The sequence below is a fragment of the Coregonus lavaretus genome, assembly GCF_964263955.1.
Source record: "Coregonus lavaretus genome assembly, chromosome: 7".
NCBI lineage: Eukaryota > Metazoa > Chordata > Actinopteri > Salmoniformes > Salmonidae > Coregonus > Coregonus lavaretus.
This window is the reverse complement of record NC_139994.1, coordinates 31,310,603-31,598,960: the sequence shown is the minus strand read 5'-3', so window position 1 is coordinate 31,598,960 and position 288,358 is coordinate 31,310,603. Positions and strand designations below refer to the sequence as shown.

At 44.6% G+C, this 288,358-nt stretch overlaps 5 protein-coding genes and 1 long non-coding RNA gene across 8 annotated transcripts; 2 read left to right on the top strand and 4 right to left on the bottom strand.

Moving 5' to 3' along the window:
• Positions 1-2,330: 2,330 nt before the first annotated feature.
• On the bottom strand, positions 2,331-42,599 carry LOC311132415 (syndecan-2-A-like). Its single transcript, XM_084165701.1, has 5 exons — positions 42,130-42,599; positions 11,094-11,208; positions 10,405-10,574; positions 8,167-8,287; positions 2,331-4,785 (listed from the first exon to the last, which is right to left on the bottom strand). The coding sequence occupies exons 1-5, from the start codon at positions 42,187-42,189 to the stop codon at positions 4,622-4,624; spliced, it is 630 nt and encodes a 209-aa protein (XP_084021827.1). The 5' UTR covers positions 42,190-42,599; the 3' UTR covers positions 2,331-4,621.
• A 25,565-nt stretch (positions 42,600-68,164) lies between these two features.
• On the bottom strand, positions 68,165-70,099 carry LOC311132673 (putative thiopurine S-methyltransferase). The gene is made up of 8 exons (XM_084165940.1): positions 69,960-70,099; positions 69,699-69,791; positions 69,435-69,567; positions 69,253-69,305; positions 69,082-69,156; positions 68,902-68,987; positions 68,726-68,770; positions 68,165-68,530 (listed from the first exon to the last, which is right to left on the bottom strand). Exons 1-8 carry the CDS (start codon positions 70,052-70,054, stop codon positions 68,409-68,411), a joined length of 702 nt encoding a protein of 233 aa, XP_084022066.1. The 5' UTR covers positions 70,055-70,099; the 3' UTR covers positions 68,165-68,408.
• A 595-nt stretch (positions 70,100-70,694) lies between these two features.
• Positions 70,695-76,166, bottom strand: LOC311132917 (putative thiopurine S-methyltransferase). 2 transcript variants are annotated; one of them, XM_084166302.1, is made up of 9 exons: positions 76,084-76,166; positions 74,989-75,105; positions 74,742-74,834; positions 72,249-72,381; positions 71,764-71,816; positions 71,595-71,669; positions 71,398-71,483; positions 71,230-71,274; positions 70,695-71,075 (listed from the first exon to the last, which is right to left on the bottom strand). In XM_084166302.1, exons 2-9 carry the CDS (start codon positions 75,084-75,086, stop codon positions 70,957-70,959), a joined length of 702 nt encoding a protein of 233 aa, XP_084022428.1. In that variant the 5' UTR covers positions 75,087-75,105; positions 76,084-76,166; the 3' UTR covers positions 70,695-70,956. The 2 variants fall into 2 exon arrangements, with proteins under 2 accessions (XP_084022428.1, XP_084022427.1); XM_084166301.1 differs by having other exon boundaries at positions 76,000-76,155.
• A 6,595-nt stretch (positions 76,167-82,761) lies between these two features.
• LOC311132207 (exostosin-1c) lies at positions 82,762-194,763 on the top strand. Of its 2 annotated transcripts, none has more exons than XM_084165434.1 (12): positions 82,762-82,945; positions 97,781-99,142; positions 186,591-186,684; positions 188,709-188,816; positions 190,308-190,427; positions 190,864-190,996; positions 191,721-191,839; positions 191,966-192,061; positions 192,381-192,467; positions 192,556-192,716; positions 193,076-193,247; positions 194,149-194,763. In XM_084165434.1, the coding sequence occupies exons 2-12, from the start codon at positions 98,196-98,198 to the stop codon at positions 194,335-194,337; spliced, it is 2,226 nt and encodes a 741-aa protein (XP_084021560.1). In that variant the 5' UTR covers positions 82,762-82,945; positions 97,781-98,195; the 3' UTR covers positions 194,338-194,763. The 2 variants fall into 2 exon arrangements, with proteins under 2 accessions (XP_084021560.1, XP_084021559.1); XM_084165433.1 differs by having other exon boundaries at positions 82,773-82,945; positions 193,076-193,301.
• A 789-nt stretch (positions 194,764-195,552) lies between these two features.
• On the bottom strand, positions 195,553-201,177 carry LOC311131815 (mediator of RNA polymerase II transcription subunit 30-like; the record flags this gene model as incomplete). The annotated part of the gene is made up of 4 exons (XM_084164947.1): positions 195,553-195,648; positions 195,783-195,872; positions 196,220-196,369; positions 201,172-201,177. The coding sequence occupies 4 exons, from the start codon at positions 201,175-201,177 to the stop codon at positions 195,553-195,555; spliced, it is 342 nt and encodes a 113-aa protein (XP_084021073.1).
• A 46,444-nt stretch (positions 201,178-247,621) lies between these two features.
• On the top strand, positions 247,622-253,545 carry LOC311131929. Its single transcript, XR_014613473.1, has 3 exons — positions 247,622-247,824; positions 251,780-251,914; positions 252,019-253,545. It is a non-coding gene; the product is annotated as an uncharacterized lncRNA (long non-coding RNA).
• The last annotated feature ends 34,813 nt before the right edge of the window (positions 253,546-288,358 follow it).

Genomic DNA, 288,358 nt, shown 5'->3' with positions numbered 1-288,358 from the left:
AAAAATGTCCTCTGGTCTGATGAAACAAAAATATAACTGTTTGGCCATAGTGACCATCTTTATGTTTGGTGGAAAAAGGGGGTTGCTTGCAAGCCGAAGAACACCATCCCAACCGTGAAGCACGGGGGTGGCAGCTTCATGCTGTGGGGTGCTTTGTTGCAGGAGGGACTGGTGCACTTCACAAAATAGATGGCATCATGAGGAAGGAAAATTATGTGGATATATTGAAGCAACATCTCAAGACATAAGTCAGGAAGTTAAAGCTTGGTCGCAAATGGGTCTTCCAAATGGACAATGACCACAAGCATACTTCCAAAGTTGTGGCAAAATGGCTTAAGGACAACAAAGTAAAGGTATTGGAGTGGCCATCACAAATCCCTGACCTCAATCCTATAGAAAATGTGTGGGCAGAACTGAAAAAGCGTGTGCGACCAAGGAGGCCTACAAACCTGACTCAGTTACACCAGCTCTGTCAGGAGGAATGGGCCAAAATTCACCCAAGTTATTGTGGGAAGCTTATGGAAGGCTACCCGAAATATTTGACCCAAGTTAAACAATTTAAAGGCAATGCTACCAAATACTAATTGAGTGTTTGTAAACTTCTGACCCACTGGGAATGTGATGAAAGAAATAAAAGCTGAAATAAGTAATTCTCTCTACTATTATTCTGACATTTCACATTCTTAAAATAAAGTGGTGATCCTAACTGACCTAAGACAGGGAATATTTACTAGGATTAAATGTCAGGAATTGTGAAAAACTGAGATGAAATGTATTTGGCTAAGGTGTATGTAAACTTCAGACTTCAACTGTAGCAACCCAAAAAAGTGTTAAACAAATCAAAATATATTTTATATTTGAGATTCTTCAAATAGCCACCCTTTGCCTTGATGACAGCTTTGCACACTCTGGGCATTCTCTCAAACAGCTTCACCTGGAATGCTTTTCCAACAGTTCCCACATATGCTGAGCACTTGTTGGCTGCTTTTCCTTCACTCTGCCATCCGACTCATCCCAAACCATCTCAATTGGGTTGAGGTCGGGGGATTGTGGAGGCCAGGTCATCTGATGCAGCACTCCATGACTCTCCTTCTTGGGCAAATAGCCCTTACACAGCCTGGAGGTGTGTTGGGTCATTGTCCTGTTGAAAAACAAATGATAGTCCCACTAAGCCCAAACCAGATGGGATGGCGTATCGCTGCAGAATGCTGTGGTAGCCATTCTGGTTAAATATGCCTTGAAATCTAAATAAATCACAGACAGTGTCACCAGCAAAGCACCCCCACACCATAACACCTCCTCCTCCATGCTTTACATTGGGAACTACACATGCGAAGATCATCTGTTCACCCACACCGCGTCTCACAAAGACACAGCGGTCGAAACCAAAAATCTCAAATTTGGACTCAAATTTGGTCTAATGTCCATTGCCCCTCTGAACAGTTGATGTTGAGATGTGTCTGTGACTTGAACTCTGTGAAGCATTTATTTGATCTGAAGTTTCTGAGGCTGGTAACTCTAATGAACTTATCTTCTGCAGCAGAGGTGACTCTTTCATTCCTGTGGCGGTCCTCATGAGAGCCAGTTTCATCATAGCGCTTGATGGTTTTTGCAACTGCACTTGAATAAACTTTCAAAGTTCTTGAAATGTTCCGTATTGACTGACCTTCATGTCTTAAAGTAATGATGGACTGTCGTTTCTCTTTGCGTATTTGAGCTGTTCTTGCCATAATATGGACTTAGACAAATAGGGCTATCTTCTGTATACCACCCCTACCTTGTCACAACACAACTGATTGGCTCAAACGCATTAAGAAGGAAAGAAATTCCACAAATTAACATTTAAGAAAGAACACCTGTCAATTGAAATGTATTCCAGGTGACTACCTTATGAAGCTGGTTGAGAGAATTCCAAGAGTGTGCAAAGCTGTCATCAAGGCCAAGGGTGGCTATTTGAAGAATCTCAAATATAAACTATATTTATTTGTTTAATACTTTTTTGGTTACTACATGATTCCATATGTGTTATTTCATAGTTTTGATGTCTTCACTATTATTCTACAATGTAAAAAATTGTAAAAATAAAGAAAAACCATTGAATGAGTAGGTGTGTCCAAACTTTTGACTGGTAGTGTATGTGCTAATAGATAAGTAATGTATGCTTTTATGGTATCTAGTTCATGTTAAATCATTGCCGAGATATCAGCATCTGTAAAATGGCACCTTGGGAAACCAGTATACAGTATTCCTCGGTCATTGATTGTGGCCTGAGGGAGGAAAAACAGTGAAGAGAAAAGACACTGGGATCAATAAAGCCCACACAAGATCGATATTAGGCCACAATGTTTATTCAGTAGTGTTGTTTCAACGCATAGGTACAATACTGTCTGCTTTTTTAAGACAAAAAAAAAATGCCAGTCATTATCATCATCCCCCTGGTGTAATGTACGCATCTCCTTATTCTCTCCAAGAGAGCAAGTACATTTCCAAATGTTAGGCACTTTGAAGGTTTAAAACATTGGTGAATATACATTTGTATATATAATATATATTTTCATATACTAATACGCAATTGGAATCAATGGTCAGGTCTCTAATAGAATAACAATATTTAAAAAAACTAAGAAAGAAATGTGGCCATAATGGGAATATGTATAGTGATTGTGAGTCTTTGGGTTTTGTTTATGCAGTTCAGTACCTTCCTTTCTATGATAAGCTGAGAGAGAGAGAGAGAGAGAGAGAGAGAGAGAGAGAGAGAGAGAGAGAGAGAGAGAGAGAGAGAGAGAGAGAGAGAGAGAGAGAGAGAGAGAGAGAGAGAGAGAGAGAGAGAGAGAGAGAGAGAGAGAGAGAGAGAGAGAGAGAGAGAGAGATTGCAGGTAGAGGGCAGGAGCTGGAGGGTATAGCAGAGTGGGGAGGGAGGAGGAGGAGGAAGGGATGCATGGAGGAGGATGGCCTCAGATGGGTGGTAGGAGTTCAGATGACAACCTCTACTTCACATTACTGTACAGCTCAACATCTCAAAGGCAACTTCACAACCTGTTGTACCTTTCTCCTCACTGCAGGTTCATGCAGAGGTGACCGTTTCAATGAGAAAGGGTGACAACAACAGGTCAATCAAAGGATGTATTGTTCCTGGTATATGTTTTGTTCTTGGTAACCAACCTCACACTGTCTGATAATCGCTCTCAGGAGAGCTCCTCCCCACGAAACGGAGGAAGGTGTAATCTACAATTTTGCAGGACAGCAACTACGTTATGTTTTGGGTTAGCTCAAATCGAAATGGATTGACTGACCACAACACTTGAAACCTTAGAAAAAGGATCCAAAGTTCCATTTCACTCTAACGACAGGTTCTGAATCACTAGGAACAGCCCTGCGATCCGCACAGAGCTGACTCGTTTCAATTGGCAGCTGGTGCGTGTCCAGTTGCACATAGAAAGAAAGGATCTCCTGACTAAACCATCGACACGGGAGACAAAAACACTGGGCGCGCTGGCAACACAGTGGAGTGAGAAAAAGGGGAGGGGCTGACAGGTCCACTGGCGCTGGTCCAATTTGATTACCATGAGGAGATGGAGAGAGTGCTGGGGAAGAGAGGGGGGAGGTGGGACAGGCAACGTAAACTAGGGGGAAACATTGGGGGTTGTAGGGCAATGCCACTGAGCCAAATTTAACCCCAAACATACTAAACACTCAGAGCTGAACGAGACCAGCAGAGGAGAAATGCAGTGAATGTGCAATATGAAAAGTCGTATGCAATTAAATAAAATAATCATCCACAAGACATACTGTAAAGTAGGTCTTGTATCTTTTTCTTGAACCCCTGACACATCTTAGCTTTTTAAGACCAATTCCCAATTATAAACATGTATGCTGTATAAGAAATGGTTTTGACCAAGAGAGACATCGAAAGAAAACAAACAAGACAAACAAAAATTAAATTAAATGCTCACTTTCCACTAGATTGGTGTGAGAGCAAAAAATAAACATTGTAACCTGAAGGGAGAACATTTACATTGACCGTTATCAGCGTTAATATGAAGACTAAATAACTTCATGAAAACTACAAAGGCATTATTTTTTTACATCGGAGAAAAAAACGATAAATTAATGAAATACACCTTTTTGAGATCAATGTCAGACATGCTAGGACAAAAATGAAAAAAAATATGAAAGTAGGATTGATACAGAATAATTATATTCAATTATTTCCACTTTTTAAAATGTTCTTTACAAATACATACTGCTACAGTTAAAAAGTAGTCAGCGACTAAAAATGGCTGCTTTGACAGAAGACAGATGCAATCAGTTTTTCTGACCTTTACAGATTGTGTTTTTTGTCATTTTTTCCCAGCCTTTTCAAATAACACACAAAATGTTTAAATACACTGAGATTTGCCATAAAATAAGCAATGCTTGGCTTTTCTTTTTTTTTTTTAAAGAAGAAAGAAAATGTCTTAATTACAATACTCTATGCAAAAGCTTTCCTTTATGAATTGTTTTCTTCAATCAATTTGTTACTTTTTTTGTTGTTGTTGCATTTTAACAGCTTTTGTCGTTGTCATGGACAGCCATAAACTGTCACTGTGATTTGTCAATCTTCTCATGAGGGGGCGGGGCTTTATGCATAAAACTCCTTGGTTGGGGCCTTCTGATATGCTGCCCCAGACGGTTTCCTCTCTCCCAGGTCGTAGCTGCCCTCGTCCTTCTTCCTCATGCGGTAAACCAAGAGGAGGATGAGGAAGATGGCAAAGAGGAAGCCAATAACTCCGCCCGCAATGACAGCTGTGGACAGAGAGAAGGAGAGGTCAGAGGTTAGCGGTCAAAGGATATTCAGATGACACTGAAGCTTATAGCATCTAGAGAGGGAACTTTGAATGCACTGTATCCTTTCTTACGCAATCCCCCTATCAAGCTACACAACATTAGTCCCAGGACTTGTCCTTGTTTCATGCGTGCTAATTCCTTACATAGGCTTTCGTAATTTTCCCAATTATACTTGTATGAGGTTTCTTTATAGTCCTTAATCTGTTTTAGGGCTCTCGTGACGAAACAATCTCCCCTCTGCTCCAGTTTTATTTCCACATCTTGAACTGGCCCCTCGGCCCCATGGGTAAAAAGAAACCTGGAACTCTTCCAGCAAATGACCCTCCTGGAAACCGCGCAGTGTCTCAGTGTGGAGCAAATAAATGTAAATTAAATGACGGACAATTAGAGTTTGTGGGAGCCATGGGGGACAGGAAGTGGAAAATTAGAGGTATAGAGGACAGGAGGAGGTTAGCTAGCCAGGTCTGTTTGCACAGTGGGCTGGGCCTCCTGATCTCTGGGTTTTACATTGCGCTAATCCACAGTATATACAGCCTTGTCAAGGCCAGGGTTTCAGTGGATGTGGCCAACGTGACAGTAATTGAAAACAACTGAAAAAAGTAGTGTAGCTAGCAGACAGAGTTAGAAAAGTCAGGGCCTCACATGTCTACATGACAGGCGATTTGTGCAATTTTGAAATACACTAGTTAGACAAATATAAAATTCCAAATGAGCAAAGGCGACTAACTGGATGGATGTTTGTGGGATATACACTACATGACCAAAAGTCTGTGGACACCTGCTCGTCGAACATCTCATTCCAAAATCATGGGGATTAACATGGAGTTGGTCCCCACTTTGCTGCAATAACAGCCTCCACTCTTCTGGGAAGGCTTTCCACTAGATGTTGGAACATTGCTGTGGGGACTTGCTTCCAGTCAGCCACAAGAGCATTAGTGAGGTCGGGCACTGATGTAGGGCGATTAGGCCGGGCTCGCAGTCGGCGTTCCAATTCATTCCAAAGGTGTTCGATGGAGTCACGGGTCTGGGATCTGTGCAGGCCAGTCAAGTTCTTCCACACCGATCTCGACAAACCATTTCTGTATGGACCTCGCTTTGTGCACGGGGGCATTGTCATGCTGAAACAGGACAGGGCCTTTCATAAACTGTTGCCACAAAGTTGGAAGCACAGAATTGTCTAGAATGTCATTGTATGCTGTAGCGTTAAGATTTCCCTTCACTGGAAATAAGGGGCCTAGCACGAACCATGAAAAACAGCGCCAGACCATTATTCCTCCTCCACCAAACTTTACAGTTGGCACTATGCATTCGGGCAGGTAGCGTTCTCCTGGCATCTGCCAAACCCAGATTAGTCCGTCGGACTGCCAGATGGTGAAGCGTGATTCATCACTCCAGAGAACGTGTTTCCACTGCTCCAGAGTCCAATGGTGGCAGGCATTACACCACTCTAGCCGACGCTTGGCATTGCGCATGGTGATCTTATGCTTGTGTGTGGCTGCTCGGCCATGGAAACCCATTTCATGAAGCTCCCGACAAACAGTTATTGTGCTGACGTTGCTTCCAGAGGCAGTTTGGAACTTGGTAGTGAGTGTTGCAACCGAGGACAGACGATTTTTACACGCTTCAGCACTCGGCGGTCCCATTCTGTGAGCTTGTGGCCTACCACTTCGCGACTGAGCCATTGTTGCTCCTAGATGTTTCCACTTCACAATAACATCACTTACAGTTAACAGGGACAGCTCTAGCAGGGCAGACATTTGACGAACTGACTTGTTTGAAAGGTGGCATCCTATGACGGTGCCACTTTGAATGTCAATGAGCTCTTCAGTATGGGCCATTCTACTGCCAATGTTTGTCTATGGAGATTGCATGGCTGTGTGCTCGATTTATACATCTGTCAGCAACGGGTGTGGCTGAAATAGCCAAATTGACTAATTTGAAGTGGTGTCCCCATATATCTAGCCAGCTTTAGTTAGCTTCACATTCCAGCTCAGTCTTCATCCGTACTATGACTCTAGCAGGCTTGTCGTACATGGCTAGGATTTTGCCTGTGCTTAGCTCTATTCCGTTTATTTTTATCCTAAGAAACTCCCTAGTCCTTGCTGATGACAAGCATACCCATAACATGATGCAGCCACCACCATGCTTGAAAATGTGAAGAGTGGTGTGTTGGATTTTCCCCAAACATAATGCTTTTTATTCAGACAAAGTTCATTTCTTTGCAAATGTTTTTGCAGTTTTACTTTAGTGCCTTATTGCAAACAGGATGCATGTTTTAGAATATTTTTATTATTTTCACTCTGTCATTTAGGTTAGTTTTGTGGAGTAACTTTAATGTTGTTGATCCATCCTCAGTATTCTCCTATCAAAGCCATTCAACTTTGTAACTGTTTTAAAGTCACCATTGGCCTCATGGTGAAATCCCTGAGCGGTTTCCTTCCTCTCCGGCAACTGAGTTAGGAAGGACGCCTGTATCTTTGTAGTGATTGGGTGTGTTGATTCACCATCCAAAGTGTAATGAATAACTTCAGCATGCTCAAAGGGATAGTCAATCTCTTCTTTTTTATGTTTATCAATCTACCAATAGGTGCCATTCTTTGCGAAGCATTGGAAAACCTCCCTTGACTTTGTGGTTGAATCTGTGTTTGAAATTCACTGCTCAACTGAGAGACGTCACAGATAATTGTATGTGTTGGTACAGAGATGAGGTAGTTATTGAAAAATCATGTTAAACACTATTATATAGTCCATGCAACTTATTATGTGACTTGTTAAGCAAATGTTTACTGCTGAACCTATTTAGGCTTGCCATAACAAAGGGGTTTAATACTTATTAATTCAAGACATTTCAGATTTTAATTTTTTATGAATTTCAAAAAGTTTCTAAAAACATAATTCCACTTTGACATTCTAGGGTATTGTGTGTAGGCCAGTGACACAACATTTCTATTTAATCCATTTTAAATTCAGGCTGTAACACAACAACATGTGGAAAAAGTCAAGGGGCTGTGAATACTTGGTCAAAAGAGCAAGATTATTGTTATTTGTCAAACGGCAGCCAAGCATCGATCGTCATGTCACCAGAATAAGACCCTTGATATATATTGGAAAAGAGCATAAAGCTTAAGTACTTTAGGTGCATAAAAAATATTAGATGGAAACCTGGTTAGTCATATAAGAAATTCGAGCTAATTTCCTATTTAACAGCTCACAACCCATATTCAACCTCTAGTCTATCACAAACAGTAGCCTAGCGTAGATGTGTAGACAGAGGTACAAGGACTGCAGCCTGTGTCCACTGTCCAAACCACCAAAACCCAGTGTTGTTTCTGTACATACCTGCCAGCACCTCTGTTCTCTGGAAGAGGTTTTCTGAGCGCACCTCGATGGGCTCCAGGGGTGAGCTGGGGGCGCTGGTGATCTGGTTGTTACGCTCGTCCTCTGTGACAGGTACTGGGGGCTGGGAGGAGAGAATGAAAGAGTTGGAGGGATACAGGTTCTGTACCAACATAATGGCCTGGGGCCTCATTTATCAATCATGCGTAGGCACAAATCTGTGCGTAAACCATTCGTGGGATCAATTCCACGCAAAGTGTGAGATTTATCAATATGAACGTTTGCTTGAGAGTTTGCGTACATTTACGTACAACCATGACCATGTGTATGCACAGTGCCAAGTGGTGGAATAAGGGAACTGCTTGTCAAGCGTAGAATGTTGAAAATGTCATAATAAGTAATTAAATCATTTTTCAATTTCATTGTATTTCCATTGTGAATTCATGCAACATATCTTGACACGCATATATTTTGACCACATCAGTGCATTTGTTACGATAATAATCCATATAAAGTACAGTCATTTGTTAAATTAGAAGGCACGTGTGAAAGTGAAACTATTGTTGAAATACTATAAAAGACTGAGATAATAGGAAATCGAATGAGAGGCTTATCTTGCTCTGTTGGAAGATTCAGCACACGCTGCATTTTGCAGAGAGCGCGTTTTTAGAGACGTGGGATTTTTTGGGGCAGAACGTTCAGATTTGCTCGTCAGATATCGTTTCCCAAAAACAATCTTATAGGATTTTTGCAAGGATTTAAGACTTACTTTAAAAAGGCAAACACATGCCATTCCGGTGCACATCCAAGTGCTATCCACCCTTGGGTTTTTGGCAACGGGCACTTTTCAGCGGGAGCATCTTACAGCCCTCAATGAGCCAATGTCTTTGATACAATCGTCAGAAAAACGAACTTACAATTTCCATACACCATCGCACAACAGGTTGAAGTCAAGAGGGCTTTCTTTAACATCAATGCGTTCCTAAATACGAATGGAGCAATAGACGGCAACCACATCCCCATAAAAGCACCATCCCAAAACGAGTTTCACTCTATGAACAGAAAATGCTTCCACTCTTAATGTGCAGGTGATAGGTTATGTGATGCGCAAAAGACGCTTCTGAATGTGGTGGCAAGGTTCATCCTGCACAACAGCAATGTTGGCCTCTACGCCTACAGGAGGGAGCTGTTGAGGATGGATGGCTTATTGGTGAATATATTTTCCATTGCTAAAGCAACTAATTGTCTTAATGGTCTTCTCTTTATAGCTATGCTTTTATTTTTACTGGTCAAGCCACAACTGAGCGAGCCAAATAAAACCTTTTGGTTGTACTCAATCTCTGACACTAGCACCTCTATTTTTTGCTCAGCTTTTTTTGGTTGAGACGTTGTATTTCATGGTACGGTGTTGTATATTCCCCACAGGCTTTAAAGGGATGATTTCGATCATATATGGTTAATTAGGGGTGTTTCGAAATGCAAATAGCCAAGGTCGTATTGCTAACATCCATCCCTAGTCGCTTCAGATCCGTAATGATTGAAGGGGCTAGGGGAAAGGGAATGGGACCACTATTGGCAACAGACCTGCGTCCTTTGACTTGGCTGAAGGGGTAGTGACAAAATCTAGGCCATCTCCCAATAGAGCATGGTGGGTCCAAGAGCTGATAGTGTTCCAAATTGTGAGATTATGGCTGTTGATTCAGTAATCCAGCATAATGTACCACAAACCAGAGCAACATCAGGGGTCTAGATGACTGCTTGATCCTTATACTTAGAGGAAACTCTTGGGGGGTATTATCAATGCGGCATTAGAGGGATTTGATTACATGCTATTTCAACCAGTTAAATCTCATGACTGACGGTTTATACTCTTCATCTGTGGGCAGACTAAAGATCATAGATCAAGTGGTCTGTCTAGTAAAATGCTATAATATTAGTGTACTATTAGGGGTCTGTTACCAATGACTAATTTTTATGTATAGAATTCCAGCATTGGGGTCAGTGCATGTTCAACTGTTATTTGGGGTTGTGAATTGAAAGGCCCCCAAAGAAAATAGCAGGCAATTTTCAATCTGTTAATTGTAATTTTTTACTGAGTAAAAATTGAATATATACCATATGGGGCAGAAAAGGACTGGTCATAGGGCATTTCGCGCAAATGTTCAATGGGCCGGTCCATCTTTAGCTTAGTGGGCCGGTCTAAATAGTCTGGTGTATGGGTTAGTTGTTATGTTCCCTCACCTCTGTTCGGACTGGCTTCCTGGGCGTTTCCCTAGGCAGGTCTTCTCTGGGTGTGGCTGTCTCCACTCTAGGAGTGAAGTCTTTGGTGGAGTCCTTGGTGGGTTCTGCTTTGGGGGCAATGTACAGCGTGCTCACAGTCACCGCCTCCTCAATCACCTCCTCACCAATGCCTGCAGAGCAAGATGAGGAGATAGCACTATTGTACTACTTCACCAGCACTCAATTACTTTCAGTTTACTTTCAGTTGAAGATGAAGGGTGACTGTCTATGTTTGAGTCTGTATTTAAGTGAAATCAGGCTTTTCATAATCACTTTTTATAAGTACATTACATTCTAATTCATAATTCAATCACAACAGACAAGGCCACCTCCTGATATTCTAGGATGGGATCAGGTGGAGGTAAAGTGAGTCTGGTTTCCTTTTACTGGGAACAGTGTTCGCTAAAGTTATCAAAGCACTTTCTTACAGCCTTCTTTGCTTTGGCCATCTGCCTGTTGTTAAACATTTTGTAAAAGGGGCTTCAATACCTAAGTAAGACCTCAGTTCTACAGACATGCCCATTCTGGGTGAAAGACACAGTATACAGAAGTGACTGTTTGTGTGCGTATGTGTGTGTGTTTGTGTGTCTGCCAGCCTGCCTCCCTGTGCGTGTCGACCCAGTTGAAGGCTACTGTGACCAGACTCTTACCTGATCCTGACCCTGAGTTAAAGTCGTCATCATCTTCAGGGTAGTAACCCCCGGACCCTGTGTCGTCAATGAAAAGTTCATCCACTTCGGATGACGACTTGGCCGCGACCACTATCTGAAAGGGAGAACAACAGAAATATAGACTAAGTATTAGCCATTTAGACTGTCCTATGACCACTTTTCAATGTGCGAGCCTAACATAACTTTCCTATAGTCACCACTTTTGTCTTTGAAATACTTCTAGCAGTGAACACATTTCTGGATACTACAGTCTCACCTTTGGTAGAAGGCACTGAGTTTCATTGAAAAGAGAACACCAATGTTCTTCCTACTTGACTCAAAGCCATAGTTGACACAAAAAGAGTTGCATTGGTAGTTTTAGCATTATAGTATGTTCTGCCAGGTAGGCCTATTGTTATTTGCTTTAACATTGTAGTCATGTACCTCAGAGGAGACTTGTCTAAACAAACCACGCTGGTCTATATCACAGTCTCAGAGACATAACACCACTCTCTAAACAGATGACCATTAAATTAGACGTCTAGCTCCGCCCACCATCATTGCCGGGGTAAAAGTCCATAGAAGTGTGTGTGTTTGTCTTACAGCTTAATGGAGTGGCCAATAGAGAAGCTGAAATTGAAAAATGCTGTTTGTGTGACTTGTAAAGGCATCAACCCCCTCAACCCCCTATAAAATGCTAGTTAATAAAATGTTATGTCATCCATCCTCAATTTCCTTTACACACAACTTCATACAAACTCAGTGAAATGACAGCACATTGGACAAAACATTGCCATTGCCATATGTGTGTGTGTGTGTGTATGCGTGTGTGGAATAGCTAGGTAAGCCCCATGGCAACCTCCATTCAACCTCCAACCAACCTCCATTCAACCTCACTCATGTCCCCTCCATACTGATGCTGCTTTAGAAAAGGGTCACAAAAGAGGGCCGACAATAAATCATCCAAGCGTTGCTATAGTGCTTGTGTGGTGGTGGTGCTAGGTGCTGATAAACCTGAAACTAAATGAACTGGGATTAGATTTTACACTCATTGCTTTTCCAGAAAAGGCCAGGGAAGAAAGAGTTTCGGAGGACATAACATAAGGGATGACTATTTTTTCGGAAGGAAGCTGTGATAAAGGTAGCAAAGGAGTAGGTTTGTGTTTGTTTGTTTGTTTGTTTGTTTGTTTGTGTGTGTTTGTCTGTGCAAGGTTGCCTGTTTTACTCTGCCTGCAATAGGTGAACAACAGTGTATAAAACAGCAGACTGCGGCTATTGGGGCGAGTGTGAATATAGCCTCTATATGCCTCGGGTGTGGGGGGTAAAGAGTGTGTTTGAAGGACCCTCTACCTCTCTTCAAAGAGCAGGCTAACACTCTCCGCCGTCACAAAGGGGCTGGTCTGCGGTGGTGAAAGGAGAGGGGATGATAAAACAGAACAATATCTGCCTCCCCTCCAAAGGAGCAATGACTTTCCAAGAGAAAGGCATTCACGCCAGAGCTGGCTGATCAAAGGAGGAATTTGTTCAAAGCAACTTTATCGTATCCTCACTGCCTATTCTGTTTCACCAACCCCACAGTTCAGTTCACTAGCTGGTCCCACACATCACGATGCATCAGTAATAATACAATGAATGAACCAAAGGATGGAGCCCACAAATCAAGCCACAACAAAGGAACCTAATGAGATAGAGGAAATTGATGCCACACACACACATGCTCACAAGCACACACACACCTGAACGCACACACGCTCAAGCACACACACAAATGCAGACACATGCGTGTAACCACACACACACACAATTCAATACATCACAAATATAAAGAAAGTGACACTAAACAATTCCAGACAGTGTCCATTGTATTTGTTTACTTTCTTTCCACATAAAGTGAGGGCAGACAGAGCACCGGTTCTCTTTCAGCTCGTCAACTCCGCTAGTGTAAATGGCAATTAGGCTATTACAGCCTAATCCTGTTCACCCTCTTGGTGATCTTCACAAACAAAGCCTACTCTACACATGATTTGACTACTACCTACTGGCATTCCTTGAACTCAAGAGATAAAGAGTTTCTTCCAAGAAGGCTATTTAAATAACTTTTTTCTTTACAAAGACTAAGGCTCTAGAGTACGGAGAGACATCTGGTAATGCTTCAAGTACACACACACACACACTTTAAATACTTTATTTGAATCCACCAATCAAATTTACAAAAAAAGGACCCGAACATTTCAAAGGCCCCTGTATGCATGGCACTCAAGGGTACAGAACCCACCTCCTTCTCCGAATAGCTAGGCTGCCCACAACAGCTGAAACAGAGCAGTACCTAGCCAATTGCTTTGCCCTAGTTTTTGTCAGGCCCGCAATCTGGAGGCCATGCACCGCAAGACTGTGTACGTGGCCGAGACTGCCAAATAGAGAGGCCTGTAATTTTCATCATAGGTACACGTCAACTATGACAGACAAAATGAGGAAAAAAATCCAGAAAATCACATTGTAGGATTTTTAATGAATTTATTTGCAAATTATGGTGGAAAATAAGTATTTGGTCACCTACAAACAAGCAAGATTTCTGGCTCTCACAGACCTGTAACTTCTTCTTTAAGAGGCTCCTCTGTCCTCCACTCGTTACCTGTATTAATGGCACCTGTTTGAACTTGTTATCAGTATAAAAGACACCTGTCCACAACCTCAAACAGTCACACTCCAAACTCCACTATGGCCAAGACCAAAGAGCTGTCAAAGGACACCAGAAACAAAATTGTAGACCTGCACCAGGCTGGGAAGACTGAATCTGCAATAGGTAAGCAGCTTGGTTTGAAGAAATCAACTGTGGGAGCAATTATTAGGAAATGGAAGACATACAAGACCACTGATAATCTCCCTCGAACTGGGGCTCCACGCAAGATCTCACCCCGTGGGGTCAAAATGATCACAAGAACGGTGAGCAAAAATCCCAGAACCACACGAGGGGACCTAGTGAATGACCTGCAAAGAGCTGGGACCAAAGTAACAAAGCCTACCATCAGTAACACACTACGCCGCCAGGGACTCAAATCCTGCAGTGCCAGACGTGTCCCCCTGCTTAAGCCAGTACATGTCCAGGCCCGTCTGAAGTTTGCTAGAGTGCATTTGGATGATCCAGAAGAGGATTGGGAGAATGGCATATGGTCAGATGAAACCAAAATAGAACTTTTTGGTAAAAACTCAACTCGTCGTGTTTGGAGGACAAAGAATGCTGAGTTGCATCCAAAGAACACCATACCTACTGTGAAGCATGGGGGTGGAAACATCATGCTTTGGGGCTGTTTTTCTGCAAAGGGACCAGGACGACTGATCCGTGTAAAGGAATGAATGAATGGGGCCATGTATCGTGAGATTTTGAGTGAAAACCTCCTTCCATCAGCAAGGGCATTGAAGATGAAACGTGGCTGGGTCTTTCAGCATGACAATGATCCCAAACACACCGCCCGGGCAACGAAGGAGTGGCTTCGTAAGAAGCATTTCAAGGTCCTGGAGTGGCCTAGCCAGTCTCCAGATCTCAACCCCATAGAAAATCTTTGGAGGGAGTTGAAAGTCCGTGTTGCCCAGCGACAGCCCCAAAACATCACTGCTCTAGAGGAGATCTGCATGGAGGAATGGGCCAAAATACCAGCAACAGTGTGTGAAAACCTTGTGAAGACTTACAGAAAACGTTTGACCTGTGTCATTGCCAACAAAGGGTATATAACAAAGTATTGAGAAACTTTTGTTATTGACCAAATACTTAATTTTCCACCATAATTTGCAAATAAATTCATTAAAAATCCTACAATGTCATTTTCTGGATTCTGCATTTTGCCTGTCATAGTTGACGTGTACCTATGATGAAAATTACAGGCCTCTCTCATCTTTTTAAGTGGGAGAACTTGCACAATTGGTGGCTGACTAAATACATTTTTTTCACCACTGTATCAGCGCAACCAGCTTGCACGTACACCCGAGGCTGTCGAAGCGTGCCACGAGGGGCTGGTATTTAAGCAGCTTCTCAGCAAAGGCCTGCTCCATGTAGCTGTCAAATGAGCAGCCCACTTCCAAAATGAGCAACTCCCCTTGGCCTCCTCCCACAACAACAATATCTGGCGTATTTGGCACACAGAAAAACACATCATCATCATCATCATCAACATCAAACCAGCTTCCCCTTACACAAGAATGTTTATGCATGTGTACTGTTGGTGACTACTTCACCTTGCTGGCTATCAGGTAACAAGGCGGTCATGTCTAGTAATGTACAAATCCTTGTATGAACAGCAGCCATTCACAACATGGGCAATGGACTCCATTACATTTGACTCATGTAGAATACAAAATGGGTCATGGTTTGAAGGGTACCAGAGTGGTAGGTTATCTTTTGTTGGTAGAACCTGCAGCCCCGCCTTAACTGTAAAGGTGAGAATGTCCTCGGCAGCATTCTGGTACATGGAATGGGAGACAGAGTGGTCAGCACAGTCCAGAGCAGCAAGTTTCCCCTGCAGCCTCAGGCCTGTCCAGTGTTGCAATAGCTGCATCCGTCTGATACCAAGGAGTGTTGTCCTGGATGTAGGATGGGATGTTCCATCATGGGTGACAGAAGCCTCCACAACAACACCGCGATCTGCCACAACTGCATCAGAGGTAGTTACTGGCTCAGTTTGCATATCAGTCCGTGTCCACCTGAGCTCCACTCCAGTCCGGTTGCACAGGTCGTTGAGGTCCGGACAGTCTGACCAGACAGCCCAGGAAGTTGTCCTCAGTGTCCCTGGCCAGTGGAACCTTCCACCCCCCTTTTCCCTTACATGTATTTATGATTTGTAAGAAGGCTATTTAAATAACTTTTTCTTTAGAAAGACAAGCACACACATATGCACACAAACAGGCTCTACCCCCCCCCCCCCCCCCCCCCAAAGTGTTAATGACTATGTCATTAACACATTCTCCACCTCCAGGTATGACCCTAACTGACACAGTGAGAGCGGTCGTATACAAAAAATACAATCCCTCTTCACTGGTATGAATGAATGGGAAAAAGCCCATAGAGAATCCACACAGCCAATCACAGCCTTAGCCGCCTTATCCTTAGCCGAGACCCTAACAAGCAACATGCAGCACCTAGCCTAGCGCCTGATTGACTGACTGACTGACAGAGAGACTGCGATAACAAGGGTCTAGCAGCACTGTGGCTTCTATTAGAACAGAACTACAGCAGTTCCTACTGTCTGTCTGCACCTAATGAACAACTAGTGGCCAGCAGGAGGCTTGGTGGTGATGCAGTCGGTCTCCATGGAGACCTTGTATAGGGAAAGAAACATAATAGACAAGAGGAGGAAGAAGAGAGGGGGAGGAGAGGCAGAAAAAGAGTGAGAATGACAAGGAGGAAAATGAGAGAAAGAGGAGAGAGAAAGAGAGAAAGAGAGAATGTGCTGTAGTAGACAATCTGTTGCCAGCAGGTTGCTTTGCTAAAAGCCTGTCAAACCACCAAGCCCATGCCTGGCGGTGTCTGAAAGCCAAAGAGGCTCTCTCTATGGCGTGTGCAGTTAGCTGTGAGCTAGCGCTACTGTGAGGGGAGGTAGTTAGAGTAGGGTGGGGGTGGGTGGCTATGGGTCGTGGGGGTAGTGTAGGGTAACTTGGATGAGCCATCTTGCCCCGTCTCTAATCCGTGTTGACACACTGTATTCACTTCTTACACAGTCAATATTAACTCACCCCAAGACAGGGGAGGAAAATAGTGTTCCTCAAAGGTATGCAGACACGCATGAATACACACACACACACACACACACACACACACACACACACACACAGTAAGGCTTACATCATTTACAGGAGTGGAAAACAAGAGACAGGGCAGACACTGCCTCAGACATTCGTTGTCGGTCTGTTGCTCTGCGCCCGCTCTAAAATATTTCCTTAAGAGCACCTCAAATGAACTATGAGGGGAAGAGAAGCCCATTATATCAGAAAGCACTTGACTTGCAAAGCCGTCCTTTCATATTTCATAAGAATATCCACTCAGGTCAGCTATGGTACCTCACAGTACAGTGTCCAGGCTATATTAAGCCTTCAATGGTGTTTGGTTAGTATTGTCCGCTTCTGTAAGACCATTGGCTACCGCTGTACTATCAAAAGAAATCGGTCTCCTCTCTCCTCTCATGGCAAACAAAAGTTGGGCCTGCTGAACGTCAATGACTTTCTGAAGGAGAAATAATGCCACCACTCTGGCCTCCTTCCCATCTCTCTCCCACATGCACGTTTACGAGGGTTTCTTTATCGGCGCTGAGCGGATGGACGGCTTCGGCTTTTCACTGTGGCCGACCTGGCTGGGAGGAAAGGATTGGGGGTGACTGGGCGAGAGGAATTAGCTTGAGTGGGCTAAAATGGCTGGATTCAAGATGCAGTGTTTCAATAGTGAAGTGTTTCAAGAAATTAAGATTGTACTCTTATTATTGGTCCTAAGTGGTGTTTAGTGTGTCACTTATTGTCTTAAGAGATACTGACAACAACAATGGACTGCTAGGTTGGCATCGGTTGGCAGCCATTTTGTAGGATAACGCTAGCACCTGCTAATGCTAAACAAACAACCAGCAGGAACAAGCTGGCTTCATCATTTATGTTTGTTGGTGAGGATTTGTTTGTTGAATGTAATTGGGGTTGAGAAATTAGTTAAAAAATGCCAACGCTACACCAATGGAGGGGGAGTTCAAACACTGACCCACAAGATAAACAAATGGTTGTGGTGGTGGAGGAAAGGAGGGGGAGTAGGGTGGGGGGTTGTCTCTCAGCGCTCTTCAGAACCTTCAACTTTTATTGCCCTCCCGGGGATCATAATAAGGAACTAATTGATAGTCTTTGAGACACTGGAGGGCATGGGAGGGGCTGTTACTGCGGGAAGTTGACACAAATCAAACTCTCCCTAAAACCAGACTGTGTGACCTGGAGCTATTCCAGGAGTGTGGGGGACAGCTTTGTAGCTTGTGTGTGTGCGTGTGTGCGTGCAGGTTGACATTTACCATGAAAAGCAGCCTAATCCAGGAAACAGAATCTGTTCATCTGGCTCTGTTGCTAGCAGCTCACTTTGCCACATGTTCTTTTTTACATCATGCATAATAACACAACATAATGCATTCATAATAGGGATTTCTGGTTAATGATTGGACTTATTTATAAAGACTTTAAAATCCTAATTGGAAAACAAAGACACAGTTAAGAAGAGCTAGACAGACGAGTGTTGACAGCAGATCTATGACTACCTTTTGATTCCATACTGTCATCACTCGTAATAAACTGAATGATAAACACTGAAATGAACACAGCTGAAGTGCTCCTTTGGAAAGTTCAGGAAGTCATCTAGATTCTATGGCTCCTTCCTGTTTCAAAGCATTGCCACACTTGGGTTGACATGAAGGGTTTCCAGGTGGAAGGATTTGTTACCTTTTCATTTCGTGGTGCTGTGGACTGCATCATCAAATTAATGGCGGAGAGCAGTCATTTACGGGTGCATTAGCTGATCTTTATGTCCTCATAAATGTCACGCTCTGGCTCCGGGACTTTGTATGTTGAGCCAGGGTGTGTTCGTTTCGTTGTGTTCTGTTTGGTTGGGTTGTCTATTTGGTTGTGTGTTCCTTGTTTGGTCAATTGACTCCCAATCGGAGGTAACGAGTGTCAGCTGTCGGCTCGTTATCTCTGATTGGGAGCCATATTTAAACTGTGTGTTTTCACCTTGTGTACATGGCTTGGGCGGCTGGGCAGCAGGAGGCTGCCACAGGGAGACGTGGAGAGAAGGCTACCGGATTACGGGAGCCATTGGCGAGTAGAGGGAGGGAAGTAGTTGAGGCACGGCGTGAGAGACTGAGGTGTGTTACCAGTCCGGTCCGGCCCGTTCCTGATCCCCGGTTAAGGCCAGTGGTGTGTGTTCCCAGTACGGACCGGCCTGTTCCTGCTCCACGTACCAGGTCTACGGTGTGCGTCGCCAGCCCAGCCCGGCCTGTTCCTACCTCTCGCACCAAACCTACGGTGTGCGTCGCCAGCCCTGCCCGGCCGGTTCCTGTTCCTCGCACTAAGCCTACGGTGTGCGTCGCCAGCCCTGCCCGGCCGGTTCCTGCTCCTCGCACTAAGCCTACGGTGTGCGTCGCCAGCCTAGCCCGGCCTGTTCCTGCTCCACGCACAAAACCTACGGTGTGCGTCGCCAGCCCAGCCCGGCCTGTTCCTGCTCCACGCACAAAACCTACGGTGTGCGTCGCCAGCCCAGCCCGGCCTGTTCCTGCTCAACGCACAAAGCCTACGGTGTGCGTCGCCAGCCCGGCCTGTTCCTGCTCCACGCACAAAACCTACGGTGTGCGTCGCCAGCCCAGCCCGGCCTGTTCCTGCTCAACGCACAAAGCCTACGGTGTGCGTCGCCAGCCCAGCCCGGCCTGTTCCTGCTCCACGCACAAAACCTACGGTGTGCGTCGCCAGCCCAGCCCGGCCTGTTCCTGCTCCACGCACAAAACCTACGGTGTGCGTCGCCAGCCCAGCCCGGCCTGTTCCTGCTACTCGCACCAAGCCAAGGGTGCGAGTCGTCAGCCTGGTCCAGCCCGTTCCTGCTACTCGCACCAAGCCAAGGGTGCGAGTCGTCAGCCTGGTCCAGCCCGTTCCTGCTACTCGCACCAAGCCAGGGGTACGAGTCGTCGGCCTGGTCCAGCCCGTTCCTGCTACTCGCACCAAGCCAAGGGTGCGAGTCGTCAGCCTGGTCCAGCCCGTTCCTGCTACTCGCACCAAGCCAGGGGTACGAGTCGTCGGCCTGGTCCAGCCCGTTCCTGCTACTCGCACCAAGCCAAGGGTGCGAGTCGTCAGCCTGGTTCAGCTCGTCCCTGCTACTCGCACCAAGCCAAGGGTGCGAGCCGTCAGCCTGATCCAACCCACTCCTGCTACTCGCACCAAGCCAGGGATGCGAGTCGTCAGCCTGGTGAGGCCCGTTCCGGCTCCACGCATCAAGCCTAGGGTGCGTATCGTCAGCCAGGTCCGGTCCGTTCCTGCCTCACGCGCCAAGCCAGGGGTGCGCGTCGTCAGTCCAGATCCTACCAGCTGGGTCAGATCGGACCGGGGGCGCTACGGGGGGATTGAAGAAGGGTGGTGGTCAAGCCCGGAGCCAGAGCCGCCTCCGAGGAGGAATGCCCACCCAGCCCTCCCCTGTTTGGGGTTTTGTTGAGGCGCGGTCGCAGTCCGCGCCTTTAGGGGGGGGTACTGTCACACCCTGGCTCTGGGACTCTATATGTTGAGCCAGGGTGTGTGCATTCTATGTGTTCATTTTCTATGTGGGTTGTTCTAGGTTGTCTATGTCTATGTTTGTCTGAGTGACTCCCAATCAGAGGCAACGAGTGTCAGCTGTTTGCTGGTTGTCTCTGATTGGGAGCCATATTTAACTGTCTGTGTTTCACTTTGGGTTGGTGGGTTTTTGTTCCTTATGCGGTCAGTGTAACCGTGGACTTCACGAGTCGTGTTTTGTTTGTAATTTAGATACTTTAATATAATAAAGTCATGTTCGTTTCACACGCTGCGCCTTGGTCTACTCTCCTTTACGACGATCGTGACAGAAAAACCCACCGTACCAGGACCAAGCAGCGTGTCCAGGAGCCAAGGGTCTGGACATGGGAGGAGATTTTGGATGGTAAAGGGTCTTGGACTTGGGAGGAGATCGTGGATGGGATGGATCGCCGGCCATGGAGTAAAACAGTGGAGAGGCGACTGAGAGAGGAGCAACGGCGTCAGCAGGGCCATCGTCGGAAGGACGAGAGGCAACCCCAAAAAGTTTTTTGGGGGGGGCACATGGCTTGGGCGGCTGGGCAGCAGGAGGCTGCCACAGGGAGACGTGGAGAGAAGGCTACCGGATTACGGGAGCCATTGGCGAGTAGAGGGAGGGAAGTAGTTGAGGCACGGCGTGAGAGACTGAGGTGTGTTACCAGTCCGGTCCGGCCCGTTCCTGATCCCCGGTTAAGGCCAGTGGTGTGTGTTCCCAGTACGGACCGGCCTGTTCCTGCTCCACGTACCAGGTCTACGGTGTGCGTCGCCAGCCCAGCCCGGCCTGTTCCTACTTCTCGCACCAAACCTACGGTGTGCGTCGCCAGCCCTGCCCGGCCGGTTCCTGTTCCTCGCACTAAGCCTACGGTGTGCGTCGCCAGCCCTGCCCGGCCGGTTCCTGCTCCTCGCACTAAGCCTACGGTGTGCGTCGCCAGCCCAGCCCGGCCTGTTCCTGCTCCACGCACAAAACCTACGGTGTGCGTCGCCAGCCCAGCCCGGCCTGTTCCTGCTCCACGCACAAAACCTACGGTGTGCGTCGCCAGCCCAGCCCGGCCTGTTCCTGCTCAACGCACAAAGCCTACGGTGTGCGTCGCCAGCCCAGCCCGGCCTGTTCCTGCTCCACGCACAAAACCTACGGTGTGCGTCGCCAGCCCAGCCCGGACTGTTCCTGCTCAACGCACAAAGCCTACGGTGTGCGTCGCCAGCCCAGCCCGGCCTGTTCCTGCTCCACGCACAAAACCTACGGTGTGCGTCGCCAGCCCAGCCCGGCCTGTTCCTGCTCCACGCACAAAACCTACGGTGTGCGTCGCCAGCCCAGCCCGGCCTGTTCCTGCTACTCGCACCAAGCCAAGGGTGCGAGTCGTCAGCCTGGTCCAGCCCGTTCCTGCTACTCGCACCAAGCCAAGGGTGCGAGTCGTCAGCCTGGTCCAGCCCGTTCCTGCTACTCGCACCAAGCCAGGGGTACGAGTCGTCGGCCTGGTCCAGCCCGTTCCTGCTACTCGCACCAAGCCAAGGGTGCGAGTCGTCAGCCTGGTCCAGCCCGTTCCTGCTACTCGCACCAAGCCAGGGGTACGAGTCGTCGGCCTGGTCCAGCCCGTTCCTGCTACTCGCACCAAGCCAAGGGTGCGAGTCGTCAGCCTGGTTCAGCTCGTCCCTGCTACTCGCACCAAGCCAAGGGTGCGAGCCGTCAGCCTGATCCAACCCACTCCTGCTACTCGCACCAAGCCAGGGATGCGAGTCGTCAGCCTGGTGAGGCCCGTTCCGGCTCCACGCATCAAGCCTAGGGTGCGTATCGTCAGCCAGGTCCGGTCCGTTCCTGCCTCACGCGCCAAGCCAGGGGTGCGCGTCGTCAGTCCAGATCCTACCAGCTGGGTCAGATCGGACCGGGGGCGCTACGGGGGGATTGAAGAAGGGTGGTGGTCAAGCCCGGAGCCGGAGCCGCCTCCGAGGAGTAATGCCCACCCAGCCCTCCCCTGTTTGGGGTTTTTGAGGCGCGGTCGCAGTCCGCGCCTTTAGGGGGGGGTACTGTCACGCTCTGGCTCCGGGACTTTGTATGTTGAGCCAGGGTGTGTTCGTTTCGTTGTGTTCTGTTTGGTTGGGTTGTCTATTTGGTTGTGTGTTCCTTGTTTGGTCAATTGACTCCCAATCGGAGGTAACGAGTGTCAGCTGTCGGCTCGTTATCTCTGATTGGGAGCCATATTTAAACTGTGTGTTTTCACCTTGTGTTTGTGGGTTTTTGTTCCTTGTCAGTCATTGTAACTGAGGACTTCACGATTCGTCATTGTTTGTTGTTTTTTGTAGTGAGTACTTTAATTTAATAAAGTCATGTTCGCTCAACGCGCTGCGCTTTGGTCTCCCTCATTAGACGATCGTGACAATAAAGATTGAGTAAACGGTCTGAGACTGCGCTAGAATTAAAACCAGCAGGCCTTGCTGCTCTATGGAACTGGATCAGCTCACCCCATACTGCTGGGTGAATATGCTCAGTACTTTGAGAACCATTTGACCCATTTCAGTTCACCACAAAGCTAGGACATTCTATTCCCTCAAAAAGGCCTTCAAGTTCTGACAAAAACTTTCAGCGTAAGCTTTAGTCATCCAAACAAACAATGTGTCAAAGTCCAGTCAAGCACCTCAAACTACCTCAAACTACATCCATATGTGAACAAACACGAGGTGCATAAGCAACATTTGTTACAGTTTGACTAAAATAAGACCAGCCTCAGGAATTTTTGAAAAAATGCCCATCTCACAAAGGAGAACAGAGAGTTTGACTAATTACCTCCTCACATACACTGACCATTAATCTACCTCAGACTGCATAAATATAACATGAGGCAAGAATCATAAAGAAACCGATAGTACAGAGACTGACAAAATACTTTTTTTCTAACAAAATACTTTTCTTTTAACAAAATACTTTTATTTTGAGCTGGTGCCAAAAAATCCTATGTTTTTCCTACAGACGCCCAATAAGACACAACACACTCCAGTTATGACTTCCCCCATCGCAATATTGCTTCCTGAGAGGAAGAAAGTCAATTTCATGGTTTCCAATGAAAACAGATGCGCACTGATAGCCTGGCCATGGGACAATAGAGTACACCTCGCTTTCACCCCTACCTGTACAATCCTATTTACACAGTTCAGCAAGATCAAAAATAAGATAACCAACGTGCGCCAATTTCGCTGTGGTCTCGGTGTGAATGAAAGCGCTCACACACGGTGCAACACATTATGGCTCATTTACTTTATCGCAGACCACAAAATATTTTACCAGCACACCAATTAAAGCCTGTCTACTTGAGTCATTTTCAGAGGCACCTGATGAGCCTAATGTAGTTAATATAAACCTTGAGTGAAACCCCCCACAGCACCCATAAAATAATAAGAAACAATGTGTCTCGTGGTTTCAACGTGTAACGTTTTTTGTGAATACCTCAGCTCTGTGGCATCTAAGCCCGTAGACCGTGACAGAGATCTTTCTGCACACAGCCCTCTATGGATTCCCAAGTCTACCGTTCGGAATACTGCCTGCCCCCAGGTGGTAATTGGGAAATTCCTCGGCCCCGTTAAACAGCTTTTGATATGCACGGGAAACCCTAGATTCTTTGTCAGCTCGGAAACCCAATATGCTGGGAAATGGGCTTCACCTGCGAGTCATTTTTTGTGAGGAGGGAAACTGAAAGATTTGCTGCAGCACAACAGGTTTCTTCCCTTAAGTCACAGTGGAAATAGGAGGCTGTAACAGGCATGGCTGAACAGAAACAAGCACAGGGTGGTTTTAAGTGCATAGGCCTATATAAAACAAGTATTGTATTCTATAGCCCTAAGACCTCTAGCTATTACAAAAAAAGTATCAGTAATCTAGAATTCCCACATCCAGGAGCAACGTTCTTATTTGACTACCATATATCAAGTCCACTATCCACACAAATAACACTGGGCCAGTCAAAATGGTGCCCGTGTAAACATGAATGGTAGGTCTCTTCAGGGGGCAGCTCTGTGAGGGGAGGATGTTGCTTGTTTAACAATGGTGGGGAGAGAGGGGAAGGGGCATAGAAAAGTTTCAATCCTCAGCAAACCACTGACCCCCTAATTGATATCGTCTAAAGTGGAAAAGTACCATGCAGTGTTCGCAAATTCACCATTTGGCCGGTTCTGACTTGTCTGAATGATGTTTGAGACGCGCTGTTCCTTTGTCCTGCCTTTGTACCCGCTTAGCTTTCATTTCACACATCCCTGACTAACTCAGCAACAGACTCTTTTTCACAAAGGAACTTTTCAGTAAAGGTTTGAACAGTCCTTCCTTTCGCATTCCAGTACGCCGGAAAATAACATTTTCAGCGACAAACGTCTCCAGTAAAATGTGTATGAGGACGATAGTGGAAGAGCGGTTAACAAATCATTGGCTCATATCACCTAAAGAGAGATTGATGAGGGGAGGGAGAGAGAGTGAGAGAGAGAGAGAGAGAGAGAGAGAGAGTACAAAAGAGAAAGAATATGAGGGGAGATTTGAAAGCCTCAGGTAAGAGCAATTACTGCAGCCAACACACACACACACATTTCCACCGGCGTCATCAGTTTCACCTTTAATTAATAGCCGGACCAAACCTGGCTCACACAGTAACCTCTGCTAGAGGCACATTAAAGCAAGATGAGGCACTTTCAATCTCAATCATGGGGAAAATGAGCAGGCCTGCCCACGGTCGGCTCCAGACGATCACACTGAAAAAAAATTGCACTTTCCCAAGAGCTCATTCCCCAAGTCTGAGTAACCCTCCCATTACTCGTTGATCTTAATATAAAACAGATCGGATTTCCATTCCTGTAGTAAAATCCCTGGTGGCCGTGTGGGGGGAAATGTTTAATTTGCCTTCTGGCCTCAAAGACGTAGATTCCACCTTTCTGACTTCACCTGTAGCACATTAATAATCTCTTACTTAGCTTTTAGCCTACAGGTGTAAGAGAGGCCTGCTTTTTCGGGAAAAATAAGGAAATTAATAATTTTGCTCCCAGGCTGGCAGGTATGCTTGGCTATTCTCGATGGGGCCTGTACACATTAGGCAGAGTATGCAGGATGGATATTGCAGGAAGCAGGCCTTGGGTTCTGTTCAAAGTGCTCATCTCTTCGGCTTGATATGCAACACTCGAGTGCGATTGGACTCTTCCTGAACATGGGACTGGCTCAGCTGGCCCGCGTGTGGTCCAGATCCGGAGCGCCGTACCATTCTGCCGGGAGCTGTCAGCAACTGAAAGGCATTCCTGCCTGATGAAAAGCTATCGGAGGAGGAATGCTGAGAGGACATGCCAAGTCCTCTTCTTGGAGAGAGAAAACAGGCCTTCACGTTTTACTTATATCTTAATACGAGCCAGAGGGAGGGAATGGATGAGGATGGATACTTTTCACCAAAGATTCATTTCTGATTACTGCATTGTTTGAATAAGAAGAGGAATGTATAATTTGACTGTGACATGAACAATGACTGAACCAAATCCTCTTAACAGTATTCAGCTTTATATTCCAAGAACTCGATTCAAAGTGTTCACATGAAAACAAGTTACGTAAAACAGAAGCAAACACCTGGCCCACGGGGGAGGCTTCCCGGCAGACCTTTACAGTACACTGCTTAGGTACACAAACCTCCAAGCATGCAGAGAGGCACAAACACATGAAGCGGCATGTGTTCTCACATGTACACAGACACAGACACACATGCTCCCTCGCATGCCCTAGCTCCCAGCCCCCCTGACCACCCTCTAACTCCCATATTAGTTGGAGTGCAGGGCTCAACAGCAGGAGATGAATGCACCCTTTCAGGCCACAGCTTGTCTGCCATATCCACCATTCCGCCACAAACACAGGTGCTGCAGGCTAGCTACTCCCTGGATGAATAAAGGAGAGAAGAGGAGAGGTCATCTCTATCTTACAGCATACATAAGCACTCAGAAGACCATATGTTATGACACGGACCAATGTTCTGCACTGCTGACTGCACTTTGTAAACAAAGCATGGGCTACTGCTTGAGCCATTGTACAATATGTATTTTTATGGTTTCTACTTTGCCCACACAGTAGCACAATACAGATTATTACATTTATGGTCATTGCCTCTCCTGGTCCAAAAGGTATACAAAACATTTAAACTGTAGATTCATCTAATACCTTCTCAAGACTGACCTATTTGTATTGTTGGGCTATATCCCCAAAATCATTTTAGGCACAAAGGCGAGCAAAGAAGTCACCAGTCACCTCGACTCATGTGCTTCAGCCTAAGCCAGCCATACTAAACCACTATGCTAGCTAGCATTACCTCTGATCCATGCCACTGTTGCCATCGTGTCACAAGGCACTTCTCATTCACACTTCAAACAGTCTGCGATCCCCTTCAGTGTGTCAGGATAAAGGCATGGCTTCAATCACCATCGCTCAAAGTCTTTGTGTTTGGTTCCCTGGGCCTCTAAAAGAGCTATGGCATCCAGGGAGGGGGGCGTGATGGATAAATTAGCTGCTGGTTCAAAATTTAATTTAATCCAGATTCTAAGCCTCGGTCAGAGTGGTAAAAAAAGTTGCTGTGTGCGCCTTTGTCCGGCTTCCATCCAGGCTTTTAACCCTTTTCTTAACAGGAAACTCATGAGTTCTTCAGAGCCAGCGCATTAACCCCATGCAGCCAGGAAGGGCCGTGACATGAAAGAGCTTCTAGGAGCGATGGGTCAAAGGTGACCTGACCACAATGTCATATTGTCTTCCTCACAACATAAAGCAGAAGAGTGGCTCTTTGGGGGGGATTTCCTTGTCTCTTGGTAGCCAAGGCGCAATGGAGATTGCATTTGACTTTTGAGGATTTGTTGAATTTTTAATTGATAACATCCAATTTTATAGGCATGGACAGGCAAGTTTTGTGTTGACGTAACAAGATTATTTTCCAAATGTAGTATTAGTATTTAGAGTTTACTGTCATTTCCAATCTTATTCCTTTCATTTACCGTAAGAAAACTTAAGAATGGACCGGTGGGATGTGGAAAAGTTAATGCTCTTTCACCCACACTCAAGCTCGTTTATACATATGGCCTTTTCCCCACCCACTTATCAATTTGTGCATAAAAAAGTATGACCTGCCAAATTCCTCCAAAGCTCAGTCCATCTCTCACTGCCCCACTGCTGCAAATGTGCCCTTATCTGGAGAAATAAAAGCCATATGTATGAGGGAGGGTGGATGGGTGGAAGGGACGATTTCACCGCTTCAGTGGCTGATCTGCTTCAACCCTCACAGTGCAGCAATTTAATTCCCATCCAACCCTTCCGTTAAGAGGATTTGGGTTCAGGAGAGTCAGGAGGGCTCTGCACTCTGGTGGGGAGGGGGTCGACAGTACGAAGAGGGTGGGCAGCAAGGGATAGGGAGAAGAAAAGAGAGATTGGCCAAGAAGAGGATGAAAGAAAGAACAACGAGGGAGAGAGTTAGTGGAGAGAGAGTTGCCATAGGGGTGATGATGCTAGTTCCTCTGAGAACAGTGGGGATCTGTTAATCTGTTTGTGTACCTGAGGGCATGATGATGCTGACTATGATGTTGACTATGAAGAGGAAGGGGAAAATAAATGGCGAGAGGTTGATGAAGGGAGCGACACATAATCAGTACCGGCAGAGGGAGGAGGAGAGAAGCAGGAGGAAACATTCATGGTGTAAGGGAGGGAAGGAGGGATGGAGGACTCGGAGCGAGGGCGTCAGGTGGTGATCTCTGATCCCATTATCCAGGGCTAATCCAGCAGAGCACACAAACCGACGCTGGCACAAAAAATAACTGGAGCATCGACCGGGTCTCAGCACAACCTGCAAGAACTGTGATCCAGGACCAGAGGGGATAGTAGTTATCTGGTCGGGTAGCCATGCCCCGTTGCTACGTTCAAACACTGATCCAGAGACAGGTCTAAAGTTTCACACTGAGGCACTAGACCTCACCGCAAGCTACAAATGTTGACTGCACTATGAGGTAAGATGGAAACAATAACAACCTTAAAGGCATGCTCAAGTCAAGTGGCAATTTATGAAGAGTGGGAAGCCAATATTAATCTAATAGCCAATTAATGAGACATGATCACATCAAGGTCCTGGGAGCTGGGATAGTTGCCTAATAGGTTTGCACAGTCACAGACTACTCAATAGTGCATCATAGAGACATTAAAACATTGACCTAAACCTCAGATGGTCAGTTGCTCATAGAGCAAAGCTGCTCTGAATGATACCACAGCTTTAAATATGTTTTGGTAACACTACGGTGCGGGGGACACACGTACTACCCTTTCACACAGTCACACAATTACTGGGTGGATTATCAATTTAGGAAGTCATCCGGGGTATAGTGGCACATGCTGAAGATTAGCTAATTTAGCCAGCGTTCAGGGAGCGATTCACAGGAAGAGATCAAACACCACTCTACAGAGAGGAAGCCATTTGAGTGTGTGTGTGACGCTTGACAGAACACTACCGCTCCATCCGATTCGGTTTCCATGTTTGTTGAAACAAATCGCTCCACAACAAAAGGGAACTAATTTCCTCCCCATGTTTTACATATGCACACCAGCTGCTGGGAGTCAACTGAAAAACAATGTATCCACAGTTAGTTCACAAAGTAGAGGTAAACAACTCACAAGGTTCTGGACAACATCATCTACAGCACATTATGTAGACAACTTTTGTAAACCAGCCATAATAGACCAGCCTTTTCCGGTCTCAGTTTATTGTATTTCATGCAATAAAGTTATCAAATGACAAAGCCCATAGGCATATAAGCTATCCTCTGAATACATATATCAGGGCTTTTACAAAAAGTGGGTTTGCTTGGATTCTATGGAGCTTTTATGTAACTGTTCAAAGCAGCGCTTTAGCCCTGAGCTCATATTTGAGAAAGATGAGGCAAAAGGTCTCATTCAAATTCCATTCTGTGTAAATAATTGAGTTGTGGCAACAGAAATAGGTCCTGTACCAGTACCACGGCTTAGCTTCTTTCTCAATCTTTAATGATTATGTGGCAGAAGGAGCATTTTCCCCCTCAGGACCCTTGGAGAAGCCCACTTTATCAAGACATAAAACACACTTTTGATCAAGAGACACACCCACGCATGCACACACACGGCCAGAACTTCCAAAATGGACCATTTTGTCCTCCATCAGGAACCAGCGATTATGATTGCTGACAAAACTGTGCAGCTAAAAACAGCTTTAATGTATCTGCCAAACCTCACTCTCGCTACACAGCCCAATTATATCCCTCTGCTGTAATTCCTGAAGAATGTGTGGTTATGAAGTCTGCAGTCTCGCTTTCCCTGAGTTCCTGAAACAACACAAGGCCCTTGTGCTCCACCCTCTGTCTTACTGCCTCCATATGGATGGGCAGAAGATGCTGAGGATACAGTAGAAGAAGCATTCTGATTGGTCCCAGAGATACACCGAGCACCTAGACAGTGTTTAATTGGTTACCAGAAACTTCAAACACAACTTTAGAGCCTTTGAATAGGTCTCAGTAGTTGGTATGCGAAACACTTTGAAGGCCAGACCTCTAAGCAGGAACAGAAGAGATGTAGAGCGCTGTAAAGCTGGAGAGCAGAAATTGTGGTGGTACACACCACACTAAAGGGGAGCCACTACTATACCCCACACAAGTACAGATGTCTTTAAAGTATTTGTAGCCTAGACCCCAACAAAACCTGTCAAGATGCCTTATGTGGTCAATAAGTCACACGTAGTGATGGGAAGCCACACAAAAAGACAAAAGGGTAACAGAATGCTTCAAAAGATGCCAAGAACTCCAGAACAATCTGAGGAGGTTCTGAGGACTGTAAGTCTGTACCTAATATCTAGGCCCAGGCACTGGCTGGTAGGGTATGTCAGGTCTGGTATTTTACTAAGCCTTGGCGCTGAGGATGAGTTCTGGGAGACAGCCATGAGGTTCCACTGTCTCTGAAGGATATCCTGGGTCTGGAGTCAGGGAAGTTGGCCGTCATTCCAGCCAGCCACTGAATCACTTGATTAAGCAAATGATTATCATCAAAGTCATCAAGCCTCACTCCTCCAGGCTAACCGGTTTAAGCATAGCATGACAATGCCAAGATTAGAAAAGCAATTACCTTGGCCCAGTCTCTCCGAAATCAGGGATGGGAGAAAACGGGCAGCTGTTTTTTTATCAGAGATATGATATACACACTACCAAAAGTGACAGATTGGGAAAGTGGATTTCCAATGAGGTCACGGGGGGCCAGAATTTGTGTAACGCCATCCACTCGACAGCCCGCTGCTGACTCTTGTTTGTTTGGAGGCTTTCCTTGAAATGTTCTACCCATTAGGACTTTGCGGTCGCGTCAAAGGGACAGCGAGTGCTCAGTGGCATTTGCATTTAAAATCAAAATGGATTCCATCTGACACGGTTCTCTAACGCCTCCTCCCCCGTTTAATAAGAGTGCCCTCGTTCTCTCTCTCGGTAATGGAAGAGTTACAGGACACTGGACATGGCTGCGCCGGGTTTATAGTTGGTGTTTAGTACACAGATCGGTGTTACAGAGTGCATTAGTAAAGATTAACTTGTGCTAGCAGAGCCAGTGCATTAATGCGTCTGAGCATGTCAAAGACTGCACAGGGGTTGAGGTGCATTTTGACCCGCAGTGATTAAAGATTCACCGAAATACTTTCCGTCTTGTCTAGCCAGGTCTTACATTTGACCTGTACCATGTTTGTCCCATTCCATTGCTACTGTTGGTTCGCCCTTTTCTGGATGACGAATTGTCTGGCTTTGTTTGAGGACGTGGCCAGAGTTTAGGCCTTTTAGTCCAATATATACAGTGCCTTCAGAAAGTATCTATACCCCATGACTTATTCCACATTTTGTTGTGCTACACACAATACCCCATAATGACAAAGTGAAATATGTTTTTAGACATTTTTGCAAATGTATTGAAAATGAAATACAGAAATATCATTTACATAAGAATCCCCTTTGGCAGCGATTACAGCTTTGAGTCTTTCTGGGTAAGTCTCTAAGAGCTTTGCACACCTGGATTGTACAATATTTGCCCATTATTCTTTTCAAAATTCTTCAAGCTCTGTCAAATTGGTTGTTGATCAATGCTAGACAAACATTTTCAAGTCTTGCCATAGATGTTCAAGCAGATTTAAGTCAAAACTGTAACTCTCCCACTCAGGAACATTCACTGTCTTCTTGGTAAGCAACTCCAGTGTAGATTTGGTCTTGTATTTTAGGTTATTGTCCTGCTGAAAGGCGAATTCATCTCCCAGTATCTGGTGGAAAGCAGACTGAACCAGGTTATGCGTTGCCTATGCTTAGCTCCATTCTGTTTCTTTTTATCCTGAAAAACTCCCCAGTCCTTAACGATAACAAGCATACCCATAACATGATGCAGCCACCACTATACTTTAAAGTATGCAGAGTGATTCTCAATAATGTGTTGCATGGGATTTGCCCCAAACATAACACTTTGTATCCAGGACAAAAAGTGAATTGCTTTGCCACATTTTTTGCAGTATTACTTTAGTGCCTTGTTGCAAACAGGATGCATGTTTTGGAATATTTTTTATTCTGTACAGGCTTCCTTCTTTTCACTCTGTCAATTAGGTTTGTATCCTCAGTTTTCTCCTACAACAGCCTCTGTAAATGTTTTAAAGTCACCATTGGCCTCATGGTGAAATCCCTGAGCGTTTTCCTTCCTCTCTGGCAACTGAGTTAGGTAGGACGCCTCTATCTTTGTAGTGACTGGGTGTATTGATACACCAGCCAAAGTGTAATTAATAACTTCACCATGCTCAATGTCTGCTTTTTATTTTTACCCATCTACCATTAGGTGCCCTTCTTTGCGAGGCATTGGAAAACCTCCCTGGTCTTTGTGGTTGAATCTGAGTTTGAAATCCACTGCTTGACTGAGGGACCTTGTACAGAGATGAGGTAGTCATTCAAAAATCATGTTAAACACTATTACTGCACACAGAGTGAGTCCATGCAACTTATTATGTAACTCGCTGAGCCGATTTTTACTTCTGAACTTATTTAGCTTGCCATAAGAAAGGGGTTGAATACTTATTGACTCAAGACATTTCAGCTTTTCATTTTTAAATAATTTGTAAAAAGAAATAAATAAAAGAAAAAAGAAAAAGAAATCCACTTTGACATTATGGGGTATTGTGTGTAGGCCAGTGACAAAAACAATAACTACATTTAATCAATTTTAAATGTAGGCTGTAACACAACAAAGTGTTGAAAAAGTAAAGGGGTGTGAATACTTTCTGAAGGCACTGTATGCTCCAAAAAAGTGTGCCAATTTTCATGCTTCTACAATTTGGTATAGAAGCATTGGCACACTTGTATAATTTTCTGAGCTCAATAGAACCTGATATAGTACTTTTTCACCCGAGCCCCATGGGGTCTACATGTGTATCCTTTAAGATCTCTAGCTGTATTGCCATTGTATATATAACATATTACACTCTGTGCACCAGCTTTCCAATATGGCCGCCAAACGTCTCCATGAGGCCAAATTAAGAGCGCTTTCACATGGCCAAAACTATTTAACTAACAGGTATGATAAAGCCCATTGCTGGCTTAGAATGATTGAGGTGGTGCAGAAGACCAAACAAAATGAAACAGGTTTGCCATTTATAGATATTTTTTCAAATATGACATCCTCTGTAGCTCAGCTGGTAGAGCACGGCGCTTGTAACGCCAAGGTAGTGGGTTCGATCCCCGGGACCACCCATACACAAAAATGTATGCACGCACGACTGTAAGTCGCTTTGGATAAAAGCATCTGCTAAATGGCATATTATTATATTATTATTATTATACTGCTTCTAGACCATACTAGTTTGGGTGAACTATTCCTTTAATGCACTCTGCAATGAAAAACTGAACTGAAGTCAAGCTTTGGCGTCTGTTATCTCTAGTGTCGGTTTTTACATTTGTTTTTGGATACTGAGGTTTTGACACATTTCGGCTTGCACTCTGTAACACCACTGACTGCCAAATAGAGGTCATTTTACTATCTATGGCATTAGTGTGAGCTATTCAGAAATGTGTGTGGCAAATGTATGTCTGCATCTTTCTGAGAGGCTTTTCAATGGTTCTTCACAGCATGTGAAACTGGCTGTCAACTTCTTGTAAAGGGGAACTTCATTACTTTTAAAGGAGAAGTATTTTTTTTATATGGTTTTGGTTGTTGATTAAATATGTTCCCCAAACAAATACAAACATTTAAATCTATTTTTGGGGCTATGTAGGCCCAACACAGGGGAAGCTGTATTTTCACTATTACATTTACATTTTAGTCATTTAGCAGACGCTCTTATCAAGAGCGACTTACAGTTAGTGAGTGCATACATTTTCATACTGGTCCCCCGTGGGAATCGAACCCACAACCCTGGCGTTGCAAGCGCCATGCTCTACCAACTGAGCGCCACCTTGGAGGGAAATTATTCGTTTGAAAAACATTTCCCTGCGGTACGGTGTACCTAGACAGAGAACTAAAGTACTTCCTGTTTTTGTCAAACTGTTCCTATGAGAACCACTACTCTTTGCTGAATATTCATGAGTGCTCCATCAGGGACTTTAATTCAGCGCCAATGAGTAGAAACGTTTACACACGACCACAGCATTTGGATGAGAGGTGCTATTTTGAAAGCCTGTAACAAATTTCCATCCATTTCTTTACGGAAATTCGTCAAACCCTCTGGAATCTGGGAGATTTCTAATGAAAACATGAAATTACGAGATTATAATGTATAATTTGTGATCCGTAACACACCCTGCTTAGAGTGTATGATTTACACCCTGCAGCTGATTCAGTGTTGCATTGAATCAAGTCAGGGTTTATAATGGAAACACCCGACATTAAAGTACATTTTTCTGCTTGGCGGAGCACAGTACAGATTTCAATTAGGTGCTTTTTAGAACCGATAAAACGTGCTCATAAATATGAGTGAGCACAGATGTGTTAAATGCGGCATGTCGTTTTCCAGAGCAATCTTGGGAGTGAGATGGAAAAAGTTAAACTGACGTCATACCTCCTTCATATATCTCCCATTTTTGGATAACACCCCACAGATGGAGCACATTCCCAGTCAGATTCCCAGTCAGATCCTTGTCTATACTGGAGAACAGAGCCAATAGGGACAAGGAGAGGCTTCCAAGCAACTTTTGATTTCACAAGCAGCAGATATACAACAGCAGACCAACAAGCTTGACCACAAACTATGAAACTCTGAGCTAATAAGATTTCTGTAACTTTTAATGGCGTTCGTGTGCCCAAGTCCGAGCAAGGAGTTGGAGAGTGTTGGTCAAAGTTTCTGTTTTTAATGAAGTGACTTGAGAGTAATTCCGTGCCACATAAAATACGATTTGAGTGTGAAAGGAGGCACAGACTCAAGACTGTCCACCCAGATGTATTCACTGTGTTCTCCTCTTTACTGACCCTGAAACACAATGGAGATGGCCTTTCTCTATTTGTGGTTACAGTAAAAACTAAATTGTACACATTCACATACAATTTTGACGTTCAATTTTACCTCACTCAAAACAACGATCGAATGCATTGCATGACAGTCCAAATAGCGTTCAAAACATCAACAGGAGATAATAGCATGCAATTGATTTTTTGATCATTAATTTTTCAAAGCACTAATTGCTTTTTTGACACAATGCAATGGGTATTTCTCTTGGCAACCCAGATTTACTGGGGATAGTATTAGGCAGTAAAGCACCAGACGGAGGGAGACCCGTTCGCTAAAAGGGAGACCAAATTCACACTCTCCTCTTCTTTGAAAGTGTAAGCAGGTTGCAGGCAGAATAGTACAGGAAGAAAGCAGACAGGTTAAACACATGGTTTTCCCTGCTTTTCTTTTCTTTGTCACAAGCACAGAACTTCCACCGCAATCCTCTGAAGGAACTTTTCATTTGCTAAGCTAATTAAGGGGCGAGAGAGAGAGCGAGAGAGAGAGATGGGCTGCTTTATAAACAGTTACTGTTTTCAACGAAAACTTGACATCCATGTTAAGAAAGGTGAGGAGTCACTAGTTTGTCAACACTAATTTGTCAAATTGTGGCTCCTACTGTCTACATGCACGGTGGCAGGGGCTAAAGTTAAACCACTGTCCATGTGCTGCATCTCCCTAATGTGTTTTCCTCATGCCTAGAAGGCTGGACAGTGTCTTTAATAAACACGCACACGCACACACACACACAACCACAGCCTCATGAAAGAATCCCTTCCAACTAGTCAAGAGAAGAGAGGGTGGGGGGAAAGCTGTTCCTTTCAAACAAATGCACATACGTCCTGCAGATGTTTGCGAGGCCAACACAAACACTCGCTTCTTGAGTGTCAGCAAAGCAGAGCGTGGTGCTGCATCTCTCTTCTTCAAAAAAAAACATTTTGCCTTCATTCTTTTCAGCTGTCTTAAAAGGGAATAATAATGCAACTGTTCTCAGGGTAACTCAAGACACAGCGGTAATGTCGAGCAGCGTCTTAGCCTTGGGGGTGGGGTCTACAAAGCAGGGCTGTATGGCTGATGACAAAAGAAGAGCGCATGAGGACAGACGCCTTCCTTCAGAGGCCCAAGGAGCCAAGGCCTGTATAGTCCATTAGAGATTACATAACGTTTGGCAGATAGGGAGATTGAAAATGCTAACTTTGAAAGGTCACGCCCCTCACCCCGTTTGACCTAAAATCATGAAATTAGGTACATAGGTCCCTCTCCTCACAAGGAACAAATGCCTCAGGGACCCATAAGGTCAGCCATGATGGATATTCTGCCATTTAGAATTTTGGGCTAAACTTTTAAAACGCTACTCTTCTGTCAACGAATGACCGATCTGCATGAAACTTGATGTTTATTTATTTATTTTAATTTAACCTTTATTTAGATGTCAAAGCAAATCAAATAAATGTTTATTTGACACATGCGCCGAATACAACAGGTGTAGACATTACAGTGAAATGCTTGCTTACAAGCCCTTAACAAACAATGCAGTCAACAACAAAAAAAGTGTTAAATAAAAAATAGATAAGTAAAAAAATTAAAAATTGCAAATAATTCAAGAGCAGCAGTAAAATAAAATAACAGTAGGGAGGTTATATACAGGGGGTACCGGTGCAGAGTCAATGTGCGGGGGCACCGGTTAGTCAAGGTAATTGAGGTAATATGTACATGTGGGTAGAGTTAAAGTGACTATGCATAAGTAATAAACAGAGTAGCAGCAGCGTAAAAGAGAGGGGTGGGGTTATGCAAATAGTCCGGGTAGCCATGATTAGCTGTTCAGGAGTCTTATGGCTTGGGGGTAGAAGCTGTTAAGAAGCATTTTGGACCTAGACTTGGCGCTCCGGTACCGCTCGCCGTGCGGTAGCAGAGAGAACAGTCTATGACTAGGGTGGCTGGAGTCTTTGATAATTTTTAGGGCCTTCCTCTGACACCGCCTTGTATAGAGGTCCTGGATGGCAGGAAGCTTGGCCCCAGTGATGTACTGGGCCGTACGCACGACCCGCTGTAGTGCCTTGCGGTCGGAGGCCAGGCAGTTGCCATACCAGGCGGTGATGCAACCAGTCAGGATGCTCTCGATGGTGCAGCTGTATAATTTTTTGAGGATCTGAGGACCCATACCAAATCTGTTCAGTCTCCTGAGGGGGAATAGGCTTTGTCATGCCCTCTTCACGACTGTCTTGGTGTGTTTGGACTATGATAGTTTGTTGGTGATGTGGACACCAAGGAACTTGAAGCTCTCAACCTGTTCCACTCCAGCCCCGTCGATGAGAATGGGGGCATGCTCAGTCCTCTTTTTTTTCCCTGTAGTCCACAATCATCTCCTTTGTCTTGATCACGTTGAGGGAGAGGTTGTTATCCTGGCACCACACGGCCAGGTCTCTGACCTCCTCCCTTATAGGCTGTCTCATCGTTGTCGGTGATCAAGCCTACCACTATTGTGTCGTAGGCAAACTTAATGATGGTGTTGGAGTCGTGCCTGGCCATGCAGTCATGGGTGAACAGGGAGTACAGGAGGGGACTGAGCACGCACCCCTGAGGGGACCCTGTGTTGAGGATCAGCGTGGCAGATGTGTTGTTACCTACCCTTACCACCTGGGGGCGGCCTGTCAGGAAGTCCAGGATCCAGTTGCAGAGGGAGGTGTTTAGTCCCAGGAGGATTGATAAAGCCCTCTTCTAGTCACCTTAAAAGAGACTGGGAGTCTGGTTCTAAAACTGCACAGAGGCAGGGTGTACAAATATTCAGAAAAGTTGCAAGAATCTACAGGAATATCAATAAAGTTGGTTGAAAATTGTATACTGTATCTAGAGGAATAGGAAATGAAAAAGGCCTGGCATCTGTGGTTCTGGGCCTGCTAGCGAATGCAGTTTGTGTATTGATGTTGTTATTGTCTTCTTTAATACAGAAGCCAAAGACAGCCTCAGGTGTGGAGCTGGCAGGAGTGTGGGGTGATCCAGCGGTCACCTAGCAGCCTGTGCTACTCTGCGCACAACATGACTTCAAATCAGTGAACACAAAACAAATGGCCAAAAAATGAAGCTCTGACGTGCTGTGTAGTTCTATCCATGGATACATTTCCCCTGACCCCCTTGTTTACGTGCCAGTGTTATTCAAGGACACGGGATCATAAAGCATACAATACACATCTATAAGCACATAATAAACATTGCTTTATAGCTACATAGCTACATTATTACAACTTAATGTAGGTATTCATGCATTTATGGTGTGCTTATAGATGTGTAATGCTTTATGATATACAGTTTGAAAACAATCATATATTTTGTTATATACAAAGTGTATAGAAAACACTAAAATTCCATTCCACTTTTGAGGTTTTTCCCACTCATTTTCCTTGAATGTCCCAAGATTCAATGGCCAATTCCATTTTTGAGTTATTCCTTTGAGGTCCTGCTTCAGACACTGACACAGCGCTACCCTCACATAAATCATCCATTTGAAAAGGAGGTGAACACCCATGCTTCCCACCAATACATGACAAAAATGTAATGCTCCCAAATCTGGCAACTAGCGGAACCCAAAGCATAGCTAGGGCCCAACCTTCTTTGGATCCGGGTTACATTTACATTACATTTACGTCCTTTAGCAGACGCTCTTATCCAGAGCGACTTACAAATTGGTGCATTCACCTTATGATAGGCAGTGGGACAACCACTTTACATTTTTCTATTTTTCAAATGTTATAATTTGTAATTTTTAGAGTATTTTTAAAAAAAAAATTTTATAATTTTTTTTGGGGGGGTGGGGGGGTTGAAGGATTACTTTTATACTATCCCAGGTATTCCTTAAAGAGGTAGGGTTTCAAGTGTCTCCGGAAGGTGGTCAGTGCCTCCGCTGTCCTGGCGTCGTGAGGGAGCTTGTTCCACCATTGGGGTGCCAGAGCAGCGAACAGTTTTGACTGGGCTGAGCGGGAACTGTGCTTCCGCAGAGGTAGGGGGACCAGCAGGCCAGAGGTGGAAGAACGCAATGCCCTCGTTTGGGTGTAGGAACTGATCAGAGCCTGAAGGTAAGGAGGTGCCGTTCCCCTCACAGCTCCGTAGGCAAGCACCATGGTCTTGTCGCAGATGCGAGCTTCAACTGGAAGCCAGTGGAGTGTGCGGAGGAGCGGGGTGACGTGAGAGAACTTGGGAAGGTTGAACACCAGACGGGCTGCAGCGTTCTGGATGAGTTGTAGGGGTTTAATGGCACAGTTACAGGAAATAAAGTCACTGTAAAAAAAATTGCAGAGGGGGGCCGGTCAGGGCATTATATATCACCTTCGACTATGACTGTGTCCCAATTGGCACCCTATTCCCAATAGATAGTTCAAATTTGGACTTTGCAGCTGGCACATCTAGGGGAATTTGTTCAGTTCTGCCTCCAGGGTAAGATTCATGACAATAAACGTCAACCAGCTAATTAACACATAGATTTGCCTGGTGGTTATCAGCCAAACCACTTGATTGCCATGTCAACAGGGGTGCCAACATTGAGAATCAATGTCACGCGTCGAGTTTAATTGAGGCGGATACACGCATCGCACTGCTGCAGGGTACACACAGATAGAGAGAAGCGATAGATTGATAGGGGGAGGGAGAAGGAGGGGGCTTATGGTAGTCAAACATACATAGGGCTGTAACAATTTATGTGTGAGCAGTTCGCCCGGTCATTGTCATGTCCACATAGCCATGGATCATACCTTTGTAGGCTACAACCCAAAGGACCAAGGGGTCAAAGAAAATGACAGGTTGGGAGGCTCTCTTCACAAATGCCTGATGACAACGTTCTTCGAAACAACAAAAATACAAAGTAACATGGCCACTTTTGTGTTTTTGTGAGCTTTGAGTTTCTCTCCAACAGTATCCAATGGAGTGAGACCTTATGAGTCAAGCAAACATAAGGGCTTCTGGTTCTGAGGCTCATCTATTAAAACGTGCGCTCTGGGGGTGACCTCATGCAAAACAATGACTCATTAAAACACTGGTGTCTGAATCAGCTAATTGGACAACCATTCAGAGAGGAACGGAGCCAAGTGACAAGTCTGTAAGCCACAGAAAAAACAACAGACACTTGGAATAAGAGATCAGTTATAGCACCAAATACATGAAAGACACAAAATGCTCACTGATATTTTTCCAAGTCCATTCCAGCATTCTAGCCAATTTGTGGGATAATCAGTGTGCCCCAATTATATTACCAAACATGATGATATAGAAACAACATAATCACATAATAGTAAGTTTGGACTTCTATAATGTTTGGCTCTAATGCTGACTTTCAACTGTAACACCAGTGTTACACTTAAGCAATAAGGCCCGAGGGGGTGTGGTATATGGCCAATATACCACATCTAAGGACTGTTTTTTCGCACGACACAACGCGGAGTGCCTGGATACAGCCCTTGGCCGTGGTATATTGGCCATATACCACAAACCCCCGAGGGGCCTTATTGCTGTTATAAACTGGTTACCAACTTAATTAGAAGAGTTTATTTTTATTTTAGTTTTTATTTAACCTTTATTTAACCAGGTAAGCCAGTTGAGAACAAGTTCTCATTTACAACTGCGACCTGGCCAAGATAAAGCAAAGCAGTGCGATAAAAACAACAACACAGAGTTACATATGGGGTAAAACAAAACAAAGTCAAAAATACAACATAAATAAATATATATACAGTGTGTGCAAATGTAGCAAGTTATGGAGGTAAGGCAATAAATAGGCTATAGTGCAAAATAATTACAATTAGTATTAACACTGGAATGATAGATGTGCAATAGTTAATGTGCAAATAGAGATACTGGGGTACAAATTAGCAAAATAAATAACAATATAGGGATGAGGTAGTTGGGCGGGCTAATTTCAGATGGGCTGTGTACAGGTGCAGTGATCGGTAAGGTGCTCTGACAACTGATACTTAAAGTTAGTGAGGGAGATAAGTGTCTCCAGCTTCAGAGATTTTTGCAATTTGTTCCAGTCATTGGCAGCAGAGAACTAGAAGGAATGGAGTAAACATACATGTTTTGTCATATATACTTATATACCACGGCTTTTAGCCAATCAACATTCAGGGCTCGAACCACCCAGTGTTATACTAGGGAAATTGTGTTTTGAGGGCTTGTGAAGAGCAGAATCAACAACCTCTGCATAATCAAAACAGTTGCTTTGTGAGAAGGTGTTAAAGTTCACAGTTAGCTATTGTTATCTAAATGCCAACTGAAAAGTACCAGTGGCCTGGCTTTGGCCCCACCCACGTGAGAGCAGGTCTGCCGGAGCCATGGCCCAGTGAGACAGGGGTACAGCCCGTGTAGATGAGAAACAGAAAAGTCTGAGCCTTTTGGGTAATACACTGGGGTAAACAGCTTATTGTTACACTGCCATAAACCACTTATTTAGCCCTTGTAAACATTACAGTATATTGTTGGGTTGCCTGGAGTTGTGTCTTACTTTGATAACCAAAACGGTAAACTGAGCTGAGTAACGGAACATAAAGTAGCATAAGGATGGATATAGCTAGGTTCCTTTCCTGGTATAGTTTATGAATAGGCTAGGAAAGTTTACGCAGCCAAAATGATTTTGGAAAGGCTACATGCAGCAATGGCGTTAATTTGCATTTCACAATAATAACCTATGAAGGCCAATACCTCTAAACGACAAAGCTTCGTAAATGGAACCAGGCTGGGTTTTATTACCTCCAAAGGCCAACTGATAACAGATAGCTTATAATAAGCCGTGATTTGTAAAAAGATTCGCGTTGTCATTTCAAACCAGAAAGGGTTCTTCTGTTTTTGACCAGCAACCTGCCACGTACGTATAAATTATAGTTTCGGAGATGTTAAAATACTTCAATTAAACTAGACAAATTCTAAAAAGAATATGTATATTTTCAAAGCAACCTCTGAACGTTTAAACATTGTCAACATAGACAAACTTGACCGGCATGTATAGTTCCAAGACTAAGAAAAAATATATATGTATATTTAATATTGACTACAGTTCAAGAAATACCTCTGTCCGAAATTGAATTCACATTGCTCTTAAGTTATAATATGATAGGCTACAATGTGTCAAATTCAGGACAAGAATGGGCTACAGTCACAATTGCTCCGAGTACGTTACAGTGCAACAAACAAGAGTGAGAGGTCCAATATTCTAAGTTGTTTGCCTCCCTAGCTACACCACAAGCAAATCGACATTTTTCACTTTTAAAACTTACCCTTTCCCCCGAGAAAAAGGCCGTTATGCCGAGGGTCAAAATTATCCAAATGTTCCTCATTATTCCTTTAATAAAATGTGCAGATACGGCCAAAATACCAAATCTTCCTCCTTCTCTCCTTTTCCTCTTCTGTTTGCGACTAAACCCCTCTCTGCTTGCACCCTCGCTCCAAGTCCTTGCGTTTCTCTCACTCTAGAGTGGAATCCCACCGGATACGTGTTGCGTTTTGTTATTCCTCCACGCACTTTTTCCTACAATAAATATATATATTTTTTGAGTCAAATTGCTGCGTAGGACACTTGACTTGGATGTTTCACAGTTGAATCCGGACTTGCATTCACTTAAATTATAGTAGAAACGCAAGTTAGATGTTCAGTTATAACTCGCTACGATTCGGCCATGTCACACTTCACAGAAACTCAACTGCATTGCTGTATGCATAGAGTCCGCACAGAAACTCAACTGCTTTGCTGTATGCAGAGAGAGTCGGGAAGAAAACAAAACACAGGTCAGATGAGGGAGAGCTCGTGCAATGATTGACAGTTACTTTGACCATATGGGTGCATCGTTCATTGGCATGATATACATATAATACAATTTAATAGCCTACATAATTATAAAACATTGTTTAATGTTCCAGAAAAGTACAGTTACCATTAGTCAACTATAATATAATTTATCATCTAAATGTATGGGTTATAATTATCTGCATCTTCTCTTCAATGGAGAGGCATAAATAACCATTAAATCACTGCAGTCATCTCGTCAGACCTTATAATTTCCCTGTAACAAAGTATTACTTAACTGAAATGACTGTGACAGCTTGAAACTGTTTTCCCTGATGGCCTCTATAGTCCAGTAGAGGATCATTTCAAGCAATTTTCCAGTCTGTCCATTTCTGTGGTTAATTTACATGCAAAGTCTCCCCCTACTGGTATAATTCACTCCTAATGCTAGAGTGATATTAAATGGGATGCAGTTTTAGTATGCCCACTGTATGAATCATAGAATCATATCAGGCATAGAATGTCAGTAAATGACAGTGTTTGAATCTTGAATGAGCACTATGTTTAAATTGTGTGACATTATCATACTGTGAATGGCAAACATAGCTTATTACTTACACGTAACAATGCATTCATACTTTGTATCAGGCTACAGTGCTTTTTCCACATTTTGTTACGATACAGCCTTATACTAAAATGGATTTAAAAAAAAATCTTAATCAATCTACACACAATACCCCATACTGACAAATAAAAAAAAAGGTTTTGTAAATTTTAGCAAATGTATAAAAATAAAAAACACAGAAATATCACATTTACATAAGTATTCATGCCGCTTCCTCAGTACTTTGTTGAAGCACCTTTGCCAGCGATTACAGCCTCAAGCCTTCTTGGGTATTACGCTACAAGCTTGGCACACCTGTATTTGGGGAGTTTCTCCCATTCTTCTCCACAGATCCTCTTAAGCTCTGTCTGGTTGGATGGGGAGTGTCGCTGCACTGCTATTTTCAGGTCTCTCCAGAGATGTTCAATCGGATTTAAGTCCGGGCTCTGGCTGGGCCACTCAAGGACATTCAGAGACTTGTCCCGAAGCCACTCCTGCGTTGTCTTGGCTGTGTGCTTAGGGTCATTGTCCTGTTGGAAGATGAACCTTCACCCCAGTCTGAGGTCCTGTGTGCTCTGGAGCAGGTACTCTGTACTTTGCTCTGTTTATCTTTCCCTCGATCCTGACTAGTCTCCCAGTCCCTGCCGCTGAAAAACATCCCCACAGCATGATGCTGCCACCACCATGCTTCACCGTAGGGATGGTGCCAGGTTTCCTCCAGACGTGATGCTTGGCATTCAGGCCAAAGAGTTAAATCTTGGTTTCATCAGACCAGAGAATCTTGTTTCTCATGGTCTGAGAGTCTTTAGGTGCCTTATGGCAAACTCCAAGTGGGTTGTCATGTGCCTTTTACTGAGGAGTGTCCCATCTTGCTTTCTTAAGATGAATGCACTAACTATAAGTCGCTCTGGATAAGAGCGTCTGCTAAATGACAAAAATGTAAAATGTAAAAATGTCTGGCCACTCTACCATAAAGGCCTGATTGGTGGAGTGCTGCAGAGATGGTTGTCCTTCTGGAAGATTCTCCCATCTCCACAGAGGAACTCTGGAGCTTTGTCAGAGTGACCAAAGGGTTCTTGGTCACCTCCCTGACCAAGGCCCTTCTCTCCCGATTCTTCAGTTTGGCTGGGCGGCCAGCTCTAGGAAGAGTCTTGGTGGTTCCAAACTTCTTCCATTTAAGAATGATGGAGGCCACTGTGTTCTTGGGGACAGGGACGGTCTGTTCAATAGGGCGATATGGGCGACGCACTGCCAAACGGGAAAAGGAAGGGATTTTTTTTCTAATCAATTATATCACGGCAACAGTAGTTATCAGTGTTGTAATCTGATCTGACTGCCACTAAATGTCAAATCAGGCTAAAGTCGTGCTTCAAATGGCCCCGCCCGTTTTTGGGGCGATTTCAGTCAGGTTGAAAATCGCCCAGAAGTCTCTCATAGCCTGTCATGTAAAATCTATTTTTTTCAAATTTCAAAGCTTTCAATACAATCTCTATGGGCTTCTGTGGGCTTGCACTTACGCGCTTTCGTCATACGTGACGTAACCATGAACGTAACTAAGAAAATAGCGGCTAGCAGCGTCTCTGTTGCGACCTGCAGTGTGGCGTTATTTTATGTTTTTAATTTGTACACTTAGTTTACAAACATTCTGCCAACCATGGATTTCCAGTGGTGGGTTTTGGACTGATCTTGTTGATCGTGTACATACCCGCTACGAACGGACTAAATAATGAAAACGCTGCTGGCAGCGGAATCCAATACAGCTGGGAGACTTGGCTGGATGACAGAGTCCCGGAGAAGTGGAGCCGGCCGGCTTCACCCTGGTCAGAGCGGACCGCGATCTGACAGTCACAGATCGATCCTGGTAAGAGAGCGACTCTGTACCCCCGACATTGAACTGCTTTCTGTGTCACTGCAACCTTACTATCTGCCCCGTGAGTTCCCCCAATTGTTTGTTACCGTTGTGTACTGTTGATAATCACAAGTTTACTGGAGAACTGAGACCAAGTAGAGACTTTGGACAGGGTGGATATGGTATAATAAAGGCAGTTTATTCAGAGGTAAAGATATCTGGAATCGCGTGCACGGACTCGTTCGTCAAACTCTTAGGGAGCTATCTGAAGAGAGCCCCGAAAACATTGTGCAGACATGTTATACAATAAATGATGTAGGTTGAATCTAGTAGTTCTGATCTTCTGATTGGTCCTGATGAGTTGGGCGAGGTCCCCTCCACTGTTGCATTGGCTCTGAGTCGGGTTCTCTGTCTTCAAATGTTCAGCCTAAAGAGAGGGGATTTTTGTGTGTGTGTGTGTGTGTGTTTAACAGTGATGATGTGTGTGTGTGTGTGTGTGTTATCAGTGATGATGTGTGTGTGTGTGTGTGTGTGTGTCCTCAGAGCAAGAACTCGTGAGTTGGAAGAACTGAGAGACCTATGGCGTGGGTGTTGTCCTTGGCCACCTGCTGACAAGGCTGACAAGATAGGACTCTTTTGTCCATTGTTATAGGATAGGAACAGCATTGATTGAAAACAAACGCCCAACACAAAATGGGTCATGCACAAGATTTTAGTCAGACCAAGCTATAACATTATATATTTACTACGACAGTACATTCAACCAAAAGCTAATATAACAAAGGCATCAGAGATTATTTATAATCTGTCACAGAAACTGGAATCCATCTCCCCAGATCAGTCAATAAATGCTTCTGGTATTGACTTATATGCTGCCCCTGTCTTCATGTTGTTGCTGGACATATCTTTTTTAAAATGTGTGTAGGTCACCTAAATCATCAGAAAAATTGCCCCTCCTGAGAATTTTTTCAGGAGCCGCCACTGCTTGGGGACCTTCAATGCTGAATTTCGAGTCTCATAGCAAAGGGTCTGAATACTTAAGTAAATAAGGTATTTCTGTTTTTATTTGTTTGATACATTAGCTAAAATTTCTAAAAACCTGTTTTCGCTTTGTCATTATGGGGTATTGTGTATAGATTGATGAGGAAAAACATTAATTTAATCAATTTTAGAATAAGGCTGTAATGTAACAAAATGTGGAAAAGGTCAAGGGGTCTGAATACTTTCCGAATGCACTGTATATGATTGTATATTGCCTTTCTCGCACAAATCAAATCACATTTTATTTGTCACATGCGCAGAATACAACGGCTGTAGATTTTAGCGTGAAATGTTTGCTTACGAGACCTTCCCAATGAGTAAAATGTGTTTTTATAAAAATAGTAACACAAGGGGAATAAAATACACAAGAATGAAGCTATATACAGGGAGTACCAGTACCAGATCAATGTGCAGGGGTAAGATTATTTGAGGTAGATATGTACATAAAGGAAGGGTAAAGTGATTAGGCATCAGAATAGATAATATTAAGAGTAAGAATAAAGAACAGAGTAGCAGCAGCATATGATGAGTGTGAAAGTGTGTGTATGTCTGTGTGTGAACGTGTGTGTGTGTGTGTGCGTATGTAGTGTATGTGAATGTGTGTGGGTTTTGTGTTAGAGTGTCAGTGTGTCGGCCCACCACCTCAAGCTCAACTTTGACAAAACAGAGTTGCTCTTCTTCCCGGGGAAGGCCTGCCTGCTCCAAGACCTCCCGTTCACGGTTGACAACTCCATGGTGTCCCCCTTCCAGAGTACAAAGAGCCTTGGCGGGACCCTGGACAACACCCTGGTGTTTCCTGCAAACATCAAAGCAGTGACTCGCTCCTGCAGGTTCATGCTCTACAACATCCATAGAGTACAACCTTTTCTCAAAAAGGAAGCGGTGCAAGTCCTAATCCAGGCACTTGTCATCTCACTTCTAGACTACTGCAGATCTCTGTTGTCTGGGTTACCCGCTTGTGCAATCAAAACCCTGCAATTTATCCAGACTGCCGCAGCCCGGCTGGTGTTCAACATTCCTAAGTTCTCCCATGTCACCCCGCTCCTCTGCACACTCCACTGGCTTCCAGTCGAAGCTCGCATCATCTTCAAGATCCTGGTGCTTGCCTACGGAGCAGCAAGGGGAACTGCCCCTCCTTATCTTCAGGCTATGTACAAACCCTATATCCCAACTCAAACACTCCGTTCCCCCATCTCTGGTCTCTTGGCCCTCCCACCCCTACGGGAGGCCAGCTCCCGCTCAGCCCAGTCCAAGCTCTTCTCTGTCCTGGTACCCCAATTGTGGAACAAGCTTCCCCCTAAAGTCAGGACAGCGGAGTCCCTGCCCATCTTCCGAAAACGTCTGAAGCCCTACCTACCACTTTGAAGTGTATTTTAAATAACTCTCAAAGCGCCCCTGAATATTGTGCTGAATACAAAGCGTTATGTTTGGGGCAGAGTACCGTATTTTCAAGCACAGTGGTGGCTGCATCATGTTATGGGTATGCTTGTAATCGTTAAGGACTGGGGAGTCTTTCAGGATAAAAAAGTAAGTGAATGGAGCTAAGCACAGTGTCACGATCGTCGTAATGAACGGACCAAGGCGCAGCGTGATATGCGTACATCTTACTTTAATAGTGTACTACAAACACGATACAAACTACAAAACGATACGTGAAGTCCTAGGTATACAATACAAACAACACGGAACAAGATCCCACAAAACACAAGTGTACAACAGGCTGCCTTAGTATGGTTCCCAATCAGTGACAACAAGCAACAGCTGATTCACGTTGCCTCTGATTGAGAACCACCCAGGCCAACATAGAAAACACATGAACTAGAGACTGAACATAGAACACAAAACATAGACACTACACACCCTGGCTCAACATAAAAGAGTCCCTAGAGCCAGGGCGTGACAGTTCCCCCCCCTCAAAGGCGCGGACTGCGACCGCGCCAAAATAAACCAAACAGGGGAGGGGCCGGGTGGGCATTCCTCCTCGGAGGCGGATCCGGCTCCGGGCGTGACCACCACCCTCTAACAACCCCCTCGTAGCGCCCCTGGTCTGGTCCCGCTGGCTGGAGCTGGACTGGACATCGGTGGAGCGGATTGCTTAGGCTCCGGTGTGGAGCACCTGACCGGTACCTGACCAGGCACCGGTGAAACGGGCACGAGCTGTGCCGGACTGACGACGCGCACCACAGGCTTGGTGCGGGGAGCAGGGACGGGCCGGACCGGGCTGACGAAGCGCACCACTGGCTTGGTGCGGGGAGCAGGAACAGGCCGGACCGGGCTGACGACGCGCACCATTGGCTTGGTGCGGGGGGCAGGAACAGGCCGGGCTGGCGACGCGCACCATTGGCTTGGTGCGGGGAGCAGGAACAGGCCGGGCCGGGCTGGCGACGCGCATCACAGGCTTGGTGCGAGGGACAGGAACAGGCCGGACCGCACTGGGAACACACACCACTGGCCTTAGACGGGGATCAGGAACGGGCCGGACCGGACTGGTAACACACTTCAGTACCTTTCGCCGTGCCTCTACACTTTCCTTCCCTCTAATCACCAATGGCTCCCGTAACCTGGTGGCCTTCTCTCCTCGTCCACAAACTCGCCCTTTATCTGCCTCCAGCAGCCCCGTCGTCCATGCCATGTGCCCTGGTTGGCGCCGCTTCTCCTCTCCTGCCTGGGTCTCCCCCTTCATCGCCCTTCGGTAACGGACGGCCTCCTCCTCGGTGATTTTCCCCCAACCGAGGAGGACATCCACTAACGTTACCTCCGGCGTTGGCTCCTGGACACGCTGCTTGGTCCTGTATTGGTGGGATCTTCTGTCACGATCGTCGTAATGAACGGACCAAGGCGCAGCGTGATATGCGTACATCTTACTTTAATAGTGTACTACAAACACGATACAAACTAGAAAACAACAAAACGATACGTGAAGTCCTAGGTATACAATACAAACCAACACGGAACAAGATCCCACAAAACACAAGTGTACAACAGGCTGCCTAAGTATGGTTCCCAATCAGAGACAACAAGCAACAGCTGATTCACGTTGTCTCTGATTGAGAACCACCCCGGCCAACATAGAAAACACATGAACTAGAGACTGAACATAGAACACAAAACATAGACACTACACACCCTGGCTCAACATAAAAGAGTCCCTAGAGCCAGGGCGTGACACACAGGCAAAATCCTAGAGGAAAACCTGGTTCAGTCTGCTTTCCACCAGACACTAGGAGATGAATTGACCTTTCAGCAGGACAATAACCTAAAACACAAGGCCAAATCTACACTGGAGTTGCTTACCAAGAAGACAGTGAATGTTCCTGAGTGGCCAAGTTACAGTTTTGACTTAAATCTGCTTGAACATCTATGGCAAGACCTGAAAACGGTTGCCTAGCAATGATCAACAACCAATTTGTCAGCGCTTGAAGAATTCTGAAAAGAATAATGGGCAAATGTTGCACAATCCAGATGTGGAAAGCTCTTAGAGACTGACCCAGAAAGACACAGCAGTAATTGCTGCCAAAGGGGATTCTGTATTGACTCAGGGGGTTGAATACTTATCTAATCAAGATATATTAGTGTTTTAGTTTTCATAAATGTTTTACCCACTTTGACATTAGAGTATTTTGTGTAGATCGTTGACAAAAAATGACAATTAAATCCATTTTAATCCCACTTTGTAACACAACAAAATGTGGAAAGAGTCAAAGGGTGTGAATTCTTTCTGAAGGCACTGTATATAGTCTTGTTAGTGAGTGCAAGACAGGGTCAATTCAGATAGTCCGTGAAACCATTTAATTAAAAATTTTAGCAGTCTTATGGCTTGGGGGTAGAAGCCGTCTCGGACCCTGTTGGTCTGAGAGCCAACGCTCTTGTACTGTTTGCCGGATAGCAGCAGAGTGAACAGTCTATGGCTTGGCTGGCTGAAGTATTTGGCAATTTGTCGTGCCTTCCTCTGACACTGCCGGATATAGAGGTCCTGGATGGCAGGGAGCTCGGCCCCAGTGATGTTCTGGGCTGTACGAACCACCCTCTACAGCGCTTTGCGGGTGAGGGCAGTGCATTTGCCATACCAAGTGGTGATGCAGCCTGTCAAGATGCTCTCGATGGTGCAGCTGTAGAAATGTTTGAGGATCCGAGGGCCCATGCCAAATCTTTGCAGCCTTCTGAGGGGAAAGAGGTGCAGTCGTGCCCTCTTCATGACTGTGCAGGTGTATGCGGACCATGTTAAGTCCTTAGTGATGTGGACGTCTCTGACCTCCTGTAGGCTGTCTCATCGCCGTCGGTGACCAGGCCTACCACCGTCATGTTGTCAGCAAACTTGATGGTGTTGGAGTCATGCGTGGCCACGCAGTCGTGGGTGAACAGGGAGTACAGAAGGGGAGAGGGCAGTGTGAAGTGCAATTGAGATTGCGTCATCTGTGGATCTGTTGGGGCGGTATGCGAATTGGAGTGGGTCTAGGGTGTCTGGGATGATGTTGTTTATGTGTGTCATGACCAGCCTTTCAAAGCATTTAGGCAGGTTACCTTGAAGTTCTTAGGAACAGCTTGAAACATGTTGGGATTACCGTCTGGGACAACAGATGCCTTGTCACCTTGCTTCCAGACTTTTCCAGACTTTTCTCTCAGCTCAGTCTCACTATCAGTTGAGAAAGGACAACTTCTGAGGATGATTTTGACATAACACTCTTTAAATTAGGAGTGCAATAGACCTATACCCTTTCATAGTCAGCACTGTATAACCCTCAACTTTATGAAACACAGTTTTCCTCTTTTCTGATCACAAGCAGGGTGCTCTGCTATTGGTCGTCTGCTTCAAACAGAAATCCCTTAACATCCCCTGTCATTGTTGAATATGGATTGTAATTACAGGCATGGCTAGTTCTTTACAAGAGGTGACATGCGTCAACTGCAAACTATTTCAGAGAGCATAGACTTTAGGACTGCAACGTTCTAAAGAGCAGGACAGGAGCCTAATGCATGGAGAATAGAGGAGACTTGAGGCTTTGTGGGAACTTATTGAACTATAGTGTATGTCAGAAACTTTTAGTGAATATAGTTCAATTTGGGGGTGTTGTTCTTGAATGTGGTTGTGCTTTTTATAGCAAGACAAAGACAATACATTATGTATCAGGACAAAGATCTTCTAAGGTGAAAGGTTAACTACAGCAACAACTATGAGTGAGTATATTGAACTCATAATAATGTTTACCAGAATTTACCAACTTAGGTTGATCTTTTTTGGATAACTTTGCATACGGCCATGCAACTATTTGGCCTACAATTTGAATGGCCACACTCTATACTTAGTACCTATACCGTGTGTCATTTTGTCTCTACTACTATCTCAATAAAACTCGTAATCTTTGATAACCACTATGTCATTACTTAGCTATACATGGTATCTGCAGATAACGGGTTTGAAACAATGACTGAATTGTAATAAATAAAGGTCCCTGTTCCCACAGTATCTGTGTAACTTAATATAAAGTGTGACCCTGTGTCACTCTGCCAACTGTGCCAATCTCCTTCCCCATGCTTACTTCTTAAGGGAATCTTCTGTGTTCAGAGTCTGGAGCATGGCGTAACCTAGCCATTGCCAAGTCTGGTGGAATGAAATCTATAGGGGGATTTGACTCCTGGCATCCTGCCATCCTGCCCTCCTGGTCAGATCCAGCCCGTATAAAGGAGGAGCCATAGAGGAAACACCCTCCAGCCTCCCTCCAGCAGCCCCCTCCATCCCTGTGTCCCATCCCCCAGTCTCCTGAGCAGGCTTAGCTCTGGCATCCCAGATTACCCAGCCAATTAGAGTGAAGGCAAAGCCCCTTCTGCCACAGCGGCTGGTGCAGCCGCAGCATGCTGAGTAGCTATGGCCCTCTGCTATAGGAGGATAGGACACCAGCAGCACTGACTGGTAGACATGCAAGTCACCCTGGGGGAAAGAGTCATGGCAGCTGTTTTATGTCAAATGGATATACTGTATATGTCAGTGTGAATAACGCAGGACTTACATACGGTAGCATGAGATTTACTTAGCAGTTACACATTTTATGGATGATAGTGATGAATTGAATACATACCATGGTATTTTGTAACCATTATATATGTTTTGCTTTGAAACTGAACCATATCCAATGATGATAGATTGAAAGAGGAAATCACATTTCATTATATCTCAAACAACAGCACCACCTGGTGGCTAATAATAATAGTTCCGAACATCCAAACACATTTAGACAGTCTACTGGGGGAAACTGAAAACACAGGATATAAAAATTATATTTCAAATGATAGCCCAGAGGCAAATGTCTTAAATATTGAGAAAAAGAATAAAACAACAAACCTGTAGGCAGATGTTTTGGAAAAAGCTACAATTGTCTGTATTTCTCTCTCTCTGCTTTGGTTCAAGGCTACAATGTGGAACTCAACACACACACACACACACACACAGTAGCGGTGTGTGGGTAAAATCTCTGGGGAAGCCAAGACAGGACAAAAGCCATATTACAACCAATGTGTTGTGATAATTGCGTTATTTTCTCTATAACCCATTAGTTCATACGCAACTGTGATATATAGTGCATTCGAAAAGTATTCAGACCCCTTGATTTTTTCCACATTTTGTTACGTTACAGCCTTATTTTAAAATTGATTGAATTCATGTTTTTCCTCATCAATCTACACACAATACTCCATAATGACAAAGCGAAATAGTTTTTTATAATTTTTTGAAAATGTATACAAAAATGAAAAATAGAAAACCATTTTACATAAGTATTCAGACCCTTTGCTATGAGACTCGAAATTGAGCTCAGGTGCATCCTGTTTCCATTGATCATCCTTGAGATGTTGTAAATTCAATTGATTGGACATGATTTGGAAAGGCACACACCTGTCTATCTAAGGTCCCACAGTTGACAGTGCACGTCAGAGAAAAAACCAAGCCATGAGGTCGAAAGAATTGTCCGTAGAGTTCCAAGACAGGGTTGTGTCGAGGCACAGATCTGGGGAAGGGTACCAAAACATTTCTGCAGCATTGAAGGTCCCCAAGAACACAGTGGCCTCCATCATTTTTAAATGGAAAAAGTTTGGAACCACCAAGACTCTTCCTAGAGCTGGTCGCCCGGCCAAACTGAGCAATTGGGGGAGAAGGGCCTTGGTCAGGGAGGTGACCAAGAACCCAATGGTCACTCTGACAGAGCTCCAGAGTTCCTCTGTGGAGATGGGAGAACCATCCAGAAGGACAACCATCTCTGCAACACTCCACCAATCAGGCCTTTATGGTAGAGTGGCCAGACGGAAGCCACTCCTCAGTAAAATGCACATGACAGCCCGCTTGGAGTTTGCCAAAAGGCATCTAAAGGAATCTGACCATGAGAAACAAGATTCTCTGGTCTGGAGAAACCAAGATTGAACTCTTTGGCCTGAATGCCAAGTGTCACGTCTGGAGGAAGCCTGGCACCATCCGGTGAAGCATGGTGGTGGCAGCATCATGCTGTGGGGATGTTTTTCAGCAGCAGGGACTGAGAGACTAGTCAAGATCGACGGAACGATGAACAAGAGATATTCAGAAGTTCAATAAAATGTTTCTAGTGTGTATTATCTTACACATCTAGTTTGTTCTTCCATTCAACCTTCTGATATAGTCAACATATTTATTCTCTAGCCTGGTCCCAGAACTTTGTGCTGTCTTGCTAACAGTTGCAGTGACAATGACCATAGGAGATGACAAGACAGCACAAACAGCCCTGGGGTGGGGCTATTCCCTCCCTGTGCTGTGACTGTTAGCTACCTGACAGTGGCCAGCTTCTCTTTGAGCTCCTCCATCAGGGTCTATGGGTTACACAGCTTGGCCTGGCTATGCTTCCTGGGTCTGTTGTGGTGGAACAGGTGAGGAGCCTCCTCCCGCGGATACGGCAGCAGGGACACCATGACTGGGGAGTGCTGGGTCATGATCTTACTCAGGGCCGGATGACGCTAGGACTTCCTGGGGTCAAGTGTCAAAGGTCAGAGGACGAGAAGCAGAAGACTGAGGGCCAATTACAAACTGGCGCTTATTCCCTAGGGCCTAGGCACTATGAATTTATTTGGATTTGGGCATAAGAGTGAGGGGTCAGTAGGGGCAATCCTACAGTGGGAGGACAAAATCATACTGTAGAATTTCCTTAAGCCAGGAGAAAATAAATGATATTAAAATACCAGCGCATGTAATTCTAATAACAAATACACTGGGACAGATAGAGCAGATAGCCAGGTAAAGTAAAGGTAAAGGTTACACAAATGAAAGAATCAATGAAGAAAAACACAGATTAAATGCTACAGTTGGATTGATGTAGCTAGTTAATGTTTACTGCTGTCGGCACCATCTTCAGGACACAAAAGTACAGTTATCCATCCGTTCATTCAGGCATTCAGGCAGTCAGCCAGCCAGCCTGTCACGACTTCCTCCGAAGCTGCCTCCTCTCCTTGTTTGGGCAGGCTTCGGCGTTCGTCGTCACCGGCCTTCTAGACACTGCCGCTCCTTATCGCAACATTCCATTTGTTTTGTCTTGTTTATTACACACACCTGGTTCATATCCCCTCATTAGTACCTGCATAAGTATCCCCCCCCCCCCCCCCCCCCCCAGCTGGTGGACATGGCCATCAGGTTGGACAACCTGCTAGCTTCAAGAGGACGTCCTGGAAGGGGCCTTCAACCCGGATTACTTTCCGATGGAGCTGGGTGGTGCAGCGATCCAGGAGAACGGAGGATGACAGCTCCAGTGTCACTCTTGTGGCAAGAGAGGACATTCTACTGCACGCTGTCGTCAGGGTTCTTCCGGGTCTGGAGGCGGCAGGCAGGGCACTCTCGCATCACCCCAGGTAGCGCACACCCACACTCGTTCAGAGCCCTCTGCTGTGCATTGCTCTATACACGTCAACTTCCCTGATTACCAGGTAGTTCCCCAGTGTAAGGTGCTGGTCGATTCAAGCGCAGCTGGGAACTTTATGGACAGATCTTTAGCTAATAGTCTCTGTATTACATTGGTTCCCCTACCCATTCCATTGCCCATCAAAGCACTTGACAGTCGAACATTAGGGTCAGGTTTTGTTAGGGAAGTTACAGCACCAGTCACGATGATTATGCAGGAGACCAATAGGGTGCAAGTCACCTTCTATATTATTGAGTCCCCTGATTTCCCTGTTCTGTTGGGTCTTCCCTGGCTCGCACTACACAACCCCACCTTTTCATGGCCGCAGAGGGTTCTCACGGGGTGATCGCGAGAGTGTCAGGGTAGGTGTCTAGCTGTTTCCGTTGGTGCAACCACGGTGGAAAGTCCAGACACTACCTCCACCGTGCGCATTCCCCACAAATACCTCGATTTGGCGCACGCGTTCTCCAAAACGCAGGCGACCAAATTACCACACCATCGGGCAGGGAATTGCGCGATAAACCTCTGGGTAGACACTGTGCCTCCCAGGAGTCATGTATATCCCCTGTCGCAGGCTGAAACGGAGGCTATGGAGACATACATCTCCGAGTCCCCGCGCCAGGGGTTCATACGTCCCTCCACTTCACCCGCCTCCTCAAATTTATTTTTCGTGAAGAAGAAAGACGGAGGTCTGCACCCTTGCATTGATTACCAGGCACTTAATCAAACCACCATTCGCTATAGTTACCCTCCACCCCTCATCTCCTCTGTTATCGAATCAATGCATGGGGCGCGCTTCTACACGAAATTAGATCTCCGGAGTGCATACAACCTGGTGCATGTTCGGGAAGGGGACGAGTGGAAGACAGCATTCAGCACAAATCAAATCAAATCAATTTTTATTTGCCACATGCGCCGAATACAACAGGTGTAGACATTACCGTGAAATGCTTACTTACAGCCCTTAACCAACAATGCATTTATTTTTTTATAAAAAAGTTAAATAAAACAACAACAACAAAAATGTGTTGAGAAAAAAAGGCAGTGCAAATAGTCCGGGTAGCCATGATTAGCTGTTCAGGAGTCTTATGGCTTGGGGGTAGAAGCTGTTGGGAAGCCTTTTGGACCTAGACTTGGTGCTCCGGTACCGCTTTCCGTGCGGTAGCAGAGAGAACAGTCTATGACTAGGGTGGCTGGAGTCTTTGACATTTTTGAGGGCCTTCCTCTGACACCGCCTGGTATAGAGGTCCTGGATGGCAGGAAGCTTGGCCCCAGTGATGTACTGGGCCGTACGCACTACCCTTTGTAGTGCCTTGCGGTCGGAGGCCGAGCAGTTGGAATACCAGGCGGTGATGCAACCAGTCAGGATGCTCTCGATGGTGCAGCTGTATAATTTTTTGGGTTTCTGAGGACCCATGCCAAATCTTTTCAGTCTCCTGGGGGGGAATAGGCTTTGTCGGGCCCTCTTCACGACTGTCTTGGTGTATTTGGATCATGATAGTTCGTTGGTGATGTGGACACCAAGGAACTTGAAGCTCTCAACCTGTTCCTCTACAGCCCCGTCGATGAGAATGGGGGCGTGCTCAGTCCTCCACCGGGCATTATGATGCCTGGTGATGCCGTACTGGTTGATGAATGCTCCATCAGTCTTCCAGTCCTTTGTGAACGAGGTGTTTTGGGACGTGCTGGGTCGCGGTGTGGTGGTCTACATCGATGACATTCTGATGTATTCCGCCACGCGCACCAAGCATGTGTCCCTGGTTCACAAAGTGCTGGGCCGACTGTTGGAGAATTACCTATATGCCAAGGCAGAAAAGTGTCTGTTCTTCCAACAGTCCATCTCCTTCCTCGGATACCACATCACCACCTCAGGTGTGGAGATGGAGGGAGACCTCATTTCAGCGGTGGGTAATTGGCCAACTCCAACGACGGTAAAAGAGGTGCAGCGCTTTATTGGCTTTGCCAACTACTATCGGAGGTTTATCCGGGGCTTTGGCAAGATCGCAGCTCCCATCACCTCTCTGTTGAAGGGTGGGCCATCCCAGCTCCGCTGGTCTGCTGAGGCTAACAGGGCTTTCAGTAACCTGAGGGCTCTGTTCACCTCAGCCCAGCTACTGGCCCATCCCGATCCATCATTACCATTCGTAGTGGAGGTGGATATGTCCGAGGTAGGGATAGGCACTGTCCTTTCCCAACGCTTTGGCACGCCACCCAAGCTCCGCCCCTGTGCCTTCTTCTCGAAGAAGCTCAGCCCGGCGGAGCAGAACTACGACGTTGGTGATCAGGAGCTGTTGGCTTTTGTCAGAGCCCTGACCGTGTGGAACCCCCTTTCCTCGTCTGGACTGACCACCGTAACCTGGAGTACATCCGGGCAGCGAGGAGACTGAACCCTCACCAGGCCAGGTGGGCCTTGTTCTTCACCTGGTTTGATTTCACGCTGCCATACATACCAGGCACAAAGAAGATGAAGGCAGACGCACTGTCACGGCTGTACGACACAGAGGAGAGGCCCATAGACAACACCACCATACACCCGGCCTCCTGCATTGTGGCGCCGGTAGTGTGGGCGATGGACACGGACATTGAGCGGGCGTTACCACAGAGCCATCTCCACCTCAGTGCCCAGCTGGGCTGCGGTAGGTACCTTGTCTGTGATCGTCTGATCTATTGGGCACACACGTCCCCCTCCTCTGGTCACCCAGGTATCGGCCGTACAGTGAGCAGCCTGACGGAAGTACTGGTGGCCTACCTTGGCTAAGGACGTGAGGGTATATGTCTCCTCCTGCTCGGTGTGCGCCTAGAGTAAGGCACCTAGGCACCTCCCAGCGGGTAAGTTACAACCCTTGCCAGTTCCACAACGGCCATGGTCCCACTTGTCAATTGACTTCCTCACTGATCTTCCCCTCTCTCAGGGTAACACCACCATCCTGGTCGTTGTGGACCGCTTTTCAAAAGCCTGCCGCCTCCTTCCTCTGCCCGGTCTCCCCACGGCCCTGCAAACTGCGGAAGCCCTGTTTACTCACGTCTTCCGGCACTACAGGGTGCCAGAGGACATAGTGTCTGACCGGGGTCCCCAGTTTACGTCCAGGGTCTGGAAGGCGTTCATGGAACGTCTGGGGGTCTCGGTCAGCCTGACCTCTGGACATCGAGGGGGCCCCGGCGTTCTCCGTCCATTCCATCCTGAATTTGAGGCATTTGGGTGGGGGGCCTTCAGTATCTCATGGAATGGGAGGGGTAGGGTCCAGAGGAGCGGTGCTGGGTCCCGGTGAGGGATGTCCTCGAACCCTCCCTGTTGCGGGATTTCCACCATTGCCATCCTCCTGGCCGTCCTCAAGGCCGGTGTCGGTGCACTGCTGGAGCTGCGCATCAAGGGGGTGGGGGGTGGGGGGGGGGGGGTACTGTCACGACTTCCTCCGAAGCTGCCTCCTCTCCTTGTTCGGGCAGGCTTCGGCGTTCGTCGTCACCGGCCTTCTAGACACTGCCGCTCCTCATCGCATCATTCCATTTGTTTTGTCTTGTTTATCACACACACCTGGTTCATATCCCCTCATTAGTACCTGCATAAGTATTCCCTCTGCCCCCCCATGTCTTTGTGTGTGATTGTTTATTGTGGTTACCATAGCTCGGTGGAGATATATTGTTTTGTATCGCCGGGATATTCACCCGTGTGCCTTGTTCTCCAGTGCGCCGTATTTCCGCACTGGTGTTTTACGCATTGCTGCGAAACGCTGTTATTACGGAATAAACCATTTACAGTGGGGAAAAAAAGTATTTAGTCAGCCACCAATTGTGCAAGTTCTCCCACTTAAAAAGATGAGAGAGGCCTGTAATTTTCATCATAGGTACACGTCAACTATGACAGACAAATTGAGAAAAAAATCCAGAAAATCACATTGTAGGATTTTTAATGAATTTATTTGCAAATTATGGTGGAAAATAAGTATTTGGTCAATAACAAAAGTTTCTCAATACTTTGTTATATGCCCTTTGTTGGCAATGACACAGGTCAAACGTTTTCTGTAAGTCTTCACAAGGTTTTCACACACTGTTGCTGGTATTTTGGCCCATTCCTCCATGCAGATCTCCTATAGAGCAGTGATGTTTTGGGGCTGTCGCTGGGCAACACGGACTTTCAACTCCCTCCAAAGATTTTCTATGGGGTTGAGATCTGGAGACTGGCTAGGCCACTCCAGGACCTTGAAATGCTTCTTACGAAGCCACTCCTTCGTTGCCCAGGCGGTGTGTTTGGGATCATTGTCATGCTGAATGACCCAGCCACGTTTCATCTTCAATGCCCTTGCTGATGGAAGGAGGTTTTCACTCAAAATCTCACGATATATGGCCCCATTCATTCTTTCCTTTACACGGATCAGTCGTCCTGGTCCCTTTGCAGAAAAACAGCCCCAAAGCATGATGTTTCCACCCCCATGCTTCACAGTAGGTATGGTGTTCTTTGGATGCAACTCAGCATTCTTTGTCCTCCAAACACGACGAGTTGAGTTTTTACCAACAAGTTCTATTTTGGTTTCATCTGACCATATGACATTCTCCCAATCCTCTTCTGGATCATCCAAATGCACTCTAGCAAACTTCAGACGGGCCTGGACATGTACTGGCTTAAGCAGGGTGCACTGCAGGATTTGAGTCCCTGGCGGCGTAGTGTGTTACTGATGGTAGGCTTTGTTACTTTGGTCCCAGCTCTCTGCACGTCATTCACTAGGTCCCCCCGTGTGGTTCTGGGATTTTTGCTCACCGTTCTTGTGATCATTTTGACCCCACGGGGTGAGATCTTGCGTGGAGCCCCAGATCGAGGGAGATTATCAGTGGTCTTGTATGTCTTCCATTTCCTAATAATTGCTCCCACAGTTGATTTCTTCAAACCAAGCTGCTTACCTATTGCAGATTCAGTCTTCCCAGCCTGGTGCAGTTCTACAATTTTGTTTCTGGTGTCCTTTGACAGCTCTTTGGTCTTGGCCATAGTGGAGTTTGGAGTGTGACTGTTTGAGGTTGTGGACAGGTGTCTTTTATACTGATAACAAGTTCAAACAGGTGTCTGTGAGTGCCAGAAATCTTGCTTGTTTGTAGGTAACCAAATACTTATTTTCCACCATAATTTGCAAATAAATTCATAAAAAATCCAGCAATGTGATTTTCTGGAGAAAAAAAATCTCAATTTGTCTTTCATAGTTGACGTGTACCTATGATGAAAATTACAGGCCTCTCTCATCTTTTTAAGTGGGAGAACTTGCACAATTGGTGGCTGACTAAATACTTTTTTCCCCACTGTATTCTGTGATTTACCCTCCTGCGCCTGTGTCACGAATTCCGCCGAGACTGCTCCTCCTCCTTGTTCGGGCAGGCTTCGGCGTTCGTCGTCCCCGGAGTACTAGCTACTACCGCTTAATGTTCTCTATGTTTGTTTGGTTTTGTCTTGTTGGTGCACCTGTTTCGTCTTATGTATTGATTATGTCACCTATAAGTTTCCTTTTGTTTTGTTTGCAGTTGTGTGTTGTTGTCCGCCTGTCCGTTGGTGTACATTGTATTTTGTTGTTAGTGTATTTACGCACTGTTTGCGTAATCGCTCGCCTCCTGTGTTCGAGGCCCGTTATTTTTGCATTGTCGTGGTGAACAAGTAAAGTCGTTTTGACTGAGCTTCTGTGTCCTGCACCTGACTCCTACACCGCATCCACATCAGCTTTGTGACAGAACAACACACCCACCCTATGGAGCCAGCAGGAGCAGCGGCGGCGACATAGTCGCTGGAGGATCGGGTCAGCTGCCAGGACGCCAGGATCCAGCAACTCGGCTCCGCCATGCAGGAGGTGATGAACACCCTGCGCCGATGGGAAAGGGGAGGCGTGCCCACACCTCCTCCTACCTTACCACCACCATCGGCCAGCCCCACCATACCAGCTCCGGAGTCCCGTGGGATTCGGCTCTCGCTCCCGAGGGCGTATGATGGCACCGCAGCCGGGTGTCAGGGGTCCCTCCTTCAGGTGGAACTTTACCTGGCCACCATACACCCGGCGCCCTCAGGATACGAGAGCGTTTCCGCCCTCATCTCCTGTCTCTCCGGCAAGGCGTTGGAGTGGGCCAACGCCGAATGGAGGGGAATAGACGCCGCCACCATCAGCTACGCGGAGTTCTCCCGCCGCTTCAGGGCTGTTTTCGATCACCCTCCTGAGGGTAAAGCGGCGGGGGAGCGTCTGTTCCACCTCCGACAGGGGACGAGGAGCGCACAGGAGTTCGCCCTGGACTTCCGGACTCTAGCGGCAGATGCGGGGTGGAATGAGAGGGCCCTCATCGACCACTATCGGTGTAGCCTGCGTGAGGACGTTCGACGAGAGCCGTCCGTTGGGATCTGGGTTGATTAGGGAGGTCACAGCGCCACTAAAGATAAAGACGCAGGGGGGTCATGAGGAGATCATTCAGTTGTACCTGATTGACTCTCCTGCGTATCCCGTGGTGCTGGGGCTTCCTTGGTTAATCACCCATGACCCCACCATTTAGTGGCAACAGAGGGCTCTCAAGGAATGGTCTGACCAGTGTGTTGGGCGATGTTTAGGTGTTTCCGTTGAGGCGACCACGGTGGAGAGTCCGAACCAAGTGCCCGCAATGCACATTCCCCCTGAGTATGAGGATTTGGCACTCGTGTTCAGCAAGACGAGGGCGACGCGATTGCCACCTCATAGACAGGGAGATTGTGCGATAAACCTCCAGACAGGTGCGGCACTCCCGCGGAGCCATGTGTATCCTCTGTCTCAAGAGGAGACGGCGGCTATGGAGACATACATAGCTGAGTCCCTGAGACAAGGATACATACGGTCCTCCACTTCCCCTGCGTCCTCGAGTTTCTTTTTTGTGAAGAAGAAGGATGGAGGGTTGCGCCCGTGTATTGATTACCGTAGTCTCAATCAGATCACTGTTAAATACAGTTACCCTCTTCCTCTGATTGCGACTATGACTGAATCATTGCGCGGAGCGCGTTTCTTCACAAAACTGGACCTCAGGAGCGCCTACAACTTGGTGCGCATTAGGGAGGGAGATGAATGGAAGACAGCATTTAGTACCACCTCGGGTCATTATGAGTATCTCGTCATGCCATACGGGTTAATGAATGCTCCTTCTGTCTTCCAATCCTTTGTGGATGAGATCTTCCAGGACCTGCATGGGCAGGGTGTGGTAGTGTACATTGACGACATCCTAGTGTACTCTTCTACACGAGCCGAGCATGTAGCCCTGGTGCGCCTAGTGTTGGGTAGGCTGTTGGAGCATGACTTGTATGTCAAGGCAGAGAAATGTCTGTTTTTCCAGGAGTCCATCTCCTTCTTGGGTCATCGGTTGTCCGCGTCAGGGGTGAAGATGGAGGTTGACCGTGTGTCAGCCGTGCGTAATTGGCAGACTCCAACCACCGTTAAAGAGGTGCAGCGGTTTTGGGGTTTTGCTAATTACTACCGGAGGTTTATCCGGGGTTTTGGACAGGTAGCAGCTCCCATCACTTCCCTGTTGAAGGGGGGCCCGGTGCGTTTGCAGTGGTCGGCTGAAGCGGACAGGGCGTTTGGTAAACTGAAGGACCTGTTCACTTCGGCTCCGGTGCTGGCGCATCCGGACCCCGCTTTACCGTTCCATGTAGAGGTGGACGGGTCAGAGGCCGGTATTGGGGCAGTGCTGTCGCAACGCTCAGCCCGGCGGAACTGCCCAGGGGATATAAATTAGACGATCGCGGACCTCGAGCGGTCGTCTAATTTACAGATAAGGTCCATGGAGCTAGAAAGGCAACATATGGACAATGTCAATGCTACATTCAGGCAGCCAATAAAGAAATTCCCTTTTGCCACAGCTAATGCTAATACTACAGCCAACTCTGCAGTAGACAACCCCAATGCATGCCGATATTGTGGCATTTCTCATGGACGAGGAAAAGAACACTGCCCAGCCTATGGAAAAATATGCAAATCCTGTGGTACAGCTAATCACTTCGCAAGGGCCTGCATGAAAAGCAAGAGAAAGGAGGGTAAAGTGCACTCCATTGAAATAAACACAGATGAAGGGAACAACAGCACAGAGGATGTATATGCTAGCGAGTGCATAGGGGCAGTAAGGGCAAAAGGAAAAAATGTGTTTGTCACTCTGCTACTTAATAATAAACCACAGCAATGGCAGCTAGATTCAGGGGCCACATGTAACGTTATGAGCCTTAAAGATAAAAGGAGGCTCGCGCCCAGAGACAAACTCACACAGAGTAGCACCAAGCTGAAACTGTATTCAGGCCAGTTCATGACCTCTTTAGGCCTGTTTGTGACAGTGTGTTTTACGTGGCCAGAAACACACTCTTGAGTTTGAAATAGTTGAGGCTAGTCAACAGCCATTACTGTCAGGTTCTACATGCGAGCGCCTTGGGCTTATTAACTTCACCATCCCAGCTGATCTTAACATTATAGACAAAGTCCAGGCTGGGCCCCTGAGCAAGGAGACTCTCCTAAGCAAGTACCATGATGTCTTCAACGCACCGGTCGAGTCAGTTCCCGGCGAAGTCCACTTTGAGTTGGATGCAGCAATCCAGCCTGTCCAGTGTGCACCTCGCAATGTACCAGTGGCCATGAAAGCAGCTACAAAGGCTCAGCTTGACAAATACGAAGCAGATGGCCACATCATATCCGTCACCGAGCCTACAGACTGGATAAGTAATATGGTTATCGTCAAGAAACCAGACAAGCTACGGATATGCATAGATCCTAAACACCTCAACCGGGCTCTGAGACGTTCACATTACATTATGCCCACGTTGGAGGATGTTCTTTACAAGCTCCCAAAGGCCAGAGTCTTCACGCTCGTGGACGCCAGAGATGCCTTCCTGCAGTGCAAGCTTGACGAGCCCAGCAGCTACATGACCACCTTTTGGACACCCTGGGGCAGGAAGAGGTGGTTGAAGCTCCCGTTTGGTGTCTCCGTGGCTCCAGAGGTGTATCAGCGGAAACAGCACGAGCTGTTGATGGCACTCAGCGGCGTGGAACCCATAGCAGATGACATCCTCGTAGTGGGCTGTGGGGACAGTGATGAGGAGGCAGAATGTGACCATGACGCCAAGCTGCTGGCCCTGATGGTCAGATGCAGACAGGTCAAGCTAAGGCTAAGCATAAAAAAGCTTCAGTTTAAAGTGCCAGAGGTTCGCTTTCATGGGCACATCTTGTCCTCCACCGGATTGAAGGCGGATCCAGAAAAAGTGAAGGCTGTCTTGGATATGCCCCACCCATCTGACGTGAAGGCAGTGCAGCGCTTCGTCGGATTCGTCACCTACATGGCCAAGTTCCTACCGCGGCTCTCTGAAGTGTGTGAACCACTAAGGAGGCTCATGGACAAGGACACCATCTGGCATTGGCTCCCAAAACATGGCACAGCGGTGAGGGAAATAAAACAACTGGTCACCCAGACACCTGTACTGCGATACTACGATGTGTCAAAACCTGTCACGATTCAGAGTGACTCAAGCCAGTATGGACTGGGCTGTTGCCTCATGCAAGAGGGCCAGCCTGTGGCATTCGCCTCTAGGGCACTCACTCCAACAGAGCAGAACTATGCCCAGATAGAGAAGGAGTGCCTCAGCATTGTATTTGCATGCCAACGCTTCCACCACTACCTGTACGGGCGTGACAATATTACCGCAGAGACAGATCACAAGCCCCTTATTGCTATATTCAGCAAGCCTCTCCTGAATGCCCCGAAACGACTGCAGAGCATGCTACTGGCCCTACAAAACTACAACCTCAAGGTGGTGTATAAGCCAGGGCCAGAGATGTATGTGAGTGACACGCTCAGCAGGGCTACTGCATCAGGCACTCACACACGCTCCATGCATGAACAACACGCAGTGTGCAGCTTACAAACAGAGCAAGTGGATGTTGAACACATCAACCAGGCTGACTACCTCAATGTTACGGACTAGCGCCTTATACAAATCAGACAGCACACAGACAGGGACGAGCAACTCCAGGCATTGAGGTCTGTGATTCTGATGGGCTGGCCCGACTGCAAGGAAGAAACTGCTTTAGCCACCAGAGAATATTGGCCAGTCAAAGAAGAGCTCAGTGTTCAAAACGGAGTAATATTCAAGGGTCAGAGAGTCGTTATTCCCCAGTCTCTGCGCCCTGAGATGTTGGCGCGTGTGCACTCAAGTCACATAGGAGGTGAGGCCTGTTACAGACAAGCACGTGACACACTGTATTGGCCAGGAATGCAGAGTGAAATCAAAGACTATGTCAGTAAATGCACAATCTGCAATGAATATGCCATTGAGCAACAGAGAGAGACGATGATGTCCCACGAGCTACCAATGCGCCCCTGGCAGATAGTAAGTCTAGATCTCTTCCAGCACAGTGGCAAAGACTTTCTGCTGGTAGTTGATCATTACTCAGACTTCTGGGAGATTGACCTCCTCCCGACCTCTCAGCAGAGACAACGATCAAACGCTGCAAGGCTCAGTTTGCCCGCTATGGCCAGCCAGATAGGGTAATTTCAGATAATGGACCCCAATTCTCCGGATGTGAGTTCCGAAAATTTGCTGCAGAATGGGAATTCGAGCACGTCACTTCATCACCACGACACCCAAAAGCTAATGGGAAGGCTGAGTCGGCAGTCAAAATTGCAAAGAACCTCTGCAAAAAAGCTCTGCGAGAGGGCAAAGATGCCTGGAAAGCAATCCTGCAATGGTGCAATACCCCGACAGAAGGCATGGATAGCAGCCCGGCCCAGCGCCTCATGGCACGGCGTTTAAAAGCAGCTCTGCCAGTAGCAAGCACTCTCCTGGAGCCATGTGTGGTGACAGACGTGCTGGTGAAGCTACGTCACAGAAGACAGGTCTCCAAGTTCATCTACGACAAATCAGCAAAAGACTTACCTGAGCTCAGGGTGGGTGAAACGGTGCGAATGAAGCCACTACCAGGGGACCGGACGGGCCTCTGGAGACTCGGATCCTGTGTACAGAAAGTGGCACCACGCTCCTACTTGGTCGAAGTGAATGGATCACTGTACCGTCGTAACAGGGTTGACCTTCGGATTGCTGAGCCAGCATCTACTCAGAACTCGGATGGTCATAGGGGTCGCATGACAAAAGACGGAACCCCAGCAAGTCACATGGGGCCTGAGGCACTGGGCGAAGAGCCAGGGGATCACAGGTCGGCCACTCCCTCGCCCATCAATACTCCCCTTAGACAGTCAGGTGACACGCCTGTGCGGGAGCCCGCAGTCCACGCAGACAAGCCCCCTGTCTTTTCACGCTGCGGGCGTCTGTCCCAGCCACCAAAAAGACTTAATCTGTAGGTTTCCCATTAGGGATTGTTGACAGACAGAGATAAAAGTGAAGAGAGTATCAAAATGTGTTAAGTGGTTAATAAATTTTTTTTTTTTTTTTTTTTTTTTTTTAAATACTTAACTGTTCATGTTGGAAATTACTACTAGGTTTGTTTTGTTAGTGAATTGACAGCTCCTGTCCTATTTTATAAAAGGGAAGATGTTATGGGTGGAAGATGGCACATTGATGCCATCTGTTGGTAAATGTTCATTACTGCAACTCCAGTGTTTTACCGGTGTACTTGAGATACCCGGATGTATTGCAATATACTGGACAAGACTGGTTACTCGCATCAATGCCTATGCCTCGTTATTTAACATTCAAACATCAGCCAGCCAGCTTAATTCAAGGTGCTAGTAAAACACAGTCTGGGTCTGTGTCACATCATCATTCCTTGTTTTCAAAATACATTTACTAAGGTCATAAGAGCTATTCTGGTACTAGATGCAGATATACAGGGTGCTAAGTTACCCTATAATAACCCTGATACACTATACCACCACCTCTGGTTAAACAGTACTGCCTGTCAAAGCAGTACCTCCTCTGGAATATACAGTCTCAAAGGTCAAATCACCACTCTGTGGTGTTTGGTACTAACCTCATAGAACTGCCTCTTTGTAGGTCAATGACATGTCTCCTGTATAAACAAAGCACTTAAAGTGATACCGCAGTAGGTGAAATGTTTTGTGCATGGAGGTTTGGCCGCTACACACAATTTCTGGATGTATTAGATGTTGTGTATAATCTACGTACATAGATTATTCTGAATATAGGCTTTAACTGCCAATCGCATTGGATCTAAGCATCTTCTTAACAACCAAATCTATTCCCTTCACCCTTGTCCCTTCCCCTCCTTGCCCTGCAGAGCCAAAATGGCTGCATTGTGACTGACCTGCCGTACTCATTGATAGGTTAATTAGATAATAATAAAATACATGTATATACACCCCCAAATAATAGTGCAAAAACATTTGCACAAAATTCACTCCAGAAAATATTGCAACATTTGCTAACTGCTATAGCTGTCTGATACCTTTGTTGGTAAATTCAAAATAAACCTGGAGTGCCAGAATGCGCTCAGGGTGCGTTCTGGGCGTTCGTAAATTAATATCGTTGTCAGATTGTCAGTTAGTAAATTCGGAGCGTTCAGAGCGCACACCTGGACGCTCTGGCCGAGGAGTTATGCAAAGCCAAAAGGTCACAACGGCAGTCAAGCACCCAAGCTAACTGGCTAACGTTGGCTAGCTACTTCCAGACACAAATGAGAGAACACCTCACTCTGACCATTTTCTCTCCCTAGCAGTGCTGGTTAGGCTGTTTCCATGTTGTCCTGAGCGTTGACTGCGCTGAGCGTTGACTGTAACTGTGCTGCTGGCAACAATTTAATTACGCTTTTTTGCAGACGTTTAATGCCACCGGCCATATTCAACGGGTGTTGAGTGTTCATAAATTCATCAGTTATTCTGCGCTCTGTTACACTCAAACGAGAGTGCTCTGAAATCCGAGTATACAGCCAGAGTGAATTTACGAACGCACCCCTAGTATCTAGGCAACAGCAAATCGGGTCTAGTGGGGAGCAGAACGTGACAGCACGTGAAAAAAGAAAAGTGCAGAATACAATGCCGTAGTTTACAATGAGGAGCCAATGCATTTCATGACAGGTCAGAATCATTATAACAATTGCTATGGAGTATCTAATGCAAGTTCCTTGCTTTCATTGTAGAGAAACATTTTCAACAGGACAAAATATCTATTATACAAATAATAAAAATCAAAGGCACATTGGTATATATATTTTTTTTTTATGTCAGACATTTCAAAAACACTGCATATTCAGTTAATTTCCCATATGAAAGAATTGACTTTGCATATTTTGACATTAGGTAGGTCATTTCCAAGCTGTCAACAACACTAATAACAATATCTAACCTTCACAGAACACCAAATATCCTGACAATCATTTTCAATGCACTATTTCTCTCAGATATCTCTCCCTGTAGTCTCAGAGAAGCCCATGAAATCATGTTTATGAGGCCTTTGGGGTGAGGAGATGAACTCTCTCTATGAAGACGTCCAAGCCCCATTCCTTATCCTTCACATCTGGGAGAGCATCCGAAGATTGTATAAACTCAATATCACAACTCCTCCCTGGAATACATACAAAAGAAAATGAATATCATAAAACTACCTTACCACAATTCTCTCATACAATATCTTCTTATATTTCATTCAATTGGTTTTTGTGTTAAATATCAAATTCAGTTCAATGACAGGTATAAAAAAGGCAGTACTAGCAATAAAGGTATTATCAATGACAAACGTAATTGTATTAATAAAACTCACCGAAAAGTCTGTTTACCTCCACATCAGGCACATTAAATGGAGGACCTATAGAGAGGTGTTAAAGAATGACAATGGAAGGTTAATAACCTACATGCATACTCTACTGTATGTTTGAAACAATATGTTACTCACATGCATCTAGAACAAATGGGTTGTTATTTCAGGGAATATCTTACCTTTGAACAATTCAGGATTGTATAAAAAAGTGTCCAAGAGGTATTGGCAGTCCTTGTCCATTAACGACATGATCAGTGCTGCATACCTGTTACATACAGTAAACAACAGACAGAATTTGTGTCAAAACAATCTGTGCTTTCTTGTTGAATATCAGAGAAGTCCATTTCATGTGGTCTTACTTTTCTCTGTCCCGTGGGTTGATGGCCACCAAGGAGCCTCTGTCCCAAATCCCTCCAAACTGACCCTCAATGGCACTTAAAAAACAAACATTCATAGTTTTAGAAAACTTTAATGTAACCCTTTAACATAAGAAATGTGGGGAAATGGGTTACTGTTCAAATTATCTTTACCTGGAGAATTTGTATAGGTCACACTGGTACAAGGATATATTTCCATCTGAACTCTGTGCAAGAAAGCCACATTTTCAGTGAAAGCATAATCAATATGATCCACAAAAGGATTACATGGAAGGATGGACACGCAAGAGATTGCCCATCAGGATGCTAACTGAAGTGCATGGTCTTCTTCATACCTTGTAAACCTTGGCACCAGGTATTGCTGGAACCACTTCTTCACTGTAGATCAACTTCTGATCTTCAAAGAACTGCCTGATACCCATCTCAGCTATATCCACACCAACAACTGAGTGTCCCATATCTGCAAGCCTGTGTATCAACAGGTAGGAAAATATCATTCAGGTATGTACAAGTTCTTGCCAAATTAAAATACAAAACAAAAAATGTCTATGGTTATAGAAATGTAATATCATGTTGTTTTTTAAATTTCCACAACCTACCATTTCATATCAACAGCTTTCCCACATAGAGGGAAGAAAAAACGGATTCTCTTCCGTCCACAGAGAACCTTGTCAATATAGCTCTCCAACATCCTATTACATAAGAAAAAGGAGCAATGTTGTACCACTGAAAAAGGCAGTGAACGGCATCTCGGTCATTTCACACAATAGGCCTATTCAGATGACAGACATCTTTTAAAGTCACAGTCTGTCATTCTTTGAGAACTACAGAAGAGATTCAGTAGACAATAAGGTATTTACTTGTGCACGCAGTACTGGTGAAAGCCAATCTCTCCCTCTTTCCAACCTTGCTCCCATTCTCCCAGAGTCCTCACTCTATCAGCCTGAGCTTCCATTCCGTAATACCTTCCACACGCTCAGACAGCAAGAGAATAACAACAGAGGAAATGGGTGGAATGCCAGACCCAATCACACTGCCGAACTGAAACTTTACTGCTGATAGGTTGCACTATCCAGCCAAACACATACAGGCAGCTATAAGCAAAGAACAAGTAATCCAGAGGCCATTAACCCATAAAATATAATTTCTTCATTCATAGTGACAAATTAAATATTGCATGTGTGAAGCTGGATGATAGTACCATTGACATAAGTCAGAAGTAGCTGTATGCATGACGAATTCAAGAACAGAGAAGTATATGTAGCCAACATATATAATGTGCCTCTACGCCTGTAGTCAAACATGATTTTGCCAGAGGGAAATCGGCTGAACCAGCTGTCTCAGCAGTTATTTAAATTGTATTTCAAATTATTCATTTACTACTGATCCCATATAGGGGCAATACAAAATGGCTACTCACTCTTTATTACAGCATATTGTATCTACTACTAATCCATTCAGGTAAACAGATTTATAAACCGTTTATACAATTATTTTTCCCTAAACAAAAACTAAATCCTGGATCAGTTACGTTACAAGTCTGGAAATGTCTGACTTTTACAATACTGTGTTTACTAATGAGTAAAGAACATGGGTTTATTTATATTTTAAAAGTATTTATTGAAATTTCAGTCATTAAAAAATGTAATGTATTTCTTAATTCCAGCATGAGTAAAAATGAATCACCCAATTCAAGTTACATCGTGCCACTAAAAAGCTGAACACAAGCCATCAATTTGTAAGTCGCTCTGGATAAGAGCGTCTGCTAAATGACTTAAATGTAAATGTAAAAATTGAGAGTATTTTCAATATGTCAATATTTGAAACCTAAATAAGAGTTGGTTGATGAAATGTTCCTCAGTTGGTCTTTAGAGTGATGAGATGCACTTTCTCTGTGAAGAAGTCCATGCCCCAAGCCTTCTCTCTGTCTGTGAGGGCATCCACGGACTGCAGCAACTCTATATCACAGCTCTTCCCTGGAATTAAAAACACAATCACACATCGAAACTAATCTCTAAATCCTCCCCAAACATGTACGTATCACATTTATTTCTATGTAGTTTAATCTGAAAAATCCAATACTGACAGAACTACAATCACAGAGACAATCTCCGGCAGAAAATAACTCACCAAATAGACTTTGCACTTGCTCATCGGGCACAAAAAATGGAGGACCTAAAGAAAAAGAGGGATTCATTTGAACTCTGATGTACTTAAAGTGACATGCAAGTACTCTGCTATCTAATAGAAATAGCATATCATCATTAGCTACAATGCTAGCTCGGGAAAAGTTGTTACCTTTGTATACTTCTGGGTTGTAGAGCAAAGTGTCCAAGAGGTATCGGCAGTCCTTGTCCATTAATGATCTGATCAGAGCAGCATACCTGTTACATACAGAAGAGACAGAGTTTGCCATTAGCCAAAGACTCTTCCATCATGTCATGCTCTGTTCTCATGTTGACCTTCAGAGGAAAGTGAAGTTCATGTGGTCTTACTTTTGTCTGTCCCGTGGGTTGATGGCCACCAAGGAGCCTCTGTCCCAAATCCCTCCAAACTGACCCTCGATGGCACTGTTATACAAAGTGAGAGGATGTCATACTGTAAATGGCCTCCTCCTTCTGACCCAGTCAGAGGAGAAAATGTATTGATAGTTTAGACTCTTACCTGGAGAAATTGAATAGATCACAATGGTACAAGGAGATATTTCTCTCTGAGCTCTGTGGAAGAAAAGCATATGAATCACACAAGTTAACCGCACTGCAACGTTAACTCTTTTAGCTCTTTCTCTATTGGATCATAACTGCACATATTGGTAGCACAGTCTTAAAATAATTATATAAACTCATTCCACAAACACCAATCATTAGCCAACCTGGATTAGTAGCTGGTATAAATAAAATCCAAGACTTTGGACCTCTAGGGTAATAATTCTTTGTTCCCCTTGATGCCGCCACTGCAATTTTGTTTTGTTTTTATGCATAGATCTATGCCCCAGGAAGACCCCATCCAGACCTCATCTCTCTCCCCCCCCACCACACTGCCACCGCTGCTGAAAGAAATCCTCCAACACCTTGTAACATCTTGTCTTCCGCATATTTCTCCATGTAGCATCATAGCAGCCAACCTAGCAGCTCTCTGATACACAGTACCTTGTAAACCTTAGCTCCAGGTAATGCAGAAACTGTCTCTTCACTGTAAGTCATGTTATTCTCCTCAAAGAACTGCTTGATGGCCTTCTCTGCAATCTCCACCCCTACAACAGAATGGCCCATATCAGCCAGCCTGGAATCGAACACATGGTAAAAGACAGTAAGGTCAAAGGTAATTTATGGATGTTAATTAGGGATGCACGATACATCGGTAAGCATATCGGAATCGGCTGATATTAACTAAAAATGCCAACATCGGCTCTATGTATAGTTTAACGCCGATGTGCAAAACCGATGTCAAAGCTGACGTGCATACCTGTATAACGTAGGTAGATGACGCCACAAAAAATACAGCGCTACACAGCATTCCTAACCTAGCCCACAATGTCTGCTGTGGATCTATTCTGAAGTTTCAAAGGAAGATAACAAAAAGTCCATATGCAACGTTTGTGCTGCTATTATTTCCCAAGGAGGGGAGAAAGTGAAATATTTCAATACCACAAACCTAATTACTCATTTGAAAGTGCATCACCCACAAAATGTTCAGCGACTACTTAGCACAATAGCAGAAAAAAAACTAAGTGCACATTTCCAACAACTAAACAAGTTCAAGTCGAGCAGTCATTTGAAAGAGTAAGAAAATTTCAGCCAGACAACTCAAAGGTGAAATCCATTAACGCCAAGGTAATGGAATTCATTGCCCTTGACAATCAACCGTTCTCTGTTGTGGATGATGTTGGCTTTCGCCGACTGGTCGAGCACCTCGACCACCGGTACACACTACCAAGTAGACGCTGCAACTGGCTGTGAACAAAGGTGTTTTGGCCCAACACAGCATATCTGACACAGTGGCAACAGGTAGGAAGATAGCGGGTCATTTTAAACACTCACAGCTAGCATACAGCCGCCTGCAAGCAATCCAGGAGCAGCTTGGAGTGAAAATGAAAAGGCTTAAGCAAGACGTTTCCACCAGATGGAACAGTACTTTTTACATGGAGAGGCTGCTGGAACAAAAACGAGTGCTTGGCGTGTATGCAGCCGACTATGAGTTACCTGCAACAATCAGTACAAACCAGTGGACTCTCATTGAAAACATGAACACACTCATTTACATTTTAGTCATTTAGCAGACGCTCTTATCCAGAGCGACTTACAGTTAGTGAGTGCATACATTTTCATACTGGCCCCCCGTGGGAAACGAACCCACCACCCTGGCGTTGCAAGCGCCATGCTCTACCAACTGAGCTACAGGGGACTTACTCCTAGCTCCATTCGAACAACTGACTCGAGAAATGAGCTCATCAACTGCATCTGCAGCAGAGGTGATACCCTCTGTCATGGCATTGAAACGCCTGCTCAACAAAACTGCCGACACAAACCGTGGGGTTAAAACTTGCAAAAGTACTCTACTAGAGGCTGTGAACAAGCGATTCGGTGGCATTCTCTCAGAGCCTTTTTACTGTGTCGCCACCATGCTCGATGCTAGGTACAAGGACCGCTACTTTGATGCAGACAAGAAACAGGGTTTACGTTAAATGTTACAGACACAGCGGGACAAGATGGAAACGGACACAGTGACAGTGCGTACCGAGGAAGAGGACCCACGACAGAAGAGGCCACAGACAGACAGAGCTGAAACTTCACTGCTTGACATGTATGATGAAATCCTGGTTGAGAATGGAACGACTGAACAACGAAACAGCACAGCAAGTAAGTGAAATAAATAGGTTTAATTATGTTTTACTGGTAATGGGGACATACTGGTAATAGTGTGTTTGTTTGTGTGTGTGTGTTTCTCTGTGAGAGAGACGTGATGTATTTTCATTTTCTGTTACTTCTTCTGCCAACTTTTGCCAATGTTGATTTATGCCTAATGATCATTTGGAATGCAAGAATAATGCAATATGTTGTATTAAATTAACTAACCTCTCCCAAATGTTAAAATTGTAAATGGGCAGTCATATTGTAACCCAGCCATCTAGAGTCACTGGAAAAAATGGACTAAGCCCAATGGCTTTTCTGTTGTTTATTCATGATATTCATTTAATTTAAAACAAAGCAATTTTGTTCTTTTTTTTTCCTTTTTTACATTTCCTAAATGAAAGATGAGATGCTGTGTTGTAAATTTGCTCGCATTTTACTAGTCAAGTCAGTTGAGCACATTTGAAAAGTTTAAGTTGTGCCATTTATAGCAGTTTATGACATTGTTTAATAACTTGTAAATGAGAAAAATGACAATCTGTTCCTAACTGAACAAAGGAACATATGACACTGTTTCAACTATTTAACTTTACTAGAATGCTTAAAAGGCAGCTACAATTTTAAATATCGGTTATCAGTATCGGGTCTTTTGGCAAGGAACATATCGGATATCGGTATCGGCCAAAAATGTAATATCGGTGCATCCCTAATGTTAATTAATTAACTGTGACTTTCACTAGTTAATGTACATGAATTGAGCACACAAGTTTGTTTGTAATGCACATCACTTACCATTTCATGTCCAGAGCTTTCCCACATAGAGGGAAGAAGAACTTAACTCCATTCCGTCCATCGAGAACTTTCTTAATATTAGTCTCCAGCATTCTATAAATATAATCAAATTCGTCATATGAAGTTTACCTTATGGGCCTAGGAATAACATGCTGGCAGAGACATGTTAAACAAACATCTATTTAATATAACCATAAATTCACTCTTTAATCCATGTCATTTTAAGGTAAGTAAAAGAGATCCTTACTTGTTTACGTGGGGTCGGTGCCAGCCTGTTCGCTCTTCCCGCCATCGTTCCTCCCACTCTCCCAGGGCCATCACTCTATCCGCCTGGGCTGACAACATTTTGTTTGTCTGACACCAACTACAGTTGGTCAGCAAGGGGAACAAAGAGAGAGAATAGGTGATATTATGACCTCTTTCACACAACTGAAATGATCCAGAGCGGGAGTTCACGGGTGGTATTCTATGCACGCACACAGACACGTACATCAAAGCAGTCAATATGGACTGTGCCAGGCTAATTGTATGGAATTTCGCCATGTCATTGCGACTCATGATCATTACACGTGAGAGGCATGTGGTGTGCATTTTGAGTCAAAAACTACAGATAAGGTATGAAGACTTTGGGCTTTTCATATAAAAGGGCTCTTTGTATGCCTACCAATGATTAGGGTAATTTGTCAATTGTTTGGGTCAGTCTGTTGAGATATTGTCCCTAAAGTGAATGGCACTACTAAAGGGACATGGAGTAGTACAGACTCCAGACTGACCTAGTATTGGTCAATCATATGCAGATCAGCAAAAAAATATATTGTGATGTGTCAAAGACCAGTGTAGGCCTCTTCATGAGCAGAATTGCCTCATTTGACACAGTGGCCTAAACATGATCCAAAGAACAGCTATCATTCAGGATAAAACCATAATTTCACAGGCAACTTTATCATAAATACAACAGCATGTGTTTTGTAAGATAACCTCCCCCTATGTGAGTCAGTTTAGCTTGTAACACCTATCACCAGATAATGATTTGCATAATCTTGCTGTAGATATTTAGAAATGAATGAGTGGATTGTGTTATGCAAATTACGATTGTGTTATGCAAGTTCTTTAACAATAGGCGCAACTAGTATGCCTGTAAATAGAGCAACAAATGATATCGACTGCATTAGCTACTTTAGTAGTGTGTATTGAAAACAGGTTGCCGTGCGTAGTCTCTCAAAGTCAATTCCTAATTTGACACAATGTATCAACTTACCTCTGCTTCCCGCCAAGCATAAACATTAAACTGACGAACAAAACTGAATTCGACTTGTAAAACATGTTCACAGTCGTAGCATACCTTCTCAAAAAGGTTGATATCTTTTTATGTGTTCTTCACCAAGACACAGCCAATGAGTTACACTTCTGGTGTGGGAGGAGCCTTTGTGAACACAGCTCTCCACGTGAGCGGTAGCGGATGTTCATTTCAAAGGAGATTTTTTTTCGCTCGACTTTCGTCCTCAGCATCGTAAAGGCTCCATAGAGCAGAATACAAAATGTGGTCTACTACAATTTATTTCTAGTACAATTTATTTGACAGTACCGTATCTCCTACTAGCTTAAATTTTAAATACTTGCTCGAATCCTTGAAAAAGGAATCATTCTGGAGTAGGCCTAATAATTATCGGCAGCACTTCATTTTAAGGGATCCTTATATAAAGTGTAATTACATACATATTATGTAATTACACCGTAACAAGTATTGTAATTAATTTTAATAATTCAGTTACACTGTAATAACAACATGTAACTGGTGGTAATTGCAGTCTGTAATTACAGGGGTGTAACAACGGAATGCTTGTTACCATGCTTGTTACAAATTTAAAGGTTTCTGATAGCATCTCAATTAACCATATTTCAGCCTGCCATGGTGATAAGTGCTAGCCAATTGAAAACCGATCACCTCATTGACACAACTCTGCAATAAATGGCTCTGGAGTCTGATTCACAGGCCCAATGGCAAAAACGGGTTCACAAATGGTTCATATGAAAAACTACTTTAAATTGTTAAATAATTTAAAGGTGCATTTGACAATGGGTCAATTACTTTAAGCATCAATTAAACATTTTTAGACACTTTAATAAAATTGTGAGATGGTAATTTGTGCTTGTCAAATTGTAAGCATATTAAAATTGGTTGAATAATGGTTCATAAATGCACTTAAAATGGTCATAAGACAAACTCTTATTCCATAATTTAACCTAGAGTTTCACTGTTTAGAAATAGTTTCACTTTTGGAAGCATCATGTCAAGATCTGCCTATCTGCATAACATTCTCAAAATAACGACGACCTAGAACGTGCCCACATGTGTTGACACTGACATCATTTAACAAAGCATGGGATCGAGAAGGTCAGTGTGCAAAATCCAGACATGAAAGATTGCAGCGAAATAAACAAAGTGTTGTAGGTCAGAGTTGTGGGTTCGATTCCCAGTATGAAAAAAATAAATAAAATGTATGCACTCACTAACTGTAAGTTGCTCTGGATAAGAGCGTCTGCTAAATGACTAAAATGTAAAAGAATATACTCTGTGGTGTACTAGTGTGCTTATTTTCTCACTTGGATGGTGTTTCCAGAAGCTTTAAGATTGGAGCTAGGTTGTCAGGATGGGTAACGTACTACATTATTAACACACAAATTACAAGTAAGTACCCCTCAAGAGACACTTCATTTTAACGATCTAAATCCTGTGTAACACCTAGTAATTACATTTTACTTATGCAGACATAGCATTTTCCTTGATGGCTAAAAAGCTAAATTTTAGTCTCATCTGCCCAGAGTACATTCTTCCATTTATTTGGGGAGTCTCCCACATGCCTTTTGGCGAACACCAAACGTGTTTGCTTATTTTTTTTCATTAAGCAATGGCTTTTTTCTGGCCACTCTTCCGTAAAGCCCAGCTCTGTGGAGTTTATGGCTTAAAGTGGTCCTATGGACAGATACTCCAATCTCCGCTGTGGAGCTTTGCAGCTTCTTCAGGGTTATCTTTGGTCTCTTTGTTGCCTCTCTGATTAATGCCCTCCTTGCCTGGTCCGTGAGTTTTGGTGGGCGGCCCATTTGTTGTGGTGCCATATTCTTTCAATTTTTTTATAATGGTTTTTTAATGGTGCTCCGTGGGATATTCAACATTTTTTTATAACCCAACCCTGATCTGTACTTCTCCACAACTTTGTCCCTGACCTGTTTGGATAGCTCCTTGGTCTTCATGGTGCCGCTTGCCTGGTGGTGCCCCTTGCTTAGTGGTGTTGCAGACTCTGGGGCCTTTCAGAACAGGTGTATATATACTGAGATCATGTGACAGATCATGTGACACTTAGATTGCACACAGGTGCACTTTATTTAACTAATTATGTGACTTCTGAAGGTAATTGGTTGCACCAGATCTTATTTAGGGGCTTCATAGCAAAGGGGGTGAATACATATGCACGCATTACTTTTCCGTAATTTTTTTCATTTCACTTCACTAATTTGGACTATTTTGTGTATGTCCATTACATGAAATCCAAATAAAAATTCATTGAGAAACATTGAACATCTAAAAGTCAAATCATAGAGTTTTGTGCTGAACAACTGAGCAGGTCGAGCATAATACGTCAACCCTCTTACCCAAAGATAGACAGGCAAAAAAAATTTGTGAAGCTTGCATTCGATTGCCACTCTATGTTGCACACAACAAGCTTCCATTCCCCAAGTCACAAGGAGATTTATGGCTGATTTAAAAAGAAAACCCTGTATTGGTCAACCCTGTAACTTTATTTGGCACTTAATATGCACTTACTATAGTATTTTTCTGTATTTAATCTCTTGAGATGACAAAAATGTGTTTTGTATGAAGTTGAACATGTGATCTTTATGACAGAATGTTCAATTTTTTTTTTACACTTTACATTTACATTTACATTTTAGTCATTTAGCAGACGCTCTTATCCAGAGCGACTTACAGTTAGTGAGTGCATAAATTTTTTTTTTTTATACTTCTCAAAAGCCACCGAATTGGTGAAACAAACCACCTGTTATGAGAAGGAAATGTACCCCTGTTATTGGACCAAATAGTATTGTCCAGGGAACAGGCAAATTACCTTGTGTATTTAACGCAGTCCGCTTCAGGCAGTGGAACAGAGATTCAGGCAGTGGAACAGAGAGGGGCTCAACTGCTAGAGGCGTTATGCATATGCTTGGCATTTTTATTTTTGCTTAATTATCTTGAAGAGTTTATTCAGGTAAAACTTGTTTGTTAGTCAATTTCCTTTTTAGTCTATGTAAATATAGGTTTTTGTCTTCTTGCAATTTATTCACTGTACATATGGACATACTGCACTCCTACACTTGTAAAGAAACCATTCTGCACTTGAAAACATTTTTTGCAAGCCTGCCTTCCTACATCTCCCTTGGATACTAAGGTCATGCTATTTTACAGAATGCAACTGAAAAAATTGTTTTTTTCCTCTGTAGCTCAATTGGTAGAGCATGGCGCTTGTAACGCTAGGGTAGTGGGTTCGATCCCCAGGACCACCCATGCGTAAAAATGTATGCACACATGACTGTAAGTCGCTTTGGATAAAAGCGTCTGCTAAAATGGCATACTATTATTATTATATTATTCTTACACTGACACTTATCTGATGAGGACTGTGTCTCATATGGTTTCAGATCATCAATTATGGATCAAAGGAATCAAATCCAGGCTCATTAATATAAATGAAGCCTTTTGTGCTTTGAAATAGAATTTGTGTGTTGTGCATTGAAATATGATTATGATCATAACATTTACTGATAAAATAATATTATAAAGCTGAGCAATTATTATTAAAACAGTGCAAATTCACTTCAGGTTGCTTAGAGTTTTTAAATCATTTTTTATTTTGATCAGCCTACACATTGGCTCATTGTGTGGCGTAAGATGCAGTCAGTGCATTTGGAACACAACTTAATCCTAAATGTAGCCTACTTTGTTTCCATTTGGAGAGAAAGCATCCTGGAATCACATTGAAACTGTGACAGATGCTGTTTCTAATCTGCAGACAGCCTGCACAGGGTTGCACAATGATCTCAGTCCTGAGAGATAGAAGATAGGGGATAGGCTATAATGTCATCATGAGAGCAGCCCGTTGACATGGGTGTTTTCTCATTTGGGCAAAAGTCCGTCCTCCACCCTCTCTCCTCCGTCCACTCTCCTCCGTGACCCGGAAACCGATAAGTGGTTGAGTGGTGGAGGAGATGTCAATTCAATAATAGGCGAAAGGAAGAGTGTCCTCCCCTCCTCGACAGCCACCTTTCACCAAGGATAGTCATGTGTATCCTACCTGAGTCCTTTGCAGAATAAATGTAATCTGCCACACCCCCTTTGAAGCTTTTTTTTTTGTTGGTGGAGAAAAGCATGCACAAGTTTAAAAAACAATATTCTACTTATCATTGTATCTATAAAATGTCTTGCACAACTAACTTAATTAGTTTTTATCACTTTACACATTATATTTGGGATCCACCCCTGTAAATGAGTGTTATGATTTAACTGGATTAGAACCCAAATGCAGACCAAGCCAGAGAAGGTTTAACAGGTTTATTTACAATGTTCAATAGTCCAGGTTTCCAATAATAGGGGAAGAGCAAGTCCAGGTTACAGGGAGGGTAACAGATCCAGGTCAGGGCAGGTGTGGTACCGTAATGTCCTAGTGTCCGTGGTGAGTCCAAAAGAGAGGTCCGGTAGTGGAGAGCAGGATGGTGGTGGCAGGAGTGAAGCGGAGGCAGGAGTCAGGTTCCAAATATATGGTCGTCTTGACTATGATCTGACGATGAGTGGTAAGTTTGACCGGGTCTTAAAGGCTGAGGTGATTATGGTGAATGAGCTGCAGCTGGAACCCTGACTCCCGCACACCAGACTTCACTCCTGCAATCAAGGACAGACAGAGGGGAGGGAGAGAGCATAGAGAGAGCTACCTAGCAGCAGTAGGCCTAACAATGAGTGGAAAAGGAGAGTCTCATTTCATACAAGTGCATTTTCGTCCAAGTTCTCCTCGCCGCCTCGATTACCTTTGACCTTTTTCAAAAGGAGGCGAGAGACGACGGAGGATGCAGGAGTTGAGCAATACAAATTGAGAAAAGGCCAGGGAGGCTTCCCGAGTGGCAGAGCGGTCTAAGGCACTGCATCGCAGTGTTGCGGCGTCACTACAGCCTGGGGTTTGATCCCAGGCTGTGTCACAATCGGCCGTGACCGGGAGTCCCATAGGGTGGCACACAATTGTACCAGTGTCGTCTGGGTTAGGGGATGGTTTGGCCGGGGGTGCTTTACTTGGCTCATCATGCTCTAGCGACTCCTTGTGGTGGGTCTTGTGGTGGGCCGGGCGTCTGCAAGCTGACCTCGGTCGTCAGTTGAACGGTGTTTCCTCCAACGCATTGGTGCGGCTGGCTTCTGGGTTAAGCGAGCGGGTATTAAGAAGCGCAGCTTGGCGGGTCATGTTTCAGAGGACGTATTACTTGACCTTCACCTCTCCAGAACCTGTTGGGAGCGATGAGACAAGATCGCAATTGGGGAGAAAAAGGGGGTTAAAAAAAAAAGCCCAGGGAGCATGGAGCAGCCTCACAAAGGAGACAGAGACAGTATGAATAGTTACAACTTTAGAACACAGGGAGGCGCTAGGTGCATAGAAAATTACCAGCATTTGGGTATAGGCTAGTCACAAAGAAGACCACCTTGATCATACTGTTGTCTTGATCATCTTCCTCATATGAGCATAAAACTATTTCCTTTCTCTTCATTTTGATGATAGCACTGTATACTGTAGGCCTACATAACATTTAATTGACAATGTAACATAGTAGCCTAAGTTATGAATTGTGTGTGTATGTGTGTGTTTGTGTGTGTGTGTGTGTGTGTGTGTGTGTGTGTGTGTGTGTGTGTGTGAATTTAAATGTTTCATCCTCGTCCTTTCTGATCAAACTATACTGAACAAAAATATAAACGCAACATGCAACAATTTCAACAATTTTACTGAGTTACAGTTCATATAAGGAAGTCAGTCAATTGAAATAAATAAATTAGGCCCTAATCTATGGATTTCAAATTACTGGGCAGGGGCGCAGCCATCGGTGGGCATGGGAGGGCATAGGCCCACCCACTTGGGAGCCAGGCCCAGCCAATCAGAATGAGTTTTTCCCCACAAAAGGGTTTTATTACAGACATAAATACTCCTCAGTTTCATCAGTTGTCTGGGTGGCTGGTCTCAGACAATCTCGCAGGTTAAGAAGCTAGATGTGGAGGTCCTGGGCTGGCCAGTTGAACGTACTGCCAAATTCTCTAAAACGACGTTGGAGGCGGCTTATGGTAGAGAAATTAACATTCAGTTCTCTGGCAACAGCTCTGGTGGACATTCCTGCAGTCAGCATGCCAATTGCACACTCCCTCAAAACTTGAGACATCTGTGGCATTGTGTTGTGTGACAAAACTGCACATTTTAGAGTGGCCTTTTATTGTCCCCAGCACAATGTGCACCTGTGTAATGATCATGCTGATTAATCAGCTTCTTGATATGTCACACCTGTCAGGTGGATGGATTATCTTGGCAAAGGAGAAATGTTCACCAACAGGGATGTAAACAAATGTGTGCACACAATTTGAGAGAATTAAGCTTATTGTGCATATGGAAAATGTCTGGGATCTTTTATTTCAGCTCATGAAACATGAGACCAACACTTTACATGTTGCGTTTATATTTTTGTTCAGTATAGATTAAATTATATCACAGAAAAACTCAGCATGCAAGCCTAGTTTAGAGTTTTGCAATATTTATCTTGAACCCAAATCAATTGCCGACATATGTAGGGTTCACTTCAAAGTCGAAGCCGTTCTGTTTGCGTAATTCAGTGGTTCCGAAATCCTCCAGTTGCGCTGAACCGATGGCCAGATGTGCCTGTTTTCTTTAAATACAGCTTGCAAGACGGAGGTACCTAGGCGCTGTGAGAACCAATCACAAACGCCGGGGGCGGGTCGTCTTTGGAATGTTGTGGATGTTAAAAATTGACCATTTGTCGCAGATAGCCCAATACCGGTATCGAAGAATAACCTGTGCATTCATGCGGAGGTGATTTGCAAATGCTTGGCCGAGGAGTGAAAAGGAAATCGCCTGAGCGGGGAATTGCGCTTTGTTTCCCCCCCGGTGAGGGTGAGTTCTCTGCCCGAAGAAAGCAGGCGGAGTGCACTGGTGATGTAGCCCGGAGACTATTGCTGGGCGCTCGTATGTCTGTATTGCTGTTCAATAGCCTATATCAATGACTGCATATTGCACTCCGGAAGTAATCTACAGGATTATCTTCAATCACACAATATAGACAAGGGTTTATAGACTAAGAAGTGATCCTGCATCTGATATTGTGCACAGTGTCCAAGGGCATTGTGCCTCTTCAATGTTCATATTTCATATTAAGTGAACGAGCATAGCATAGGCTACGGAGTCTGCATGCTCCGCTCAGTCCATACTGTCACTGTTGACATATTCTACGAGTAGCCCATGAACCGATGGCAGTGCATTTGAATGCTTGGTCTATTTGTAGCCACCCCTCTATTGTTTATTTCCCCTATGCATTGTTTCCATACCTTCTACCGAATTGCTCCAACGCCATCGACACGCTCATGCTCATATAAAGGGTGTGCAAATACGGGAGTGATAGACACTTGTCGTGACCCAGGGATAGGCTGCAGTCTATTCCTATAGCCTAGCATATAGTGGCAAGTTGAATATTGAGTGAGAGTGAATCATATGAAATATTGTGTTAATTTTCTTGCTGTAGAGAAAGCTTGTGGTTTAATGTGGCTCCAGGTAGTGCGAACATCAAAATTACGCCACTTGTGGAGAGGGAGAACACTGTAGCCTAATTGTGAGCGCAGACAGGGCGGAGGGAATCGCGGCGGTGAGATTATTTTTATGGACGCGCCCGGTGCGTACATTTGCGGGTCTGTCGTGTAACTCAGTCATGTTCTAGAGCTCGTAAATCGAGAGGACCGTTAGTGCGAAGTGCCTCAACCAGGCATTAAACTACCCTCGTGCAGCTAAAAAGGACGCTCAACTTGTACGCAAACAAAACGTGCCTCTGTAGCTAGAGGAGCGGCAAGAGAACAGAGGCAAGCAATAACAGATTCTGTTGAGAACTATTGCTGACAACTCAGTAAGAAATTGCCGACAAGGACTAAATACTTACTTTTGAAAGTGGATGACACTGTCTGCCTGTCATTTACGTAGAACCACAATAAAGGACCACAATAAGTACAGGTAACAACACAATAACCTAGGCTACTATTATACTGTTTGCTTTTTTTTCCTGAGAATTAAGAATTATGTAGAAAATGATTAAGGTTGACTTTTCTCTGCTTCAGAAATATCTAATATGGGTGTAATTTTCTTGATGCAATAGAATGATGGCATTCGTAAATGAAATTTCAAATCTATTAACATAACATTACGCATGACCATGTGTGTGTGTCTTGGAAATGCCCTTGACACATTTTGAGTTGTGATGATGGATGACCCTGTTTTTTCAAGTGTGGAAGCTGAGAGATGCCTTTCTTGCACACTCCGATTGGATACACTGATTGAGCTATGGAACTCAGCATCCCCAATTTCAAGAGAGGTGTCAGAACCAATTAAGTTGTGAAGTATTTGGGCGGAAAATTAAATGGTGACATCCCATGACAATAATTAATTTATGGTATTGACTGATGAAGTGCAGCCAAGGACAGGGACCCACATAGGCCAAAGAAATATTTTTAAACCAGAACACAAAACCTGTGGAGTTCACATTCACTGCTACCAAACAGTAATAGCTTTTAAAGCTAGCTGAGGGATGGGCCTGGAGAAATGTATCCACTCTCAAATGAATACACAGAGCTATGGATTCAAGGATTGACCATCCATGATAACAACATCTAGTTTTAACCATGTTTTGAGGCTATACAGTGTTTGTTTACATTTGCATGTGGTCCTCTGTAGCTCAGCTGGTAGAGCACAGCGCTTGTAACACCAGGGTAGTGGGTTCGATCCCCGGGACCACCCATACACAAAAATGTATGCATGCATGACTGTAAGTCGTTTTGGATAAAAGCATCTGTAAATGGCATATTATTGTTTACAAACATTGGAGTAAAACAAGCTTATATTTTGGGTTCTGATGGGGTAGGACAGTTGAACTAAGCTCATGAGACACAAGTTATATTCTTCAAGAATCAATGAGTATACACTGAGTACACAAAACATTAAGATCACCTGCTCTTTCCATGACATAGACTGACCAGGTGAATCCAGGTGAAAGCTATGATCCCTTATTGATGTCAACTGTTAAATCCACTTCAATCAGTGTAGATGAAGGGGAGGAGACAGGTTTAAGAAGGACATGGATTGTGTATGTGTGCCATTCAGAGGGTGAATGGGCAAGACAAAATGTTTAAGTGCCTTTGAACGGGGTATGGTAGTAGGTGCCAGGTGTACCGGTTTGTGTCAAGAACTGCAACACAGCTGGGTTTTTCACACTCAACAGTTTCCTGTGTGTATCAAGAATGGTCCACCACCCAAAGGACATCCATCCAACTTGACACAACTGTGGGAAGCATTGGAGTCAACATGGACCAGCATCCCTGTGGAACGCTTTTGACACCTTGTAGAGTCCATGCCCCGACGAATTGAGGCTGAGGGGGGGTGCAACTCAATATTAGGAAGGTGTACCTAATGTTTGGTATACTCAGTGTATATCATGTTTTTGTAAGTCCAAAAATGAATGTAGCAACTAAGGATTCTAGCTTCTCTTTCAGGATTCTAGATTCTAGTTATTATTTTATCCATATTCGGAGAACGTAGCTTAGTAAAGGTGTTGAAAGAATCATCATGCAATCTGGTCTAGTCTATACTGTATGACTCAGCTTGAGTGTGATACCATGGTATATAGAGATGTGAATAGTGGATAGGTGATTCAAAGTGACTCGGCTCCCTGCTGCTCTGACAAGCATGGCAGACTCATTGCATTATGTCACACTTAATATATTACCTCATTTTGAATAGTGAAGGACGGGGTACGAGTTAGACATAGTGGATGTTGGCTGGCTGCTTCTAGAATGGGTATCATAACGGAGGAAGCAATGTTTGCATTATAGGATTGCTGGGCACTGCCATAACAAATCAGGACACCCCCATAAAACACTGGCACCCCATAGGCATAGAAAATATTATCTTTGTTCCAGGCCACTCTAACACATCACTCCTTAGATTCCAACCCCATGGATAATCATTTATTTTTCCTTGGACTGATCATCATGTAGTTGTGAAATTGTCCTTTAGAACGGATCCAAGATCACATTTTACTTTCATCCCCCGTAGTCAAGGTTAGGATATTTCACTATAATCTGATCCCAGATCTGGAGATAGAGGGTATCTTCTGCTTAGAGCCCCATGCAGATAGCACGATAAGTTGTGTTCCATATCCTACATGCTCTGCTGTGTGAGCAGCACTAGTCGATGCTAAGCTAGCAGCCCTAGCAGCCCTAATTGTTCCAACCCATCTTGTACGTTTGCTTAATTAGCCCTCGTGGCGTCGGAGTGAGAGCAGCATATTGTTGAGACATAATTAATCAAGCCGGGTTGTAATTATCGTTGAGGCGGTGGGAGGCTAGGCACGGGTCGTTCAGGCTAGAGATAAACATCTTATTAACCGTGTCAGAGTCTCTCGCAGATTCGCAACACGCAGAGCAACACGGTTTTATTAGGTAGAAAAGCACAACTATCAAGAAAATGTCCTCATAAAAATACCAGGGCTTGATTAGGTTTATGGTGATTACGGTCCTCAGGTAATCTCTACTAAATTGACAAATTCCTCTCTACTAGCTCACTGTAGACAGAAAATAACCCAATTTATTAATGGCCATGGTCATGGAAAAAAAATGTGTGTGTGAGCTGCCTCCATTGTAACAATCAGAAACCTTGGATGAAAACAGGGCAAAGAGAAAGAAAACACAACATTCAAATCATCTAGAAGCCCTTGGTGCTTTGGGTGTTGGTTGGACTGTTCCTGTTCTCCTTTTTCACAAAAGCACTTTCTGAGATGACCGCAGACTGATATGACAGCAGACAAACCCCTCGACCACAACCTCAGTCATTCCTGGTCAGGTTTTCCCCACAAACACACACGTCCCCACAAACACACATTGCATGGGACAATAAGGATAGGAATAGGAGGCCCTTAGAATTGCCACTATGGCTCTCCAGCCTTTAATGACAGAGACCAGCGTTTAATTTTAGTCTGGCTTCGCCTTTCACCTCACTGCAAGATTTGTTTTTCTTCAGGAACAGTTCATTTCCCTGGACTAACATGTGTATCCAGCTTTCGTCCAGTAAACAAAGGTGTGTGTGTGCACGAAAACAAACACACACACACACATGCACACGCACCCACACAAACACAGCCTACTAACTGAACACGTTGGCAGAAAGACTAACAAGTAGGAGTTCAGGATTTGAGTCTCTGTGTAACTTTATCAAGCAGATATACTTTTTTAACTCTTATTTTACCAGGTTGACTGGGAACACATTCTCATTTAGACACTGACTCAGGCATGCCAACTCTGTTTAGTTATTATTTTAAAAACAGACGCTGCTGATCTAGTGTCAGTTTATGGTCTGCTTTATATACCTACGCAAATCATCTCTGACATAATAGTATTGCCTCCCCATGCACAGAGGAAATTACTACTCCCTTCAGAGTCCAACGCAAGCTCATTTCAGTTTCTATCAATGCCTTCATACATATTCCCCACCCTGCTACCTTTCTGTATTATTGCATCTGAGTTATAGTCGACGGTTGCTGTAAACACGATCCAATCTACTGATGATTCAATTCAATTGCATTTCCTTCGATAGCTGCAGAGACACTCTAGTTAGTCTTGTGGGAACAGCAGGCAAAGTTGAGGGCAGGCAGGTAGTGCTCGAGGCCCTGAGAGAGGCGGAGGAGGAGGGATGGAGGGATGAGCTTTGAGCAGGCCGCTAGTCCAGCTGTCACCCACACTGACTGAAGCATGTGAACTAACAACAAACCCAGAGCCAGAGACTAGGATGCTGTGTAGGTATATGGGTAGAGACGTTAGGATGGACAAGGGAACTTGGAGCTTGTTTGTCTTGCTAATAAAGAGATTTCACAAGGCACAGTCTACACCTTTAATGTTTACTGTGTGGCTTTTAATGCTCAATGCAAACACACAGGTGGCAAGTAGATTTATTTTGTATAAACAAACATTGGGGTCGTTCCATGTCATTTCAAGCCATGACACCCACCATCTCAGATTGTTCTAAAATCGTTTCTGTAGTTAGAAACAGATAAGATAAGCATTCCTGCAACATTATTTTGTTGAAAGACGATTTGAACTCTGAGAAATTAAGCTAATTGATTGCACCCAAATTGGCCATTTAAATTGATAGGATTCATATAATATTCAATAAATATAGTACCCAACATCCGATTTGCACAAAAACCCCTTATTAACAATGATTAAGAGGAATCCAAATAAATGGTAAAACGCCACCCACAGACCCCCAGTATACACTATCAGTTCTCTATGTTTGACATTTTATCCAGAGTGACTTACAGTTAGTGCATTCATCTTAAGATAGCTAGGTGGGACAACCACATATCACAGTCATAGTAAGTACATTTTTCCTCAATAAAGTAAGGGGGGAGAAAAGTCAAGTGCGCGTGTTAGTTCACAAAAGGCCTTTTCTTTGTATTTGGTGGGGGGGGGGTGCTTTGGGTTTATTTAAGATACTCTTTCAAGGGCATCACGAGTGGCGCAGCGGTCTAAGGCATTGCATCGCAGTGCTTGAGTTGTCACTACAGACCCGGGTTCGATCCCGGGCTGTGTCACAGCCAGCCGTGACCGGGAGACCCATGAGGCGGCGCACAATTGGCCCAGCGTCGTCCAGGTTAGGGGAGAGTTTGGCTGGCCGGGATGTCCTTGTCCTGTGGTGGGCCAGGTGCATGCACTCTGACACGGTCGCCAGTTGTACGGTGTTTCCTCCGACACATTGGTGCGGCTGGTTAAGTGAGCAGTGTGTCAAGAAGCAGTGCGTGTTTTGGAGGACACATGGCTCTCGACCTACGCCTCTCCCGAATCCATAAGGGAGTTGCAGCGATGGGACAGGACTGTAACTACTAATTGGATATCACGAAAAAGTAAAACAAATAATAAGATACTCTTTGAATAGGGAGGGTTTCAGATGTTTTTGGTAGATGGGCAGGGACTCTGCTGTCCTAGCTTCAGAGGGAAGCTGGTTTCACCAGTGGTGCGCCAGGACAGAGAAGAGCTTGGACTGGGCTGAGCGGGAGCTGCCCTCCCGTAGGGGTGGAGGGCCAAGAGACCAGAGGTGGCAGAACGGAGTGCTCGGGTTGGGGTGTAGGGTTTGAGCATAGCAAGCATTTGACAAGTTGTATGAAGCTGCGACTTGGAGTATTGCTTATTCATACTATGTAATGTATTCTCAGTGAATTTGTGATGTTTGTTTTTCCCTGTTTCCTCCGACACATTGGTAAGGCTGACTTTCGGGTTAAGCGAGCAGTGTGTTAAGAAGCAGTTTCGGAGGACGCAGTGATGAGACAAGGTCGTAACTACCAATTGGATATCACAAAATTGGGGAGAAAATTTGGTAGAATTACAGCTTCATACAACTTGTCAAACATAGTGAACTGATACTGTATACTGGCCATTGGGGTGGGGTTTGGGGGGTCTGTGGGGGGCGTTTGACCATTTATTTGGATTCCTCACATCTTAATCATTGTTAAGAAGAGGTTTTTGTGCAAACCGGATGTTGGGTACTATATTTATTGAATATTATACAAATCCTATAAATGTAAATGGCCAATTTGGGTGCAATCAATTAGCTTAATTTCTCAGAGATCAAATTATATTTAAACAAAATAAAGTTGCAGAAATGCCCATCTTTTCCATTTCTAACTACAGAAACAATTTCAGAACAATCTGAGATGGTGTGTGTCAATCCTCTTTCTTGTGCTTTTTGAGGTGGAATGACTCATTGATTAGTGAGAGGGAGGAATTGCTGTATATTTAACTCTGTAATACTTTGACGACCCATCTTCTTCCTTGTGTGTTGGCCTTCACACAATGCATTGCAGTATCTACATCACACATCCCAAAAGTCCTTCTTATTTGAATTCACTAATTACCATAAAAGGCAAGTCACTGTCATCTCAAGGCTGTATTCCCTAGAGAGACTGTACTCTTTCAAATCTCATGTCTTCTTGTGAGACAAATTACTAAAGAATTTCCTTGGCTGCTTTTTCTGTATTGGGTTTTCAGACAGCTTCCACACATTATTTCACCCCATATCTTAAGGCTAAGGTGAAATACTTCACAGATACCTTCTTGATCTGATCTTGAGTCTGACATCAACGTATTGGTGGTGGAAATAGAAACAAATCCAAACCCTTGTTTACCGTATGTGTCAAAGCTTCTCAATCCTGTCAGACCAGTGATCAACCATACAAAATATGGAAAGAAGGAAGAAATTAAGTATGCAGTCTAAGATCTTTCAACAAGAACCCTAAAGGTTCACCTCTGTCTGAACCCTGTACTTTCCCTTAGGCTCCTCAAGGCTCCTCAACAGACACTGGGGTCTTTCTTAGTGCTAGGCCCCACCATACTGATCCATTCATCATTGATCTGTGACAGTGGAGCCACATACAGTGCCTTCAGAAAGTATTTACACCCCTTTACTTTTTCCACATTTTATTGTGTTACAGCCTGAATTTATAATGGACACAATACCCCATCATGTCAAAGTGGAATTGAGTTTCTTTAATTTTTTTTGTCAATAAGTATTCAACCCCTTTGTTATGGCAAGCCTACATAAGTTCAGGAGTAAAAATGTGCTTAACAAATCACATAATAAGTTGCGTGGACTCATTCATGTTCAATAACATGATTTTATAATGACTACCCCATCACTGTACCCCACACATATAGTACCAGTCAAAAGTTTGGACACACCTACTCATTCAAGGGTTTTTCTGTATTTTTACTATTTTCTACACTGTAGAATAATAGTGAAGACATCAAAACTATGAAATAACACATATGGAATCATGTAGTAACCAACAAAGTGTTAAACAAATCAAAATATATTATATTTGAGATTCTTCAAATAGCCACCCTTTGCCTTGATGACAGCTTTGCACACTCTTGGCATTCTCTCAACCAGCTTCACCTGGAATGCTTTTCCAACAGTCTTGAAGGAGTTCCCACATATGCTGAGCATGTGTTGGCTGCTTTTCCTTCACTCTGCTGTCCGACTCATCCCAAACCATCTCAATTGGGTTGAGGTCGTGGGATTGTGGAGGCCAGGTAATCTGATGCAGCACTCCATCACTCTCCTTCTTGGTAAAATAGCCCTTACACAGCCTGGAGGTGTGTTGGGTCATTGTCCTGTTGAAAACAAATGATAGTCCCACTAAGCCCAAACCAGATGGGATGGCATATCGCTGCAGAATGCTGTGGTAGCCATGCTGGTTAAGTGTGCCTTGAATTCTAAATAAATCACAGACAGTGTCACCAGCAAAGCACCCACACACCATAACACCTCCTCCTCCATGCTTTATGATGGGAACTACACATGCAGAGATCATCCGTTCACCCACACCGCGTCTCACAAAGACGAGGCGTTTGGAACTAAAAATCTCCTATTTGGACTCCAAACCAAAGGACAAATTTCCACCTGTCTAATGTCCATTGCTCGTGTTTCGTGGCCCAAGCAGGTCTCTTCTTCTTATTGGTGTCCTTTAGTAGTGGTTTCTTTGCAGCAATTCGACCATGAAGGCCTGATTCACACAGTTCCCTCTGAACAGTTGATGTTGAGATGTGTCTGTGACTTGAACTCTGTGAAGCATTTATTTGGGCTGAAATTTCTGAGGATGTTAACTCTAATGAACTTATCTTCTGCAGCAGAGGTGACTCTTCCATTCCTGTGGCGATCCTCATGAGAGCCAGTTGCATCATAGCGCTTGATGGTTTTTGCGACTGCACTTGAAGAAACTTTCAAAGTTCTTGACATTTTCCATGTTGACTGACCTTCATGTCTTAAAGTAATGATGGACTGTCATTTCTCTTTGCTTATTTGAGCTGTTCTTGCCATAATATGGACTTGGTCTTTTACCAAATAGGGCTGTCTTCTGTACACCACCCCTACCTTGTCACAACACAACTGATTGGCTCAAACGCATTAAGAAATTCCATAAATTAACTTTTAAGAAGGCACACCTGTTAATTGAAATGTATTCCAGGTGACTACCTCATGAGGCTGTTTGAGAGAATGCCAAGAGTGTGCAAAGCTGTCATCAAGGCAAAGGGTGGCTATTTGAAGAATCTCAAATATAATATATTTTGATTTGTTTAACACTTTTTTGGTTAGTACATGATTCCATATGTGTTATTTCATAGTTTTGATGTCTTCACTATTATTCTAAAATGTAAAAATGAAGAAAAACCCTTGAATGAGTAGGTGTGTCCAAACTTTTGACTGGTAGTGTATAATTATCTGTAAGGTCCCTCAATTGAGTAAGGAAATTCAAGCACAGAATCAACCACAAAGACCAGGGAGTTTTCCAATGCCTAGCAAAGAAGGGCACCTATTAGTAGATGGGTAAAAAGAAGAAAAAAACTGACACTGAATATTTGTTAATTAGTTATTAATTAGGCTTTGGATGGTGTATCGATACACCCAGTCACTGCAAAGATACAGGAGTCCTTCCTAACTCAGTTGCCGGAGAGGAAGAAAACCTCTCAGGGATTTCACCGCGAGGCCAATGGTGGCTTTAAAACAGTTACAGAGTTTAATGGCAATGATAGGAGAAAACTGAGGATGTATCAACAACATTGTAGTTACTCCACAATACCAACCAGAGTGAAAAGAAGGAAGCTTGTGTAGAATAAAAAATATTCCAAAACATGCATCTTGTTTTCAACAAGACACTTTAATAATACTGCAAAAAATGTGGCAAAGAAAATAACTTTTAGTCCTGAATACAAAGCGTTTTGTTTGGGGCAAATCCAACAACACATCATTGAGTACCACGCTTCATATTTTCAAGCATGGTGGTGGCTGCATCATGTTATGGGTATGCTTGTCATCGGCAAGGACTAGGGAGTATATTTGGATAAAAGAAATGGAATACTACTAAGCGCAGGCAAAATCGTATAGGAAAACCTGGTTCAGTCTGCTTTCCAACAGACACTGGGAGACTAATTCACCTTTAAGCAGGATAATAACCTAAATCAAAAGGCCAAATCTACACTGGAGTTGCTAACAAAGACGACATTGACAGTTGCTGAGTGGCCTAGTTACAGTTTTGACTTAAATCGGCTTGAAAATCTATGGCAAGATTTGAAAATGGCTCTCTAGCAATGATCAACAACCAACTTGAAAGAGCTTGAAGAACTCTTAAAAGAATAATGGGCAAATATTGTACAATCCAGGTGTGCAAAGCTCTTAGAGACCAACCCCAAAAGACTCACAGCTGTAATCGCTACCAAAGGTGTTTCTAACATGTATTGACTCAGGGGGTTGAATACTTATCTAATCAAGATATTAGTGTTTAAAAATAAATAAATAAAACATTTAAATTAATATTCAACTTTTTCTTCCATTTTGACATGAGAGTATTTTGTGTAGATCGGTGACAATTTTTTAAAACAATTAAATCCATTTTAATCCCACATGTAACACAACAAAATGTGGAAAAAGTAAAGGGGTGTGAATACTTACTGAAGGCACTGTACTCTCCCACCACTCTCTTAGCAGGCTATATAACTCCTTCTACAAGGTGTGTGTGTGTTTGTGTGTGTGTGTGTGTGTGCATGTGCGCTTTTGTGTGTCCATATGCATTTGTGTGTGTTTGTATGCTTATATGTACAGTGAGGGAAAAAAGTATTTGATCCCCTGCTGATTTTGTACGTTTGCCCACTGACAAAGACATGATCAGTCTATAATTTTAATGGTAGGTTTATTTGAACAGTGAGAGACAGAATAACAACAAAAAAATCCAGAAAAACGCATGTCAAAAATGTTATAAATTGATTTGCATTTTAATGAGGGAAATAAGTATTTGACCCCTCTGCAAAACATGACTTAGTACTTGGTGGCAAAACCCTTGTTGGCAATCACAGAGGTCAGACGTTTCTTGTAGTTGGCCACCAGGTTTGCACACATCTCAGGAGGGATTTTGTCCCACTCCTCTTTGCAGATCTTCTCCAAGTCATTAAGGTTTCGCGGCTGACGTTTGGCAACTCGAACCTTCAGCTCCCTTCACAGATTTTCTATGGGATTAAGGTCTGGAGACTGGCTAGGCCACTCCAGGACCTTAATGTGCTTCTTCTTGAGCCACTCCTTTGTTGCCATGGCCGTGTGTTTTGGGTCATTGTCATGCTGGAATACCCATCCACGACCCATTTTCAATGCCCTGGCTGAGGGAAGGAGGTTCTCACCCAAGATTTGACGGTACATGGCCCCATCCATCGTCCCTTTGATGCGGTAAAGTTGTCCTGTCCCCTTAGCAGAAAAACACCCCCAAAGCATAATGTTTCCACCTCCATGTTTGACGGTGGGGATGGTGTTCTTGGGGTCATAGGCAGCATTCCTCCTCCTCCAAACACGGCGAGTTGAGTTGATGCCAAAGAGCTCCATTTTGGTCTCATCTGACCACAACACATTCACCCAGTTCTCCTCTGAATCATTCAGATGTTCATTGGCAAACTTCAGACGGCCCTGCATATGTGCTTTCTTGAGCAGGGGGACCTTGCGGGCGCTGCAGGATTTCAGTCCTCCACGGCGTAGTGGGTTACCAATTGTTTTCTTGGTGACTATGGTCCCAGCTGCCTTGAGATCATTGACAAGATCCTCCCGTGTAGTTCTGGGCTAATTCTTCACCGTTCTCATGATCATTACAACTCCACAAGGTGAGATCTTGTATGGAGCCCCAGGCTGAGGGAGGGTGACAGTTATTTTGTGTTTCTTCCATTTGCGAATAATCGCACCAACTGTGGTCACTTTCTCACCAAGTTGCTTGGCGATGGTCTTGTAGCCCATTCCAGCCTTGTGTAGGTCTACAATCTTGTCCCTGACATCCTTGGAGAGCTCTTTGGTCTTGGCCATGGTGGAGAGTTTGGAATCTGATTGATTGATTGCTTTTGTGGACAGGTGTCTTTTATACAGGTAACAAGCTGAGATTAGGAGCACTCCCTTTAAGAGTGTGCTCCTACTCTCAGCTCGTTACCTGTATAAAAGACACATAGGAGCCAGAAATCTTTCTGAGAGGGGGTCAAATGCTTATTTCCCTCATTAAAATGCAAATCAATTTATAACATTTCTGACATGCGTTCTTCTGGATTTTGTTGTTGTTATTCTGTCTCTCACTGTTCAAATAAACCTACCATTAAAATTATAGACTGATCATTTCTTTGTCAGTGGGCAAACGTTCAAAATCAGTAGGGGATCAAATACTTTTTTCTCTCACTGTAGGTGTCTGTGTGTGTGTTTCTGTGTCTGTGTTTATGTGCATTTGCTTAAAGGCTGTTACTGGCTAACCCAAGTCCAGACGTGCCCTAGGTTTGTATTGGCTTACATTTATTAGCTAGCGCTCCCAGCGCTAATGGGTTTTCTGTGTTACTATGGTTAATGCCATCTATTGCTACACTGCTGTTTTCGTTTGCACAGTACAATAAACAGGATAGAGATTGGGGTTCTATTGTTGCCTTGCGTAATGTTGGCAGTTGGTTACTGGGATGACTGATTTTTGTGGAGGGGATAGTTGACATAGCCCTGGTTCTTTGGTGGCAGTGTGGGATTTTTCTTTTTGGTGTCTTTTGTTTTGGGATATACTGTATCTTGGTATTAGTTAGAGAAGAAAGTGACAATCCATCCTTGTCATTACCATCACCATCATCATTACCATCATGTCACCATCATGACAATGATCATTATCATAACTCCCATAATCATTACCAATCACCCTAAACTACAAATCATTAGAGACATTATAGTGCTCAGGTCAATCGTTCCGTTCCGAGCAGAACCCCTATATTTCTGGAACCAAAAAATAACATTATTAACCGGTTCTCAATATTTCAGAATAACGTTTCTGTTCCGGAACACTAGAGATCACTTTCGTTCCCGGTTCGGTTTCCATTCCTCGAAAAAAAAACCTGCCTCAGGTTGCCTTTTTTCTGTCAGATTGGATATATGTCTTAACTGTGTGAGAGTATCCTGAGGTAGATTGAGTTTTACTTCAGCAGGATGGGGATATAAAGCACAAAGAAATGCAGAAAGGAAAATCAATGTCTTAACTAAAGGAGCCGGTAAATGATTGATGAGCACTATGTAATGGGATCCCTAGTGTCTGTTTCCTTACAACTTTGTGTGATTGCCACTATTCTGTGGGAGAGGAGCTTGGCTGAGCCAGAAACCAACACCCATACTCTCTATGGCTCTCAGTGAGCTTACTATCTGACACTACCTGATGTGCACTCACTTACACACATGCACACACAGACATGGACGCATACACACACACACACACACACACACACACACACACACACAAATAGTCACATGAGGCCTGCATACAGACAACGCCTGACATGCACATAGTCATATGCACCTGCATACACACTCACATACCATACGTACACATTGTTGGACATAAACACACACAGACACAATGAGTTGGAAATGAATGTTTTAGTAGTCATTCAATTTACATTCAAAGGTCATTCTGTATAGTATCACAATACACTGGCCTAATGAGACAATGTATTGTTGATCAATATCACCCGTATGTATGGAGCCTGATAACAGGAGGAACCGGAAGGGTGGCCATCAATTCCGCATGGATGGAGAAGGTAGAGGAATGTGAGGGAGAGGTAGAAAAGAGGGACGGAGGTAGAGAGAGGGAGGAAAAGAGAAAGTGAGGGCGAGCAGGTGAGACCTGAAAGCTGCCTTTGTGTGGCGGCTGGCAGTAGGAACACTGGTCTGCTCTGTGAGGTGTTAAACACACACACACACACACACACACACACACACACACACACACACACACACACACACACACACACACACACACACACACACACTGGGGAGTTATGGGGGTGGGGGGTGCTTTGGAAAACATACTGGGTTGGAAACCATTGCATGATGTTTTCAAATATAACAAAAAGCCCCTCTCTCCCCACCCCAAGATTAACAGACGTTACACCGCCATGAAGTGGCTCTATTTTCACTTCAGTTGCTAAACGGCTCCCCATTTTCCCCTCCACTGCATCTCAACTGTATCTGATGCTGTTCAACTGGAGCTTGAAGTGCATGATAATATCAGAGCTGGCTGCTTCATGTTCAGCATACTAAAACCAAAACACCACGGTTCCAGGACTGGACGTCAATAGCATAACCAGACCAAACATTCAAACTACTTTTACCATTTTCAAATATAGAGATAGTGGTGGTATGTTTAAACTTTGAGAGTCCATTTTTTGTTGTTATCTGTGTCTCGCCAGAGCTGTCAGCTATGCAAACTGAACTGAGCGAGCTCTGTGTTTGAGGAGACTAGCTTTCATCTTCAAGCAAGTTCTACATAAAGATTTTATCAGTTCAGTTCAACTTAAAATGGTTTTATAGCCTAAAGTAGTCCAACTGCACTGTCGTGTATGAAATTACCCTCCGTTGTGCTAATTTATTGCTGAGTGTGTACACGCTTCATGCTGATAGTGTATGTTTTGGTTTATACAGTATATCTGCATGTTGGTATAAGGGGGTGTTGTGTGCATTGCATAATGGTGTGTTGCTGAATCATTTGAGACAGTGTTCCTTGACTTGTTAATGTACCTAGTGCTGCTGTGCTGTGACTGTGCTGTTGAGTGCTCCTCGGATTGTGTACTGAGCTGTGATCTCGTTTGTTTACGTCCCCAGGAGAGACCCGGGAGACAGCGGGCGCCATGAGGCGGCGAGGAGGGCTTGAGAGAGAGGAGACATCGCCCTTCATCATCCTCAGCATCGGGCAGCGCAGGAAGTGCATACAAGCGCCACAGAGACTGTCTAGCAAGAGACAAGCTAACAGCACCCGAATCTGAGAGAGAGACGAGAAAGAGAAACAGAAAAGAGTGGATTCAACATCCATTTATTTATCCTCAATGGGCTTAAACTGGACTGGACCAGACATGGAAGAGATGATGTCCAAGTTACCACATTGTTCTATATTGGACCCTCCTTGTTAGACCTTCGAAACAACTCACACACCTTTGTGAGGCTTAGAACTGAGGGGCAGAGAGAGAAAAAAAGAGAGAGAGAGAGATAGAGGAAGAGAACGAGAGACACTCTGGGCTCCATGCAGGCGCGTAAGAAGTATGTCCTGCTGGGGCTGTGTGCATGCTGCTGGCTGCTGCTCTTCTACTGGGGCGGCGGTGTCCAGGTCCGTCTCTTCAAGCTGCTGGTGCAGCAGAGGGGCGATGTGGTGCGCCCCTGGCCCGACTGGAACGACCGGGCCCTCCTGCCGGGCTATGCCCAGCTGGAGGAACTCCAGACGGGGCCTGGTTCTGCCGAGTCCCCCCGCCAGCGTCACCATGCCTGGACGGGCATCTATAAAGACAGTCGCTGCCGAATGGAGACCTGCTTCGACTTTACGAGATGTCGACGTAGAGGGCGGGACGGGTTTAGAGTGTACGTCTACCCGTCGGAGAAGGGCGAGCGCGTGTCGGAGAGCTATCGTAAGATACTGACGTCTATAGGCGAGTCGCGGTACTACACCAAGGACCCTCGCGAGGCGTGTCTCTTCGTTTTGGGAATTGACACTCTGGACCGCGACCAGCTCTCGGGGCAGTTCGTGCCCAACTTGGATGATCGTATCAAGGGTTACCCGCTCTGGAACGAGGGGCGGAACCACCTTATCTTTAACCTGTACTCGGGCACCTGGCCCAACTACACTGAGGACCTGGGCTTCAACATCGGCCAGGCCATCCTGGCTAAAGCCAGCCTCAACACGGAACACTTCCGGCCCGGGTTCGACGTCTCCATCCCCCTGTTCTCCAAGGAGCACCCCCAGAAGGGGGGCGAGAGGGGCTGGTTGGTGCGAAATACGGTACCCCCGCGCAGAAAGTACCTGTTGATGTTCAAAGGGAAGCGGTATCTAACAGGCATCGGCTCGGACACCCGTAATGCCCTGCATCATATCCATAATGGGAAGGACATAGTGTCCCTCACCACATGCCGTCACGGGAAGGACTGGGAGAAACACAAAGACGCCCGCTGTGACCATGACAACCTAGAGTATGAGAGGTAAGTTAGGTTCCTAAGGGGCAGAACGGCGAATCGTAACTTCCAATTCAGTTGGGGAGAGATCCAAATGACACAATAGTTTCCTGGAGGAAAATGGGGGAGGGTCATGCTTTTTCAATTTCAGTCAGGGGGAGGGTTTAGTCTTTTTTTTTTTTTGTCCAGGGGAGGGTGATGTCATTTGTAATCAATTAAATGTCATATTGCTCAGGGTTTGATGCCTCTCATCCCTGATTCTCTGCTGGGCACGTAATATCAAGTGTGCCTAGTGTGGTCTCAATAAAATTATCCAAAGCCTGTATTATAAGCCAGGGGTGTCAAACTCATTCCATGAAGGGCCTAGTATCTGCAGGTTTTTGGTTTATCCTTTCAATTAAGCCCTAGACAGCCAGGTGTGGGGAGTTCCTTACTAATTAGTGACCTTAATTCATCAATTAAGTACAATGAGGAGCAAAAACCTGCAGACACTCAGGCCACCATGGAATGAGTTTGACAAGTGCTATAGGCTATAGGCCTAGGCCAGGGGTATTCACTCTTACCCTATGAGGTCCAGAGCCTGCTGGTTTTCTGTTCTACCTGATAATTAATTGCACCCACCTGTAGTCCCAGGTCTAAATCAGTCCCTGATTAGAGGGGAACAATGAAAACACTCAGTGGAACTGACTTCAAGGTCCAGAGTTGAGTTTGAGGGGTCTAGGTTATACAAAGAGCATACTCGGAGAAGCACAGGGCAAAGTTATATTTCGAAGAAAATGTACTTCCTTCCAGAGTTTTTGCGTTGCTGGGATGGTGTATGTAAAACTAGGCTACACTGCATTACACACTGCAATGGATAGGCGTTCCTTGGGTCCTACTCTTCCTGGGTTCCAAAGCTTGCTAGTGATATAATTGATTTTAATACAAATTAAATGGACCTGATTATATAAAATGATCTATAGCAACGCTTTAGTCCTCAATGCTTTATGCTAGAAACATCTTGTCTCAAGAACATTTTCTATTTTTTATACCCTCAAACACCAAGTTAGGCATATCTAATTTCAAATAGGCCATTATCACTGTCAATCGTGAATGATAATTCTTCACGTTTTACCGGTGAAATGTCCAAACTGCATGCCAATCATTTGATCTCAATCAGTTTCATGGGAATATGTATTTACATCTTCTTGAATAACTGTTTCGCAAGCGAATTAAAGCAGATGGCGTTAACAAAATATTAGCATTTCTTGTAGGCCTATTTTGTTTCAATCAAAGGCCGCGGCGTGCACGCTGTTGAGTTTTGTCTGCATGAGGAAAATATTTGACTATTCAGCTTCAGATAAGAAATGACTGAGTGAGGAGGTGTTTTTGGTGTAACATATTATAGGCCTGCTATGCTACAGTAAGCTTATATGCTATTATATTCGAATCTGCTATGTAAAATGTGAATTAATCATGATGTGATCTGGCAAGACATTGATTCAGCTTTGATCTAACTTTACTAAACGAGCCCCCCCCCCCCCACCGATCCGCGGTGGTCTGCAAATCCACAACCTTCTAGCTACTTTGTTTCTAAAGTGGCATATCTAAGGCTCTGGTCTGTCCTAGGAGTGAGGGTAAACGGTAGGCATGTTCTCTGCTGTCCACTTTATGTTTGAATTATTATTTGGGGTATAGGGGATGGTCACTTGTTTATTTTGTTCAGGGAGGGCCATCCATTTTCATTTCAGAGAGATCAGATTTTCTCCAGGTATCTCTCATTAGAAATAGCTTACAGTCCCTTAGTCTCTCATTGACGTCAATGCATGACTAAGAGAAAATTCTACTTAAGTGGAAGTTAGGATTCTCCCCTTAGGGAGGGTTATTATTGTGAGGTTGTGTCATAATTTTTTTTTAAATGTAAATGTAATAACTTGTGTTCTGTTTCATCAGGAATACACTTTGGGCTTGTTCTTTTATTGCTTTGTTTTTAATTGTGCTGGGCGTTTATTGGGCCCCTTAGATGTTGGGCTTTTATGAGATTGATTTTCTCTCTCTCATCTAAACTCTGTCTTTTACAGTTACTATTCCAGTTATCTTGTTAAGAATATTGAGTGTTGTTTGTGTGTTGTGTTAGATTTACAGTACTGAGTGTGGTCCTGGCTATGTAAGATCTTGGTGTAGAGTTTACACCCCTTGAAACAAGTCAACGTCCAAAGACCAATCGATGGTTGCAGTATGTGCTCAACATTCTGAAAAGGTTCTGAAATCTGAGAAGAAGTGTTTTCATCCATGCACAGAGGAGAGGTGTCACGATGGACAAAGTGGGATTGAAAAAAGGGAAAGTTGACTGGAATAAGAATAGCAGTCAACAGGGTAAGAATAGGGGGAGGCTATCTCTTCATGTAGCCTCCACCGAAGTACACCAATGAACTGGTCCTGGTCAGATACCTCTAGAATGAGGGATAGAGGGAGAGAGGGATAGAGAGAGTGAGTGGAGGGCCCTGTCTTACCCAGTAATAACAGTTATAATCCGTCCGGGGCATAGCTACCTTTCTAGGTTGTTTACATTGGGATGGAGCTGAGTCGCACTCAACACTGTATGAATGAGCTCATTTATTCCACACATAACCAACGGTCTGCTCAGACATCAGGGTGGGGGGTTTATGTGAGGGGGTTTGGGGAGAGGGGTGTCGGGAGCTTATTTTATAGGATGGCGGGTTAGATTTGGATATGGTGAGGGGTGCATGGAGTGGGGGTTAGGTGGGGGTGGGGGGTGAGAGGCAGCAGCAGTGTGTAAGAAAAACACGAGAAGCGTAAAAAAAAAAAAAAGAACTGTGTGTAGCGCTTTTTCTTTTTCTTCTCCCTCAGAGTTGGAAATGAGGTACGGACGGGGGCCTCGGAGTGTGAGGTGTGAAGGGGTGCAGGGGGATGTTTGAGGGGGATGGTGGTGGGGTGGGTATTACGTTGACCACTCTCTGGCGCTCATATCCCGAGGAGTGTGGGGGCTTTTCGGGGATAACATGAGAACCATGCATGGAAATGGAGTCGGAATGAATGAAATGAAGGCGTGACAATATAAACGACCCATGAAGCTGAAGGATTCTGAGAATGAGGTTAGGTAACGACTCCCACCCTCAAAGGCCCTCTGTCCCTCTCCCTCTCTTTCTTTCTCTCTCTATCTCTCTCTCACTTTCTTTCTCCATCTCTCTCTTTTTCTTCTCTCCCGCTCTCTCTCTCTCTATCTCTCTCGTTCTCTCTCTCCCTCTTTCTCTCAATCTGTCTTTCCATGCCTGAAGTCCTACCTTCTTTCTACCTTTTCTACTCCTTCTCTTTCCTGCTGTCTGACTCTCTCCCTTCCCCCCCCTCTTCGTTCCTCCCTCTATCTGTCCTCTGCCTCTATCTAACCCCCATGTCTCGCCTTTCCTGCACTCCAATTCATCCCCCTCTCCATCATCCCTCTCGTGATCTTTCCCTCTCTCTGTCTATGTTACTCTCCCCCTCTCTATCTCGCTCTCCATTACTAAATTTACCCCCCCCCCACGCCTTTCCTCCTCTCTATGTTTCTCCTGTCCTCCTTGGCTGTGGGCTCAGGCAGCCAGGCAGGCAGGCTGCTGCCTCTTAGCAGGTTGTACCAGGTTAATGAGCACATGCATCTGGTACACCTACAGATTAACCCAGGAGGACCCGGGACTAGACAGGGTAGGGGGGGCGGGGTGTAAATTAAGTAATGGAGCGAGAGATAGAGAGAGAAAGAGAGAAACATAGACAGAGAGAGGGAAAGATCACGGGAGAGATGAGGGAGAGGGGGATGAATTGGAGTGCAGGAAAGGGGAGACATGGGGGTTAGATAGAGGGAGAGGACAGATAGAGGGAGGAATGAAGACGCGGAGGAAGGGAGAGAGTCAGACAGCAGGAAAGAGAAGGAGTAGAAATGGGAGAAAGAAGATAGGACTTCAGGCATGGAAAGGACCCAGAAAGATAGAGAGGCCAAGAGGGAGGGCGACAGAGCGAGAGAAAGAAGGAGAGAGGGGGATACTTCAGGCAAGGGAGAGGTTTTACTGCAGCCTATTGGCCTAGTTTCCCTTCTTTCTTACTTTGGAGGATTCTATGAGAAAGGAAAGAAAAACCTGCATTGTACAGTGAATGTAAATGAGGGAGTGTGTGAAAAGAGAGGAGTGGAAATAGGGCAGGGAGTTTCAGGAGACACACACATAGATGCTTGCATGCACACACACATAAATACACACATACAGAGATGCACGAACACACACACACACTAGTAGAAGACTTTTCAGAGTTGCTTTAGTCATAGTTAAAGCGCTAAGGGTGAGGTATAAGTATCAGGGGTGTGGGCAGGCAGGGGATAAGGGGGTGCGGGGGAGTAAAGAGGGAGGGATGGAGGGAGGAGTGGGGTGTAATGGCAAAATGATGTACCTCTCCATTCAGCTTAAATGGTTGTTCCCATGACGACGGCCTTGCCATGTGGAACACTGGGTCAGAGCATAGGCCATTATTCATGAAACAGAAAGAACTCAAGGAGAGAGAATAGAGAAATAAAAAGACCACTGTTCCCTGCTGCAGTGCAAAAGATGCCATACAGCAGAATATACAGTAATCTTTGTACACTATACAGTAGATACAGTACAGGAATATACAGTAATATACAATAGATGCATGAATATACAGTACAGTAAAGGACAACATCATTATTACATGTTTATTGCGTTATATATTTGATTTTTCTATAAATGAACTGAAACTATGCATGGTCCTGACTGCTACATGGCTTCATGTCCTGAATTGTACTGTAGTTATAGCTAGTGTTCCTGCAGTTTGACCATCGGTGTGTACTTGCATGCATGTGTGTTTATTTTTGAGTGAGTGGATGTGTTTGTGTGGGAATGTTTGTGTGTGTGTATGCCTTCATGTCTAAGCATGTGTGTGTGACATGTATAATTGTGTGTGTGTTGGGATGTTGGCAGGCCCCAATAAGAAATGCTATACCCCACTGTAATTAGGGGCTGTGAAATTGTACCCCTGGAGAACATGCAGTCTGTGTGGCTCATGTTCCAGTCCAGAACAAACTCCTCTGTTTGTGTCTCTGTTCCCAACATTTTTGAAATGAGACAAAGCCTTCAAGTTCTCAACCTCTTTCTTCCGTTCTCCTTCTTCTTTTTTCCTCTTCCAGTTCTTCTCTCCCTCTCCCACACTCCCGTCTCTCTCCCTCTGTCTCTCTAATTTTGTTCTCAACCTCCATCCCTAGCTATCTCTCCCTCTTTCCTCTCTCTCTCCAGCTCTCTCATTCATTTTCCTTCCCTCTTCCAGTCTCTCTCTCCCACACTCCTGCAGTCCTCTCTTTACTTCATCTTCCTGTCTTCCTCTTGCACTCTACTCTTACTGCAAGGACTTCTTCCCATCTGTCTAATCCCTCTTTTTGAGCTATGTTTTTTTAAACTACCGTCCCTTTTTAACATTAAACATAACAGCGATGCTGTTAAATAAGTGCACACACACATCCTGCCCACACTTCCCACTCTTCCCACACTCATGCGTTCACTCATGCATGCCTGCATGGACACACGCTCATGGACAGTCACGCACACACACACCCCCTGCCTTTTACAAGCTGGCATAAAACACGGCAACCAAAGGTTTTGGGAGGGATTGGGAAGGTCTTGGCCTCTCTCAGAGTCAAACAGGGTCTCATTTAATCCAGCTAAAAATACAAATGGACCAGTGACCTCTCTAATGCTCTACTGCCCCCTATCTGGAAGCTGACCTCATAGCACTCAGTGGTGGTGCCAGGTGGTTGCGTGTTAATATGTCTGGTTACTTCTCAGACGGTTGTGTCTGTTTTGTCTGGCTACACTGTAGTGGTAAACACATTCTTTTGAAATGCTAAACAGAATCAATTATGCTTGGCAATGAAGTGGTGACTTGTTTGCAGTCCCACATTTTCATATTTTGTTACCTTTAATTGTTCTGGTAAGATGACTGAGAACATAGGCTCTCTCTTACTAGCTCTAGTGTCACACAGTCCTTGGCCAATTGTTTATGTCTTAAGCAGACCCCCTCACTCTTTGCATTTAGCTATCCTTCTCCTTTGGACCTGTGTATTTTGAATGGGAGGGTCCAGCCTGTCATCTTGTCAGGTTCCTCTCAGGTACCTGATGCGGAACCTTTTGGCCCCGGGCCCACGCTGTCTTAACAGCAGCCCACGCCGGGGCCCCTGGCTATACTAGTGTGGATGTCTTTAATGGGGGCCCATTCACAGGCCTAATAGGGCCCTTTATCCAGCCTGGCCAGCACCACAGCGATCATAGTGGGAAAAGCCCCCGGCGTCCTCGCTCACTTTTGTCCGAGCCAACTGGAGCGGAAAGCCTTTGACAATATGGGAGAGAGGAGATAGAGAGGGGGACTCCTGCCTTCTGCTGTTAAGACTCTCCTCCCTCCCTCTCTCGCTCTCTCTGTTATTCACTTGTTTACCCGTTTTGATAGCCTCTACTTGACCTTGTGAACCCACAACTCGGTATCCGGAGATTACGGATGGTAGGGATTGGGGAAAAGGGGGCATGTGAAAGCAAATGCTCCATAGACTACATGTTTAATGTTTCATACACAATGAGGTGTTGAACTTTTGTCTTGGCTTTCAGTAGTGTCAAGACAAAAATGTGTCTGGAATACATGTATTAACTATATATACTGTACATGTAATGGTGTGTTCATGAGTAGTTTTTTTGACCATCTATGAGGGAAAGGAGGAAAACCTAGACAGCTTTAAACCCCTTGGTCTTAATGTCCCAATGGGTGGCTAGAGTCTTTGACAGATGGATACGGTCATGGTTGAGAGGCTATTCACTAATATACAGTCTGGTATAAGGGTTAAATTGGGATTTGAAATGGGTGGGTTTAACCCCCCAAACTGGGTTGACTTTCTAATGTGATTTTCCACTTTATGATTCAGAATACTGCTCCTTACCTCTCTCCTTTTGAGGTTGGTTGAGTCCACTTCCACTGCGTCCCCACTTCAGTCAACACCTTTTATTCAACAGACAAGTGGACAGCTTTTTTTTAAAGTGACGACTTCATTTCACCTCATACCATAATGACTGATGACTGACAACCAAGTTAGCATAATCCAAACAGATTTATTTAGCTAGCGTCTTCTCAACATGACATGAGCTACAAAGGCCCCAAAGGATCAACAGTAACCACATAACATATCCTTACACTCCTTAACACTTGATACAATTGCACAATAAAAAATACTCCTATACTAAAACTCTTATATGAAAGGGTGTGGTGGTACTGTGTGGTATCTACTACTGTGTGCCAAACCCAGACAATCCATCTTGGCCCAGATATGGCCTAGATACCGCTACAGACAAAATAGGAATGTACTGAACACCATGAATAAATCAAATCAAATCAAAATGTATTTGTCACAAGCTGCGGAAACAACAGGTGTAGACTAACAGTGAAATACTTTCTTACGGGTCCTTTTCCAACAATGCAGAGTTAAAGATAAAATAGAAATAGTGACACAAGGAATAAATACACAGTGAAAAACGAATAACAATAACAAGTAAAAAAAACATGGCTATATACAGCGAGTACCAGCATCGAGTCGATGTGCAGTGCTACGAGGTAATTGAGGTAGCTACAGTTGAGTGGCGCAGTGGTCTAAGGCACTGCATCGCAGTGCTAACTGTGCCACTAGATCCTGGTTCGAATCCAGGCTCTGTCGCAGCCGGCCGCGACCGGGAGACTCATGGGCGGCGCACAATTGGCCCAGGGTAGGGGAGGGAATGGCCGGCAGGGATGTAGCTCAGTGGCGTTTGCAACGCCAGGGTTGTGGGTTCGATTCCCACGGGGGGCCAGTATAAAAAAAAGATGTATTCACTAACTGTAAGTCGCTCTGGATAAGAGCGTCTGCTAAATGACGTAAATGTAAATGTTGAAGTCGGAAGTTTACATACACCTTAGCCAAATAGATTTAAACTCAGTTTTTCACAATTCCTGACATTTAATCCTAGTAAAAATGCCCTGTTTTAGGTCTGTTAGGATCACCACTTTATTTTAAGAATGTGGAATGTCAGAATAATAGTAGAGAGAATGATTTATTTCATCACATTCCCAGTGGCTCAGAAGTTTACATACACTCAATTCGTATTTGGTAGCATTGCCTTTAATTTGTTTAACTTGGGTCAAACATTTCAGGTTTCCACAAGCTTTCCACAATAAGTTGGGTGAATGTTGGCCCATTCCTCCTGACAGAGCTGGTGTAATGGAGTCAGGTTTGTAGGCCTCCTTGCTTGCACACGCTTTTTCAGTTCTGCCCACAAATTGAGGTCAGGGCTTTGTGATGGCCACTCCAATACCTTCACTTTGCTGTCCTTAAGCTATTTTGCCACAACTTTGGAAGAATGCTTGGGGTCATTGTCCATTTGTAAGACCCATTTGCGACCAAGCTTTAACTTCCTGACTGATGTCTTGAGATGTTGCTTCAATATATCCACCTAATTTTCCTTCCTCATGATGCAATCTATTTTGTGAAGTGCACCAGTCCCTCCTGCAGCAAAGCACCCCTACAGCATGATGCTCCCAGCCCCGTGCTTCACGGTTGGGATGGTGTTCTTCGGCTTGCAACCCTCCCCTTTTTCCTCCAAACATAACGATGGTCATTATGGCCAAACAGTTCTGTTTTTGTTTCATCAAACCAGAAGACATTTCTCCAAAAAGTATGATCTTTGTCCCCATGTGCAGTTTCAAATCGTAGTCTTGCTTTTTTATGGCGGTTTTGGAGCAGTGGCTTCTTCCTTGCTGAGCGGCATTTCAGGTTATGTCGATATAGGACTCGTTTTACTGTGGATATAGATACTTTTGTACCTGTTTCCTCCAGCATCTTCACAAGGTCCTTTGCTGTTGTTCTGGGATTTATTTGCACTTTTCGCACAAAAGTACGTGTCTCCTTCCTCAGCGGTATGACGGCTGTGTGGTCCCATGGTGTTTATACTTGCATACTATTGTTTGTACAGATGAATGTGGTACCTTCAGGTGTTTGGAAATTGCTCCCAAGGATGAACCAGACTTCTGGAGGTCTACAAACAAGTTTTAATGACTTCAACCTAAGTGTATGTAAACTTCCGACTTCAACTGTATGTTCATATACAGTGCCTTCTGTAATTATTGGGACAGTGACACATTTCTTGTTGATACATTGACTATGAGGTTAAAGTGCTAACTGTCCGTTTTAATTTGAGGGTATTTTCATCCATATCGGGTGAACTGTTTAGAAATTACAGCCGTTTTTGTACATAGTCCCTCCATTTTAGGAGACCAAAAGTATTGGGACAAATTCACTTACAGTGGGGAGAACAAGTATTTGATACACTTTGATACATTTTGCAGGTTTTCCTACTTACAAAGCATGTAGAGGTCTGTAATTTTTTATCATAGGTACACTTCAACTGTGAGAGACAGAATCTAAAACAAAAATCCAGAAAATCACATTGTATGATTTTTAAGTAATTAATTTGCATTTTATTGCATGACATAAGTATTTGATCACCTACCAACCAGTAAGAATTCCGGCTCTCACAGACCTGTTAGTTTTTCTTCAAGAAGCCCTCCTGTTCTCCACTCATTACCTGTATTAACTGCACCTGTTTGAACTCGTTACCTGAATAAAATACACCTGTCTACACACTCAATCAAACAGACTCCAACCTCTCCACAATGGCCAAGACCAGAGAGCTGTGTAAGGACATCAGGGATAAAATTGTAGACCTGCACAAGGCTGGGATGGGCTACAGGACAATAGACAAGCAGCTTGGTGAGAAGGCAACAACTGTTGGCGCAATTATTCGAAAATGGAAGAAGTTCAAGATGACGGTCAATCACCCTCGATCTGGGGCTCCATGCAAGATCTCACCTCGTGGGGCATCAATGATCATGAGGAAGGTGAGGGATCAGCCCAGAATTACACGGCAGGACCTGGTCAATGACCTGAAGAGAGCTGGGACCACAGTCTCAAAGAAAACCATTAGTAACACACTACGCCGTAATGGATTAAAATCCTGCAGCACACGCAAGGTCCCCCTGCTCAAGCCAGCGCATGTCCAGGCCCGTCTGAAGTTTGCCAATGACCATCTGGATGATCCAGAGGAGGAATGGGAGAAGGTCATGTGGTCTGATGAGACAAAAATAGAGCGTTTAGGTCTAAACTCCACTCGCCGTGTTTGTAGGAAGAAGAAGGATGAGTACAACCCCAAGAACACCATCCCAACCGTGAAGCATGGAGGTGGAAACATCATTCTTTGGGGATGCTTTTCTGCAAAGGGGACAGGACGATTGCACCGTATTGAGGGGAGGATGGATGGAGCCATGTATTGCGAGATCTTGGCCAACAACCTCCTTCCCTCAGTAAGAGCATTGAAGATGGGTCGTGGCTGGGTCTTCCAGCATGACAACGACCAGAAACACACAGCCAGGGCAACTAAGGAGTGGCTCCGTAAGAAGCATCTCAAGGTCCTGGAGTGGCCTAGCCAGTCTCCAGACGTGAACCCAATAGAAAATCTTTGGAGGGAGCTGAAAGTCCGTATTGCCCAGCTACAGCCCTGAAACCTGAAGGATCTGGAGAAGGTCTGTATGGAGGAGTGGGTCAAAATCCCTGCTGCAGTGTGTGCAAACCTGGTGAAGACCTACAGGAAACGTATGATCTCTGTAATTGCAAACAAAGGTTTCTGTACCAAATATTATGTTCTGCTTTTCTGATGTATCAAATACTTATGTCATGCAATAAAATGCAAATGAATTACTTAAAAATCATACAATGTGATTTTCTGGATTTTTGAAGTTGAAGTGTACCTATGATAAAAATTACAGACCTCTACATGCTTTGTAAGTAGGAAAACCTGCAAAATCGGCAGTGTATCAAATACTTGTTCTCCCCACTGTATGTGTATTAAAGTAGTCAAAAGTTTAGTATTTGGTCCCATATTTCTATCACGCAATGATTACATCAACCTTGTGACTACAACCTTGTTGGATGCATTTACTGTTTGTTTTGGTTGTTTCAGATTATTTTGTGTGCAAAAGAAATGAATGATAAATAATGTATTGTATCATTTTGGAGTCACTTTTATTGTAAATAAGAATATCATATGTTTCTAAACACTTCTATATGAATGTGGAAGCTACCACGATTACAGATAGTCCTGAATGAAACTCAAACATACTTACACACACATACGCCCACACACACATAGCACTCAACACATACGTTAGACGCAGAAATATCATACCCCCAAGACATGCTAACCTCTCACCATTAAAATAACAGGGGAAGTTAGCATTTTTGGGGGGGCATGATATTTGTGTGTCTAACGTATGTGTTGAGTGCTATGTGTGTGTGGGCGTATGTGTGTGTAAGTATGTTTGAGTGTGTGGGTAGAGTCACGAGTTCTACTGTTCAACTCCTGTTTAATTATAGCCTGGGAGCTAGCTTAGGCCAGTTTTGTGTGAGTCACTTGTCTCTCTACTACACAACTATGATGAATGAGACTCAGACTAGCTGCAGTCTAGTCAGCTTGGGGATTCGAACCAGTGACCTTTCGGTTACTGGCTTAATGCTCTTAAAGGAAAATTCCACCCAAAAACTATATTTTGGTTCAGTGGGGAAAACAAGTATTTAGTCAGCCACCAATTGTGCAAGTTCTCCCACTTAAAAAGATGAGAGAGGCCTGTAATTTTCATCATAGGTACACGTCAACTATGACAGACAAATTGAGAGTTTTTTTTCCAGAAAATGACATTGTAGGATTTTTATGAATTTATTTGCAGATTATGGTGGGAAATAAGTATTTGGTCACCTACAAACAAGCAAGATTTCTGGCTCTCACAGACCTGTAACTTCTTCTTTAAGAGGCTCCTCTGTCCTCCACTTGTTACCTGTATTAATGGCACCTGTTTGAACTTGTTATCAGTATAAAAGACACCTGTCCACAACCTCAAACAGTCACACTCCAAACTCCACTATGGCCAAGACCAAAGAGCTGTCAAAGGACACCAGGAACAAAATTGTAGACCTGCACCAGGCTGGGAAGACTGAATCTGCAATAGGTAAGCAGCTTGGTTTGAAGAAATCAACTGTGGGAGCAATTATTAGGAAATGGAAGACATACAAGACCACTGATAATCTCCCTCGATCTGGGGCTCCACGCAAGATCTCACCCCGTCTGAAGTTTGCTAGAGTGCATTTGGATGATCCAGAAGAGGATTGGGAGAATGTCATATGGTCAGATGAAACCAAAATATAACTTTTTGGTAAAAACTCAACTCGTCGTGTTTGGAGGACAAAGAATGCTGAGTTGCATCCAAAGAACACCATACCTACTGTGAAGCATGGGGGTGGAAACATCATGCTTTGGGGCTGTTTTTCTGCAAAGGGACCAGGACGACTGATCCGTGTAAAGGCAAGAATGAATGGGGCCATGTATCGTGAGATTTTGAGTGAAAACCTCCTTCCATCAGCAAGGGCATTGAAGATGAAACGTGGCTGGGTCTTTCAGCATGACAATGATCCCAAACACACCGCCCGGGCAACGAAGGAGTGGCTTCGTAAGAAGCATTTCAAGGTCCTGGAGTGGCCTAGCCAGTCTCCAGATCTCAACCCCATAGAAAATCTTTGGAGGGAGTTGAAAGTCCGTGTTGCCCAGCGACAGCCCCAAAACATCACTGCTCTAGAGGAGATCTGCATGGAGGAATGGGCCAAAATACCAGCAACAGTGTGTGAAAACCTTGTGAAGACTTACATAAAACGTTTGACCTGTGTCATTGCCAACAAAGGGTATATAACAAAGTATTGAGAAACTTTTGTTATTGACCAAATACTTATTTTCCACCATAATTTGCAAATAAATTCATTAAAAATCCTACAATGTGATTTTCTGGATTTTTTTTTCTCATTTTGTCTGTCATAGTTGACGTGTACCTATGATGAAAATTACAGGCCTCTCTCATCTTTTTAAGTGGGAGAACTTGCACAATTGGTGGCTGACTAAATACTTTTTTCCCCCACTGTATTTGTTTCATTAGTCCATTGTTGACATAGTCCCAAAATGTTTTGCTTGTCAGCAATGACGTTTTCAAGATATGTAACTTTCAAAATACAGAAATCATCATACAGTGAGGGAAAAAAGTATTTGATCCCCTGCTGATTTTGTACGTTTGCCCACTGACAAAGAAATGATCAGTCTATAATTTTAATGGTAGGTTTATTTGAACAGTGAGAGACAGAATAACAACAAAAAATCCAGAAAAACGCATGTCAAATAAGTATTTGAACCCCCTCTCAATCAGAAAGATTTCTGGCTCCCAGTTGTCTTTTATACAGGTAACGACCTGAGATTAGGAGCACACTCTTAAAGGGAGTGCTCCTAATCTCAGCTTGTTACCTGTATAAAAGACACCTGTCCACAGAAGCAATCAATCAGATGCCAAACTCTCCACCATGGCCAAGACCAAAGAGCTCTCCAAGGATGTCAGGGACAAGATTGTAGACCTACACAAGGCTGGAATGGGCTACAAGACCATCGCCAAGCAGCTTGGTGAGAAGTTGACAACAGTTGGTGCGATTATTCGCAAATGGAAGAAACACAAAATAACTGTCAATTTCCCTCGGCCTGGGGCTCCATGCAAGATCTCACCTCGTGGAGTTGCAATGATCATGAGAGCGGTGAGGAATCAGCCCAGAACTACACGGGAGGATCTTGTCAATGATCTCAAGGCAGCTGGGACCATAATCACCAAGAAAACAATTGGTAACACACTACGCCGTGAAGGACTGAAATCCTGCAGCGCCCGCAAGGTCCCCCTGCTCAAAAAAGTTCATATACAGGCCCGTCTGAAGTTTGCCAATGAACATCTGAATGATTCAGAGGAGAACTGGGTGAAAGTGTTATGGTCAGATGAGACCAAAATGGAGCTCTTTGGCATCAACTCAACTCGCCGTGTTTGGAGGAGGAGGAATTCTACCTATGACCCCAAGAACACCATCCCCACCATAAACAGATATGGCTCATTAACCTTTACGGACCAAATAATGATGATCCACAATTCTTTGACAATATATATAATAAATTATCAAGCCTGCAAGCAACTCAAGACAATATTATTATGGTGGGGGATTATAATACTGTTTTAAATAGCTCAATGGACCGAAAAGGAAATCACACCACAAACAATCACCCACATGCTCTTAAGGAAATTGTGAATGTCATGGATACATTAGAACTAGTAGATATATGGAGGCTTAAATATGCTGATCTAGTGAGATATACATGGCGGAGACTGAATCAAGCTAGTCGTCTTGACTTCTTTCGTATCTCATTCTCGTTGGCACCAAAAGTAAAAAAAGTGTTGATAGGGGACAGAATGTGGTCGGACCATCATATAATAGGCATATACATTACTCTGACTGAATTTCCACGTGGGCGAGGATATTGGAAATTTAATCAAAGCCTATTAGATGATAATTTATTTATAATTAGAACAAAGGAATTTATAACTGACTTTTTCCAACAATAACATAGGTACAGCGAATCCCCTTATTGTATGGGACACCTTTAAATGTGCCTTTAGAGGCCATGCAATTCAGTACTCATCTCGAAAACAAAAGCAATTTAGGTCAAAAGAGTTTATACTAAGAAAGGAAATAGAAAGTCTAACAGAACAGATAGATGGCAATAAAAACTGTAACATAGAGGCTCAGAATAAATTAGAGGATAAACAAAAAGAAATGGAAAAACTTATTCAAGAAAGATCAAGTGTAATATATTATAAAAATAAAGCAAACTGGATGGAATATGGGGAAAAATGCACAAAATTCTTTTTTAATCTTCAACATAGGAATGCTACCAAAAAGAACTTAATGAAACTGGTTACAATTGACGGAGTCACCCATAATTCACCTAATGATATTTTGAAGGAAGAAACAAAGTATTTTAAGCATATGTTTTATTTTCAGTCGCCTCCATCTCCTCTAACTGAAGCTAATTGTAGAGATTTTTTTCCTATTGATAATGTCAAATTAACAGCCACACAGAAAGACTTATGTGAAGGTGAAATTACAGAGGAGGAACTTCTGGATGCAATTAAAGACTTTAAGTCCGGGAAAACTCCAGGGTTGGATGGCATACCAATCGAGGTATACCAAACCTTTTTTGATATACTAAGAGGACCGTTATTAGCATGTTTTAACCACTCCTATGTAAATGGTAGATTATCTGACACTCAAGAAGAAGGTCTGATCTCATTATTACTGAAACAGGATACAAGTGGAAAATATAAAGATCCAGTCCATTTACAAAATTGGAGGCCCCTTACACTTCAGTGTTGTGATGCAAAAATCCTAGCAAAATGTATAGCGCATAGAATTAAAAAGGTATTGTCGGATATTATTCATTCTAATCAGACAGGTTTTTTACATGGAAGATACATTGGAGATAATATAAGGCAAGTATTGGAAACAATAGAACACTATGGAAAATATGGGAAACCAGGCCTGCTATTCATAGCAGACTTCGAAAAGGCATTTGATAAAGTTCGACTGGAATTTATATATAAATGCCTGGAGCATTTCAATTTTGGAGAATCTCTTATAAAATGGGTCAAAATCATGTATAGTAACCCTAGGTGTAAAATAGTAAATAATGGCTATTTCTCAGAAAGTTTCAAACTGTCAAGAGGAGTGAAACAAGGTTGTCCACTATCGGCATATCTATTTATTGTGGCCATCGAGATGTTAGCTATTAAAATCAGATCCAATAATAATATCAGAGGATTAGAAATACAGGGCTTAAAAACAAAGGTGTCATTGTACGCAGATGATTCATGTTTTCTTTTAGATCCACAACTAGAATCCCTCCACAGCCTCATAGAGGATCTAGATACATTTTCTAACCTCTCTGGATTAAAACCAAATTATGACAAATGTACTATATTACGTATTGGATCACTAAAAAATAAAAATTTTACATTACCATGTAGTTTACCAATAAAATGGTCTGATGGTGATGTGGATATACTCGGAATACATATCCCAAAGGAAATAAATGATCTCACTTCAATAAATTTTAATAGAAAGTTAGCAAAAATAGATAAGATCTTACTACCATGGAAAGGAAAATACCTGTCAATTTGTGGAAAAATCACCCTGATTAACTCTTTAGTATTATCCCAGTTTACCTATTTGCTTATGGTCTTGCCTACGCCTAGCAAACAGTTTTTTAAATTATATGAGAAAAAAATATTCAATTTTATTTGGAACGGCAAGCCAGACAAAATTAAAAGAGCATATTTATATAATGAATATGAATTCGGAGGACAGAAATTATTAAATATTAAAGCATTAGACCTATCACTAAAATCTTCAGTCATCCAAAAGTTATACTTAAATCCGAACTGGTTCTCAAGCAAATTAGTAAGATTGTCTCACCCACTGTTCAAGAAAGGCCTTTTTCCCTTTATTCAGATTACAACCTCTCACTTTCAGTTATTTGAAAAGGAAATAATCTCCCAAATGTCACTATTTCTAAAACAAGCCATAGAAAGTTGGTTGCAATTTCAATTTAATCCTCCAGAAACGACAGAACAAATAATGCAACAAATATTGTGGTTAAATTCAAATATACTAATTGACAAAAAACCTTTATTTTTTGACAGAATGTTTAAAAAAGGTATAATCTTCGTAAATGATATCATCGGTAGGACTGGTGGAGTTATGTCGCACATGCAGCTAACAAAAACATATGGAAATGTCTGCTCTACCCAAAATTACAACCAAATAATTGCAGCCTTACCGCAAAAGTGGAAGAGGAAAGTTGAAGGGGGAGAAAGTAAGGAACTTGTCTGTCGGCTTTGCATTAAAGAACATAATTGGTTAAGGAAAACTGTGATAAATAAAAAAGTATATCAGTTTCACTTAAGGACCAAAGGATTGACAGCAGTCCCATATAGATTGCAAAATAGTTGGGAAGAGATCTTTGACGTACCGATCCCATGGCATAGTGTTTATGAACTGACACGCAAAACGACACCGGATTCAAAAATTAGAATCTTTCAATTTAAATTATTATATAAAATTCTTGCTACCAATAGAATGTTATTTATATGGGGGATACAATCTTCCCAGCTCTGCAGATTTTGCTGTGAAGAGATAGAATCATTAGATCATTTGTTTTGGTTCTGTCCATTTGTAGCTTGTTTTTGGACACAGGTCCAGGAATGGCTAAAGGATTGCAATATTTACCTGGAACTAACCTTGCAGATAGCATCACTGGGTGATCTGAAAAGTCATAGTCAATCAATCAATAATATAATAATACTTTTAGCAAAAATGTTTATTTTTAATTCACAATCTGTAGAAGCAATGAGAATAGAAAGGTTCAGAACTTTTGTAAAACATCACAGTATGGTTGAAATATATATGGCAAATAGAAATCCTATATGGATGGTGTTAAGAGATAGATGGGAGGTATTGAATAGAGTTGAAGGATGGGACTAATAACAAATAACAACAAATAATAACAAAGATAGTTAATAATGTAAGCATACTGTGTCCATAATAAGTATATAGGTTGTATGTTGGGAGCTTTTGGGAAAGAGCACAGTTAGAAAGATATGGCATTTAGAAGCAAACCGGATGGACATCATGAAAATGATCGGAGAGGTTGAGAGTAGAAGAAGTTCAGGAGCAAAAAAAAAAAAAAAAAAAAAAAAAAAAAAATATATATATATATATATATATATATATATATATATATATATATATATATATATAGATATAGAATTATTGTAAAATTAACTCTGTCCATAAGGTGTAGATAGTAAGTATAGACCGGAAGTAGAGGCCTGGGCGTTGTTGTTCACTAATTTACTCCAAGTAGAGAAAGGATGGTGGGGTTGAATAAAGGGGAATAAAGGGGAATATATATATAAAAAATAAAAAAAACATGGGGGATTGGAAGTGATGCAGACAATTACATTGATAGAAGATACAATCTATCTGCAATATTAAGCTGATCCATCCCCCCGAAAAAAAAAAGAAAAAAAAAAAAAGAAAAAAAAAACACCATCCCCACCGTCAAACATGGAGGTGGAAACATTATGCTTCGGGGTTGTTTTTCTGCTAAGGGGACAGGACAACTTCACCGCATCAAAGGCACGATGGACGGGGCCATGTACCGTCAAATCTTGGGTGAGAACCTCCTTCCCTCAGCCAGGGCATTGAAAATGGGTCGTGGATGGGTATTCCAGCATGACAATGACCCAAAACACACGGCCATGGCAACAAAGGAGTGGCTCAAGAAGAAGCACATTAAGGTCCTGGAGTGGCCTAGCCAGTCTCCAGACCTTAATCCCATAGAAAATCTGTGGAGGGAGCTGAAGGTTCGAGTTGCCAAACGTCAGCCTCGAAACCTTAATGACTTGGAGAAGATCTGCAAAGAGGAGTGGGACAAAATCCCTCCTGAGATGTGTGCAAACCTGGTGGCCAACTACAAGTGTCAGTGTAGCTGTAGGTGGGTGTGGTGGTGGAATCAGGCGCAGGACGCACAAAGTAAGTCCAAAAGACTTTAGTTGTTTGGCAACAAAACACAGCACGAAAACAAATGCCCTGAGGCGAGAAACTCCGCACACAGGCGAAATAAAGCGGGCGCACAAAATACGTGCGACAAAAATACTCCAAAGACACAGAATGGAGAGCAGCTCAACCGAGCAAACTGTACATACAAAAGCTAAGCGCACGACAGTGAAAACAATCACACACAACACTAGACAAACACAACGAGAACTTATAGGACACTAATTACACTAAACGATAACAGGTGTAACAACAATCAGACAAAAGCAAACAAACATAGAAACATGCAACGGTGGCAGCTAGTATTCCGGAGACGACGAACGCCGAAGCCTGCCTGAGCAAGGAAGAGAGGCAGCCTCGGCCGAAACCGTGACAGTACCCCCCCCCCCCTTGACGCGCGGCTCCAGACGTGCGCCGACTCCGGCCTCGGGGACGACCAGGAGGACGCGGAGCAGGGCGCGTCGAGTGCCCACGATGGAATTCCGTCAGGAGAGACGGGTCAAAAATGTCTCTCCTCGGCACCCAGCACCGTTCCTCCGGGCCGTACCCCTCCCACTCCACTAGATATTGGAGACCCCCCATCCGACGTCTCGAATCCAAGATGGACCGCACGGAGTACGCCGGTGCCCCCTCGATGTCCAATGGGGGCGGAGGAGTCTCCCTGATCTCACTTTCTTGGAGTGGGCCAGCTACCACCGGCCTGAGAAGAGACACATGGAACGAGGGGTTAATACGTTTATACTCAACAGGTAGTTGTAATTTGTAACACACCTCGTTCAACCTTCTCAGGACTTTAAATGGCCCTACAAACCGCCGACCCAGTTTCCGACAGGGCAGGCGGAGGGGCAGGTTTCTGGTAGAGAGCCAGACTCGATCACCAGGTGCGTACACCGGTCCCTCACTGCGGTGGAGATCGGCGCTCGCCTTATGACGACGGAGGGCCCGCTGCAGGTGGACGTGTGCAGCGTTCCATGTCTCCTCCGAGCGCTGCGCCCACTCATCCACCGCAGGAGCCTCGATCTGGCTCTGCTGCCAAGGTGCCAGAACCGGCTGGTAACCTAACACATTGGAAAGGGGTTAGGTTAGTGGAGGAATGGCGTAGGGAATTCTGGGCCATTTCGGCCCAGGGAACGTACCTTGCCCACTCCTCCGGCCGGTCCTGGCAGTATGTTCTAAGAAACCTACCCACATCCTGGTTCAAGCGTTCCACCTGCCCATTACTCTCCGGGTGGTAACCCGAGGTGAGGCTCACCGAGACCCCCAACCACTCCATAAAAGATCTCCAGACTCTGGAGGTAAATTGGGGACCTCGATCAGACACAATATCCTCGGGTACCCCGTAGTGCCGGAACACATGGGTGAATAGTGCTTCGGCGGTTTGCAGGGCAGTAGGAAGGCCCGGCATAGGGAGCAAACGACAGGCCTTAGAAAACCGGTCCACAACGACCAGTATAGTGGTATTCCTCTGTGAAGGAGGAAGGTCAGTGAGGAAATCCACCGAGAGGTGAGACCATGGTCGTTGTGGAACGGGCAGGGGTAGTAACTTACCCCTAGGCAGATGTCTAGGCGCCTTACACTGGGCGCACACCGAGCAGGAGGAAACATAAACCCTCACATCCCTCGCCAACGTGGGCCACCAGTACTTGGCACTAAGACAGTGCACTGTCCGGCCGATACCAGGGTGTCCAGAGGAGGGTGACGTGTGAGCCCAATAGATCAATCGATCCCGAACCTCGAGCGGAACGTACTTCCGACCCTCCGGGCATTGAGGTGGACTAGGGTCGGTGCGTAACGCCCGCTCGAGTTCAGCATCGACCTCCCACACTACCGGTGCCACCAGACACGACTCCGGCAGTATGGGAGTGGGCTCCACGGACCTCTCCTCCGTGTCATACCGCCGAGACAGTGCGTCTGCCTTACCGTTCTGTGACCCAGGGATGTACGTGATCTTAAATGTGAACCGGGTCAAAAACATATTCCACCTCGCCTGGCGAGGGTTCAGCCTCCTCGCTGCCCGGATGTACTCCAGGTTACGGTGGTCCGTCAAAATGAGGAAAGGGTGTTGAGCCCCCTCAAGCCAGTGCCTCCACACCTTTAGGGCCTGTACCACGGCTAACAGCTCCCTGTCCCCCACGTCATAGTTTCGCTCCGCCGGACTGAGCTTCTTGGAATAAAAAGCACAGGGGCGGAGTTTAGGTGGCGCGCCGGACCGTTGCGACAGCACGGCTCCTATACCGGCCTCTGACGCGTCCACCTCTACCTGAAATGGCAAAGAGGGATCCGGATGCGCCAGCACCGGAGCCGAGGTAAACAGGTCCTTCAGCCTCCCAAACGCCCTGTCCGCCTCGGCTGACCACTGCAGACGCACCGGACCCCCCTTCAAAAGAGACGTTATGGGAGCTGCCACCTGTCCAAAACCCCGGATAAACCTCCGGTAATAATTTGCAAACCCCAAAAACTGCTGCACCTCCTTCACAGTGGTTGGCGTTTGCCAATTACGCACGGCTGACACCCGGTCTACCTCCATCTTCACCCCTGACGCAGACAACTGATAACCCAAAAAGGAGACCGACTCCTGGAAGAACAGACACTTCTCTGCCTTGACATACAGGTCGTGCTCCAACAGTCTCCGCAACACTCGGCGCACCAGGGCCACATGCTCGACTCGGGTAGGCGAGTACACGAGAATGTCATCGATGTACACGACCACCCCCTGCCCCTGCATGTCCCTGAAGATCTCATCCACGAAGGATTGGAAAACTGAAGGAGCGTTCATCAACCCGTATGGCATGACAAGATACTCGTAATGGCCCGAGGTGGTACTAAAGGCTGTCTTCCATTCATCGCCCCCCCTAATGCGCACCAAGTTGTACGCGCTCCTGAGATCTAATTTAGTGAAGAAACGCGCCCCGTGCAATGACTCCGTCATGGTCGCAATCAGCGGGAGTGGATAACTGTACTTCACCGTGATCTGATTGAGACCACGGTAATCAATGCACGGGCGTAATCCTCCATCCTTTTTCTTCACAAAAAAGAAACTAGAGGACGCAGGGGAAGTGGAGGGCCGTATGTATCCTTGTCTCAGAGATTCGTCTATGTACGTCTCCATAGCTCTCTTCTCCTCCTGAGACAGAGGATACACATGGCTCCGTGGGAGCGCAGCTCCTGCCTGGAGGTCTATCGCACAATCTCCCTGCCTATGGGGAGGCAACTGCGTCGCCCTCGACTTACTGAACACAATAGCCAAATCCCCATACTCAGGGGGAACGTGCAATGCGGGCACCTGGTTTGGACTCTCCACCGAGGTAGCCCCTACGGAAACGCCTAAACATCGACCCACACACTGGGCAGACCACTCCATCAGAGCCCTCTCCTGCCACGAAATAGATGGGTTATGGGTACTCAACCAGGGCATGCCCAGCACCACCGGATACGCAGGCGAGTCGATCAGAAATAGCTGGATCATCTCCTGATGACCCCCCTGCGCACACATCCTAAGTGGCACAGTGACCTCCCTGATCAAGCCCGCCCCCAACGGACGGCTATCTAGGGCATGAACGGGGAAGGGAACGTCAACTGGGAGAAGGGGAATCCCTAAGGCTAAGCAAAACTTCTTATCAACAAATTTCCCAGCCGCGCCTGAATCTACCAGCGCCTTATGCTGGGAATGAGGTGCTACCTGTGGAAAACGCACAGGTATACAGAAATGTGCAACAGAGAGCTCTGGGTGAGTGGGGCGCCTACTCACCTGGAAGGACTCCCCAGTGCGGGACCTGTCGTCCTCTCCCCTAGGAGGCCATCCCCAGCACCTAGCCGCGGTGTGTCCTCCCCGACCACAGTTGGTGCAGGAGATGGACCCCCTCGTAAGCCGACCCCTCCTCTCTCTAGCGCCAGCGCCCCCGAGCTCCATGGGGCATGGCTCGGAAGCGCTGGAGGGTGAAATGGACGGACCCCCCTCGGGACGTCCGCGGGTAGCTAGCAGGGTATCCAGCCTGATGGACATGTCAACCAACTGGTCGAACGAGAGGCTGGTGTCCCTACAGGCCAGCTCCCTACGGACGTCCTCGCGTAGACTACATCGGTAGTGATCGATGAGAGCCCGCTCATTCCACCCTGCATCCGCCGCTAGAGTACGGAATTCCAAGGCGAACTCCTGGGCACTCCTCTTCCCCTGCCGGAGGCAGACCAGACGCTCCCCCGCCGCTTTCCCCTCCGGGGGATGGTCAAACACCGCCCTGAAGCGGCGGGAGAACTCGTCGTAGGTGATGGTGTTCGCGTCGATTCTCCTCCACTCTGCGTTGGCCCATTCCAACGCCTTCCCGGAAAGGCAGGAGATCAGGGCGGACACGCTCTCGTGTCCCGAGGGCGCCGGGTGCACGGTGGCCAGGTAAAGCTCCACCTGGAGAAGGAATCCCTGACACCCGGCCGCGGTCCCATCGTAGGCCCTCGGGAGCGAGAGCCGAACTCCTCTGGGTTCCGGAGCGGGAATGGGCTGACCTGCCGATGGTGCGGGCAGGGAGGATGGCGGTGGAGGAGTCCCTCGGGTCTCCCAGCCTCGGATGGTGGTGATCACCTCCTGCAGTGCGGACCCCATCCGCAGGATCTGGTCATTTTGTTCGCGGATCCTGTCCTCCAACGTCGCCTGTGCTGCTGCGGCTCCTGCTGACTCCATCGAGTATGGTGTGTGATTCTGTCAGTGTAGCTGTAGGTGGGTGTGGTGGTGGAATCAGGCGCAGGACGCACAAAGTAAGTCCAAAAGACTTTAGTTGTTTGGCAACAAAACACAGCACGAAAACAAATGCCCTGAGGCGAGAAACTCCGCACACAGGCGAAATAAAGCGGGCGCACAAAATACGTGCGACAAAAATACTCCAAAGACACAGAATGGAGAGCAGCTCAACCGAGCAAACTGTACATACAAAAGCTAAGCACACGACAGTGAAAACAATCACACACAACACTAGACAAACACAACGAGAACTTATAGGACACTAATTACACTAAACGATAACAGGTGTAACAACAATCAGACAAAAGCAAACGAACATAGAAACATGCAACGGTGGCAGCTAGTATTCCGGAGACGACGAACGCCGAAGCCTGCCCGAGCAAGGAAGAGAGGCAGCCTCGGCCGAAACCGTGACAACAAGAAACGTCTGACCTCTGTGATTGCCAACAAGGGTTTTGCCACCAAGTACTAAGTCATGTTTTGCAGAGGGGTCAAATCCTTATTTCCTTAATTAAAATGCAAATCAATTTATAACATTTTTGACATGCATTTTACTGGATTTTTTTGTTGTTATTCTGTCTCTCACTGTTCAAATAAACCTACCATTAAAATTATAGACTGGTCATGTCTTTGTCAGTGGGCAAACGTACAAAATCAGCAGGGGATCAAATACTTTTTTCCCTCACTGTACGGGGATGATTTCTGTATATTGAAAGTATGATGCAAAATGCATCATATGGGGATGATTTCTGTATTTTGAAAATTACATATCTTGAAAACGTGCTTTTACTACACCCAGCCAACACACTATGCCCTTCCCACCGCCCCTACACATCACCTAGCCTATTTCAGTCAGTGTCTTCTACTCCTTCCCTCTGACCCTACACCCCTACATTACAAGCAGTTTCCACTATCAACTTCCTAGCCAAGTCCATTCATAGCTCCATTCCTAGGACCATACCTAGCTTGGCACCCACTACTATTACTACTACTGTTGCTCCTTCAACCAATATCCATGTCTCTGGACCTACCACCACCCCTCACATCCCACTCTCACACCCCAGGTCAGGTTACCCACACCCTGGCCTGATTGCCCAACCTTGTCCCTGTGTTTCCAGCTGCCCCCTGGTTGTCACCCCTGTCCCCTCAGACCCACCAGGCTGTCCAGTGTGGTTCAGTGTAGTCAGGCTGGCAGGGCTGCATTAACAAGAGCCTGCTCCTCTCTCTTTCTGTTGGAATGAGTCTCTCTCTCTCTTTCTGCCCCCCTCTTCCATTCTCTCGCTTTCACGCTCTCTCCTGCTCTGTCTCTTGGTTTTCAGATTTTCTGCCCCTTCTCCCTCTCTCTCTTTCTCGTTCTCTCTTGCACCCTCTCTGTTCCTCCCTTTCTCTTTATCTACCTCGTCTCTTTTTCACCCACACACACACACACACACACACACAAACACACACACACACACACACACACACACACACAAACAAACACAAACACAAACACACACACACACACAAACATACCCTTAGCAGGAATAAAAATGTAAGTGAACACACTCGTGCACACACATTCAAAATCCTATTTTCCCTAACCCCTAAGTCTAATTCTAACCCCTAAGCCTAAAATAGCCTTTTTCCTTTTGGGGACCGGCGAAATGTCCCCACTTTTCCTTGTTGTACTATCCTTGTGAGGACTTCTGGTCCCCACAAGGATAGGAAAACCAAACACACACACACTCATCCCACTCCATCACTGCTCCTAATAGGGTGTAGGCTGACAGACAGAGCCAGACTCCCTCCGTCAGCACAGTGAATCTATATTCATTCGCTAGCTCCAACGTGCCCGAGAGACGAATGAACTAGAGAGAATCCATAGATCCAATAAGCCCACTGATCTATTGAGAAACCCTCTTTGGAATAGAATCTAGGAATCTATACTTCATGAATCCCTCCCCTGCAGAATGGATTAGATAACCTGCTCGCTATGTCGTCCTAACGTTATGGCTATCAGTTTTGCCACTACTGCAGTGGTAAGCATTTAGGTAATGTTGTTAGTGCAGTATAGAGCATAGATCGTTTCCTGTTTCTCTTATCAGTAAATCACCTATTCAATCCTGATGTTTTAGCCTGTAGCATTTAGCTTCAGTGGAAGCACCACAGTTGTATGCAATGAATCAAGAAGATTGAATAATAATGTCTTTGTGAAATATCACAGTAGAGAGATACAGTTTTAGTTAATAACTCATACTTACAGTACAAATATAGTAGGGCTATTGGCTGTGTGGTAGCCTCCAAATGAACTTTATTAACCCTTGCAGCACCCCTTCCCTATGGGTGGGAATGGAATGGCTGTGCTTGCTGCTGATTGGCTGGTGGCCTGCCTGTTATCTGGAACGCCTCTCTGTCTGTCTGTTAGGAGAGACGGAGTGGAGATACCCATCCATCATAGAGGGAGGGAGAGGGATAAGTAGTGAGTGTGTGGGGGGGGGTGTTTGCGTGTGAGACAGAGACAGAAAGAATGAGATAAGATGGAGGAATAGGATGTGCTAGTGTGTGTATGAAAGAGAGTGCATGGTTGTATGAGAGAGAAAATTAAAGAGTGGGCGAGAGAGAGAGGAAGGGAAAAGGAGAACTGAGAAAGTAGGCCTACATGACTTTGCCTGAAAGAGAAAAATAAATACTTTGTTCTCTTTCTTTCTTTTTCTTTCTCTTCTCCTCTTCTCCTTAGGGTAATGCAGCATTGATCCTTGCTTGGAAAGATGCAGTTACTTCACTGATCTTTAAATCCTGTCTCTGCCTACTGCTGATTGAAGTTTATTTGTAATGCTCCTGCTCTGATGCTCTCTCTGCTCTCTTAGCTGGAGAGGAGACCCTGGTGAGAGAAATGTTTAACCCAAACCCCACTCTTCTAATGCAGGGTTCCCCAACTGGCTGCCCCTGGGCCGAATTTGGCCCGCGGGTGGTTTTGTTTGGCCACCCAAGTTTTCTTTATTTTTAATTTTTTGACATAATAGACTGTAAAAACACCAGGAAATCAGCTCTTCAGAAGGGAGTGAGAATAAGAAATACAGGATTGAATTTATAAGAACTGAACTGTCCGTTTTATATATTACCCCTGCATATACACTGCTCAAAAAAAATAAAGGGAACACTTAAACAACACAATGTAACTCCAAATCAATCACACTTCTGTGAAATCAAACTGTCCACTTAGGAAGCAACACTGATTGACAATAAATGTCACATGCTGTTGTGCAAATGGAATAGACAACAGGTGGAAATTATAGGCAATTAGCAAGACACCCCCAATAAAGGACTGGTTTTGCAGGTGGTGACCACAAACCACTTCTCAGTTCCTATGCTTCCTGGCTGATGTTTTGGTCACTTTTGAATGCTGGTGGTGCTTTCACTCTAGTGGTAGCATGAGACGGAGTCTACGACCCACACAAGTGGCTCAGGTAGTGCAGCTCATCCAGGATGGCACATCAATGCGAGCTGTGGCAAGAAGGTTTGCTGTGTCTGTCAGCGTAGTGTCCAGAGCATGGAGGCGCTACCAGGAGACAGGCCAGTACATCAGGAGACGTGGAGGAGGCCGTAGGAGGGCAACAACCCAGCAGCAGGACTGCTACCTCCGCCTTTGTGCAAGGAGGAGCAGGAGGAGCACTGCCAGAGCCCTGCAAAATGACCTCCAGCAGGCCACAAATGTGCATGTGTCTGCTCAAACGGCCAGAAACAGACTCCATGAGGGTGGTATGAGGGCCCGACGTCCACAGGTGGGGGTTGTGCTTACAGCCCAACACCGTGCAGGACGTTTGGCATTTGCCAGAGAACACCAAGATTGGCAAATTCGCCACTGGCGCCCTGTGCTCTTCACAGATGAAAGCAGGTTCACACTGAGCACATGTGATAGACGTGACAGAGTATGGAGACGCCGTGGAGAACGTTCTGCTGCCTGCAACATCCTCCAGCATGACCGGTTTGGCAGTGGGTCAATCATGGTGTGGGGTGGCATTTCTTTGGGGGGCCGCACAGCCCTCCATGTGCTCGCCAGAGGTAGCCTGACTGCCATTAGGTACCGAGATGAGATCCTCAGACCCCTTGTGAGACCATATGCTGGTGCGGTTGGCCCTGGGTTCCTCCTAATGCAAGACAATGCTAGACCTCATGTGGCTGGAGTGTGTCAGCAGTTCCTGCAAGAGGAAGGCATTGATGCTATGGACTGTCCCGCCCGTTCCCCAGACCTGAATCCAATTGAGCACATCTGGGACATCATGTCTCGCTCCATCCACCAACGCCACGTTGCACCACAGACTGTCCAGGAGTTGGCCACAGACTGTCCTCATTTTGACTTGTTTTAAGGACATTACATCAAAGTTGGATCAGCCTGTAGTGTGGTTTTCCACTTTAATTTTGAGGGTGACTCCAAATCAATACCTCCATGGGTTGATAAATCTGATTTCCATTGATAATTTTTGTGTGATTTTGTTGTCAGCACATTCAACTATGTAAAGAAAAAAGTATTTAACAAGATTATTTCATTCATTCAGATCTAGGATGTTTTATTTTAGTGTTCCCTTTATTTTTTTGAGCAGTGTATAACACCTGCTGGCCAAAAGATATGCAAATAAGCACTGTTCCAAATGTTCAGTTACAGAAATTTGGCCTTTAATTAGTATGGTTCAACCTTGAAGTTCAACTTTGAACTTCCAATTCAAGGCTACGATTGAAGTATGGCAGTGTATAGATTCAAGCACGGTTGCCATATTGCCCAAGCCCTCTTTCAAACAAATAACCCAGGTAAACAACAGATCCAGGTGAAACTTAAAGTCTATATTTCCTTTGATGTCATTTGATGTTATGGGAAGCAATTTACATGCCTTTCAAGGTCAGAAAGTGCTTTTTGATGAATTTATCAAGGAAAGACACCCTGACTGCTTGAATGAAATGGACTGTGGTATGGTGCTTTAGCTCCAGTGAGACTATGGGTGTTTTGTGGTCGTCGTCAGAGACTGTGTTTATTATGGTCTGGCTCTGGCTGAGGCATGACATTTGAAAAATGCTACATGCAAATCTCTCTGTGGTGACCTTCTTTTTGCTTAGCAGCAGGAGCTCTCAGACTGTAGCTAAATCAGTCGGCTAAAACAAAATGTATTTCATTCTTCTTGATGTTCTGTTTTCTGGTCCCTAACTCATCTGATAGGGCTGGGTGGGAAATGAATAAGGTTTATAAGTCCTATCTAACTTTCAGCGATTTTTAGTTGTTGAGGGCTAGCCTTAGACTGCTAGGTTGTGTCCTACCAAGTCAGATTGGCCCATTCCAAAATCAACACCTAGTCCCTTTCCCTAGCCCTTGTCCCTTTGAAAGGGAGAAGCAACAGTTAAGGGTCAACCTAGCTTTCCATTGTGCTTACATCTATCCAATACTTTCAGATCTGCCTGGAAGGGAAGAAGGGGATTGGGGTTGTTTTCCCACCAACCAGGCCATACTATTTCAATTATTCCTATTCATATCATATCAAATCAAATCAAATTGTATTTGTCACATGCTTCTTAAACAACAGGTGTAGACTAACAGTGAAATGCTTACTTACGGGTTATTCCCATCAATGCAGAGAGAAAGAAAATAGAGAAATAATAGAAAATAAATAACACTTAATAATAAAAGTTATAATAAATACACAATGAGTAACTATAACTTGGCTATATACACGGGGTACCAGTACTGAGTCGATGTGCAGGGGTACTAGGTAATTAAGGCAGATACAGTGGGGGAAAAAAGATTAGTAAAGTATTTAGTCAGCCACCAATTGTGCAAGTTCTCCCACTTAAAAAGATGAGAGAGGCCTGTAATTTTCATCATAGTCACGTCAACTATGACAGACAAATTGAGAAGAAAAAAATCCAGAAAATCACATTGTAGGATTTTTAATGAATTTATTTGCAAATTATGGTGGAAAATAAGTATTTGGTCACCTACAAACAAGCAAGATTTCTGGCTCTCACAGACCTGTAACTTCTTCTTTAAGAGGCTCCTCTGTTCTCCACTCGTTACCTGTATTAATGGCACCTGTTTGAACTTGTTATCAGTATAAAAGACACCTGTCCACAACCTCAAACAGTGACACTCCAAACTCCACTATGGCCAAGACCAAAGAGCTGTCAAAGGACACCAGAAACAAAATTGTAGACCTGCACCAGGCTGGGAAGACTGAATCTGCAATAGGTAAGCAGCTTGGTTTGAAGAAATCAACTGTGGGAGCAATTATTAGGAAATGGAAGACATACAAGACCACTGATAATCTCCCTCGATCTGGGGCTCCACGCAAGATCTCACCCCGTGGGGTCAAAATGATCACAAGAATGGTGAGCAAAAATCCCAGAACCACACGGGGGGACCTAGTGAATGACCTGCAGAAAGCTGGGACCAAAGTAACAAAGCCTACCATCAGTAACACACTACGCCGCCAGGGACTCAAATCCTGCAGTGCCAGACGTGTCCCCCTGCTTAAGCCAGTACATGTCCAGGCCCGTCTGAAGTTTACTAGAGTGCATTTGGATGATCCAGAAGAGGATTGGGAGAATGTCATATGGTCAGATGAAACCAAAATATAACTTTTTGGTAAAAACTCAACTCGCCGTGTTTGGAAGACAAAGAATGCTGAGTTGCATCCAAAGAACACCATACCTACTGTGAAGCATGGGGGTGGAAACATCATGCTTTGGGGCTGTTTTTCTGCAAAGGGACCAGGACGACTGATCCGTGTAAAGGCAAGAATGAATGGGGCCATGTATCGTGAGATTTTGAGTGAAAACCTCCTTCCATCAGCAAGGGCATTGAAGATGAAACGTGGCTGGGTCTTTCAGCATGACAATGATCCCAAACACACCACCCGGGCAACGAAGGAGTGGCTTCGTAAGAAGCATTTCAAGGTCCTGGAGTGGCCTAGCCAGTCTCCAGATCTCAACCCCATAGAAAATCTTTGGAGGGAGTTGAAAGTCTGTGTTGCCCAGCGACAGCCCCAAAACATAACTGCTCTAGAGGAGATCTGCATGGAGGAATGGGCCAAAATACCAGCAACAGTGTGTGAAAACCTTGTGAAGACTTACAGAAAACGTTTGACCTGTGTCATTACCAACAAAGGGTATATAACAAAGTATTGAGAAACTTTTGTTATTGACCAAATACTTATTTTCCACCATAATTTGCAAATAAATTCATTAAAAATCCTACAATGTGATTTTCTTGATTTTTTTTCTCATTTTGTCTGTCATAGTTGACGTGTACCTATGATGAAAATTACAGGCCTCTCTCATCTTTTTAAGTGGGAGAACTTGCACAATTGGTGGCTGACTAAATACTTTTTTCCCCCACTTTATGTACATATAACTAGGAATAAAGTCACTAGGCAACAGGATACATAATAATTGTATTTATATTGGTTCTGGGTGTTTTGCCCACTGCAAGAATCAGCTCTCATTTGCTCAGTCAGGGCCAGTTCCGTGCATGCCCGTCAATTTTTCAAACCTGATTAACCACTAATCTCTCATCTGTCAGCTAGAAGGCAGGAGTTGGAGGAACTTCAAGCTTCTCTCCTCTTTGTACTTGTTCTCAAGAGCTTTAGAGAGCCACCCAACCCCCAACCAGACATTAGACATTAAAAAAATCATGCCCTCATGCGCCTCCTGCAAACGTCAGCAGAGACAGGAAATTGAGAGTGGAGTTGAAGTGAATGACAGAAGAAAAAAGGGCTGCTCCTGCCGGGAGGGAAAGAGTGATGGACAGCGACGGAGGATTGTAATGAATTTCCCTCTGTTGGAGCCAGAGCGCTGTTGAAGTCAGACATCTCAATAGTCGGGCGGGTACATCTCAATAGTTTAAAGTAGCTTCCTCTCTTTGATTCTTTGTCTTCTTTGTTTTTTTAACGAACTGCACAGGTGACACACTAGATTAATTCTAGGTTTCATTCACATTGCTTCCACCTAGCCTTTGTTCTCATATTAGTGCAGATCAAGGAGGGGAGACGTGGGGAGGAAGCCACTTTAGACTATTGGGATGCACCCCCTCCTGCATATATTTGTATCTCTTTATGCAGGAAGGGTTATGAAGGCTATGCTGGATGATGTATATCGTTAGCTCTTTTGTATTCATATTATTGGATAGAATATTTAATTGGGAATGTATTCAGCAGCACATAGTACAAATACTAGCACATTCTGCTAGACCACAGTTTTTTAATTGTCAGATACCATTTCCCCAAGAGTCTCTCTCTTTCTCTTCTATCCATCCCCTTCATCCCAAGCCTATCCTTCATTCTCTCTCCTCCTCAGCCAAACATCTCCCTTCCTCCCCCTCCCTCCCTCCCTCCCTCCTTCCTTCTCCCCCTCCATGTCCCTCACTCCTTCCTTCCTCCCACTCTCTCCTCTATCTCATAATGCCTCCATCTCCCTCCTCCATCCCTCCTTGTCCACCTCCTTCCTCCCTCGTTCTCCCTGTGTGTTATCTGAGATGGCCGTTCGTACATCTGTGGCCCCTTTTACTTGTAAACAAGCCTCTGCTGAGTCCCCAACAACCGGATGCATCCGGTTTTCAGGAGAAATGGAAAGAGCCTGGGACGCGACTTCCACTTTTGGATGTCAACAAGGCGACACTCCATCTTAACTTCTCCTCCATATTTACTGGATTGGTTGAACAGTTTTTTTTTATTCTCGGCAAGACCATTATGTAGGGGATCTAGTTTCAGGTGTTTATTTTACGCCTGCTACGTTAGGTTACTTGTAAACAGTCAAACAACCCTCTCCTGAGCCTCGCATCTCGCCATCCCGCACCAGAATCCATTTGAGTCTCTGCTCCTATCACCCCGACCCTCTGATTAGAGAATGAGAAAGTGTGTGAGAGAGAGAGAGAGAGAGAGAGAGAGAGAGAGAATGAGAGAGATTTATCAGAAAAACAACCTTGTTTCTGTAGCAGCCGGCCAGCGTGCTGTATAAGGTGTTTTTCTCACTCTACCTGAAGTTTTAACAAGGCTTTTTGTTTTCACTGCGCTAGCTATTAACGGCCGGGTGTTTGCCTGTGTACGTGCAAACACGTGTATTTGTGTGTGTCAGAGCATGCATGTGTGTATTCGCTAACCTGAGACAGATCTGTTTGGGCACGCTCTCCTGACTCATCGCCCCTTCCTATTCCAATGTCAGGGGGCTTGTAAAAGTAAAGAGAAAGTGAGAAAGATTAAAGAACTGAAGAGTCAGTTTTGTCTACCCTCCTCACAGAGTCCCAAAGCAGTGGTTCTGAATTCTAGGCATGGACCAGACCAGAGCCGGCTTCAACAAGGTAAACCGGAGGCTAGCAAAAAAATTGAAAAATGGTGCTGTGTGCTTATGTGGGGGGTTTGTTTGAAGAGCCGGTCGTCACAGTCTCGCTCACCTTGTTCTAAAGAAAGACAGCTGGACGGTTGAGAAACACTTGAGAGGAGAAAAAACAGGGAGGGTGGGGTGTTGTTGGGATATCGTCTCAAGGATGTGCGTCTGTGTCTGTCTGATTGAAGTGCCACATCTGAAGAGGAGCTATCAGCTAGAGAAGGCCCCTGAACGCAGAAAGAGAGATGCTCTCTGGTATGTTATACCTCACACTGAAACTTACATGCTACTGAGGGCTTGCATGTCTGTGTGTATGTGTGTGTGTGTGTGTGTGTGTGTCAGAGAGTGAGAAAGCAAGAAAGAGAGAGAGAAAGATGAGTGGGTGGAATGGGGAGAAGGACCATATTAGTGGGGGAGAAGGAACATGTGCTCTTGTGAGGGAAAAAAGTATTTGATCCCCTGCTGATTTTGTACGTTTGCCCACTGACAAAGACATGATCAATCTATAATTTTAATGGTAGGTTTATTTGAACAGTGAGAGACAGAATAACAACAACAAAAATCCAGAAAAACTCATGTCAAAAATGTTATAAATTGATTTGCATGTTAATGAGGGAAATAAGTATTTGACCCCTCTGCAAAACATGACTTAGTACTTGGTGGCAAAACCCTTGTTGGCAATCACAGAGGTCAGACGTTTCTTGTAGTTGGCCACCAGGTTTGCACACATCTCAGGAGGGATTTTGTCCCACTCCTCTTTGCAGATCTTCTCCAAGTCATTAAGGTTTCGAGGCTGATGTTTGGCAACTCGAACCTTCAGCTCCCTCCACAGATTTTCTATGGGATTAAGGTCTGGAGACTGGCTAGGCCACTCCAGGACCTTAATGTGCTTCTTCTTGAGCCACTCCTTTGTTGCCTTGGCTGTGTGTTTTGGGTCATTGTCATGCTGGAATACCCATCCAAGACCCATTTTCAATGCCCTGGCTGAGGGAAGGAGGTTCTCACCCAAGATTTGACGGTACATGGCCCCGTCCATCGTCCCTTTGATGCGGTAAAGTTGTCCTGTCCCCTTAGCAGAAAAACACCCCCAAAGCATAATGTTTCCACCTCCATGTTTGACGGTGGGGATGGTGTTCTTGGGCCAGCATTCCTCCTCCTCCAAACACGGCAAGTTGAGTTGATGCCAAAGAGCTCGATTTTGGTCTCATCTGACCACAACACTTCCACCCAGTTCTCCTCTGAATCATTCAGATGTTCATTGGCAAACTTCAGACGGCCCTGTATATGTGCTTTCTTGAGCAGAGGGACCTTGCGGGCGCTGCAGGATTTCAGTCCTTCACGGCTTTGTGTGTTACCAATTGTTTTCTTGGGGACTATGGTCCCAGCTGCCTTGAGATCATTGACAAGATCCTCCCGTGTAGTTCTGGGCTGATTCCTCACCGTTCTCATGTGGTCCTCTGTAGCTCAGCTGGTAGAGCACGGCGCTTGTAACGCCAAGGTAGTGGGTTCGATTCCCGGGACCACCCATACACAAAAATGTATGCACGCATGACTGTAAGTCGCTTTGGATAAAAGCGTCTGCTAAATGGCATATTATTATTATTATTATGATCATTGCAACACCACGAGGTGAGATCTTGCATGGAGCCCCAGGCCGAGGGAGATTGACAGTTATTTTGTGTTTCTTCCATTTGCGAATAATCGCACCAACTGTTGTCACCTTCTCACCAAGCTGCTTGGCGATTGTCTTGTAGCCCATTCCAGCCTTGTGTAGGTCTTTAATCTTGTCCCTGACATCCTTGGAGAGCTCTTTGGTCTTGGCCCTGGTGGAGAGTTTGGAATCTGATTGATTGATTGCTTCTGTGGACAGGTGTCTTTTATACAGGTAACAAGCTGAGATTAGGAGCACTCCCTTTAAGAGTGTGCTCCTAATCTCAGCTCGTTACCTGTATAAAAGACACCTGAGAGCCAGAAATCTTTTTGATTGAGAGGGGGTTCAAATACTTATTTCCCTCATTAAAATGCAAATCAATCTATAACATTTTTTACATGCGTTTTTCTGGATTTTTTTGTTGTTATTCTGTCTCTAACTGTTCAAATAAACTGACCATTAAAATTATAGACTGATAATTTCTTTGTCAGTGGGCAAATGTACAAAATCAGCAGGGGATCAAATACTTTTTTCCCTCACTGTATGTGAGTGTGTGCATGGGCGAGCGTTTGTGTGTTTCCATGTGTGTGGATACAAACAGTGTATTATTTTGTGTGATGTGTCTGTGTGCATGTGCGAGTTTGTGTGTGTGTGTGATCCTCTCCCCTGGAGATGTGGTGGATGAATGCAGCCCAGCAGGAGAGTTCTTCGCTCTAAGCTCTGTGTCTAATTAACTTTGCTACTAATTACAGCACCATGCAACAAGGAGCCACTGTGTGTGTGTGTGTGTGTGTGTGTGTGTGTGTGTGTGTGTGTGTGTGTGTGTGTGTGTGTGTGTGTGTGTGTGTGTGTGTGTGTGTTTGCATGCGTGCATCCATGTTTGTGTGTAGAAGGAAGAGTCATTTTCCTATCGGTGTGAAAGATACAGATAATGTGTGTGTGTGTGTGTCTATATAAAAGTGTGACAGTTATAGACTGAAGGACAGTTATAGACTGAAATACAGTTATAGACTGAATGACAGATGCTGTCATATTCAGGTTGTGTGTGACACAGATGTGTTTATTGTAATGTTTTTTTGACGGTTGGCAATGGGTTGAATAATAGAGCAAGCTGTTACACACTATCAGAGTAGGACAGGCGTGTGTGTAATAATATAATATAATATGCCATTTAGCAGACGCTTTTATCCAAAGCGACTTACAGTCATGCGTGCATACATTTTTTTTGTGTATGGGTGGTCCCGGGGATCGAACCCACTACCTTGGCGTTACAAGCGCCGTGCTCTACCAGCTGAGCTACAGAGGACCACAGTGTGTGAGAGGGAGAATGAAAGACAGATTCATGCACTCAGTGTGATATGAAGAGCATGTACTGTATGTGTTGGGGATGGGCATGGCTCGCTAGCTAATCAAATATATGGATATCCGAACGGACGTTAGTATTCGAACACTTGAGTATTCACACTTGAGTATTCTTTTTTATTTATTTTTTAGGCCTATTTTAACAATAAAACAGCTTTGTCTAAATTTAATTAAATTGCCCATGTTACATTGTTACACACAAGGATATACCATAATTCAATAAAATTAACTTTAGAATGTAGTGTTTACAGTGCATTCGGAAAGTATTCAGACCCCTTGACTTTTTCCACATTTTGTTACGTTACAGCCTTATTCTTTACACCACACCAGCTGACACTTGGCATTGCGCATGGTGATCTTAGGCTTGTGTGTGGTTGCTTGGCCATGGAGGCAGTTTGGAACTCGGCAGTGAGTGTTGCAATTGAGGACAGACGATTTTTACGTACTACGTGCTTCAGCACTCGGCGGTCCCATTCTGTGAGCTTGTGTGGCCTACCACTTCGCAGCTGAGCCGTTGTTGCTCCTAGACGTTTCCACTTCACAATAACATCACTTACAGTTGACCGGGGCAGCTCTAGCAAGGCAGAAATTTGACGAACTTGTTGGAAGGGTGGCATCCTATGACGGTGCCACGTTAAAAGTCACTGAGCTCTTCAGGAAGGCCATTCTACTGCCAATGTTTGTCTATGGAGATTGCATGGCGGTGTGCTCGTATTTATACACCTGTCAGCAACGGGTGTGGCTGAAATAGCCGAATCCGCTAATTTGAAGGGGTGTCCACATACTTTTGTATGTATAATGTATGTACATATAAGTAGGGGTGAAGTGACTATGCAACAGGGTAGATAATAGTTGCAGTAGCATATGTCATGAGTGTGTATGTGTGTAAGTGTGTGTGTGGGGCGACATTGTGCCTGTGTGTACGTGTTATGTGTGAGTGAGCGTGTGTGTGTATGTGTTGGAGTGTCAGTGTATGTAAGTATGTGTAAGTAAGTATGTGTGAGTGGGTAGAGTCCAGTGTGCGTGCATAGAGTCAAAAATAGTTAGTGCAAAAAGGGTCAATGCAGATATTCTGGGTAGCCATTTAGCAGCCTTTTGGTCCCAGACTTAGCGCTCCGGTACCGCTTGCCGTGCGGTAGCATAGAGAACAGTCTATGACGTTGGTGGCTGAAGTCTTTGACCATTTTTAGGGACTTCCTCTGACACCGCCTGGTATAGAGGTCCTGGATGGCAGGGATTTCGGCCCCAGCGGTCGGATGCCGAGCAGTTGCAATACCAAGCGGTGATGCAGCCAGTCAAGATGCTCTCAATGGTGCAGCTGTAGAACTTTTGGGGGATCTGAGGGCCCATGCCAAATCTTTTCAGCCTCCTGAGGGGGAAGAGGCGTTGTCGTGCCCTTTTCACGACTGTGTTGGTGTGTTTGGACCATGATAGGCCCTTAGCGATGTGGACATATAGGAACTTGAAGCGCTCGACCCGCTCCACTACAGCCCCATCGATGTGAATGGGGACGTGTTTGGCCCTCCTTTTCCTGTAGCCCACGATAAGCCCCTTTTGTCTTGCCCACGTTGAGGGAGAGGTTGTTTTCCTGGCACCACACTGCCAGATCTCTGACCTCCTCCCTTTAGGCTGTCTCATCATTGTTGGTGATCAGGCCCACCACCGTCGTGTCTTCGAAAAACTTGATGATGTTGTTGGAGTTGTGCGCAGCCATGCAGTCGTGGGTGAACAGGTAGTACAGGAGGGGACTAAGTATGCACCCCTGTGGGGCCCCCGTGTTGAGGGTCAGCGTGGTGGATGTGTTGTTGCCTTCATTCACCACCTGGTGGCGGAAGTCATCAGGAAGTCCAGGATCCAGTTGCAGAGGGAGGTATTCAGTCTTTAGCTTAGTGATGAGCTTGGAGGGCAATATGGTGTTGAACGCTGAGCTGTAGTCTATGAACAGCATTCTCACATAGGTGTTCCTTTTGTCCAGGTGGAAAAGGCAGTGTGGAATGCATTAGAGATTGCGTCATCTGTGGATCTGTTTGGGCGGCATGCAAATTGGAGTGGGTCCAGGGTTTCTGGGATTATGGTGTTGATGTGAGCCGTGACCTTCCTTTCAAAGAATTTCATGGCTACAGATGTGAGTGCTACGGGTCGGTAGTCATTTAGACAGGTTACCTTGGCATTCTTGGGAACAGGAACTATGGTGGTCTGCTTGAAACATGTAGGTATTACAGACTGGGTCAGGGAGAGGTTGAAAATGTCAGTGAAGACATTACATGCTCTGAGTACACATCCTGGTAATCCGGCCTTGTGAATGTTAATCTGTTTAAAGGTATTACTCACATCTGTTTCGGAGAGCCTGATGACACAGCCGTCCGGAAAAGCTGGTGCTCTCACGCATGGTTCAGTGTTGCTTGCCTCGAAGTGAGCATAGAAGGCATTTAGCTTGTCTGGTAGGCTTGCATCACTGGGCGGCTCTCGGCTGGGTTTCCCTTTGTATTCCGTGATAGTTTGCAAGCCCTGCCACATCTGACGAGCATCAGAGCCGGTGTAGTAGGATTCGATCTTAGTCCTGTATTGACGCTTTGCCTGTTTGATGGTTCATCGGAGGGTGTAGCAGGATTTCTTATAAGCATCTGGATTAGTGTCCTGCTCCTTGAAAGCGGCAGCTCTAGCCTTTAGCTCAGTGTGGATGTTGCCTGTAATCCATGGTTTCTGATTGGGATATGTACGTACTGTCACTGTGGGGATGACGTCGTCAATGCACTTATTAATGAAGCCGGTGACTGATGTGGTAAAGTTCTCAATCGGTTGAATCCCGGAACATATTCCAGTCTGTGCTAGCGAAACAGTCCTGTAGCTTAGCATCCGCTTCATCGGATGACTTCCGTATTGAGCGCGTCGCTGGTACTTCCTGTTTGAATTTCTGCTTATAAGCAGGAATCAGGAAGATAGAGTTATGGTCAGATTTGCCAAATGGAGGGCGAGGGAAAGCTTTGTATGCATCTCTGTGTGTGGGGTAAAGGTAATCTAGATATTTTTTTCTTCTATAGTTGCACAGGTGAAAGGCTGGTAGAAATGAGGTAAAACTGATTTTAGTTTTCCTGCATTAACATCACCGGCCGCTAGGAGTGCCACCTCTGGATGAGCATTTCTTGTTTGCTTATGGCCCTGTACAGCTCGTTGAGTGCGGTCTTAGTGCCAGCATTGGTTTGTGGTGGTAAATAGACTACTACGAAAAATGTAGATGACATTTCTCTTGGTAAATAGTATGGTCTACAGCTTATCATTAGCTAACTCAGGCGAGCAGAACCTCGAGACTTCCTTAGTATTAGAGATTGCGCACCAGTCTTTGTTGACGAAGAGAAATACCCCACCGCCACGGATCTCACCAGACGCTGCTGTTCTGTCCTGCCAATGCATGGAAAACCCAGCTAACTGTATATTATCCATGTCCTTGTTCAGCCATGACTCCGAAAAGCATAGTATATTACAGTTCTTGATGTTCCGTTGATAGGATAGTCTCAAACAGAGCTCATCCAGTTTGTTCTCCAGCGATTGCACATTCGCCAATAGAACAGAGGGTAGGGGCAGTTTATTCACTCGCTGCTGTAGTCTGGTCAGTGTGCCTGCACAGCGACCTCTATAGCAACGTCCTTTTCTCTTCAGAGTGTCAGGGTTTAGGGCCTGTTCCAAGGTGGGCAGTATGTCCTGTGCCGAAGACTCATTGAAGTAGAAGTCTTCGTCCAGATCAAGGTAAGGGATTGCTGTCCAGAAGCTTTTTTCGGTCATAGGTGTCACAGCATCATCGGACTGAGCTTGTTGTCATTGCAGGCAATCTCAATGCTGTGCGTTACAGGGAAGATCCTCCTCCCTCATGTGGTACCCTTCCTGCAGGCTCATCCTGACATGATCCTCCAGCATGACAATGCCACCAGCCATACTGCTCGTTCTGTGCGTGATTTCCTGCAAGACAGGAATGTCAGTGTTCTGCCATGGCCAGCGAAGAGCCCTGATCTCAATCCCATTGAGCACGTCTGGGACCTGTTGGATCGGAGGGTGAAGGCTAGGGCCATTCCCCCCAGAAATGTCAGGGAACTTGCAGTTGCCTTGGTGGAAGAGTGGGGTAACATCTCACAGCAAGAACTGGCAAATCTGGTGCAGTCCATGAGGAGGAGATGCACTGCAGTACTTAATGCAGCTGGTGGCCACACCAGATACCTACTGTTACTTTTGATTTTGAGTTTACGTTTGTTTCGGAAGAGGCTGTTCAAGTGTTTGGATAAGCAGAAAGGGCATTAAACATAAACACTGAGACACTCCCTTTCCGTGATGTCTAGTCTCTGCAATTTATCTGTCCAGTCTTTGTTTACACAGGTGTCACACACTCAACACAAACACACCGACTCCACATAATCCCAACAGACACACATGCACACACACACACACAGCAGGGGGCCATTAAGAAACATTCAAGAAGACACATGCAAGCCTGCAGGTTCACCTGAGCGATACCTAAAGCAGAACTCCATGATACTCCAAGTCCCCTACAGTCCACAGGTAATCACCATGACCTGACCAGCCCATGCCCATGAGCAAATAATCAGGCTACTCCACATACAGTACATGTCAACTAGGCCACATTAACATTCAAAACAGGAAGCTTAGAATAGGCCAATAAGGGTATATCCATGGAAATAGAAGTCCACTAGTATTTTACTTTTCTTAGAAACGTGTACATCTGTGATGCTGAGCTTTGAAGTTGCAATTAGTTTTTCCATTGCAAATGTACTTACAGAAATGGTACAATAGCAAATCAGTTGGCCCCTATAATTCCAAGGCTTCAACAATTTCTTACATTTTTCATCTTAGTCACATACTGTGTACACAGTCCACAATCACAGGGTATCTTGTAATCACAAAAGGAGAGATTATTTACTCGCAAGAGCTTGTAGTGTTACAGTTGGGGAAATATGAGATCATAGGGGTTACATTTGAAGACGGAAGTTTACATACACCTTAGCCAAATACATTTAAACTCTTTTCACAATTCCTGACATTTAATCCTAGTAAAAAATCCCTGTTTTAGGTCAGTTAGGATCACCACTTCATTTTAAGAATGTGAAATATCAGAATAATAGTAGAGAGAATGATTTATTTCAGCTTTGATTTCTTTCATCACATTCCCAATGGGTCAGAAGTTTACATACACTCAATTAGTATTTACATTTGACATTTTAGTCATTTAGCAGACGCTCTTATCCAGAGCGAATTACATGAGCAATTAGGGTTAAGTGCCTTGCTCAAGGACACATCGACAGATATTTTACCTAGTCGGCTCAGGGATTAGAACCAGCGACCTTTCGGTTACTGGCACAACGCTCTTAACCTCTTAACTAAGCTACCTGCGTATTTGGTAGCATTGCCTTTAAATTGTTTAACTTGGGTAAAATGTTTTGGGTAGCCTTCCACAAGCATCCCACAATAAGTTGGGTGAATTTTGGCCCATTCCTCCTGACAGAGCTGGTGTAACTGAGTCAGGTTTGTAGGCCTCCTTGGTCGCACACGCTTTTTCAGTTCTGCCCACACATTTTCTATAGGATTCAGGTCAGGGCTTTGTGATGGCCACTCCAATACCTTGACTTTGTTGTCCTTAAGCCATTTTGCCACAACTTTGGAAGTATGCTTGGGGTCATTGTCCATTTGGAAGACCTATTTGCGACCAAGTTTTAACTTCCTGACTGATGTCTTCAGATGTTGCTTCAATATATCCAAATAATTTTCCTTCCTCATGATGCCATTTATTTTGTGAAGTGCACCAGTCCCTCCTGCAGCAAAGCACCCCCACAGCATGATGCTGCCACCCCCGTGTTTCACGGTTGGGATGGTGTTCTTCGGCTTGCAAGCATCCCACCTTTTCCTCCAAACATAACGATATACATTATGGCCAAACAGTTCTATTTTTGTTTCATCAGACCAGAGGACATTTCTCCAAAAAGTACCATCTTTGTCCCCATGCAATTAGCCTTAGCAAACACAACATGCCATTGGAACACAGGACTGTGTCACGGTCGTTGAGAGATGGGTCAGACCAAGGTGCAGCGTGATATGCGTACATGTTTATTAAGACGAATAAACACTTGACAAAATAACAAAACAACAAAAACGTGAAGTCCTATGGGCTATACACACACAACAAGCCTAACAGGAACACAAACAAGATCCCACAACTAAGGTAGGCAACCAGGCTACCTAAGTATGATCCCCAATCAGAGACAACGAGCGACAGCTGCCTCTGATTGGGAATCACACCCGGCCAAACATAGAAATATAAAACTAGATCTAAACATAGATATACAATCACATAGATCTCAACTGAAACTCACACCCTGACCCAACCAACAAGAGTTCTCTAGATCAGGGCGTGACAGACTGATGGTTGCTGATAATGGGCCTCTGTACGCCTATGTAGATATTCCATTAAAGATCAGCCGTTTCCAGCTATAATAGCCATTTACAACATTAACAATGTCTATACTGTATTTCTGATCTATTTTATTTTATTTTAATGGACCACAAATTGCTTTTCTTTAGAAAACAAGGACAATTCTAAGTGACCCCAAACTTTTGAACGGTAGTGTATACTTTGACAATGTAAGTTATGTCAATAAAGTCTACTGAATTTAATTGAGAGAGAGAGAGAGAGAGAGAGAGAGAGAGAGAGAGAGAGAGAGAGAGAGAGAGAGAGAGAGAGAGAGAGAGAGAGAGAGAGAGGGCGAGAGAGAACTCTCAGCAGATGTACACATAAGATAATCTATCACCTGGGAAATGGGTGGTGGGAAATGGGTGGTGGAAAATGTTGGCCATCCACATAACTGCCTGTGTTTTATGTTGCTGACAGAGCCACCACTGCCAAGCTTAATCAGTTAGGGCCCTGACACCCACCTGGGAGGTAGGGAGTGTGTGTGGCTCAGTGCGGAAGTGTGTGTTTGTGTGTGGATCAGTACAGATGTGTGTATTTGGGCTTCCGCAGATCTGTGTGTGCCTACATCTGAGCTGACGTGTGATAGATCAGTGTGTGCGTGCATCTTGAGATGAGGCAGATTATAATGTAGAAAAAAACTAGACACTGCTGCATTGTGGGTCTTGATTAAATCCTTAAAATATGCAAGTAATCTATATAACAACGTCCTGAAATAGGGTGGAATCTTTTTATATCACACAGATTCTATTTTTCTTTGCCATGTACAGTTGAAGTCGGAAGTTACATACACTTAGGTTGGAGTCATTAAAACTGTATCACAATTCCAGTGGGTCAGAAATTTACATACACTAAGTTGACTGTGCCTTTAAACAACTTGGAAAATTCCAGAAAATGATGTCATGGCTTTAGATGATTCTGTTAGGCTAATTGACATCATTTGAGTCAATTGGAGGTGTATCTGTGGATGTATTTCAAGGCCTACCTTCAATCTCAGCGCCTCTTTGGTTGACATCATGGGAAAATCAAAAGAAATCAGCCAAGACCTCAGAAAAAATATTGTAGTCCTCCACAAGTCTGGTTCATCCTTGGGAGCAACTTCCAAACGCCTGAAGGTACCACGTACCTTCAGGCGTTTGGTACCCCCCCCCCCCCCCCCCCCCCGCTCTCACGGGGGGGGGGGGGGGGGGGGGGGTAGAAGGATTACTTTATCCTATCCCAGGTATTCCTTAAAGAGGTGGGGTTTCAAATGTCTCCGGAAGGTGGTGAGTGACTCCGCTGTCCTGGCGTCGTGAGGGAGCTTGTTCCACCATTGGGGTGCCAGAGCAGCGAACAGTTTTGACTGGGCTGAGCGGGAACTATGCTTCCGCAGAGGAAGGGGAGCCAGCAGGCCAGAGGTGGATGAACGCAATGCCCTCGTTTGGATGTAGGGACTGATCAGAGCCTGAAGGTACAGAGGTGCCGATCCCCTCACAGCTCCATAGGCAAGCACCATGGTCTTGTAGCAGATGCGAGCTTCAACTGGAAGCCAGTGGAGTGTGCGGAGGAGCGGGGTGACGTGAGAGAACTTGGGAAGGTTGAACACCAGACGGGCTGCGGCATTCTGGATGAGTTGTAGGGGTTTAATGGCACAGGCAGGGAGCCCAGCCAACAGCGAGTAGCAGTAATCCAGACGGGAGATGACAAGTGCCTGGATTAGGACCTGTGCCGCTTCCTGTGTAAGGCAGGGTCGTACTCTCCGAATGTTGTAGAGCATGAACCTGCAGGATCGGGTCACCGCCTTGATGTTAGCGGAGAACGACAGGGTGTTGTCCAGGGTCACGCCAAGGCTCTTCGCACTCTGGGAGGAGGACACAACGGAGTTGTCAACCGTGATGGCGAGATCATGGAACGGGCAGTCCTTCCCCGGGAGGAAGAGCAGCTCCGTCTTGCCAAGGTTCAGCTTGAGGTGGTGATCCGTCATCCATACTGATATGTCTGCCAGACATGCAGAGATGCGATTCGCCACCTGGTTATCAGAAGGGGGAAAGGAGAAGATTAGTTGTGTATCGTCAGCGTAGCAATGATAGGAGAGGCCATGTGAGGATATGACAGAGCCAAGTGACTTGATGTATAGGGAGAATAGGAGAGGGCCTAGAACTGAGCCCTGGGGGACGCCAGTGGTGAGAGCACGTGGTGCGAAGACAGCTTCTCGCCACGCCACTTGGTAGGAGCGACCGGTCAGGTAGGACACGATCCAGGAGTGAGCCGCGCCGGAGATGCCCAGCTCGGAGAGGGTGGAGAGGAGGATCTGATGGTTCACAGTATCAAAGGCAGCAGACAGGTCTAGAAGGACAAGAGCAGAGGAGAGAGAGTTAGCTTTAGCAGTGCGGAGAGCCTCCGTGACACAGAGAAGAGCAGTCTCAGTTGAATGACCAGTCCTGAAACCTGACTGGTTTGGATCAAGAAGGTCATTCTGAGAGAGATAGCAAGAGAGTTGGCTAAAGACGGCACGCTCAATAGTTTTGGAAAGAAAAGAAAGAAGGGATACTGGTCTGTAGTTGTTGACATCAGTGGGATCGAGTGTTGGTTTTTTGAGAAGGGGTGCAACTCTCGCTCTCTTGAAGACGGAAGGGACATAGCCAGCGGTCAAGGATGAGTTGATCAGCGAGGTGAGGTAGGGGAGAAGGTCACCGGAGATGGTCTGGAGAAGAGAGGAGGGGATGGGGTCAAGCGGGCAGGTTGTTGGGCGGCCTGCAGTCACATGTCGCAAGATTTTATCTGGAGAGAGAGGGGAGAAAGAAGTCAAAGCATAGGGTAGGGCAGTGTGAGCAGGACCAGCAGTGTCATTAGACTTAACAAACGAGGATCGGATGTCGTCAACCTTCTTTTCAAAGTGGGGGGATTCAGCAGGGAGGGGAATGTGGCAAAGAGCTTCCTAGGGTTAGAGGCAGATGCTTGGAATTTAGAGTGGAAGAAAGTGGCCTTAGCAGCAGAAACAGATGAAGAAAATGTAGAGAGGAGGGAGTGAAAAGATGCCAGGTCCGCAGGGAGTTTAGTTTTCTTCCATTTCCGCTCCGCTGCCCCGAGCTCTGTTCTGTGAGCTCGCAATGAGTCATCAAGCCACGGAGCTGGAGGGGAGGACCGAGCCGGCCGGGAGGATAGGGGACACAGAGAGTCAAAGGATGCAGAAAGGGAGGAGAGGAGGGTTGAGGAGGCAGAATCAGGAGATTGGAGGGAGAAGGATTGAGCAGAGGGAAGAGATGATAGGATGGAAGAGGAGAGAGTAGTGGGAGAGAGAGAGCGAAGGTTGCGGCGGCGCATTACCATCTGTGTAGGGGCAGAGTGAGTAGTGTTGGAGGAGAGCGAGAGAGAAAAGGATACAAAGTAGTGGTCGGAGACATGGAGGGGAGTTGCAGTGAGATTAGTAGAAGAGCAGCATCTAGTAAAGATGAGGTCAAGCGTATTGCCTGCCTTGTGAGTAGGGGGGGACGGTGAGAGGGTGAGGTCAAAAGAGGAGAGGAGTGGAAAGAAGGAGGCAGAGAGAAATGAGTCAAATGTAGGCGTAGGGAGGTTGAAATCCCCCAAAACTGTGAGGGGTGAGCCATCCTCAGGAAAGGAACTTATCAAGGCGTCAAGCTCATTGATGAACTCTCCAAGGGAACCTGGAGGGCGATAGATGACAAGGATATTAAGCTTAAATGGGCTAGTGACTGTGACAGCATGGAATTCAAATGAGGAGATAGACAGATGGGTTAGGGGAAAAATTGAGAATGTCCACTTGGGAGAGATGAGGATTCCTGTGCCACCACCCCTCTGACCAGATGCTCTCGGGGTATGCGAGAACACATGGTCAGACGAGGAGAGAGCAGTAGGAGTAGCAGTGTTTTCAGTGGTAATCCATGTTTCCGTCAGCACCAGGAAGTCGAGGGACTGGAGGGTAGCATAGGCTGGGATGAAGTCAGCCTTGTTGGCAGCAGAACGGCAGTTCCAGAGGCTGCCTGAGACCTGGAACTCCAGGTGTGGGGTGCGTGCAGGGACCACCAGGTTAGAGAGGCAGCAGCCACGCGGTGTGAGGCGTTTGTGTAGCCTGTGCGGAGAGGAGAGAACAGGGATAGGCAGAGGCATAGTTGACAGGCTGTAGCAAATGGCTACAATAATGCAGAGGAGATCGGAATGAAATGAACTAAACATCTGGGAAAGGAGAGAGTAAAAACCAAAACTCCCAAATATAACTCTCCCAACTTCACCTCAGAAACTATAATTGTTTCACTGAACCACCCGAATAAAACTCTCCCAACTTCCACTTTAGAAATTAGAATTGTTGTGAGCTACAGCGGTTCAATGTTTCAAGGAATAGACTCAACTTACTTTATTCAGCTAGCTAACTATGACGCTATAGCTAACTAGCATGCTAGCATCCAATAACACACACTTTAGCACCAATACTTGGTTACAACAAACTACCAATAGTGTGTTAACACACTAAACAGATAATTTGTGTCCGTGTCTAGTTCCTTTCATCACGCAGCAATAATTAAACGTTGGCTAGCTAGCACAAATATATTGTATTTAGCTGCTACAGTACAGCTAGCTGGTCGTGTTGGCTAGCTAGCAATGGCTGCTGTGTTGACTTTGTTTGAAAAACGGCGGCGCTGCGAACAAATGTGGCTGGCTAAAAGGATATTGTATTTAGTTGCTACCGTTGCTAATAGCTACTCGCCAGCTAGTCCAGGAGGTGAGTTAGCTAGCTAGCTAGCTTCGTGCTACACCCGGCACCGCCGAATGCAATGCTAACCTACAATAACTACCCACAACAGCCCACGATGCCTACCTATAATACCTAATAATATACAGCCCACGATGCCTACCTATAATACCTAACTACAATCTAAATACATAGTTTAAGCCTTACTCGACAAAGCCCAAGCTATGTATAAAGCCAAACTTATCCGACGCCAGCTGTCTGGGTGGCAGACAAGAAGACATCAGTAGCTGTAGCTGTGGTCTTCTGCAATCAGTAGCTGTAATTAAGTACAGTAGCTACTAACTACCTAATGTTAATGCCTCGGATAATGAGGTTAGAAAAACAGCTGAATGGTAGGTAGCTAGCTGGCTTAATTACAGGTACTCTTAAGCGTGAAATAACATTGGAAACAACTATCCACAGTTGCTAAAAGTTACCAGTAGCTACCCGCTAGCTAACCATTTACATAACCATTTACATAACCATCTACAACATTAACAATGTCTAAACTGTATTTCTGATCAATTTGATGTTATTTTAATGGACAAAAAAATTGCTTTTCTTTCGAAAACAAGGAGATTTCTAAGTGACCCTAAACTTTTGAACGGTAGTGTACATATAACAAAAAATGGTGGAACCAACAGCAATAAGGTATCAAAAATAATGGTAGTAGTAGTAGTAATGTAAATGGGATTACCCGTTAACAGCAAATACAAGAACAATATTAATGAGAATAATAATAATACATTAAAGCAATAGTAGTAGGCCAGTCTCAACCTGACTGAGAAGCCACATGACATCGTATGAAAGACAAAACAAAACAAAATGGGGAAATATTATTAACATTACATTGCACTTTTCACTTGCTGTCCCTCAGGTTGTGGCAGGAGGACACATACAGTGGGGAGAACAAGTATTTGATACACTGCCGATTTTGCAGGTTTTTCTACTTACAAAGCATGTAGAGGTCTATAATTTTTTATCATAGGTACACTTCAACTGTGAGAGACGGAATCTAAAACAAAAATCCAGAAAATCACATTGTATGATTTTTAAGTAATTAATATACATTTTATTGCATGACATAAGTATTTGATCACCTACCAACCAGTAAGAATTCCGGCTCTCACAGACCTGTTAGTTTTTCTTTAAGAAGCCTTCCTGTTCTCCACTCATTACCTGTATTAACTGCCCCTGTTTGAACTCGTTACCTGTATAAAAGACACCTGTCCACACACTCAATCAAACAGACTCCAACCTCTCCACAATGGCCAAGACCAGAGAGCTGTGTAAGGACATCAGGGATGAAATTGTAGACTTGCACAAGGCTGGGATGGGCTACAGGACAATAGGCAAGCAGCTTGGTGAGAAGGCAACAACTGTTGGCGCAATTATTAGAAAATGGAAGAAGTTCAAGATGACGGTCAATCACCCTCGGTCTGGGGCTCCATGCAAGATCTCACCTCGTGGGGCATCAATGATCATGAGGAAGGTGAGTGATCAGCCCAGAACTACACGGCAGGACCTGGTCAATGACCTGAAGAGAGCTGGGACCACAGTCTCAAAGAAAACCATTAGTAACACACTACGCCGTCATGGATTAAAATCCTGCAGTGCACGCAAGGTCCCCCTGCTCAAGCCAGCGCATACCCAGGCCCGTCTGAAGTTTGCCAATGACCATCTGGATGATCCAGAGGAGGAATGGGAGAAGGTCATGTGGTCTGATGAGACAAAAATAGAGCTTTTTGGTCTAAACTCCACTCACTGTGTTTGTAGGAAGAAGAAGGATGAGTACAACCCCAAGAACACCATCCCAACCGTGAAGCATGGAGGTGGAAACATCATTCTTTGGGGATGCTTTTCTGTAAAGGGGACAGGACGACTGCACCGTATTGAGGGGAGGATGGATGGGGCCATGTATCGCCAGATCTTGGCCAACAACCTCCTTCCCTCAGTAAGAGCATTGAAGATGGGTCGTGGCTGGGTCTTCCAGTATGACAACGACCAGAAACACACAGCCAGGGCAACTAAGGAGTGGCTCCGTAAGAAGCATCTCAAGGTCCTGGAGTGGCCTAGCCAGTCTCCAGACCTGAACCCAATAGAAAATATTTGGAGGGAGCTGAAAGTCCGTATTGCCCAGCGACAGCCCCGAAACCTGAAGGATCTGGAGAAGGTCTGTATGGAGGAGTGGGCCAAAATCCCTGCTGCAGTGTGTGCAAACCTGGTCAAGACCTACAGGAAATGTATGACCTCTGTAATTGCAAACAAAGGTTTCTGTACCAAATATTAAGTTCTGCTTTTCTGATGTATCAAATACTTATGTCATGCAATAAAATGCAAATTAATTACTTAAAAATCATACAATGTGATTTTCTGGATTTTTGTTTTAGATTCCGTCTCTCACAGTTGAAGTGTACCTATGATAAAAATTACAGACCTCTACATGCTTTGTAAGTAGGAAAACCTGCAAAATCGGCAGTGTATCAAATACTTGTTCTCCCCACTGTATTTGGCTGCCAAAACTGCACATTTTGTATTTTCATTCAATAAATATTTGATTTTTTTCTTCATCTTTTATCATTTCAAATTCTTTGTACTGAATGATAATTTTGGGAAAGAAACATTATCTTAGGTCTGAGTATTTGTCACAGTGTAATAGGAAATGCAGCTCTGTCTCTACCTCTCCCTAGGGGCAGAATGAGCACAGCCTCTCCTCTCTGGGCTGCCAGGTTTGCATGTGACGACCGGTCTCTATAGCCAGACTGTGCTCACTGAGTCTGTACCTAGTCAGTGTTTTCCTCAGTTTTCTATCAGTCACGGTGGTTAGATAATCTGACCATGTACTGTCTGTTTAGAGCCAAATAGCATTGAAGTTTACTTAGATTTTTTGTGGTATCTTTCAATAGGTGATATATTTTTCTTGTTGCTTTGTGATAATTTGGTTGGGCCAGATTTTCTGAGTGCTGTCCTGAGGCTCTATGGGGTTGGTTTGGGTTAGTGAACTGAGCCTCAGAGCCAGCTGGCTGAGGTCACTCTTCTCTTATTTCATGTCTTGACATTGTAGGGCTGTGTGATTAAATGTTTTGGGGTTGCATGTTTTTGGATGGTTGTACAATTTGATGGCTCTACATGCGTTATTTTGAGTTTTTCTTTGCACTTGCAAAACTCTGCATGCAGTACTTCGATTGGATGTTTGTCCCATTTTTGGTAAATTCATTATTAGAGAGTGGACCCCATATTTAGCTGCCATATAAATTAGAGCAATTGTTTCTATAACTGAAACATTTTGAGCCAGATTCTAATTGGAATTTCGATTTTAATGTTCCTTTTAATGGCATAGAATGCTCTTCTTGCTTTGTCTCTCAGCTCGTTCACAGCCATGTGAAGGTTACCTGTGTTGCTGATGTTTAGTCTTAGATACGTGTAGTTTTTGGTGTGTTCTAACGGAACTGTGTTCAAATAAAATGTATATTTGTGATCCTTATTTCCAGACCTCTTTTGGAATATCATTATATTCATTTTTTTAGGTTAACTGTCAGAGCCCAGGTCTGACAGAACCTGTGCAGATGATCTACAGTTGAAGTCGGAAGTTTACATACACCTTAGCCAAATACATTTAAACTCAGTTTTTCACAATTTCTGACATTTAATCCTAGTAAAAAGTCCCTGTCTTAGGTCAGTTAGGATCACCACTTTATTTTAAGAATGTGAAATGTCAGAATAATAGTAGAGAGAATTATTTATTTCAGCTTTTATTTCTTTCATCACATTCCCAGTGGGTCAGAAGTTTACATACACTCAATTAGTATTTGGTAGCATTGCCTTTAAATTGTTTAACTTGGGTCAAATGTTTGGGGAGTCTTCCACAAGCTTCCCACAATAAGTTGGGTGAATTTTGGCCCATTCCTCCTGACAGAGCTGGTGTAACGGAGTCAGGTTTGTAGGCCTCCTTGCTCGCACATGCTTTTTCAGTTCTGCCCACACATTTTCTATAGGATTGAGGTCAGGGCTTTGTGATGGCCACTCCAATACCTTGACTTTGTTGTCCTTAAGCCATTTTGCCACGACTTTGGAAGTATGCTTGGGGTCATTGTCCATTTGGAAGACCCATTTGCGACCAAGCTTTAACTTCCTGACTGATGTCTTCAGATGTTGCTTCAATATTTCCACATAATTTTCCTCCCTCATGATGCCATCTATTTTGTGAAGTGCACCAGTCCCTCCTGCAGCAAAGCACCCACACAGCATGATGCTGCCACCCCCGTGCTTCACGGTTGGGATGGTGTTGTTCGGCTTGCAAGCTCCCCCTTTTTCCTCCAAACATAACGATGGTCATTATGGCCAAACAGTTCTATTTTTGTTTCATCAGACCAGAGGACATTTCTCCAAAAAGTACGATCTTTGTCCGCATGTGCAGTTGCAAACCGTAGTCTGGCTTTTTTATGGAGGTTTTGGAGCAGTGGCTTCTTCCTTGCTGAGCGGCCTTTCAGGTTATGTCAATATAGGACTCGTTTTACTGTGGATATAGATACTTTTGTACCTGTTTCCTCCAGCATCTTCACAAGGTCCTTTGCTGTTGTTCTGCGATTGATTTGCACTTTTCGCACCAAAATACATTAATCTCTAGGAGACAGAACGCGTCTCTTTCCTGAGCGGTATGACAGCTGCATGGTCCCATGGTGTTTATACTTGCGTACTATTGTTTGTACAGATGAATGTGGTAGCTTCAGGCGTTTGGAAATTGCTCCCAGTGATGAACCAGAATTATGTTTCTGAGGTCTTGGCTGATTTCTTTTGATTTTCCCATGATGTCAAGCAAAGAGGCACTGAGTTTGAAGGTATGCCTTGAAATACATCCACAGGTACACCTCCAATTGACTCAAATGATGTCAATTAGCCTATCAGAAGCTTCTAAAGCCATGACATCATTTTCTGGAATTTTCCAAGCTGTTTAAAGAAACAGTCAACTTAGTTTATGTAAACTTCTGACCCACTGGAATTGTGATACATTGAATTATAAGTGAAATAATCAGTCTGTAAACAATTGTTGGAAAAATTACTTGTGTCATGCACAAAGTATATGTCCTAACCAACTTGCCAAAACTATAGTTTGTTAACAAGACATTTGTGGAGTGGTTGAAAAACAAGTTTTAATGACTCCAACCTAAGTGTATGTAAACTTCCGACTTCAACTGTACATGTTGGAGGAAAACAGGATCTAATCGAGCAGTTGAGGCGACAGACACACTGTTCCAGCCTACACACATCACATTTTCGATGTCTCTGTCCTCTGTCTGTATATTTTGCTCTCTCATAAACACACACACACACACACGTAGGGCTGTTGCAGTGACCATATTACCACCACACCCGCAGTCATGAGTCATGACCGCAGCAAAATTCCAGGTGACCGTTGAGTCACGGTATTCTCCTCTTATGCACTCTGGACAAGCTTTAGCAGTACCCAACTTCCTAAAGACTATCAAATCAAATCAAATCAAATTTTATTTGCCACATGTGCCGAATACAACAGGTGTAGGCATTACCGTGAAATGCTTACTTACAGCCCTTAACCAACAATGCATTTTTTTTTTTATATAAAAAAGTAAAATAAAACAACAACAACAAAAAAGTGTTGAGAAAAAAAGAGCAGAAGTAAAATAAAATAACAGTAGGGAGGCTATATACAGGGGGTACCGGTGCAGAGTCAATGTGCGGGGGCAGCGGCTAGTTGAGGTAGTTGAGGTAATATGTACATGTGGGTAGAGTTAAAGTGACTATGCATAAATAATTAACAGAGTAGCAGCAGCGTAGAAAGATGGGGTGGGGGTGGGGGGGCAGTGCAAGTAGTCCGGGTAGCCATGATTAGCTGTTCAGGAGTCTTATGGCTTGGGGGTAGAAGCTGTTGAGAAGCTTGCCGTGCGGTAGCAGAGAGAACAGTCTGACTAGGGTGGCTGGAGTCTTTGACAATTTTGAGGGCCTTCCTCTGACACTGCCTGGTATAGAGGTCCTGGATGGCAGGAAGCTTGGCCCCAGTGATGTACTGGGCCGTACGCACTACCCTCTCTAGTGCCTTGTGGTCGGAGGCCGAGCAGTTGCCATACCAGGCGGTGATGCAACCAGTCAGGATGCTCTCGATGGTGCAGCTGTAGAACTTTTTGAGGATCTGAGGACCCATGCCAAATCTTTTCAGTCTCCTGAGGCGGAATAGGCTTTGTAGTGCCCTCTTCACGACTATCTTGGTGTGTTTGGACCATGATAGTTCGTTGGTGATGTGGACACCAAGGCACTTGAATCTCTCAACCTGTTCCACTACAGCCCCGTCGATGAGAATGGGGGCGTGCTCAGTCCTCTTTTTTTTCCTGTAGTCCACAATCATCTCCTTTGTCTTGGTCACGTTGAGGGAGAGGTTGTTATCCTGGCACCACACGGCCAGGTCTCTGACCTCCTCCCTATAGGCTGTCTCATCGTTGTCGGTGATCAGGCCTACCACTATTGTGTCGTCGGCAAACTTAATGATGGTGTTGGAGTCGTGCCTGGCCATGCAGTCATGGATGAACAGGGAGTACAGGAGGGGACTGAGCACGCACCCCTGAGGGGCCCCCGTGTTGAGGATAAGAAATAAGAAATGTGTGGAGTGGTTGAAAAACGAGTTTTAATGACTCCAACCTAAGTGTATGTAAACTTCCGACTTCAACTGTAGATGCTGCTGTAACCCCTCCTTAGTGGGAGACAGCAGCACCAGGTCATGTGCATACAGCAGACACTTGATTTCAGTGTTGTGTAGGGTGAGACCAGGTGCTGCAGATTCTTCAAATGTTTTTGCCAATTCTTTAATGTAGACGTTAAATAGTGTTGGGCTTATTGAGCAACCCTGTTTCACTACATGTCCCTGATAGAAGAAGTCTATTTGCTTGTTGACAATTTTAACCACACATTTGTTTTTAGTGTACCTTGATTTAATACCATCATATGTTTTCCATCCAATACCACTTTCTATTAGTTTATAAAAAATACCTTTGTGCCAAATTGAATCAATGCTTTCTTGAAGTCTACAAAACATGGGTAGATTTAGCCTTTGTTTTGGTTTACTTGTTTGTCAATTAGAGTGCGGAGGGTATAAATGTGGTCTGTTGTGCAGTAATTTGTTAAAAATCCAATCTGGCTTCTGCTCAGGACGTTGTGTTCATCAAGGAAATGACGTAGTCTGCTATTTATGATACTGCAGAGAATTTTCCCCAAGTTGCTGTTAACGCAAATTCCTCTCCAATTATTTGGGTCAAATTTGTCTCCATTTTTATAGATTGGTGTGATCAATCCTTGGTTCCAAATATTGGGTAAAATACCTGCAGTAAGGATAATGTTAGAGAGTTTGAGTATAGCCAATTTGAATTTGTGGTCTGTATATTTGATTATTTCATTTAAATACCATCAGCACTACAGGCCTTTTTGGGTTGTAGAGTGTATAGTTTTTCCAATAATTATTGTTCTGTAATCCACAGGATTCTGGTAGTCTTTGACTGCTGATTCAAGGATTTGTAATTGTTCTTGTATATATTTTTGTTCTGGGCTCTTTGTTATATTGCTGTAGAGGTTTGCAAAGTGATTTCTCCACATATCACCATTTTGGATAGCCAATTCCTCATGATGTGGATAGCCAATTCCTCATGATGATTATTCCAATTCTCCTAGAAGTGGTTTGATTCTATGGATTCCTCAATTACATCCAGCTGATTTCTAATGTGCTGTTCCTTTTTTGTTCTTAGGGTGTGTTAGTATTGCTTCAGTGTTTCCCCATATTGAAGGCGTATATTTTTGTTGTCTGGTTCTCTGTGTTTTTGAATAGATATATTTCTCAATGACTTCCTTAGATTTTTCCAGTCATTATCAAACCATTTTTCCTTATCTATTCTTTTTGGTTTACTCTTATGTTCCTTTAGATTAGTCAAAGAGGATAATTTGTCAAATATAAAGTTTATGTTCCAAACGGCCAAATGTACACCTTCATTGCTGTAGGAGAATGTTAAGGCTAAAAAGTAGTCCAGGAGAGATTGTTTTTTTGGCTACTAATTGCCTTTTGGTAGATTTCTGTACTGTTTGCACTCCATCTATAGGCCTGTTTAGTGGCGTGTAGTTTATTGGGCCGTGATGCTTCATGGTTGGGTTCCGCTCTTCTTAGATACACTGTGATTTTACAGTGGTCTGAGAGAGGTGTTAGGGGGGAGGGAGGTTGTTGCTTCCTGGTAGGTGTTTATTCCAATGACTGTTAATGGCCTGAAAGTGAATAATCTCCCCCTCTAGAATGGAGAAACTCTCTTCATTGAAGTAGGGTGACTCTGAGGGGGAATGTATGTGGCACAGAGGAAGACGTTTTTATCGGCTAAGATCGCCTCCTGGTTGATTTTTAACCAGATAAAGAATTCTCCTGTTTTTATCAATTCGATTGAATTAGTTAGTTCAGATTTATACCATATTACCATTCCCCCTGAATCTCTGCCCTGTGTGATTCCTTTTAATTTGGTGGATGGTACGATTATCTCCCTATAACCTAGTGGACAGCCAGTGGAAACATCACCTGTGCGCCATGTTTCCTGTAGTACTATAATATCAACATCATCAATTTCTTTCAGGATGTCTGGGTTTCTGCTCTTTAGCCCAAAAGCAGCAGACTTCAATCCTTTTAAATTCCAACATGCAACGTAAAAAGATTTCATAAGTTTTTGTCTTTACCTTCAAAATTAGATAAACACTCACAATCAAACAAGAACTATTCAAATAGGATGTTTCAATTAATATAAATTCGTATTATGCAAATGTATTTTGTTTATCATTTAAGGCCAACAAATTGTTATTTTGCTTCCATCTGTCCATTTTCAGATTTTGGGATATTTTGCAACTATAACTTCCATACTTTCATAAAATGTACAACTAAATCGGCAATAATGTATATAAATACTTTATTTGTATGATTTTATCCCAACTCCGTCAACTACACCTATCAAAAATGTTGTTCTTGATAACATGTTTCATGTAGAAGTAATTTCCTGACATCCGATTGGTTACTGGCATTTAAAGGCCCTTTCCGGCAACCTGATTGGTTAAAATGCCTTGTGCCGCGCAGCACTTCCTTGTTTGAAAATAGCTCCCGCGAAGAATCCACGTAAAGAGAGACATAATGAGAAAATCTCGAAGAATATACCTACAGAATGTGAATAAAAATAGGCGATCTCAGTTAGCCAATGCAAGAAAAGCGGTGAATGAAAGAAAACATTTGCTGATCAGCCGATCGAGGCAGTGGCAGTACAGGTAGAGGAGGAAAAGGAGGAGGCCGGCAGCAGCGGGTCGAGACGCAAATTAGTTGAGATGAAGATGACAGCTAGCAGCGAGCAACCAGATAGCAGCCAGCCAACAGTGGCTTTTATTCCACATGTCACAAATAAACCAACTTGTACATGACTTGATTTGCCCGAAGTGTCTAAACAATGGACTGAAAATCACCATAGACCCCACCAACCAGGGATTCTGTAATTCTGTCATGATAGAATGTGCACACTGTGAAGGTGATCATGATGCATTTAGGAGGAGTGTTTACACTTCCTCCAGGCTGCAGGAGTGCTCCAGAGGAGATGTGGCATTTTATAGAAATGTGAGGATGGTTCTTCTAGCCCACGAACTTGGACTTGGTTATGCAGCTCTAATGAAAATAAGCAAGGTCCTAGGGATTCCTTCCTTGTGTCTCAGCTCATATCAGAGACATGACAGGAGAATGACAGGTAAATAAAAAGGGAGAGTAGCCCATTATTGTCAGGTGACTTGCTGTGTATAAATAATATTTATTTCCTTGCTCCAGCCAATGTATTCAAAGTGAATAAAACAGAGTGATAGGAAAACATAACTATACAATGAAACTATCACATGTTTCAGTTTACAATGCTTGACTTATAAGTGGACTTGACCCATTTATATTTGATTACTTTTTTACCAGTTAAGTTGACTGAGAACACATTCTCATTTACAGCAACGACATGGGGAATAGTTAAAGGGGAGAGAAGGGGGGATGAATTAACCAATTGGAAGCTGGGAATGATTATGTGACCATGATGGTATGGGAATTTTGCCTGGACACCGGGATTAACACCCCTACTCTTACGATAAATGCCATGGGATCTTTAGTGACCCCGTTTAACGTCCCATCCAAAAGACAGCACCCTAGACAGGGCAAGGTCCCATGACACAGTCAAGAAAGTAAAGCGGCACCAGCAACAACTCAAAGAGGGCCTTACATATGAGGCAGGCATAGCTGATTCATGTTCTGCACATTTGAACAGCCATACAAAATCCTTGTATGTGACAAATTGAGCAAAGTGATATGAGAATTTGCCCAAAACTGCATATTTGCCCAATAGACCAGTATTCAAAGCATGTGCTCTATTGCTTGAAACAAATGTATTAAACGTGCTAATGTATTTGTAAAAGGTATATTTGATGTTTATTATTATGTCAGTTTAGAAGTGATTTATGAATAAGAATTTAATTAATGTGACAGAAATTGTCATATTTATGGAAAGTACATTTTAATTGCATTAGCCTATCTTTATCGGCCATTTTCTCAAAATGACATGTTCCCCGTGCGCCAATTCATTTTTCTCAGTCTTCAAAGGACGTAAATTCACATTATTCCACACACAGGTTCTTAGGTCTTATAGTCAGATTTTTACAGAGGCTTTTTTAAATATCTTGTGTCGTTTTGATTTTAAGTGTCATTTTATGTGTAAATATATGCCAAATATGCATCCGTCATACATGTGAAGTGTTTTTTAAATAATTCCATGAAATGAAAATATTTCTGATAAACTGATCTGTAAAAGTCTGACCATTTGAGTGTCTTTATCACAATAACAACAAAAAAATAACATTCTGCCTTGAAGCAATGTGTTGGAAAAACAGATTATTTTAATATGCAAATGAGCGCACATTTAATAATAATAATAATAATAATAATATGCCATTTAGCAGACGATTTTATCCAAAGCGACTTACAGTTATGTGTGCATACATTTTTGTGTATGGGTGGTCCTGGGGATCATTTAAGGAAGTGTTGCCTCATTTGCATATTTTAATTTTAAAATAAATACAACTTGTAATACAATAATATCTTGTATTTATGTATACTTTCAGCTGGTAAAGTTTCAGTCTTATGAGAGTAAAGAAAAAAAAATCCCCATTAGCCTGTGGAGCCTGGCCTTAAGATAACATTTGTGTCATGCCACTTGGGTGGATGTAGTGTGAGGATGGTGGAGTTTTTGTTCTCATCTTACATTGACCCCTGGCCTATCACGTGTGAGCATAGTAGACTCAGCATGTGTTTAATGTCACTCATTTCGTTGATGGGGGCTGGGCCAGTTGCTCCTCTCACAGCCTGTGCTTAGCTCTGTCTGCCGGGATGTGGATCCTCCAGGTGGAGGGGAGGGGGATGGTACAGTAGGGCTCGTCTGGGCGGGTCTGAAGCTGGGCTGGGGGAGGGGGATGGTACAGTAGGCCTCGTCTGGGCGGGTCTGAAGCTGGGCTGGGGGAGGGGGATGGTACAGTACGCCTCATCTGGGTGGGTCTGAAGCTGGGCTGGGGAGGGGGATGGTACAGTACGCCTCATCTGGGTGGGTCTGAAGCTGGGCTGGGGTGTCATTGTTGCACTGGCTGTGGTGGGCGTTGAGGTTGGTGGTGCTGTGGCCGTGGTTGGGTGGTCCAGGGTGCTCTTCCGGGGTTTTGTCTCGGTGATCTCGGGGGGGTGGAGATTGCGCCGCTGTTCCTGGGTGGTGAGTTCGGGCTGCGGTTTAAAGCGACGTCCTTGAGAGTATTGGCAAGGATGGGGACTGTCTCCCTGTACAGGTGAACATGGTCATAGAGACAGTCCAGAGGGAGGGTAGGATGGTGGGCCAGGTGTGTATGATTATGTGGCTTGGCGACCGAGCTGGGCCTTATCAAGCAGCTCCATGGCACTCTGCATTGTTGGGCACCACACCTTTCTCGTTTTGTGTCGAGGGAAAAGTTTATTCTCCTGAACAAACTTCCCATTTGAGTCCATCAACAGGACGATGTCAGCCAGTGTGTCTTCTCCACTGGAGGGGGTAGAGTCAGGGCTTGTGGCTGTCAGTGGGAGGCTGTTCTGTGAGCTGGAGGGAGGCGTGCAGCAGGCCTGGCTGGTTGGGGTGGGCTCCTCTGCTGTGTGAGGGCAGGTCACAGAGAGGGGCTCTAACTGCTCCTGCAGCCTGTCCTCTGTTCTCTTTCCCTCCTGCAGCTCCTCTCTTAGTGTGGTCAGCTCGTTATTACTGCTCTTCCTGTCTTTTTGGAGCTCTCTCTCTCTCTCCCCCTCCCTCCCTCCAAGATGAATGACTCATGTTGATGACCCCTACAGAACAACACATCTGCTTCGTGCCCATCACATACTTTATTTTTGTCCTCCCTCCTCTTCTCTCCTCCTCTACTATTCCTTTCTCTGCTTCTCCGATGTCTGCACACATCTATATTGACTGAGTTGTTGTTTATTGTGCAATGTCTCTATTAAATAAGCAGCAGGAGCGCGGATCTAGGATCAGGTCATGTAATCTTACTCATTATGACATTTAAGGCAAAACTGATCCTAGGCCTACTGTAGATCAGTACTCCTACTCTGAGATGCTTTATGAGCACTGGCTCTGGTTGGTGGAGTAGCTGACGCAATCAAATGGGGGGGAAAGAGAGAGAGAGAGAGTCCACTAGGTTCAAACGACCACAGTTGTTACTTATGAAATGAGAATCGAAATGAATCGTAGCTTTATCTTGAGATGTTTCCATAAAACACAGCCAGTCTATTTTCTGTGTGTAGTCGTTAATGTTGGGGTCAACTCCATGTTGAGTCAGGAAGTGAATCGAAGTTCATTGTGTATTTTTTTGTTTCAGTTTACAATGCTTGACTTATAAGTGGACTTGACCCATTTATATTTGATTACTTTTTTACCAGTTAAGTTGACTGAGAACACATTCTCATTTACAGCAACGACCTGGGGAATAGTTAAAGGGGAGAGAAGGGGGGATGAATGAACCAATTGGAAGCTGGGATTGATTATGTGACCTTGATGGTATGGGAATTTTGCCAGGACACCGGGATTAACACCCCTACTCTTACGATAAATGCCATGGGATATTTAGTGACCCCGTTTAACGTCCCATCCAAAAGACAGCACCCTAGACAGGGCAAGGTCCCATGACACAGTCAAGAAAGAAAAAGCGGCACCAGCAACAACTCAAAGAGGGCCTTACATATGAGGCAGGCATAGCTGATTCATGTTCTGCACATTTGAACAGCCATACAAAATCCTTGTATGTGACAAATTGAGCAAAGTGATATGAGAATTTGCCCAAAACTGCATATTTGCCCAATAGACAGTATTCAAAGCATGTGCTCTATTGCTTGAAACAAATGTATTAAACGTGCTAATGTCACGGTTTCGGCCGAGGCTGCTCCTCCTCCTGGTTCGGGCAGGCTTCGGCGTTCGCCGTCCCCGGAGTACTAGCTGCCACCGCTCTATGTTTCTGTGTTTGATTGCTTTTGTCTGTCTGTCACACCTGTGTCTGTTTGGGAGTTGATTACGTGTCTTATAAGTTCCGTGTTGTGATCTAGGGTATTTGTGTGTTGTTATTCTGTTGCCACTGTGTCTATGATACGTGTTTGTTTTCCGTGTCATTTTTTCATGTTTAGTGTTTTACGCGTGTGCGTAATTTTCCCTCGCCACTTCGTGTTTTCGAGGTCGGGGTTGTGTTCTCGTGTTATTGAGACTATTAAAAGTCTTGTTGGACTAAACCTCTGTTTCCTGCGCTTGACTCCTCCACCACATCCATGACGGAATAGTGACAGAACAACACACCATCATGGAGTCAGCAGGAACAGCGGCGGCACCCGAATCCCTGCTGGACCGGATCAACTTCCAGGACGCCATGATCCGGCAACTCGGGACCGCCATGGACGAGGTGTCCAACACTCTGCGCCGATTGGTGAACCCTGAGGTGGCCAAGGACCCTTACAACATCGCATCACCAACGGCCAGTCCTCCTCTCTCAGCACCGGAACCCAGTGGCATTCGGCTCTCACTCCCGAGGGCATATGACGGTTCTGCAGCCGGGTGTCAGGGATTCCTCCTGCAGGTAGAACTTTACCTTGCCACCATACACCCGGCGCCCTCGGGATACGAGAGCGTCTCCGCCCTCATCTCCTGTCTCTCCGGCAAGGCGTTGGAGTGGGCCAACGCCGAATGGAGGGGAATAGACGCCGCAACCATCACCTACGCGGAGTTCTCCCGCCGCTTCAGGGCTGTCTTCGATCATCCCCCTGAGGGGAAAGCGGCGGGAGAGCGTCTATTCCACCTCCGACAGGGGAAGAGGAGCGCACAGGAGTTCGCACTGGAGTTCCGGACACTAGCGGCGGATGCGGGGTGGAATGAGAGGGCCCTCATCGACCAGTACCGGTGTAGTCTACGAGAGGACGTTCGTCGGGAGCTGGCCTGCAGGGACACCAACCTGTCGTTTGACCAGTTGGTGGACATTTCCATCCGTCTGGATACCCTGCTGGCTACCCGCGGACGTCCCGAGTGGGGGTCGTCCAGTCCACCCTCCAGCACCCCCGAGCCGATTCCCATGGAGCTGGGGGGTGCTGGCGCTAGAGAGAGGAGGAGAGGGAACCCGAGGGGGGCCATCCCCTGCACCACCTGCGGTCGTGGAGGACACACTGCGGCCAGGTGCTGGGGAGGGTCTCCTGGGAGAGGTGACAACAGGCCACGCACTGGGGAGTCATTTCAGGTGAGTAGGCGCCCCACTCACCCAGAGCTCTCTGTTGGTCACATGAGTATTCCTGTGAGGTTTCCACAGGTGGCACCTCATTCCCAGCATAAGGCGCTAGTAGATTCAGGCGCAGCTGGGAACTTTATTGATCGGGCATTTTGTAGTAGGTTAGGGATTCCCCTTCGGCCGGTAGACGATCCATTTCCTGTCCACGCATTAGACAGCCGGCCGTTGGGGTCGGGCCTGATCAGGGAGGTCACAGCACCACTGACGATGACGACGCAGGGGGGTCATGAGGAGATCATTCAGTTTTATCTGATTGACTCTCCTGCGTACCCCGTGGTGTTGGGCCTTCCCTGGTTAAGCACCCATGATCCTACCATAGCGTGGCAACAGAGGGCTCTTATGGAGTGGTCTGCTCAGTGTGTAGGGAGATGTCTAGGTGTTTCCGTAGGGGCGACCTCGGTAGAGAGTCCAAACCAAGTGCCCGCACTGCGCATTCCCCCCGAGTATGAGGATTTAGCACTCGTGTTTAGCAAATCGAGGGCAACACGGCTACCTCCTCATAGACAGTGGGACTGTGCGATAAATCTCCAAACAGGAGCGGCTCTTCCACGGAGTCATGTGTATCCCCTGTCTCAAGAGGAGACAGCGGCTATGGAGACATACATAGCCGAGTCCTTGGCACAGGGATACATACGGTCCTCTACTTCCCCAGTCTCCTCGAGTTTCTTCTTTGTGAAGAAGAAGGACGGGGGATTGCGCCCGTGTATTGATTATCGTAGTCTCAATCAGATCACAGTTAAATACAGCTACCCACTTCCACTGATTGCGACGATGACGGAATCATTACGCGGAGCGCGGTTCTTCACAAAGTTGGATCTCAGGAGCGCGTACAATCTGGTGCGCATTAGGGAGGGGGATGAATGGAAGACAGCATTTAGCACCACTTCGGGTCATTACGAGTATCTCGTCATGCCATACGGGTTAATGAATGCTCCGTCAGTCTTCCAATCCTTTGTTGACGAGATTTTCCGGGACATGCATGGGCAGGGGGTAGTAGTTTACATCGACGACATCCTAGTGTACTCTGCTACTCGAGCCGAGCATGTAGCCCAGGTGCGCCGAGTGTTGAGAAGACTGTTGGAGCATGACTTGTATGTTAAGGCAGAGAAATGCCTGTTCTTCCAGGAGTCCGTCTCCTTTTTGGGTTATCGGTTGTCCGCGTCTGGTGTGGAGATAGAGGTAGACCGGGTATCGGCCGTGCGTAATTGGCAAACTCCAACCACTGTAAAAGAGGTGCAGCAGTTCTTGGGTTTTGCTAATTACTACCGGAGGTTTATTCAGGGTTTTGGACAGGTTGCAGCTCCCATTACGTCCCTGCTAAAGGGGGGTCCGGTTCGTTTGCGGTGGTCGGCTGAGGCGGCCAGGGCATTTGTCAAACTTAAGAACCTGTTCACCTCGGCTCCGGTGCTGGCGCATCCGGATCCCTCTTTACCATTCCAGGTTGAGGTAGACGCGTCCGAGACCGGTATTGGGGCAGTCCTGTCACAACGGTCCGGCGCGCCACCTAAACTCCGCCCCTGTTCTTTCTACTCGAAGAAGCTCAGCTCGGCGGAGCGCAACTATGATGTTGGGGACAGGGAGCTGTTAGCCGTAGTCCAAGCCCTAAAGGTGTGGAGGCATTGGCTTGAGGGGGCTCAACACCCTTTCCTCATTCTGACTGATCACCGTAACCTGGAGTACATCCGGGCAGCTAGGAGATTGAACCCTCGTCAGGCTAGGTGGAATATGTTCCTAACCCGGTTTGTTTTTAAGATCACATACATCCCAGGGTCCCAGAATGGTAAGGCAGACGCCCTGTCCCGGCGGTATGACACGGAGGAGAGGTCCAACGAGCCTACTTCCATATTGCCGGAATCTTGTTTGGTGGCTCCGGTAGTATGGGAGGTCGATACGGAAATCGAGCGGGCACTGCGTACCGACCCTACTCCCCCCGAGTGTCCTGTGGGGCGGACGTACGTTCCGCTCGAGATCCGTGATCGTCTTATTTATTGGGCTCATACATCACCCTCCTCTGGACATCCAGGTATTGGCCGGACCGTGCACTGTCTTAGCATGAAATACTGGTGGCCAACGTTAGCTAGGGATGTGAGGGTTTATGTCTCCTCCTGCTCGGTGTGTGCCCAGTGTAAGGCGCCTAGACATTTGCCCAGGGGTAAGCTACATCCCCTGCCCATTCCACAACGACCATGGTCCCACCTATCGGTGGATTTCGTAACTGACCTACCCCCCTCCCAGGGGAATACCACCATATTGGTCGTTGTGGATCGGTTTTCCAAGGCCTGTCGTCTCCTTCCCATGCCGGGTCTCCCTACTGCCCTACAAACCGCTGAGGCCCTATTTACCCATGTGTTCCGGCACTATGGGGTCCCCGAGGATATTGTGTCTGACCGAGGTCCCCAGTTCACTTCCAGAGTTTGGGGGGCGTTCATGGAACGGTTGGGGGTCTCGGTAAGCCTTACCTCGGGGTACCACCCTGAGAGTAATGGGCAGGTGGAACATGTCAACCAGGATGTGGGTAGGTTTTTGAGGTCCTATTGCCGGGACCGGCCGGAGGAGTGGTCGAGGTTCATCCCCTGGGCAGAGATGGCCCAGAACTCTCTCCGCCACTCCTCCACCAACTTAACACCTTTCCAGTGTGTTTTAGGTTATCAGCCGGTCCTGGCACCGTGGCACGAGAGCCAGATCGAGGCCCCTGCGGTGGACGAGTGGATTCGGCGCTCGGAGGAGACGTGGGACGCTGCCCATGTCCATCTGCAGCGTGCCATCCGTCAACAAAAGGCGAGCGCCGATCGCCACCGCAGTGAGGGACCGGTGTACGCACCGGGAGATCGAGTCTGGCTCTCGACTCGAAACCTGCCCCTCCGCCTGCCCTGCCGGAAGCTGGGTCGGCGGTTTGTGGGGCCCTTCAAAGTCCTGAGAAGATTGAACGAGGTGTGTTACAGGTTACAACTGCCAATTGAGTATAAAAATATTAACCCCTCGTTCCATGTGTCTCTTCTCAGGCCGGTGGTAGCTGGCCCACTCCAAGAAGATGAGATAGGAGAGACCCCTCCGCCCCCTTTGGACATCGAGGGGGTCCCGGCGTACAGGGTCCGGACCATCTTGGACTCGAGGCGCCGGAGGAGTGGTCTCCAGTATCTCGTGGAGTGGGAGGGGTACGGTCCGGAGGAACGGTGCTGGGTGCCCAGGAGGGACATACTCGATCCATCCCTCCTGACTGAGTTTCACCATGGGCATCCCACGCGCCCGGGTCCGCGACCTCCTGGCCGTCCCCGAGCCGCGCGTCAAGGGGGGGGTACTGTCACGGTTTCGGCCGAGGCTGCTCCTCCTCCTGGTTCGGGCAGGCTTCGGCGTTCGCCGTCCCCGGAGTACTAGCTGCCACCGCTCTATGTTTCTGTGTTTGGTTGCTTTTGTCTGTCTGTCACACCTGTGTCTGTTTGGGAGTTGATTACGTGTCTTATAAGTTCCGTGTTGTGATCTAGGGTATTTGTGTGTTGTTATTCTGTTGCCACTGTGTCTATGATACGTGTTTGTTTTCCGTGTCATTTTTTCATGTTTAGTGTTTTACGCGTGTGCGTAATTTTCCCTCGCCACTTCGTGTTTTCGAGGTCGGGGTTGTGTTCTCGTGTTATTGAGACTATTAAAAGTCTTGTTGGACTAAACCTCTGTTTCCTGCGCTTGACTCCTCCACCACATCCACGACGGAATAGTGACAGCTAATGTATTTGTAAAAGGTATATTTGATGTTTATTTGTCAGTTTAGAAGTGATTTATGAATAAGAATTTAATTAATGTGACAGAAATTGTCATATTTATGGAAAGTACATTTTAATTGCATTAGCCTATCTTTATCGGCCATTTTCTCAAAATGACATGTTCCCCGTGCGCCAATTCATTTTTCTCAGTCTTCAAAGGACGTAAATTCACATTATTCCACACACAGGTTCTTAGGTCTTATAGTCAGATTTTTACAGAGGCTTTTTTAAATATCTTGTATCGTTTTGATTTTAAGTGTCATTTTATGTGTAAATATATGCCAAATATGCATCCGTCATACATGTGAAGTGTTTTTTAAATAATTCCATGAAATGAAAATATTTTTTGATAAACTGATCTGTAAAAGTCTGACCATTTGAGTGTCTTTATCACAATAACAACAAACAAATATATATTCTGCCTTGAAGCAATGTGTTGGAAAAACAGATAATTTTAATATGCAAATGAGCGCACATTTAAGGAAGTGTTGCCTAATTTGCATATTGCACTCATTTCGTTGATGGGGGCTGGGCCAGTTGCTCCTCTCACAGCCTGTGCTTAGCTCTGTCTGCCGGGATGTGGATCCTCCAGGTGGAGGGGAGGGGGATGGTACAGTAGGGCTCGTCTGGGCGGGTCTGAAGCTGGGCTGGGGGAGGGGGATGGTACAGTAGGCCTCATCTGGGTGGGTCTGAAGCTGGGCTGGGGGAGGGGGATGGTACAGTAGGCCTCATCTGGGTGGGTCTGAAGCTGGGCTGGGGTGTCTTTGTTGCACTGGCTGTGGTGGGCGTTGAGGTTGGTGGTGCTGTGGCCGTGGTTGGGTGGTCCAGGGTGCTCTTCCGGGGTTTTGTCTCGGTGATCTCGGGGGGGGGTGGAGATTGCGCCGCTGTTCCTGGGTGGTGAGTTCGGGCTGCGGTTTAAAGCGACGTCCTTGAGAGTTCACCCTGTACAGGTGAACATGGTCATAGAGACAGTCCAAAGGGAGGGTGGGATGGTGGGCCAGGTGTGTATGATTATGTGGCTTGGCGACCGAGCTGGGCCTTATCAAGCAGCTCCATGGCACTCTGCATTGTTGGGCACCACACCTTTCTCGTTTTGTGTCGAGGGAAAAGTTTATTCTCCTGAACAAACTTCCCATTTGAGTCCATCAACAGGACGATGTCAGCCAGTGTGTCTTCTCGACTGGAGGGGGTAGAGTCAGGGCTGGTGGCTGTTAGTGGGAGGCTGTTCTGTGAGCTGGAGGGAGGCGTGCAGCAGGCCTGGCTGGTTGGGGTGGGCTCCTCTGCTGTGTGAGGGCAGGTCACAGAGAGGGGCTCTAACTGCTCCTGCAGCCTGTCCTCTGTTCTCTTTCCCTCCTGCAGCTCCTCTCTTAGTGTGGTCAGCTCGTTATTACTGCTCTTCCTGTCTTTTTGGAGCTCTCTCTCTCTCTCCCCCTCCCTCCCTCCAAGATGAATGACTCATGTTGATGACCCCTACAGAACAACACATCTGCTTCGTGCCCATCACATACTTTATTTTTGTCCTCCCTCCTCTCTCTCCTCCTGTACTATTCCTTTCTCTGCTTCTCCGATGTCTGCACACATCTATATTGACTGAGTTGTTGTTTATTGTGCAATGTCTCTATTAAATAAGCAGCAGGAGCGCGGATCTAGGATCAGGTCATGTAATCTTACTCATTATGACATTTAAGGCAAAACTGATCCTAGGCCTACTGTAGATCAGTACTCCTACTCTGAGATGCTTTATGAGCACTGGCTCTGGTTGGTGGAGTAGCTGACGCAATCAAATGGGGGGGAAAGAGAGAGAGAGAGAGTCCACTAGGTTCAAACGACCACAGTTGTTACTTATGAAATGAGAATCGGAATGAATCGTAGCTTTATCTTGAGATGTTTCCATAAAACACAGCCAGTCTATTTTCTGTGTGTAGTCGTTAATGTTGGGGTCAACTCCATGTCGAGTCAGGAAGTGAATCGAAGTTCATTGTGTATCTTTTTGTTTCAGTTTACAATGCTTGACTTATAAGTGGACTTGACCCATTTATATTTGATTACTTTTTTAACACGTAAATTGACTGAGAACACATTCTCATTTACAGCAACGACCTGGGCAATAGTTAAAGCGGAGAGAAGGGGGGATGAATTAACCAATTGGAAGCTGGGGATGATTATGTGACCATGATGGTATGGGAATTTTGCCAGGACACCGGGATTAACACCCCTACTCTTACAATAAGTGCCATGGGATCTTTAGTGACCCCGTTTAACGTCCCATCCAAAAGACAGCACCCTAGACAGGGCAATGTCTCCAATCACTGCCCTGGGGCATTGGGATATTATTATTATTTTTTGACCAGAAGAAAGAGTGCCTCCTACTGGCCCTACCATCCAGGGACCGACCAGGACCAACCCTCCTTAGCTTCAGAGGGAAGCCAACAGTGGGATGCAGGGTGGTATGCTGCTGACATGAATTAAAGTAGACCCAATTCTAGTGTTTGAGGTATCAAAATCTATCTCTTACTATCATAAATTGATGGGTATTTACCATTACATTTAAATTTTAGTCATTTAGCAGACGCTCTTATTCAGAGCGACTTACAGTTAGTGAACACATATTTTTTTATACTGGCCCCCCGTGGGAATCGAACCCACAACCCAGGCTTTGCAAACACCATGCTCTATTAACTGAGCTACATCCCTGCCGGCCATTCCCTCCCCTACCCTGGACGACGCTGGGCCAATTGTGCGCCGCCCATGAGTCTCCCGGTCGCGGCCGTCTGCGACAGAGCCTGGATTCGAACCAGGATCTCTAGTGGCACAGTTAGCACTGCGATGCAGTGCCTTAGACCACTGCGCCACCCATGTTATCACTAAGTACCTAATAGGAATGTTGCAAATAATTTTAAAAAATCTTAGCGTATACATGGTCAAAATAGTCCTACGTACAGTATGTCATGTGGTCATGCTTTGTTTCCTTAGTGTAAAACTTCAAAGCGGCGGCACTAAGTGACAGTCAGTCAACTCTTTATACCTCCACCTGTGGATGGGCGTTCCAACTTCCATCAATGACTATTCATACAGCTGCTCCTGTATTGTTGTAAATGTGGCTTTATTTGTATAATGCCAAAATAGGCCTAATGAATAGTCTTTGAAGCTGGTGGAGTCATTGACGGGTCTATTATTGTCAATGTTTATCTATCTACTATTATCTATTATCCTCTATTGGGTTTGACGTCTATAGGTGGTCTGCTAATGACGACAGGCCTGTTGACGTTTCTCTGGTTTTGTATGGTTTTAAGGGTGATCGGTTTTTAATGTGTAGGGAGGATGGCAGACAGCAGTTGGTTTCTGTCAAGACGAGGGACTCAGGCTAAAGAACGTCTGGCTTTGTTATTTTTCAAGACGTTGGACACACATACAGGCTAGACAGAAAAATGCAAACACACACAGACAGAGACACATTTTGTCTCACACAGTCACACTCACACAGACAGGCACACACACACACTCTCCACGGTGTTGTGCCGTGTGAGCCTGCAACACCTATTTATTTGCGCGCAGCAGGGAAAAAACTGTCAGTGATGTGTAAATTCACTATAAATTATTGAACACCATTTCCATCACCCAAAAGATGGCCAGTTTTCTAAATTCTCTCTGTCCATGAACCTCCCCATATCCCCCCCCCCATAACAGATAAGCCAACTACAGACAGTCTGCTTTTTCTTTTGTAGTCTCCAAGTCTGTGATGGACATGAGAGATAGAGCATTTAAATCTAATGGAAAATAAAAAATAGTGAAGGGAGGGAAGCAAGCAGGCAGCAAAGCCCTCCCCCCTCCGATTTTGACTCCTGGCCCATCTAGTGGAAATCACTCAGCTCTGCCTCCAGGACAAGATTCATCCTAATAGACGTCAACCTGCTTCCCTTTCCACAATCTCTATCTCTTTGCCCCTCTCCACCTTTGTACAGACCACAGGAGGCTAGTGAGGGGAGGACGGCTCATAATAATGCTATCAGACCATGTTTTTGATGTGTTTGATACCATTCCATTCATTCCGTTCCAGCCATTCTATGAGCCCGTCCTCCCCAATTAAGGTGCCACCAGCGACCTGTGGTACAGACCCCCCCCCAATCTCTTGCTCCCTCATCCCTGCAGTTTTTCCTTCCTGTCTCACTCTCCCTGCTCCATGTAGGCTCTGTATCTCACTCTCCCCTGCTCCATGTCGGCTCTGTATCTCACTCTCCCTGCTCCATGTCGGCTCTGTATCTCACTCTCCCTGCTCCATGTCGGCTCTGTATCTCACTCTCCCTGCTCCATGTCGGCTCTGTATCTCACTCTCCCCTGCTCCATGTCGGCTCTGTATCTCACTCTCCCTGCTCCATGTCGGCTCTGTATCTCACTCTCCCTGCTCCATGTCGGCTCTGTATCTCACTCTCCCTGCTCCCCACCTTTGGACAGACCCCCTAATCGTTTTTTTCTCTCCCTCTCTCGTCACAGAGGGACTGTGCTTCTGCTCTGCACTACACTATGTCTGTGCTTTTAGCCTAATGGACAGCAGTGGTCTCATTTCTATATATAACGTCCTATGATGAAGTTTCTCATACTCTCAGCTCTGAGTTTGTGTGAATGTGTGTGTGTGTGTGTGTGTGTGTGTGTGTGTGTAATGAGGTACGTGTATAAGTGTGTGTGTGTGGTTTTGTGTGTTCGTGTGTGTGCTGGGTTGAGGAGTTGTGTCTAGGTGTGTGTGTCCATGTATGTGTGCTTGTTTGAGGAGTAAGTAATAGTGTTAAGGGATCAGCTGGTGGTCGGGTCGTATCAGTCCAGATTATAGAGCTTAGTCCTTTATCCACATCTCACTGTAATTAACAAAGAGCGACTGAGAGACGGATGGAGGGAGAGAGAGAGAGGGGTGGGGGGGATGGAGGGAGAGAGAGAGAGAGAGAAAGTGAGATGGAGGAGAATGAGAGAGAGGGAAAGAGAGAAATAGAGGGAGAGACAGAGATGGAGAGGGGTATTAAAAGAAGCACACCGGCACATACTGATGTACGGACGTGTGTACACACTCACACACACACACACACACACTGATCCCCCCCTCCACACACACACCAAGAGAGGAGAGTGGATTGTGTGTAATGACAGAGTGTGCTAGTGGACTGTGTATTTGTGTACATGATTGTATATGTGGAGCTAAGTACTATGTCCAGAACAAATAGCATTGAGGATATGAACTAAGCTCTATGTGGTTTATACTAGAGAGCAGTTACAGTTCAAGACCTCTATAATATCAGAATTTCTGGGTATACTATACAGGCTGGGAGGGATCAACCGGGGCACTGTGCTGGACATGTGACAGGTCTGCCTACACAGTGGTGAATCGCTCTCTACTATATATTTAGGTCAGAGGTTGACATAAAAAATGTAGGGCCCTATGAATGTGTGTGCAATTCATGCAAGTTTGTGTGAAATTTTGTGCAACGGATGTGTGTGCAATAGTTGTCATACATTGCCTATACAGTATAGCTTACGTTTTATGCGGGAGATTCTGTACTTTACAGTGCCTTGCAAAAGTATTCATCCCCCTTGGCATTTTTCCTATTCTGTTGCAATAGAACCTGTAATTTAAATTGATTTTTATTTGGATTTCATGTAATGGACATACACAAAATAGTCCAAATTGATTAAATGAAATGAAAAAAATTACTTGTTTCAAAAAATTCTAAAAAATAAATAACGGAAAAGTGGTGTGTGCATATGTATTCACCCCCTTTGCTATGAAGCCCCTAAATAAGATATGGTGCAACCAATTACCTTCAGAAGTCACATAATTAGTTAAATAAAGTCCACCTGTGTGCAATCGAAGTGTCACACGATCTCAGTATATATACACCTGTTCTGAAAGGCCCCAGAGTCTGCAACACCACTAAACAAGGGGCACCACCAAGCAAGCGGCACCATGAAGACCAAAGAGCTCCCCAAACAGATCAGTACAGATCAGGGTTGGGTTATAAAAAAAAAAATGGAACATCCACCCCTAATATGGATGATGGATGGTGTTATATTTTATGCGTGGATACTATCCAATTCAATATAACTTTATTATCCCTCATGGGGAAATTGGCTAAGTTTTTACGTGCAAAAACAACACAGAGAAACATAGCAATTAGCATAGCTCCTAGATAAAATAATCACAGAGGAATACCAGTATCAGGCAGTGTCAAGAAATACCCTAGCTTCCAAAACATCAATAGCAGATATCCTAGAGACTACCCACAGAATTTAGCTAACTTTGACACTATCATATCTCCGTTCCTTCTTAGATGTTGATCAGTAAAATAATTTAATACATAATTATGGTACATCATTTCCCTTTTGGATAAATGATGTAAAGGAAATCAAATTAATACAAATGAAAAAGAAGATACTGAGAGAGAGAGACCGAGGCAGAAAGAGATGGGGAGAGAGACAGGGAGAAAGAGAGACCGAGGCAGAGAGAGACAGGGAGAGAGAGAGACCGAGGCAGAAATAGACGGGGAGATACCAAGCTTTGATATTTTGGCTTGCTGTTGTTGTTAGACTCAGTCTGAGTGATGAATTGAGTAATATATCAATCATAGAGACATGGTGTGTGTCAAGGGAGGATTTGGACAGAAGCCATGCAGACAGAGAGATGGATGGAGGGAGGAATGAAGGGAGGGAGGGATGATGGAGAACAGGAGAGACAGGCTTATCTGTCCGTCTGCTGCAACTGTCGTATGGGGGGCTGGGGGGATGTGTGGGGGACATCCATAGAAAAAACACACATATACAAGATCGGATTAAACATCTGCACACACCGTGTCATGTGCGCACACACATACTTACACGCAGCAGGAGATTATGCCTTACCACATGCACACATACAGTATAAACATACACACAAACACATACTGAGCATGACATGCACCTGTCACTCCGAAAGTTTGAGTAATAATACACCGCAACCTATTGGCATTTTCCGTTTGCAGTGGAGAGAGAGAGAAAAAAATGAGGGATGGATGATGGAGGGAAAAAGAAGGCACATATTAGGGAGGTTGTTACTGCTATAATAAGGCATTACTAGCATGGGGACTGGGACCATCCTACTCTCTCTCTCTCTCTCATATGTAAGAGAATACTTGGAGAGCTCATTCCTCCTCACATTGAAACCTGAACTGCCTATTAAACCTTACACTGTCTCCCTCTCCCTGTCTCTCTCTGCCTCGGTCTCTCTCTCTCTCCCTGTCTCTCTCTGGCTCGGTCTCTCTCTCCCTGTCTTTCTCCCCATCTCTTTCTGCCATCGGTCTCTCTCTCTCCCTCCCTGTCTCTCTCTGCCTCAGTCTCTCTCTCTCCCTGTCTATCTCTGCCTCGGTCTCTCTTTCTCCCTGTCTCTCTCCCCATCTCTTTCTGCCTTGATCTCTCGCTCTCCCTGTCTCTCTCTGCCTCTGTTTCTCTCTCTCCCTGTCTCTCTCTGCCTCGGTCTCTCTCTCTCCCTGTCTCTCTCTGCTTCGGTCTCTCTCTCTCCCTGTCTCTCTCCCCGTCTCTTTCTGCCTCGGTCTCTCTCTGCCTCGGTGTCTCTACCTGTCTCTCTCCCCATCTCTCTCTGCCTCGGTCTCTCTCTGCCTCGGTCTCTCTTTCTCCCTGTCTCTCTCCCCATCTCTTTCTGCCTCGGCCTCTCTCTCTCCTGTCTCTCTCTGCCTTGGTCTCTCTCTCTCCCTGTCTCTCTCTGCCTCGGTGTCTCTCCCTGTCTCTCTCCCCGTCTCTCTCTGCCTCGGTCTCTCTCTGCCTCGGTCTCTCTTTCTCCCTGTCTCTCTCCCCGTCTCTCTCTGCCTCGGTCTCTCTTTCTCCCTGTCTCTCTCCCCGTCTCTCTCTGCCTCGGTCTCTCTTTCTCTCTCTCTCTCTCTCTCTCTCTCTCTCTCTCTCTCTCTCTCTCTCTCTCTCTCTCTCTCTCTCTCTCTCTCTCTCTCTCTCTCTCTCTCTCTCTCTCTCTCTCTCTCTCTCTCTCTCTCTCTCTCTCTCTCTCTCTCTCTCTCTCTCTCTCTCTCTCTCTCTCTCTCTCTCTCTCTCTCTCTCTCTCTCTCTCTCCCTCTCTCTCTCTCTCTGCCTCTCTCTCTCCTGTCTCTCTCTGCCTCGGTCTCTCTCTCTCCCTATCTCTCTCTGCCTCGGTCTCTCTCTCTCCCTATCTCTCTCTGCCTCTGTGTCTCTCCCTGTCTCTCTCCCCGTCTCTCTTTCTGCCTCGGTCTCTCTCTGCCTCGGTCTCTCTTTCTCCCTGTCTCTCTCCCCATCTCTTTCTGCCTCGGCCTCTCTCTCTCCTGTCTCTCTCTGCCTCGGTCTCTCTCTCCCTGTATCTCTCCCCGTCTCTTTCTGCCTCAGTCTCTCTTTCTCCCTGTCTCTCTCCCTGTCTCTCTCTGCCTCGATCTCTCTTTCTCCCTGTCTCTCTCCCCATCTTTCTGCCTCGGTCTCTCTCTCTCCCTGTCTCTCTCTGCCTCGGTCTCTCTCTCTCCCTTTCTCTCTCTGCCTCGGTCTCTCTCTCTCCCTGTCTCTCTCCCTGTCTCTTTCTGCCTCGGTCTCTCTCTGCCTCAGGCTCTCTTTCTCCCTGTCTCTCTCCCTGTCTCTCTCTGCCTCGGTCTCTCTTTCTCCCTGTCTCTCTCCCTGTCTCTCTCTGCCTCGGACTCTCTTTCTCCCTGTCTCTCTCCCCGTCTCTTTCTGCCTCGGTCTCTCTTTCTCCCTGTCTCTCCCTGTCTCTCTCTGCCTCGGTCTCTCTTTCTCCCTGTCTCTCTCCCTGTCTCTCTCTGCCTCTGTCTCTCTTTCTCCCTGTCTCTCTCCCTTTCTATCTCTGCCTCGGTCTCTCTCTCCCTGTCTTTCTCCCCATCTCTGTCTCTCTCTTTGTCTCTCTCTGTCTCTCTCTGTCTGCAGAAATGCCCAGTCTACTGCAGTATGGAAAATGAATAGAAGCAGCACTGTGGGCTGTAGTGATATACAGTGGGGAGAACAAGTATTTGATACACTGCCGATTTTTCAGGTTTTCCTACTTACAAAGCATGTAGAGGTCTGTAATTTTTCTCATAGGTACACATCAACTGTGAGAGACGGAATCTAAAACAAAAATCCAGAAAATCACATTGTATGATTTTTAAGTAATTCATTTGCATTTTAATTGCATGACATAAGTATTCGATACATCAGAAAAGTAGAACTTAATATTAGGTACAGAAACCGTTGTTTACAATTACAGAGATCATAAGTTTCCTGTAGTTCTTGACCAGGTTTGCACACACTGCAGCAACAAGATCTCGCGATACATGGCCCCATCCATCCTCCCCTCAATACGGTGCAGTCGTCCTGTCCCCAAAGAATGATGTTTCCACCTCCATGCTTCACGGTTGGGATGGTGTTCTTGGGGTTGTACTCATCCTTCTTCTTCCTCTAAACACGGCGAGTGGAGTTTAGACCAAAAAGCTATATTTTTGTCTCATCAGACCACATGACCTTCTCCCATTCCTCCTCTGGATCATCCAGATGGTCATTGGCAAACTTCAGACGGGCCTGGACATGCGCTGGCTTGAGCAGGGGGACCTTGCGTGCGCTGCAGGATTTTAATCCATGAAGGCGTAGTGTGTTACTAATGGTTTTCTTTGAGACAGTGGTCCCAGCTCTCTTCAGGTCATTGACCAGGTCCTGCCGTGTAGTTCTGGGCTGATCCCTCACCTTCCTCAAGATCATTGATGCCCCACGAGGTGAGATCTTGCATGGAGCCCCAGACCGAGTGTGATTGACCGTCATCTTGAACTTCTTCCATTTTCTAATAATTGCGCCAACAGTTGTTGCCTTCTCACCAAGCTGCTTGCCTATTGTCTTGTAGCCCATCCCAGCCTTGTGTAGGTCTACAATTTTATCCCTGATGTCCTTACACAGCTCTCTGGTCTTGGCCATTGTGGAGAGGTTGGAGTCTGTTTGTTTGAGTGTGTGGACAGGTGTCTTTTATACAGGTAAAGAGTTCAAACAGGTGCAGTTAATACAGGTAATGAGTGGAGAACAGGAGGACTTCTTAAAGAAAAACTAACAGGTCTGTGAGAGCCGGAATTCTTACTGGTTGGTAGCTGATCAAATACTTATGTCATGCAATAAAATCCAAATTCATTATTTAAAAATCATACAATGTGATTTTCTGGATTTTTGTTTTAGATTCCGTCTCTCACAGTTGAAGTGTACATGCTTTGTATGTAGGAAAACCTGCAAAATCGGCAGTGTATCAAATACTTGTTCTCCCCACTGTATGTAGGCTGAACAGACAGTGCATGGTTGGAGTATGAGTAGTACTTCTTAGACTGTATCATTACAAATACATGCTGGCAGTGTGGCAGGGACAGTGTTATGGCTATTGTATGTGTTAGGATTATTAACTGTATGATGGTGTAGAAGTACTGTATGACAGTGATGTGGAGAGGAAGTGTGTGTGTGCGCATGTGTGTGTCTCAGGGTTAGCACTTCAGTCTGTTTTGTGTTCGCTGAGGTGAACAGAGCATGCACATTATTGACTATTTAGCCTGACAGCTAATCCATACTGCCTGTCAGACACACACACGTCATTGACAACTGACCTTTGCACACTGCTCGTGAGAAATTAGGTGTGGGATCAACTGACCAGCAGCCGCTGTCAATCAACCGGTCCAGCTCAATACTTTCCCGTTCATTCTTCTTCATTACCTTATTAATGTTTCATATGGGGACTGTGACCACAGAGAAGGGAAGAGAGGAAGGGAGTAGGATGGAGGGATTGGGTAGGGAGGAAGGACTTTGTAAACATAATTTTGATGATAGCCGTACCACATTGAGCCCTGGGCCTCAGCATGCTGGCAGACGCTGCCTTGCTGTGTGTGTGTGTGTACTGTCTGTGTACCGTGTGCGTGCTGTGTGTGCATTTGTGTAGTCTGTCTGGTGTGTGTCTCTGTCTGTTTACTAGAAAAAAATAATATCATTTGTTTTTAGATAGTGTGTGTATTTGTGTGCATGTGAGTAGGGTTATGGCAGTCATTACATTTTGTCAGCTGGTTATTGTCATGCAAAAGTCTGCCGATCTCACGGTAATTTACCTATAATTAACATAAACCCTTTAGCATCTCCAGGCCTTCATTCAGGAGCGAGTGCGCATATGAAGTGGCTATGTTGAGTGTAAGAGTGATCATTTGAAACAGGTCCTATACGCTAGATTTAGAGTTATTTGGCAACTTTAGTTGTGAATGATACAAACCTTAGAATGTCTTAGAAATCAAATATATACAGTGGGGAAAAAAAGTATTTAGTCAGCCACCAATTGTGCAAGTTCTCCCACTTAAAAAGATGAGAGAGGCTTGTAATTTTCATCATAGGTACACGTCAACTAAACAATCCAGAAAATCACATTGTAGGATTTTTAATGAATTTATTTGCAATTTATGGTGGAAAATAAGTATTTGGTCAATAACAAAAGTTTCTCAATACTTTGTTATATACCCTTTGTTGGCAATGACACAGGTCAAACGTTTTCTGTAAGTCTTCACAAGGTTTTCACACACTGTTGCTGGTATTTTGGCCCATTCCTCCATGCAGATCTCCTCTAGAGCAGTGATGTTTTGGGGCTGTCGCTGGGCAACACGGACTTTCAACTCCCTCCAAAGATTTTCTATGGGGTTGAGATCTGGAGACTGGCTAGGCCACTCCAGGACCTTGAAATGCTTCTTACGAAGCCACTCCTTCGTTGCCCGGGCGGTGTGTTTGGGATCATTGTCATGCTGAAAGACCCAGCCACGTTTCATCTTCAATGCCCTTGCTGATGGAAGGAGGTTTTCACTCAAAATCTCACAATACATGGCCTCATTCATTCTTTCCTCTACACGGATCAGTCGTCCTGGTCCCTTTGCAGAAAAACAGCCCCAAAGCATGATGTTTCCACCCCCATGCTTCACAGTAGGTATGGTGTTCTTTGGATGCAACTCAGCATTCTTTGTCCTCCAAACACGACGAGTTGAGTTTTTACCAAAAAGTTATATTTTGGTTTCATCTGACCATATGACATTCTCCCAATCCTCTTCTGGATCATCCAAATGCACTCTAGCAAACTTCAGACGGGCCTGGACATGTACTGGCTTAAGCAGGGGGACACGTCTTGCACTGCAGGATTTGAGTCCCTGGCGGCATAGTGTGTTACTGATGGTAGGCTTTGTTACTTTGGTCCCAGCTCTCTGCAGGTCATTCACTAGGTCCCCCGTGTGGTTCTGGGATTTTTGCTCACCGTTCTTGTGATCATTTTGACCCCACGGGGTGAGATCTTGCGTGGAGCCCCAGATCAAGGGAGATTATCAGTGGTCTTGTATGTCTTCCATTTCCTAATAATTGCTCCCACAGTTGATTTCTTCAAACCAAGCTGCTTACCTATTGCAGATTCAGTCTTCCCAGCCTGGTGCAGGTCTACAAATTTGTTTCTGGTGTCCTTTGACAGCTCTTTGGTCTTGGCCATAGTGGAGTTTGGATGTGACTGTTTGAGGTTGTGGACAGGTGTCTTTTATACTGATAACAAGTTCAAACAGGTGCCATTAATACAGGTAACGAGTGGAGGACAGAGGAGCCTCTTAAAGAAGAAGTTACAGGTCTGTGAGAGACAGAAATCTTGCTTGTTTGTAGGTGACCAAATACTTATTTTCCACCATAATTTGTAAATAAATTCATTAAAAATCCTACAATGTGATTTTCTGGAAAGAAAATTCTCAATTTGTCTGTCATAGTTGACGTGTACCTATGATGAAACTTACAGGCCTCTATCATCTTTTTAAGTGGGAGAACTTGCACAATTGGTGGCTGACTAAATACTTTTTTTCCCCACTGTATGGGGTGCATGATGTGACTATTATAGGCTATTGATGATTTGAGAAAGTTGCAATAAAAGCTTGCGCTCTGTTCCTTGCTTCAGGCTACACAGCTGTTCTCTCATCAAGTGATCATATTTTCACCCATCAGGCTATTCTCAATTTAATATTTTTCTTTACTAATATGCAAAATTGTTTCGACTTTAGAATGGCCCATTATCAAATGGGCAGAAACAGGGGTAGGGGGAAAAATACATGTCATCTGTATGCACTCGAATAGCGAATGGAGGCCACACACTTCCCCCGCCAGTCCGTTTTTCAATTATGCCAGGTAGGCTACTTTGGTTTTATAACCCAGCTGTGCTTAATATGATACAAAATATAAGAACACTTACTACATGCATAAACCAATGTTTGAGGAGCATGCTCTCGCTGCACGACAGGTGATATTCCGTCCAAACTCTGTATGCCATGGGCTCTCCAACCCGGTTCCTGCAGCTACCCAGTGATTAATTTGGGAAACCAAGTGAAATCTGTTCAGGAACATCGATAGTAACATGTTTTCGCAACGAAACATATTTCACTAAACTATTGACAGCCCCTCTGCGCGCTCGAGAAAGGAATAGAGAAGAGAGAAGAGGAGATGGAAATGCATGGTGGTGAGATATTCTGTATAGCTAAAGGTAATGTGTCACCCAATTAATTATGAAAATAAAAACATTCCCAATTTGCTATTCTAAATCAAATACAAATTCACTATAAATGTAGGCTAACTGTAAGCTGCCCTGTACAATCAATGAACCAACAGCATCGCCTAGGGCTATACGTTCTCTCCCAGACTTGTGGATAGAAATTTGTGAGCGTAGCATAAGTTAACCAGTCCATCCAGGTATGCATAATAATACAGTCCACACTCAAACACGATTACTCAAATTTGTTTAATTTTGGATGCTAGACCAATTATGTACCAAAGACATCTTGCCATGGGTAATATGCTGTAGGCTATGTATTGTATAATGGCACAATTAATTGTTTTATTTTATGCATAAGCTCTATATAGGTATAGGTGTTTTGAATTAATCATCACCTTAGAAAACGCTGTCCATTTCGTTGTGTTAGGCAACATCCACAACATCCACAAAGACCATGTTTCACACTCAGTTTCAACCTCCTGTTGAACTTCTTTCTTCAAATTGTAATGTGAGTTTTAAAAGCATGATACTGTTTTGATGATAAGTGTTTGATGTGATTTTTGATTGCATTTGCATTGATGTCAGAGTGGTTTGAGGGACAATAGAGCCCTGAGTACCAGGCCAGCGGGACTCTAATCAGGACGCTTATAAGAAATCCCGCTATGCCCTCCGACGAACCATAAAACAGGCAAAGAGTCAATACAGGACTAAGATTGAATCGTACTACACCGGCTCTGACGCTCGTCGGATGTGGCAGGGCTTGAAAACTATTACAGACTACAAAGGGAAGCAAAGCCGCGAGCTGCCCAGTGATACAAGCCTACCAGATGAGCTAAACCACTTCTATGCTCGCTTCGAGGCAAGCAACACTGAAGCATGCATGAGAGCACCAGCTGTTCCGGATGACTATGTGATCACGCTCTCCGTAGCCAATGTGAGTAAGACTTTTAAGCAGGTCAACATTCACAAGGCCGCAGGGCCAGACGGATTACCAGGACGTGTACTCCGAGCATGTGCTGACCAACTTGCAAGTGTCTTCACTGACATTTTCAACATGTTCCTGACTGAGTCTGTAAATCAACATATTTCAAGCAGACCACCATAGTCAGGCGGTGTCAGAGGAAGGCCCTCAAAATTGTCAAAGACTCCAGCCACCCTAGTCATAGACTGTTCTCTCTGCTACCGCACGGCAAGCGGTACCGGAGTGCCAAGTCTAGGTCCAAAAGACTTCTCAACAGCTTCTACCCCCAAGCCATAAGACTCCTGAACAGCTAATCATGGCTACCCGGACTATTTGCACTGCCCCCCCACCCCATCCTTTTTGCGCTGCTGCTACTCTGTTAAGTATTTATGCATAGTCACTTTAACTCTACCCACATGTACATATTACCTCAACTACCTCAACTAGCCGGTGCCCCCGCACATTGACTATGCAACGGTACCCCCCTGTATGTATAGCCTCCCTACTGTCACTTTATTTTACTGTATATATAGCCTCCCTACTGTCACTTTATTTTACTTCTGCTCTTTTTTTCTCAACACTTTTTTGTTGTTGTTTTATTCTTACTTTTTTGTTTAAAATAAATGCACTGTTGGTTAAGGGCTGTAAGTAAGCATTTCACTGTAATGTCTGCACCTGTTGTATTCGGCGCATGTGACCAATAAAATTTGATTTGATTTGATTTGATTTGATTTGAGTCCCCGTGCCCAAGGACACTAAGATAACCTGCCTAAATGACTACCGACCCGTAGCACTGACGTCTGTAGCTATGAAGTGCTTTGAAAGGCTGGTCATGGCTCACATCAACACCATTATCCCAGAAACCCTAGACCCACTCTAATTTGCATACCGCCCCAACAGATCCACAGATGATGCAATCTCTATTGCACTCCACACTGCCCTTTCCCACCTGGACAAGAGGAACACCTACGTGAGAATGCTATTCATTGACTACAGCTCAGCGTTCAACACCATAGTGCCCTCAAAGCTCATCACTAAGCTAAGGATCCTGGGACTAAACACCTCCCTCTGCAACTGGATCCTGGACTTCCTGACGGGCCGCCCCCAGGTGGTAAGCGTAGGTAACAACACATCTGCCACGCTGATCCTCAACATGGGGGCCCCTCAGGGGTGTGTGCTCAGTCCCCTCCTGTACTCCCTGTTCACCCATGACTGCATGGCCAGGCACAACTCCAACACCATCATTAAGTTTGCCAACGACACAACAGTGGTAGGCCTGATCACCGACAACGATGAGACAGCCTATAGGGAGGAGGTCAGAGACCTGGCTGTGTGGTGCCAGGATAACAACCTCTCCCTCAACGTGACCAAGACAAAGGAGATGATTGTGGACTACAGGAAAAAAAAGAGGACTGAGCACGCTCCCATTCTCATCGAAGGGGCTGTAGTGGAACAGGTTGAGAGCTTCAAGTTCCTTGGTGTCCACATCACCAACTAACTCTCATGGTCGAAACACACCAAGACAGTCGTGAAGAGGGCACGACAAAGCCTATTCCGCCTCAGGAGACTGAAAAGATTTGGCATGGGTCCTCAGATCCTCAAAAAGTTCTACAGCTGCACCATCGAGAGCATCCTGACTGGTTGGATCACCGCCTGGTATGGCAACTGCTCGGCCTCCGACCACAAGGCACTAGAGAGGGTAGTGCGTACGGCCCAGTACATCACTGGGGCCAAGCTTCCTGCCATCCAGGACCTCTATACCAGGCGGTGTCAGAGGAAGGCCCTCAAAATTGTCAAAGACTCCAGCCACCCTATTCAGACTGTTCTCTCTGCCACCGCATGGCAAGCGATATTGGAGCGCCATGTCCAAAAGGCTTCTCAACAGCATCTACCCCCAAGCCATAAGACTCCTGAACAGCTAATCATGGCTACCCGGACTATTTGCACTGCCCCCCCACCCCCACCCCATCTATTTACGCTGCTGCTACTCTGTTAATTATTTATGCATAGTCACTTTAACTCTACCCACATGTACATATTACCTCAACTACCTCAACTAACCGGTGCCCCCGCACATTGACTCTGCACCGGTACCCCCCTGTATATAGCCTACCTACTGTTATTTTATTTTATTTCTGCTCTTTTTTTCTCAACACTTTTTTGTTGTTGTTGTTTTATTTTACTTTTTTATTAAAAAATAAATGCATTGATCCACACATAGCGGTTTAATAAAGGTTGTAGGGCGCTCTACAAATAACCCACACCCTCACACTGATCAGAGCACATTTCAATGAGGGCTCACTGAAAATAATCCTACAATCAGACAAACTACCCTTTCATACATTCAAGTGCATATGCATGCATACATTAGGGGAGAGTGGGGTAACTTGAGCCAAAGGGATAAGTTGAGCCACCCTTGTTTCTAGGAAACCACACACAAAATTAATAATTTAACCAAAAATATTTTGGCAGAGGTCATCATTTAATGGAGTGTGTGAAGGAAGAAACCACATGGTATTGTGTTAGAGGTTTCATGACGCTTGTATCTGAAGCAAAGTAGACCGTTTTTAAGAATGTTCGATACATCAGTTTAGGTCCCTATAAGCTTCTATATGAGGTCCTAAACCAGTGGTCACCAACCGGTCGATCATGATCGACTGGTCGTTCTCCAAGGCATTCCTAGTCGATCACACATTTCTGTAAAAAATCCAACGATAAAGCCTTACGTTCCTATTTTTTGTATTCGTTTCGCATCGTTGGCGGTAGGTGCACTTGATTCAGCAGCCCTAGCGCCAGGAAAGCAAAATCTTGAACCATTTAATATGTCTGAAGGTAGAACTCCACCTAGCTACCCGGCAGGCCCAGAGAGTAGATCAAGTGTACGTATAGGCCTGCCGCTGGCCAATCAGATAGCTCAGATCACCGTGTCTGCACAGTTTCCATAGACTGTAAAAAGAAGCCATAAAATGCTTGTTCTCCCTACTTCTACTCACGCTACAACCAGCACTACAGCTGCAATGAATGAGTATAGGAAAGTGTTCCGTTAAGATAGCGTTGTTATTAGCGGCTTGTGTCTTTTTTAATATCAAGGAATATTTCACTTTCTCTGGTCATAGGAGTAACAACATGAATTGGTGCATGAGGGAGAAATAATGCAGTGCGACTTGAGTTTCACCATCAGCAGGAAGACTGTGTCCCCTTCTCTCAGCGGAGGGAGGGAGAGTGAGTCAGGTGAGAGACAGCCTTACCACTGCTCCCTCCCCTCTGACTGACCATCAGATGCAGGCCATCAGTCCAGTAAAAAAAAGCGAATTATGTTCACTCAGCTGTGCCTCACAAGTAATACAACAAATTATCTATTACCATTGTGATCATATACTTAACATTTTAAAATACAGCATCATTTCAAAATGGTCTGAGAAGAACAACATTGGCTAGGCAATTCAAGCATATAGCCAATATGCAGTGAAAATGTATTGGGCCTATAGCCTAGGCCTACTGCACAAACCTCATTGCTTCAGAACTGTTTCTAATTGGTTAATGTTACGTTTCTAAAGTCATGTTTTTAAAAAATCTGAGCGGTAGATCTCTGCTTGCATTTTGACAAATTGATCTCGACTCAGAAAAGGTTGATGACCACTGTCCTTAACCTAGCATGAAAGTGCATCCTTGTAGCTGTATGAGCTAATATAGTCAAACGTTTTGCCTTGGTGTAAGTTGAGCCAATGGTTGAGCCAATGGCAAGTTGAGCAAATGAAAGTGTTTTCTTCCCAGGCGTAATGCAAGGCATTATCGCTGTGATATGAGGTAACAACAGGGCCTGGCCTATGTTAAAAGTGTCAACAAAAAAAAGTGCTTAGTGTTTGTTAGGTGTTAAAGGGATATTTTGGGATTTTGGCAATTAAGCTCTTTATCTACTTCCCCATTTATATGTCTTTGCGTGCGGTTAAGGAAATTGCTAACTAGCGTTAGCGCAATGACTGAATGCCTATGGTAACCTCTAGCATGCTAAACTTCCTTCATACTGGACGCAGCAACATAAAAATGGTGTCCACGAGTTCATCTGACTTTGGGGAAGTATCCATTTTAGCCTGTGTTGAAAGACGCTTAAAATTATTAAAAGACAAAAAAGCGATTGTGTTGAATTGTGTTTGGGAAATAAAGATAGACATGGTCTAAAAAAGGTAGTGGTAACATTTCATTCAGTACAGAAATTTGTAGGATGCTTACTTACCCTGTCCCGCGGCTCAACTTACCTAATACCCGGGGTAAGTTGTGCCAAGAGACCACTTTTTTTGGACAAGCTATGTTTTAAAAACTGTAATGTTTACATTAATTCTGATTATTTCCAGGGATACACAACATCCTGAAATACACTGAGTGTACAAAAAATTATGAACTCCTGCTCTTTCCACAACATAGACTGATCAGGTGAATCCAGGTGAAAGCTATGATCCTTTATTGATGTCACTTGTTAAATCCACTTCAATCAGTGTAGCCTTGAGACAATTGAGACATGGATTGTATGTGTGCGCCATTCAGAGGGTGAATGGGCAAGACAAGATTTAAGTGCCTTTGATCGGGGAATGGTAGTAGGTGCCAGACGCACTGGTTTGTGTCAAGAACTGCAACGGTGCTGGGTTTTTCAGCTCAACAGTTTCCCATATATCAAGAATGTTCCACCACCCAAAGGACATCCAGCCAACTTGACACAACTGTGGAAAGCATTGGAGTCAACAATATTAGGAAGGTGTTCTTAATGTTATGTACACTCAGTCTATATGTAGATATCTTTGTTATAAATAATGCTATAATTCCCTTGATGGATTAATGCTGAATGTACAAAAAGGCTCATCTTACCCCACTCTCTCCTACATACATACATACATACATACATACATACATACATACATACTGACAGATAAATTAATTAATGCATATTTCACACAATAATTAATACATATTAAATCACAGTACTGTACATCCCCTGTAAGTGAACATGTCCACACACTCAGAGAAAGAGAGAGAGACTTAATTTGTTCTTGGAAACAAACTGCTGTTAAATTATTTATTTGTTCCCTTGCTTTAAGTAAATTCCCTCATTAAAAAAACAGCAACAAAACAAATCAGCATGACCCAGAGTGGGAGAAAGTAGGTCGCTAGCAACAGGCTCACTCCACTCCCACCACATGCTGGGGAGAGCTCTCTCTCTGTCTCTCTCTAATGGATAGGTACATCCAAACACACCTTATACACACTCACATGATAAATAACACACATTGGCTCGTATCCACTAACTATCGGACACGGCCTCAGATTTGAGGTGATATAAGCATGTACACAAGCACACACAAAGACAGAAACACACACAGACTGCAGTTTCAGCAGAACTGGCTATGCTCCGTCAACAGGTGGAAAACAGCACAACATCGCAGTATAGCAGTGGCAAATGGAAAACAATGCACCCTTTCACTACCCTAATTCTCGTGTGTGTGTGTGTTTGTGTACATTATGTGGATGTGTGTGTGCATTTTGTGTGGGAGGGTGCAATCTTCAGTATGTATGTGTGCTTGCATATGTGTGTGTGTGTGCCTGTGTGTGTGTGTGTGCCTGTGTGTGTGGGTCTCTATTGAATAGCTGGTGGATTTTTGCCTACAGTATGTGAATGTGTGTATTACTGTAAGTGTTTGTGTGTGTGCATATTTTCATATGCGCGTGTGTGTGTGTGTGTGTGTGTGTGCACCACAACCCTGACAGTGACACTCATTCAACAGCTCACCGAGAAACTCACACCAAGATCCCAATCAATGCCAACATCAGCAATTTTCACATTTTAAAACCCTGAGCCTGTAACTCATCACTCACAGAGGGATAAATAAATATTGGTCGGGACAGTCGAGACAGAGACAGGCTAGATTAATGGCGGCCATATTTTACGCTGACGCCCCTTGGGTAGGTAAACAACATGGTTGCCAGCAGTGCAGAGGAGAGACGAGGCTATAGGAATTCTTTCATAAGAAACTTGTTTATTTGCTGTCTGTCTGTTGACGGTACTTAGAGGAGTGAGAAACACGATGGGCCGCTAAACGGTTCCACTGGCTTGATAATGGCTTGCATTTATGAGGTAGTTTTGGATGGGTTTCAAAATGTTTTACATTTAGGGGGTTGGGGGTGCGGGGAGTAGGGAGTAGGGCCGGGACGATACCAGTATTGCAATATTTTCTCCGTGGCAAAAATGAAAACACGAAGCAGACCAAACTCTTTGGTCCTTTACAAATCTGCTCTATGTAAAATATTGTGTCTGTTATAGCTTGGAAAATTAATAAATGTGACTCTGGATGACAACATAATGATGTTTGTTTCCAACATTAGGGCTGTTTTCCTAAAGAAGTTAAAAACTGCTTAGTGTTTCGTTACCACAATACTAACGAGTATCACGATACTGGTATCATCCCGGCCCTAGCGGGGAAGTCACCTGAACTATCTAGCTCAGAACTGTGAAGGACACAACTGGGTGATGCATGGTACCCATTTTGCACCAGAATGCTCTCCACACATTGGCAGATTTCCACAGTTGGTTGGGAACATAGGGCTCTTTTAGTAGCTCTGGGGGACTTTCTATTGCTCAGATATGCACTGATTTCAGGTCAGCTCTGTCCACGCCCATCACAACCTGAACAGTTCATTTAAACCCTTAACAACTCATTTATGATCAGTTCTCTCTACCCACAGCCTTAACCATCTCTATTACGAACATAACAACAAAACTGGCCCCATACCATTTCCTAACAACACAAAACCACACTCACCTCAACCGTCAAATAGAGGGGATGCTGGTGCCTGAACCAATCATGGCCTTTCACACCCAAACCACTGTAGGAATGATATCCAATCAGATGCCAGAATGACCACAAGCATAAACATACATTGAAAGCAAATATGTTGCTGGAATGAAGCAACCCATTGTAATGTGTCAAATGTTTTCAGATCTTCATAATGCATGTCAAATAAAGTTGGATTTGATTTGATTAAAAGCCATCAATTCCATTCCATGCTATCACCCCCATCTGCCTATACCAGAGAGGACAAAATATGGCACCTTTTGACCACCAACTCAATTATAACCACAAACCACTAACCTTAACAGAAACCATTTACCCTTACTTTTACATTTAAATAATGAAAAAAACAACAGATAAATAGTTCATGTACCAGGTCATCTTAGTTGACAATATTGCCACTTGTGTCGGATCCTTTCTAGCATGGTTTTCTACCAACAGTCTACCAACCGCCTCAAGTCAAGTCCTGAGAGGAATGTGTACAGAATATGGGTACTGTTATGTTACAGTTGGATTTGCTAGAATGTCTTTCAGTGTGACTGACTGTACTCCAACACCAACTCTCCATTCCTCTATCTCTCTCCTCTCAGGTTTGATTACCAGGAGCTGCTCCACAACTCCACCTTCTGCCTGGTTCCTCGGGGTCGTCGCCTGGGCTCCTTTCGCTTCCTAGAGTCTCTACAGGTAGGATGCCAAATACTGATCACAATAAACTAACATGGTCTTAGAAGAATGCCAAATACTGCTCCCAATACACTAGCATGGTCCTAGAAGAATGCCAAATACTGCTTCCAATACACTAGCCTGGTTCCAGATATGTGACCTGTTTGTGATGTCTTGCCAACTCCTATGACCAACTCCTGGGACCAGGCTACGAGTACGAATACAACTCTGAACTATCAAGATTATGGATTGACGTGGATTGTGTTATCAGTTACACTATTCGTATCATAGCCACACTCTGCCCAACTATCGTATACAATGGTGGTGTTGGCTGATTTGCTACAAGAAAAAAAGAAAGAAGGGGGTGGATCTTTGGTAAATATAACGTTGAAAGGGTTTACCTTTCATCAAATTTAGCTTCAATAAACCATGTAGTACATTAAATAATGATCTTAGATGGACTGTATGGATTTACCACCCATGTTGATGTTTTGGTGATGGAGCTGTGTTCATGGTTTTACCTACCAATGAACCTCCCAGACTCTTGTATTCCCTGGCTATCTCTCTCTCGGAGTCTCTCAATGGTCCGGAAGCTTCCATAGGGGTGCCAGCCTGCCACACTGCTGATCTGAGCTTAATGGGCAAATCCACTGAACGCAGGGCTTGGCAGGGAAGCTCACTCTCACACAGCTAACTCACTCCTCCGCACTCACTCCCCCACTCTCTCCCTCCTTCTCCCTCTGTTTCTCTTCCCTTTCTTCCTCTGTCTCCTTTGCTTTTCCATTCAGGCCAGTCTGAGATTTGTAAGATCTCCTTTTACTCTCCATGCCAGCCCAAGCCCACGAAAGAATGGGCAATTACCAGTGTGGTAGGAAACTTACTGCCAGCGTTCCAACTCTCGGTACATACACTCCTGCGGGGGCACACACACACACGGACAAATGGCTGAGTACACACACATACACACACACACACACACACACACACACACACTACCCCTGATGCTCCTCTCTTCATCTCCCAATGAAAACTACCAAAAAACAACAACACACATATCCCCACATGCTGAGCTGCACTGGGATCCAGTCAGGGTAAAACTTCTTAGTCAGTCCGCCTCAAAGCACCTCATCTCTGGGGAAATGGCTCAGGCGAGCCCCAGGCTTCACGTCAGCTCTGGAGGCCTCAACGTCTGGCTTGACCCTGTTACCTGGAGCGTAGCCTAGCATATCTTAGTGTTGTCTGCATGGCTGCCTGAGTGAGGGCCGGTCGCTGGTGAGGCAACTAGAGGAGCTTCAAACCGCCAGAGGGGGAATCTCAGTCGGAGTCATCTGATCTCAGTCTGAAGCTGGTTCTGGCTGCTCTCCTGTGATTTAATTAGATAAAGAAATAAAACCAACACCCAAGACCGCAGCTTAGAGAGAGAGGGAGAAAGAATGAAGGAGGGAGGGAGCTGAAAAAAGACAAGTAGAACAACATCAAAAACCTGGCTGTCAGTAAACAAGGGGATACAGCAACATCAAACACAACTTCAATAAACCATGATGTATTATCCCCCTCCTCTCCCCATTTCTCTCTTACTCACTCCCTCTCTCCATCCTCCCGGTGTAGTGTACTTAATTAGCAGACTAGGAGTTTGTTAAATCAGCGTGTGTGTGTGTGTGTGTGTGTGTAACGCAGCAGAAGTTTGGTCTCTTTCTCTCTAGGGCCCCAAGGGGCTCCTGGGACTGTTAAGATAGTAGCTGTGACTCATGCAACCTCCCCGAGAGAGTGTCACACACACACACACTGCATCATTAATTTAATGATCTGCTCAGACTGCCTTATTGAAGTACCAGCTGGTAATATATGGTGGTATGTGTCAGAGACGAAGACTGGAAATCTAGACAACGTATTTATATTGAATGTCTACCACAAGCAGAGCAGATGAACAATGGTAGCATTACCAATTACCCTTTCCATTTCCTGTCTTTGTCTCCTTGTCACACTGACTCAGTCTTTCTCCTTCTGTTTCCACTCGCTCTCTCTATATCTCTCTCTCCGTCTAGGCGGCGTGTATTCCAGTGTTGCTCAGTAATGGTTGGGAGCTGCCCTTCTCTGATGTCATCCAGTGGAACCAGGCTGTCTTAGAAGGAGATGAGAGATTGCTACTGCAGGTAACGCGCGCACACACACGTGCGCACACACGCACGTCCCGCACGTTTACAGCAGTTCTGGAATCAATACTGTTTGAACCCAGTTGATACAGGAAATAACCTGACGTCCAGCTAGATAATGAACAAAAAAAATATATATATTATATATATATGTTGGAAAGGACATCATAGGACATAGAATTGACAGATTCAAAATGGAATTGACCCAAAACAACATTATACCCACACACATACGCTCGCATGTACACACACACACACAAACACACACGCACACACACTCCTCCCCCTCACACACTCTGACCACCCACAAGCATATACACGCACACACAAACACACACACGTGCCCCGGGGTTAGGGATGTGGAAATTGAGTTTTGAGGGAATAAAGCTGGTGACGGGAGGTTGAACGGGGCCAAGCACATCAGAGAGACAGGAGATCATTGAGAGGTGAATCTCTCTTTCAGATCTAGAGATGAGAGGAGAGAGAGTGAGAGGGAGGAGATAGAGAGAGGGAAAGAGGAGTAGGATATAGGAAAGGAGGAGGGAGGCCCTTTGCTTCCTCAGGTCCCCATCATTAGAAAAGCTGTTATATGGTAAAGATTAGGTTCTAGGGGAGTCAACTGGCTACCTGACTGGCCTTTTAACATCACTGTAGAAGATGCAGACTTCCCTGCTAGGCTAACTTGATTTAATCATAATCAAATCACATGGCCATTTAGCAGATGTTTTTATCCAAAGTAATCGCCTGTTGTAGACTTACAGGGTAGGTGAGTCAACTGGATATATTTCCTCTTTCTCCAGCTAGCTGATGCATTCATGGTATTTCGTTTAGGAGAGTGAACGGGGTGAATATGGGCGCGACCCCCTTTATTTTCCTCTAGTACAGCGTAGTGTCATCGCTTAACTTACCTGAAATGTAATTCAGGTAAACCATGTGTGAAGTAAGAGTACTACCTCTGATGGAAGTAGTCTGCACTATAGACAGAGCTAGGTGAGCTAGGATAGCTGCTGGGCACCTGTCCTGAACCGTAGCTCTCCCTCTGGCAAAACAATACCATTTATAGTGGATTAGTGTCTGACCTGTCTTCCTCTATAGTACGGGTTATTGACTGTCAGAGCAGGTTGAGTCGAGTCGAGAATAAAATGCTAGGGGCTTTCTCTTTCTTCACACACACATACACACACACACACACACACACACACACACACTAATGGCTAGGTGTGTGTTTCATATCAAAGGGTTTACAGCCTTGCAGGTAAAAATTGAACATTATACTGTAAGAAAACGTAATTATTTTACAAGGCAGTTAAGAGAGCAGTGTCATTCTATGAAGTACATTTCATTCTGCAACATTCTGATTGTTTTATCCTGTTGAATACATGACCTTGCCTGCTGTGCTCTCCCTTTTCTATCTCTCTCAACCCTCCTATCCTCTCTCTCAACTTCCACCCTCCCTCTCTCCCTCGTTCTTCCTCCTCCTCTCTCTCCCAGGTCCCGTCTACAGTGCATGCGGTGGGAAATGAGCGAGTCCTAGCTCTGAGGCAGCAGACCCAGATGCTATGGGAGGCCTACTTCTCCTCCGTGGACAAGATAGTCCTCACAACACTGGAGGTAGTTGATAAGGAGTGTAGGGTCATTAGGCACCAAACGGGAGTAAGGGTACTGAAACAGGAAAGGACTATCTGGACCAATAAGAAATTATTGTTTTTGTTTTCTGTTGCAAAATGTTTTTCTGTAGTGTGCTCTAATGAACGACCCAGAAACTGTGAGAGAGAGATGGATTTTCCTCAGGTTCATTTGTATGGGATTGGATTGGATGTTTTGTTCTTATACTGACACCAGCTGGTCAAAGTGAGGAAGTGCAGATAGCTGCATTTGTATTCTTGAGGTGATTGCTTCAGTTTTACACACAAAGTTGGCCAGCCCATATGGGCATAGATAATGATGGTTTGAACATATGGGTACTTCAGGGCGTTCTAACAGATTAACATACGTAGCTCCCCTCAAACCTCACCGTGTCATCTCTCTCTTCCTCTCTCTTTCTCAGATAATTAAGGACCGGGTGTTCTCCCACGTCTCCAGAAATAAGTACATGTGGAACGCCCTGCCAGGGGGCCTGCTGGTCCTGCCAGAGTACTCCACTCACCTGGCCCACTTCCCCTTTTATTACCTGAGTCTAGGTAAGGAACCACACCAGACTGGACTGGACCGGTTCCGACTAGTTCAGACCAAGCTCATCCTTATAATTATTCATCCTCAATAGGGTCTCCTCTGATAAAACAAAAATAGACATTTCTTAAAGTTTATAATTATTTGGCTCCTACATTAATGTTACTACTTTCATATATGCAAAGCTGTAATGTACAAGGTAGATAGTAAAAGTGAATATGGTGTAATTGCAGACCGCAATTCGGGGCGTAGGTGTCAATTCTTGATGTGGGTGTTCCCTAATATCAGGAAGCGCTCATTGATACCTGCCATTAGTCAGTTCCGGTGTTATAAGACTGATGGTTTCTTGACACAGATGATTTGTTTACATAGCAGGTTAGGATAATTAACATGGCAGGTTAGGATAATTAACATGGCAGGTTAGGATAATTTCCGTGGCAGGTTAGGTGAATTACGTGGCAGGATAGGTGAATTAGTGTGGCAGGTTAAGAGACTGAGGTTAAGGTTAGGTTTAGGGTTAGGCTTAGCTACAATGTTACAGTTGTCAACAACTGTTGTCCCCGACACAAAAGATACAGCAACGGATCAATGGAAAGCATCAACGGGTGTAATTTGACATCAAGAAACGCTGATATAAGAAAACGCCCCTAATTGCAGTCTGCAATTACAACCCTTCTTGTAAAAGTAGAAACTCTTCTCCCTTACCTTCTCCTCCCTCCTCATTCCTTCCTGCAGGGGTCAGTCCTGGTCAAGAGTTCACAGCCATCATCCATGCCGTTTCCCCATTGGTCTCCCAGTCTCAGCCAATCATGAAGCTGCTTCAAGTGGTCTCCAAGTCCAAATACTGTTCACAGGTGAGTGTGTTTTAGCGTGTCGGTGAGTAAGAGTTCATAGGTAGCAAATAGACAGCTCTACATTGCTTCATTAAGCCTAATAACCCTTATGCTTATTGTGTCACACACTATTCCTTCCCCCTCTAGATCATCATCCTGTGGAACAGTGAGAAGCCACCACCCCACAGGAGTAAATGGCCCCCCATGCCTGTCCCCCTCACTGTGACAGACGGTAGGAGGAAGGTTAGTGACAATGACGAGTCGCCAAACTCCCCAGTCAGGCCACGAGTGACAGAATGACACACTGTCATTCCTGTCTGCCTCTCTCTGCCCCCCCCCCCCCCCCCCCCCCCCGCCCCCCCTCTCTCACAGTGAATCTATGGGAGTAACCTCCTTCCTTTGTCACTGCTTGTCATTCACTCATCCTCTCTCCCCCCCATACCACAGAGGAGCGGACAGTGTCCATGTCATTCCTTCATTCTCCAAAACACAAACCAACCACATTGAAACCTAGCAAGGAACGGAAATGACTGTCTCTCTCTCTCAATGCCCCTCTCTCCAGACGAGCAGTCGTTTCCTGCCCAACGTGGCCATAGAGACAGAGGCAGTGCTGAGTCTGGATGAAGATACAGTCCTGCTGACCAGTGAGGTATGACCTTCCTATATAACAACACACTGTGGTAGAAAACACACATCCACACGCTTTAGCCATCTAACTGTACTCATTCTTACCGCAGGTGAACTTTGCTTTCTTGGTGTGGATGAGTTTTCCTGAGCGCATCGTGGGCTACCCCCCCAGGAGTCACTTCTGGGACCCAGTGAAGAATGCGTGGGGGTACACCTCCAAGTGGACTAACGAGTACTCCATCGTTCTGACAGGAGCAGCCTTCTACCACAGGTACTGTAACCAAAGAATCGGCCTCCCCATTCAAGTCAACCACTCAAATTGCCAGGGTTAGAGGTTCCAAGCCCTTTCTATGGATTCTATTTCTATGACTAACATTATAATCTACTGACACACAATAGAACAACATAGTATTCAAACTAAAAACATTAAACAGATGGTCTATGAGCTGTGGCTACTACATGAGGTATCTTAATACCCTTGCATTTTGCCCTTAGAAGAAAGTATTACCAGGTTTAATGTATAGTTCAATATCAATACCCCAACCAACAAGATCTGACAAGTAGATACATACATTGGCTACATCACCTATTTCTTTGCTATCTCTCAACCTTCCATTTCCTCTCCATCAGGTACTATCACTACTTGTTCTCCCACTACCTGCCCCCCTCCCTGCGGGCGCTGGTGGACCGCACCTCCAACTGTGAGGACATCCTCATGAACTTCCTGGTTTCCGCCGTCACCCACCTGCCGCCAATCAAAGTGGCCCAGAGGAAACAGTACAAGGATCTTCCCAGCCCACAGGTGAGGCCACACCCATCGATGGTGAATCTGACCAATGAGCTGCCCAGCCCACAGGTGAGGCCACACCCATAGATGGTGAATCTGACCAATGAGTGCTCATTATTAGTTCTTTGTTACTGTAGTCATGACTGATATGATATCAAAGAATGACAGCAGTATTGGTGTCCAAAACAAAGACAATTAAATAACTTTTAACAAGGGTTAGACAGAGTTACATCAGTAATAGATATTGTATAAAATAATAATTGAATCCTTTTCTGCGCCCTCAGGCACAGAATAAAGTTTTATGTTATTGCGGTGAGAACACACAATAATAATCAAGAGCAAACCTTTCTGTTCAAATGACCTCGGCTGAAAGTCAGCCCGTTGCACAACCTCAACAAAACCATTTCCTGTAAATGTCTGCTGCCTATAATTGACAATTGCTGATAAGAATGACAACAATTTTTTTTTTATGTGACAGTACCTTACTCAAGTCTATTTTAGTGAAGATGAGATTGTCCCAGAAAGACAAACAGACAGTGTATGTCAGCCAGTATGTCACAGACTGAAGGTTATGTCTTCCTACTCTATCAGACTGGAGATAAGAAAAAGTTCTGTGCAACCCTATGTGTCCGACGTGAGATCAACTAGCCATCATAATTGTAACAGTTCCCTAGTTTTCTGACAAGCAATATACATATCAGTCATATATCTTTATCAGCCTATAGATAAGATTGAGGCATGAAGTCACCAGTAATTATCTACAGTATACATTCCCACAGTATACAGAACCATAACTATATTTCTTCATCCCGTCTGTACATTGATGTGATGTGCAACTTTGCGGACGACCACCTTGGTTTCAAACTCACCCTCTTTTTCTCTCTCCTCCATATCCTCTTTTTCTCTCTCCTCCTAGGGTACGAAGATGAGTGCTCCATGGGCCAACCCAGAGCACTTTACCCAGAGACAGGAGTGTGTGAACAGTTTCGCCAGCTGGTTCGGCTACATGCCCCTGGTCCACTCCCAGTTCCGCCTGGACCCCCTGCTCTTCAAGGACCAGGTGTCTGTCCTGCGCAAGAAGTACAAGGACCTGGAACGTGCCTGACGGACCAACAGATGGATAGGGGAATACAGTGTGGAGGCCTGGTCTGGTGATTAAATGTAGACAGACAGACAGACCCTGGTGGACTGATCTGATGATAAAGAGGAAGAAAGGGGACCTAAAGCTAAGAGATAGGCTATTGGAGGAGGAAACATATGGAGAAGGCCTTATGTCCCCTGTGATTGGTGCTCTATTGGTAATGGATGGGTGAATGAACACTTGTTGAAGATGTCAACCACTCCCATTGCAGTCTGAATGGAGGGGAACAGTATTTAATGTCAAAGGAAGGCGCCAAGCGGACAGTTGCTGGTGCAGTGCACTCCAGCTGGCGTATTTCTACAGTACATCTGGGAGTTGGGACGGTCGCAAAGCAATTGGTTCATTTCACATCACGTAACTGTAAGACCAATAAAAACATTTCCCAAGTGCAAATGGTGGTATTCAACTCACATGTAGACTTTTGACAAAGCATTACTTCAAATGCATTCACCAGACCCTTCGAAGTATCAAAGGCAAAGCAAACATTTCTCATAAAATCAGTGTTTTTACAATGTATTTATTTTGTAGAAAAAGACTATAACCTATTGCTTGTGATTTCTTTGAGATCCTGCATAGTGTGCAAAAATAGATTCACACGCTTGATACTTCCGATTCCTCAGCAGTCGGCATGCAAGATTCTCAACCCTTAAGGTAAACAGGTGTGTTGCCCAGCACTCAGGAAGCTAATCGCATTAATGATGCTAAGACACACACACGCACACCTGAGATAAATAGCTGCCATGGGCTAATTTGCGATGAGATCCCATTGTCTTCAACTCAGTTCACAGGTGACACTCACTAGTGTTGGTACACAAAGAATAAGGGCAGACATTAAGCACTGACACTAGATCAGCCTCTTGTGCACGGTGGAATTCATAACCATGAATTCAAGTTTATTTAGCTGGTCCTGAGTCAGTGATTATCACCCCAAAAAAGGCTGGAAAACATATGTAGTAAAAAATATATAAGTAAACTCAATTAATTAAATGTCTCTAAAAGCACCATACTTTAAAGGTAGATCACCCAAAGCATCCAGCGGTCTATCTCACACCAGAACAACAATGGTTGGAGGTACTAGGGAGTTTTCTGGGTCAGGAAAAACTCATGGCCCCTAGTGGGAGGGCATTGTGAAGTGCAGTGAGAGAAGGTTGGAGGGAGGGGGTGAGGTCATCTGTGATGTCATTTCCTGAGTGTCAGCATGGCGATGACGTCCCATAGCAAGTTCCTCATCTGGTCCATCAGAATCTTCATCTCCTGGTTCTTCTGCCTCACCTTCTGTGGATGGGACCATAACACACAGAACCCAATTAGAATCAAGGAAATGTACTGTCTCTGTACTAACTATTGGTTGTCATCCAACAAACAATATTGAATCAGTGACATACAGAGGAAGCGGACACGTCACAAACCTCCAGCACTTCTTGTCTCTCCTGGTTTACAGCTGGACTGCAGGGCTCCACTCTCACAGGGGCTATCTCTTCTCCTACATATGGCACCAGCTGCAAAGAAGACGTGTTATACACCAAGTTCCTCACATCATTGACACGCATCAAAACAAATGCACGACAAGTAATATTGTCAAAGGTGACAAGGTACAGATAGACAGAAAAACAGGTAGAGCTTGTGTATAGACAGAAAGCCAAACGTGCCTGATTCACACTAGAGGGCTGACCCGAACCGTACTGTGCTGGCTAGGATATTTTATTTTTTACATGATCCATTCCAGCATGGTTCCAGCAACTATGGTGAATGCATAACCAAGCCAGCCCAGTACAGCTTGGATGGGGTTAATAGAGTGAAAGGGGAATGGAGGGATTTTGTACATAGAAATTGAATTGAACCCTACCTCTGAGGGTTCTTCCTGCAGGTCAGAGGTCATCTCCACACAGAGGAGGCGGAGCTTGCGGAAGAGCAGGGCCAGCTTACTGAGATGCTCCTGAAGTTTCCCGAAGCGGTCCTGATACACAGGCTGGCTCTGGGTCACCCGGATAGGCATCTGACAGACAGGAGTAAAGAGGGAGGACAACCACAGAATGAGGCTAAATAGTATTACATTTACATTTTAGTCATTTAGCAGACACTCTTATCCAGAGCGACTTACAGTTAGTGAATACATATTTTTTTTATACTGGCCCCCCGTGGGAATCGAACCCACAACCCTGGCGTTGCAAACACCATGCTCTATCAACTGAGCTACATCCCTGCCGGCCATTCCCTCCCCTACCCTGGACAACGCTGGGCCAATTGTGCGCCGCCCATGAGTCTCCCGGTCACGGCCGGCTGCGACAGAGCCTGGATTCAAACCAGGATCTAGTGGCACAGTTAGCACTGCGATGCAGTGCCTTAGACCACTGCGCCACTCAGGAGTAGTATGTTGTAAATATACTATAAACAGTATTACTTTATATTGAATCTCTATGCGGAAACGCTTGATGAGACCGACAGACAGCTCAGCTCAGTACATCATTCTTTAATTAACCTTAATTCCATCAGGGCAGGTGGTACTGCTGCTGCTGGGGGAGAATCCCAGCCAGACCAGGCCCCTTTTGAAGTAAGGGTGTAGCCATATGGGACCTATGGAGGGAAAAGGGGAGGGAGGTCAAAGGGCAAGAGGGGGTGTGACACAATGGAGTTCACAGGCAAGCAAGCACTCATAGGCAATTTTGCACAAGACGCTTTTATCAAATATGAAAATCGAAGTAATACTGCTTTACTTAACTAACAAAAGATTTGTTAAACCAAGCTAAAGATATTTGGGGGAGGCATTAACCCGTGTGGCTCAGTTGGTAGAGAATGGTGCCTGCAACGCCAGGGTTGTGGGTTCGATTCCCACGGGGGACCAGTACAAAATGTATAAATCTTTATGCACTCACTACTGTATAATAAGAGCGTCTGCTAAATTACTCAAATGTAAATAAAAACAGCACCCTTGTTATACTAGCTAGCCCAATAATGGACTAAAGGAGCCTAACGTTACTCCTTATAGTCCAAGGACCTTACATGTTCTGTTTAAAGGCGAATTAGCTCTGGAAGCCAAAACAGCCAAATACTCCATCTAAATGTGAATCGATTCTGAATTGCGGCAAGTGAGCAGACACTCGCAAAACGCTGTCAAGCCATCCGCGCTTCAGTTTCCACCTGAATTTGCATGCGCGAATACACACCACTTTAAAGGTATCTCGTGTTTTCTGGTAGGTAATTTCATTGGTTATTCTATATTACAAACTGGGTGGTTAGAGCCCTGAATGCTGATTGGCTGACAGTCGTGGTATATCAGACAGTATACCACGGGTATGACAAAACATGTATTTTTATTGCTCTAATTACATTGGTAACCAGTTTTAATAGCAATAAGGCACCTTGGGGGTTTGTGATACACTGCTCAAAAAAATTAAGGGAACACTAAAATAACACATCCTAGATCTGAATGAATGAAATAATCTTATTAAATACTTTTTTCTTTACATAGTTGAATGTGCTGACAACAAAATCACACAAAAATTATCAATGGAAATCAAATGTATCAACCCATGGAGGTCTGGATTTGGAGTCACCCTCAAAATTAAAGTGGAAGACCACACTACAGGCTGATCCAACTTTGATGTAATGTCCTTAAAACAAGTCAAAATGAGGCTCAGTAGTGTGTGTGGCCTCCACGTGCCTGTATGACCTCCCTACAACGCCTGGGCATGCTCCTGATGAGGTGGCGGATGGTCTCCTGAGGGATCTCCTCCCAGACCTGGACTAAAGCATCCGCCAACTCCTGGACAGTCTGTTGTGCAACGTGGCGTTGGTGGATGGAGCGAGACTTGATGTCCCAGATGTGCTCAATTGGATTCAGGTCTGGGGAACGGGCGGTCCATAGCATCAATCCTCTTGCAGGAACTGCTGACACACTCCAGCCACATGAGGTCTAGCATTGTCTTGCATTAGGAGGAACCCAGGGCCAACAGCACCAGCATATGGTCTCACAAGGGGTCTGAGGATCTCATCTCGGTACCTAATGGCAGTCAGGCTACCTCTGTGCGGCCCCCCAAAGAAATGCCACCCCACACCATGACTGACCCACCGCCAAACCGGTCATGCTGGAGGATGTTGCAGGCAGCAGAACGTCCTCCACGGTGTCTCCAGACTCTGTCACGTCTGTCACATGTGCTCAGTGTGAACCTGCTTTCATCTGTGAAGAGCACAGGGCGCCAGTGGCGAATTTGCCAATCTTGGTGTTCGTCCTGCACGGTGTTGGGCTGTAAGCACAACCCCCACCTGTGGATGTCGGGCCCTCATACCACCCTCATGGAGTCTGTTTCTGACCCTTTGAGCAGACACATGCACATTTGTGGCCTGCTGGAGGTCATTTTGCAGGGCTCTGGCAGTGCTCCTCCTGCTCCTCCTTGCACAAAGGCGGAGGTAGCAGTCCTGCTGCTGGGTTGTTGCCCTCCTACGGCCTCCTCCACGTCTCCTGATGTACTGGCCTGTCTCCTGGTAGCGCCTCCATGCTCTGGACACTACGCTGACAGACACAGCAAACCTTCTTGCCACAGCTCGCATTGATGTGCCATCCTGGATGAGCTGCACTACCTGAGCCACTTGTGTGGGTTGTAGACTCCGTCTCATGCTACCACTAGAGTGAAAGCACCGCCAGCATTCAAAAGTGACCAAAACATCAGCCAGGAAGCATAGGAACTGAGAAGTGGTCTGTGGTCACCACCTGCAAAACCAGTCCTTTATTGGGGGTGTCTTGCTAATTGCCTATAATTTCCACCTGTTGTCTATTCCATTTGCACAACAGCATGTGACATTTATTGTCAATCAGTGTTGCTTCCTAAGTGGACAGTTTGATTTCACAGAAGTTTGATTGACTTGGAGTTACATTGTGTTGTTTAAGTGTTCCCTTTATTTTTTTGAGCAGTGTATATGGCCAATATACCACGGCTAAGGGCTGTGTTCTGGCACTCCACGTTGAGTCGTATACCACACCTCCTTGGGCCTTAATGCTTAATTATAGCATGGAATTGTTGAATAATCCTTTCTGATTGGCTTGAAGGGCATTCTAGAGCCTGCATTATTTCACTATAACGCACAGTATATTTGCACAGTAGAATTCATTTTTACATGTATTGTTTGAGCTGCTTTTGAAAGCAAAAGTCGATTTTCGAAACAGAATTGGTATTGTTGAATTCGATTTTCATAATATCAAGCTAGAACTGATGGTTTGGTTAGCTAAACTAGCAAGTCTATTAGTTTGGTTACCACAGCAACTACTGTAGCTATCTAGTAAACTTGCTATCTACAGTGGATGTTGAACACAAATAAACATATTTCTAGTGCCAAATGTGTTAAATTATAGCCATGGTATGAAAGGGATAATCAACTCTGGGCTCTATGTGTTCTCTGGAAAATAATGCAACTCCGTGGAAGGTCAGTTGCACTCCGCTAGCACGTCATGAAACACACCTTCCACGACGTTCATTATTTTCCATAGAACGCATAGCCCCTCGTTGATTATCTCTTACATGATGAGTAAGAAAATCTTTTTTTTTTAAATATAGCACAATAATTAACAACCTCATGCAGAACTTTACAAGAGGCAACAGGACCCAAGGAGTGACCTTCACGGAGTTGCTAGTGGGACCTAAAGCACATCTGTTATCCAAGGCGTTTTACTGGATGACTGTAATGACATACCAGGAAACACGCACAGCTCTTCTGAGAGAATACAAGGACTCAACAAGAAAGACACCTAGAGTATGTATTGTATATAGAGTACCTGATTCATAGATGAAACTACACTTTGTAACGTATTTGTAAAATAAGTAATTTATCTTGTCAATTTTAAGATTTGTTTTGATTCTTTCACAACAATAACAAACCTATTTTTAGTAGACTTAACTGTGTTACAAGTTTTATATTATTATTTAGAAAAAACACGTTTTTGAAATGTGTTTTTATGGCACACATAGGGACCAACGATACTATACTGAACAAATATATAAAAGAGCAACATGTAAAGTGTTGGTCCCGTGTTTCATGAGATGAAATAAAAGATCCCAGAAATCTTCCATATGCACAAAAATATTATTTCTCTCAAATTTTGTGCACAAATGTGTTTACTTCCCTGTTAGTGAGCATTTCTCCTTTGCCAAGATAATCCATCCACCTGAATGGTGTGGCATATCAAGAAGCTGATTAAACAGCATGCTCATTACACAGGTGCACCTTGTGCTGGGGACAATAAAAGGCCATGTGCAGTTTTGTCACACAACACAATTCTACACGTCTCAAGTTGAGGGAGCGTGCAATTGGCATGTGACTGTAGGAATGTCCACCAGAGCTGTTGCCAGAGAACTGAATGTTCATTTTTCTACCATAAGCCGCATCCAACGTCATTTTAGAGAATTTGGCAGTACGTCCAACCGGCCTCACAACCGCAGACCACGTGTAACAACGCCAGCCCAGGACCTCCACTTCCAGCTTCTTCACCTGCGGGATCGTCTGAGACCAGCCACCCAGACAGCTGATGAAACAGTGGAGTATTTCTATCTGTAATAAAGCCCTTTTGTCAGGAAAAAATCATTCTGATTGGCTGGGCCTGGCTTCCAAGTGGGTGGGTCTATGCCTTCCCAGGCCCACCCATGGCTGTGCCCCTGCCCAGTCATGTAAAATCCATAGATTAGGGCCGAATGAATTTATTTCAGTTGACTGATTTCCTTATATGAACTGTATGAAATTGTTGCATGTTGTGTTTATATTTTTGTTCAGTATAGTAAAACAACATTTAAAGGCAACAGGATATCTGACCTTCATTGTCCATCAAGTGCATCCCTATATGTATGTAGTATATCCTTCCTGGAACCATTCATGATGAATCCTAGTCTTGTGCCATGGAGCAATATCCAGCGGAACAAACCCATCAGTAGATGGATACACTGCTGCCATAAAGGGATGCACCTGATTGGCAACCACGTTCAGATATTCTGTGGCATTCAAACGTTTATCTACCAGTATCAATGGGCCCCATGTCTGCAACTAAAACACACCCTACAATCAAAATGCCACATCAGTAATTACATTAGGTTTCACCAGGTCACTCTATTTCATGGAATTGGAGGTCTACCACATAAAGTGGCCACTCATTTATTTAAATGTTTTTACTCCAAACACACAGGGATCCCAGTGGAGAAATGGAAACAGTGCCAACAAAATAGGAGAGGTGTTTATGTTACCTTGATTAAGCAACCCGTTGTGTTTAAACACAAAAGGAGACTGAAGGTGACAACTATATTGACATGTACTTTAGTGGGAACATTGTTATAAAAAAAACATTCTGACTGAAGTAGTTATCTTGTAACAAGCAGCCATCTTATAGCTGGCATAATATGGACATGTTATGCTTTACAATGTTAATGATAATGGATTAGTGATGTACTAGTGGCAGACGTGAGAAAATGTTTACCATCCAATTTTACTGTGTTCAAATTGAATTATAATCCATCAAAGTTCACTGTAATATAAAGTAAACTAGTGTTTCTCCTATCATGTACAGTGAGGGAAAAAAGTATTTGAACCCCTGCTGATTTTGTACATTTGCCCACTGACAAAGAAATGATCAGTCAATAATTTTAATGGTAGGTTTTATTTGAACAGTGAGAGACAGAATAACAACAAAAAAATCCAGAAAAACGCATGTCAAAAATGTTATAAATTGATTTGCATTTTAATGAGGGAAATAAGTATTTGACACCCTCTCAATCAGAAAGATTTCTGGCTCCCAGGTGTCTTTTATACAGGTAACGAGCTGAGATTAGGAGCACACTCTTAAAGGGAGTGCTCCTAATCTCAGTTTGTTACCTGTATAAAAGACACCTGTCCACAGAAGCAATCAATCAATCAGATTCCAAACTCTCCACCATGGCCAAGACCAAAGAGCTCTCCAAGGATGTCAGGAACAAGAGTGTAGACCTACACAAGGCTGGAATGGGCTACAAGACCATCGCCAAGCAGCTTGGTGAGAAGGTGACAACAGTTGGTGCGATTATTCGCAAATGGAAGAAACACAAAATAACTGTCAATCTCCCTCGGCCTGGGGCTCCATGCAAGATCTCACCTTGTGGAGTTGCAATGATCATGAGAATGGTGAGGAATCAGCCCAGAACTACACGGGAGGATCTTGTCAATGATCTCAAGGCAGCTGGGACCATAGTCACCAAGAAAACAATTGGTAACACTCTACACCGTGAAGGACTGAAATCCTGCAGCGCCCGCAAGGTCCCCCTGCTCAAGAAAGCACATATACAGAGCCGTCTGAAGTTTGCCATTGAACATCTGAATGATTCAGAGGAGAACTGGATGAAAGTGTTGTGGTCAGATGAGACCAAAATCAAGCTCTTTGGCATCAACTCAACTCGCCGTGTCTGGAGGAGGAATGCTGCCTATGACCCCAAGAACACCATCCCCACCGTCAAACATGGAAGTGGAAACATTATGCTTTCGGGGTGTTTTTCTGCTAAGGGGACAGGACCATTTCACCGCATCAAAGGTACGATGGACGGGGCCATGTACCGTCAAATCTTGGGTGAGAACCTCCTTCCCTCAGCCAGGGCATTGAAAATGGGTCGTAGATGGGTATTCCAGCATGACAATGACCCAAAACACACGGCGAAGGCAACAAAGGAGTGGCTCAAGAATAAGCACATTAAGGTCCTGGAGTGTCCTAGCCAGTCTCCAGACCTTAATCCCATAGAAAATCTGTGGAGGGAGCTGAAGGTTCGAGTTGCCAAACGTCAGCCTCGAAACCTTAATGACTTGGAGAAGATCTGCAAAGAGGAGTGGGACAAAATCCCTCCTGAGATGTGTGCAAACCTGGTGGCCAACTACAAGAAACGTCTGACCTCTGTGATTGCCAACAAGGGTTTTGCCACCAGGTACTAAGTCATGTTTTGCAGAGGGGTCAAATACTTATTTCCCTCATTAAAATGCAAATCAATTTAGAACATTTTTGACAAGCGTTTTTCTGGATTTTTTTGTTGTTATTCTGTCTCTCACTGTTCAAATAAACCTACCATTAAAATTATAGACTGATCTTGTCTTTGTCAGTGGGCAAACGTACAAAATCAGCAGGGGATCAAATACTTTTTTCCCTCACTGTAGCTGGCATAATATGGACACAATGGATTAGTGATGTATCAGTGGCAGACGTGACAAAATGTTTACCATCCATTTTTACTGTGTTAAAATTTAATTATGTTAACCCATATTTTCAGATGGTATAATATGGTCATCATATGGTAAGCAATGGTCATCACACTGGATTAATGATCTACTAAAAAACACATCAAGCTCACATAGAACTTGCTGTGAAGCTGTGTGTGTGTGTGTGTGTGTGTGTGTGTGTATGTCATGACTGTAAACGCATCTTGCTTTAACAATTTTTAATTTCCTAAACAGCACCACCATTAGGCTGCTGCAGCCTCACTCTAGCCGTCATATCAAAGTCAAAGTTTTTAATAAGGCACGAAAATTCAATAAACGATTTGGTATAATTTTTATTATGGAAGATTGAAAAAGTGTGCTTCAAACTGTTTGCTTGGAATTATTTGTAGCTATCGTCTCTATCTGTGCATGAGAGTGCATCCAACCAACTCCGTTTCCCCAGAGTAAGAAAAAGGCCCAACTCGGCAGAAAATATGTCCCCCTCCAGCAGGTGGCGTTTTTTAGTTGTTTCGCCCACCAAGCGACGAGTTTGTGTATGGAGGTCAATGAGAGTGTCGAATTTGGTCAACTAAAAAAATGAATGCTTATTTGCTACGTGAGGTTTATTTGATCTAATTGAAGTTTCGTAATGCTTAAGTTGTTACGAGTATACTGATATAAATAGGACACGTGACATCCCGGCAACTTTGAGAAAAAACACTTTATATCGGAGTTGTCGAGATGGCTATGCATATTCATAACATGAGGCTAGTATCTGTGCATCTCTCTCCATTGAAAACAGGTAGTTGACGTCGTCCCTCATCGAATATTCAAAAAAAGGATTACAATAATGAGATGTATCCACCAATCCAAAGAAAGGATAGGGGGCTCCCATTGGACAACGACTCCCATTCTTAGGGCGGAGACATGTATCTTGTCAGTATATCCATAATCGTTGGTTTCCTTACCAGAAAACACGCAATACCATTAAGTGTTGTGTATTCGCGCACGCAAATTCAGGCGGAAACTGAAGAGCGGATGACTGGACCGTGTTTTTTGGAAGTGTCGGCTCACTTGACCGCAGTTGTCCGGAGCGGCAGATAGCTAATTAGCACAGGCAGTCCACTGTCTTCCGTAAACAAGCGCTGTAATATGACCATGTGGGAGCACTAACCTTATTATTTTTTAAATTCTGAACTTGTGTAAAGCCTGTCTAGACTTGGATAGCGTTGAGTTAGCAAAATAAACCAAGCTGAGGGATGTTATTGTTTGTTAGCCATACTGTTACATAGCTAGCTAAGTTAGTTAACGTTGGCTTGCTAAAGAATGAATGAAATACTATGAAGCAAGTTAGTGAAATAAAATATTATCAGCTGTGATTTATAATAGCTACGTGTCTGGTTTATTTGTAACTGTGTTTCGAGTCAACACACTTGCCGCGTTCAAAACAACTGGGAACTCGTACATTTCCGACTTCAGTGCGTAAAAAATAACTGGGAACTCTGAAAATAAACGAACTCCAACTGGGAAAAAACGATTTGAACGGTGATCCAACACGGAATTCACACTCGGGCCTCTTTCTAGAGCTCCGACTTTCCGGAGGTATAAAGCAGTCCCGGTTCCAGGGACATCACTAGATAAAAAATCCAATATGGCTGCCAACGCAATGCCATATGCGGAAGTGTGTGTGACATCCGAACTCAGTAGCTCTACTCTCATTGGTCCAAAGTTTTGTTTACGTTTTTTGCATGTAGCTTGCGACACAGTCTTCAAGAGATATCGCTCGTTAGAAATGTGTATAGATAGATATCTACTTAGCTAGTTAGTTTGCAACAAAAAATACTTAATACAAAGTTTATCTGAATGCGATGCACACGAGTTCTATTCTCAAAACGATCTGCTGGCTAACGCTAGCTTTCTACAGATGGGTGAGGATGCATATTTAGGGTGTTGAACAGGGCAAAGAGTGTTAGAAGTGGTTTTATATTAAATGTGCCTGCACATGTACCGAGCTACCTGCCTGTAACTATATTGCAGAGATAAGCAGTGTCTTTCAGAGTCAAGATCAGAGCTACAGCAAGCTTGTTTTGAGACCTAAAAAACAGTGTGTGCTTAAACCAATTTAAAATACAAAAACAACAAACCGCAACAGGACATTTCCTTAATCCCACCTGGCCTATCAACAATTCAACCACAAAGGCCTGATTCACACAGTTCCCTCTGAACAGTTGATGTTGAGATGTGTCTGTGACATGAACTCTGTGAAGCATTTATTTGGGCTGCAATTTCTGAGGCTGGTAACTCTAATGAACTTATCCTCTGCAGCAGAGGTAACTCTGGGTCTTCCATTCCTGTGGCGGTCCTCATGAGAGCCAGTTTCATCATAGCGCTTGATGGTTTTTGCAACTGCACTTGAAGAAACGTTAAAAGTTCTTGAAATGTTCCGTATTGACTGACCTTCATGTCTTAAAGAAATTATGGACTGTCGTTTCTCTTTGCTTATTTGAGCTGTTTTTGCCATAATATGGACTTGGTATTTTACCAAATAGGGCTATCTTCTGTATACCCCCACTACCTTGTCACAACACAACTGATTGGCTGAAACGCATTAAGAAGGAAAGAAATTCCACAAATGAACTTTTAACAAGGCACACCTGTTAATTGAAATGCATTCCAGGTGACTACCTCATGAAGCTGGTTGAGAGAATGCCAAGAGTGTGCAAAGCTGTCATCAAGGCAAAGGGTGGCTACTTTGAAGAATCTCAAATATAAAATATATTTTGATTTGTTTAACACTTTTTTGGTTACCATATGATTCAATATGTGTTATTTCAAAGCTTTGATGTCTTCACTATTATTCTACAATGTAAAAAATAAAGAAAAACCCTTGAATGAGTAGGTGTGTCCAAACGTTTGATTGGTAGTGTATCTATTAGACATGACTAGTGCTTTGTCCTTATTTTTTATTAAATATTGCAAGTTCAAATTCATTAAATTCATTCACATGGCAGAATACAATTGAACTCTGAATTGCATTATGCATGTGTTATTACATGCAACATATGTTTATGGAACTATTGTTGTGGATGTTATGAGTTGCCATTTAATAATTGAGTCATGTAGGGGATGGATGATATTTTAGATCATTCAGGTCTTGTTCTGACAGGTCTGAGTTTGTGTAAGTGATGTACAGGTACAGCGGTTCCAAAGGGGGTGGGTTGTTTGTAAAGCAAACACTGCATGGAGTGCTCATCCACCTAGGAGCACATCTTTTCTACACCATGTTGAAGCTGGAGAGCTGCCCCACCCTAATGCACTCTGCAATGTTCATGCCATCAATGTATTTCCACCTGTGATCGAACTTCTGAAGTGCGCTGTCGATAAGGGCCAGGAAGTTAAGGGGTCCAGTAAGTGTACCTTGAGTCACTCCACAGGTCAGATGTTGCCATGGTGTAAGGGTGCCATAGTACTTCACCCTCTGCTTCCTTTTGGAGATGAATCGACAGACTCAGGGGATAAGGGACTCTCTGACTCCTAGCTGAATCAAGCACTTTGTTACCACTGTAAGGTCAACTTTGTTGAAGGCTTTGGCTAAATCTGCTGTTATTATAGTGTATATATAATGGTCTTACTTGCATCAGTGGATTTTTCATCATGTCAAGGAGGCTGACCAAGACATCTGTCGTCAACCTGCCATTGGGTCAAGCTTGTGGCCGATGTCTTCCAGCATCCAATCGGTGGACAAACTGTCAGCCACCTTAGCTCCAGTATTCCAGAATTGTTACAGTGTTCTACAGCTGTAATGCCTGCAGGACCATTCAGACTGTGTTCATGATGTTTCCTAATTAAGTTCCGGACGAGAAATGAGAGCCAGAAACAACGGAGGTTCAATTTCTCACGCTGGCGGTCTATTGATACAAAAAAAAAAAATGTCATTATGACCATTACAATTCCACAGTAGCCTGTCAAGTACAATATTATTTTGTTATTTGACAGATATAGTGACAATATCGGTCTGTAAAGACAAATAATAAATGAAGGCTAACATATAATGTTAATCTGGAGGCGAAAGAAAGGCACACCTGTTTAGGCGAGGTGCTGACTAGCGGAGTAGAACACTTGTCCTTTTATCGATGTGATCTAAATATCCTGTCCTTTTATTGATGTGATCTAAATATAGGCTATATTCTATTTGAACATATTCTTAGATAAGGTAACATTATCTGTTAAAGAAAAGGAGAGCCGCACACTCTAGGAGCTCAGATGCAATCATTTAATGACCTAATAACCAACGTTTCGTTCGTTTATTAGGTTATTAAATGATTGCATCTGAGCTCCTAGAGTGTGCGGCTCTCCTTTTCTTTAACAGATAATGTTACCTTATCTATCTAAGAATATGTTCAAATAGAGTATAGCCTATATTTAGATCACATTGATTAAAGGACAGGATATCATGTGGTAAACAGGGTCTTTGAAGTCTATGCAACCCTTTTTGGTAATGTATAAAGGAATAGCATTCACAAATTTCTACAAATTCTCAAAATTAAGGCATGATCATTGTTGGGGCAAGGGTGTAATAATGGAGAATATACTACATTTGCATTACATTTAGCCTTCATTTCAGCTACCTCTCTTTCTAGCCCCTGGGCTTGTTGCGTTGTTCTCCTTCCACAACCTCTTCTGCAAATTGTTATGATTTAGCTTTTTACCTGAAACCATCTCACCGCCTGCAATCTTTCTGGAATTGCAAGAGGAAGATTGACCTGATAATAGTGTTCCGGTTCCGCAACCAGAAAAGACTGTGTTTATCTGCTATGATTGCCTCATCCAAACTCAACAATCTCTATAAGGTTTATCAACACACCGGGCACAACAGAAATTTAACCCTACTGGATCTGGAGTTACAGTCAGGTCCAAAATTATTGGACTGAGATATATTGTATCCTCAAAAACGTGGGGAAATTATATTATTTTAGATTAATATTTTGTTTAAAAAGGCTCCCCTGTTTTCCGCACCTTTCAATAGCCCACCTTGCGAGGATAACGTCCTTTTCCTAAAATGTCTTATGGGATTGGAGAACACATTGGGAGGGATCTTAGACCATTCATCCATACAGAATTTTTCCAGATCTTTGATATTCTTCGTCTGTGCTTATGGACTGCCCTCTTCACTTCAAACCACAGGTTTTCAGTGGGGTTCAAGTCCGGAGACTGAGGTGGCCATTGCAAAATGCTTTTTTTTGTTGTGGTCAATTAACAATTTCTTTTTGGATTTTGATGTGTGCTTGGGGTTATTTTCTTGCTGGAAGATCTACTTGCGGAAAAGTGCCAGCCTCCTGGCAGAGGCAACCAGGTGTTTGGCTCAAATGTCCTGGTGCTGGGTAAAGTTCATGATGCCATTGAGCACATCTTGATCAAGGGTGTCAATAATGTTGGACCTGACTGTACGCTGTCATGGTGGGGCAGCATGCGATACATGTCTCCATGACCCTGTGGGCTGAACCCTCAATCCAGCTGAAGCCATATGCTCCACTAGGAGTTAAAATAAAAGTAAGTCATATGTCACCACCAGCCAATATATGACTTCACAAATCTCAAGCTTATTGACATTACAGCTTGAATACTCAATGTATTTCTTCTCTTAATGGCCCCCGTATGCAATCAGGTTGTTCCACTGATATACAAAGACTTGAGACAACGGTTTGGTAAATATTTTGTGCCAAACAACTGTTATGTTAAATGCGTTGTACAACCTGAGCATGTACCTGAGTATTCGATCCCCTGCTGATTTTGTACGTTTGCCCACTGACAAAGAAATGATCAGTCTATAATTTTAATGGTAGGTTTATTTGAACAGTGAGAGACAGAATAACAACAGAAAAATCCAGAAAAACGCATGTCAAAAATGTTTTAAAATGATTTGCATTTTAATGAGGGAAATAAGTATTTGACCCCTCTGCAAAACATGACTTAGTACTTGGTGGCAAAACCCTTGTTGGCAATCACGGAGGTCAGACGTTTCTTGTAGTTGGCCACCAGGTTTGCACACATCTCAGGAGGGATTTTGTCCCACTCCTTTTTGCAGATATTCTCCAAGTCATTAAGGTTTCGAGGCTGACATTTGGCAACTCGAACCTTCAGCTCCCTCTACAGATTTTCTATGGGATTAAGGTCTGGAGACTGGTTAGGCCACTCCAAGACCTTAATGTGCTTCTTCTTGAGCCACTCCTTTGTTGCCTTGGCCGTGTGTTTTGTGTCATTGTCATGCTGAAATACCCATCCACGACCCATTTTCAATGCCCTGGCTGAGGGAAGGAGGTTCTCACCCAAGATTTGACGGTACATGGCCCCGTCCATCGTCCCTTTGATGCAGTGAAGTTGTCCTGTCCCCTTAGCAGAAAAACACCCCCAAAGCATAATGTTTCCACCTCCATGTTTGACGGTGGGGATGGTGTTCTTGGGGTCATAGGCAGCATTCCTCCTCCTCCAAACACGGCGAGTTGAGTTGATGCCAAAGAGCACCATTTCGGTCTCATCTGACCACAACACTTTCACCCAGTTCTCCTCTGAATCATTCAGATGTTCATTGGCCAACTTCAGACGGCCATGTATATGTGCTTTCTTGAGCAGGGGGAACTTGCAGGCGCTGCAGGATTTCAGTCCTTCACGGCGTAGTGTGTTACCAATTGTTTTCAATTGTAACTATGGTCCCAGCTGCCTTGAGATCATTGACAAGATCCTCCTGTGTAGTTCTGGGCTGATTCCTCACCGTTCTCATGATCATTGCAACTCCACGAGGTGAGATTTTGCATGGAGCCCCAGGCCGAGGGAGATTGACAGTTATTTTGTGTTTCTTCCATTTGCGAATAATCGCACCAACTGTTGTCACCTTCTCACCAAGCTGCTTGGCGATGGTCTTGTAGCCCATTCCAGCCTTGTGAAGGTCTACAATCTTGTCCCTGACATCCTTGGAGAGCTCTTTGGACAGGTGTCTTTTATACAGGTAACAAGCTGAGAGTGTGCTCCTAATCTCAGCTTGTTAACTGTATAAAAGACACCTGGGAGCCAGAAATCTTTCTGACTGAGAGGGGGTCAAATACTTATTTCCCTCATTAAAATGCAAATCAATTTATAACATTTTTGACATGCGTTTTTCTGGATTTTTTTGTTGTTTTTCTGTCTCTCACTGTTCAAATAAACCTACCATTAAAATTATAGACTGATAATTTCTTTGTCAGTGGGCAAACGTACAAAATCAGCAGGGGATCAAATACTTTTTTCCCTCACTGTATGTGGACAAAGTGTGTTTGTTTTTCAGGTTGAACTTGCCCTCCATCCAGCCCTCCTCAAGAGTAGGAATGAGGAGAATTGTGTGTGTGTGTGTATATATTTACAGGTATGTTATTTCTTATTACATCCATACTGTTCTGATCTAATGAGATGAATGTAGGATCTTCTATGCCTTTCCCAGTCATGGAGAACAGAAACGTGCAGCTGTACCCCACTACTGAATTGGGGATGGGTAGGATATTGTGGTAGTACATACATTTTCACAGGTTAGGGTTAGGCACTCTTCAAAGCCACTTTTCTCAACATATTAGACCCCAAAGGTTGTTTATTAACAATTTTTAAGCTCATAGGACTTGTGATATTTTGATAGAGGGCTGAAAACCTCAGCTGAATGGGTTACAACTGACAATTTCTCACTAGATATCGTCTCTTACACAGATCACAGGTTAGGGTATATATTTCATGTCAGACTTTTCAATAACACTTGTCTCAACATATTAGACCCCAAAGGTTGCCAGGTCAAGCTGTTTCTCATCCATACATTAAAATGGACATTTAAACAGAGTAATGAGAAAAAAATTGTAGTCGAGTGAATAACATAAAATCCCACTTTTGTATGTGCAATAGGTTATGAAATGTATGAATAATTTAATGTGACCTTATTGTGAGAGCAAGAGTGACAGATGTAATGATGAAGTGAGACAAGATGATTGGATTATTATTAACATTCTTTAATTTAAGTTCTCTCTGTGCACACAAAAACAACCCAAATATGAATGAAGAAAAGATCCATGGAAGGGTGATCCAAAGGGGAATGTTAGTTGGTTGTATCTACACGGTGAAAAACATATCCACATTTGGCTTTGTATTCGCACACATCTATTCCCTGCTCTTAAGCAAGAGGGATGAGCTCATTACATCTTCCATGGTTTTAACTTAAATGGATTAAGTTTTGACCAGTTCAAAGCCAGGCTGAAACTCTCCCCCAAAATAATATTTATCAACAGGGTCTTATTGCCCTTTCAGGTTAGAATGTGGTTTAAACATCAAGGAGTAATACTATGGGTTAACTGAGACCTATTCTTAGTTTTTCGAGGAACGGTTCTGCATGTAAGTCCATCCCTCGTAAGGTATTAGCTACAATATCTGCTGTACAGAAACTATTCCACAATGGGTGGTACCACATACACATAGTTCTGCAGTAGACTCCTCATGCTACAAAAACACCTGTTGCCAGTCAACATACATGAGGACCTGTCTAATCTAATCTAGTCTGCCTGTCCTCTGATCATGCAGGTAACATCAGTGGATCAGTCCTCTATATGTTGTCAAGGAGGAAGGATAATGACGATAAAAAAGTAAAAAATATTTACAGAAATACAGAGATATAAAAAAGAAGACGTACATAAAAAAAAATCATGAGTAAAACACTGTCCAAGCTCTGTCCCACTCCCAAAATAATATCACCCAGGAATACACTGGGTACGTACGACACCGCTCATCCAGCTGTCCTCTCCTTCTTTCCTCTCTTCTCCTCTCTCAGCTCATCCTTCACTCTCACCCCAATCTAGGTCAAGTTACCTTCCCCATTGGCAATGGCATCATCGAGTCCCTCTTCCCTTCTCCCCACCCTCAGTTCTTAACATGCCTGCCCCATCTGGTCACGGGATGCTGGAACAACAACTCTGTTTTCCGGGCCAGACAGGGGATTTTCTCTGGAATCCACAGATAAAATCATGGGAAAGTCATTGGTTGGCACTGACTTGGTGCGGGGAGCAGGAACTGGCCGGGCCGGGCTGGCGACGCGCAACACTGGCTTGGTGCGGGAAGCAGGAACTGGCCGGACCGGGCTGGCGACGCGCACCATTGGCTTGGTGCGGGGAGCAGGAACAGGCCGGACCGGGCTGGCGACGCGCACCATTGGCTTGGTGCGGGGAACAGGAACAGGCCGGACCGGGCTGGCGACGCGCACCACAGGCTCGATGCGAGGGACAGGAACAAGCCGGACCGTACTGGGGACACACACCACTGGCCCTACGCGGGGATCAGGAACGGGCCGGACCGGACTGGTAACACACCCCAGTACCTCTTGCCGTGCCTCTACACTTTCCCTCCCCTTTAATACCAGTGGACCCCGTAACCTGGCGGCCTCCTCTGCCAACCCGCTGGACCGCTCTATCGCGGCCTCCTGCTGCCCCGTCGTCCACGGCGTGAGCCCCCCCCCTAACAAATTTCTGGGCGGCATTCCTCCTGGACCAGGCCTCCATGTCTCTAGCCAGACACTCACTCCACTGCTTCAAAGTCCAACCTCTCTGCTCTTCACTTGGCTTGGCCCAGTCGAGACTCTTACTCCACTGCTCCAAAGTCCAACCTCTCTGCTCTTCACTTGGCTTGACCCAGTCGAGGTTGCAACGGAGATCCGCTAGAGATTCCCCTGGCGATGGCTCCTGGACACGCTGCTTGGTCCAGTTTTGGTGGGATCTTCTGTCACGATCGTCGGGGACAGAGGACCAAGGCGCAGCGTGGAAGGTGAACATATTTTATTAATTTGAATGATAACACGAACAAAAACAACAAACGATAACGTGACGTCCAAAGGTGCAAAAACACAAACCTATACAGGAACAAGATCCCACAACCACTGTGGGAAAACAGCGTGTCTAAATATGGTTCCCAATGAGAGACAACCAGCAACAGCTGACACTCGTTGCCTCTGATTGAGAACCACTCTGGCCAACATAGAAATACAACAACTAGAAACACAAAGGAAACTCACAAAACTAGAACAACATAAAGAACACTCACACCCTGGCTCAACATACAAGCGTCCCCAGAGCCAGGGCGTGACAGATGGCAGCGGTAGGTACAGTTGGCCAGGCGGTCTCGTTCTGCCTCGCCAGTCCGCACTCTGAAAGCAGCCCCCCTCAATTAGAGATTCTGAAACAGAGAGACAGGAAGAGTTCAGGACTAGATGCACTGTGATCTTGGAAATTAAAGCTCTTTACTACAACGTTACTAGTTTTAGTGAGTGAGAACTATCAAAGTTTTAGTAAGTGAAACACTTGTTTTGCTATTCCACTACATATCATCCTAATGGGTGGTGATGTGAGCCACTGACCTGTGTGTTCCTCAGCCAGCAGCAGGTGTCTTCTACAGGGGCTGGGCAGGGTGTTCTGGCTGGGAGCCTCCTGACTGGTCCACAGCTACAGATGCTTCGTGACGGACCACTGCTGTGGCATTAAACGCTTGCTGCAGGGCCAAACACATTCCCATTAGAGACGTACGCATTTCTAAATGATTCATTAACCATTAATAAACTAATGAGCCTTATTGTAAAATGCCATTTTGCACCATAAAGCTCACAATATGTTACATGAAGTTATAATAGTTGATAGCAGGAGAGTGCAGTAAGAGTAACCCACCATCCATTTCCTCTTGGTAAAGTTCTTGATCTGGGCGCTGACAGACTCATGGATGTTCTTATCCAGGGCTGTGTCTCCAGCAAGCCTGAGGGAGGGAGAGAGACATGAGGGCCAGGCTCTGTTGGGGGGGCGCAATAATATGTGGAAGAAGGTGTGTGTGTGTGTGTATGCATGCGCGTGCACTGTACCAGGGGTGCTGAAGAGCCTGGTCACATGTGTAGCGTATCCTTGGGTCCTTCTCTCAGGTGGACTATACCGTCTTAAGCTAAAGAACACCACAGGGACACAAACACAACGATTTATCGCTCTCTCATCTGAGAGTGGAGGACTACCGTACCTACGTCGAAGTTATCGTCGAGAAAGGAATGAGTGTGTGTGTGTGCTCACCAGAGAGGTAGCGGCAGCTGCTGCGTGTAGGTGTGTGTGTCTGCGTGCACGTGTGTGTGTCTATATTACTACAAACCAGAGACGTTGAGGCCGCTGGATGACTATAGGGTTACCACCACATGGTCCTATAGATATTAATGTACTGTGTGTGTGTGTGTGTGTGTGTGTGTATCTGTACTACAACCCACCAGAGACGTGGAGGCTGTAGGATGATTGAAAGGGTACCACCACACAGTCCTTTAGACCAGGATGTCCACCGTGTCACGCCCTGGCTCTGGGGACACTTGTATGTTGAGCCAGGGTGTGAGTTTCCATTAGTTTTTCTAGTTGTTGTATTTCTATGTTGGCCAGAGTGGTTCTCAATCAGAGGCAATGAGTGTCAGCTGTTGCTGGTTGTCTCTGATTGGGAACCATATTTAGACAGGCTGTTTTCCCACAGTGGTTGTGGGATCTTGTTCCGTGTTGGTGTGTTTATTGTAACCAAGGACGTCACGTTATCGTTTTGTTCGTGTATCATCATCATTTAATAAATAAGTATGTTTGCATTCCACGCTGCGCCTTGGTCCTCCTCATTCGACGATCGTGACAGAAGATCCCACCAAGACTGGACCAAGCAGCGTGTCCAGGAGCCATCGCCAGGGAGATCTCTAGCGGATCTCCTTCGCCTCCTCGACTGGGTCGAGCCGTGTGAGGAAGAGAGGGGCTTGACTTGGAAGCAGAAGGGCGAAAGGCTGGCGGGAGATATGGAGACCTGGTCCACGGGTAGGAGAGAAGCCCAGAATTTTTTTAGGGGGGGCTCACGCCGTGGACGACGGGGCAGCAGGAGACCGCGATAGAGCGGCCCAGCGGGTTGGCAGAGGAGGCCGCCAGGTTACGGGGGCCACTGGTCGAAAAGGGGAAGGAAGGTGTAGGGGCACGGCGAGAGGTACTGGGGTGTGTTACCAGTCCGGTCCGGCCCGTTCCTGATCCCTGCGTAGGGCCAGTGGTGTGTGTCCCCAGTACGGTCCGGTCTGTTCCTGTCCCTTGCGCCGAGCCTGTGGTGCGCGTCGCCAGCCCAGTCCAGTTCATTCCTGCTCTCCGCACCAAGTCAGTGGTGCGCGTCGCCAGCCCGGCCCAGCCTGTTCCTGCTCCCCGCACCAAGCCAATGGTGCGCGTCGCCAACCCGGCCCGGCCTGTTCCTGCTCCCCGCACCAAGCCAATGGTGCGCGTCGCCAGCCCGGCCCGGCCTGTTCCTGCTCCCCGCACCAAGCCAATGGTGCGCGTCGCCGGCCCGGCCCGGCCCGTTCCTGCTCCCCGCACCAAGCCAATGGTGCGCTTCGTCAGCCCGGCTCGGCCCGTTCCTGCTCCCCGCACCAAGTCAGTGGTGCGCTTCGTCAGCCCGGCTCGGCCCGTTCCTGCTCCCGGCACCAAGTCAGTGGTGCGCTTCGTCAGCCCGGCTCGGCCCGTTCATGCTCCCCGCACCAAGTCAGTGGTGCGCTTCGTCAGCCCGGCTCGGCCCGTTCCTGCTCCCCGCACCAAGTCAGTGGTGCGCTTCGTCAGCCCGGCTCGGCCCGTTCCTGCTCCCCGCACCAAGTCAGTGGTGCGCTTCGTCAGCCCGGCTCGGTCCGTTCCAGCTCCCCACACCAAGCCAGTGGTGTGCGTCGTCAGTCCGGCACAGCCCGTGCCTGTTCCACCGGTGCCTGGTCCGGCACCGGTCAGCTGCTCCACGCCGGAGCTAGAGCAATCCGCTCCACCAGTGTTCAGTTCAGCTCCGGTCAGCAGGGCCAGACCGGACCAGGGGTACTTTGGGGGGTTAGAGAGGGAGTGGGGATCATGCCCGGAGCCGGATCCGCCGCCAAGGCGGAGTGCCCACCCGGTCCCTCCCCTGTGGTATTTGGTTGGCGCGGTCGGAGTCCGCGCCTTTAGGGGGGGTACTGTCACGCCCTGGCTCTGGGGACACTTGTATGTTGAGCCAGGGTGTGAGTTTCCATTTGTTTTTCTAGTTGTTGTATTTCTATGTTGGCCAGAGTGGTTCTCAATCAGAGGCAACGAGTGTCAGCTGTTGCTGGTTGTCTCTGATTGGGAACCATATTTAGACAGGCTGTTTTCCCACAGTGGTTATGGGATCTTGTTCCGTGTTGGTGTGTTTATTGTAACCAAGGACGTCACGTTATCGTTTTGTTCGTGTATCATCATCATTTAATAAATAAGTATGTTTGCATTCCACGCTGCGCCTTGGTCCTCCTCCTTCGACGATCGTGACACACCGCAGGAACCCAGCACCGCTCCTCTGGGCCGTACCCCTCCCAGTCGATGAGGCTTCACGGACCGAGTACGCCGGACCGCCCTCGATGTCCAGAGGAGGAGGCGGGGCGTCACTGGGTCCAGCCTCAGCGAGGGGACCAGGCACCACTGGCCTGAGCAGAGACACATGAAAAGTCGGGTTAATGCGGTAATCAAAAGGGAGTTGCAAATGGTATGTTACCTCATTAACCCTACTCAGTTCTTTAAATGGCCCCACAAACCACGGGCTCAGCTTCCAGCAGGGGCAGGTTCCGGGTGGAGAGCCAGACCTGGTCGCCTGGAGAGAAAACAGGCACCTCACTGCGCACGGCCTGCTGGAGACGAGTGTGCGCAGCGTTCCAGATCTCCTCAGCACGCCGAAACCACTCGTCCACCGCAGGGGCCTCGGTCTGGCTCAGATGCCAAGGTGCCAGGGCCGGCTAAAACCCCAACACACACTGGAAAGGAGTGAGGTTAGTGGAGGAGTGGCGGAGGGAATTCTGCGCGTACTCAGCCCAAGGTGATTGACCCTCTCCACCTGCCCATTAGCTTGAGGACGGTACCCGGAGGTGAGACTGACCGTGACCCCCAGGCGTTCCATGAACGGTTTCCATACGCGTGAGGTGAACTGAGGACAACGGTCTGACACAATGTGTCTGGTTAATGCAGGGGTGCAGACGGCAGACAGAAGACGGTGGGAGTGGAGGTGTTTAGGGTGGAGAGGACGGTGGACATCCCAGCCATTTTGCAGTTTTGGCACTGCTACTTCTACTACAATCAATCAGTCAAAATTATATATGGCCTTTTTTGTTTTTACATCTGCAGTTGTCACAAAGTGCTTTTACACTAACCGAGCCTACACCAGAGAAACCTGGGACATACAGGGCACCACTGCTCCTGCCATCTCTTTCTCCCTGTGTGATGTCATATCCTGTTCCTGTTTAGGAACCTGGCCAGCCACGTGCAGGTAGGCTCTCCCGTCAACATGAGGCTCTTGCTGCTCCCGCCCAAAATACACACATGTACACACAAACAAAGACGCACGCTATTAGGAATGTTCCCCTATTTACATGTTTGTGTGTAGTGTGTCAGTTGAGGGATGATGAGCCAGTATTTGAGAAGAAGCGTCTGGTGTGGGAGGAGGGCCTGCACTCCAAGTTCCTTGACAGAAAGTTGACATACAGTATTAGTCTTTCTCACACCCCACCATTACCTCCTACTCTCACCTTAGCCTCTTACTCTTAAACCACTAACCCCTGAGATTCCAACATGACCTGAAGCGTGTGTGTATTACATGACGAGTTGAAGGCGGAGCATGCCTTCATGTTCGCCCGCGAACACCTGCAACTCAATTTTAGAAAGGTGTTCCTAATGTTTGGTATGTCACTAGTATATACAGAGCCGTACCTTACAAGGTCAGGGAAGGACAGAAGTGTTGTGCCTGCCTATATGTGTAGTGTCACTGTCAACACTGCCAGCTTCAATCTTACCCAGTGGTGCAGGTGTAGTGGTGGCCATATTCAGGCATACACTGTGTATGCCCACCTATTTAAGCAATAAGGCCAGAGGAGGTGTGGTATATGGCCAATATACCACGGCTAAGGGCTGTTCTTATGCACTACGCAACGCGGAGTGCCTGGATACAGCCCTTAGTTGTGGTATATTGGCCATACAGTTGAAGTCGGAAGTTTACATACACATTTTACATTTTTGTTATTTAGCAGACGCTCTTATCCAGAGTGACTTACAGTTAGTGAGTGCATACATTTTTGTTTTTCATACTGGCCCCCCGTGGGAATCAAACCCACAACCCTGGCGTTGCAAACGCCATGCTCAACCAACTGAGCTACAAGGGACACCTTAACAAAATACATTTAAACCCAGTTTTTCACAATTCTTGACATTTAATCCTAGTAAAAATTCCCTGTTTTAGGTCAGTTAGGATCACCACTTTATTTTAAGAATGTGAAATGTCAGAATAATAGTAGAGAGAATGATTTATTTAAGCTTTTATTTCGTTCATCACATTCCCAGTGGGTCAGAAGTTTACATACACTCAATTAGTATTTCGTAGCATTGTCTTTCAATTCAGGTAGCCTTCCACAAGGTTCCCACAATAAGTTGGGTGAATTTTGGCCTATTCCTCCTGACAGAGCTGGTGTAACTGAGTCAGGATTGTAGGCCTCCTTGCTCGCACACACTTTTTCAGTTCTGCCCACAAATGTTCTATAGGATTGAGGTCAGGGCTTTGTGATGGCAACTCCAATACCTTGACATTGTTGTCCTTAAGCCATTTTGCCACAACTTTGGAAGTATGCTTGGGGTCATTTTCCATTTGGAAGACCCATTTGCGAACAAGCTTTAACTTCCTGACTGATGTCTTGAGATGTTGCTTCAATATATCCACATAATTTTCCTTCCTCATAATGCCATCTATTTTGTGAAGTGCACCAGTCCCTCCTGCAGCAAAGCACCTCCACAGCATGATGCTGCCACCCCCGTGCTTCACGGTTGGGATGGTGTTGTTCGGCTTGCAAGCGTCCCCCTTTTTCCTGCAAACATAACGATGGTCATTATGGCCAAACAGTTCTATTTTTGTTTCATCAGACCAGAGAACATTTCTCCAAAAAGTAGGATCTTTGTCCCCATGTGCAGTTGTAAACCTTAGTCTGGCTTTTTTATGGCGGTTTTGGAGCAGTGGCTTCTTCCTTGCTGAGCGGCCTTTCAGGTTATGTCGATATAGGATTCGTTTTACTGTGGATATAGATACTTTTGTACCTGTTTCCTCCAGCATCTTCACAAGGTCCTTTGCTGCTGTTCTGGGATTGATTTGCACTTTTTGCACCAAAGTACGTTCATCTCTAGGAGACAGAACGCGTCTCCTTCCTGAGCAGTATGACAGCTGCGTGGTCCCATGGTGTTTATACTTGCGTACTATTGTTTGTACAGATGAACGTGGTACCTTCAGGGATTTGGAAATTGTTCCCAATGATGAACCAGACTTGTGGAGGTCTACCATTTTTTTCTGAGGTCTTGGCTGATTTCTTTTGATTTTCCCATGATGTCAAACAAAGAGGCACTGAGTTTGAAGGTAGGCCTTGAAATACATCCACAGGTACACCTCCAATTGACTCAAATGATGTCAATTAGCCTATCAGAAGCTTCTAAAGCCATGACATAATTTTCTAGAATTTTCCAAGCTGTTTAAAGGCACAGTCAACTTAGTGTATGTAAACTTCTGACCCACTGGAATTGTGATACAGTGAATTATAAGTGAAATAATCTGTCTGTAAACAATTGTTGGAAAAATTACTTGTGTCATGCACAAAGTAGATGTCCTAACCGACTTGCCAAAACTATAGTTTGTTAACAAGAAAGGTGTGGAGTGGTTGAAAAACAAGTGTTAATGACTCCAAGCTAAGTGTATGTAAACTTCCGACTTCAACTGTATATCACAAACCCCCTAGGTGCCTTATTGTATTTAAAAACTGGTTACCAACGTAATTAGAGCAGTAAAAATAAATGTTTTGTCATACCCGTGGTATACGGTCTGATATACCATGGCTGTCAGCCAATCAGCATTCAGGGCTCGAACCACCCAGTTTATAAACAGATATAGAGTATACTCACCTATACTCACTAATTACCATTGAGAATAATTGAATAATTGAACCATCCATCTTAATTCCTTTCATCTCTGCCATTATTAGGTGGAGGACTATCTATAGCTAGCTACCTACACCATACAGTGCCTTGCAAAAGTATTCATCCCTATTTTGTTGCATTACAACCTGTAATTTAAATGGATTTTTATTTGGATTTCATGTAATGGACATTCACAAAATCGTCCAAATTGGTGAAGTGGAATGAAAAAAAGAACTTGTTTCAAAGAATTCAAAAAAATAAATAATGGAAAGGTGATGCGTGCATATGTATGCACCCCCTTTGCTATGAAGCCCCTAAATAAGATCTGGATGCGTGCATATGTATTCACCCCCTTTGCTATGAAGCCCCTAAATAAGATCTGGTGCAACCAATTTCTTTCAGAAGTCACATAATTAGTTAAATAAAGTCCACCTGTGTGCAATCTAAGTGTCACATGATCTCAGTATGTATTCACCTGTTCTGAAAGGCCCCAGAGTCTGCAACACCACTAAGCAATGGGCACCACCAAGCAAACGGCACCATGAAGACCAAGGAACTCTCCAAACAGGTCAGGGACAAAGTTGTGAAGAAGTACAGATCAGGGTTGGGTTATAAAAAAATATCAGACACTTTGAACATCCCACGGAGCACCATTAAATCCATTATAAAAAAATTGAAAGAATATGGCACCACAACAAACCTGCCAAGAGAGGGCCACCCACCAAAACTCACGGACCTGGCAAGGAGGGAATTAATCAGAGAGAGCAACAAAGAGACGAAAGATAACCCTGAAGGAGCTGCAAAGCTCCACAGTGGAGATTGTAGTATCTATCCATAGAACCACTTTAAGCCGTACACTCCACAGAGTTGGGCTTTATGGAAGAGTGGCCAGAAAAAAGCCATTGCTTAAAGAAAAAAATAAACAAACACGTTTGGTGTTCATCAAAAGGCATGTGGGAGACTCCCCAAACGTATGGAAGAAGGTACTCTGGTCAGATGAGACTACAATTGAGCTTTTTGGCTATCAATGAAAATGTCTGGCGCAAATCCAACACCTCTCATCACCCGAGAACACCATCCCCACAGTGAAGTATGGTGGAGGCAGCATCATGCTGTGGGGATGTTGCGGCAGGTAGCTTAGTGGGTAAGAGCGTTGTGCCAGTAACCGAAAGGTCGCTGGTTCTAATCCCCGAGCCGACTGGGTGAAAAATCTGTCGATGTGCCCTTGAGCAAGGCACTTAACCCTAATTGCTCCTGTAAGTCGCTCTGGATAAGAGCGTCTGCTAAATGACAAAAAAAAAAAAAAAAAAAAAAAAAAAAAAAAAAAAATTTTTCATCAGCAGGGACTGGGAAACTGGTCAGAATTGAAGGATTGATGCATGGCGCTAAATACAGGGAAATTCTTGCAGAGATTTAAGACTGGGACGGAGGTTCACTTTCCAGCAGGACAATGACCCTAAGCATACTGCTAAAGCAACACTCGAGTGGTTTAAGAGGAAACATTTAAATGTCTTGGAATGGCCTAGTCAAAGCCCAGACCACAATCCAATTGAGTATCTGTGGTATGACTTAAAGATTGCTGTACACCAGCGGAACCCATCCAACTTGAAGGAGCTGGAGCAGTTTTGCCTTGAAGAATGGGCTAAAATCCCAGTGGCTAGATGTGCCAAGCTTATAGAGACATATCCCAAGAGACTTGCAGCTGTAATTGCTGCAAGAGGTGGCTCTACAAAGTACTGACTTTATGCACGCTCAAGGTTTCTGTTTTTTTGTCTTATTTCATGTTTGTTTCACAAAAAATAATATTTTTCATCTTCAAAGTGGTAGGCATGTTGTGTAAATCAAATCATACAAACCCCCCAAAATCAATTTAAATTCCAGGTTGTAAGGCAACAAAATAGGGTAAATGCCAAGGGGGGTGAATACTTTCGCAAGCCACTATATAGACAATTGCTGATAATTCATTCATACTCACCTGATGGCAGAGAGAGGGTGATGGTCAAAACCTGGTATGTCAAGCCGTGTTAGTTGGGGCTGGATAGTCTTGAACGACAGTGTTCACACACAGACAGACACCTGTTTGATATGACAGCTAGCTAGCTTTTAATATAAGCTCCCTGTCTTGTCTGTCAGTAAAGCCACTGTTATGACGAGTTTCTCTGGTATTAAGTACTTCAGGATGTAAGAGAATCGTTAAACACTTAGATGGAGAGTTGGTTCAGAGTATTTCATTATTACAGTACCGGATTCGCATGACAAGCGGTACGGGCGTAGCCTATTGTCATCCGAATGATAGGCATGCAAAATCTCTCCGTTTATATGGCTTTGCAAGCTAATTCCATCCAACAGTTGCCAACCATTATTGAGTGTTACTCCCAACAACAATAGTATCATCTTGCAACCCATTCTAATATTAACACAAGTGGCCCCAAGCTATCTTGGCAAGCAGACCTTCTGGCACCCACCAGTGACACAAATAACTACATGGAATGTCCTCATCCTCCCAATCCCATGCAGCTCATAAGATCAAAGACTTTAACAAATACTGTATAAAAATACATTATATCAGCCACCGAGCATTGAAGGAAGGCAGCAGGCTAGTTAGCTTGCTAACTCATTAACGTTACTTGTGGGTGGCCCTTACTATAACAAACCTGGCGAATGCTAGCTAGCTGGAGGGATGGTCAGGTAATGTTAGTCATACAGTTTTTGCTTTGAAAAACCGTTAGAACACATATCCTGTTGCAGCCCCTCCTCTCCACGCCCATACCGTGTCTGTTCATTAGTTTAATATTGTGCACAACATTAGAAAAATGAATTCATGCTGTAGAAACAGTGAGGAAGAGGACAATAGGCCCATCTGTCTCCCTCCAGCAGGTGGCATTTTTTCATTGTTTCGCCCAACAAGCAAGGAGTTTTTGTATGGAGGTCGATGAGAGAGTGTCGAATTTGGTCAACCAAATTTGCTACGTGAGGTTTATTTGATCTAATAGAAGTTTCGTAATTCTTAAATTGTTACGAGTGTACTGATATAAGTAGGACACATGACATCCCGGCAACTATGAGAAAAACACTTTATATCGGAATTGTCTTGAGACGGCTATGCATATTCATGGCCATTGAATACAGGCGGTTGACTTCAATAACCATCATCGAATATTCAAAAAAGGATTAGAATAATGAGATGTATCCACCAATCCAAAGAAAGGATAGGCGGGAGCTAGACAACCCGCCGTGTGGCTTTGTGGACAACGACTCCCCATTGTTAGGAAGGAGAGACATGTATCCTGTCAGTATATCCATAATCATTGGTAGAAATGATTATCCGTCTTCGTTGTTTAAGTGCGGCTATTGATTGAACGAACGGTACGCGGATCTGATCGGTACACAGGTCAGATCTGGCCTACCAATGATGATGTGTCATACTCTTTTAAATTCAGCAGTACTACCCATAAATAAAATGCTTTGTTATAAAGAAAATACAATTTTTGTTCTATTAATTATGTCACAAGTTATGGCATTTAAAATATTTTAAAATAAATTTGTCTAACTATCAATTAAATATCTCACACCACACCTGTCACCTTAGCTTGGTGTTAAATTGGTGACACAGGTATAAATATATACATTCTCATAATCAAATATGAAGATTTTTTTAAATTTAATTTTTAACTTTAGATTTGTCTATAGTGGCTGCAAGTACAATAGAGAAACCAAGTGCACAAAAAAGGCTTGGTTGTTGTTAGTCACACTAGTTAGCCATGCACTTTAAAAAGCAGAATTTGCATTTGAACTGCCCTAAAGGTGTCACGGTTTCGGCCGAGGCTGCTCCTCCTCCTGGTTCGGGCAGGCTTCGGCGTTCGCCGTCCCCGGAATACTAGCTGCCACCGTTGTATGTTTCGTGTGTTGATTGCTTTGGTCTGTCTGGTACACCTGTGTCAGTTTGTGTCCTAATTACGTGTCCTATAAGTTCCGTGTTTTGTGTTAGTTAGATTGTGTGTTGTTGTCCGCGTGTCGTTTGGAGCTGCGTGTTTTGCGCTCTATATGTTTTGTTTTGTTTTACGCATGTTGCGTAGTGTTCTCGCCTCTGTATTTCGAGGTCGTGTATTGGATATTGTTCAATTTACTATAGTAAAGTTTGTTGGACTAAAACCTCTGTGTCCTGCGCCTGACTCCTCATCACATCCACATCGGTGCCAGACTGACAGAACAACACACTAGCTATGGAGTCAGCAGGATCAGCACCAGCACCCAGGTCGCTAGAAGAACGGCTCAGTTATCAGGACTCCATGATCCGGCAACTGGAGGCCGTTCTGGGCGAGGTGTCCAACACTCTGCACCGGTTGGCTAATGGAGAGGTGCCCACGTCCTCATACACCATCCCATCACCACCGGTCAGTCCTCCTCTCTCAGCGCCGGAACCCAGTGGTATTCGGCTCTCGCTCCCGAGGGCATATGACGGTTCTGCAGCCGGGTGTCAGGGGTTCCTCCTGCAGGTAGAACTATACCTGGCTACTATACACCCAGCGCCCTCGGGATACGAGAGCGTCTCCGCCCTCATCTCCTGTCTATCCGGAAAGGCGTTGGAGTGGGCCAACGCCGAATGGAGGGGAATAGACGCAGCTACCATCACCTACGCTGAGTTCTCCCGCCGCTTCCGGGCAGTCTTCGATCACCCACCTGAAGGGAAGGCGGCGGGGGAGCGTCTGTTCTACCTCCGACAGGAGAAGAGGAGCGCACAGGAGTTCGCACTGGAGTTCCGGACGTTAGCTGCGGATGCGGGATGGAATGAGAGGGCCCTCATCGACCAGTACCGGTGTAGCCTGCGAGAGGACGTTCGTAGGGAGCTGGCCTGCAGGGACACCAACCTATGCTTCGACCAGCTGGTGGACATCTCCATCCGGCTCGACACCCTGCTGGCCACCCGCGGACGTCCCGAGTGGGGGTCGTCCATTCCATCCTCCAGCACCTCCGAGCCAATTCCCATGGAGCTCGGGGGTACTGGCGCTAGAGAGAGGAGGAGGGAGAACCCGAGGGGGGCCAACCCCTGCACCAACTGTGGCCGTGGAGGACACACCGCGGCCAGGTGCTGGGGGGGGGTCTTCTGAGAGAGGGGACAACAGGTCACGCACTGGGGAGTCATTTCAGGTGAGTAGGCGCCCCACTTACCCAGAGCTCTCTGTTGGTCACATGAGTATTCCTGTGCGTTTTCCACAGGTGGCACCTCATTCCCAGCAGAAGGCGCTAGTAGATTCAGGCGCAGCTGGGAACTTTATTGATCGGGCATTTTGTGCTAGGTTAGGAATTCCCCTTCGGCCGGTAGAAGTTCCATTCCCTGTCCACGCATTAGACAGCCGGCCGTTGGGGTCGGGTCTGATCAGGGATGTCACAGCACCGCTGACGATGACGACGCAGGGGGGTCATGAGGAAATCATTCAGTTCTATCTGATTGACTCTCCTGCGTACCCAGTGGTGTTGGGGCTTCCCTGGTTAAGCACCCACGATCCTACCATAGCGTGGCAACAGAGGGCTCTTATGGAGTGGTCTGCCCAGTGTGTAGGGAGATGTCTAGGTGTTTCCATAGGGGCGACCTCGATAGAGAGTCCTTCAAAGTCCTGAGAAGATTGAACGAGGTGTGTTACAGATTACAACTGCCTATTGAGTACAAAAATATTAACCCCTCGTTCCATGTGTCTCTTCTCAGGCCGGTGGTAGCTGGTCCACTCCAAGAGGAGGAGATAGGAGAGACCCCTCCACCCCCTTTGGACATCGAGGGGGCACCGGCGTACAGGGTCCGGACTATATTGGACTCGAGGCGCCGGAGGAGTGGTCTCCAGTATCTCGTGGAGTGGGAGGGGTACGGTCCGGAGGAACGGTGCTGGGTGCCTAGGAGGGACATCCTCGACCCATCCCTCCTGACAGAGTTCCACCGTGGGCATCCCACGCGCCCGGGTCCGCGTCCTCCTGGCCGTCCCCGAGACCGGGGTCGGCGCACGGCTGGGGCCGCGCGTCAAGGGGGGGGGTACTGTCACGGTTTCGGCCGAGGCTGCTCCTCCTCCTGGTTCGGGCAGGCTTTGGCGTTCGCCGTCCCCGGAATACTAGCTGCCACCGTTGTATGTTTCGTGTGTTGATTGCTTTGGTCTGTCTGGTACACCTGTGTCAGTTTGTGTCCTAATTACGTGTCCTATAAGTTCCGTGTTTTGTGTTAGTTAGATTGTGTGTTGTTGTCCGCGTGTCGTTTGGAGCTGCGTGTTTTGCGCTCTATATGTTTTGTTTTGTTTTACGCATGTTGCGTAGTGTTCTCGCCTCTGTATTTCGAGGTCGTGTATTGGATATTGTTCACTTTACTATAGTAAAGTTTGTTGGACTAAAACCTCTGTGTCCTGCGCCTGACTCCTCATCACATCCACATCGGTGCCAGACTGACAAAAGGTGGGTTTGCAGGAACTTCAAATGAACAAACATTTTAGAATGCTTCAAGTGATATTGTTTGTATTTCATGTGAGTTCATGCAACATATCCATGTAAAAGGAACTCTACCACACCTTTAGGGATTGTTAATGATAAAGTGAAGGTTAAGTTGAGTTTATGGAGGAAACAAAACTTAGTTTACCAATTTCTCCCCTCCCTCTCTACCTCAGATCTTATTGGCTGCATTTCACTGCCTCATAGCAAAGAGCAGTACATTGTTTTAATTAGGCTAGATTCTGATAGCTTTATTGATATGATAACCAGCCATTCATACGCTGTAAATAGGAGCGTGTAGGATAGATGCAGACAGAAGGCTACAGCTGTAGGCCTACTCTGCCTGTCTGTCTCCCTTTCTATTTGTCTTGAGTTGAGCTATCGCTCATTTATAAGGAATTGCCACAATAAACTGGAATTATCTCCAAAAAGCAGTGAAATGAGATACACCTGCAATCATATAGATACCTTTTTTTGAGAATATTATTTATTTAAATAGTATCAATTGATGCATAGTGTTTCAACTGTTGGCACTAACAGCACAGATAACATTGTGACAACTTATCCCATACCGTGTGACAACATGCCGATAGAATATATTTTCTTCGTTCGACATGGTGGGATCTTTTTGAGTTGGTGAAATGTATAATGCAATAAATGGTGGTGGAAATTGATATAATAACCATTATATTGAAGTAAAATTGGAGTTACGCGATGATATGGTGTGTGGTCATCCCAATACGACTCGGGAAACCATGCAATTTATTAGGCTACAGATTAAATAAAATATGATTAACTTCGCAGGGTGGTGAAAGTGCACTGTGAACTTGATGCTCCTTTTTCAATAAATATCGAGGGTCTTATTCTGGTGACATGATGATCGATGCTTGACTGCCGTTTGACAAATACAAATATTCTCGCTTTTATCCATAATAATCTCATGTAGACTATACCCGCACAGCCTACACGCACTGTGTCTGCGATCTGTTGGCTAGAGCGCACCTGCCAAAATGAGAGTAGGTACATTTGCTTGTTACATAACTATTTGTAGAGTTGAAAATGCTATGGAAACATATTGAACTTTTGATTTCTATTCAGTACATGAAAATGTAAGGTGAAAAAGTACATTTTGTGTGCACTACGTCATCAGGCACTGATGAAACACACCACTGGTGGGAAAACGTACATATTTTCTTTATGCGGATTTTAGAGTATTCGCATGAAAATCTGTTTGGCAATTGGATGGAAACCTAGCTATAGACATAAAAGTGTCCTGTACCAGGAAATGTATGTGGGATGATAAGGCAGGTGATGAGGCTCTCCAACAAAGCCTTTGCATTGTCCAACAGTGCCTTCACACTTGGTGGGAGGACAGGGTGTTACAGGAAAAAGCATTTCCCTCTTCGACCCTGCTGTGGGGTGTTCCACCTCAACAGGTGAGAAATGGAGGGAAATGTGTTGTATGATTTATCCATGGACCAAACCAAGTTACATCTCCCCCTCTCACATGCTATTTGGAGCATGTTAACAGGGGTCTTACCTCTCTCATTGGTTTCCAGTCAAACAATGCTAATGCTAAACTGTGGCTAAGGAAACAGACACAAGTCTTAAGTTGTTGACTTTCCAGGTACAATCTACTGTAGGTATCTGTTAGATGATGTCATCTTTTCAATTTGGACGAACAGTCCCTTTAAGGCCAAGGGTTGCTAGTATGAGAAGTTATTTCCTCAGTGACCCCAGTGACCATGATGCATAAGGAAACTCTCAAACAATAAGTTTTATTGCACTGAATTTTACAATCTGAGATTCAAACAATATTGCTTATGAAGTTCTCCATATTAAGTTTATGACCTCACAAAACATCACAAAAGTGAGGACATATCCTTAAGAGCTTAATAATTATCCAAGCCTTAAATTATAGTTAATGAATAATAATGTGTTATTTGTCAGGAGAAAACATTCAGTTTGCCAAGTCACAGTTCATTTCATGTCAAACTCCTCTTTGCCTCTCACAGATAAAGAAGTGTCTTCTTTGGTAACAGGTGGTTTCAGTGCTTTGGGAATAAGTGTTTGCACAAATATTAATTGTCATTATCCAGCCTGGTATCAGTTTATATGCATCACATTGTGACGCTTTTTCAAAAAGATATTGATTACGATCATTATCTCAGGAACTGCAAACAGTAAAATTCTAATAGAAAACAATATCACAGTAGACAACAAGCTTACTACTAACTAATTCTATTCAGATAATTGAGAACAGAGATATTGAAAAAACAACCAGAATGAGTTATTGGTCAAAACTTCCTTATCATAATATCAATAGTTAATATCACAATTTTCAGCAAACAGTTGGGAAAATGTAACGTAATACGCCGGGAGTTAGGAAGCATGTGCAGAAGGTGAGTTTAATAAAGAAACGATACAGATGAACAAACATGAGAGGCGTACAGAACGTGAGAGAAAACAATACTACCTAATGACTGATGTCAATTGAGGGCTAAATAAAGGGGGAGTAATCACGGAGAAAATGATGACCTTGTTGCCAGGGCCGGTGGTTAGTAGACCGGCGACTTCGAGCGCCGGAGGGAGGGAGCATTCCAGGTTCAGTCCACTGTTGGTATTTCCTGGATGTGATTTAAGGTTAAACACTGAATAGAATGAAAACAGAGGTCAGTCAGTGGTGATGAATTTTGTTAAAGTTCGAACACACCATCAGAACTCCTATAATACCCTTCAATATTTAACTCATAAATATAGAAAAAGCTTTTATTTTCGTGTTACAGAATGTGCAAATTAACTGTAATTATGCTAAAATATCAGTCTGTTTTGGTACCAAAAAAATCTGATAACATTATTTACATGTAATAGTAGCTGCTAGGGGTAAGTCATAACCTACAGTTGTGTTTTTTTTTTTTTTTCATATTGATAGCCCGAGTCGCTCAAGGAATTCGGGACATGGGTGACTAGCTAACGTTAGTTTGGCTCTCTCTGTGTGTTCGTGCCGTGTGTTATGACGAGGTGCCCGGACGTTTTTCACGGAATAATACTGCACCTAGTTAGCTAGCTGAATAAACTAGGTTAGTCTATTCCTATAAAACATTGAACCGCTGTAGTTTACAACAATTATAGTTTCTGAGGTGGAAGTTGGGAGAGTTATATTTGGGAGTTGTGGCTCTCTCCTTTCCCAGATGTTTAGTTCATTTTATTCCGATCTCCTCTGCATTATTGTAGCCATCTGCTGCAGCCTGTCAACTATGCCTCTGCCTATCCCTGTTCTCTCCTCTCCGCACAGGCTACACAAACGCCTCACACCGCGTGGCTGCTGCCTCTCTAACCTGGTGGTCCCTGCACGCACCACACACCTGGAGTTCCAGGTCTCAGGCAGCCTCTGGAACTGCCGTTCTGCTGCCAACAAGGCTGACTTCATCCCAGCCTATGCCACCCTCCAGTCCCTCGACTTCCTGGCGCTGACGGAAACATGGATTACCACTGAAAACACTGCTACTCCTACTGCTCTCTCCTCGTCTGACCATGTGTTCTCGCATACCCCGAGAGCATCTGGTCAGAGGGGTGGTGGCACAGGAATCCTCATCTCTCCCAAGTGGACATTCTCAATTTTTCCCCTAACCCATCTGTCTATCTCCTCATTTGAATTCCATGCTGTCACAGTCACTAGCCCATTTAAGCTTAATATCCTTGTCATCTATCGCCCTCCAGGTTCCCTTGGAGAGTTCATCAATGAGCTTGACGCCTTGATAAGTTCCTTTCCTGAGGATGGCTCACCCCTCACAGTTTTGGGGGATTTCAACCTCCCTACGTCTACATTTGACTCATTTCTCTCTGCCTCCTTCTTTCCACTCCTCTCCTCTTTTGACCTCACCCTCTCACCGTCCCCCCCTACTCACAAGGCAGGCAATACGCTTGACCTCATCTTTACTAGATGCTGCTCTTCTACTAATCTCACTGCAACTCCCCTCCATGTCTCCGACCACTACTTTGTATCCTTTTCTCTCTCGCTCTCCTCCAACACTACTCACTCTGCCCCTACACAGATGGTAATGCGCCGCCGCAACCTTCGCTCTCTCTCTCCCACTACTCTCTCCTCTTCCATCCTATCATCTCTTCCCTCTGCTCAATCCTTCTCCCTCCAATCTCCTGATTCTGCCTCCTCAACCCTCCTCTCCTCCCTTTCTGCATCCTTTGACTCTCTGTGTCCCCTATCCTCCCGGCCGGCTCGGTCCTCCCCTCCAGCTCCGTGGCTTGATGACTCATTGCGAGCTCACAGAACAGAGCTCCGGGCAGCGGAGCGGAAATGGAAGAAAACTAAACTCCCTGCCGACCTGGCATCTTTTCACTCCCTCCTCTCTACATTTTCTTCATCTGTTTCTGCTGCTAAGGCCACTTTCTACCACTCTTAATTCCAAGCATCTGCCTCTAACCCTAGGAAGCTCTTTGCCACATTCTCCTCCCTGCTGAATCCTCCTCCCCCCCCCCCCCTCCTCTCTCTCTGTGGATGACTTCGTCAACCACTTTGAAAAGAAGGTTGACGACATCCGATCTTCGTTTGTTAAGTCTAATGACACTGCTGGTCCTGCTCACACTGCCATACCCTATGCTTTGACTTCTTTCTCCCCTCTCTCTCCAGATAAAATCTTGCGACTTGTGACTGCAGGCCGCCCAACAACCTGCCCGCTTGACCCCATTCCCTCCTCTCTTCTCCAGACCATCTCCGGTGACCTTCTCCCCTACCTCACCTCGCTGATCAACTCATCCTTGACCGCTGGCTATGTCCCTTCCGTCTTCAAGAGAGCGAGAGTTGCACCCCTTCTCAAAAAACCAACACTCGATCCCACTGATGTCAACAACTACAGACCAGTATCCCTTCTTTCTTTTCTTTCCAAAACTATTGAGCGTGCCGTCTTTAGCCAACTCTCTTGCTATCTCTCTCAGAATGACCTTCTTGATCCAAACCAGTCAGGTTTCAGGACTGGTCATTCAACTGAGACTGCTCTTCTCTGTGTCACGGAGGCTCTCCGCTCTGCTAAAGCTAACTCTCTCTCCTCTGCTCTTGTCCTTCTAGACCTGTCTGCTGCCTTTGATACTGTGAACCATCAGATCCTCCTCTCCACCCTCTCCGAGCTGGGCATCTCCGGCGCGGCTCACTCCTGGATCGTGTCCTACCTGACCGGTCGCTCCTACCAAGTGGCGTGGCGAGAAGCTGTCTCCGCACCACGTGCTCTCACCACTGGTGTCCCCCAGGGCTCAGTTCTAGGCCCTCTCCTATTCTCCCTATACACCAAGTCACTTGGCTCTGTCATATCCTCACATGGCCTCTCCTATCATTGCTACGCTGACGATACACAACTAACCTTCTCCTTTCCCCCTTCTGATAACCAGGTGGCGAATCGCATCTCTGCATGTCTGGCAGACATATCAGTATGGATGACGGATCACCACCTCAAGCTGAACCTTGGCAAGACGGAGCTGCTCTTCCTCCCGGGGAAGGACTGCCCATTCCATGATCTCGCCATCACGGTTGACAACTCCGTTGTGTCCTCCTCCCAGAGTGCGAAGAGCCTTGGCGTGACCCTGGACAACACCCTGTCGTTCTCCGCTAACATCAAGGCGGTGACCCGATCCTGCAGGTTCATGCTCTACAACATTCGGAGAGTACGACCCTGCCTTACACAGGAAGCGGCACAGGTCCTAATCCAGGCACTTGTCATCTCCCGTCTGGATTACTGCAACTCGCTGTTGGCTGGGCTCCCTGCCTGTGCCATTAAACCCCTACAACTCATCCAGAATGCCGCAGCCCGTCTGGTGTTCAACCTTCCCAAGTTCTCTCACGTCACCCCGCTCCTCCGCACACTCCACTGGCTTCCAGTTGAAGCTCGCATCTGTTACAAGACCATGGTGCTTGCCTATGGAGCTGTGAGGGGAACGGCACCTCTGTACCTTCAGGCTCTGATCAGTCCCTACACCCAAACGAGGGCATTGCGTTCATCCACCTCTGGCCTGCTGGCTCCCCTTCCTCTGCGGAAGCATAGTTCCCGCTCAGCCCAGTCAAAACTGTTCGCTGCTCTGGCACCCCAATGGTGGAACAAGCTCCCTCACGACGCCAGGACAGCGGAGTCACTCACCACCCTCCGGAGACATTTGAAACCCCACCTCTTTAAGGAATACCCCCACCCCCCCCCCCCTAAAAAAAATTTAATAAATTGTTTTTTAAACAAAAATAATAATAAAAATAAAATAAAAATTGTAAAGTGGTTATCCCACTGGCTATAGGGTGAATGCACCAATTTGTAAGTCGCTCTGGCTAAGAGCGTCTGCTAAATGACGTAAATGTAAATGTAATGTCTAATGATGTTTTGAGAAGAATTAAGTTGATATTTTGCTATGATTGTGGCTTTTTTCAATAGTTTCTTCTTGGGGTCAAAAGGACCCCAGTTGGTAGTCCATGTATGTAAAATATGTTGGTAGTATTGTTCTAAAATATTATGCTTTTTAAATAATACACAACATTCTAATTGTAAGTTGCTCTGGATAGGAGCGTCTGCTAAATTACTTAAAGGTAAATGTATACTGATCAAAGATATAAACAAACATGTAAAGTGTTGGTCCCATGTTTCAATAGCTGAAATAAAATATCCCAAAAATTTTCCATATGCACAAAAAGCTTATTTCTCTCTCTTTGTGCACAAATTTGTTTATCTCCCTGTTAGTGAGCATTTCTCCTTTGCTAAGATAATCCATCCACCTGACAGGTGTGGCATATCAAGAAGCTGATTAAACAGCATGATCATTACACAGGTGCACCTTGTGCTGGGGACAATAAAAGGCCACTCTAAAATGTGCAGTTTTGTCACACAACACAATGCCACAGATGTCTCAAGTTTTGAGTGAGCGTGCAATTGGCATGCTGACTGCCGGAATGTCCTCCAGAGCTGTTGCCAGAGAATTTAATGTTCATTTCTCTACCATAAGCCGCCTCCAACTGCGTTTTAGAGAATTTGGCAGTACGTCCAACCGGCCTCACAACCGCAGACCACATGTAATACTCAAATGGCTACCCAGACTATTTGCATTGCCCACCCACCCCCTCTTTTACGCTGCTGTTACTCTTTGTTTTATCTATGCATAGTCACTTTAATAACTCTACCTACATGTACATATTAGCTCAATTACCTTGACTAACCGGTGCCCCCGCACATTGACTCTGTGCCGGTGCCCCCTGTATATAGCCTCGCTATTGTTATTTTACTATTGTTATTTTACTGCTGCTCTTTAATTATTATAATACTTTTTTTTAGGGTATTCTTTCTTAAAACGGCATTGTTGGTTAAGGGCTTGTAAATAAGCATTTCACTGTAAGGTCTACACCTGTTGTATTCGGCGCATTTGACAAATAACATTTGATTTGATTTAACCACGCCAGCCCAGGACATCCACATCCGGCTTCTTCACCTGTGGGATCGTCTGAGACCAGCCACCCGGACAGCTGATGACACTGAGGAGTATTTCTGTCTGTAATAAGCCCTTTTGTGGGGAAAAACTCATTCTGATTGTCTGGGCCTGGCTCCCCAGTTGGTGGGCCTATGCCCTCCCAGGCCCACCCATGGCTGCGCCCCTGCCCAGTCATGTGAAATCCATAGCTTAGGGCCTAATTAATTTATTTCAATTGACTGATTTCCTTATATGAACTGTAACTCAGTAAAACCATTAATTGTTGCATGTTGCATTTATATTTTTGTTCAGTATAAATTCTGAGAATGCCTCAAGTGATATTTGTTTGTATTTCATGTGAGTTCCTGCAACATATCCATGTAGAAGGAACTCTAGCACCACACTTTTAGGGAAGCTTTAGGGATTGTTCTTGATGAAGGTACATTTACTCTAATCTGCCATATCTAAGACAAACCAACCAATCTTAATGACACAATTAAGTTAACAATGACTTATTGCATTATCTTTTGGCATTAGGTGAAAAAAGAAAACTTACTATACCAATACTCTCTACCTCTGATGTTCTTGGCTGTATTTCACTGTGTCAGAGCAAAGAGCAGATTTTTTTAAACATTGGATTCTGATAGCTTATTGACATGATAAATCAATTATTCATACATCGTAAATAGAGAAGCATTTAGGGCAGAGAATCAAATATATGAGATTGATACAGACAGTGCTAGATACAATTAGGTAAATTCACCAAAAAAGTTAAAGACTGTATATTTCCAATGAACACCGTGATTTACACTAACCGTTTGGAGATCTACTGTAGTGTCACAAGTAGCAGCAATGGTAACTACTATTATAATACGCAAGCAGTGGCATATCTCTCTAACAGACAATAAAGTGCCCTATACCATGTAATATGTGTGGGATGACAAGACAGGTGATAAGGCGCTCCTACAAAGGCTTTGTCCACTGGGCACAGATGTCAATTCAATGTCTATTCCACATTGGTTCAACGTAATTTCATTGAAATGAAATTTCATCCACGTTCATTCAACCAGTGTGTGCCCAGTGGGTGCTTTGTCCAGGTGATATGGGTCACGATCATTGAGTCAGGAACTGCAAACAATAGCAGCTGATATCATAATTCAAATAGAAAACAACAATGTCAAAGTCCATATTACAATTTCAAGCAAACAGGTGGGAGAACTAAGCACTGCCAGGCATCAAAGTGGTCCAGTCAATCCATGTTGGTTTTTGTGATCACATTCCAGCTCATGTGATTTGGTTTACAGTGCATTCGGAAAGTATTCAGACCCCTTGACTTACTCCACATTTGTTACATTACAGCCTTATTCTAAATGTTTTGCCTCACACAATACCCCATAATGTCAAAGTGAAAACATGTTTTTATAAATGTTTGCAAATTTATAAAAAAAAAAACATATTTACATAAGTATTCAGACCCTTTGCTATGAGACTTGAAATTGAGCTCAGGTGCATCCTGTTTCCATTGACCATCCTTGAAATGTTTCTACAACTTGATTGGAGTCCACCTGTGGTAAATTCAATTGATCGGACATGATTTGGAAAGGCACACACCTGTCTATATAAGGTCTCACAGCTGACAGTGCATGTCAGAGCAAAAACCAAGCCATGAGGTCTAAGGAATTGGCCGTAGAGCTCCGAGACAGGATTGTGTCGAGGCACAGATCTGGGGAAGGGTACCAAAACATTTCTGCAGCATTGAAGGTCCCCAAGAACACAGTGGCCTCCATCATTCTTAAATGGAAGAAGTTTGAAACCACCAAGACCCTTCCTATAACTGGCCACCTGGCCAAACTGAGCAATCGGGGGAGAAGGGCCTTGGTCAGAGGTGACCAAGAACCCGATGGTCACTCTGACAGAGCTCCAGAGTTCCTCTGTGGAGATGGGAGAACCTTCCAGAAGAACAACCATCTCTGCAGCACTCCACCAATCAGGCCTTTATGGTAGAGCGGCCAGACGGAAGCCACTCCTCAGTAAAAGGCACATGACAGCCAACTTGGAGTTTGCCAAAAGGCACCTAAAGGACTCTCAGACCATGAGAAACAAGATTTTCTGGTCCGATGAAATCAAGATTGAACTCTTTGGTGTGAATGGCAAGCGTCACGCCTGGAGGAAACCTGGCACCATCCCTACGGTGAAGTATGGTGGTGGCAGCATCATGCTGTAGGGATGTTTTTCAGTGGCAGGGACTGGGAGACTAGTCAGGATTGAGGGAAAGATGAATGGAGCAAAGTACAGAGAGATCCTTGATGAAAATCTGCTCCAGAGCGCTCAGGAACTCAGACTGGGGCGAAGGTTCACCTTCCAACAGGACAACGACCCTAAGCACACAGCCAAGACAACGCTGGAGTGGCTTCGAGACAAGTCTCTGAATGTCCTTGAGTGGCCCAGCCAGAGCTCGGACTTGAACCCGATCAAACATCTCTTGGGAGAAACTCTCCAAATACAGGTGCCAAGCTTGTAGTGTTATACCCCAAAATACATTTTTATTTGTAATTAATTAGCAAACATTTCTAAAAACCTGTTTTTGCTTTGTCATTATGGGATATTGTGTGTAGATTGATCAGAAAAACAAACAATTTAATCAATTTTAAAATAAGGCTGTAACGTAACAAAATGTAGAAAAAGTCAAGGGGTCTGAATACTTTCCGAATGCACTGTATCTGATCTACTCCCTCAAGTCCAGGTTCAGTCACTGTTGGTTTTTCATAGAGGTGATTTAAGGTTAAACACTGAATAGAAAGGTTGGTGATGAAGTTTTCTGACTTTTTATTAGAGGTCGAACACATCAGACAGATTGTCGGCCTGCACAGTAGGGGGCCGCTCCCTTGCCTGATACAATAATAGGCAAGAAACAGGCATTACATTCATCCGAGTCTAATACCCATTTCAGACAGAAGATGTGGTATATTACCTATAAAAAATATAAGGCAATATTTCTATGACCCGCTTTCAAACAGCCGCTTATTTACCACATTCTTGCAGGTATACCCCTTTTATACATACCAGTGGGTAACTGGTAAATTGGGATGGTGGGGGGTGTTGTTAAACCATGGGGTCTGTTTGCATTTCAAATTAGGGAGGTGTTAAACAATGGATGTGCTATTGAAATTACCTGCAAAAAAGCAGAGAACCATTCACACAGACTCGATACCTGTATTTTGGTTACAGGGTCTGTGAAAATGCAGGAATCATGACTAGGTCTTTAGGTGGATTTTAATTTGCCATGTTTTTTACCCCTTACCCCTTTAAGATATAACAAAAAGCAGGTAAAAAGAAGCAAGCATGGTAAAGAAATGGAAACTAAATGTTCTCTCATCGGAACCTCCACTGCCACCAAAATGATAAAGCCATGTACACTATTATGTCCTCCACTTCAGTCCACAGAAAGTTTCTTGACTGCAAGAGAGAGGCCCAAGTCTGACTCAAACTGTGGTGCAGTACAGATGCTCTGTGGTAGGGGAAATGTTCAATGCTCTAAATTCATGTAAACAGCATCGTTCTCTATAGTCATGATAAAAATCCTCAGCCAGTCAATAGTTGCTACAGTATGTGGGAATAGTTGTTTCAAGACTAATGCTGCCTATCTAGTTGAATCACATTCATCTTCTTTAGTGTCCTCAACCTCAGCTACCCCCTGGGCCATGCCATGTTATGTTCATGGCACATCACTCATTTGCTTCCTTTTTTACATATCAGGCACAATTCAGTATCTGCTCTCTCTGTATCCAAACCCTAATGGAGCGAACTGGCGCCAGTCCAGTTACTACGTGATTATTGTGACATAAAACGTGCCCAGTGGGCTCTCTGTCAGTGACTATGGGACCTTATCACTTTTGGGGACCTGGTAGTATAAAAGGCCATAGAGAAGGCCGGGCTCTGCCACATAGACAGGGGGAAACCGCTGAAGACCAACTGGGAAAGAGATGGAGAAGTTTGTACTGTTTACCTCTCTGGCCTTTCTGCCATTGGTTCTCATTGAGTTAGGTGATGCTGTGTACTGTACTGTATCTTTGTTCCCCTTTCAAGGCACTGGTTGGCACACAGATTCAAGCAAGGTTATTCTATTACGTAGCAAAATATATGGAATTTGTCTCTTTAAATGTATGTTTGCAGTAGCTAAACATAATCCTTTGACTTTCCTTTCACATTGACTTTGCTTGTTTAAAACTTAGCAAACAAAAATGAGTTTCTTTGCTTAGTCAAATGTGCTCTGTTTTAACTTTCAAATCACAGTGAAGGGTACAGTATTATACAGTGGGGGAAAAAAGTATTTAGTCAGCCACCAATTGTGCAAGTTCTCCCACTTAAAAAGATGAGAGAGGCCTGTTATTTTCATCATAGGTACACGTCAACTATGACAGACAAAATGAGAAAAGAAAATCCAGAAAATCACATTGTATGATTTTTAATGAATGTATTTGCAAATTATGGTGGAAAATAAGTATTTGGTCAATAACAAAAGTTTCTCAATACTTTGTTATATACTCTTTGTTGGCAATGACACAGGTCAAACGTTTTCTGTAAGTCTTCACAAGGTTTTCACACACTGTTGCTGGTATTTTGGCCCATTCCTTCATGCAGATCTCCTCTAGAGCAGTGATGTTTTGGGGCTGTCACTGGGCAACACGGACTTTCAACTCCCTCCAAAGATTTTCTATGGGGTTGAGATCTGGAGACTGGCTAGGCCACTCCAGGACCTTGAAATGCTTCTTACGAAGCCACTCCTTCGTTGCCAGGGCGGTGTGTTTGGGATCATTGTCATGCTGAAAGACCCAGCCACTTTTCATCTTCAATGCCCTTGCTGATGGAAGGAGGTTTTCACTCAAAATCTCACGATACATGGCCCCATTCATTCTTTCCTTTACACGGATCAGTCGTCCTGGTCCCTTTGCAGAAAAACAGCCCCAAAGTATGATGTTTCCACCCCCATGCTTCACAGTAGGTATGGTGTTCTTTGGATGCAACTCAGCATTCTTTGTCCTCCAAACACGACGAGTTGAGTTTTTACCAAAAAGTTATATTTTGGTTTCATCTGACCATATGACATTCTCCCAATCCTCTTCTGGATCATCCAAAAGCACTCTAGCAAACTTCAGACGGGCCTGGACATGTACTGGCTTAAGCAGGGGGACACGTCTGGCACTGCAGGATTTGAGTCCCTGGCGGCGTAGTGTGGGATTTTTGCTCACCGTTCTTGTTATCATTTTGACCCCACGGGGTGAGATCTTGCGTGGAGCCCCAGATCGAGGGAGATTATCAGTGGTCTTCTATGTCTTCCATTTCCTAATAATTGCTCCCACAGTTGATTTCGTCAAATCAAGCTGCTTACCTATTGCAGATTCAGTCTTCCCAGCCTGGTGCAGGTCTACAATTTTGTTTCTGGTGTCCTTTGACAGCTCATTGGTCTTGGCCATAGTGGAGTTTGGAGTGTGACTGTTTGAGGTTGTGGACAGGTGTCTTTTATACTGATAACAAGTTCAAACAGGTGCCATTAATACCGATAACGAGTGGAGGACAGAGGAGCCTCTTAAAGAAGAAGTTACAGGTCTGTGAGAGCCAGAAATCTTGCTTGTTTGTAGGTGACCAAATACTTATTTTCCACCATAATTTGCAAATAAATTCATAAAAAATCCTACAATGTGATTTTCTGGATTTATTTTCCTCAATTTGTCTGTCATAGTTGACGTGTACCTATGATGAAAATGTCAGGCCTCTCTCATCTTTTTAAGTGGGAGAACTTGCACAATTGGTGGCTGACTAAATACTTTTTTCCCCCACTGTATATAAATATAATAATTATATATACCATTTAGCAGATGTTTTTATCCAAAGTGACTTACAATTATGCGTGCATAAATTTTACGAACGGTTGGTCCCAGGATTCGAACCCACAATCCTGGCCGGGCAAGCGCCGTGCTCTACCTACTGAGGTTCAGAGGACCGATGTGTTTACTATCCTAAAATGTATTATTATAGTTAATGTAGACAAATGACATGATAGGATAGCATTAATATATACTTAGTCTTACTAACTAAACTTAGTCAATGCCATCAGTTACAGTGATAAGAAATACACTGGGGTTTTAGGCATTTTCATATTATACATAATTACAGTACCAGTCAAAAGTTTGGACACACCTACTCATTCCAGGGTTTTTCTTTATTTTTACTATTTTCTACATTGTAGAATAATAGTGAAGACATCAAAGCTATGAAATAACACATATGGAATCATATAGTAACCAAAAAAGTGTTAAACAAATCAAAATATATTTTATATTTGAGATTCTTCAAAGTAGCCACCCTTTGCCTTGATGACAGCTTTGCACACTCTTGGCATTCTCTCAGCCAGCTTCATGAGGTAGTCACCTGGAATACATTTCAATTAACAGGTGTGCCTTGTTAAAAGTTCATTTGTGGAATTTCTTTCCTTCTTAATGCGTATGAGCCAATCAGTTGTGTTGTAACAAGGTAGGGGTGGTATACAGAAGATAGCCCTATTTGGTAAAATACCAAGTCCATATTATGGCAAGAACAGCTCAAATAAGCAAAGAGACATGACAGTCCATCATTACTTTAAGACATGAAGTTCAGTCAAACTTGGAAAGTTTCTTCAAGTGCAGTCACAAAAATCATCAAGCGCTATGATGAAACTGGCTCTCATGAGGACCGTCACAGGAAAGGAAGACATATAATTTTGTCATATCTATGTGGTAAAACGACTGCCATTTAAAGGGTACAGCAAAATTAGAAATATGGTTTTATGACAAAAAGTGATTCATCCATTGATCTTGAGAGACAATGACCAAAAATATTGCTTAGTTTCCTTTATTTACTTACCCCACAGCCAGCATTAGTATCACTGTTAGTGAAAAACTGGTAGCGGTAGGGCCTATTGCAGGATGCTTCAAAAAGCATGCCTAAATCCTCAAAGTCACTTCAAACCAAATTTTATAACAACCCAAATACCATAACAAGTTGCACGTATAGAATATTGGATGATATTCTGGTATTTATATAACATTTCCCTTAGAATAACAAAAAAATTGAAAATAAACACAAATACAGCACTATGTGTACATTTAGAGGGAAGCTGGTTTCTGTATTACTGTTCTACCAAGTATTCATTCCACTGACAGACTTGTATGAGCTGTTTTGACTGCAACTATGCATATATGTAAGGTAAACTGGATTTTGTACACGGTCATACCTAGTTATAACCAGTTATAACCATAGGCAAGTATATAAGGTGCTCCATCTCTGCAGGTGATCTGTCTCAAATCAAATCAAATCAAATCAAATTGTATTGGTCACATGCGCCGAATACAACAGGTGCAGACATTACAGTGAAATGCTTACTTACAGCCCTTAACCAACAGTGCATTTATTTTAACAAAAAAAGTAAAAATAAAACAACAACAAAAAAAGTGTTGAGAAAAAAAGAGCAGAAGTAAAATAAAATAACAGTAGGGAGGCTATATATACAGGGGGGTACCGGTGCAGAGTCAATGTGCGGGGGCACCGGCTAGTTGAGATAGTTGAAGTAATATGTACATGTGGGTAGAGTTAAAGTGACTATGCATAAATAATTAACAGAGTAGCAGCAGCGTAAAAAGGATGGGGTGGGGAGGGCAGTGCAAATAGTCCGGGTAGCCATGATTAGCTGTTCAGGAGTCTTATGGCTTGGGGGTAAAAGCTGTTGAGAAGAATTGACAGCCCCGTCAATGAGAATGGGGGCGTGCTCAGTCCTCTTTTTTTTCCTGTAGTCCACAATCATCTCCTTTGTCTTGGTCACGTTGAGGGAGAGGTTGTTGTCCTGGCACCACACGGCCAGGTCTCTGACCTCCTCCCTATAGGCTGTCTCATCGTTGTCGGTGATCAGGCCTACCACTGTTGTGTCGTCTGCAAACTTAATGATGGTGTTGGAGTCGTGCCTGGCCATGCAGTCATGGGTGAACAGAGAGTACAGGAGGGGACTGAGCACGCACCCCTGAGGGGCCCCCGTGTTGAGGATCAGTGTGGCAGATGTGTTGTTACCTACCCTTACCACCTGGGGGCGGCCCGTCAGGAAGTCCAGAATCCAGTTGCAGAGGGAGGTGTTTAGTCCCAGGATCCTTAGCTTAGTGATGAGCTTAGAGGGCACTATGGTGTTGAATGCTGAGCTGTAGTCAATGAATAGCATTCTCACGTAGGTGTTCACTGATACAGGTCCCCCTCCATCCTCTGATAATAGGTATAACTTAATATTATGTCTCCAGAGAAACCTAGATTAAAATAAATATATATATATATTTGCCCTAGAATAACTACGGGTTGGTTGTTTAGCGACAAAACCGACACGTGCGCAACTATGGGGGCAAAACAGACGGGGTTGGCTTAGACTATTTTTTGTCTCCAAAGGTTTATTGAAAACATAAATAGATTTGCACAATGAGAAACTGTCTCACAAATAAATCGTTACAGTTGTTGGTTAGCTAGCTAGCAAATTTTTGCCATATTAGCATAGACATGATATCAGTCAAAACACCTCAAAACAAGACATGGTATCAATAACAAGATACAAGGAGCTGAAACGAGCCACCGATGATTCCCACAAGGCAGCTTCTTGTCATTGTTGCTAACCATCTGACCGTTTAGAATCATAACAGTGCACACCTTCCGGCCACATTGATTTGGACGAATAATTTTTGTGAAGTTGTCAGCCAACCCATCTATATAGCTCTCTGTGTAGATGTACATTGTATCTGAGTTCTGTATTGCAGTTCTATCGAGTATTTACACCATTGGCAGACTTTGTATACCGTTGGCAGATTTGTCTATGCACAAAAATTAGGTAATTTTGATTTTGTACACAGTCACAAGATACGTGGTATAGAAAAGTACAATCTTAGGCGAGTAAATAGGGTGCTATACAGTGAGGGAAAAAAGTATTTGATCCCCTGCTGATTTTGTACGTTTGCCCACTGACAAAGAAATTATCTGTCTATTATTTTAATGGTAGGTTTATTTGAACAGTGAGAGACAGAATGACAACAAATAAATCCAGAAAAACGCATGTCAAAAATGTTATAAATTGATTTGCATTTTAATGAGGGAAATAATTATTTGACCCCCTCTCAATCAGAAATATTTCTGGCTCCCAGGTGTCTTTTATACAGGTAACGAGCTGAGATTAGGAGCACACTCTTAAAGGGAGTGCTCCTAATCTCAGCATGTTACCTGTATAAAAGACACCTGTCCACAGAAGCAATCAATCAATCAGATTCCAAACTCTCCACCATGGCCAAGACCAAAGAGCTCTCCAAGGATGTCAGGGACAAGATTGTAGACCTACACAAGGCTGGAATGGGCTACAATACCATCGCCAAGCAGCTTGGTGAGAAGGTGACAACAGTTGGTGCGATTATTCGCAAATGGAAGAAACACAAACTAACTGTCAATCTCCCTCAGCCTGGGGCTCCATGCAATATCTCACCTCGTGGAGTTGCAATGATCATGAGAACGGTGAGGAATCAGCCCAGAAATACACAGGAGGATCTTGTCAATGATCTTAAGGCAGCTTGGACCATAGTCACCAAGAAAACAATTGGTAACACACTACGCCGTGAAGGACTGAAATTCTGCAGCGCCCGCAAGGTCCCCCTGCTCAAGAAAGCACATATACAGGGCCGTCTGAAGTTTGCCAATGAACATCTGAATGATTCAGAGGAGAACAGGGTGAAAGTGTTGTGGTCAGATGAGACCAAAATCGAGCTCTTTGGCATCAACTCAACTCGCCGTGTTTGGAGGAGGAGGAATGCTGCCTATGACCCCAAGAACACCATCCCCCCAAACATGGAGGTGGAAACATTATTTTTCTGCTAAGGGGACAGGACAACTTCACCGCATCAAAGGGACCATGTACCATCAAATCTTGGGTGAGAACCTCCTTCCCTCAACCAGGGCATTGATAATGGGTCGTGGATGGGTATTCCAGCATGACAATGACCCAAAACACACTTGGCCAAGGCAACAAAGGAGTGGCTCAAGAAGAAGCACATTAAGGTCCTGGAGTGGCCTAGCCAGTCTCCAGACCTTAATCCCATAGACATCTGTGGAGGGAGCTGACGGTTCGAGTTGCCAAATGTCAGCCTCGAAACCTTAATGACTTGGAGAAGATCTGCAAAGAGGAGTGGAACAAAATCCCTCCTGAGATGTGTGCACACCTGGTGGCCAACTACAAGAAACGTCTGACCTCTGTGATTGCCAACAAGGGTTTTGCCAGAGGGGTCAAATACTTATTTCCCTCATTAGTGGTCCTCTGTAGCTCAGCTGGTAGAGCACGGCGCTTGTAACGCCAAGGTAGTGGGTTCGATCCCCGGGACCACCCATACACAAAATAAAAATAAAAATGTATGCACGCATGACTGTAAGTCGCTTTGGATAAAAGCGTCTGCTAAATGGCATATTAAATTAAATTAAATTAAAATTAAATTAATTTTTTTTTAAATTAAATTAAAATGCAAATCAATTTATAACATTTTTGACATGTGTTTTTCTGGATTTTGTTGTTGTTATTCTGTCTCTCACTGTTCAAATAAACTTACCATTAAAATTATAGACTGATCATGTCTTTGTCAGTGGGCAAACATACAAAATCAGCAGGGGATCAAATACTTTTTTCTGTCACTGTATCTCTGCAGGTGATCTGTCTGCCTGGTCCAAATCACTGATACAGGTCCCCCTTTACCCTCTGGGGGTCTGGATAACTTCTTATTATGTCTACAGAGGAACCTAAATTAAAATAAAGGTCCTATCTATCAAATTACTATAGGCGGAAAGCGGAATTAGGTATTTTTGACTGGGGTCAAAATTACCCCAAATGACTTGTATTTTTCAAAAGTCCATATTGATATAAAAACACTATACCATGACTTAGATTTATTAAGAAGATGTTGATTGACAAAGTCATGAAAAAAACTAAGAATTTAATAAACCACCTTTGGGCTATGATCAAAAATATGCGTCTGGGGTCAGAATGACCCCAGTCGGTGGTATGAGGGTTGAAGGAAAAATTGTTAACAACTAATGATTAACTAGCAATAAAAACACAACACATACTCAAATAAAATGCTTATTAGGAAGACAAGCCCAATTCGAGAGAATATGAAACTACATAGTTACACTATGAATTGTGAAATGAAACTACTCTTGAAAACTCTTACGGAACATAGTTGATAGCCTGATAGTACAGACTATATTAGCTGTTTTAGTAGTTTAAGGGAGATACCGTTAACTTTATTACATTTACTGCAATGAAATGAATTTGGAAATTGGGAGAGAATACATTTACTGACTTGTTGAAAAAATGTATTTTGTGGTCTTGCAACCCATGCAACAATGTAGCATTGTTGACCGCAGAAAGAGTCAGGTAGCCAGACAAAATGTTTCATGTCTCAGTCATAAGGAAACAGGTGCAGTGGTGATGGCGTCATTCTAATGACTTTCCATAGCTTGGAGGGTGGTACGGATTAGATACCAAGTAAATGTCATTTATAATGTGGTTCATGCCAATCACACAGATCTAAATGCTGACTAGGCCTAAAGACCGTATACCACGGGTATGACCATTTTTTTTTTTACTGCTCTAATTACGTTGGTAACCAGTTTATAATAGCAATAAGGCACCTTGGTGGTTTGTGGTATATGTCCAATATACCATGGCTAAGGGCTTTATCCAGGCACTCCGTGTTGCATCGTGCTTAAGAACAGCCCTTAGTCATGGTATATTGGCCATATACCACAACCCATCAGGCCTTATTGCTTGGTTAGCCTATGTATCTGATCCTTTATGTGCACATGCTATAAGTGATAAGCAGTGTCTTGCCGACATAGGGTCGACTCGACACCTGTGTGAATCTTAGAATCTAATCAGGTAATTGTTTTTTATCGGTAACTGAGGGGCTTCCCAAATGAAACCCTATTCCCTATATAGTGCACTACTATGGGCCCTGGTCAAAAGTTGTATATTATAAATGAAATTGGGTGTCACATTGAGGGATCTGATTGGTAACTTGTGCCCTACTTTAATATCTGTTTAGGTGCTTATTTTTACACTTCAGTCATTTAGCAGACGCGCTTATGTAGAGCGACTTACAGGAGCAATTAGGGTTAAGTGCCTTGCTCAAGGGCACATCGACAGATTTTTCACCTAGTCGGCTCAGGGATTAGGACCAGCAACCTTTCGGTTACTGGCACAACGCTCTTAACCACTAAGCTACCTGCCGCTTATCTCCTGAGACAGTGGTAAATAACAGTGTAACATAATCAACATGAATCATAAACTATAAATCAGAGTAAAGTGACACACTTTTACAACTTAGCTGAGAAATGTCAAAAAATGTTTTAAAAGCAAATTTAATGAGTTTGAAATGGTAATTTCCAGATCGTTTATTTCTCTGACGCTACAGAGAATAATGTTATTTGTTATAATGTTAATGCTATGTAAGTCTAGGTATTTTACACATATCTACACAATGGTCGATCACTAGGCCTATGACATAGGCCCTAAGTACAAATCCTAGTTTAGTTTGCATGGCCCCCCTTTGAGGTGGCACAATCATTAATCTTCCTAGCCCTAACAAGTTAACTGACTGTGGCAGCATTCTTTTTTCACTGTTAAGAAATATATGTCTAAAGGGATCGATGCACAATCTCAAGCACTTTAAAATGGGCATACCATTGTTACATTGGGGCACAATGTCTTCCAAAATCTATTCAGCACAATGTAGAATTATTACAAGACAGGTAAAATCAAATATGAAGTGAAGTTTATTGGTACACCATTTTGAATGCCAGAGATTTTTTGCATTCTATCATTGACATTTTTACAGCTGAAAAACATGTTATATTGCACTGAACCAGGAAACACAGAGAAACACAACAGGAAATGATAGATCCACACAGTGAATCAGTGTCCTTGAGAATTAATGGGCAAGGCTTTGGCAACTTTGCATTTATTGTTCCCCTTATCTAATGTAAGCTGGTCAGGGCTGTTTCCTGGACAGACTGTATCTAAGGTGGGGAGGGTGACACGTTTTGACACGTTATATAACTCACCCTCAGCTGAAGTCAAGACTCTACACAGCCAGATCGGACCAAGGATAGCAAACCCAGGATAGTCGACCCAGGAATGAAGTTTCCTCTAGTATCTGGCCCGTCAGGCACCTCGCCTCTCTGTAATATGAAGTACCTATTTCTGGGATTCTTCACACTGGCCTTGCTGGCATCCACCATGGCACAGGTAACGTTTTAAACTCATTAGCATCCAACTCTCTTAGCAAGGCTCTGCAGGTGGAGAAAGAAAAAATGGAGAGATGGGGAGACCTGAGTAGATCTAAGTGCTCCTAATACTAAGACAGAGTGTTTGGTGAACAGTGAACTCAACAATTATGATTATAACGCATGTATTCTTTTGAAATTTGAGGATCATTAATTTGAGGATCATTTAATGAGTAAATGTAGTTATAAAACAATATTTTTATTTGGACTACTTATATTCTCAAAAGTGACATTAGTTCAGGGGTCTTCAACCTTTTCATGCCCAGGGACCCCAACCCAGGCCAACAGTAAAACAAAGGAACCCCTGTCAAACACTACCGGTCAATGGTTTTAGAACACCTACTAATTTTTCTTTATTTTTTACTGTTTACTGTTTTCTACATTGTAGAATAATAGTGAAGACATCAAAACTATGAAATAACACATATGGAATCATGTAGTAACCAAAAAAAGTGTTAAACAAATCAAAATATATTTTATATTTGAGATTCTTCAAATAGCCACCCTTTGCTTTGATGACAGCTTTGCACACTCTTGGCATTCTCTCAACCGGCTTCATGAGGTAGTCACCTGGAATGCATTTCAATTAACAGGTCTGCCTTCTTAAAAGTTAATTAGTGGAATTTATTTCCTTCTTAATGCATTTGAGCCAATCAGTTGTGTTGTGACAACATAGGGGGGGTATACAGAAGATAGCCCTATTTGGTAAAAGACCAAGTCCATATTATGGCAAGAACAGCTCAAATAAGCAAAGAGACATGATAGTCCATCATTACTTTAAGACATGAAGGTCAGTCAATACGGAACATTTCAAGAACTTTATACGTTTCTTTAAGTGCAGTCGCAAAAACCATCAAGCGCAATAATGAAACTGGCTCTCATGAGGACCGCCACAGGAATGGAAGACCCAGAGTTACCTCTGCTGCAGAGGATAAGTTCATTAGAGTTAACTGCAATTCAGAAATTGTAGCACAAATAAATGCTTCACAGAGTTCAAATAACAGACACATCTCAACATCAACTGTTCAGAGGAGACTGTGTGAATCAGGCCTTCATGGTCGAATTGCTGCAAAGAAACCACTACTAAAGGACACCACTAAGAACAAGAGACTTGCTTGGGCCAAGAAACACGAGCAATGGATATTAGACCAGTAGAAATGTGTCCTTTGGTCTGGAGTCCAAATATGAGATGTTTGGTTCCATCCGCTGAGTCTTTGTGGGATGATCTCTGCATGTGTATTTCCCACTGTAAAGCATGGAGGAGGAGGTGTTATGGTGTGGGGGTGCTTTGCTGGTGACACTGTCTGTGATTTATTTAGAATTCAAGGCACACTTAACCAGCATGGCTACCACAGCATTCTGCAGCGATACGCCATCCCATCTGGTTTGGGCTTAGTGGGACTATCATTTGTTTTTCAACAGGACAATGACCCAACACACCTCCAGGCTGTGTAATGGCTATTTTACCAAGAAGGAGAGTGATGGAGTGCTGCATCAGATGGCCTGGTCTCCACAATCCCCCGACCTCAACCAAATTGAGATGGTTTGGGATGAGTCGGACCACAGAGTGAAGGAAAAGCAGCCAACAAGTGCACAGAATGTGTGGAAACTCCAGGTGAACCTGGTTGAGAGAATGCCAAGAGTGTGCAAAGCTGTCATGAAGGCAAAGGGTTTATAAATATAAAATATATTTTGATTTGTTTAATACTTTTTTGGTTACTACATGATTCCATATGTGTTATTTCATAGTTTAGATGTCTTCACTGTTATTCTACAATGTAGAAAATAGTAAAAATAAAGAAAAACTCTTGAATGAGTAGGTGTTCTAAAACGTTTGACATGTAGTGTATATTTGAAACAAAATGTTTTCCCATGGACTTTAAGTAATTCAAAGGTGGAAAATTGCAATTACTGGGGGGTGGGGGTCCAACTCGAGGTTTCATTTAAAAAATGCACCCCCCTCCCCAATGTAAAAAATCTTTTCACAAGAAAAGAATTAAAAAAAATAACAATAACTGTAGTGACTCTGTGTTTATAAATGTGGATATCGACTTTGCCACTACAGCATGCTTTTGTGGCACAGTCGATGCCACGCAGGGCTACGGGCCATAAGGTTGAGGGTTCGCCAACCACCACAGACGAGCTCACTCTCCCTACCTGTTTCATTACACTACAATCGGAGGCGGTTGCAGACAATGATCAGCTAGGTGGAAATCAGATTTTCAACATTTTTATGCTATATTTATGATTATAAACTGGGTGGTTCAAGCCCTGAATGCTGATAGGCTGAAAGCCGTGGTATATCACACCGTATACCATGGGTATGACAAAAACATTTTTTTTACTGCTCTAATTACGGTGGTAACCAGTTTATAATAGCAATAAGGCACCTCTGGGGTTTGTGATATATGGCCAATATACCACTGCTAAGGGCTGTGTCCTAGCACTCCACGTTGCGTCGTGCATAAGAACAGCCCTTAGCCGTGGTATATTGGCCATGCCCCCTCGGGCCTTATTGCTAATTATATCAAATATATGCAACAAATGTACATGCAACGAACAGCCAATGCACCACACAGCCAATAAGCAAAGCATAACTGCATACCGATTACCGACTTCGGGCGCTTCAACATCATGATTTGCGTTTTCAACACCACAATCAAATAGACTACGCCTATGTCAATCTCGACAAAGACAAAATACATCCATCCTTACCTTGTACCCAGTATCAAAGGCTTGGCTTGACAATCTCAGAATGTCATTAAACTTTTTGTGGTTTTGTGACAGATGTCTCTTTCCATTAATTAAATAGCCGGTGCACAGTTTGGATGGTGGAATTATATTGAAGTGGACGAACGTGAGCAGGTAGCCTACAGGATACTTTTTAAGTAGCCTAATTAGATTAAAACATTGTAACTGGTTGTGTTTATGCCACACACATAAAAGGTAGTACATTTTAAAAGTTAAATGACACATATTTAGGCTATATTGAAGCGTTAGGTTCTACGTGTGAGAGGAAAAACCACTTGGATTGGAGAGGAGTCAGAGCGCGCATTAAGCTTTCGGGAATAACTGGGCCTGCTGACAGCATATGTGGCCACATTATTATAGGACGACTTGGGAGAATGATGATCCCCAACAGACAGCGCATCTCAGTATCAGAAGTAAAAAATAAAGCCAGACTGACCTGCTACTGTGCCTTTCTAGACCTTATAAACTGTTGAGAGTAGACCCACAACTGATCCAAATCAAATGAAACATTCAAATCACAGAGCTTATTCAAATTACATTTTCATTGCAGTTTCCAGCCTAGAGTAGAATTTTATACTCACTTGAAAACAATAATGCAATTATTCATCACATTGTGGTGTTGTTGTAGGCTAGTCTAGGTAGGATCATTTTATTGTCCCTAAGCAAGATCAATAGGGGAGCTTTTTGAGCTGTGTGTCTCATGTCTTCACTGTTCTTTCATGCGCAACGACATGACACACCTGCCCCTCCGCTGCCTATCAGCTACTCCCCTTGTTCTTGTGGGTTTATATAGAAAATTGGTGAGGCTTTGAATGATTTTATGTGTGGTATGATTGCTAGTTAGCTTATTGCAGATCTGGACAAACGATCCACCTACCACTATTGCCACTATGAATGGTGGATAGAGGGCAGGACAGACAGTAAGACTGGCAGACTATATTGACCTGTGGTATAGTAAATGTGTGGAAAAGCATAGTGCATGCAAGCAGATGAGGAACTTTTGCTCGGATGAAAGAAGTTATACAGTAAAACCTGAAAAGTTATATTGTAATTCCCCCCAGTAATTTCGAACTGTTCCTAATTAATTTCAGTTTCAAATAGACATGTGTGAATTAATGCTGAATGAACATGTAGCCTAATGTAAATAATTGAATTTCATCCAACAGAATTCTACAATAGGACCAACAACCAACAAACATAATTCTACAATGGGACCAACAACCACCGCCACAACCGCCACAACCGCCACAACTGCCACAACTGCCACAACTGCCACAACCGCCACAAGGCCAACACCCACAGTAATTTTCAAACTTTCCCTAATTAATTTCAGTTAATAGACATGAGTGAATTAATGCTGAATTAACATGTAGCCTAATGTAAATTCTTCAATTTCATCCAACAGAATTCTACAATAGGACCAACAACCACCAAACAGAATTATACAATAGGACCAACAACCAACAAACAGAATTCTACAATAGGACCAACAACCATCCAACAGAATTCTACAATAGGACCAACAACCATCCAACTGAATTCTACAATAGGACCAACAACCGACCAACAGAATTCTACAATAGGACCAACAACCGACCAACAGAATTCCACAAAAGGACCAATAATCTCCACCTCAACCACCACATGGCCAACCACTCTCACCACACCAGCAGGGGGCAGCCATGTCTTCAGTTACTCCATGACTTTACTGTTTGGTTCGACAGCCAGCCTGATCATGCATTCACTATGGCATTGAGCGCCACATAGAGGGCAAGAGTCACATTGACTGAGCCTTCCTGAGAGTGAAAAAGGGATACTTTGGGATTTTGGCAATGAGGTCCGTTATCTACTTTCCCAGAGTCAGATGAACTCATGGATACTAGTTTTAAGTCTCTGCGTGCGGTTTGAATAAAGTTGCTAACTAGCGCAATTGCTAACTACTAATTGCTAAGTAGCGCTAATGCAATTGTTAACTAGCGTTAGCGCAATGACAGGAACTTCCAGTCATTGTGTTAACACTAGTTAACATTTGATCGCAAAACAACCTCTAACGTCTTTCATACTGGACACAGAGACATAAAAATGGTATCCACAAGTTCATCTGACTCTGGGTAAGACGATAAAGGGCATCATTGCCAAAATCCTAAAGTTCCCTTTAAAAACTGAATGAAGAGCGTAGAAGAATGATCTTTCTCTCTGTCAATTTGTTTGTTTTACAATGACCTGCTTTCGGTTTGTGGGTGCTCTGTTTATTTCAAAATGTAGAATTAACACATTGGTTGATAGGGTATGTTGCAAAATCGGTTTATATTAATGTTTTATAATCAATCAAGCTGTGAGTTCCTTTTAACAAAATAGCTCATTATGCAAATTGTAAATTATTTACTTTCTCATTGTATACATGTTGAAAAGTACCCACATACATTTTTGGGGCGGGTATTGCTATGTGAACAAGTAAAATATTAACATATTCATGTGAGTGCCCTTGGACAAAAATAGCTCATTATACAAATTGTAAATTATTTCATTTCTCATAGTACAAATGTTGAAAGGTACCCAAATATATATATTTTTTTGTATTGCTATTTGACCGAGTGCAATATTTAGATATTCATTTATTAAAATCATGATCTTTTATCACAGTAAATAGGTTTATCTGAATTGCTCTTGCTTTTCATTTTAATATCAGTTCCATTGTTCTGATTTTCAGGGCACTTTAAGATCAATGTATAAAAAGTGTCCACTCCAAAAGTGCCTTCATAGGAAAAATAAATGCATTCAATTTTAATATAAGATAAAGTTATTAATTAACAATGAAAGTATTATTAAAATCTATGACATACAATGTGACTTATCAATACAGGTACAGAAGGCGCATTGATGGCATAGATAACTATAATTAACTATAATAAAGTTTATCATCTTAAACAAACTATGATAAGGTTTATAATTGTTTCAAGTTTTTACCCTATGATAAACTGGGTGGTTCGAGCTCTGAATGCTGATTGGCTGAAAGCTATGGTACATCAGACCGTATACCGTGGGTATGACAAAACATTTATTTTTACTGCTCTAATTACGTTGGTAACCAGTTTATGATAGGCACCTCAGGGGTTTGTGATAAATGGCCAGTATACCACGGCTAAGGGCTGTATCCTAGCAATCCGCGTTTCATCGTGCAGCCAACTGTGGTATATTGGCCATATGCCACACCCCCTCTGGCCTTATTGCTGAAATATACACCCGTTTATTAGATACACTACCGCGTTCACGAAAATGGTGTGCTCCTGGCACTGATGATCATACCACGCTCAAAGTCGCATAGGTCACTCATTTTGCCCATTCTAACGTTCAATCGAATATTCATTGAATGCCTCGATTTCTGTCTGCCTGCTTTATATAGTAAGCCACGGCCACTTGACTCACTGTCTGTAGGAGCCAGTTCCAGTATCTCAGAAATGGCTGGCCTCCTGGGCGTTTCACGCACGACAGTGTCTAGGGTTTACCGAGAATGGTGCGACAAACAAAAAACATTGTGAGAGAGAGCTTTCAATTTTGTGCAGATGAGGGATATACATTTTAAAATAAAATATACATCTATTTTTTATTGTCCTATCATGATGGAACGGTCCCCAACCCTATATCCTAGACACCCACCTGAGCGACCCATACACCAAAGAGAAGTCCCCATCTGTTTTATGGCCCTGCTGTAAGTTGCCTATATGCAGCCAAAACAGAAAGATAAATGCGGTCAGAGACCTACCGCCCCCTCAAGATTCTGAGCCTATGTAGTGTCGAGAAAACGATGCTAATTATGCTGTGAGAACAAGGAAATCCGCTGACACTGTACTTTGATTATAAAGGTTTATTATATCAAAGGATTCCAGCGTCAATTTACAGATATAGGCCGATATCTGGAGAATAACCGGCTCCAATCTCTAATATGTTATTCTCCCCGTCCTTTGTCCCAAACCATAGTATATATCCTATGTAATCTGATATGGGTGTTTTCCCCTACAGACCAATCCCAGGACTCCACCTAACAGACTTCCTCAGCTTTAGGGTGCCCCTATAGAACTACTCTCCAGATGCTCCCTTAAGCTGAGTCAACATCCTCTAAGACCATTTGAAACCATTAGCAAAGTCATAAATTGTCCAGATACCACATATTTCCCCCCTTCGAGACTAACTAAGTCTCGAAACCAAAAAGAATAGGTTTATGACAAATAACAATTTTTCTCTTATTGAGTAACTTTAACAATAAACCAAATTTTAGGAAGAGTAAACACCTTTTTCTATGGAGTGTAAATACATTTCTATGAAATATGAACAAATCTCTATGGAGTGTGAGAGCGAAAAACCTGTCTGGCAGCTTTCTTTCCAAATATCCATCAATCAATCAAGACAGTAAAATTCTCTCATGGCCCCTCTGCCCCAGGCAACCACTTAAGTACTCCAGATCAATTCATACATCTTTATCAATGCATTTTAAACTATGATGCAATTTAAATACACATGAAAGCCTCAGCAAACAAAATACAATAAAACATTTCCACATTCAGGCTGGTCAACCCATCGGACCCTCCTGTGGATTCTCTCTATCCCTGCCTAGACCCAATATCCCTAAGCATCCACAAAATAAACAAAAACATCTGAGATCCCCACATGTACCCAATAACAGCAAATATCATTCTTCAAAAATTAATACAGAAAGAATATGACACAAATTATGTATTACACATGCAAATATGTCTATATATCATTGCAGACACTGGAATGTAGTCCACTACACTTCATCTCCTCAGCAGTGTCGACTTCCAATGCAACGTCGATGATGGAATCTGAACATTTCCACACCTTCCTTGTTCAATTTCCTCCAGTCCACTCATATTGTCCCTTCATATTGTCCATTCATATTGTCCCCTTTACACATTCCCCCATATGCTTCTGGAAGAAAAGAAAAGACCAAACAGTATATTTTGCAAAACAACACATTCAAATTAAAACATCAATATCAAAAATAATATAAAAATGATATATAAAATAATCACATTCCATTTACCCCCTTTGATTCATCACAAAATACTAACTATCACCATAATATTTAAAAACATGTGAAAAAATCAACATTCATATCTATCCATCAATACTCCTTTGAGTGTTGACAGAAGGTTAAACCCTCTTATCGTTTCATTTGCAAAACCCTTCAAAGTATAGGTAATATTATCTATGTTATCTTCCAAAAATGTTACACCATACCATGGAAAAATTCCCCACTTCTCTCCTAGACTTATCCTCCAATGGTAGGCTTCCAGACTATGAAACTTCTCTCTTTCAGAATCAGATTTATCTCTTTCCCCGTGCTTCCCCTCTTTTAATTTTAAAAACCTCATATGGAAGCTTCAACTTCAACATGTAACAACATCCTTTCCATCCATAGGGTAAGAATATATTCTTTCTCACCACAAACCCCCTAAATATCTCTAAATTCCCAATAGTCACATTACCATGCAAAAACTTCTCTTTCCCCATCAAAGTCCTTCTCTTCTTACTAAATTCAACATCAAAAGTTACATTATATTTCTCATTACTAACCTTATGTTCATGCTTACCCCAAAGTCATCATATAATCATCACCATCTGATATTCCCCTAAACAACCCCTTTCCATCATATGTTTTATTTAAACAAAAACAGCTTTTAGCCCTCACGGGTTTCACCTCCAATGCTTCATGAAGCGCTACTAACTGATTTTCCTTCCTATCTAACAAATTCACATAGGTTAATTCATTTAACCAATAACACTTAAACCTAGGCCTAAACAAATGCTTCCACAACTACATTGTTATATCTGTTAATGATTGTTGCTGATACAACAGCCCTGATATAGCATAAGATTGACACGTACTTGATAGAGGTTGAGCCACCGTCTATAAGATTCAACCCCATGTTCCTGGTGCTGGAATACTCAACAGACATTTACCCTCACGATTCCTCACTGATCTTACAGAATGAGGTAACTGCTTGAACCAAAGATTCCTACCTGCCCATCCATCTTTAATTTGCACAGAGGAATCAAATCCATATGCCTTTCATTTAGTTTCTCTCTTCCCTAACGAGCAGTATTGATCAGATATATATTCTTGTCTTCCATTAAAATCAAAGAACTCATCCTGTACCTCCATGATAGTATTCTCCCTTATATTTCCTCTAACATGACTCAAAATAAGTTAGCAATCACTCATAACCCTCTTCCACTTCATATCATTGTACAAAATATACTTCCTTTCACTAGGTGAAACAGCTTCTACTTCTTGTCCTGATAACAACTCTTCTTCTCCATAATTATCTCTCCACTTAACTCTAAAATTCCCTTCACCACTGTTCTCTCTCTCTTACTAACATTGAAGCTGAGCTGACTGTCCTAGAGTTCCTTCAATTCTAGTTTTCATAACTTTTTAGTCTGACTTTTTCTCCTAATTTTTCAAAAACCATTTCACTGATTTATCCACAAATTCCTTTCCCACTAATTTTAGAATATTTGATCGGAAAGTCCCCACCTGCTTATGACTTCTTTACACAAAAACTTGGCAAACGATTGAGCATCTTTTAGCTTAGTTTGACATCTTATGCACCTCTTGGTGTAGGAATGTAACCAAGAATAACAGTCACCCCCTTTAAACATTACTTTTCAGACAGATTGTCCACCTGCTGTCACACCCTGGCTCTGGGACTCTATATGTTGAGCCAGGGTGTGTTCATTCTATGTGTTCTGTTTCTATGTTGGGGGTTCTAGGTTGTGTTTTTCTATGTTGGCCTGAGTGACTCCCAATCAGAGGCAACGAGTGTCAGCTGTTGGCTGGTTGTCTCTGATTGGGAGCCATATTTATACCGTCTGTTTTCCTTTTGTGTTTGTGGGTTCTTGTTCCGTGTTCGGTCATTGTCACCGTGGACTTCACGAGTTGTTTATTGTTTTTTGTTCGTGCTTTAATTAATAAAGTAACATGTTCATTCATCACGCTGCGCATTGGTCTACTTCTCTCCCTGACGATCGTGACAGAAAAACCCACCATACTAGGACCAAGCAGCGTGTCCAGGAGCAGGCAGACTGGACATGGGAGGATCGCCGGCCATGGAGTGAGACTGACGAGAGGCAACCCCAAACATTTTTTAGGGGGGGGGGGGGCACACGGCATGGACGACGGGGCTGACGGAGGCAAAAGAGGGGCGGATTCTGGAGGCCACCAGGTTACGGATACACCGCCCTGTACGTCCTGTGCGGATGCCTCACACAGAGTGTGTGAGGGTAGGCATTCAGCCAGGACGGGTTGTGGCCGCTCTTCACTCCAGGGCTCCTATCCGTCTCCACAGCCCGGTTCGGCCTGTCCCTGCTCCACGCACCAAGCCTACGGTGTGCGTCGCCAGCCCAGTCCGGCCAATCCCTGCTCCACGCACCAAGCCTACGGTGTGCGTCGCCAGCCCAGCCCGGCCTGTCCCTGCTCCACGCACCAAGCCTACGGGGTGCGTCGCCAGCCCAGCCCGGCCTGTCCCTGCTCCACGCACCAAGCCTACGGGGTGCGTCGCCAGCCCAGCCCGGCCTGTCCCTGCTCCACGCACCAAGCCTACGGGGTGCGTCGCCAGCCCAGCCCGGCCTGTCCCTGCTCCACGCACCAAGCCTACGGGGTGCGTCGCCAGCCCAGCCCGGCCTGTCCCTGCTCCACGCACCAAGTCTATGGTGCGCGTCGCCAGCCCGGCCCGGCCTGTTCCTGCCACTCGCACCAAGCCAGGGGTGCGAGTCGTCAGCCCTGTAAAGCCCGTTCCGGCTCCACGCACCAAGCCAGGGGTGCGCATCGTCAGCCCGGTCCGGCCCGTTGCTGCTCCACGCACCAAGCCAGGGGTGCGAGTCGTCAGTCCGGTGAGGCCCGTTCCGGCTCCACGCACCAAGCCAGGGGTGCGTATCGTCAGCCCGGTCCGGCCCGTTGCTGCTCCACGCACCGAGCCAGGGGTGCGCATCGTCAGCCCGGTCCGTTCCGGCCTCACGCACCAAGCCAGGGGTACGCGTCGTCAGTCCGGCACAACCCGTGCCTGGGTCATCGGTGCCAAATCAGGTACCGCTCAACTGCTCCACAACGGAGCTGAAGCTAGCCGTTCCTGCTACGTTCAGGTCAGCTCCTGCCAGCGGGGCCAGACCGGACCAGGGGCGCTATGGGGGGATTATTGGAGGGTGGTGGGCAAGGCCGGAGCCAGAACCGCCGCCGAGGAGGTATGCCCACCCAGCCCTCCCCTGTTTTGCTCTTATTGAGGCGCGGTTGCAGTCCGCGCCTTTAGGGGGGGGTACTGTCACACCCTGGCTCTGGGACTCTATATGTTGAGCCAGGGTGTGTTCATTCTATGTGTTCTGTTTCTATGTTGGGGGTTCTAGGTTGTGTTTTTCTATGTTGGCCTGAATGACTCCCAATCAGAGGCAACGAGTGTCAGCTGTTGGCTGGTTGTCTCTGATTGGGAGCCATATTTATTCTGTCTGTTTTCCTTTTGTGTTTGTGGGTTCTTGTTCCGTGTTCGGTCATTGTCACCGTGGACTTCACGAGTCGTTTATTGTTTTTTGTTCGTGCTTTAATTAATAAAGTAACATGTTCATTCATCACGCTGCGCATTGGTCTACTTCTCTCCCTGACGATCGTGACACCTGCCTATGACATAGTCAATCTATTCAAGCAAAAATGGTTCCCAAAAACCCTACTCCTTTATAATCTTTCTCCTAATCGCCCCCCTTGCAACATTAGCTAACCCCTAGCTTCCTGAATCATCAGACCTAATAGGTATAGAGGCGCTACTATCAACCCCTCATGGTTTCTCCCAAAACAACAAACATTCTTACTCTGAGGATTTTTTCTATTGTCTTCAAAACACCTGCTTTTGAAAGTCCTTCAATTCCTGGTTCAATCCCTTGGATTGCTTCATCTTTCAATGGATACTGATTCTTCCAAGGAGGTCTGCCTCCTCGTCGAAGTTCAACTTTCACCTCAATTGGGCTGATTTCACAAATCCAATATCGGTACTACTTTGATAACACAAACATTCTTGAACTTTTTGCAACATCTCCTCTTTATTAGATTCTTAATTCATCTTCACACTGCAAATAGATTAATGTGTTATCCGTACAGCTTATGACTCTCCTTGTCCTTGAGCCAAAATCATCATTTTGAGAAATCGCTGATCTTCACTCCTCCAAATCCCCAAAATTCTCTTTCATCGGTACAAAAACAGCTTTCTCTGCTTCTGTCATCATTTCTCCTATTTGCTTCTGCTCATAGCCTTCAGAAACCAACAAGGTCACATGTGGCACACTCTTCTCAATCTCCAATTCTTTATCCAGATAATCATCTATGTTTATCTTCATAGCTGCTCCTTGTGGTCCTAAAATTATTCAACATAAGCTGAGTTGAACTTTCTTTAGTTGATGACTCAACCATTCCCCTGAGTTCAATTCGGCAGCATTCTTAAAATACTTCAGCTGAGTTGAAATGGATATTCCAGAAGCCTCGCATCTGGCATTTTTTCCTTACATTTCTTCCATATCTTAGCCTGCTTCAAAAAAATCTTCACTGAGATTTCCAATCCAGAATACTATAGACTAATCCATCTCTGTCATCATCAACAATTGGTAAACCTTTTCCTTTTGCACTTCTACCAGACAGCCGTCTGGTGTACATCTTATTTTACAATTCAATTTCCACAATGCAATAGGTGTATGTTCTGATACCAGTATGGGTATTGTAATTTTCTAATTTTCATAGCAGAGCTCAATTTGTTCCTTAAGAGTAATCAACTGTTTCACTCCCTCAAATCCCTATCCTAATTAGTTGATTTGACATAGTGAGATGTGTAACCTCTTCAGGCTGAACACAGATAAAAGCAGTTCCGCTATCCACCATCACTTCCAATGGTCCGTTGTTTATTTTCACCTCAATTGTTGGATATTTTTCCCCTAACTGGTGCTACCAGCTGACACCCCCCTTTCGGATCTTCTAGGCACCCCTAGAATCCTTGCTCCTTGCCCCTATAAGGGTTCACCTGTCCTCCAGATGATCTTCACTTGCTCCTGTATCTTCCTCTGAAATTCCCTCTTATGTTTCCTTCTGGCCCATTACACTCACAGCAAAGTCACCAACCTGTCCACAATCATAACACACTTCTCAAGATTGTTGGAAGTATGGCTTAAATCTTCCTCCTCCTCCTCTTTCTAAGCCTTCTCGTCCTCTTCCTCTCCAATTCTGTGTCTGTCCAGAAACTATCTATGGATATGAAACAATTTGTACCACTAGTTGTGGCTGGTACAATTGCATTTGACCTTGTTCAGTTGAAGCTGTGGCAGTGATTGTTGATTTGGTACACAGATTATTCATGACCAAAGCTTATTTCTTCTCCTTCTTATTCTCCCCCAGTTGTATTTTATTAAGTTTTCTGAGAGTTTCTTGGTCCTGTTCTTTCTAGTTGTGTTCCTTTTTCCTGTATAGATCCACTTGATGGGCTATATGACCTCTATAGACACCTTTTGTCATGCTTCCAACTCCAACCACCTTCTTACTGGTGAGGGCAGTCCCATCTGCAGTTTAGCTCTCAAAATTGACTTCTCAATTTGACTCACATCTGGATCATTTCCAGCAATATTTCTCCACACTTTATGAACTCTTGACACATAGGCTCTCTGATTTTCTTTTTGTCCTAGTGGGTCAATCAGAGTGTTTTCAGGATGCACATTTGTTGGAAACGTATCTTTCAGTGCTCTCCACAGCCGATTTCCACTTGCAGCCAACAATTCAGGGTCATTCACCTCAGTCCCCACATATCTATTAAGTCCCGCTTTCTGAAAAATTTCTTCCATATCTGGAATCCCAAGGAGATTAGCCAAAAGTCTCTTAATGTCTCCTATGGCTGACTATGTTCCCACCATAATTTCTTCCAATTTTTGAAATCCAAGGATATGCTCCATCTTGAAGAGTAGGCAGCTTCTCAAGTATATCTGACATATCGGTATTCTTCAAAGGCTTATATTCTAGGTTCTGTACTCGAAATATCATCTTGCATCCTCTTCTTACTTGTGCTCTCTTTCCTTTCCTCAATGTATTATTCTTCTCCAATTCTTGGGATCCTTTTCTCAGCAGTTTTTTCTCTTCTCTATCTTCGGCTTCTTGAGTTGTTCTTCCAGTTCTCTTACTTCTTCTAAATTATTCCCCTTATCCAGGCATGATACGCATCGGTCTATATCTCTTTCTATTTCTTCTGTGCTAATCATTGTAGGATAAAATCCTGCTGAACATAAAGCACCTTTAATCTCCAAATCTTCATCGCTTTCTCCATCTTCACTTTCATCAGAGATCGAATCTCTAGTATCCTTCTTCTTCAACTTCCATCACCCCTTCTTTCCTCTCTTGCCAACCTCCTTCTGATCACAGAGTCATATCCACCCATGATCTCTTCTGAATCACTCTGATCATCATCATCATCATCATCATCTTCAAGTTCCATCCTCCTGAACCTCACTCCACCCTTAGTTTCCAGACATCTCGTTTTCTTCTTACTTTTGGAGTTTGGATTCATCTTTATGGTCGTTTCTGCTTTTCCTCTCTCTATTATTCAAGCACTTTCATCATGTTGATGACGTCAGGGTTAAGAGTCCCTTCCACTAGCCATGGTTGTTCAATGTCACGCCAACGTTTATTCCCTTTTCCAGATAACCTTGCAATACCATTAACTAAAGGATTACTATTTTCTACTACATCAACAGGAGTAATTGCTTTCATAGTTTTGATGTCCTTTTTCCCCCTTGTAACAACTCTTTTATATTCCTTTGTTGTGAATTATTTTATTATTTTATACTATGTAGCTTATGGTTCCCTCTTTTTTTTCTCTCTTTTTTAAATCTTTTCCCCCCCAAATTAATTAATTAATCAATCAATCAATTCGTCAATTTATTAATCAATTTACTTATTTGTATCAATTTATTTTATTTTATTTTACCAAATTATTGATTAGTGGCAATCTTACCACATCCGATCAGGAAAAGTAAATGAAAGTAGTCACCTTAGAGCAATCCAAAAAATAAAGACCTCTAATCCAGCAACACTACAGCACTCACAAACCCATTGCCTAATAAGCACCCAATTACCTTAATTTTACAGAATAATGTCAATGCTCGATTTCCCACTCAACTCTAATCAAACCCACTCATGCACAAAAACTCCAAAATGCAATTCTTAGTTACATCAATTGATCAGTCTGTTGCCAAGTCCCTGTCAAATTGTCACAACATGAAATATGCTAGGCACCCAAAATATCCTCAATGGGAAGGTACGTTTTGTAAATAGAACAGTACTAGCCTTGATTTGACTTGATCCGTTGCAGCACACTCTGTCGCATTATGCACTCGTCAGCACCTCCTCTCTCTCTGTCTCCTCCTCATCGTCTCTCACATCACAGAAGAACAAAGAACAGACAAGAATTTAGTATTTTATGCACTCACTGGGTTATTGCAACCATTCAATACTCCTCTAGTCATACTCGCTCTTAAAAATAAGCAAACAGCTTAACTCAGGAATAGTATAAATAGCTCAATAACATTTTATTTAATTATTTAATTATTTTTTATTTATTTTTATTTTTAATTCGTCAACATATCTCTCATCAATTCAATAGATCTCAATCAAATAGTTTCATCGTTAAGCAACAGCCGATTTAACAAACAGAACACTCCATTTGTGTCTAAATCTCCCCCTCCCTCTCTGTCTGCTCTGAGTATGCGTCTCCCAGCAACTCAGTGCAGGCAGAGGAGTGGCATATTTGCTCTACGTAACTCTAAACTCATAAAATCACACGCATGCGTAGTTCATTCACCAATGCGATTTCAGAGTGGGAAGAGCTCCCAAGCAGCTCTCTCCAAGCTAACCAACAGAAAGTAGACAGACCCGCTGTCCCTCCGTTCTTTCCCCCAACAGACAAACAGTAACACTTAACAGAGCTCACAAACCAACACAAAACATAGAACACAAACCCTACTCTCTTCCACACACACACACACACATACAGTTTAAGAGGCTTATTTCCGTTCCTACGGACCCCTAAGCAGGCTACTACCATCGCGCCATTTTTCCTTTGTTCCTAAATTTCTGCTACCTTGAGTTCGCGGATATCCAATGAGCGGTTACATCAAACATATACTTCATCAACTATAAGTCGAGCGGTAACTTACAATCTAATGTATATACCACAACCCCAGTCCCCGGGACTGACCTAAACCCACCTAATGCGCTTTTCGGATTTTCGGCCCATCCTAATGATCGCCTCGTTGGAGGGCTAATCATAGATCCGCGATGTCCTAATTTGTATACATTTTTCCTTAGTTCCTGGCCTTTCCTTCATTGTATTCTTTTTGAATTTTATTCAAGCAAAATATCCCTATATACACTCCCCCCTGTTTGCGTTGTTACCAGCGCAAACACATTTAGAAATTTAAACGGACTCTTATCCCACAGCAAATAACAGCAAAGCACACACGCAAGTTCTTAACAGTGCATTCATTCAACGCACACACACACAGACACACAAACTAACCAGTGCCCAAAGTAGTGAGAAAACTCACCCTTATCTGGCGGACTCTGGAGCGAGAGTCAGCTCGGCGCCCATGAATGGAACGTTGAGAAAAGATGCAACACGACCCAAATACCTCATCGCCATTAATGTAGTTTCCCAGGGTGGGCATCCTCGTCGCCATTAATGTAGTGTCGAGAAAATGATGCTAATTATGCTGTGAGAACAAGGAAATCCGCTGACACTGTACTTTGATTATAATGGTTTATTATATCAAACGATTCCAGCGTCAATTTACAGATATCTGCCGATATCTGGAGAATAACCGGCTCCAATCTCTAATATGTTATTCTCCCCGTGCTTTGTCCCAAACCATAGTATATATCCTATGTAACCTGATATGGGTGTTTTCCCCTACAGACCAATCCCAGGACTCCACCTAACAGACTTCCTCTGTTTTAGGGTGCCCCTATAGAACTACTCTCCAGATGCTCCCTTAAGCTGAGTCAACATCCTCTTAAATTGTCCAGATACCACACCTGCTTGGCAGGGTTGGTCCTACAAAGCCAGAGCCCCCTGATGGGAGAGCATAATATACAAGGAAATTCTCAAAGCTGCTAATGAGAACCTTGACGACCTTGTACCTAGCCGGTGGGGATTCCGGTGGGGTACCCCCACCCAGGTAGTGGCAGTGCTGACAATACTGGCAGCAGTAACTCATGGGAGGGGGTCACAATCGGACAATCAGAGAGGGGGCATATTATTGTGGCCCTTGTGTCACAAAATAATCAAAGATCTGACTGCACGGAGATGCTTGGGGAAAATGGTTACAACGGGGGACCAGAGTGTTTGTGTCTCATGGGAAGACATAGGTTAATCAAATCTCACATTTTTGTAAATTTTTTCTCAATCTTGCATGCTTTCTCAAACAGCTGTAACTGTATATGCATTCGTGAATCAGGTCCTTTCTTGAGTTGAGCTCTGGGATGTAACAACCGTTGAGCATCTGAGCTTATGGTTGATTGTGGAGGAAAGGGGTTGAGTGTGTTAGAGTATGTACGTGTGTGTGTGTGTGTGTGTGTGTGTGTGTGTGTGTGTGTGTGTGTGAATCCCACAACTGTTGCAAGGGGGTAAGGATGGATTTAAGAAGCCATGCTGTTCTCCACTCATTAGCTATATTAACTGCACCTGTTTGAACTCGTTACCTGTATAAAAGACACCTGTCCATACACTCAATCAAACAGACTCCAACCTCTCCACAATGGCCAAGACCAGAGAGCTGTGTAAGGACATCTGGGATAAAATTGTAGACCTGCACAAGGCTGGGATGGGCTACAGGACAATAGGCAAACAGCTTGGTGAGAAGGCAACAACTGTTGGCGCAGTTATTAGAAAATGGAAGAAGTTCAAGATGATGGTCAATCACCCTCGGTCTGGGGCTCCATGCAAGATCTCACCTCGTGGGGCATCAATGATCATGAGGAAGGTGTGGGATCAGCCCAGAACTACACGGCAGGACCTGGTCAATGACCTGAAGAGATCTGGGACCACAGTCTCAAAGAAAACCATTTGTAACACACTACGCTGTCATGGATTAAAATCCTGCAGCGCACGCAAGGTCCCCCTGCTCAAGCCAGCGCATGTCCAGGCCCGTCTGAAGTTTGCCAATGACCATCTGGATGATCCAGAGGAGGAATGGGAGAAGGTCATGTGGTCTGATGAGACAAAAATATAGCTTTTTGGTCTAAACTCCACTCGCCGTGTTTGGAGGAAGAAGAAGGATAAGTACAACCCCAAGAACACCATCCCAACCGTGAAGCATGGAGGTGGAAACATCATTCTTTGGGGATGCTTTTCTGCAAAGGGGACAGGACGACTGCACCGTATTGAGGGGAGGATGGATGGGGCCATGTATCGCGAGTTCTTGGCCAACAACCTCCTTCCCTCAGTAAGAGCATTGAAGATGGGTCATTGCTGGGTCTTCCAGCATGACAACAACCCGAAACACACAGCCAGGGCAACTAAGGACTGGCTCCGTAAGAAGCATCTCAAGGTCCTGGAGTGGCCTAGCCAGTCTCCAGACCTGAGCCCAATAGAAAATCTTTGGAGGGAGCTGAAAGTCCTTATTGCCCAGCGACAGCCCCGAAACCTGAAGGATCTGGAGAAGGTCTGTATGGAGGAGTGGGCCAAAATCCCTGCTGCAGTGTGTGCAAACCTGGTCAAGACCTACAGGAAACGTATGATCTCTGTAATTGCAAACAAAGGTTTCTGTACCAAATATTAAGTTATGCTTTTCTGATGTATCAAATACTTATGTCTTGCAATAAAATGCAAATTAATTACTTAAAATGTGATTTTCTGGATTTTTGTTTTAGATTCAGTCTCTCACAGTTGAAGTGTACCTATGATAAAAATTACAGACCTCTTACATGCTTTGTAAGTAGGAAAACCTGCAAAATCGGCAGTGTATCAAATACTTGTTCTCCCCACTGTATATATATTGAGGTGAGAGCATTGTAAATGCTTTTGGCGGTTGACCTGCTTCTGTTTTGTGGGTGGCACTGTGTGCTGTTTTCGAAGGATGGGTCCTGGCCTCTCGGGTGGCCTAGGCATCCGGGGGGACGCGGGTGGTATGCCGATCACTGGGATGACAACCCAACTTGGGATGGGGAGGGGCTTTAGCGGGGTGAATAGTGGAGAACAATTGGAGGGTTACTTAGTAGCAATGCAAATATCATGGTACAGCTACAGTGAGGGAAAAAAGTATTTAGTCAGCCACCAATTGTGCAAGTTCTCCCACTTAAAAAGATGAGAGAGGCCTGTAATTTTCATCATAGGTACACGTCAACTATGACAGACAAATTGAGAAAAAAAGATCCAGAAAATCCCATTGTAGGATTTTTAATGAATTTATTTGCAAATTATGGTGGAAAATAAGTATTTGGTCACCTACAAACAAGCAAGATTTCTGGCTCTCACAGACCTGTAAATTCTTCTTTAAGAGGCTCCTCTGTCCTCCACTCATTACCTGTATTAATGGCACATGTTTGAACTTGTTATCAGTATAAAAGACACCTGTCCACAACCTCAAACAGTCACACTCCAAACTTCACAATGGCCAAGACCAAAGAGCTGTCAAAGGACACCAAAAACAAAATTGTAGACCTGCACCAGGCTGGGAAGACTGAATCTGCAATAGGTAAGCAGCTTGGTTTGAAGAAATCAACTGTGGGAGCAATTATTAGGAAATGGAAGACATACAAGACCACTGATAATCTCCCTCGATCTGGGGCTCCACGCAAGATCTCACCCCGTGGGGTCAAAATGATCACAAGAACGGTGAGCAAAAATCCCAGAACCACACGGGGGGACCTAGTGAATGACCTGCAGAGAGCTGGGACCAAAGTAACAAAGCCAACCATCAGTAACACACTACGCCGCCAGGGACTCAAATCCTGCAGTGCGAGACGTGTCCCCCTGCTTAAGCCAGTACATGTCCAGGCCCGTCTGAAGTGCATTTGGATGATCCAGAAGAGGATTGGGAGAATGTCATATGGTCAGATGAAACCAAAATATAACTTTTTGGTAAAAACTCAACTCGTCATGTTTGGAGGACAAATAATGCTGAGTTGCATCCAAAGAACACCATACCTACTGTGAAGCATGGGGTTGGAAACATCATGCTTTGGGGCTGTTTTTCTGCAAAGGGACCAGGACGACTGATCCGTGTAAAGGAAAGAATGAATGGGGCCATGTATCGTGAGATTTTGAGTGAAACCCTCCTTCCATCAGCAAGGGCATTGAAGATGAAACGTGGCTGGGTCTTTCAGCATGACAATGATCCCAAACACACCGCCCGGGCAACGAAGGAGTGGCTTCGTAAGAAGCATTTCAAGGTCCTGGAGTGGCCTAGCCAGTCTCCAGATCTCAACCCCATAGAAAATCTTTGGAGGGAGTTGAAAGTCTGTGTTGCCCAGCGACAGCCGCAAAACATCACTGCTCTAGAGGAGATCTGCGTGGAGGAATAGGCCAAAATACCAGCAACAGTGTGTGAAAACCTTGGGAAGACTTACAGAAAACGTTTGACCTGTGTCATTGCCAACAAAGGGTATATAACAAAGTATTGAGAAACTTTTGTTATTGACCAAATACTTATTTTCCACCATCATATGCCAATAAATTCATTAAAAATCCTACAATGTGATTTTCTGGATTTTTTTTTCTCATTATGTCTGTCATAATTGACGTGTACCTATGATGAAAATTACAGGCCTCTCTCATCTTTTTAAGTGGGAGAACTTGCACAATTGGTGGCTGACTAAATACTTTTTTTCCCCACTGTATATGGACACTCAATCACTATGGTATTCTTTATTGGTAAATTTACAAACATACAGTATATTATGATAAATAGATTTGAAACTTGTATCTCATTATGGTAAGTGGTGAAATAAGTATAGCCAGTTATAACTGTAATGGCTTAGCAGATAATAACAAAAGAAGAACAATATTTACATGGCTCAAAGAAAAGGAATATAATATCTATTGTTTACATGAGACTCAGTCAACAATTCTAGGTGAAGTTGTGTGAGAAAAGGACTGGGGGGGGGGGGGGGTATACTTATAAACTCAAAAGGGGCGATGATATTAATTAACAGTCATTTCGATCCAAATGTGCAAATTGTCCAAACAGATCCGCAAGGTAGATGGACAATTTTAAATATGTTATTGGACCATAAACAGATATGGCTCATTAACCTTTACGGACCAAATAATGATGATCCACACATCTTTGACAATATATATAATAAATTATCAACCCTGCAAGCAATACAAGACTATATTATTATGGTGGGAGATTATAATAATGTTTTAATTAGCTCAATGGACCGTAAAGGAGGAAACAGGTACAAAAGTATCTATATCCACAGTAAAACGAGTCCTATATCGACATAACCTGAAAGGCCGCTCAGCAAGGAAGAAGCCACTGCTCCAAAACCGCCATGAAAAAGCCAGACTACGGTTTGCAACTGCACATGGGGACAAAGATCGTACTTTTTGGAGAAATGTCCTCTGGTCTGATTAAACAAAAATAGAACTGTTTGGCCATAATGACCATCGTTATGTTTAGAGGAAAAAGGGGGTGCTTGCAATCCGAAGAACACCATCCCAACCGTGAAGCACGGGGGTGGCAGCATCATGCTGTGGGGGTGCTTTGCTGCAAGAGGGACTGGTGCACTTCACAAAAGAGATGGCATCATGAGTAAGGAAAATTATGTGGATATATTGAAGCAACATCTCAAGACATCAGTCAGAAAGTTAAAGCTTGGTCGGAAATGGGTCTTCCAAATGGACAATGACCCCAAGCATACTTCCAAAGTTGTGGCAAAATGGCTTAAGGACAACAAAGTCAAGGTATTGGAGTGGCCATCACAAAGCCCTGACCTCAATCCTATAGAAAATGTGTGGGCAGAACTGAAAAAGCGTGTGCGAGCAAGGAGGCCTACAAACCTGACTCAGTTACACCAGCTCTGTCAGGAGGAATGGGCCAAAATTCACCCAACTTATTGTGGGAAGCTTGTGGAAGGCTACCCGATACGTTTGACCCAAGTTAAACAATTTAAAGGCAATGCTACCAAATACTAATTGAGTGTATGTAAACTTCTGACCCACTGGGAATGTGATGAAATAAATAAAAGCTTAAATAAATCATTCTCTCTACTATTATTCTGACATTTCACATTCTTAAAATAAAGTGGTGATCCTAACTGACCTAAAACAGGGAATTTTTACTAGGATTAAATGTCAGGAATTGTGAAAAACTGAGTTTAAATGTATTTGGCTAAGGTGTATGTAAACTTCTGACTTCAACTGTATGTGGTATGATTGATAGCCTATTACAGATCTGGACAATTGATCCACCTACCACTATTGTCACTATGAATGGTGGATAGAGGGCAGGACAGACAGTAAGACTGGTAGACTATATTGACCTGTGGTATAGTAAGCGCATGGAAAAGCGTAGTGCATGCAAGCAGATGAGGAAATTTGGCTAGGATGGAAGAAGTTATATTGTAAAACTTGAAAAATTATATAGTAACCCGCCCCCTAGTTATTTTCAAACTGTCCCTAATTAATTTCAGTTTCAAATAGACATGGGTGAATTAATGCTGAATTAACATGTAGCTTAATGGACAGTGTATTCGGAAAGTATTCAGACCGCTTGAATTTTTCCATATTTTGTTACATTATAGCCTAATTCTAAAATTGATTAAATAAATAAAAATTCTCATCAATCTACACACAATACCCCATAATGACAAAGCGAAAACAGGTTTTTAGAAATGGTTGGACATTTCTAAAAACTGAAAAACTCAGAAATACCTTATTTAAATAAGTATTCAGACCCTTTGCTATGAGACTCGAAATTGAGCTCAGGTGCATCCTCCCAGCTAGCACAGTGGATCTGGCCCTATTCCGGCTGAGAGTCGTGGCACTCGGCTGAGAGTCAGACTCGGCCGACGTCATGTTGCCCGAGTCTGGGCCGCCTTCGGCAGTATTACTTATGGCTAAGATGCGGGGATTGAGCTCAGGCCGATTCCGGTGTGAGTTATCTGGCCTAAATGTATTACTTGGAGCTCGGGCCGATTCCGGTGTGAGTTATCTGGCCCAAATTATTACTTGGGGCTCGGGCCGATAGTGGCTACTCTCTGGCAGATGATTACATGGGCTGCTTTATATAATGAACATTTCATTATATATTTATTTTTCCATATTTTCTCATTGTTTCTGTGATCAAAAAATAAAATTAACATTTAAATTAAATTATTTAAGAGTCTTTCCTGTTTAAGTAGTATTTGAGTATTTTTATACTTTGCTAGGCAATTGATCAGCATTAAAAACTTTGTAGATGGGGCCTCCCGAGTGGCGCAGCGGTCTAAGACACTGCATCGCAGTGCAAGCTGCGTTGCTACATATGCTGGTTCGATACCCATCTCGCAGCCAGCCTTCGCCTCTCCCGATGCTGTACGGGAGTTGCAGCGATGGGACAAGACTAAAACTGTAACTACCAATTGTATATGACGAAAAGGGGGTTAAAAAAAAAGTTTGTGGATGGGTATCATTTGTATGCATAAAATGTATAATAGTAATATTTTCAATTACAAAATCGGGTAATTTTGTATACATTTATTAAAATTTGCATCTGCCAACTTCTGGGGGGATTCTGGTAAGATGCCGGCAAAGACTGCTGAATTCCAGTAGACGGAAATGGCCCGATGTACTTGGGCTGATTCTGGGCATTCATTGATTTTGATTCTGGGCCGAGTCTGACACCCGATTCCAGGCCGATTCAATCAGTTCCGGCCCCCCGGAAGAGGGCTGCTTCTGGGCCGATTCCTCATTGCTAGTTGGACTGTTTCCATTGATCATCCTTGAAATGTTTCTACAAATTTATTGGAGTCCACCTGTGGTCAATTCAATTGATTGGACATGATTTGGAAAGGTACACACCTGTCTATATAAGGTCTCATAGTTGACAGTGCATGTCAGAGAAAAAACCAAGCCATGAGGTCGAAGGAATTGTCCGTAGAGCTCTGAGACAGGATTGTGTCGAGGCACAGATCTGGGGAAGGGTACGCAAACATTTATGCAGCATTGAAGGTCCCTACATTTGCCTACATCATTCTTAATTGTAAGACATTTGGAACCACCAAGACTCTTCCTAGAGCTGGCCGCTCTGACAGAGCTCCAGAGTTCCTCTATGGAGATGGGAGAACTTTCCATCTCTGCAGCACTCCAGCACTCCACCAATCAGGCCTTTATGGTTGAGTGGCCAGACGGAAGCCACTCCTCAGTAAAAGGCACCTAAATTACTTGGAGTGTAGGTGCCTTGGAGTTTGCCAAAAGGCACCTAAAGGACTCTCAGACCATGAGAAACAAGATTCTCTGGTCTGATGAAACCAAGATTGAACTCTTTGGCCTTAATGCCAAGTGTCACGTCTGGAGGAAACCTGGCACCATCCCTACGGTGAAGCATGGTGGTGGCAGCATCATGCTGTGGGGATGTTTTTCAGTGGCAGGGACTGGGAGACTAGTCAGGATCGAGGGAAAGATGAACGGAGCAAAGTACAGAGAGATCCTTGATGAAAACCTGCTCCAGAGCCCTCAGGATCTCAGACTGGGACAAAGGTTCACCTTCCAACAGGACAACGACTCTAAGCACACAGCAAAGACAACACAGGAGTGGCTTCGGGACAAGAGCCCAGACCCGATCGAACATCTCTGGAGAGACCTGAAAATAGCTGTGCAGCGACTCTCCCCATCCAACCTGACAGAGCTTGAGAGGATCTGCAGAGAAGAATGGTAGAAACTCCCCAAATACAGGTGTGCCAAGCTTGTAGCATCATACCCAAGAAGATTTGAGGCTCTAATCACTGCCAAAGGTTCTTCAACAAAGTACTGAGTAAAGGGTCTGAATATTTATGTAAATGTATATTTTCCGTTTTTGAAATGTTATAAACTAAAAAAATTCTAAAAACTTGTTTTTGCTTTGTATTGTGTGTAGATTGAAGAGGGGGGGGGGGGGGAACAATTCAATCCATTTTAAAATAAGGCTGTAATCTAGCAAAATGTGGAAAAAGTCAAGGGGTCTGAATACTTTCCGAATGCACTGTAAATAATTCAATTTTATCCAACAGAATTCTACAATGGGACCAACAACCACCAACAGAATTCTACAATAGGCCAACAACCGCTGCCACAAACGCTACAACTGCCACATGGCCAACAACTTTTCACCAAACCAGCAGGGGGCAGCTATGTCTTCAGTTACTCCCACTATGGCATTGAGCGCCACATAGAGGGCAAGAGTCACATTGACCGCACCTTCCTGAGAGTGTTAAAGGGATACTTTGGGATTTTGGCAATGACGCCCGTTATCTACTTTCCCAGAGTCAGATGAATTCATGTATACCAGATTTATGTCTCTGCGTGCGGTTTAATAAAGTTGCTAATTAGCACAGTTGCTAACTAGCGTTAGCGCAATGACTGCTAATGCTAGTTAGCATTGGCTCGCGAAACTACCTCTAACTTCCTTCATACTGGAAACAAAGATATAGAAATGGTATCCATGAGTTCATATGACTCTGGGTAAGAAGTTAAATGGTCTCATTGCAAACATTCTGAAGTATCCCTTCAAAAACTGAATGAAGAGCGTAGGAGAATGATCTTTCTCACCGACAATTTGTTTGTTTTACAATGACCTGCTTGAGGTTTGTGTGTGCTTTGTGTATTTCAAGATACAGAATGAACACACTTTGGTTGATAGGGTATGTTGCAATACCCAAAATCGGTTTATATTAATGTTTTATAATCAATCAAGCTGTGAGTTCCTTTGTACAAAATAGCTCTTTATACAAGTTCTAAATGATTGCTTTTCTCATTGTACAAATGTTGAAAAGTACCCACATTTTTTATTTTATTTTATTGCTATTTGACCGAGTGAAATATGTACATATTAATTTATTAAAATCATGACCTTTTATCACAGTAATTAGGTTTATCTGAATTGCTCTTCCATTGTTCTGCTTTCCAGGGCACTTTAAGATGAATGTATAAAAAGTGTCCACTCCAAACGTTCCTTCACAGGAAAAATAAATGTACTCTAATTTAATCTAGGATAAAGTTATTTATTAACAATGGAAGTATTATCAACATCTATAACATACAATGTGACTTATCAATATAGGTACAGAAGGAGCATTGACGGCATAGATACAGTGGGGGAAAAAAGTATTTAGTCAGCCACCAATTGTGCAAGTTCTCCCACTTAAAAAGATGAGAGAGGCCTGTAATTTTCATCATAGGTACACGCCAACTATGACAGACAAATTGAGAATTCTTTTTCCAGAAAATCACATTGTAGGATTTTTTATGAATTTATTTGCAAATTATGGTGGAAAATAAGTATTTGGTCACCTACAAACAAGCAAGATTTCTGGCTCTCACAGACCTGTAACTTCTTCTTTAAGAGGCTCCTCTGTCCTCCACTCGTTACCTGTATTAATGGGACCTGTTTGAACTTGTTATCAGTATAAAAGACACCTGTCCACAACCTCAAACAGTCACACTCCAAACTCCACTATGGCCAAGATCAAAGAGCTGTCAAAGGACACCAGAAACAAAATTGTAGACCTGCACCAGGCTGGGAAGACTGAATCTGCAATAGGTAAGCAGCTTGGTTTGAAGAAATCAACTGTGGGAGCAATTATTAGGAAATGGAAGACATACAAGAACACTGATAATCTCCCTCGATCTGGGGCTCCACGCAAGATCTCACCCCGTGGGGTCAAAATGAGCAAAAATCCCAGAACCACACGGAGGGACCTAGTGAATGACCTGCAGAGAGCTGGGACCAAAGTAACAAAGCCATCAGTAACACACTACGCCGCCAGGGACTCAAATTCTGCAGTGCCAGACGTGTCCCCCTGCTTAAGCCAGTACATGTCCAGGCCCGTCTGAAGTTTGCTAGAGTGCATTTGGATGATCCAGAAGAGGATTGGGAGAATGTCATATGGTCAGAAAATAGAACCTTTTGGTAAAAACTCAACTCGTCGTGTTTGGAGGACAAAGAATGTTGAGTTGCATCCAAATAACACCATACCTACCGTGAAGCATGGGGGTGGAAACATCATGCTTTGGGGCTGTGTTTCTGCAAAGGGACCAGGGCGACTGATCCGTGTAAAGGAAAGAATGAATGGGGCCATGTATCGTGAGATTTTGAGTGAAAACCTCCTTCCATCAGCAAGGGCATTGAAGATGAAACGTGGCTGGGTCTTTCAGCATGACTGTGATCCCAAACACACCGCCTGGGCAACGAAGGAGTGGCTTCGTAAGAAGCATTTCAAGTGGCCTAGCCAGTCTCCAGATCTCAACCCCATAGAAAATCTTTGGAGGGAGTTGAAAGTCCGTGTTGCCCAGCGACAGCCCCAAAACATCACTGCTCTAGAGGAGATCTGCATGGAGGAATGGACCAAAATACCAGCAACAGTGTGTGAAAACCTTGTGAAGACTTACAGAAAACGTTTGACCTGTGTCATTGCCAACAAAGGGTATATAACAAAGTATTGAGAAACTTTTGTTATTGACCAAATACTTATTTTCCACCATAATTTGCAAATAAATTCATTAAAAATCCTACAATGTGATTTTCTGGATTTTCTTTTCTCATTTTGTCTCTCATAGTTGACGTGTACCTATGATGAAATTTACAGGCCTCTCTCATCTTTTTAAGTGGGAGAACTTGCACAATTGGTGGCTGACTAAATACTTTTTTCCCCACTGTATAAGCTAAACTAACTATAATGAAGTTTATCATTTTATTACGTTTATTGCATTGTTTCTTACACCCAGTGGCCAGTTTATTAGGTATACGAAAATGGTCCTACAGACAGTGAGTCACATTGCTGTGGCTTCCTATATAAAGCAGGCAGACAGGCATCGAGGCATTCAGTTACTGTTCGATTGAACGTTAGAATGGGCAAAACAAGAGACCTAAGCAACTTTGAGCATGGTATGATCGTCGGTGCCAGGCGCGCCGGTTCCAGAATCTCAGAAATGGCTGGCCTCCTGGGCATTTCACGCATGACAGTCTCTAGGGTTTACTGAGAATGGTGCGACAAACAAAAAACATCCAGTCAGCGGCAGTCCTGTGGGCGAAAACAGCTTGTTGATGAGCGGTCAAAGGAGAATTGCAAGAATCGTGCAAGCTAACAGGAAGGCCACAAACAGGCAAATAACAGCGCAGTATAACATAACAGTGGTGTGCAGAACAGCATCTCAGAACGCACAACTCGTCGGTCCTTGTCACGAATCGGATATTGCAGCAGACGACCACACCGGGTTCCACTGGTATCAGCTAAAAACAAGAAGAAACGTCTCAAACACTGCACCATTGAGAAGTGGAAAAACATTGCCTGGTCCAACGTATCCTGGTTCCTGTTGCGTCATGCTGATGGCAGAGTCAGGATTTGGCATAAGCAGCATGAGTCCATGCCCCATCCTGTCTGGTGTCAACGGTAAAGGCTGGTGGCGGTGGTGTAATGGTGTGGGGAATGTGTCCCTTGATACCCCGCACCTCTCTGATTTAGAGGGGTTGGATGAAAATGTGGAAGACACATTTCGTTGTGCAAATGACTAGATATCCCCCTTTCCTTTTCCTTTCCCTTTTTACCAACTGAGCAACATTTCCATGCCCCGAAGAATTCAGGCTGTTCTGGAGGCAAAGGGGGTCCGATCGGGTACTAGATGTACCTAATAAACTGGCCACTGAGTGTATATTTGTTAATCTATTACTGCACGGTGGAATACATAATAAATACATGAGGAAATAGGGTGTATTGAGTTCTAAAGAGAGAGACAAAAGAGGGTGAAGTGGGTGGTAGGCTCCATTTTCACTGAAAGTATTCACTACAGTAATGGTAATGTCCTGTTGTTGTGCATTGTCATGGAGTACACTTTGCAAAAGCCAAAGGGCAATTATTAAACTACTATTATCTACTTCCCCCTTACTGGTAAATGTTGTATGTCTTCTCACTTCTATAAAACATATCAAACAATAACATACTTCCATGCTTTTATCAGGAACTGATGGGCCAATTTATGTCTTATGTAGCAGTATTAGTTTGTGGTTGTGACATAAACACCCTGTTTGATACTGTTTGATATGCGTATTGACAAGTCACCATGACAACTCTGAGAGTTATTCCGCTACACTGCCAAACTGAACAATATCTCAAGAGTACATAAAAGTACTGTCACTTACTGTCTTTGTACTGATAATTTACTAACAAACAAAAAAATGTATTGTAGGCATACGTGATCTAAATATATTGTGGATTATAGGCATATATGATCTAAATATAGAATTATGTTTTTATTTTTGACAGTGAAATTCAGGATGGAGATGGGAAGTAATTTGGGAGAAATTCTAGGTCAACTTTGCTCAATAACATGTCTGACCTGACCTGATATATCAACTGTCTGGTAGGAGGAAGCACAATATCATAATAGTCTTATTCAGACATCAACTTCCTCCTAAACAATCCAGTAAATGTGTTGTGATGCTCTTTTAATTATAGCAAAAAAAAACACAACTGAAGTGAGGCTTTATCACAGAGCTGCAACGTCACTACGGGGAAGCCTATTATAAAAGAGGATGCAGTTTAAAATACTGTATATTACTATAATACAGAAGAAAACTAAAATGTTTAATAAAAAAAATAGGTTTACTGTCTGGCCAAAACAAAATAACTAATGGGTATATTGAGATGAAGGAAGAGTTTGAATAAATGTTGTAGTTATATGCATGATATGTGAGAAGATATAGGAAACAGTCTTAGAGAATGGTGCACAAGTTGTTAGTGGGACTAATGGTCTTGGATACCCTAGGTGTGGTGTGGTTGTCTATGAATCATACATGTATGTAGGCTAAGTGGGAATGCTTTAAAAAGTGATTTGGTATTTGGCAATCTCTGTAATAAAAATAAAAATTTTCATCTAATGATGATGTTGTCACAAAGTCATTTGTGTGATATGATGCCAAGGAATTTGCAAAGCAACATCATTGCCCATGGACTGTATTTGTTCTAGCAGCTATCAGTATGGTATTTATACATTTACCCAAGATTTTCCATGAACAGAAAAAGTAGAGTAAAGAGTAATGGAAAGGTAGTTTCAAATGAAATCTCGAGTTCAAGAAACATTGGGAAACAGCGGCACTCCAAAAAAGGACGAAAATACTGTTTTATTTTCATCCGGACAGGCTAATGCGTTTCGGCAGTTATGCCTTCATCAGAGCATGGAAAGGTAATGGAAAGCTAGAGTAAGTGTTGAACCTTGACTCTGCTGTTTTGTACACTGACATGATATGCCTGCCGAAACTGCAAAAAAAAAAAAAACACTTGTGTACATGTACACACACACCACACATGTATATATGTACACACATTGCCCATGGACTGTATTTGCCCACACACACACACACAATCTTCCTGGAACCAGAGGAACATGGTGTGTTCACACCTCGGGAACATGCAGGGACGATATATAAGAGAAGTCCAACTCAGAAAAGGACATAAACTCTACAGCACTCGATACACTGAGGGCCATCTCTGGATACATAGACCAGGACAGACCATCAACAACTCTTCAAGCCTCCTGCAGTATTTAACTCTTAGGACGCCTCACCTACTATGAAGTATCTTCTGGGATTCTGTATACTGGCCTCCACCATCACAAAGGTAATGGAATGGGCATCGCTCAACAGAGTTGGGGTCAATTCCATTTCAAATCAGTTAGTTCAGGAGATTACTTCAGATTCCAATTCAATAATTAAAAAGTGGCATTCATTTTTAGTGTGGATTTTTCAAAATCACTGAATTATTTTTGGAAGTTGAAAACGGAATTGACCACAGTTACAGAAAATATCTGAATTACTGTATAATGCTTCAGACGTGTTGCATCTGATTTTGATGACAGTGAGGTATGCTATTAGTCTGCAATTGAGTACCTTGAAAGTTAACATTTCTGGTGTCAAACAGTAAGGGTAGGCAACCTACTTGTCACAACGGCTGATGTAGATGTGGTGAAGGAGTCAAACGCAGACACAGAAGCTCAGTCCAATACTTTACTGAACATGACCAAAAATATACAAAACACTGGCCTCAAAACAAACAAGAGGCGGACGATGCGCAACAATGCGCAAAAGGCTAGTATTCCAAGGCGCACGAAAACAGTACAGTGCGACGACAGGGAAAACAACAAGCCGACCTGATGACAGGCGAACAATAACACACAACACAAAACTAACCAAACGGGAAACTTATAGAGGACATAATCAACTAAACAGGACACAGGTGTACACAATCAGACAAAACCAACAGACAGCGAAAACATCAAACGGTGATAGCTAGTACTCCGGGGACGACGACCGCCGAAGCCTGCCCGAACAAGGAGGAGGAGCAGCCTCGGCCGAAACCGTGACAGTACCCCCCCCCTTGACGCGCGGCCCAGCCGTGCGCCGACCCCGGCGACGACCAGGAGGATGCGGAGCAGGGCGCGTAGGACGACTACGGTGGAACTCAGTCAGAAGAGACGGGTCTAGGATGTCTCTCCTCGGCACCCAGCACCGTTCCTCCGGACCGTACCCCTCCCACTCCACGAGATACTGGAGACCCCCCATCCGAAGTCTTGAGTCCAAGATGGCCCGAACTGTGTACGCCGGAGCCCCCTCGATGTCAAGTGGGGGCGGAGGAGTCTCCCTTATCTCATCGTCCTGGAGTGGACCAGCTACCACTGGCCTGAGAAGAGACACATGGAACGAGGGGTTAATGTTCTTATAGTTAATAGGTAGTTGTAATCGGTAACACACCTCGTTCAATCTTCTCAGGACTTTAAAAGGCCCCACAATCCGCCGACCCAGTTTCCGGCAGGGCAGGCTGAGGGGCAGGTTTCTGGTAGAGAGCCAGACTCGATCACCAGGTGCGTACACCGGCCCCTCACTGCGGTGGAGATTGGCGCTCGCTTTCTGACGACGGATAGCCCGCTGCAAGTGGACGTGTGCAGCGTTCCACGTCTCCTCCGAGCGCCACATCCACTCATCCACCGCAGGAGCCTCGATCTGGCTCTGCTGCCACGGTGCCAGAACCGGCTGGTAACCTAACACACATTGGAAAGGGGTTAGATTGGTTGAGGAGTGGCGGAGGGAGTTCTGGGCCATCTCTGCCCAGGGGACATACCTCGCCCACTCCTCCGGCCGGTCCTGGCAATACGATCTAAGAAACCTACCCACATCCTGGTTCACACGTTCCACCTGCCCATTACTCTCCGGGTGGTAACCCGAGGTCAGGCTCACCGAGACCCCCAAACGCTCCATAAACGCCCTCCAGACTCTGGAAGTAAACTGGGGACCTCGATCAGACACTATATCCTCGGGTACCCTGTAGTGCCGGAACACGTGGGTGAATAGAGCTTCGGCGGTCTGTAGGGCAGTAGGAAGACCCGGCATTGGGAGCAGACGACAGGCCTTGGAGAACCGATCCACAACGACCAGTAATGTAGTATTCCCCTGTGAGGGGGGAAGGTCTGTGACGAAATCCACCGAGAGGTGAGACCATGGTCGTTGTGGAACGGGCAGGGGTTGTAACTTACCCCTGGGCAGGTGTCTAGGCGCCTTACACTGGGCACACACCGAGCAGGAGGAGACATAAACCCTCACATCCCTGGCTAACGTTGGCCACCAGTACTTAGCGCTAAGGCAGTGCACAGTCCGGCCAATACCAGGATGTCCAGAGGAGGGTGACGTGTGAGCCCAATATATCAATCGATCCCGAACCTCGAGCGGAACGTACGTTCGACCCACCGGGCACTGTGGAGGACTAGGGTCGGTACGCAACGCCCGCTCGATTTCTGCATCGACCTCCCACACTACCGGTGCCACCAGACAAGACTCCGGCAGTATGGGAGTGGGCTCCACGGACCTCTCCTCCGTGTCATACCGCCGAGACAGTGCGTCTGCCTTACCGTTCTGGGACCCAGGGATGTACGTGATCTTAAATATGAAAACGGGCTAAAAACATGTTCCACTGCGCCTGGCGAGGGTTCAATCTCCTAGCTGCCCGGATGTACTCCAGGTTACGGTGGTCAGTCAAAATGAGAAAAGGGTGTTGAGCCCCCTCAAGCCAATGCCTCCACACCTTTAGGGCCTGTACCACGGCTAACAGCTCCCTGTCCCCTACGTCATAATTTCGCTCCGCCGGGCTGAGCTTTTTGGAGTAAAAAGAACAGGGGCGGAGTTTAGGTGGCGTGCCGGACCGTTGCGAAAGTACGGCCCCAATACCGGCCTCTGACGCGTCAACCTCTACCTGAAATGGTAAAGAGGGATCCGGATGCGCCAGCACCGGAGCCGAAGTAAACAGGTCCTTCAGTCTCCCAAAAGCCCTGTCCGTCTCGGCTGACCACTGCAGACGCACGGGACCCCCCTTCAACAGAGATTGAAGATTGGAGCTGCCACCTGTCCAAAACCCTGGATAAACCTCCGGTAGTAATTTGCAAACCCCAAAAACCGCTGCACCTCTTTAACAGTGGTTGGAGTTTGCCAATTACGAACGGCTGACACACGGTCTACCTCCATCTTCACTCCTGACGCAGACAACTGATAACCTAAAAAGGAGATCGACTCCTGGAAAAACAGATATTTCTCTGCCTTGACATACAGGTCGTGCTCCAACAGCCTCCTCAACACTCGACGCACCAGGGCTACATGCTCGGCTCGGGTGGAAGAGTACACAAGTATGTCATCAATGTACACGACCACACCCTTCTCCTGCATGTCCCTGAAAATCTCATCTACGAAGGATTGGAAGACTGAAGGAGCGTTCATCAACCCGTATGGCATGACGAGATACTCATAATGACCTGAGGTGGTACTAAATGCTGTCTTCCATTCATCGCCCCCTCTAATGCGCACCAAGTTGTATGCGCTCCTGAGATCTAGTTTTGTGAAGAAACGCGCCCCGTGCAATGACTCAGTCATAGTCGCAATCAGCGGGAGTGGATAACTGTATTTCACCATGATCTGATTGAGACTATGGTAATCAATGCACGGGCGCAAACCTCCATCCTTCTTCTTCACAAAAAAGAAGCTCGAGGACGCAGGGGAAGTGGATGGCCGTATGTATCCTTGTCTCAGAGATTCAGCTATGTAAGTCTCCATAGCTCTCTTCTCCTCCTGAGACAGAGGATACACATGGCTCCGTGGAAGCGCTGCTCCTGCCTGGAGGTCTATCGCACAATCTCCCTGCCTATGGGGAGGCAACTGCGTCGCCCTCGATTTACTGAACACGATTGCCAAATCCTCATACTCGGGGGGAATGTGCAGTGCGGGCACCTGGTTTGGACTCTCCACCGAGGTCGCCCCCACAGAAACACCTAGACATCGCCCCACACACTGGGCAGACCACTCCTTAAGAGCCCTCTCTTGCCACAAAATAGACGGATTATGGGTAATCAACCAGGGGAGCCCCAACACCACCGGATATGCAGGAGAGTCCATCAGATATAGCTGAATAGTTTCCTCATGACTCCCCTGCGTCCTCATCCTAAGTGGCGCAGTGACCTCCCTAAATCGACTAACGCCTTATGCTGGGAATGAGGTGCAACCTGTGGAAAATGTACAGGTAAACAGACATGCACAACAGAGAGCTCTGGGTAAGTGGGACGCCTACTCACCTGGTATGACTCCCCAGTGCGTGGCCTGTCGTCCTCTCCCCTAGGACACCCTCCCCAGCACCGAGCCGCAGTGTGCCCTCCATGGCCACAGTTGGTGCAGGGAACAGCCCCCCTCGGGCTCCTCCTCCTCCTCTCTCTAGCGGTAGCACCTCCAAGCTCCATAGGGCTCGGCTCGGAGGTGCTGGAGGGTGGAATGGACGACCCCCACTCGGTGCATCCGCGGGTAGCCAGCAGGGTGTCAAGCCGGATGGACATGTCCACCAGCTGGTCGAAGGTAAGATGGGAATCCCTGCAGGCCAACTCTCGACGGACGTCCTCCCGTAGACTACATCGGTAGTGGTCGATGAGGGCCCGCTCATTCCACCCTGCATCCGCTGCTAGAGTCCGGAACTCCAGGGCGAACTCCTGTGCGCTCCTCCTCCCGTCGAAGGTGGAACAGACGCTCCCCCGCCGCCTTCCCCTCTGGTGGATGGTCGAACACGGCCCTGAAGCGGCGGGAGAACTCCGCGTAAGTGATGGTGGCGGCGTCTATTCCCCTCCATTCGGCGTTAGCCCACTCTAACGCCTTGCCGGTGAGACAGGAGATGAGGGCAGAGACGCTTTCATATCCCGAGGGCGCCGGGTGTATGGTGGCCAGGTAGAGTTCCACCTGCAGGAGGAACCCCTGACATCCGGCTGCGGTACCATCATATGCCCTCGGGAGCGAGAGCCGAATACCGCTGAGTTCCGGTGCTGGAAGAGGAGGACTGGTCGATGTTGATGGTAAGGTGTGCGGAGGTGTGGGCACCTCTCTGGTGACCAAACGGTGCAGAGTGTTCGCCACCTCGTTCATGGCGGCCTCAAGTCGCCAGATCATGGTGTCTTGATGGCTGATCCGTTCCTCCAGCGACTTGGGTGCCGCCGCTGCTTCTACTGACTCCATAGTGGTGTGTTATTCTGTCACAATGGCTGATGTAGATGTGGTGAAGGAGTCAAACGCAGACACAGAAGCTCAGTCCAATACTTTACTGAACACAACCAAAAATATACAAAACACTGGCCTCAAAACAAACAAGAGGCGGACGATGCGCAACAATGCGCAAAAGGCTAGTATTCCAAGGCGTACAAAAACAGTACAGTGCGACGACAGGGAAAACAACAAACAAACAACGAGCCGACCTGATGACAGGCGAACAATAACACACAACACAAAACTAACCAAACGGGAAACTTATAGAGGACATAATCAACTAAACAGGACACAGGTGTACACAATCAGACAAAACCAACAGACAGCGAAAACATCAAACGGTGATAGCTAGTACTCCGGGGACGACGACCGCCGAAGCCTGCCCGAACAAGGAGGAGGAGCAGCCTCGGCCGAAACCCGTGACACTACTAATCCGGAAAGGCAGCAATTCCATTCCATTAAGTGACATTATTTCCAATAAGGATTGTTCCATTCTGGAATTGAAATTTCAATTTACTTACTGGATTGAAATGGAATTGACCCCCAATCTCACTGTTACTACATACCTTAAATATAGAATCCATTATTGAAACAATAACAAAGCGGTCACTCCACTTGTGTTTTGGTAAAAAAGCTGAAGGCCTGGAGAAATGGAGCCACTCTCAAATTCATACACAGAGCTATGTATGCAAGGACTGACCATCCATGATATCAAAATTAGTTTTAACTATGGGCTGGATCAATCCGTATCGCAGAAGTATCGTGGAAGAGCCGCGTTAAAATTGAAACGTCATTTCCGATTGAGCCGACATATGCAGCGTTTACCATGAATGCCTCATGAGCTTAGGGCTCTATTCAATCTGTATCGCTGAAGTGTTACGAAGGGTACGACAGTTGATCCAGCTATATGCCTCCATTCCAAATGAATGGAAAAGATGAGCACCAAATAAAACCAGGAAATCCAGGAAATTAGACAGTGCTAATATTTTCCATTCATTTGGGATTGAGGCCTATAGTTGGATCCACACAATCAATGTTTCATCTTGACATTAGTCTTCTTTTGAGGTCTGAAAACATCTGACAAACTTTCATTTATGAGTGAAATGTCCCTTTAAGAATTATTTGCAGTCCACATTGACATTGACTCAATTGTTTCTTCTATCATTCTCTGCTTTCAGAATTATTCAACAACAGCTTTATATGATCCTACAACCGCTGGTCCTCCTACATTCGCTGCTCCTGCTTCTACAACCGCTGGTCCTGTTCCTCCTACAACCGCTGCTCCTGCTCCTACAACCGCTGGTCATGTTCCTCCTACAACCGCTGCTCCTGCTCCTACAACCGCTGCTCCTGCTTCTACAACCGCTGGTCCTGTTCCTCCTACAACCGCTGCTCCTGCTCCTACAACCGCTGGTCCTGTTCCTCCTACAACCGCTGCACCTGCTCCTACAACCGCTGGTCTTGTTCCTCCTACAACCGCTGCACCTGCTCCTACAACCGCTGCTCCTACAACCGCTGCTCCTGCAACAACAGCACTTGTCACACCATCCAAACCAAGTGGCAGCCCAGCAACCGGAGCGTCTCTGTTGTGTTCTGTGGTGACTCTTCTGCTCTACAGCCTGTGGTACTAAGTGGTGCGCCCCCTCTGGTCTGGATTATGTATTGTTCAGGACAAATAGACTGACTGGCTATGAATGAACCCAGAGCCACAGAGTAAAGCAAATATGTATCTGGAAGTATGGATTTTCCTCTACTGGAACACCAGTCATTGATGTTTCATGTTAGAGGTTAACCTAAATTTGAATTTGTTGTAAACAGTCACCAATGGGTAAAAACCTTTGGGCAAACATATATTGATTGTGTTTTGAACATTGACAGTTTTAGGAACTTGCCTCCACTGCCCTTTTAGATGTATTTTTATTTTATTTTTAAGTTGAAATGCACTGATTAGAGTGAATGAATTGATGTTGTAGAAAATATACTTGGTTGTAATCACATTTTTATTTTAATAAAATTATGTATGGAAGTACAGATCCCCCATTCCGACCAGGTACAGCAATTATTTTAGGAAGACATTATCCAAACAATACTGGAGAGCAAGAAAGAGAGTCCCCTCCTCCCTAATCTATGACAGGGTGTGAGGTGTCAAAACCGGTCCCCCTCCTCCCCTCTTCTGTGGGTGAGAGAGGGTCAGGCTATTGTCAACCACTGCCAAGCTGATCTGAGTCCTTGGATCCTCAGACAGGACAGTCATGACAATATGTTGATGCTGACCTTCATGGTCTCCAGTCTTTGAGCCAGGTAGAGGTTTGGGCTCTGTATGCAACACACTATCAGAGAGAAAGGTTAGTGACCCTTTGTGTGTGAGTCCATGCACATTAACATACCTCTACTGTATGGACAGTGCACTCTGTTCTCTGCTGCTTGTGGGCTCATAACTGTTTTCACTGGACATCCATTTGATTGTTAATGATGTAAGCATATGATGTAAGATAAATGTACATATTTGAATGTACACATTAAACACGACACACATAGGGATGCAAACCCATGTGCACTTGCACACTCTCACCCAGACACAAGCGCACACAAACAATCAACATTTTTTTACCCAAGTTTCACGTCTACTGCTGAATGCTTTCTCTATTGCTTCATCCCCTGTCTCTTGCTTCTCACTCTCCAAATTGACGAACACTGCACACACAACACAACAATATAAGACACACGCACACATACACAGTATAACCATACACAGACACACGGACACACACACACACACACACACACAAACACAGCCTGTTCAGTCAAATATACACACAAATATACGGTGCAGTGCACTAGTACATGATATAATATATTGTTTGCCTATTCAAAATGTAAAAATGTTGTCATTTAGCAGACAATCGTACACACAGGTTCTTCTAATAAGTGCAACATGTTAGTGAAGTCTTATGACAAGGATCCAGTGAAGAGGATTTCTGTCAGGGAGGGGAGAGGGACAAAGGTTTACCTTGAGTAAGGCCAGGACGAGTAAGGCCAGGACGAGTAAGGCCAGGACGGGTAAGGCCAGGACGGGTAAGGCCAGGACGAGTAAGGCCAGGACATTATTTGGCCTCTGTGTACTTTGGTGATTACTTGATTAGAACATATCACAGTAGAACTGTATTGATGAAAGAGCAATTATGCAATGTGATGTTATGAAGTGATTGCAGCAATACAGATAATGATGTCTTTATAATATCCTTGAATTGTTGTAACTTAAACTCCTTGTAGGCAGAAGTGATGTTAGCAAGCTCCTTGGGTAACCTGGTGCACAGAATATCTAGCAAACCCTCCTCTGTACCAATATCTTGTATATAACAAATACAGGTATTTGACATTCTCATTTTAATTACTGTATGTTGCTCATCTGTAAATTTACAGTATGTGTGCTCAATGTCTCTCTCTCTCTCTGCATGCTGGGAGTGTTTGGTGCATGCTGGGAATTGTTTGAGTGAGTGCTAAATGCGAGTGTTGTGTAGAGTTAGATATCCTGGGTTTTCCTTTTCTTGGTGATATCCTTTTTTCTTCTATGCATGATTAAGGTTATTATTTCTATTTTCTTGTAGTGGTAGAATTAAGTATATTGTTTTTCGTGTCGAAATTACCCTGATTTTGGTGGGGATGGCGGCCCGAATGGGGACGCCGTCCCTGTCACTTCGGCACGGCTTTAGGTGTGTTACTGAAGCTACTGTCACGGTGGAGGAGGTTCTGGTCGCCGTAGGAGAGAAGGTAGGATATGAGAATGTTGCTTATGCGTCACGGAGGAATAAAGCGGTGGTGGTATTTCTTAAAGAAGAGCGCCTTGTTGATCGTATGGTTGAGCATGGCGTACTTCTTAAAGGAATGTTTATTCAAGTTACGCCGCTTTTTTCTCCGTCAACAAGGGTAACGATTTCAAATGTACCGCCGTTTATTCCAAATGAGCTATTGGAGCGCGAGTTATTGCGCTTTGGGAAGTTTGCAAGTTCAATTAAGGTTGTCCCATTGGGTTGCAAACACCCGGCGTTGAAACAGGTTATGTTGTTTCGGCGACAGGTGTTTATGTTTTTGGACTCACCTGAGCAGACTTTTGAGTTATCGTTTAAAGTCAAGTATGACAATAGACTGTATATGGCTTATGCTAGTACGGGTAGTCAACGGTGTTTTGAGTGTGGGGATTTGAGTGTGGGGATGTTGGTCATAAGCAACATGCTTGCCCGAAAAGGGAGAAGGCAGAGGGAGGGGCGCAGGTGGTCCTCGTTACGCCTGGGCCCACTGATGTAGGAAGAGGTGGGCTGACAGTGGTAGAGCAGCCACACGCATCTGTTGCTGAGGAACAAGTTGTCCGTGTTGAGGGCACAGAGGTGCAACTTGTACCAGAGGGAAATGTTATGCAGCAGAAAAAAATTGTTGTAGAAGGTAAGGATGGATCTGAAGGGCCATTTCCTCAGACTGGTGAGGAGGTGCCCAGTATGAGTGCTGTGGTACAGGAGGGGGTACATGTGGAGCTAATCTCCCAGGTAGTGGAGGAGATGCCCACTACAAGTAATGGGTTACAGAAGAGGGTTCATGTGGAGCTAATCTCCCAGGTACTGGAGGAGATGCCCACTATGAGTGCTGGGGTACGGGGGGGGGGTTCATGTGGAGCTAGGTTCCCAGGTAGTGGAGGAGATGCCCACTACGAGTAATGGGGTTCAGGTGGGGCTAGTCTCCCAGGTAGTGGAGAAGATGCCCACTACGAGTAATGGGGTTCAGGTGGGGCTAGTCTCCCAGGTAGTGGAGGAGATGCCCACTACGAGTAATGGGGTTCAGGTGGGGCTAGTCTCCCAGGTAGTGGAGGAGATGCCCACTACGAGTAATGGGGTTCAGGTGGGGCTAGTTTCCCAGGTAGTGGAGGAGAT

Coding starts and splice junctions, on each gene's coding strand:
- LOC311132673 (XM_084165940.1), bottom strand. CDS start 70,054: ATGGAAGCTCAGGCTGATAGAGTGAGGACTCTGGGAGAATGGGAGCAA. Junction 68,988..69,081: donor AACCCACGGGACAGAGAAAA/GTAAGACCACAT, acceptor TGTATGTAACAG/GTATGCAGCACTGATCATGT. Junction 68,771..68,901: donor CAATCCTGAATTGTTCAAAG/GTAAGATATTCC, acceptor ACCTCTCTATAG/GTCCTCCATTTAATGTGCCT.
- LOC311132207 (XM_084165433.1), top strand. CDS start 98,196: ATGCAGGCGCGTAAGAAGTATGTCCTGCTGGGGCTGTGTGCATGCTGC. Junction 188,817..190,307: donor ATGAGAGATTGCTACTGCAG/GTAACGCGCGCA, acceptor TCTCTCTCCCAG/GTCCCGTCTACAGTGCATGC. Junction 191,840..191,965: donor AGTCCAAATACTGTTCACAG/GTGAGTGTGTTT, acceptor TTCCCCCTCTAG/ATCATCATCCTGTGGAACAG.
- LOC311132415 (XM_084165701.1), bottom strand. CDS start 42,189: ATGAGGAACATTTGGATAATTTTGACCCTCGGCATAACGGCCTTTTTC. Junction 11,209..42,129: donor CCTTTTTCTCGGGGGAAAGG/GTAAGTTTTAAA, acceptor TCTCCCTTTCAG/ATAGTGGTCGCGGCCAAGTC. Junction 10,575..11,093: donor TAACTCAGGGTCAGGATCAG/GTAAGAGTCTGG, acceptor CTTGCTCTGCAG/GCATTGGTGAGGAGGTGATT.
- LOC311132917 (XM_084166301.1), bottom strand. CDS start 76,064: ATGTTTTACAAGTCGAATTCAGTTTTGTTCGTCAGTTTAATGTTTATG. Junction 72,382..74,741: donor AAAGCTCTGGACATGAAATG/GTAAGTGATGTG, acceptor GTTCGATTCCAG/GCTGGCTGATATGGGCCATT. Junction 71,817..72,248: donor CTGGAGCTAAGGTTTACAAG/GTACTGTGTATC, acceptor TTTCTTCCACAG/AGCTCAGAGAGAAATATCTC.